The sequence below is a fragment of the Pristiophorus japonicus genome, chromosome 1 (genome assembly GCF_044704955.1).
Source record: "Pristiophorus japonicus isolate sPriJap1 chromosome 1, sPriJap1.hap1, whole genome shotgun sequence".
Lineage (NCBI taxonomy): Eukaryota > Metazoa > Chordata > Chondrichthyes > Pristiophoridae > Pristiophorus > Pristiophorus japonicus.
In genome coordinates, this window is record NC_091977.1 from 389,001,938 (window position 1) to 389,290,295 (window position 288,358).

At 45.3% G+C, this 288,358-nt stretch overlaps 1 protein-coding gene and 1 long non-coding RNA gene across 2 annotated transcripts; one reads left to right on the forward strand and one right to left on the reverse strand.

The window, feature by feature from the left end:
- Positions 1–17,924: 17,924 nt before the first annotated feature.
- On the forward strand, positions 17,925–183,858 carry trpa1b (transient receptor potential cation channel, subfamily A, member 1b). Its single transcript, XM_070884159.1, has 27 exons — positions 17,925–17,991; positions 18,190–18,352; positions 31,127–31,302; positions 51,308–51,415; positions 82,545–82,653; positions 82,749–82,894; positions 92,442–92,578; positions 92,695–92,743; positions 97,237–97,336; positions 102,228–102,328; positions 102,655–102,824; positions 113,394–113,558; positions 118,153–118,267; positions 120,090–120,256; positions 126,309–126,399; positions 133,001–133,060; positions 133,142–133,240; positions 150,961–151,031; positions 154,291–154,459; positions 159,160–159,249; positions 161,614–161,783; positions 169,178–169,307; positions 171,721–171,903; positions 175,700–175,768; positions 175,872–175,982; positions 182,980–183,092; positions 183,182–183,858. The coding sequence occupies exons 2-27, from the start codon at positions 18,229–18,231 to the stop codon at positions 183,447–183,449; spliced, it is 3,291 nt and encodes a 1,096-aa protein (XP_070740260.1). The 5' UTR covers positions 17,925–17,991; positions 18,190–18,228; the 3' UTR covers positions 183,450–183,858.
- Positions 183,859–245,276: 61,418 nt separating this feature from the next.
- Positions 245,277–248,341, reverse strand: LOC139259709 (uncharacterized). The gene is made up of 3 exons (XR_011592637.1): positions 248,140–248,341; positions 246,359–246,519; positions 245,277–246,083 (listed from the first exon to the last, which is right to left on the reverse strand). It is a non-coding gene; the product is annotated as an uncharacterized lncRNA (long non-coding RNA).
- Positions 248,342–288,358: the final 40,017 nt, after the last annotated feature.

Consider the following 288,358-nt stretch of genomic DNA (forward strand, 5'->3'; position numbering starts at 1 on the left):
GGAGCATCATCCACCTCCACTTCCCCGACCACCTCTTCCTCCCAAAAGCTGCTAGCCCCGCTCTCTGAGGCCACTGTCTCCTGTGTGACATTCATAGAGATGTATTCCTCCTCCTGTGCAACATCTGCCTCAGTCGAAGGCTGATGTGCAGATTCCGGTCCGGCTGGTTGATCATCTGAAAGCACAAAGTCAGAGATGAGTGGTTACCTGCAGGGGAGTGGGCCAGGAACAGGAAATGCATTTGTAAATGTCAGTCTCATGGAAAGAGCTGAAGGATTGTGGTGTCAAGGCTAAATGGCCTGCTAAACACTGCAAAGGAACTCAACATACCGTCACTGTTCCAATGGGGTTCAGCCTCACCTGCCCCCACTGCACCAACTTGAGTGCCCATCAGGGCCGAGATGTGTTCCTCCAATGCAATAATGGCCTGGAGGTCAGGGGACCCCTCCTCCAGTCCTCATATGCTTCCTTCGATTGTGGGTGAGCTTGGCCTGCAAGATTAAAGAGAATGTCAGAGTTAGTGCCCTTCTATCAGTCTGTCCCAAGTGCCTTACATAGTTGAGTACATGTTACTGTATGAGAGTCTTCACAGGTTGAGGACATTGAGATAAGCTATGTGTTCTTGGTTTGTTAATGCTTGAATGAAGGGGCCAGGACCTAACAGCAATGGTGAGGCTACCATCTTCCACATGCATATGAAGAGTGAGGAGGTAACAAGATGAGGGGTGGGTGTGAAGAACAGATGAGGAAGGTTACCAGCGCTTGCAGGCCCTTGGAGTGGCTGAAACTGCAAATGCAAACGTTGCATCTCACCTCACCCAGGTAAAGTATGGGGCCCGACACACTCACATGGAGCACAGACTGCACATTGAGTTGACAGCATGGCATGGTCAGGGTAATGTCGTTCCACTTCTTGCAGCATTGAGTAGCTGTCCTGTGCACCGTGTCACTCGCTGACACTCTTTCAGCCACTTCCCTCCATAGGTGTTGAATGACCTGCGGCTGTGGCCTTCTCCCAGCCTCTGCCCTCAGTAGTTCCCGACGCCTCTCCAGGGGCTGAAGGAGTGCATCGATGGTGGCGTCCGAGAAGCGGTGAGCATGCTGGCGGTGCTGCTGCTGCATCTGCCATTTTCACCGTCTGACTGAATGGATAGGAAGCGAATATAACCATGAGGCGGTGAGGTGCCCAATCACTGCCTCAATTGAATGCAGGTGGCGCAGCTCCAAATGCTGCTCAATGCATTGGCCGAAAGTGGCAAATCATTAATTGAAAAACGTGGCAAACATGGCAATTTTGTAAAAATGCTACTGTTGCCGCCTCACTTAATGCCGTTTACAGCCTCCAGAGTAGTGTGCAAAACCATAATTTAAAGCTGCAATCCACTTTTCAGGCAGCAAAAATGAATTTTACTGTTCCAGGTGGAAAATGCCACCTGGCGTTAAAATCTGCATTCAGCTAGTGTCACCCAATTTTGACCCCTTAGTTTTGAATGAGCTATAACTTTCTCCAACTAAACACTGTTTCGACCAGAGCCATCGGGCAAAAAATTGGATAGGACCAGAAAATGGGTGGTGTCATGGCCCAACGATGTTAAGCTGTGCCGGGTCAAAGTGGTGTCGGTAGCATGCAAAATTTGTGCTCAGTCCTCATTAACATGATTATCGTCTTGATTTCAGTGCTAAAACTGCTACTCATTGGGTTTCCGCTGAACAGGTGGGCCAATATCAGGTCCAATCTAAGTCCTATTCATGTTTGGAACAGGCTTTGGCCTAGAAATTGGATACAGCTAAGAGGTTAAGATGTGTCATCTGAAAATAGTCTAGGTAGCACGCAAAATTCATGCTCATTCTTCATTAACTTGATTGTAGTCATGATTTCAGCGTTAAAACTGATGCTCATTGGCTTAACACTCAACAGGTGGACCAATATTGGGTGCGGTTTAATGCACAGTCATGATTGCCACATGCTTTTTCCATTACTTAAAGAGGAGGTGCATTAATGCTGCAGCACCTCATTGTCAGGGTGGTTGTGTCTTTTGAACAAGCTCAAGGACAAGCAAGAACCGGTTACGAAACTTCATGTCAGATCATAATGAAGCTCTTCAGGCGTTGATATTTGTGGTGGAGAGGAGGCGAGCAGTCCTACATCCACATACTGGCAGGAGGCCCTCGCCATACACATGTGGCATGAGATCATATACCATATCAAGGCCAGCACTGTTGTCCCCTGGACCCACACCCATTACTGGAAGAAGTTTAATTTACTCATACAAATGGTCAAGATGAGTGTATGCTACAGCAAGTGCCACATACCATCATCTGCACCACAAGCTTCATGTACTGCTCAATTCACCACACCCCCAGCACTCACAAAGCAACAATCTCTACCTATTAACACTCACGCCCACATCTCACACCTTGGACACATGGACAACTATTCAACTATGGCAACACATCATCCAAACACATTGCACTAAATTCACTCAACACATTTCTTTCTCTTGCAGGCCAAGGTTGCACATAATGGAGTTTGAGGAATGGTGCAAGGAGGAGGGATTCAAATTCCTGGGACATTGGAACCGGTTCTGGGGGAGGTGGGACCAGTACAAACCGGACGGTCTGCGACTGGGCAGGACCGGAACCGATGTCCTAGGCAAAGTGTTTGCTAGTGCTGTTGGGGAGGGTTTAAACTAAAAAGGCAGGGGGATGGGAATCAATGCAGGGAGGCAGAGGGAAGTAACAAGGGGGCATAGAAACATAGACATAGAAACATAGAAACATAGAAAATAGGTGCAGGAGCAGGCCATTCAGCCCTTCTAGCCTGCACCGCCATTCAATGAGTTCATGGCTGAACATGAAACTTCAGTACCCCCTTCCTGCTTTCTCGCCATAACCCTTGATCCCCCGAGTAGTAAGGACTTCATCTAACTCCCTTTTGAATATATTTAGTGAATTGGCCTCAACTACTTTCTGTGGTAGAGAATTCCACAGGTTCACCACTCTCTGGGTGAAGAAGTTTCTCCTCATCTCGGTCCTAAATGGCTTACCCCTTATCCTCAGATTGTGACCCCTGGTTCTGGACTTCCCCAACATTGGGAACATTCTTTCTGCATCTAACCTGTCTAAACCCGTCAGAATTTTAAACGTTTCTATGAGGTCCCCTCTCATTCTTCTGAACTCCAGTGAATACAAGCCCAGTTGATCCAATCTTTCTTGATAGGTCAGTCCCGCCATCCCGGGAATCAGTCTGGTGAACCTTCGCTGCACTCCCTCAATAGCAAGAATGTCCTTCCTCAAGTTAGGAGACCAAAACTGTACACAATACTCCAGGTGTGGCCTCACCAAGGCCCTGTACAACTGTAGCAACACCTCCATGCCCCTGTATTCAAATCCCCTCGCTATGAAGGCCAACATGCCATTTGCTTTCTTAACCGCCTGCTGTACCTGCATGCTAACCTTCAATGACTGATGTACCATGACACCCAGGTCTCGTTGCACCTTCCCTTTTCCTAATCTGTCACCATTCAGATAATAGTCTGTCTCTCTGTTTTTACCACCAAAGTGGATAACCTCACATTTATCCACATTATACTTCATCTGCCATGCATTTGCCCACTCACCTAACCTATCCAAGTCACTCTGCAGCCTAATAGCATCCTCCTCGCAGCTCACACTGCCACCCAACTTAGTGTCATCCGCAAATTTGGAGATACTGCATTTAATCCCCTCGTCTAAATCATTAATGTACAATGTAAACAGCTGGGGCCCCAGCACAGAACCTTGCGGCACTCCACTAGTCACTGCCTGCCATTCTGAAAAGTACCCGTTTACTCCTACTCTTTGCTTCCTGTCTGACAACCAGTTCTCAATCCACGTCAGCACACTACCCCCAATCCCATGTGCTTTAACTTTGCACATTAATCTCTTGTGTGGGACCTTGTCGAAAGCCTTCTGAAAGTCCAAATATACCACATCAACTGGTTCTCCTTTGTCCACTTTACTGGAAACATCCTCAAAAAATTCCAGAAGATTTGTCAAGCATGATTTCCCTTTCACAAATCCATGCTGACTTGGACCTATCATGTCACCATTTTCCAGATGCACTGCTATGACATTCTTAATAATTGATTCCATCATTTTACCCACTACTGAGGTCAGGCTGACCGGTCTATAATTCCCTGTTTTCTCTCTCCCTCCTTTTTTAAAAAGTGGGGTTACATTGGCTACCCTCCACTCCATAGGAACTGATCCAGAGTCAATGGAATGTTGGAAAATGACTGTCAATGCATTCGCTATTTCCAAGGCCACCTCCTTAAGTACTCTAGGATGCAGTCCATCAGGCCCTGGGGATTTATCGGCCTTCAATCCCATCAATTTCCCCAACACAATTTCCCGACTAATAAAGATTTCCCTCAGTTCCCCCTCCTTACTAGACCCTCTGACCCCTTTTATATCCGGAAGGTTGTTTGTATCCTCCTTAGTGAATACCGAACCAAAGTACTTGTTCAATTGGTCTGCCATTTCTTTGTTTCCCGTTATGACTTCCCCTGATTCTGACTGCAGGGGACCTACGTTTGTCTTCACCAACCTTTTTCTCTTTACATACCTATAGAAACTTTTGCAATCCGCCTTAATGTTCCCTGCAAGCTTCTTCTCGTACTCCATTTTCCCTGCCCTAATCAAACCCTTTGTCCTCCTCTGCTGAGTTCTAAATTTCTCCCAGTCCCCAGGTTCGCTGCTATTTCTGGCCAATTTGTATGCCACTTCCTTGGCTTTAATACAATCCCTGATTTCCCTAGATAGCCACGGTTGAGCCACCTTCCCTTTTTTATTTTTACGCCAGACAGGAATGTACAATTGTTGTAATTCATCCATGCGGTCTCTAAATGTCTGCCATTGCCCATCCACAGTCAACCCCTAAGTATCATTCACCAATCTATCCTAGCCAATTCACGCCTCATACCTTCAAAGTTACCCTTCTTTAAGTTCTGGACCATGGTCTCTGAAATTACTGTTTCATTCTCCATCCTAATGCAGAATTCCACCATATTATGGTCACTCTTCCCCAAGGGGCCTCGCACAATGAGATTGCTAATTAATCCTCTCTCATTACACAACACCCAGTCTAAGATGGCCTCCCCCCTAGTTGGTTCCTCAACATATTGGTCTAGAAAACCATCCCTTATGCACTCCAGGAAATCCTCCTCCACTGTATTGCTTCCAGTTTGGCTAGCCCAATCTATGTGCATATTAAAGTCACCCATTATAACTGCTACACCTTTATTGCATGCACCCCTAATTTCCTGTTTGATGCCCTCCCCAACATCCCTATTACTGTTTGGAGGTCTGTACACAACTCCTACTAACGTTTTTTGCCCTTTGGTGTTCTGCAGCTCTACCCATATAGATTCCACATCATCCAAGCTAATGTCTTTCCTAACTATTGCATTAATCTCCTCTTTAACCAGCAATGCTACCCCACCTCCTTTTCCTTTTATTCTATCCTTCCTGAATGTTGAATACCCCTGAATGTTGAGTTCCCAGCCCTGATCATCCTGGAGCCACGTCTCCGTAATCCCAATCACATCATATTTGTTAACATCTATTTGCACAATTAATTCATCCACCTTAGTGCGGATACTCCTTGCATTAAGACACAAAGCCTTCAGGCTTGTTTTTTTAACACCCTTTGTCCTTTTAGAATTTTGCTGTACAGTGGCCCTTTTTGTTCTTTGCCTTGGGTTTCTCTGCCCTCCACTTTTCCTCATCTCCTTTCTGTCTTTTGCTTTTGTCTCCTTTTTGTTTCCCTCTGTCTCCCTGCATTGGTTCCCATCCCCCTGCCATATTAGTTTAAATCCTCCCCAACAGCACTAGCAAACACTCCCCCTAGGACATTGGTTCCAGTCCTGCCCAGGTGCAGACCGTCCGGTTTGTACTGGTCCCACCTCCCCCAGAACCGGTCCCAATGCCCCAGGAATTTGAATCCCTCCCTGCTGCACCACTGCTCAAGCCACGTATTCATCTGCGCTATCCTGCGATTCCTACTCTGACTATCACGTGGCACTGGTAGCAATCCCGAGATTACTACTTTTGAGGTCCTACTTTTTAATTTAGCTCCTAGCTCCTTAAATTCGTTTCGTAGGACCTCATCCCTTTTTTTACCTATGGGGCAGAAGCAAAAGGTAGGAAGGAGAAAAGCAAGAGTGGAGGGCAGAGAAATCAAGGGCAAAAATCAAAAGGGCCACATTACAACATAATTCTAAACGGTCAAAGAGTGTTAAAAAAACAAACCTGAAGGCTCTGAGTCACAATGCGAGGATCATTCGTGATAAGATGGATGAATTGACTGCGCAGATAGCTGTTAACGGATATGATGTAATTGGGATTACGGAGACATTGCTCCAAGGTAACCAAGGCTGGGAATTCAACATCCAGGAATATTCAATATTCAGGAAGGACAGACAGAAAGGAAAAGGAGGTGGAGTAGTGTTACTGGTTAAAGAGGAGATTAACGCAATAATAAAGAAGGACATTAGCGTGGATGATGTGGAATCTATATGGGTAGAGCTGCGAAACACTAATACTTCTCCACAGTATTGCTACCAATTTGGTTAGCCCAATCAATATGTAGATTAAGATCACCCATGATAACTGCTGCACCCTTATTGCACACGTCCCTAATTTCCTGTTTGATGCCATTCCCAACCTCACTACTACTGTTTGGTGGTCTGTATACAACTCCCATTAATGCAGAAAACATTAAAACATTAACCAAACTGTGGAGGAGGATTTCCTGGAGTGTATAAGGGATGGTTTTCGAGACCAATATGTCAAGGAACCAACTAGAGAATAGGCCATCCTAGACTGGGTCTAGTGTAACGAGAGAGGATTAATTAGCAATCTGGTCGTGCGGGGCCTTTTGGGGAAGAGTGACCATAATATGGTAGAATTCTTCATTAAGATGGAGAGCGACACATTTAATTCAGAGACTAGGGTCCTGAACTTAAAGAAAGGAAACTTCGACGGTATGAGACGTGAATTGGCTAGGAGAGACTGGAGAATGATACTTAAAGGGTTGACATTGGATAGGCAATGGCAGACATTTAAATATCACATGGATGAACTACAACAGTTCTACATCCCTGTGTGGCGTAAGAATAAAAAAGGGAAGGTGGCTCAACCGTGGCTAACAAGGGAAATTGGGGAAAGTGTTAAGTCCAAGGAAGAGGCATATAAATTGGCCAGAAAAAGCAACAAACCTGACGACTGGGAGAAATTTAGAATTCAGCAGAGGAGCACTAAGGGTTTAATTAAGAGGGGGAAAATAGAACATGAGAGTAAGCTTGCAGGGAACATAAAAACTGACTGCAAAAGCTTCTATGGATATATGACGATAAAAAGATTAGTGAAGACTAATGTAGGTCCCTTGCAGTCAGAATCAGGTGAATTCATAATGGGGAACAAGGAAATGGCAGACCAATTGAACAAATACTTTGGTTCTGTCTTCACTAAGGAAGACACAAATAACCTCTCGAAATTACTAAAGGACCGAGGGTCTAGCGAGAAGAGGGAACTGAGGGAAATCCTTATTAGTGAGGAAATGGTGTTAGGAAAATTGAAGGGACTGAAGGCCAATAAATCCCCAGGGCCTGATATTCTGCATCCCAGAGCACTTAAGGAAGTGGCCCGAGAAATAGTAAATTCATTGGTGGTCATTTTCTAACATTCCATGGACTCTGGTTCAGTTCCTATGGATTGGAGGGTAGCTAATGTTACCCCACTTTGAAAAAAAGGAGGGAGAAAGAAAACAGGGAATTATAGACTGGTTAGCCTGACATCGGTGGTAGGGACAATGTTGGAATCAATTATTAAAGATATAATAGCAGCGCATTTGGAAAGCAGTGATAGGATCGGTCCAAGTCAGTATGGATTTATGAAAGGGAAATCATGCTTGACAAATCTTCTAGAGTTTTTTGAGGATGTAACTAGTAGAGTGGATAAAGGAGAACCAGTGGATGTGATGTATTTGGACTTTCAAAAGGCTTTTGACAAGGTCCCATACAGATTAGTGTGCAAAATTAAGGCACCTGGTATTGGGGGTAATGTATTGACATGGATAGAGAACTGGTTGGCAGACAGGAAGCAAAGAGTGGGAATAAACGGGTCCTTTTCAGAATGGCAGGCAGTGACTAGTGGGGTGCCGCAGTGTTCAGTGCTGGGACCCCAGCTATTTACAATATATATTAATGATTTAGACAAAGGAATTGAATGTAATATCTCCAAGTTTGCAGATGACACTAAGGTGGGTGGCAATGCGAGCTGCGAGGAGGATGCTAGGAGGCTGTAGGAGGATTTGGACATATTAGGTGAATATACTGCATCTGCCATGCATTTGACCAATGTGGATAAGTGAGGTAATCCACTTTGGTGGCAAAAACAGGAAGGCAGATTATTGTCTGAATGGTGACAGTGTAGTAAAAGGGGAGGTGCAACGAGACGTAGGTGTCATGGTACATCAGTCAATGAAGGTAGGCATGCAGATACAGCAGACAGTGAAGAAAGCACACTGGCTTTCATAGCGAGGGGATTTGAGTATAGGAGCAGGGAGGTCTTACTGCAGTTGTACAGGGCCTTGGTGAGACACCACCTTGAGTATTGTGTGCAGTTTTGGTCTCCTAGTCTGAGGAAGGACATTCTTGCTATTGAGGGAGTGCGGCGAAGGTTCACCAGACTGATTCCCGGGATGGAAGGAGTGACATATGAGGAAAGACTGGATCGGCTAGGCTTATATTTACTGGAGTTTAGAAGAATGAAAGGGGATCTCGTTGAAACGTATAAAATTCTGATGGGACTGGACAGGTTAGATGCAGGAAGAATCTTCCCGATGTTGGGGAAGTCCAGAACCAGGGGACACAGTCTAAGGATAAGGGGTAAGCCATTTAGGTTCGAGATGAGGAGAAACTTCTTCACTCAGAGAATTGTGAACCTGTGGAATTCTCTACCACAGAAAGTTGTTGAGGCCAGTTTGTTAGATGTATTCAAAAGGGAGTTCGATGTAGTCCTTACTACTAGGGGTATCAAGGGGTATGGAGAGAAAGCAGGAATGGGGTACTGAAGTTGCATGATCAGCCATGATCATATTGAATGGTGGTGCAGGCTGGAAGAGCCAAATGGCCTACTCCTGCGCCTATTTTTTATGTTTCTATAATCACCGCGAGCAGGAGCAGAAAGGCGGGGCCAGGTGGACATTCAACAACTAAGCCAGCTCGAGGAGCGAGTACTGCAGATCATCGGGTGCCATGTCGTCGACACTGTGGTAACCACAAGGTTGAACCCCTTGGGGACAACAACGGTATGGATATTCCTAAATCCTTTTTCTCACATCCTACTTCCCTCTCAGCTCACAATCTTTTCTCACTTTCAAGCAACTCATGCTGTATGCAAGCAGTTCTGGCTTCCGCCTCCCCTCACCACAACCCATCTCTTGCACCCTCCTGCTTTCAGATAATCAACAAGCAGCCGAGCAGTCTATCCACGAAGGCACCACTAACAGTGAAGGGGGAGAAGAGGAGGAGGAAGAAGACACCGCAGCACTGCATCTCTCATCGCAGACACCAGCTCAGAAACTGAGGCGAATGTAGAAGTGGAATCGGCACAGGGTGAGGCACCGGACATGAGTGGGCTGCAGCAAGACCAGGGGGACAGTATAGCTCAGGGGGCCAGTTCCCTGGAGGGCGAGATCACGTGCGAATTGTGCTGCACAGGACTTAGATGAGGATCTCAATGGGATGGCCTTCAGAAGAAGGGTGATTGGCATACACACAGAAATGATGGGTGCAATGGCAAAGCTGACAGAGAGCCTCTCGGCAATGTCAAGGAGTGTGGAGGAGTCTGCCTCCAACATTGCATGGGGCTCTCAGCTGAACGTGGAGCCCAGGGTTTCCAGTCTGGCAATGATTGTACACTCCCTGAGAGACCGTGGTGACCCAGACGGTGCTCATGATAATGTCACAGCTTCCATTGCAGCACAGGCAGAAGCGACCTGATGTCTTACTGCTGCAGCGGAAGCACAGATGCTCTCATGCAGTCTCAGCATGATGCTCAGACCGCTGTCATGGAATTACAACTTGAAGACACCCAAGCTCTGACTATCACCATCATGGCTTGGTTTACCACCATCGACTGGAGCTTGCAGGATGTCACAGCAGGCCAGTAATCTGTGCTCTAACGGATTGCTAGGCATGCTGAGGCACCACCCCGAGGGAATGGCAGTGGGTCAGTGGAGCAAGACCCTGCTGTCCACTCTCAGCATGGCAGCATTCCTGTCCCCACCACTGCCACTCCACCATTGCCCTTGCCGCTGCCTGTTAGCCAGCCAGCCCAGTCTGCTGCCATCCATGCTGAGCCGGGCCTTCTAGGTCCAGAGCTGCCCGAGGTCATCCTACAAGGCCATTTGAAGTCTTCCCCGTGGAAACTCAGCAGCCTTCCACCAACCATGCTGCAGCCACTAGGGAAGCATTTCATAGGAGCACCAGGTTCAAAAAACCCACACGATAGCTGACACTAAGGGATTGTACAAGGATGATTAATTGATAGTATTAGTCTAAATATTTGTGATGATTATTGATAAATTTATTAAGTTTGTTTTGAATCTTTAGTGGTGTCTTTCATTTTGGCTTTATGTCCAGGAGAACACTATGATTTTCTGTGAGACAGGGATGGTATGATGCGGATGTGGTGAGCAACAAGGGGCCCAAGTTCCCCCAGGAGTTGCTCCGTTTTTTTTGGAGCAAATTGATTTTTCTGGAGTATCTTAAAAGTCGCAATTCTGCACATTTAATTTGCTCCAGTGTAAGTGAGTTAGTTAGGATATTTTTTAGTTTCATTTTGTTTTGTTCAAAAAGGGACGTTACCAGCCACCTAAGCCTCTTTTGGCCATTTAAATTCAATTTGGCCAGCCAATAGTTGCTCCAAACTAAGTTAGGCCAGCGTATGTGGCCACTTGTGTCTGCAAAGAAAAACCTTGTGGAGAGTTAAGAAATCAGCTCAGGTAGACAGAGATGGGTGGGGGGGGAGCAGCGGGACCACGGGGGACGGGGGCAGGGGGAGAGAAGCACAGACGACCTTGCAAAGCTCTAAACACCTTCATAACAACTAATACAGATCTTGAACAGTAACTTTTGCATAATTTACACATTCCACTATATAAAGCTTCATAAAATATGCACTTTTTAATATCATTCATATCAGAAGTTAAATTTTGATGGTGCTGACTGCCTTTCTTACTGCTCTTGTCAGCAGACAGTCGAGGGACAACTTTTCTAATTTGAGCAGCTTGTTCTTTTTCTAAATCATTTAAATAAACTCTCCTCTTCCCCCCCACCCTCGCCCATCAAAACTCTTGCCCCCCGCCAATCAAAAGTCTCCCCGCACCAACCTGTTTCTTGTCGTCCTCAGAGTGGTTTGAGTCGAACTCGATTTTATAAAGTCCAAAAGGGATATTGTCTTTAGGCATTAATGCTTTGAAATTTCTTGACACAGATGTGATCAGTGACACAAACCAGTAGCTTCATCCCCCCAGTATTGCGTCTCGAAGAATTCCACCGCAAACGTGCTGTATGACTCCTGGTGCTGATCTGGTGGCCCGGACTCGAGCCACGCCTCCCCCCGTGCCCCCCCCCCAACCTCATCCCTGGGCTCCTCCAATTCCTGGTCCTGCTCCCCTGGGCTCCTCCAGCTCCTGCTCCTGCTTCCTCGGGCTCCCCCACAAGCTTCCCTCTACACACACCGCGCGCACACTCCGCCAACTGAACGGGAGGGGCAGCACTGGCAGCAGAGGATGCAGGCAATGGGGTTCCGCGAGGCTACAACAATGAACTGGAGTCTAAGTGAACGTGGGAAGGCAGTGGCCGGCCTGTGCGGCAGGCCACTCGGCCCGGGATAGGGGCGGCGAACATCGGGTCATCCCTTCAGCCAGGGATAGGGGTGGCGAGCATCGGGACGTGCTGGGAGGGCGAGGAGCTACTGCGCATGCGCACAGAATCCACTGCGCATGCGCACAGCTGCTGGCACTGTTTTCAGTGCAGTGCTGTAGCTCCACACCCCACTGTGATTGCCACGCCGCACCAGACCCTAGGACAGTCTACGGAGTGGGGAGAATCTGCAGCTATATTTTCGGCGCCGTTTTTGGAGTAGAAAGTTGGTGCACCACGGGTGAGTGTGCTGGAAAAAGTGGTTGGAGAAACTTGTTGTCCTTAAGGATCTGGGGTTTCATTGATTGGAATCAGAGTCTGCTGAGCTGTTCATGTACAGCCCGTCCAGATGGATGACTGGGTGCCTGCCTCCTCTTCCTCTTGCTCTTCATTCTCCCCCTCTCCCTTGTCCTCCTCCTGAGGTGGTACCACAATCCCTGCTGGCAAGGGCTGCACCCTCATGACGGCCAACTTGTGAAGCATGCAACAAATCACCATGAAATGGGACACTTGCTCCGCCGACTACTGGACGGTTCCTCCCAAGTGGTCATGGCAACAGAACCGTTGCTTCAATATCCTCTCCCTCCCTCTGTGCCCATCTTCCCGCTCTCCCTCCCTCTCTCTGTGCCTCTCCCTCTCTCAATATCCTGATTGTCTGATCGATGACGCTCCTGCTGGAAGCATGGCTCGCATTATGAGTGCGGGGCGCGGGTGCTGGGGCTGCAGAAAGGAGTCATGAGCCAGGTGGAGAGTGGATAGCCCTTGTCTCTGAGCAGCCACCCTCATGTTTGATGTGTTGGCTGATAGATTTCTGGCACACCGGACTGGTGCAGGGTTAAGGCATCATGGCTGCTGCCAGGATAGTGGGCATTGACATTGAAGATGAGCTTACAAAAGATCTCAAGATTGTTATACGGTGTCCGCAAAGCTACATGTGTGCAGTCAATGGCGCTCTGCACCATGGGGAAGTCCACGATCCTGGCAAAGCCACATAAGTGCTCATCCTGCTTCTCTCTGCTGATAGAAAAGCAAACGTAATCCCTTCTCCTGGTGTAGAGAGCCTCAGTGACTGCCTGGATGAAATGATGGACTGCAATGTCTCCTGCTCATCCTCATCATCATAGGCAGTCCCTCAGAATCGAGGAAGACTTGCTTCCACTCTTAAAATGAGTCCTTAGGTGGCTGAACAGTCCAATACAAGAACCACAGTCCCTGTCACAGGTAGGACAGATAGCCATGAAGGGAGAGGGTGGGTGGGACAGGTTTGCCGCATGCTCTTTCCACTGCCTGCGCTTGATTTCAGCATGCTCTCGGCGATGAGACTCGAGGTGCTCGGCGCCTTCCTGGATGCACTTCCTCCACTTAGGGCGATCTTTGGCCAGGGACTTCCAGGTGTCAGTGGGGATGTTGCACTTTATCAGGGAGGCTTTTAGGGTGTCCCTGTAAGATTTCCTCTGCCCCCCCCCCCTTTGGTTCATTTGCTGTGAAGGAGTTCCAAGTAGAGCACTTGCTTTGGGAGTCTCGTGTCTGGCATGCGAGCGATGTGGCCTGCCCAGCGGAGCTGATCAAGTGTGGTCAGTGCTTCAATGCTGGGGATGTTGGCCTGGACGAGGACACTGATGTTGGTGCGTCTGTCCTCCCAGGGGATTTGTAGGATCTTACGGAGACATCGCTGGTGGGATTTCTCCAGCGACTTCAAGTGTCTACTGTACATGGTCCATGTCTCTGAACCATACAGGAGGGCGAGTATTACTACAGCCCTGTAGATCATGAGCTTGGTGGCAGTTTTGAGGGCCTGGTCTTCAAACACACTTTTCCTCAGGTGGCCAAAGGCTGCACTGGAAACGGTGTTGAATCTCACCGTCAATGTCTTCTCTTGTTGATAAGAGGTTGCCGAGGTATGGGAAATGGTCCACGTTGTCCAGGGCCACGCTGTGCGGTGAGGACAGGCTGGTGGAGGACCTTTCTCTTACAGATGTTTAACGTAAGGCCCATGCTTTCGTACGCCTCAGTAAATACGTCGACTACAGACTGGAAGGATCTGATGCTGGAGAAATTGTGGGCCATGGTGAACTTGACTGCCACTGGGGAGCCGTGGTCACCCTGCTCTCAAGCTGCAGGTCTGGTTGCAGGAAGTGGCAGAGTTCTGTGACACCTCCTTGGTGAAATGGAGCCTCCTAATACACTGCTCCTTGCTTAAGTGAATATAAGAGAAATGCTCTCGAAAGACCCTCAGTGGGTAAGGCTACTTTCTGCTCCATCTACGTTAGTGTCAGCTGTGGCTCAGTGGGTAGCATTCTCGCCTCAGTCAGAAGGTTGTGGGTTCAAGTCCCACTCCAGGGACTTGAGCACAAAATAATCTAGGCTGACACTCCAGGGAGCACTATATTGTCGAGGTACCGTATTTCAGATGAGATGTTAAACCAAGGCCCCATTTGCTCTCTCAAGTGGACGCAAGAGATCCCATGACACTATTTCGAAGAACAGCAGGGTAGTTATCCCCAGTACCCTGGGCAATATTTATCCCTCATTCAACATAACAAAAAACAGATTATATGGTCATTGCTGTTTGTGAGAGCTTGCTTGGGGGCAAATTGGCTGCTGCGTTTCCTACATTACAACAGCGGCTACACTCCAAACGTACTTCATTGGCTGTAAAGCGCTTTGAGATGTCCAGTGGTCGTGAAAGGCGCTATATAAATCCAAGTCTTTTATCTTTTCTTCTTCTTTGCTGCCTCCACTCCCTCTCCCCAAGCTACTCGAGTGTGAGGTGGACTGCCAGTAGAGCCCCCATGACTGTGAGCAAGTGTTGCGAGCAGAAGCCTTTCAATAAGCATCAATGTACTCTCCACTTGCAACAACTCTCCCTGTTACCTTAGAACTTTGAATGAAGTTCATAAAGCAGCTGGAGTTGCAGAAAGTTGCACATAGCCAATCAAACTGCTCTGTTTGGTGCAAGTTGTTGCTGATGATCCCTTTAAATATCGCTGTTGGAGCCTCCTTCCTGTTTGTCAATGCTTGCTCAGCTGGCCGCATTATGGCATGCCGGTAAGTGGAAAGACGAAGTTGAAAATGGCAGATTGGGTGTTAAGTGAGCGTTGCACACTCCCTGACATCATAATCGCCATCATTTTCAGGAACGTGGGTATCGGCAGCGCTGCCGGCCACTAGAAAATGGTGGCCGATGCAGGACCCGCTAGCAACCGATGCAGGACCCGCTGGCAGCGGGTGGAAGTGCAGTGGCAGCCAATGTTCCCCCATGAATCTGGCAGTAACGGGTGGCATTAAACCCCCAAATTTTCAGCCCCCACCACAAACTTCATATCCTTGTCACTGACTCCTATTCAACTTTAAGCTTTCAATCCCGTATCCTCTCCATCACAGAGACCATGTAATTCCACTTTTGTTACACAAGCACTACTTCAGGCCATTCGTTGCTGAAACCCTTATTCATGCCTTTGTCAAGTTCAGGCTCGATTAATGCAATGTTCTCCTGGATGGCCTCCCATTCTCCATTAACTCTAGCTCATCCAACATCATCATCATTCTCCACTAACTCTTGCTCATCCAAAACCCCTGCTGCTCACACCATCATGCTCACCTATCACCTATCCTTACTGTCCTACATTGGCTCCTGGTCTCCCAAATTCAAATTTTAAATTCTGATCCATGTGTTTCAATCCCTCCATGGCCTCAGCCCTCTCTGTCTCTGTAACTTCCAAAAGACCTTACTGTCTGTCCTTCAGACTCTTGCCTCTTGTATGCTCCCCATCTTCCACGCTACCATTGGCAGTCTTCACCTGCCTAGGTCACATCTTTTGGAATTGCTGCATAAACCCCTCCACTTCTCCAGCACCTTGAAACTTGCCTCTTAGACCGAGCTTTTTGTCACCCCTGCTAATCTCGTCTTCTTTCATTCGACATCCATTTTCTCCCTTAAAGGCATCTATGCTATTAATCTCAATTATTCCATATCCTAATTACTCACTGAGTAAAGAATGTTTCTCCCGAATTCATTTATTGTATTTATTAGTGACTATCTAATATATTGACCCCTAGTTTTGGACTCCCCACAAAGTGGGACCATCTTCTCTACGTTTACTCTATCAAGCTCCTTCATAATTTTAAAGACCTCTATTAGGTCATTCCTCAGCCTTCTCTTTTCTTGAGAAAAGAGCTCCAGCCTTGGTCATTGCCTGGCACTTATGTGGTGTGAATGTTACTTTCCACTTATCAGCTCAAGCCTGGATATTGTCTAGGTCTTGCTGCATGTGGGCATTATCTGAGAAATTACAAATGAAGCTGAAAGTGTAATCATCAGTGAACAGACCTTGTGACAGAGGGAAGCTCATTGATGAAGTAGCTGAAGATTGTTGGGCCTAGGACACTGCCCTGAGGAACTCCTGCGGCATTGTCATGGGGCTGAGATGATTGGCCTCAAACAATCACAACCATCTTCCTTTGTGCCAGGTTTGACTCCAGCCAGTGGAGCGTTTTCTCCCCGATTGACTTCAATTTTACTTGATGTCACACTCACTCAATTGTTGCCTTGATATCAAGGGCAGTCACTCTCACCTCAACTCTGGAATTTAGCCCTTTTGTTCATCCATAAAAAGCAAAGAAGCAGAGAATCAGAAGAGAATGAGAAAAGAAATACAGAAAAAAGGAAAAAAAAATCAATGCTTACATAGCTGCATTGGTAAATATACAGTAGTCAGGATGCACAGGAATAGCAAGGATAAACTAAGATGTTTGATCCATGAGATCAGACCATGTCATGTCATGAGAGCAATGGAACAATGCTTTCCAGCATTTTTGCTGAAACAAAGCTTACCTTATAACTACATGGAAATAAAATGAGACTGCAAAAGAAGGAAGATGAACAATATATTTTGCTTGCATAAATATTGACCCCAAAATTGCTGTCAATGTAACAGTGAGGCTTATAGTGCTCAACGTTATTTATGTGCAAATGCTACAGCAACTTCAGGCAGGAGCAGATACGTGATTAATCATGGAAATCCAAAAGTTGTTGTCGGAGATGCTTCCCGTAAACAGTATCTCGCTGTCTGGTTCCCCATTCAAATGCCTTGAATGGCATGAAGTTCTTGTACTTATGTGGTAGATACAAAGTAAACTCGTCCCAGAAAGCAAAGTCAAGTCATTTCAAGTCTAAGTACATTTTTAATGGCGTGATAAGTGTTATTTACTGTCAGTTAACCTCTCTGACACTGAAAATTAACTAAAAAGTGTGGAGACCAATTCCTTCAGATTTTAGATGAGGTTTGATTTTTTTTTTAAATTGTAAAATATAATTTTTTTAAACTTTCTCTTTCTGTCTCTTTTTCTCTCTTAATCCAATCTTTCTTTCCCTCTCTCTATTTCTCTTTCTGTACCTGATATTACATTGAATTCACCATTCTAAATTACATCTCCTTGTTCAATCTTTACGCTGCTAATTTTACAATCCTTCAATCTGGTTAAGGAGATGCACAGTTGCTTTCTCTGTTCACTCAGATCACAGATGCTTTGTAGAGCTCGCTGCACCGTTTCCATCTTGCCATTCCAGCAACTTGCCACGCAAAATATCATAGAGCTTAAACCGGCAAGAGCTAATCTAACCAGCAGTGGGCATCATTCATTGGCCTGCCACAGCAATTTGTGGGCCATTATTTCAATATATTTCTCAACATATTTTTGAAGCATACGTCAATTAATTGATGATGGTATCTCCACAATTGCTCATCCTAATTACTACTGTCAAATTAACATACTTTGTGTGCTTTATTAATTTTTAGAGTGCTTTCTGTTGTTTTACAGGATCGATACTGTGTAAATGTATGTTCAAAAGAAAATTAAATTGTGCTTGTGGAAAGCAAGGTAAATTATTGGCAGAGGAGTGATGAAAAAATCTACAATGAAAAATCTGTTTAAAAGAGGGCAGCGAAATAATAGTGCTTATTCACCAGCACGAAGTACGCATGAATTAACTTCACAGAAGAGAGCAAACATATTTAAAGTAAGTGTATGAAATGCGGTATTGAAGAAAAAATACTAAACTATTGTCTATGTGAAATATGGCAATTATTTTTTGCTAAAATAAAACATAAATATATCAGATATAACCTCATCAGATATTTAGCACCTCACCAAGAAGTGAAAAATGTTGCTATTCTTGTGAAAATGGGTAACTTTGAAGTTTAATTTTATCTTTTAGCTAATTGATAATGGTGATATAACATTGATTGAAAAGTTAATGGAGGAAGACGTTGACTGCCTCAGCAAAATGGATGAACATAAATCCACCCCACTGCACCATGCTGCTGGAGGAGGTAACCTTGGCATCCTAACATTGATCACCGAACATGCTGACTTTGAAGGTAAGCGGTAATTCGATGATAAAGTAAGAAAGCATGCACTGTTTACATACAATTACACTACTAAGCACATTAATTTATAAGAAGATATTTTAGCACCCCAACCGAGCACCCCAACCGAGCAGGTCTTCTATATCAGTGAATAAACTTTAGCATTGTTGTTGCCAATTTAAGTGTATCTAAGGGTTAAGTCATGGCAGGAGAGCTCGGTCACGTATTATGCTCCTCCTGTACCATGTGGGAACTCGGGGACACTTGACGACTACGTGTGCGGGAAGTGTATCCGCCTCCAGCTCCTGACGGACCGCGTTGCGGAATTGGAGCTGAGGGTGGATTCACTCTGGAGCATCCACAATGCTGAGAATGACGTGAATAGCACATTTAGTGAGTTGGTCTTACCGCAGGTGAAGGGTCCACAGCCAGCTAGGGAATGGAAGACCAGCAGGAAGAGCAGTGCAAGAAAGGAGAGTGCAGGGGTCCCCTGCGGTCATCCCCCTGCAAAACAGATACACTGTTTTGGGTACTGTTGAGGGGGATGACTCATCAGGGGAAGGCAGCAGCAGCCAAGTTCATGGCACCGTGGCTGGCTCTGCTGCACAGGAGGGCAGGAAAAAGAGTGGGAGAGCGATAGTGATAGGGGATTCGATTGTAAGGGGAATAGATAGGCGTTTCTGCGGCTGCAACCTAGACTCCAGGATGGTATGTTGCCTCCCTGGTGCAAGGGTCAAGGATGTCTCGGAGCAGGTGCAGGACATTCTGAAAAGGGAGGGTGAACAGCAAGTTGTCATGGTGCACATTGGTACCAACGAGATTGGTAAAAAAAAGGGATGAGGTCCTACGAGACGAATTTAAGGAACTAGGAGCTAAATTAAAACGTAGGATCTCAAAAGTAGTAATCTCAGGAGTGCTACCAGTGCCTCGTGCTAGTCAGAGTAGGAATCGCAGGATAGCTCAGATGAAAACGTGGCTTAAGCAGTGGTGCAGCAGGGAGGGATTCAAATTCCTGGAGCATTGGAACCGGTTCTGGGGGAGGTGGGACCAGTACAAACTGGACGGTCTGCACCTAGGCAGGACCGGAACCAATGTCCTCGGAGGAGTGTTTGCCAGTGCTGTTGGAGAGGAGATAAACTAATATGGCAGGGGGATGGGAACCAATGCAGAGAGACAGAGGGAAACAAAAAGGAGACAAAAGCAAAAGACAGAAAGGAGATGAGTAAAAGTAAAGGGCAGAGAAACCCAAGGCAAAAAACAAAAAGGGCCACTGTAAAGGGGCTGCAGGAGGGTTCAAAACTAAAAATCATGGTTTAAAAACTAGTATTAAACCTAAACACACGCAGCATTCGAAATAAAGTAAATGAGTTGACGGCACAAATCATTACAAATGGGTATGATTTGGTGGCCATTACAGAAACATGGTTGCAGGGTGACCAAGACTGGGAATTAAATATACAGGGGTATCTGACGATTCGAAAAGATAGACAAGAAGGGAAAGGAGGTGGGATAGCTCTGTTAATAAAGGATGATATCAGGGCAATTGTGAGGGATGATATTGGCTCTACTGAACAAAATGTTGAATCATTGTGGGTGGAGATTAGAGAGAGTAAGGGGAAAAAGTCACTGGTGGGCGTAGTTTATAGGCCCCCAAATAATAACTTCACGGTGGGGCGGGCAATAATCAAGGGAATAATGGAGGCATGTGAAAAAGGAATGGCAGTAATCATGGGGGATTTTAACTTACATATCGATTGGTCAAATCAAATCGCACGGGGTAGCCTGGAGGAGGAATTCATAGAATGCATACGGGATTGTTTCTTATAACAGTATGTTACAGAACCTACAAGGGAGCAAGCTATCTTAGATCTGGTCCTGTGTAATGAGACAGAAATAATAAACGATCTCCGAGTAAAAGATCCTTGAGTGATCACAGTATGGTTGAATTTGTAATACAGATTGAGGTTGAGGAAGTAGTGTCTCAAACGAGCGTACTATGCTTAAATAAAGGGGACTACAGTGGGATGAGGGCAGAGTTGGCTAAAGTAGAGTGGAAACACAGACTAAACGGTGGCACAATTGAGGAACAGTGGAGGACTTTTAAGGAGCTCTTTCATAGTGCTCAACAAAAATATATTCCAGTGAAAAAGAAGGGCGGTAAGAGAAGGGATAACCAGCCGTGGATAACCAAGGAAATAACGGAGAGTATCAAATTAAAAACCAATGCGAATAAGGTGGCCAAGGTTAGTGGGAAACTGGAAGATTGGGAAAATTTTAAACGACAGGAAAGAATGACTAAGAAAGCAATAAAGGAAAGATAGATTACGAAAGTAAACTTGTGCAAAACATAAAAACAGATAGTAAAAGCTTTTACAGATATATAAAACGGAAAAGAGTGACTAAAGTAAATGTTGGTCCCTTAGAAGATGAGAAGGGGGATTTAATAATGGGAAATGTGGAAATGGCTGAGACCTTAAACAATTATTTTGCTTCGGTCTTCACAGTGGAAGACACAGAAACCATGCCAGAAATTGCTGGTCACAGGAATGTGGGAAGGGAGGACCTTGAGACAATCACTATCACTAGGGGGGTAGTGCTGGACAGGCTAATGGGACTCAAGGTCGACAAGTCCCCTGGTCCTGATGAAATGCATCCCAGGGTATTAAAAGAGATGGCGGAAGTTATAGCAGATGTATTCGTTATAATCTACCAAAATTCTCTGGACTCTGGGGAGGTACCAGCGGATTGGAAAGCAGCTAATGTAACACCTCTGTTTAAAAAAGGGGGCAGAGAAAAGGCAGGTAACTACAGGCCGGTTAGTTTAACATCTGTAGTGGGGAAAATGCTTGAAGCTATCATTAAGGAAGAAATAGAGGGACATCTAGATAGGAATAGTGCAATCAAGCAGACGCAGCATGGATTCATGAAGGGGAAATCATGTTTAACTAATTTACTGGAATTTTTTGAGGATATAATGAGCATGGTGGATAGAGGTGTACCGATGGATGTGGTGTATTTAGATTTTCAAAAGGCATTCGATAAGGTGCCACACAAAAGGTTACTGCACAAGATAAAGGTACGCAGAGTCAGTGGAAATGTATTAGCATGGATAGAGAATTGGCTGCCTAATAGAAAGCAGAGAGTCGGGATAAATGGGTCCATTTCGGGATGGAAATCAGTGGTTAGTGGTGTGCCACAAGGATCGGTGCTGGGACCACAACTGTTTACAATATACATAGATGACCTGGAAGAGGGGACAGAGTGTAGTGTAACAAAATTTGCAGATGACACAAAGATTAGTGGGAAAGCGGGTTGTGTGGAGGACACAGAGAGGCTGCAAAGAGATTTAGATAGGTTAAGCGAATGGGCTAAGGTTTGGCAGATGGACTACAATGTCGGAAAGTGTAAGGTCATCCACCTTGGGAAAAACAACAGTAAAAGGGAATATTATTTGAATGGGGAGAAATTACAACATGCCGTGGTGCAGAGGGACCTGGGGGTCCTTGTGCATGAATCCCAAAAATTTAGTTTGCAGGTGCAGCAGGTAATCAGGAAGGCGAATGGAATGTTGGCCTTCATTGAGAGAGGGATGGAGTACGAAAGCAGGGAGGTCCTGCTGCAACTGTATAGGGTATTGGTGAGGCCGCACCTGGAGTACTGCGTGCAGTTTTGGTCACCTTACTTAAGGAAGGATATACTAGCTTTGGAGGGGGTACAGAGACGATTCACTAGGCTGATTCCGGAGATGAGAGGGTTACCTTATGATGATAGATTGAGTAGACTGGGTCTTTACTCGTTAGAGTTCAGAAGGATGAGGGGTGATCTTATAGAAACATTTAAAATAATGAAAGGGATAGACAAGATAGAGGCAGAGAGGTTGTTTGCACTGGTCGGAGAGACTAGAACTAGGGGGCACAGCCTCAAACTACGGGGGAGCCAATTTAAAACCGAGTTGAGAAGGAATTTCTTCTCCCAGAGGATTGTGAATCTGTGGAATTCTCTGCCCAAGGAAGCAGTTGAGGCTAGCTCATTGAATGTATTCAAGTCACAGATAGATAGATTTTTAACCAATAAGGGAATTAATGGTTACGGAGAGCGAGCGGGTAAGTGGAGCTGAGTCCACGGCCAGATCAGCCATGATCTTGTTGAATGGTGGAGCAGGCTCGAGGGGCTAGATGGCCTACTCCTGTTCCTAATTCTTATGTTCTTATGTTCTTATGTTCTTCTGCGTTTCTACCACTCATCGTCTTAACTTACCCGAAGTGAGACACGGGAAGTCTGCCTGTCCCGGGGGGCGGGGGCTTAATTTAAATGGCGTTTGAACTGCAGGCCGACTAAGGGTTGCACAGTTACAGACCTGGCAGCAAAAGCTGGCTGTAGGGAAACAGGATGTTCCAGAGAAATGCACTTTAACCCTGGCAACTGAGCATTCCTCAAATGGTAAGTAGAGGAAAAGCATAGGTCAACAGATTGCCCTCTGCCCCAAATGTGGTGCACATATTGTTTTTTTTTTAGTGGATTCATCACCCCAATCGATGGGCTGGTGTTTCGCACAGTTTTGCCCTCCATTTCCCTCTGCCAGTGTCAGGGCGGCGGGACGGGCTGCGGTGGGGCGGGGCGAGGCAGTGAAGTGCGGCGAGGCGGTGAAGTGCGCGGGGCGGTGAAGTGCGGCGGGGCGAGGTGGTGAAGTGCAGCGGGGCGGTGAAGTGTGGCGGGGCGAACGGTGAAGTGCGGCGAGGCGGTGAAGTGCAGCGGGGCGGTGAAGTGCGGCGGGGCGGTGAAGTGCGGCGGGGCGAGGCGGTGAAGTGCGGCGGGGCGGTGAAGTGCGGCGGGGCGAGGCGGTGAAGTGCGGCGGGGCGGTGAAGTGCGGCGGGGCGGTGAAGTGCGGCGGGGCGGTGAAGTGCGGCGGGGCGGTGAAGTGCGGCGGGGCGAGGCGGTGAAGTGCGGCGGGGCGGTGAAGTGCGGCGGGGCGAGGCGGTGAAGTGCGGCGGGGCGGTGAAGTGCGGCGGGGCGGGGCGGCGAAGTGCGGCGGGGCGGTGAAATGCGGCAGGGCGAGGCGGTGAAGTGCGGCGAGGCGGTGAAGTGCAGCGGGGCGGTGAAGTGCGGCGGGGCGAGGCGGTGAAGTGCGGCGGGGCGGTGAAGTGCGGCGGGGCGAGGCGGTGAAGTGCGGCGGGGCGGTGAAGTGCGGCGGGGCGGGGCGGCGAAGTGCGGCGGGGCGGTGAAATGCGGCAGGGCGAGGCGGTGAAGTGCGGCGAGGCGGTGAAGTGCAGCGGGGCGGTGAAGTGCGGCGGGGCGAGGCGGTGAAGTGCGGCGGGGCGGTGAAGTGCGGCGGGGCGGTGAAGTGCGGCGGGGCGAGGCGGTGAAGTGCGGCGGGGCGGTGAAGTGCGGCGGGGCGAGGCGGTGAAGTGCGGCGGGGCGGTGAAATGCGGCAGGGCGAGGCGGTGAAGTGCGGCGAGGCGGTGAAGTGCGGCGGGGCGAGGCGGTGAAGTGCAGCGGGGCGACGTGGTGAAGTGCGGCGGGGCGGGGCGGCGAAGTGCGGCGGGGCGGTGAAGTGCGGCAGGGCGAGGCGGTGAAGTGCAGCGGGGCGGTGAAGTGCGGCGGGGCGGTGAAGTGCGGCGGGGCGAGGCGGTGAAGTGCGGCGGGGCGGTGAAGTGCGGCGGGGCGAGGCGGTGAAGTGCGGCGGGGCGGTGAAGTGCGGCGGGGCGAGGCGGTGAAGTGCGGCAGGGCGGGGCGGTGAAGTGCGGCGGGGCGAGGCGGTGAAGTGCGGCGGGGCAGGCGGTGTGGATGCAGTGAGGTAGAAGTCTTGGATGAGCGGATGAGTGCCGCGCTGACTATAGCGCGATGCTTATGACATCAGCACGAAGCGGACAAGCCACGTCGTGCTGACATGTCACAATGTCCCTCCCCTTCTGTTAAAGGGGAGAGCCGCTGCAAGCTCTCCAGCTACTTCAGTGGCACCCAATGGGCCACCAGGGGGGCGGGCGGGGGAGGAGTGTGGTTTGACCGTACCAAAGAGGAGGTGCAAGGCTGCCTGTTGGTGGCCTGACTGAACCCCTGTGCACCATTGTCGGGCCGACCTAGTAGTTGGACGAAAATTAAGATAAGATGGCGACTGCGGCAGCACGCCCTCGCCTTTAAGGGGAGTCGCGTTGCCCAGACACACATAGCTTCCCGAAGGGGGAAAACTGTCAGTGGCACTGGCTGGTGGCAGCGCCGCTCCCGCGAGGTAATTTCTCCCGCAGGGCGGAAAGGGGGTCGCCACCAGTCGGAACGGGATCGGCAGCACGGGCTGGCTGGAAACCCATTCCCACTGCCCCCGCCCGGGGCAATTTGCCACCAGAGGGCGCAACTGTTGGAGGCCCAAGGATCACCTGCACACCTCATGCAAAGGAATATAAAAGGTTGTCTGGCATGTTGCTCAAGCACTCTGGAGTTGCATTCAAGAGATTAAGGTCACATCAGTTTTAGCTCACAGTACTCAGTCTTGTGGAGCTCTTCCACACTTTACAATTGGCAACAAGTAACAGATTGCGAACTTTCATGCAATCATGTCTGCCATTGGTATTTTAGAGAGATTTGTAGAGGGTGATGATTGGGAAACTTTCATTGAGTGTCTCGACCAGTACTTCATGGCCAACGAGCTGAATGGGGACGATAAAGTGATCAAGCGCAGGGCGATTCTCCTCACCGTGTGTGGGTCCACAATATACGGCCTCATCAAGAATCTGCTAGCACCGGAGAAAGCAGCAGAGAAGACATATACAGAGTTGTGTACGCTGGTTCGGAACCACCTCAAGCCGAAGGAGAGCGTCTTAATGGCCAGGTATTGTTCTACACACACCACCGCTCCGAGGGCCAGGACGTGGCGAGTTATGTCTCCGACCTGAGACGCCTTGAGGGAACTTGTGAATTTGCTGGATTTTTGGGTGAAATGCTGCAGGACTTTTTTATGCTTGGCATCAGCCACGAGGTTATTCTTCGCAAGCTGCTGTCTGCCGAATCCCTAGACCTGAGCAAGGCCGTCACGATAGCCCAGGCATTCATATCCACGAACAATAATACCAGACAGATATCTTCCCAGCATCGAAGCTCACAGGCAAGTACTGTGCATAAAATAATGTCGCTAGCAGGCAGAACTGCATATGGCAGTGCCTACACGTCTGCAGCTGTAAGACCTAGGATGACTGAGTCCGCCATCGGGCATGAATACAAATCCATTGCAACCATGTTGGCACTGTGGGGGTTACTCAGTGAGCCCATCAATGTCGATTCCAGCACTATGTGTGCAAAGGCTGCAAAACAATGGGGCACCTCCAGCGAATGTGCAAGAGTGCTGTGACTCAACACGTGGCAGAGTTGGCAGAGGATGATCAATCCGGCATGGACCACGCAGAACAAACAAGAGAGGCAACTCAACCCGAGGAAGAAGTGTATGGGGCACACACCTTCACCACCAAGAGCCCTTCTATCATGCTGAAAGTCAAATCGAACGGTATTCCGGTATCGATGGAGCTGGACACGGGGGTGAGTCTGTCAATTATGAGCCAGAAGGCTTTTGAGGAACTGTGAGGCAACAAGGCACAAAGGCCCAAACTGAGCCCGATTCAGACAAAGCTGTGCACCTACACCAAAGAGCTCATACCAGTCATTGACAGTGCAGCAGTTAAGGTATCGTATGACAGAGCTGTGTATGATTTATCACTGTGGGTTGTACCAGGCGATGGCCCAACGCTATTCGGCAGAAGCTGGCTGGGAAAGATTCGATGCAACTGGGACGACATCAAAGCACTATCTTCATTGGATGATGCCTCCTGCGCCAAGTGCTGAGCAAGTTTCCATTGCTATTTGAACAAGGCATCGGCAACTTCACAGGCGCCAAGGTGCAGATCCATCTAGTCCCCGATGCAAGGCCCATTCATCACAACGCTCGAGCGGTTCATAGAAACATAGGGCTAGACTTTCGACTTCACATCACCCATCTATGGCCCAAAACGGACCTCTATTGCCCATTTTCACCAAAAAATGGAAACTAGGACCAAAACATCACTGGACAAATAGGCCCCCAAGTTTCGGCTCACTTCGCCGAACTGATCGACAACACAAGGCCCATCCCAACTTTTGGCACATAGTCGGCATTTCGCTGGGCTGATGGAAGGCCGAAAACATTGCTGAGAACTAGTTGCTTTTCCCAGGCTTTACAGAAGGAAATGGGCACTACGGACGCCAGTTTGAAGATCGGAGGAAGGGTGGAGGCAACAGAAAAAAACGAGCTAAATAGTTGTGAGTTATTTAGAGAGTCATTTATAGATTGATCAACTCAGAATATTATATTATGGTACAAATAAATCGATAGTAGCTATTGTATAGGCATTTTTTTGTGAAAAGTGCTTTTATAGATAGTGAAAAGAATTATTTATATTGTTGGTGCAACAAGGCACTCAGACCAGCCCTGAGCCCCATCCACATGAAACTGAGAACGTACACCAAAGAGCTTATCACTGTCCTGGGCAGCGTCATGGTCAAGTTCATCTACGAGGGCACGGTGCACGAACTGCCACTCTGGATTTTCCCGGGCAATGGCCCCACACTGCTTGGAAGGAGCTGGCTGGGCAAAATCCACTGGAACTGGGATGACATCCAAGCGCTATCACATGTCGATGAGGCCTCATGTACCCAGGTTCTTAACAAATTTCCTTCCCTTTTTGAGCCAGGCATTGGAAACTTTTCCGGGATGAAGATGCGGATCCACTTGGTCCCAGAGGCACGACCCATTCACTACAAGGCACAAGCGGTACCTCACGTGATGAGGGAGAGAGTGGAAATCGAGCTGGACAGACTGCAACGCGAGGCATCATCACCCCAGTGGAATTCAGTGAGTGGGCCAGCCCGATTGTTCCAGTACTCAAAAGTGATGGCACAGTCAGGATTTGCGGTGATTATAAAGTAACTATTAATCATTTCTCGCTACAGGACCAATACCCGCTACCTAAGGTAGACGACCTATTTGCGATGCTGGCAGGAGGCAAGACGTTCACCAAGCTCGACCTGACTTCGACCTACATGATGCAGGAGTTGGAGGAGTCTTCGAAGGGCCTCACCTGCATCAGCACGCACAAGGGAATGTTCATCTACAACAGATGCCCATTTGGAATTCGGTTGGCCGCAGAAATCTTCCAGAGAAACATGGAGAGCCTACTCAAGTCGGTACCACACATGGTGGTTTTTCAGGACGACATATTGGTCAAAGGTAGCGACACCGTTGAGCACCTACAAAACCTGCAGAGGTCCTGCAGCGACTGGATTGCGTAGGGCTGCGGCTGAAGAGGTCGAAATGCGTCTTCATAGCAACAGAAGTGGAGTTTTTGGGGAGAAAGATCGCGGCGGATGGCATTCGGCCCACAGACGCCAAGACCGAGTCTATCAGGAACGCGCCCAGGCCACAGAACGTCACGGAGCTGCGGTCGTTCCTGGGACTCCTCAACTATTTTGGTAACTTCCTACCGGGGTTATGCACCCTCTTAGAGCCCCTACATGTGTTATTGCGTAAAGGTGAGAACTGCGTATGGGGAAAAAAACCAAGTAATTGCTTTTGAGAAAGCCAGAAACATTTTATGCTCCAACAATCCCTTGGGAGCACTGTAGATAAGCCGGCCCCTAAGGCCTGTTACTCACTCTGGAGTCTCTTAATAAAAACTGAGGTCACTGTTACTTTAACCTCCCTGTGTGCAGTTTCACCTGTGTTAGGAACACAACAGTAAGTTAAGTTTTTTAACTTTTGGAAATATTCCTTGGGGATCAAGATGAGCGCGGGTGCTCCTCTGGACCCCACAAAAAACCCTCTGGCCTCCTTGGCCTTGATCTTGCCTCTCCCTCTTCCAGCAGCCATCAGCTCTGCACAACCCCACAAGTACTTCATGCCAAGGACTGTTCTCTTGGGTCCCTAGTGGCATCCGGCTCCCACCTGCTGGCCTTGACATAATTTCCAGCTGCTTCGGCCAGGAGCCAGGTGTCCAATATTAAAATCAGCCAGGCCTTGCTCCATTCTCTTCCACTTAGGACTCCCACATACCAATCCTGCCCCGAGTTAAAATCGATCCCAACAGACCAGTGCGTCAGCTGGAGAGGATAGGATTGGAGAGAAGAAAAAGATAACAAACATGGTTGTAATCTGCTGGGGGTCTGTGATCAGGAGTTAGACTTATTTCTAATGGACACAGTTATTCCTGACAATGTAGATGCCACGGGTGTCACCTTATAAAAGTGACAGCGCATATTTTCAATTGATGATTTTACATTACTTTTATGCTGATAGAGCATCAGTTTGTCTATTCAGTAAGGTCATGCATCCAGCACCGTGTCGAACTTGTGCAAATTTATGTTTGTAATCAATAGGATTTATTACCTCTAACATTTTACAGTGCACACTAAATTGAGCATGCCGAATGAGTTTACCGGTTAAGGTCATTTTTATATATTGACAGTGTAACACTGAGAACAAACAAGCAACCTGTGGACAGTTCTGTTGACATTCATCTGGCTTTGATTCTTGAATACAACACATGCAGAAATGTATTTGTAAGAAAGTAATTTACGGCAGTCATATCTGAATTATAGGTGATATTGGGTTAGTTTCTAGTACAGTGAATATATGTAATATGTGAGCTTTAATAATCTAAAATGGTATTTGAATTTAGCTGAGCTGGAGCACAAAGAAGGTTTTCAATTTTTGATAGTTGAAGATTCTTTTTCCAATCAGTTGTATTTTGGAGATTGTTTTGACTGTTAACAATTTAGGAATGTTGGCCCATTAGTGAGCCTCTCCAATGAATGCATGTGTCCAATTTAATCATTTGCAATCAGTTCTACTATCAAATTTTCTGTTTCCTTCTCTCAGGGGTTAATTTTCACTTTGGGTAATAGTGTAAAACAGGCAATATCAATTCAGTCGCCCATTATACATCACTCCTGATTTTAATTTCAAAAATTCCCCACTGACAATCTTCTGTAGAAAATGCCAATGGACCAGTTTTCCATGTTTAATGCCGATCGAAGCATTCATACCCCTGAAACGGAGTAAAATACGTTTCTTTCTGTATTAAGTCCCTTTTTAAGATCATTAATTATAAACTCATGCAGCATTCCACAGCTGGCGAGTCAAATTAAAATGTATATTTTACTGTAGGTCAGACCTGAGGTTAGTGAGTTAAATGAAGGGAAGATGCCAAAGGATCTCCACAGCTGTGAGAGAAGTAAATCATACAGAGAAATTTTCTCAGAACATTAGTATCGATCGATTATCAAACTGAGTTAAGTAATTCATCAGCAAATTGAAAATCATTATCATTGTATCAGGTGCAAACTGGTTGCCTGCTACTTATCATTGCCACACTGATGAAATTATATTCTCAGAAATTGCATGGTTCAAAGCTGCACATCACATAGTTTATAACAGATCATTAATTATGGAGGAAAAAAAAGGATTTGTTATACATATCAGTAAAAGAGCAATGACAGACCCTGGATGCTCCAACTCTCTGCAATTTTTGAATAACGTTAACACAACCTGATTTGCTGTAACATGACGGTCCCTTTATTTTGAAAATGGCAATAGGGCCAATCCTTACATCAAGATAATGATGATAGATTTATTTAAAAATCTGCAAATAATTTTGAATTTAATTACAGAATCTCAGTGCAGACCTCTGAACCTCTCTGTTTGTGTTGCTTTTTTGGATGAACAAGTACTAAGCTAAGTTCACAGACACAAGCCTGGCCATTGTATTAATTAACATCCTTTACAAGGTGCTCACTGAGAAATGCAGTTTGGGGTAGAGTTTCCGGCTTTGGGGGCAATCGATGATTTAGGCGCAAATTGTGCCCAAAATTGCATTCGTTTTGAGAAGTGCTTTTTTTCCCTTAAGTTTCCACTTAAGCTCATTTGCATATCACTGAATGTAAAATCTTCCACAAACTAGTGCAATTAGGCAGCATTTTAGAACATAAAGTTTTAAAGAAAAATGTTTTCTTTAAAAAGTATTCCTTGAATCTTGGCAACCTGGTGCTGTTTTATTATTATAGCTGAAAATGAGTCTCACAAAACAGCATTTTTTTATTAGTGTCTAGTCCACTACCTTTGAGTAACCCAATCTTAAATAACTGAAAATGACTAAGAAACTTTACAGAACCATTTGCTAGTTACATTTGTGTATAGTAGTCAGTTTCTTAGTAAATTTTTAAAAATTCAAAAGCTCTTAAAACCTGCCTATTTGAACAAAACCAGCTTAATTTTAAAAGCCTCCTCGAAGGCTCACAAACGGACGCAATTAGTGAATACTTGTAATGGTGATTAATTCGATCTGCTGGCGTAGCCAGGTTTCTGGGCAAGGTTGGTTTCGAATGCGATGTTTTATAACCTAGCGCACAATATCGCGGAAACTGGATTTGTGCTGAACGTAATTTACGCTCAAATTTCCTCAATTTTTTGTACTGCTTTGGCTGATTTCGGGTGAATTGCACTGGAAATACCAACAACTCCTGCTCTTTATGTGTATGGCAGTTTGTCACACTATCCTGCTGTTATTTCATGAAGATGAAATAGCTTTTATATAAATAATTTATGAAGTATCCTAAAATGAAGATAGTCTCTTAGTATGGAATAACTGTCCTGAGAAACCCCAGAGTTCATTAATGGCCTCATATTATCTGACGAACAATTTCATAATCTCTTGTCTAACGAAGGATGTATGTCTGGCCATGCAATACATTGTGTTTTGTTTCCTTTTCCAGTTTTAAATGTGATTGATTGCAATGGAAACACACCTTTGCACTGGGCTACAGAGAAAAATCAAACACATTGCGTCCAAACTCTGCTTGAGAGAGGTGCGAACCCCAATGTTCTGAATAATGCAGTTATGTCACCTCTTCATCTGGCTGTGTTTTTAAATCATAATGCAGTGGTGAAGGTAAGAGAGTTAATAATTTTTTAAATTATATTGTTATCATGGCATATTGTCAGTTAACTTGTTCATTCTCCTCAATGTGGCAAATAACAAACCTTATCTGTAATTCCCGCAGTGCCCCACACAGTTTCTCAGGTGAGAGGACAGGTAGGAGATCAGTCCTCAGCCATCTGCCTGTGCTACTGTGTTACTGTTCACTTGGGATGAACATAAGAGTCACTTCGTATGACTCATGCACTGATTCTCCATCTCTTTCTCTGTTGATTTTGATAGCTGGAAGGCCAAGGGGAAAGGGCTGACAATCTCTTTTCCTTTTTCTTTTCTTATCAGTAGGTAACCTTTGGCATTGTTGCCAAATTAAGTTAATTTAAGGGTTAAGTCATGGCAGGAGGGCCCAGACCCATGTCATGCTCCTCCTGTGCTATGTGGGAACTCAGCGACACTTCCAGTGTCCCTGACTACTACGTGTGCAGGAAGTGCATCCAGCTGCAGCTCCTGTCAGACTGCATTGCGGTAATAGAGCTGCGCGTTGATTCACTCTGGGGCATCTGCGATGCTGAGGATGTCGTGAATAGCACATTTAGTGAGTTGGTCACATCACAGATAAAGGTTACAAAGGCAGATAGGGAATGGGTGACCATCAGGCAGAACAGGAGTAGGAAGGTAGTACAGGGGTCCCCTGCAGTCATCTCCCTCCAAAACAGATATACCACTTTGGATACTGATGGGGAAGCCGTCTCATGAGGGGAAGGCAGCAGTAGCCAAGCTTATGGCACCATGGGTGGCTCTGCTGCACAGGAGGGGCAGGAAAAAGAGTGGGAGAGCTATAGCAGTAGGGGATTCTATTGTACCCAAATAGATAAGCGTTTCTGCGGCCACAATCGAGACTCCAGGATGCTATGTTGCCTTCCTGGTACAAAGGTCAAGGATGTCTCAGAGTAGCTGCAAGGCATTCTGGAGGGGGAGGGTGAACAACCAGTTGTCGTGGTGCATATAGGTACCAAAAATATAGCTAAAAAAAGGGATGAGGTCCTACAAGCTGAATTTAGGGAGCTAGGAGTTAAATTAAAAAGTAGGACCTCAAAGGTAGTAATCTCAGGATTGCTACCAGTGCCACATGCTAGTCAGAGTAGAAATAGCAGGATAGTTAAGATGAATATGTGGCTTGAGGAATCATGCAAGAGGGAGGGATTCAAATTCCTGGGACATTGGAACTGGTTCTGGGGGAGGAGCAACCAGTACAAAACCGGACGGTCTGCACCTGGGCAGGATCGGGACCGATGTCCCAGGGGGAGTGTTTGCTAGTGCTGTTGGGGAGGGTTTAAACTAATATGGCAGGGGGATGGGAACCTATGCAGGGAGACAGAGGAAAATAAAATGGGGGCAGAAGCAAGAGGTAGAAAGGAGATAAGAAAAAGTGGAGGGCAGAGAAATCAAAGCCAAAAATCAAAAAGGGCCACAGTACACCATAATTCTAAAAGGACAAAGAGTGTAAAAAAAGCAAGCCTGAAGGCTCTGTGTCTCAATGCGAGGAGCATTCTTAATAAGGTAGACGAATTAACTGCGCAGACAGCTGAAAACGGATATGATGTAATTGGGATTACGTAGACATGGCTCCAGGGTGACCAAGGCAGGGTATTCAATATTCAGGAAGGTTAGCCAGAAAGGAAAAGGAGGCAGGGTTCGTTGCTGAGGAGATTAACGCAATAGTAAGGAAGGACATTAGCTTGGATGATGTGGAATCTGTATGGGTAGAGTTGCGGAACACCAAAGGGCAGAACACACAAGTGGGAGTTGTGTACAGACCATCAAACAGCAGTAGTGAGGTTGGGGATTGCATCAAACAGGAAAGTTGGGATGTGTGCAATAAAGGTACAGCAGTTATATTTAATCGACATATAGATTGGACTAACCAAACTGTTAGCAAAACGGTGGAGGAGGATTTCCTGGAGTGTATAAGGAATGGTTTTCTAGACCAATATGTCAAGGAACCAACTAGAGAGCTGGCCATCCTAGACTGGGTGATGTGTAATGAGAGAGGATTAATTAGCAATCTTGTTGTGCGAGGCCCCTTGGGAAAGAGTGACCATAATATGGTAGAATTCTTTATTAATATGGAGAGTGACATAGTTAACTCAGAGACTAGGTCCTGAACTTAAAGAAAGGTAACTTCGATGGTATGAGACGTGAATTGATGAGGATAGACTGGTGAATGATGCTTAAAGGGTTGATAGTGGATAGGCAATGGCAGACATTTAAAGTTCACATGGATGAATTTCAACAATTGTACATCCCTGTCTGGCGTAAAAATAAAACGGGGAAGGTGGCTCAATCGTGGCTAACAAGGGAAATTAAGGATAGTGTTAAATCCAAGGAAGGGGCATATAAATTGGCCAGAAAAAGCAGCAAACCTGAGGATTGGGAGAATTTTGTAATACAGCAGAGGAGGACAAAGGGTTTAATTAGGAGGGGAAAAATAGAGTCTGAGAGGAAACTTGCTGGGAATATAAAAACTGACTGCAAAAGCTTCTATAGATATGTGAAGAGAAAAAGATTGGTGAAAACAAACGTAGGTTCCTTGCAGTCAGATTCAGGTGAATTTATAATGGGGAACAAAGAAATGGCGGACCAGTTGAACAAATACTTTGGTTCTGTTTTCACAAAGGAAGATACAAATAACCTTTCGGAAATAGTAGGGGACCGAGGGTCTAGTGAGAAGGAGGAACTGAAGGATATCTTTATAAAGCGGGACATTGTGTTCGGGAAATTGATGGGATTGAAGGCCAATAAATCCCTGGGGCCTGAGAGTCTGCATCCCAGAATACTTAAGGAAGTGGCCCTAGAAATAGTGGATGCATTGGTGATCATTTTCCAACAGTCTATCGACTCTGGATCAGTTCCTATGGACTGGAGGGTAGCTAATGTAACACCACTGTTTAAAAAAGGAGGGAGAGAGAAAACGAGTAACTATAGATCAGTTAGCCTGACATCAGTAGTGGGGAAAATGTTGGAATCAATTATTAAAGATGAAATAGCAGCGCATTTGGAAAGCAGTGACAGGATCGGTCCAAGTCAGCATGGATTTATGAAAGGAAAATCATGCTTGACAAATCTTCTGGATTTTTTTGAGGATGTAACTAGTAGAGTGGACAAGGGAGAACCAGTGGATGTGGCATATTTGGATTTTCAAAAGGCTTTTGACAAGGTCCCGCACAAGTGATTAGTGTGCAAAATTAAAGCACATGGTATTGGGGGTAATGTATTGATATGGATCGAGAACTGGTTGGCAGGCAGGAAGCAAACAGTAGGAATAAACAGGTCCTTTTCAGAATGGCAGGCAGTGACTAGTGAGGTACCGCATGGTTCAGTGCTGGGACCCCAGCTATTTACAATATACATTAATGATTTGGACGAAGGAATTGAATGTAATATCTCCAAGTTTGCAGATGACACTAAGCTGGGTGGCAGTGTAAGTTGTGAGGAGAATGTTAAGAGGCTGCAGGTTGACTTGGACAGGTTAGGTGAGTGGGCAAATGCATGGCAGATGCAGTATAATGTAGATAAATGTGAGGTTATCCACTTTGGTGGCAAAAACAGAAAGGAAAAATATTATCTGAATGGTGACAGATTAGGAAAAGGGGTGGTGCAATGAGACCTGGGTGTCATGGTACATCAGTCATTGAAAGTTGGCATGCATGTACAGCAGGCGGTGAAGAAGGTAAATGGCATGTTGGCCTTCATAATAAGAGGATTTGAGTATAGGAGCAGGGAGATCTTATTGCAGTTGTACAGGGCCTTGGTGAGGCCACACCTTGAATATTGTGTACAGTTTGGTCTCTTAATCTGAGGAAGGACATTCTTGCTATTGAGGGAGTGCAGCGAAGGTTCACCAGACTGATTCCCGGGTTGGCAGAACTGACATATGAAGAAAGACTGGATCGACTAGGCTTATATTCACTGGAGTTTAGAAGAATGAGGGAATCTCATAGAAACATATAAAATTCTGATGGGATTGGACAGGTTAGATGCAGGAAGAATGTTCCCGATGTTGGGGAAGTCCAGAACCAGATGTCACAGTTTAAGGTTAAGGGGTACGTCATTTAGGACCGAGATGAAGAGAAACTTCTTCACTCAGAGAATTGTGAACCTGTGGAATTCTCTACCACAGAGAGTTGTTGAGGCCAGTTCATTGCATATATTCAAAAGGGAGTTCGATGTTGCCCTTACAGCTAAAGGGATCAAGGGGTATGGAGAGAAAGCAGGAATGGGTACTGAAGTTGCATGATCAGCCATTATCATATTGAATGGTAGTGCAGGCTCAAAGTGCCAAATGGCCTACTCCTGCACCTATTTTCTTTGTTTCTATGTTAATCTCCACTACTGTAATGCACTGCAAGCAAACTCCTTTTCCATCTACTCTGCTACTTTTTCTGTATCTCCAGTCCAAAACTGCACACAGTCCTCTAACTATTGCCTTTGTACAAATTTATCAACAACAACAAAGTTCATTTATACAGCACCTCTAATGTTGGACAAGCAGGTTGACAACACAGGCGATTGAGGGGTCTTGAATGGTGGTGGTGAAGTAGAGCTGGGTGTCATCAGTGTACATCTGGAACCTGATATCATCTCTTTGGATGATGTTGTCCATGAGAAATAGGAGAGGACCAAGGCTAGATTCTTGGGGACTCCAGAGATAACAGTGTAGGGGATGGGAAGAGAAGCTGGCTAATTTTTGATGAGTAACTGTGGAACCATGTGAGGACAGTATCACAATGAAGGAAATGCTTTGGAGGAGGATGTTGTGGTCAACCATGTCAATGGTTGCAGAGACGTGGAGAAGGATACGAAGGGATAATGTACCATGGTCATAGTCACAGAGGGTGTCATTTGTGACTTTGATGCTGTGGCTGGGGTAGAAACGTGATTGGAGAGATTCAAACTTGGAGTTGTGGGAAAGAAGAGCACAGATTTGGGAGATGATAATGCATTCAAATTGATTTTGGCGTGCAAAGCGAGGTTGGAGAAGGGCGGTAGCTTGCAAGCACAGAGGGCTCAAGACTGGATATTTTGAGGAGGGGTGATGACGGCAGATTTTAAAGGGAGGGTGACAGTATCTGAGGAGCGGGAACTGCTTACAATATCAGCTAATATGGGGGATAGGAAGATCAATTGTGTGGTGAGTAGTGTAGTGGGAAGAGGATCTGGAGAGCAGAAGGTGGGTCTCATGGACAAGATGAGCTCAGAGAGGGTATGAGGGTCGATAGGAGAGAAATTAGAGAAAGATGTGGGTTCAAGACTAGGACAGGAGGGCACCTTAGGGGAAACTTGGCTTGGTGGAAAAGGCAAAGGGAGGCAAGCAGCAGAGGCAGCTGAATGGATGGTCTCAATCCTACTGACAAAGATGTCCGTGAGCTCCTCGCACATGTTGTAAATAAGTGTGGGGAGGATCGGGGAGAGGGGTTTACAGAGACTGCTGGTGCCAGGAGTTATCTTTGCTCTCTAGAATTATCTTGGAGTAGTGAGCAGTTTTGGCAGAGGAGAACAGGGCCCAATAGTACTTGATATGGTCCAGCCATATCAGGCGATAAATGACTAAAGCAGTTGTGTACTATATACGCTCACGTCTGCACCCATTGATATTAAGGGAGTGAAGTTGGGGGTTGTACCAGGGGGAATGACCTGGGTGGGAGTGAGTAAAGCTTTTTCTGGGGTCACGGGGATCAAATGCAGAGGTGATTGAGTGATTAAGCAGACCAAAAGTTGCAGAAGTATTGTGGCAAATGGCGAGCCAAAGGCTGTTGGGAGATTGAAAGCACCATCGTACGTGACTTTAAAAATATATATTTCATGGATTGTGGGCATCGCTGGCACTGCCAGCATTTATTGCCTATCCCTATTTTCCCTTGAGAAAAGGGGGTGAGCTGACTTCATGAACCACTGCAATCCGTGTGGTGAAGGTACTCCCACAGTGTTGTTACAGAGGGAGTTCCAGGATTTTGATCCAGCGACGATGAAGTAATGGCGATATACTTCAAATTCAGGATCGTGTGTAACTTGAAAGGGATCATTGCCTGGTGTGAATATTAATTGCCACTTATCAGCCCAAGCCTGAATGTCGTGATGGTGTTCCCATGCGCCTGCTGCCCTTGTCCTCCTCGGTGGTAGAGGTCACAGGTTAGGGCGGTGTTGCCTTGGTGAGTTGCTGCAGTGCATCTTGTAGATGATACACATTGTAGCCATGGTGCACCAGTGGTGGAGGGAGTGGATGTTTAAGCTGGTGGATGGGGTGCCAATCAAGCGGACTGCTTTGTCCTGGAGGGTGTCAGGCTTCTTGAGTATTGTTGAAGCTGCACTTATTCAGGCAAGTGGAGAGTATTCCATCCCACTCCTGACTTGTGCCTTGTAGATGACAGAAAATCTTTGGGGAGTCAGGAGGTGAGACATTCGCCACAGAATACCCAGCCTCTGACCTGCTCTTGTTGCCACTATATTTATGTGGCTGGTCCAGCTAAATTTCTGGTCAATGGTGACCCCCAGGATGTTGATGGTGGGGGATTCAGCAATGGTAATGCTGTTGAATGTGAAGGTGGATGGTTAGAATCTCATTTGCTGGAGATAATCATTGCCTGGCACTTGTGTGGTACGAATGTCACTTGCCACTTATCAGCCCAAGCCTGAATGTTGTCCAGGACTTGCTGCATGCGGGCATGGACTGTTTCTTTATCTGAGGAGTTGCGAATGGAACTGAACACTGTGCAGTCATCAGCGAACATCCCCACTTCTGAGCTTATGATGGATGGAAAGTCATTGATGAAGTAACTGAAGATGGTTGGACCTAGGATGCTGCCCTGAGTAACTCTTGCAGCGATGTCCTGGGGCTGTGATGATTGACCTCCAATATCCACAACCACAACTTGGGGGACAGTCTTTCCCAGTGGTGGATGTATAAGGAAGTAGGGTTGGTATGAGTGGTGATGGAAACCAGGAAGTGATCAGAGATGGCCTTGTCTGTGATTAAAACTTCTCTTAGTGTGCACACATGACTAGACTTACAATCTCACAAGAAATCGTTTTTCATAAATAAATTAAAATTACTTTATCCTGCATTTGCTGCATTCAGATGAGGCCAGAGATCATGTCAGCAATACAGCAAATATTAGACTTTGATAGAAACATAGAAACATAGAAACATAGAAAATAGGTGCAGGAGCAGGCCATTCAGCCCTTCTAGCCTGCACCGCCATTCAACGAGTTCATGGCTGAACATGAAACTTCAGTACCCACTTCCTGCTTTCACGCCATACCCCTTGATCCCCCGAGTAGTAAGGACTTCATCTAACTCCCTTTTGAATATATTTAGTGAATTGGCCTCAACTACTTCCTGTGGTAGAGAATTCCACAGGTTCACCACTCTCTGGGTGAAGAAGTTTCTCCTTATCTCGGTCCTAAATGGCTTACCCCTTATCCTTAGACTGTGACCCCTGGTTCTGGACTTCCCCAACATTGGGAACATTCTTCCTGCATCCAACCTGTCCAAACCCGTCAGAATTTTAAACGTTTCTATGAGGTCCCCTCTCACTCTTCTGAACTCCAGTGAATACAAGCCCAGTTGATTCAGTCTTTCTTGATAGGTCAGTCCCACCATCCCGGGAATCAGTCTGGTGAATCTTCGCTGCACTCCCTCAACAGCAAGTATGTCCTTCCTCAAGTTAGGAGACCAAAACTGTACACAATACTCCAGGTGTGGCCTCACCAAGGCCCTGTACAACTGTAGCAACACCTCCCTGCCCCTGTACTCAAATCCCCTCGCTATGAAGGCCAACATGCCATTTGCTTTCTTAACCGCCTGCTGTACCTGCATGCCAACCTTCAATGACTGATGTACCATGACACCCAGGTCTCGTTGCACCTTCCCTTTTCCTAATCTGTCACCATTCAGATAATAGTCTGTCTCTCTGTTTTTACCACCAAAGTGGATAACCTCACATTTATCCACATTATACTTCATCTGCCACGCATTTGCCCACTCACCTAACCTATCCAAGTCACTCTGTAGCCTCATAGCATCTTCCTCGCAGCTCACACTGCCACCCAACTTAGTGTCATCCGCAAATTTGGAGATACTACATTTAATCCCCTCGTCTAAATCATTAATGTACAATGTAAACAGCTGGGGCCCCAGCACAGAACCCTGCGGTACCCCACTAGTCACTGCCTGCCATTCCGAAAAGTACCCATTTACTCCTACTCTTTGCTTCCTGTCTGACAACCAGTTCTCAATCCACGTCAGCACACTACCCCCAATCCCATGTGCTTTAACATTGCACATTAATCTCCTGTGTGGGACCTTGTCGAAAGCCTTCTGAAAGTCCAAATATACCACATCAACTGGTACTCCTTTGTCCACTTTATTGGAAACATCCTCAAAAAATTCCAGAAGATTTGTCAAGCATGATCTCCCTTTTACAAATCCATGCTGACTTGGACCTATCATGTCACCATTTTCCAAATGCGCTGCTATGACATCCTTAATAATTGATTCCATCATTTTACCCACTACTGAGGTCAGGCTGACCGGTCTATAATTCCCTGCTTTCTCTCTCCCTCCTTTTTTAAAAAGTTACATTGGCTACCCTCCACTCGATAGGAACTGATCCAGAGTCAATGGAATGTTGGAAAATGACTGTCAATGCATCCGCTATTTCCAAGGCCACCTCCTTAAGTACTCTGGGATGCAGTCCATCAGGCCCTGGGGATTTATCGGCCTTCAATCCCATCAATTTCCCCAACACAATTTCCCGACTAATAAAGATTTCCCTCAGTTCCTCCTCCTTAATAGACCCTCTGACCACTTTTATATCCGGAAGGTTGTTTGTGTCCTCCTTAGTGAATACTGAACCAAAGTACTTGTTCAATTGGTCTGCCATTTCTTTGTTCCCCGTTATGACTTCCCCTGATTCTGACTGCAGGGGACCTACGTTTGTCTTTACTAACCTCTTTCTCTTTACATATCTATAGAAACTTTTGCAATCCGCCTTAATGTTCCCTGCAAGCTTCTTCTCGTACTCCATTTTCCCTACCCTAATCAAACCCTTTGTCCTCCTCTGCTGAGTTCTAAATTTCTCCCAGTCCCCAGGTTCGCTGCTATTTCTGGCCAATTTGTATGCCACTTCCTTGGCTTTAATACTATCCCTGATTTCCCTTGATAGCCACGGTTGAGCCACCTTCCCTTTTTTATTTTTACGCCAGACAGGAATGTACAATTGTTGTAATTCATCCATGCGTTCTCTAAATGTCTGCCATTGCCCATCCACAGTCAACCCCTTAAGTATCATTAGCCAATCTATCTTAGCCAATTCATGCCTCATACCTTCAAAGTTACCCTTCTTTAAGTTCTGGACCATGGTCTCTGAATTAACTTTTTCATTCTCCATCCTAATGCAGAATTCCACCATATTATGGTCACTCTTCCCCAAGGGGCCTCGCACAATGAGATTGCTAATTAATCCTCTCTCATTACACAACACCCAGTCTAAGATGGCCTCCCCCCTAGTTGGTTCCTCGACATATTGGTCTAGAAAACCATCCCTTATGCATTCCAGGAAATCCTCCTCCACCGTATTGCTTCCAGTTTGGCTAGCCCAATCTATGTGCATATTAAAGTCACCCATTATAACTGCTGCACCTTTATTGCATGCACTCCTAATTTCCTGTTTGATGCCCTCCCCAACATCACTACTACTGTTTGGAGGTCTGTACACAACTCCCACTAACGATTTTTGCCCTTTAGTGTTCTGCAGCTCTACCCATATAGATTCCACATCATCCAAGCTAATGTCTTTCCTAACTATTGCATTAATCTCCTCTTTAACCAGCAATGCTACCCCACCTCCTTTTCCTTTTATTCTATCCTTCCTGAATGTTGAATACCCCTGGATGTTGAGTTCCCAGCCCTGATCATCCTGGAGCCACGTCTCCGTAATCCCAATCACATCATATTTGTTAACATCTATTTGCACAATTAATTCATCCACCTTATTGCGGATACTCCTTGCATTAAGACACAAAGCCTTCAGGCTTGCTTTTTTAACACCCTTTGTCCTTTTAGAATTTTGCTGTACAGTGGCCCTTTTTGTTCTTTGCCTTGGGTTTCTCTGCCCTCCACTTTTCCTCATCTCCTTTCTGTCTTTTGCTTTTGCCTCCTTTTTGTCTCCCTCTGTCTCCCTGTATAGGTTCCCATCCCCCTGCAATATTAGTTTAACTCCTCCCCAACAGCACTAGCAAACACTCCCCCTAGGACATTGGTTCCGGACCTGCCCAGGTGCAGACCGTCCGGTTTGTACTGGTCCCACCTCCCCCAGAACCGGTTCCAATGCCCTTGTTACAGCGGTTATAAAGAATCCAAATCCTATATATTAGAAACATAGAAACATAGAAATTTACAGCGCAGTAGGAGGCCATTTTGGCTCATCGTGTCCGCGCCGGCCGACAAAGAGCCGCACGGCCCTTGGTCAGCAGCCCTAAAGGTTACATATAAACCTATGAACAATGACAGAAAGGCAAAGAGCACCCAGCCCAACCAGTCCACCTCACACTACTGCAACACCCCTTATACTGAAAACATCTACAATCCACCCCACCCGGAGCCATGTGATCTCCTGGGAGAGGCAAAAATCAGATGAAAACCCAGGCCAATTTCGGGAGAAAAAATCTGGGAAAATTCCTCTCCGACCCATCCAGGCAATCGACACTGGTCCAGGAGATCACCTTGGCCGTATTCTATTCCCTGCAGTACTTACCATTATATCTGCGCCGACCAACAAAAAGTCATCCAGTCTAATCCCAATTACCAGCTCTAGGTCCGTAACCCTGCATGTTACTGCACTTTAAGTGCCCATCCAACCATCTCTTAAACGTGGTGAGAATTTCTGCATCCACCACTCTTCCAGGCAACGAGTTCCAGGTCCCCACAACCCATTGCGTAAAGAAGCTCCCGTCAAATCCCCTCTAAACCTTCCACCAACCACCTTAAAACTATGCCCCCTTGTAATAGATCCCTCCACCAATGGAAATAGACTCTTACTATCCACTATGTCCAGGCCCCTCAATATTTTGTACACCTTGATGAGGTCTCCTCTCAACCTCCTCTGTTCCAATAAGAACAAACCCAGCCTATCCAATCTGTCCTCTTAACTAAGATTCTCCATTCCAGGCAGCATCCTAGTAAATCTCTTCTGAACCCTCTCGAGTACAATCACATCCTTCCTATAATACGGTGACCAGAACTGCACGCAGTACTCCAACTGTGGCCTAACCAAAGTATTATACAATTTAAGTATAACCTCCCTGCTCTTATATTCTATGCCTCGGCCAATAAAGGTAAGCATTCCGTATGCCTTCTTAACCATCTTATCCACCTGGCCTGCTACTTTCAGGGATCTGTAGATAAGCACTCCAAGGTCCCTTTGTTCATCTACACTATTAAGTGGCCTACCGCTTAATGTGTATAGTCTTTCCTTATTAGCCCTCCCAAAGTGCATCACTTCACACTTCTCTGAATTAAATTCCATTTGCCACTACTCTGCCCACCTGACCAATAGATTGATATCCTCCTGCAGCCCATGACTTTCCTCTTCATTATCAATCACACAGTTAATTTTAGTGTCATCTGCACACTTCTTAATCATACTCCCTGTATTCATATCTAAATTGTTGATATATACCACAAAAAGCAAGGGACCCTGTACTGAGCCCTGTGGAACCCCACTGGAAACACCCTTCCAGTCACAAAAACATCCATCAATCATTACCCTTTGCTTCCTAACTCCAAGCCAATTTTGGATCCAACTTGCCACGTTGCCCTGTATCCCATAGGCTATAACCTTCATAACCAGTCTACCATGTGGTACCTTATCAAAAGCCTTGCTGAAGTCCATATATACTACATCGAACACACACTACCCTCATCGACCCTCTTAGTTACCTCCTCAAAAAATTCAATCAGGTTAGTCAAACACGATCTACCCATAACAAATCCATGCTGACTGTCCCTAATTAATCCTTGTCTTTCCAAATGCAGATTTATCCTGTCTTTCAGGATTTTTTCCAATAATTTTCCCACTGCTGAGGTTAGGCTGACAGGCCTGTAATTACTCAGCCTATCTCTTTTTTCCCTTCTTAAACAAGGGTACTACATTAGCAGTCCTCCAATCCTCCAGCACCATGCCCAGATCCAAAGAGGACTGGAAAATGATGGTCAAGGCCTCTGCTATTTCCTCGTTTACTTCGCTCAACAGCCTGGGATGCATTTCATCCGGGCCTGGGGACTTATCTACTTTCAAAGCTGCTAAACCCATTAATACTTCCTTTCTCACTATATTTATTTCATCCAGAATATCACACTCCTCCTCGATAGCAGAATCTGCATTACCCCTTTCCTTTGTGAAAACAGATGCTAGGGGGATCAAGGGGTATGGCAAGAAAGCAGGAATGGGGTACTGAAGTTGCATGTTCAGCCATGAACTCATTGAATGGCGGTGCAGGCTAGAAGGGCCGAATGGCCTACTCCTGCACCTATTTTCTATGTTTCTATGTTTCTAACATCTTCCACCTCCACACAAAGGTTACCCTTATGGTCTCTAATAGGCCCTACCCTTTCTCCTTTCAAAAGATAGAAAGAAGAATAGTAAAAGTGGAGGGCAGAGAAACCCAAGACAAAAAACAAAAGGGCCTCATTACAGAAAATTTCTAAAGGGGCAAAGTGTGTTAAAAAGTCAAGCCTGAAGGCTCTGTGTCTAAATGTGAGGAGCATTTGGAATAAGGTGGACAAATTAACTGCGCAGACAGTAGTTAACGGATATGATGTAATTGGCATGACAGAGACATGGCTCCAGGGTGACCAAGGCTAGGAACTCAACATCCAGGGGTATTCAACATTTAGGAAGGATAGGCAGAGAGGAAAAGGAGGTGGGGTGGCGATGCTGGTTAAAGAGGAAATTAATGCAATAGTAAGGAGGGACATTAGCCTGGATGATGTGGAATCGGTATGGGTGGAGCTGCGTAATTCCAAAGGGCAGAAAACGTTAGTGGGAGTTGTGTACAGACCACCAAATAGTAATAGTGAGGTTGGGGACAGCATCAAACAAGAAATAAGGGATGTGTGCAATAAAGGTACAGCAGTTATCATGGGCGACTTTAATCAACATATTGATTGGGCTAATCAAACTGGTAGCAATGTGGTGGAGGAGGATTTCCTAGAGTGTATTATGGATGGTTTTCTAGACCAATCTGTCAAGGAACCAACTAGAGACCTGGCCATCCTGGACTGGGTGATGTGTAATGAGAAGGGACTAATTAGCAATCTTGTTGTGCGAGGCCCCTTGGGGAATAATATGGTAGATTTCTTTATTAAGAGTGACACAGTTAATTCGGAAACTAGGGTCCTGAACTTAAGGAAAGGGAACTTCGACGGTATGAGACGTGAATTGGCTAGAATAGACTGGCAAAGGATACTTAAAGGGTTGACGGTGGATAAGCAATGGCAAATATTTAAAGATCACATGGATGAACTTCAGCAATTGTACATCCCTGTCTGGAGTAAAAATAAAATGGGGAAGGTGGTTCAACCATGGCTAACAAGGGAAACTAAGGATGGTGTTAAAGCCAAGGAAGAGGCATGTAAATTGGCTAGAAAAAGCAACAAACCTGAGGACTGGAAGAAATTTAGAATTCAACAGAGGAGGACTAAGGGTTTAATTAAGAGGGAGAAAATAGAGTACGAGAGGAAGCTTGCAGGGAACATAAAAACTGACTGCAAAAGCTTCTATAAATATGTGAAGAGAAAAAGATTAGTGAAGACAAACATAGGTCCCTTGCAGTCGGGTTCAGGTGAATTTATAATGGGGAACAAAGAAATGGCAGACGAATGAACAAATACTTCGGTTCTGTCTTCATGAAAGAAGACACAAATAAACTTCTGAATGTACTAGGGGTCAGTGGGTCTAGTGAGAAGGAGGAACTGAAGGATATCCTTATTAGGCGGGAAATTGATGGGATTGAAGACGGATAAATCCCCGGGGCCTGATAGTCTGCATCCCAGAATACTTAAGGAAGTGGCCCTAGAAATAGCAGGTGCATTGGTGGTCATTTTCCAACAGTCTATCGACTCTGGATCAGTTCCTATGGACTGGAGGGTAGCTAATGTAACACCACTTTTAAAAAAGGAGGGAGAGAGAAAACAGGTAATTATAGACCAGTTAGCCTGACATCAGTAATGGGGAAAATGATGGAATCAATCTTTAAGGATGAAATAGCAACGCATTTGGAAAGCAGTGACAGGATCGGACCAAGTCAGCATGGATTTATGAAAGGGAAATCATGCTTGACGAATCTTCTGGAATTTTTTGAGGAAGTAACTAGCAGAGTGGGCAAGGGACAACCAGTGGATGTGGAGTATTTGGACTTTCAAAAGGCTTTTGACAAAGTCCTGCACAAGAGATTGTTGAGCAAAATCAAAGTGCATGGTATTGGGGATAATGACTGGTACTAACGTGGATAGAGAACTGGTTAGCAGATGGGACCCCAGCTCTTTACAATATACATTTACGATTTAGATGAAGGAATTGAGTGTAATATCTCCAAGTTTGCGGATGGCACTAAACTAGGTGGCGGTGTGAGTTGTGAGGAGGGCGCTAATAGGCTGCAGGGTGACTTGGACAGGTTAGGCGAGTAGGCAAATGCATGACAGATGCAGTATAATGTGGATAAATGTGAGGTTATACATTTTGGGGGCAAAAACACAAAGGCAGAATATTATCTGAATGGCGGCAGATTAGGAAAAGCGGAGGTGCAACGAGACCTGGATGTCATGGTACATCAGTGACTGAAAGTGGGCATGCAGGTACAGCAGGCGGTGAAGAAGGCAAATGGTATGTTGGCCTTCATAGCTAGGGGATTTGAGTATAGGAGCTTACTGCAGTTGTACAGGGCCTTAGTGAGGCCTCACCTGGAATATTGTGTTCAGTTTTGGTCTCCTAATCTGAGGAAGGACGGTTCTTGCTATTGAGGGAGTGCAGCGAATGTTGACTAGACTGATTCCAGGGATGGCTGGACTGTCATATGAGGAGAGATTGGAATAACTGGTCCTTTATTCACTGGAGTTTAGAAGGATGAGAGGGGATCTCATTGAAACATGTAAGATTCAGACGTGACTGGACAGACTAGATGCGGGAAGAATGTTCCCGATATTGGGGAAGTCCAGAACCAGGGGACATAGTCTTAGGATAAGGGATTGACCATTTAGGACTGAGATGAGGAGAAACTTCTTCACTCAGAGAGTTGTTAACCTGTGGAATTCCCTGCCGCAGAGAGTTGTTGATGCCAGTTCATTGGTTATATTCAAGAGGGAGTTAGATATGGCCCTTGCGGCTCAGGGGATCAAGGGGTATGGAGAGAAAGCAGGAAAGGGGTACTGAGGGAATGATCAGCCATGATCATATTGAATGGCGGTGCAGGCTCGAAGGGCCGAATGGCCTACTCCTGCACCTATTTTCTATGTTTCTATATTACCTATTTACTCTTAATATATTTATCGAACATCTTAGGGTTTTCCTTAATTTCACTGGCCAAGAATTTCTCGTGCTCTCTCTTAGTATTCCTAATATCGTTTTTAATTTTACCTCTTAACTTTCTATATTCCTCTAAAGATTCTAATGTATTTCGCTGTTGGTATATGACATAAGCCTCTTAATCCTCCCCTGTAAGTCTCTAGACATCTAGAAATATTTTTCCCAGCCTTTTTCTTTAAGGGCCTGAGCCTTCCGGATCTCCTCTTTGAATGCCTCCCACTGTTCCGACACTGATTTACCCACAAGTAGCTGCTTCCAGTCCAATCTGGCCAAATCACTCCTTCACTTAGCAAAATTAGCTTTTCCCAAATTCGGAACTTTTATTCCAGGCTTATTCTTGTCCTTATCCATAACCAATTTGAATCTGACTGACTTAAGGTCACTGGCACCCAAGTGCTCCCCCACTAATACCCCTTCAAACTGCCCAGTTTAATTCCCCAAAACTAAATCCAAGACCGCCCCCTCTCGTGTTGGGTTTGCTACATACTGACTAAAAAAAGTTCTCTTAAATGCATTTCATGAATTCCGCACCCTCTTGTACCCTTCACACTAAATTTGTCCCAATCAATATTTGGATAGTTAAAATCCTCTACTATTACTACCCTATGATTTTTAGACTTCACAGCAATTTGCCTATATATTTGATCCTCTATCTCCCTCCCACTGTTTGGGGGTCTATAATACATGCCCAGCAGTGTGATCGCCCCTTTTTTATTTTTCGATTCGACCCATATGACCTCATTTGATGATCCCTCTAACATTTCATCCCTCCTCACCACTGTAATAGTTTCTTTAATCAGTACCGCAACCCCCCCCCCCCCCCGCCTTTTACCCCCCTCTCTATCTTGTCTCAAAATCCTGTAGCCAGGAATATTGATGTGCCAAACCTGCCCCTCTTTCAGCCATGTTTCTGTAATGGCTATCATGTCATACTCCCAAGTGTCTACCTGTGCTCTTAGCTCATCTGCCTTATTCGCTATACTCCTTGCATTAAAGTATATATCATTCAGCACAGGAAGACCTCCTTGCTTACTACATACTAAGCCCTGTTTCCTCTGTCTTACAGATTCACTTTCTAGATTCTTGCTATCCAATTTCTGCTTTACTTCCTTCCCTTTTGAATTCATTCTCAGGTTCCCATCCCCCTGCCAAGCTAGTTTAAACTCTCCCCAACAGCACTAGCAAAACTCCCCGCAAGGATATTGGTCCCGGCGCTGTTGAGATGCAACCCATCCAGTTTGTACAGCTCCCATCTCCCCCAGAAGCGGTCCCAATGCCTCAAGAATTTAAAGCCCTCCCTCCTACACCAACTTTCCAGCCACGTCTCTATCCTTCTATTCTTATACTCATTAGCATGTGGCACTGGTAGTAACCCGGAGATTACTAAATATATTCAAAAAGGAGTTAGATGAGGTCCTTACTACTAGGGGGATCAAGGGGTATGACGAGAAAGCAGGAATGGGGTACTGAAGTTGAATGTTCAGCCATGAACTCATTGAATGGCGGTGCAGGCTAGAAGGGCCGAATGGCCTACTCCTGCACCTATTTTCTATGTTTCTATGTTTCTACCCTTTAATTTTCTTCCTAGCTCCCTGAATTCTTCCTGTAGTACCTCATCCGTCATTTTACCTATGTCGTTGGTCCCAATATGGACTACGACCTCGAGTTGTTTACCTTCCCCACCCCCCCGCCCCTCCTCTGCAGAATGGCCTGCGTCCGCTCTGTGACATCCTTGACCCTGGCACCAGGGAGGCACAAAACCATTCGGGACTCATGTCTACGGCCCAGAAACGCCTGCCTGTTCCCCTAACTACAGAATCCCCTATCACTAGGGCTCTTTTGTTCTTTGTCCCTCCCTCCTGTGCAGCTGAGCCACCCGTGGTGCCTTGGAATTGGCTCTGTCTGCACTCCCCAGAGGTACCATCATCCTTACCGATACTTAGAATTGAATATTGGTTTGAAAGCGAGGTGGACTCATGGGGGGACTCCTGCGTTACCTTCCTAGCGCACTTACTACATCTGGTGGTCACCCACTTCCCCTCTACCTGCACGCCTTTAAGCTGCGGGGTGACCACCTCCTGACACATGCTATCCACATAGCTCTCAGCCTCGCGGATGCATCACATTGACTCCACCCGCTGCTCCAGCTCCAAAATGCGGAGCTTGAGCAGTTGAGGCTGGAGACACCTCCGGCACACATGGTTGTCTAGGCTGCGCGAAGCATCCAGGACTTCCCACATGCTGCAGGATGTGCACTCCACGGAACTGAGCTGTGCTGCCATCACTCTAGTTAGCCTTATCTAGTTTAAAATCTACTTAAAAGGAAATAGAGAAAAGGAGGATGCATCTCATTTCCACGCATAATACATCCAAATCAATGCCTGAAACACTACAAGCTAACAGCTGAGCATTTACTACACGATTAGTGTGATTTTTAATGTCCAAATGCAAGAGAATATAAATATATATTTTTAAATACTGGAAAAGATCACCAGAAGCAAAAAGGAATATTCACTCAAAATCTGAGAATGCAGCCTCATAGGCCAAGTTGGGCTCCAATACCCAGTCATTTGGGCTCATGGTGTCAGCATATTTATAAAGGCCAGCACAAAAATAGGCTGTGTGTTGATAATGAAGAAGAAAGCTGCGGACTGTAGGAAGATATCAATCAACTGGTCAGGTGGGCTGAACAGTGGCAAATGGAATTTAATCCGGAGAAGTATGAGGTAATGCATTTGGGGAGGGCTAACAAGGAAAGAGAATACACATTAAATGATAGGACACTGAGAAGTGTAGAGGAACAAGGAGAGCTGGGAGTGCATGTCCACAGATCCCTGAAGGTAGCAGGCTAGGTAGATAAGGTGGTTAAGAAGGTATACGGAATGCTTGCCTTTATTAGCCGAGGCATAGAATACAAGAGCAGGGGGCGATTATGCTTGAACTGTATAAAACACTGGTTAGGCTTCAGCTGGAGTACTGATCATCACATTACAAGAAGGACATGATTGCACTGGAGAGGGTACAGAGGGGATTTACAAGGATGTTGCCGGAAGTGGAGAATCTTAGCTATGAGGATAGATTGGATAGGCTGGATTTGTTTTCCTTGCGGAGGGGAGACCTCATAGAGGTGTATAAAATTATGAGGGGCCTAGATATAGTGGATAGAAAGAGCCTATTTCCCTTAGCAGAGGATCAATAACCAGGGGGCATAAATTTAAAGTAATTGGTAGGAGCTTTAGAGGGGATTTGAGGGGAAATTTCTTCACACAGAGGGTTGTGAGGGTCTTGAACTCACTGCCTGAAAGGGTGCTAGAGGCAGAAACCCTCACCACATTTCAAAAGTACTTGGATGTGCACTTGAAGTGCCGTAACCTGTAGGGCTTATGGACCTAGAGCTGGAAAGTGGGATTAGGCTGGATAGTCTCTTGTTGGTCAACACTGACACGATAGGCTGAAATGGCCTCCTTCCATGCTATAAACTTCTATGATTCTCTTTCACAATTTTATCCCTGAATGCCATCAAGTTGGTGGTCAGATTGCAGAAAGCTGGGCTTGGTTTCATCTTATCAGCCATATCACAGGCTATAGCGCTATTGGAGCTTATTCAAATTGCCACACATCGAGACACACTCCACTGTAACCCAGGGTTACTTTCTGCTTCAACTCTGACCTCGGAAACTTCAAATGTCCTGCCGCTCTCATCATATTGCTGCATTCCACCCCAATGGAAGCAACTTGAGTCTCCTAATGCAGACTATGTATATTTTGGAAATATACATTTCAATCAATGAACGTCCAGTCCATGTGATCTCCATTTTTTGAGTACTTGGCTACATAACAAGCTAATCATTTGATCACAAGTGATTTATTTTTGTCTCAACGATATTTCTGCATACAGTTTTCACTTTTGGTACAGCTCTTTTTCGTTAGAATGCTTCATATCCTCTTCCTCAAGCATAATTAGGCATATAGTGGGATGCTTCAAGCTGCAGAGAAACATCATCTAATTATGTGCATCCCAGTTGTGCACGACTTGCAGTTTAGATTCTGCCTGTCTCCGTCTCTTTATTTGCTGTCCTAATCAATAGAAAGCCTGAGATATTCCGAACCATAAATTATTGCATCAGTTAGTGCATTTGAAATAATGTTGGTCCATTCAAATGGCAATATCTGTTTCACTATATTGACTTTGAACGAAAGTGTATAACAGGTGATAGCGAGTCGCCAGTCTAGTTTACATCTCTACTTACGAGAGAAATGTTAAACAGGCTGCCGATTCGCTATCATCTGTTTTACACTATCGCACAAAGTCAAGATCTACCCCGAAGTGTTTCAGTATATACTTTAATTTCCTATAGTGACATTATCAATTCCCCTAGGTACTAGCCTCACACAAAACTACAGAGCTGAATCTGGAAGGTGATCTTCGAAACACACCATTGATGATAGCATGTTCCAGAGATAATGCTGAAGGACTGTCCATATTGGTATGTATTCTATTTCTTATTAGTACTATATTTGTCTTACTCTTTTTTAGGCATAAACTTAAATCTCATCGTCATAGACAGTCCCTCGGAATCGAGGAAGACTTGCTTTCACTCTTAAAATGAGGTGGCTGAACAGTCCAATACGAAAACTACAGTCTCTGTCACTGGTGGGACAGGTAGTCGTTGAGGGAAGGCTGGGTGGGATTGGTTTGCCGCACGCTCTTTCCGCTGCCTGCGCTTGTTTTCTGCATGCTCTCGGCGATGAGACTCGAGGTGCTCAGTGCCCTCCCGGATGTACTTCTCCACGTAGGGTGGTCTTTGGCCCGGGACTCCCAGGTGTCAGTGGGGATGTTGCACTTTATCAGGGAGGCTTTGAGGGTGTCCTTGTAGTATTTCCTCTGTCCACCTTTGGCTCGTTTGCCATGAAGGAGTTCCGAGTAGAGCGCTTGCTTTGGGAGTCTTGGGATAGTGAGTGTTAAAGAGTGTTTGAAGACCAGGCCCTCAAAACTGACACAAAGCTCATAATCTACCCGCCCTCCTGTATGGCTCAGAGACATGGACCATGTACAGTAGACACCTCAAGTCGCTGGAGAAATACCACCAATGAGAAATACTTAAATCTATAACAAAAGAAAAAGCACTTCTCTGCTTGAGACTTTGCAATTATCTCGATCATTCTTGTTTTAAAAAAATGTTCAACTTTGGGAAATAGATTTGAATCTAGTCCAGGCCAATTGAACAAAACTGTCCCCTATCTGCGTGATCTAAGGGTCCTATGTAAGGTGACTTCATGTAATCTTAATCTAATTCCCATGAGAATAAACCACAAAACTATCCTTCATTGGCACAAAGTTGGTAATCTCACTTCGAGACCACAAGGTGTTGACAGTGGGAATTGAAAAAATTCTCTCTGAGGTTGGGATTGAGACACATTTCTGGGGCATAATGAAAAAGCTGGACTTGAACTGGAAGTTCTGGTTGCTGACAAAATTGAAAATTTTCCACTCCTTGCACTCACCTTAATAAGCGTAAAAGTACAAAAAGAATTAAGCAAAATCGTGTGACCTCGTGGTTCCCCACACACTGAAGCCACAATTTTCATAGCGCTTAAAGGATCGGTTCGAAGGCGGGTGACAAATATGAAAGATTGACAGCGGGTCAGGATCCCGCTGTGAACCCGCCTCCAAGTCCATTTCCCAAGTGCCGGGTCTGTCTGTGCTTTAAAGACCCGACACTAAGCGGCGGGTGAGCCAATAAAATAGCTAGGAGCTTGTTAAAAGTTACTTAAACAGCATTTTACTATCTACTTACTATTTTCCCAGCTTTTCCACCAGTTCCCAGCACTCGGGGATCACATCAGGTTAGTAGGTTGGGTTTTCAACGTCTCTCCATTGCTCTGAATAGGTGACAGCTGCAAAAGTGGTATAAAAGTTACCATTTCACAGATGTTCACTTTCCAATCTTAGAAGCTGGAGCCTTCAGGATTTGGAACACACTTTTGAGCTTTATGCAGTTTAGAAGTGTTTAGAGTAAAATTACTTTCCACTGTCATCTCCTTGGAACAAGCTATGTCACCATTGACAGATCGCTTCTGTCATCTCAACTTCAGCTGCCATTTATTCCATCAGCATCGGTGCCCTTGAAACAATCTCACCTTGGTCCTCAGAATCCCACCACAATCAGCCCCAACACCAGCATCATCAGGCACACCAGCATCACTAGCAACACCAACAACAATGCCAACCTTCTCCGCAATCACCTGATGCTGCACAGGACACAGGGCATCAGCACCTGACCACATTGCTGCCCGGGAGGCCAGAGCTGGCCGCACCATGGCCAGATTTACTTCACTTGACACTGCCACATGATGTGCCAGGTTAGCACCACCCCACATCAACATCATAGAGCATCCCTGCAATGCCCGAGCCATTTCTTTCACACTCATTACCATTGTGGAGGGTACCGTTATGTCTCACATTCACTACAACTCACTTAGCCACTTCCAAAGATGCACGCAAATTTGTCCAAGAAGGCAAAATGTTGAAAATAAAGATTTCAATATTTGACAACATATTAACAAGAACTTTACATGAACACTGGCTAAAAGGCCCAATGGCCTACCCTTGTGTGTTGTTAGATGGTATGATTGAACAAGGATGAGGGTGAGTGAGTGTGAGGGGTGGCTAGTGAGATGGGAATGTGATAATGTAGATAGAGAGAGAAAGATGGGTGGAGATGCAAGGTAAGTTGGTGCGAGTAAGGATTTGCAAGAATTGGTAGGGAAGGCAGAGTGGGGAGATGTGATGAGTGGCACAGCAGGATGAGGTTGAATGTGGCTTTGCAGTAACATTTCATGATCTACTGAGATAATTGAAAGGTTTGCACTACTGCAGCCAGGTCCTCCTGATGACATCCCTGCTTGTGCCCTCCTGTGCAATGAGCAAGCAAGTTTCTTTGGTCTCCTGGGGATGTCACTTCCACCCATTGGAAGGGAAGAGAACCTCCCTGTGTGCTGTGACTCCCTTCATAAGCATATGGACGGAGCCAAGTGAGAGCCTGGGTGCAGCCGTGCACCTTCGTGCAACGCTTATCAGTGTTTGCAGCACCTCAATGCTATAGCACATCTATCAAAATCAATGTGGGCATGGTCCCTTTAAGGCAACCGGCTGATGATGCATCAAATTACATCATCATACCCGCTTCCTTTTAATTGGCCAACAACATCGCTAGGCGGGCTTAACAAGCCCTATCATAGGAAAGTCATGGGAGAAGCCGGTATAGAGACAGCAGCGGGGTTGAAACCTACCCCCAATGTTGCCCGCCGCACTCCTGACCAGATAGGCAAAATCGCGGTTTGAGTTTCTGATCCTAGCTAGCTTGTCAGTCAAGATACTGAATTAAGGTCAGATAATGATATGTTCCTATGGCCATATTTACAATGGAACCTTCCTGTTAAATTTGTCATGCTGTAATGACACCCTCACATCAGTAGTGTAGCATCTCAATCTCCTAGCTTCTCAACCTGTACTGCAGAGAAATTCCTATGCTCTAACCACCTCTGCAGAAAGCTACTCTGCTTTCCAACTTACCATTTACTACAAATAATAATAAAATCATATTATTTAAAAATAATGACAGAATGCATGACTTTAAAAGGGAGACTGGATTATCATTGTGCACCCGGACCAATTATCTCTGGCCTCGAACCCCACTTCACGACATTTTGTCTTAAGTTCCTCTGTCAATGGTGTTCATGAATCTTAAGATCTTTAGATCTTTCAGTATCTATTTGCTCAATGACTAGAGGCGCAGGATTATGTAAATTGTAGGCAGCAGTCACAATTCTTTTATTTTAAGGTAACTGTCTGGACTTGGGTTATTTGAAAGATAAACCAGACTTGAATGATAACTCCTAGGAGACAAAGGCTAATGACACCATTGCATGTCCTGTGGTCAGAGAGTGAATACAGATACAACATCTATCAGGGTGATTGTAAAAGGTTATTGACAACTTGAAACAGTGCTTCCGATGCCAGAACAGATCAGGAGTGTCTTACAGCCAAAGCCGACAAGGGCATCATTGTCTGCTACATGTCACTACTGAAACAGCCAGGAAAAGTAGCATGTCAGGTACTTAAAGAGGAAACATTGACCTAGCTAGTTGAGTCACTAATTTCACAAATAGATTTTCCTATATGAGCATTACCTGTGTCCCACACTCCTGTTCCTCCTGGCTCGCAAGCAGTACTATAAAAAGCACTTACCTGTTTGATCCAGTGGCTCCTATCTCCATTTAGCTACAGAGTTACCCGAGTCCAGGTGAAACCCGGTCGGCCAGCTGTAAATTTAAAGCAGGTCCCCAACTGCAATGTGGAAGCCTGATTTAAATAATGTAGACGAGTATTTTCTTCTGCTTCAAATATTGATCCACTTTTCTTTTAAATTGAGCAATGGTCTCTGCCTCAACTATTCCTTGTGGCAAAGCATTCCAAGCTCCAACTCTTCGCCTAGGGAAATTTCTCCTAACCTCCTCAAATAATGTAATGAAGTTTCCTGCTTCTCGAGAGCGGCACAAAGACTTGCCATGCTACCCGCTGTCGTAAAAATGGCAGCAGGCACATGCAAGCGAATTGGGGTCTCGTTTTGTGATTTTAAATTTTAACCATCCCGAGCCCTTCCCCGCCCATCTTGAGGAGGGTAATACAGACCACAATAACTTAATCTGTGGCTATACCATCCATTCTTCTGCTACTGAGCATTGCAGTGCAGCTACACGCCCACTAATCTACATGGGAGCAGACCACTGGTGAGCAATGAGGTCTTTGGATTGCTGCATAATGGTTCTCTCGTAGGACTATAAAGGGGAATTTTAAATCTCCCCAATCAGTGGGAAAGGTCTGGAGGTTCTATTTCCCATTCCATTCCTGTCAATTCCTTGGTTTTGGTGGCAAATGATGTTCCTGGTGGAGTCTATGGGAGCTCATTAATTAATGTAAATTAGGGATGATGTACATGAGACCCTGGTGGTATTTTAACCCATTCTGGAATGGGGCACCTGCCACTGCAGCCTCACCAGGTAAAGCAGAAATGCTCCTCCAGACTCCACAAGGAAAGTCCAGGCCTCTGACGCTCTGTGATCCCCACCCTTCACAACATCTCCCCTCCCAGACTTACCTTGCTGCCGGCAGGCGGCCAATCCTCTCCCACTTGGACAACTGCCGCTTTCTTCCTGAAATGAATGAGCAGCTGACTGGTGGCATTCAAATGGGACCCAGCAGTTAAAATCTGCTGGGCCTCCGATGAAGACTTCCACGCTACCGCCAGCTTCCCACTGGGAGTTAAAATCAGTCCTATAGAATATTACCGCACAGAAACAGGCCACTTGGTCCGTGAAGTCGGTTTTGCTGGTTTTCTCCACATAACCGATCCAGTCTATTTCCCACTCTACTGCTCATTTCCGATATACTTTACTATTTCTCCTTTTCAAGCAACTAATGGCTTTTGAAATTAATTTATGGACTCTTCTTCACATGATCTGTATCTGCGAATTCCAAATTCTAACAATTCTCTGTGTAACGATTTTTTTGTAATTCCTCCTATATTTCTTTTTGAGATTAACTTAAATTTGTGACTTTTTACGACCAGTGAAAATGATCTATTGTTGCTCAATTCAGCATAATCCTTCGTAATCTTGATGGCCTCTATCAGATCCCCCTTTACTTTCATAGCTCGAATGAAAAAAGTCCTAACTTTTCAAGTTTCTCTGTGAGCCTTCATGTCTGGTAACAGGCCCGTAAATCTATGCTGTGCCATTTCTATTGCTTTTATATCTTTTCTATAATGTGGTGCCCAAAACTGGATTCATTATTCTGCTCTTTCCCCATAGGCCAGTATTTTCTTCTGCTTCAAATATTGATCCACTTTTCTTTTAAATTGAGCAATAGTCTCTGCCTCAACTACTCCTTGCGGCAAAGCATTCCAAGCTCTAACTCTTTGCCTAGAGAAATTTCTCCCAACCTCCGTCCATGAATATTGTAAATTGATGACCTCTTGTCACTGATAGTGAAACTAAAGACAGTAGTCTTTTCCCTCTTCACCCTACCAGAACTTTTTATAATTTCTAAAATAAAACCCTTCATTAAATCTTTTCTTAGCCTTCTTTGCTTCTATGGAAATAGTTCAAGAATCTCAAGACTCCTCTAATAATTATAATTCCCCACCCTATTATTATCCTATCACATCTACTATGTGACTTTAATGCCGTTTCTACACAGGGTACCTAAAACTGCATACAACTGTAACCATGGAGTAGTCATTGCTTTGTAGAAAATTATGATTATCTCTTTGCTTTTGACCTCTATGCTCTTAACTATTAACCCAAATGCTGCTGGCCTTTTTCATGGCTTTAATGCCTGTACTTGCATTTTCATTAGAATTATGCATTTGAACCTGTAAGTCACACATACATATATTTTAGTGTCTTACCATTGAGTTAATGCTCCCATTAAATGTTTTTCTCCCAAACTTTATGACCTCACACTTCTCTGCACTAACCTGTCCATTGCACTAACCTATGTCTTCCTGGTGTCTTATAAGGTCCGCCTCACTGCCAACTCTCCGACTTTTATGTTGCCAGCAAATTTTGATAGAGAAACATAGAAACATAGAAAATAGGTGCAGGAGTAGGCCATTCGTCCCTTCGAGCCTGCACCGCCATTCAATGAGTTCATGGCTGAACTTGCAACTTCAGTACCCCATTCCTGTTTTCTCGCCATACCCCTTGATCCCCCTAGTAGTAAGGACGACATCTAACTCCTTTTTGAATATATTTAGTGAATTGGCCTCAACAACTTTCTGTGGTAGAGAATTCCACAGGTTCACCACTCTCTGGGTGAAGAAGTTTCTCCTCATCTCAGTCCTAAATGGCTTACCCCTTATCCTTAGACTGTGACCCCTGGTTCTGGGCTTCCCCAACATTGGGAACATTCTTCCTGCATCTAACCTGTCTAAACCCGTCAGAATTTTAAACATTTCTATGAGATCCCCTCTCATTCTTCTGAACTCCAGTGAATACAAGCCCAGTTGATCCAGTCTAACTTGATATGTCAGTCCCGCCATCCCGGAAATCAGTCTGGTGAACCTTCGCTGCACTCCCTTAATAGCAAGAATGTCCTTCCTCAAGTTAGGAGACCAAAACTGTACACAATACTCCAGGTGTGGCCTCACCAAGGCCCTGTACAACTGTAGTAACACCTCCCTGCCCCTGTACTCAAATCCCCTCGCTATGAAGGCCAACATGCCATTTGCTTTCTTAACCGCCTACTGTACCTGCATGCCAACCTTCAATGACTGATGTATCATGACACCCAGGTCTCGTTGCACCTCCCCTTTTCCTAATCTGTCACCATTCAGATAATAGTCTGTCTCTCTGTTTTTACCACCAAAGTGGATAACCTCACATTTATCCACATTATACTTCATCTGCCATGCATTTGCCCACTCACCTAACCTATCCAAGTCACTCTGCAGCCTTTTAGCTTCCTCCTCGCAGCTCACACTGCCACCCAACTTAGTGTCATCCGCAAATTTGGAGATACTACATTTAATCCCCTCGTCTAAATCATTAATGTACAATGTAAACAGCTGGGGCCCCAGCACAGAACCTTGTGGTACCCCACTAGTCACTGCCTGCCATTCTGAAAAGTACCCATTTACTCTTATTCTTTGCTTCCTGTCTGTCATATAGTGCTTCTTATAGCCAAGTCCAAATCATGCACATACATTTATCGAGGACAATAGTGCAGTAACATCTCCATTGCTGTGCCAGTAAATTATGGGATCCGTGACAGCATTCCATTGTAATTGTAGATTTATTCTTAACATTTGCCTGAAAAAATGGCCCATTTCTTTAAAGGACTGGTGAAGCCCTTTAAATGTCTGCTGCAGTGCTGGATATCCCAGCCGCAAATCAGTCAGTTTCCTCTGACTGGCAGAATCCTTACCAGGAATGTGGTTTCAATATCTGAAGGGGAAACCTGAAGATAGCATGGGAACAGCAATGCACATCTTAGACACAATGGGCGGAATATTAACATGCATGAGCATATGGGTTTGGGTGCGGGCGGGGTGTTAAAACCAGCAAAATTTACAGCGTGTCAGGAAGCCGGCTCCAACCTGCAGATTTCCATATTTGACTCCAGCACATTCAGCTATGTGCATGCAATCCCCTCGGCTTGTCAATTTTCATATGCTAATTGCTCAATTAGAATGATATTGACACACTGTTTTCACTTTAAAGTTGGGTCCATGGGTTTGTCAGGCTTCCTGAAACTCGCAAGTGAGGCGGCTGAAGCAATCTCAGGCAAGGATGCCAATCAATGCTCAGTACTCACAGCTGCTTTCTTACCTGCTAGTGCGAAAGAGTTTGTTCACAGTACTTTTGCTAAGAGGTTCATTTGTACAATTTAGACGTTACTTTCCACACTATGGAGGTTTGCTCTATCACGTCAGGATGGGTCTGCTTATGATGTTGACTATATTCAGCATATTATGCAGGTCAGTGCTTGGTATGGTGGCAGAATCATGATGCTTTCATTCGGCGGCAGTCTGCTGTACTATCTGCATTTGAGCCAACTCGACAAACCAGAAGGGGCTACTGGGTGACAAGGGCAACCCAAGCACACGTGGGCAGCATGCAAGTAACAAAGGTCATGCTGCCAAATGGAATCTGATAGAGAAGACCATTGTCATGCTTAAACAACGCTTCCGCTGCCTGGACACTCTGGAGAAGCCCTGCTGTACTTACCAGAGCGTGTCTCAAGATTCGGGGCCCAGGAGAGGCGTGAGTCCGGGGGCAGCACGGGCCAGCCCACACTACAATATGTGTGTGCACTAGGTCTGTGCAGCAGAGCTGGTCTCCAGTCGTCTTGGTCAATCCTTGTCACTGGACCAAGACCTAACTCTGTCAAGCCCATGTGGTGGTTGGTGTGCAGTGGCCACCACGCGTTAAAAAAGTCCATGCACAGGCATCTTCCACCCTTCAACATGTAGTTGAGGACCTGGAATACTAGGTCCTTCAACACCTGTGAACTCATCCCTTTTTGGCGTGGAAGCAAGTCATCCTCGATACGAGGGACCGCCTATGATTATGATGAGGTACCAACGACATAGGTAGAACAATAAAAGAGGTTCTGCTGAGGGAGTATGAGAAGCTCGGGACTAAATTAAATATAACCACACAGGTGGTAATCTCTGGATTACTATCTGAGCCACGAGCAAATTGGTATAGGATAAATAAGATCAGATAGATGAATGCGTAGCTCAAAGATTGGTGTGGGAGAAATGGGTTTTGATTCATGGGGAACTGGCACCAGTACTGGGGAAAGAGTCAGCTGTTCCACTGGGATGGGCTTCATTTGAACCATTCGAGGACCAGTGTCCTGGTGAATCGAATAACTAGGGCTATAGATAGGGCTTTAAATTAAATAATGGAGGGGGGTGGGGGGAGGATTCAGGTGAGGGGAAATTTGAAAAGTCAAAGAGAAAGGAAAAGGCAACAGTGCAGGGTAGTGATAGGAGTAATGATAACCAGAGTGTGACAGGAAGGGACAGAGCATATAAAGATAAGAGTGCACCAGAAAGTAGAGTCAGAGTAGAGAAAATGGTAAAAAAATAAAATGAAAAGCTATTTATCTGAATGCACGCAGCATTTGTAACGATGGATGAGTTGACAGCACAAATAGAAATAAATGGGTATGATCTGATAGCTATTACAGAGACATGGTTGCAAGGTGACCAAGGCTGGGAACTGAATATTCAGGGTTATTTGACATTTCGGAAGGATTGGCAGAGAGAAAAAGGAGGTGGGGTAGCTCTGTTAATAAAGGATGAGATCAGTGTAGTAGTGAGAAATGATATTGGCTCAGAAGATGAAGATGTAGAATCAGTTTAGGTGGAGATAAGAAATAATAAGGGGAAGAATTCACTGGTGGGAGTAGTCTCTTGGTCCTGCAACAGTAGCTACACTGTGGCACAGAGTATAAATCAAAAAATAATGGAGGCTTGTAAGAAAGGTTTGGCAATAATCATGGGCGATTTTAATCTTCATATAGATTGGACAAATCAAATTTGCAAAGATAGCCTTGAGGTCGAATTCATAGTGTGTATTCGGGATGGTTTCTTAGAACAATACATTGTGGAACCAACCAGGGAGCAGGCATTTTTAGATCTGGTAATGTGAAATGAGACAGGGTAATTAATGTTCTCATAATAAAGGATCCTCTAGGAAAGAATGATTAAAGCATGTTAGAATTTCAAATCCAGTTTGAGGGTGAGAAACTTGGGTCTCAAATTAGTGTCTTGAACTTAAATAAAGGCAATTACAAAAGTATAAAGACAGAGTTGGCTAAAGTGGACTGGGAAAATAGATTAAAGGGTAAGATGGTAGAAAAGCAGTGGCAGACATTTAAGGAGATATTTCATAACTTTCAGCAAAGATATATTCCAGTGAGAAAGAAATACTCTTAGAAAAGGATGAACCATCCGTAGCAAACTAAGGAAGTTAAGGATGGTATCAAATTGAAAACAAAGGCATACAATGCTGCAAAGAACAGTGGAAGACCAGAGGATTGGGAACTTTTTAGAAACCAGCAAAGGACAACTAAAAAAATGATAGAGAGAGAAGACAAATTATGGGAGTAAATGAGCAAGAAATATAAAAACAGACAATAAGAGCTTCTACAGATATATAAAAAGGAAGAGAGTAGCTCAAGTAAGCGTTGGTCCCTTAGATAGGAGACTGGGGAATTAATAATGGGAAACAGGGAAATGGCAGAGACTTTGGACAAATATTTTGTATAGATCTTCACAGTAGAAGACACTAAAAGCATCCCAATAATAACAGATAATCAAGGGCTATAGGGAGGGGGATCTTAAAACACTCACTATCACTAGAGAAAAAGTACTAGGCAAACTAATGGAACTAAAGGTGGATAAATCCCCTGGACCGGATGGCCTGCATCCTGCGGTCTTAAAAGAAGTTGCTGCAGAGACAGTGGAACTGAAATTCAGGGTTTCGGAGAGACCCATTAATGCCCATTTGCAGCGGCCATTCATCAAAATCGAATAGCCGCCGCTTTGGGGTCAACTGGCCGACCCAACCCAAAGTCAGATCAGGGATTTTTCGGCCTGGACCCCATACCACCTGATACTGATGACCGCTGCAAGCGAGTCATCAGTTAGTACACTGCGCTTTCAATTACATTAAAAACTTAACGACCTAAATTCAGTTCGATCCGTCGATCTCCCACCACGCGATGACATCAACAGGTTTACTGTTCTGAAAATGGCTCTTCCAACTGCATCAAGAATCTGTGCGGTATGTACAAAGAAAAAATCATAGGTGCACCAGCTTTCTTGCACTGCTGAATTTCAACTCCAGTGGATGCATTGGTTGTAATCTACCAAAATTCCCTGAATTCTGGGGAGGTCCCAGCAGATTGGAAAACACCAAATGTAATGCCCCTATTCAAGAAAGGAGGGATATAGAAAGCAAGAAACCAGTTAGCATTACATCTGTCATTTGGAAAATGATGGAGTCTATTACTAAGAAAGTAACAGCAGAACATTTAGAAAATCATAATACAATGAAGCAGAGCTAGCATGGTTTTATGAAAGGGAAATCATGTTTGACAAATTTGCTGGAGTTATTTGAGGATATAATGAGCAGGCTTGATAAAGGGAAACCAGTAGATGTAGTGTATTTGGATTTCCAGAAGACATTTGATAAGATGCCACGTAAAAGGTTACTGCACAAGATAAGAGCTCACGGGGTTGGGGATAATATATTAGCATGGATAGAGGATTGGCGCACTAACAGAAAACAGAGAGTCGGGATAAATGGGTCATTTTCAGGTTGGCAAACTGTAACTAGCGGGATGCCACAGGGATCGGTGCTGGGCCTAAACTATTTACAATCTATATTAATGACTTGTGTGAAGGGACTGAGTGTAATGTAGCCAAATTTGCTGATGATACAAAGATAATTGGGAAAGCAAGTTGTGAAGAGGATACAAGGATAAGAAATTGCCCTCCACCCGAAAGAGGAGCACCTTCCATTTTTTAAAGTTTTTTTCCTCCCCTTCCATGGGGCGGAGATACCGGAGAAATTCAGCACTATGTTTTTTTTGTTCTCCGTGCTGCAGTTTTCCGGTCGAGTCCCCTTGCACCAAGATGGGGTGCCAGACTGCCCATTGGCGGCTGACTGAACCCGGGAGCATAATTGTCGGGCCGACCTAGCAGTCGACTGACAATAAAAAATTACATGGTGGCCGCGGCAGTGCGCTCTCCCCTTTAAGGGTGGCCATGCTGCCATTTCAGAGAGAGTGCACTGACAGCAAAAATTGTTGGGGGCACCGGCCAGTGGCAGGGCCATTCCCGTGGGGCAATTTTGGGTAAGGGGAAATTTTATGTGAGCAATTTCGCGAGGGGATCCCCGCCAGACACTAAGGGGATGGCCCGTGCAAGCCGAGGCGGGAAAACGGGCAGAGCGGTTCTGGACACTGCTCTGCTCCTGAGAAAGGGCAATTTCTAAAATGATGGCCCCTCCACGGGGAGTCGGCGGCCATTCTATGCCATCTCAGCATGGGCGGCAGCAGTCCGGGCTGGTTGACTGACAGGCAAAAGCAAGGGATCTGACAGGGGTGGGAGGATCAATGCTTTCATCCTGAGTGAAGACGGCAGGTTCGTGCTCCATGGAGCCACTGCCACTCGCCCGGGCTGGTGCCTCAGCATCTCTAGTAATCTGTTGGATGACAGATTGCTAGACTGCAGTGACACCCTGCAAGCCCCTTTCAACACTGGTAACCACAGCCATGATGGCAGCAGTCTGTGCTTGCGTGACAACAAGCTGAGCTTCCATTGCATTCCTCATACATTGGCTGGCTTCTGAATGTGCTGCAATGGAAGTTGAGACATCGTCCATCAGACTCTGCATGATGGTTGGGTCCGCAAGTGCACTAAATGATCTACCCACTCCTTCCTTGCTGGAAAGGGTGGGCTCCACAATCTGTGCAAAGCCCTACACAAGGTTGGTGCTAGAATCCTCTATACTCCTTGACATTGCATGCAGGCTCCCTGGCAGGCCTTCCAATGCACCAACCATCTCATTGTGTATATTCATTAGCAATGGTCTGTACACTGCCCCATCGAAGTCCTCATCTGAGTCCTGTACAGCAGATCTCATGTGCCACTTCGCCCTCCAGTGAGCTGGGATCTGCGCTTTGCTTTACCCCTACCCTATCTGCAGCCCACTTGTGCCCAGTGTCTCACCATATGCAGAACCCGCCTCTATGCTACCCTCTAAAGTATGTGCAGTTTAAGTATCTGAGCTGGTGGATGCGAGTATGAAATTGAGTGACGGTGTTGTGTCTTCAGCATCACTGCCGCCTTCCTCTTGCAATATCTGCTCCTCTACCAGTGCCTGACCAGGTTGGAGTTCTTGACTACCTGAAAGGAGAAAGGCACAAGGGTAGGGCACTGGTGAGGGTGTGGGGGTGGGGGGGGGGGGGCGCAGGGAGGGGAATGCAAGAGGTGCATGCTGAAACTATCTGCAGCTTGTAATTCAGAAGAGATTGTCGGATGATGGGGAAATGTGATGTGAGAAGGAGGATTAGGTATGAGGATACCATCATCTTGCAATGTTTCAGCAGCGCCGCTCGCCAGGGGCTTAGCCATGGCTATTCCAATTATCTTCAGCACCGTTGTCATGAATGTAGCCACAATGTAACACCACTGTATTACTGTATACACTCAATCTAGATGCACACCTTGACCACAAGGGGTGAACTTGTGGGAGACACTGCTTACCTGATCATACAGGTATAAAAAGGGAGGTCCCACGCAGGGTCATTGTCTTTGGAATCCTGTGAATAAAGAGTTCAGTTCACAGAGTGACCTTGTCCCAAGAATGTGCCTTGTGTGATTTCATACTAAAGAGTAAGGACTTTACATTGGCGACGAGAAACGGGAATTCACGACCTACGAGAATGGCCACTGGTAGCACAGAGGAATGGTACTGTGTTGGGGAAGACTGGGACGATTTTGTCGAGAGACTTCAGCAAAGCTTTGTTACGAAAGAATGGCTGGGGGATGCAGCTGCCGGCAAGCGAAGGGCTCATCTTTTGACCAGCTGATGACCAAAGACTTACGCGCTCATGAAGGACATATTAGCACCCGAAAAGCCGGCAGACAAAACCTTTGAAGAACTTAGCAAATTGATCGAGGAGCACCTCAAACTGGCGAGTAGCATACATATGGCCCAACACAGATTCTACACCCACCAACGTCAGGAAGGACAGAGCAAGCGGACTTTGTAGCGGACCTCTGGCGTTTGGCCAGCCTCTAAGTTCACAGATGCCTGCAGGCGGGAGATGCTAAGGGACTTCTTTATCGAGGGCATCGGTCATGCGGGAATTTTCCGCAAATTAATTGAGACCAAGAATTTGACCTTGGAAGCGGCGCTGTTGTTAGCTCAAACTTTCATGGCGGGGGAGGAAGAGACGAAAATAATATACGCGCGCAATTCTGCCTCTAACGCGGCAATGGATCAGGGAGTCAACATTATCAATGCGACTCAGAGTCCCGCAGGCAGGCAGGGGCAGTCCGACATTCCCCAGGCAGCAATAGACCCCAGAGTAGGACTTCAACAGAGACAATGGTAGGCTGAACAGACATTCACGCCAGCACAGTGGACAATGCGGCCCGGGATGGGGCCATTGACACCCACTAATAGGTACTTAAGAGCAGTCAAAGGGACAGTCAAGGCGGAATGCCTGGCCATAGGCCCTTTGTTCCCAACAATGAAAACTTTAACTCTTGCTGGAGGTATGGGGGAAAACACTCAGCTAGATCTTGCAGATTTCAACAGTTTGTCTGCAGGATCTGCAATCTCAGTGGCCACTTAGCTCGAATGTGCAGGAAGTCTGCAACCAGACAAATATATATGAGGCAAATGGACCAGAAGAGGGTTCTTTGAGGCAGGATGACTTTTGGGGCAAATCAATGGACGCCGAGGTTCAGCGGGTCCATGTGGCAAATATTCACAGTTCATACACCAAAACGCCACCAATGATGATGAGGGTTTTATTAAATGGTATCCCTGTACGCATGGAGCTGGACACTGGGGCCAGCCAATCACACATGTGCGTTCAGCAATTTGAGAAGTTATGGCCATTTAAAGCCAGTAGACCCAAATTAGCACGTATTGAAACACAATTACGGACTTACACTAAAGAAATCATTCTGGTGCTAGGCAGTGCAATGTTGGCTGTCACACACAATGGGTTAGTGAATCGGCTGCCACTCTGGATTGTCCCGGGCAACGGTCCCGCACTGTTGGGGAGGAGCTGGTTAGCCGAGATGAATTGGAAATGGGGGGGATGTTCACGCAATGTCATCTGTGGAACGAAGTTCATGCTCACAAGTCCTACAACAATTTGATTCACTATTCCAACCTGGCGTTGGGACTTTCAAAGGCACTAAAGTAGTGATACACATCACCGCGGACGCCAGGCCAGTGCACCACAAAGCCGTATGTGATGCGGGAAAAGATCGAGAGCAACTTGGACCCCCTATTGAGAGAGGGCATCATCTCGCCTGTTGAATTCAGCGACTGAGCGAGCCCCATCGTTCCCATCCTAAAGGCGGATGGCTCTGTCAGGATCTGTGGCGACTACAAGAGCACCATCAATCGGGTGTCCCCACAAGATCAATACCTGCTGCCGAGAGCGGAGGACCTCTTCGCCACGTTGGCAGGCGGCAAGCTGTTCACCAAGTTGGACTTCACTTCAGCCTACATGACCCAGGAACTGGCCGACGAATCTAAACTACGGACCACCATCATCACGCATAAGGGACTGTTAGTTTATAACAGGTGCCCGTTTGGCATTCGATCAGCGGCTGCGATTTTTCAACGAAACATGGAAAGCCTGCTTAAATCCATTCCTGGAACGATCGTATTCCAGGACGACATCCTCATCACGGGTCGAGACATCGAGGAACACCTCCACAACCTGGAGGAGGTGCTATGCCGACTGGACCGCGTAGGCCTGCAACTCAAGAAGTCTAAATGTGTGTTCTTAGCTCCTGAGGTTGAGTTTCTGGGCAGGAGGGTTGCTGCAGATGGGATTCGGCCTACCGAATCCAAAACTCAGGCGATTCGACGAGCATCCAGGCCCTGCAACACATCGGAGTTGCGTTTATTCCTGGGACTGTTGAACTATTTCGGGAACTTTCTGCCGAACCTGAGCACGTTGTTGGAGCTGCTACACGTGTTCCTGCGTAAGGGTTGCGATTGGTTTTGGGGGAACTGTCAGGAACGGGCTTTTGATCGGGCGCGAAACCTACTTTATTTAAACAAGTTGTTGACTTTGTACGACCCCTGTTTTAAAAAAAAAAAAAAAAATTGGTTCTGACATGTGATGCATTGTCCTATGGGGTTGGGTGCGTGTTGCAGCAGGGTAATGCTGAGGGTCAACTACAACCTGTGGCTTATGCCCCCAGGTCGCGCTCTCAAGCAGAACGGGGATATGGGATGGTCGAGAAGGAAGCGCTTGCATGTGTCTATGGTGTAAAAAAAATGCATCAGTGCCTCTTTGGTCGGAAGTTTGAATTAGAGACGGACCAAAAGCCATTAACATCTCTGTTGTCAGACAGCAAGGCTATCAATGCCAATGCATCAGCTCGCATACAGCGATGGGCTCCTACGCTGGCTGCTTGTGACTACTCCATCTGGCACCAGCCCGGCACTGAAAATTGCGCTGACGCGCTCAGCAGGCTTCCACTGGCCACCACTGAGGGGGCAGCGGAGCAAAGCACCGAGATGGTCATGGCTGTCGATGCCTTTGACAGTGCAGGCTCCCCCATCACAGCCTGCCAGATCAAAATCTGGACAAACAGAGATCCCCTCCTATCCCTGATTAAGAAATGTGTCCTGACTGGGGATTGGGCGCCCGCACCCGGAGCATGCCCTGAGGAGGTCAGACTGTTCCATAGATGGATGGATGAGCTCTCCATCCAAGCCAACTGCCTACTATGGGGCTGCTGGGTAGTTGTCTCCCAGAAGGTCAGGGAGGCATTCATCATGCATCTCCACAGCGAGCACCAGGCATTGTGCTGATGAAGGCCATTGCCCTGTCACATGTTTGGTGGCCTGGAATTGATTCAGACCTGGAACACTGTGTTCACAGGTGCATGACATGTGCTCAGCTGGGTAATGCCCCCAGGGAGGTCCCGCTCAGCCCGTGGCCCTGGCCCACCAGGCCATGGTCAAGCATTCATGTTGACTTTGCGGGCCCGTTCATGGGTAAGATGTTCCTTATTGTGGTAGATGCGTACTCGAAATGGATCGAGTGCATAATTCTGAATTCATGCACGTCATCCACCACCGTAGAAAGCTTCCATGCGATCTTTGCAACCCATGGCTTGCTGGACATCCTGGTTTGTGATCATGGCCCATGCTTCACAAGCTACGAATTTCGAGAGTTTATGTTGGGTAATGGCCAGACGGAATGTGCGGTCCAAATCATTAAGCAAGGTATGCTCAGGATTCAAGGACCCTCCCTACAATGCCGCCTATCGCGTCTCCTGCTGGCCTATAGATCCCAACCGCACTTGCTCACAGGGGTCCTGCCTGCAGAGCTACTAATGAAACAGACACTCAAAACTCGGTTGTCCCTCATTCACCCAGTCCTGAACAACAAGCGCAAGTCACAAAACGAGTACCATGATCGTAATGCGAGGGGGAGATGTATAGAAATAAATGATCCTGTATTCGTCCTCATTCACACCATGGGGCCCAAATTGCTTGAGGGCACTGTAATTGACAAAGAGGTGAATAGGGTCATCGTGGTAAAACTCAACATCTGGACCAAGTAAAAAATAGGTTCAGCATCGACAGTTGTACAGGGCCTTGGTGAGGCCACACCTGGAGTATTGTGTACAGTTTTGGTCTCCTAACTTGAGGAAGGACATTCTTGCTATTGAGGGAGTGCAGCGAAGGTTCACCAGACTGATTCCCGGGATGGCGGGACTGACCTATCAAGAAAGATTGGATCAATTGGGCTTGTATTCACTGGAGTTCAGAAGAATGAGAGGGGACCTCATAGAAACGTTTAAAATTCTGACGGGTTTAGACAGGTTAGATGCAGAAAGAATGTTCCCAATGTTGGGGAAGTCCAGAACCAGGGGTCACAGTCTGAGGATAAGGGGTAAGCCATTTAGGACCGAGATGAGGAGAAACTTCTTCACCCAGAGAGTGGTGAACCTGTGGAATTCTCTACCACAGAAAGTAGTTGAGGCCAATTCACTAAATATATTCAAAAGGGAGTTAGATGAAGTCCTTACTACTCGGGGGATCAAGGGTTATGGCGAGAAAGCAGGAAGGGGGTACTGAAGTTTCATGTTCAGCCATGAACTCATTGAATGGCGGTGCAGGCTAGAAGGGCTGAATGGCCTGCTCCTGCACCTATTTTCTATGTTTCTATGTTTCTATGACACGGAGGAACCTGAAGTAGACCATGAGATGGAGCTCACAACACCGCCAGTGAACGAGCAACAAGAGCAATCAGAAGAATGCACAGTCCCTGCGGTCAGCCCGGACAGGCCAGAATCACCACAGGTGACAGATACTCACGTCAGTGTCCAACAACCAGAGCCCCAACTGCGGTGCTCCACAAGGGAGCATAGACCACCTGAAAGACTAAACCTATGATCCCAATAAGACTTTGGGCGGGGAAGGTGATGTCATGTATGTAACCACAATGTAACATCACTGTATTACTGTATACACTCAACCTAGATGCACACCTTCACCACAAGGGGTGAACTTGTGGGAGACGCTCCTTACCTGATCACACTCGTATAAAAAGGGAGGTCCCACGCAGGGTTATCGTCTTTGGAGTCCTGTGAATAAAGAGTTCAGGTCACAGAGTGACCTTGTCCCCAGAATGTGCCTCGTGTGGTTTCATACTATTGAGCAAGGACTTTACAACCGTCTCATCTATGAGGGTAAGGTTATGAAGGCGCGCCTGTCTCCGTGCGAGTAACCCCTGCTGCCTACAGTTATGAGCCACCTTGTCCTGCAAGAGAGAAGGAAGTGTGTCATTGAATGTGGTGCAATGTGTTTGGATTATGTGCCTGTCATGGTTGAATTGCTGGCAATGTGTGCAGCTGTGTGATGTGGTGTGAGGCTTGCAATAGTGGTAAATGTGTGAGGGTGAGGTGAAGCTCTAAGCTCTATGGTATGAGCCATTATTGATGGAGATTGTTGGTAGGTGAGTGAAGGGGGTATGGTGAATTGTGCATGTCTGAGACTAGTTGCAAGAATATGGCAATTGAAGATGAATTCACTGATCTTGATCACTCACATGAAGTCATTGAATTTTTGTAGCATTGCATCCACGTCCTCGGGGCTACACTGCTAGCATTGACCACAATGGCTATTTGCTCCTATTGCCTTTTACACATTTGTATGAAGAGCCTCCTGGCCTTCTTTGGAAACAGGACCTCTCTCCTCCAGTCCACTTCCAGTGCTGCATCTGAGAACCTTGGAGCATGCTCTCTCCCCTGTTATACCATTGTACTTCTTCCTGCTCACACTCTGTTCCCCAGCTAGTTAAATCACCTGCTGCAGCCAGAATGCACCTCCCCTTTATAAGAGAGAAACATAGAAATCTACAGTGCAGAAGGAGGCCATTTTGGCCCATCGTGTCCGCGCTGGCCGACAAAGAGCCACATGGCCCTCGGACAGCAGCCCTGAAGGTTACATATAAACCTATGAACAATGAACAATGGTGGACAGGTAAAGAGCACCCAGCCCAACCAGTCCGCCCCACACAACTGCGATACCCCATGCATCGCAACATTTTACACTTCACCCCAACCAGAGCCATGGGATCTCCTGGGAGAGGCAAAAAAAGATAAAAACCCAAGCCAATTGGGGAAAACAAATCTGGAAAAATTCCTCTCCGACCCATCCAGGCAATCGAAACTAGTCCAGGAGATCATTCTGGCCGTATTCGATTCCCTGAAGTACTTACTCATCAGTTGATGAACAGTGGTGTACATTTAAGGAGATATTTCACAACTCTGAAGAAAAATATATTCCAGTGAGGAGGAAAGGGTGTAAGAGAAAGGATAGCCATACTTGGCTAACTAAAGAAATAAAGGACAATATCCAGTTAAAAACAAGGGCATACAATTTGGCCAAAACTAGTGGGAGGACAGAAGATTGGGAAGGGTTTAAAAGCCAAAGAATTACCAAAAAATGAGTAAGAAAGGGAAGATAGACTATGAAAATAAACTAGCACGAAATATAAAAACAGATAGCAAGAGGTTCTACAGGTATATATTAAAAAAAAGAGTGGCTAGAGTCAATGTTGGTCCCTTGGAGGACGAGACCGGGGAATTAGTAATGGGGAACATGGAGATGGCAGAAACTCTGAACAAATATTTTGTATCAGTCTTGACGGTAGAGGACACTAACAATATTCCAACAACGGATAGTTAAGGGGCTATAAGTGGGGAGGAACTTAACACAATCACTAAGGAGGTGGTACTCAGTAAGATAATGGGACTAAAGGCAGATAAATCCCCTGGACCTGATGGCTTGCATCCTACGGTCTTAAGAGAAGGAGCGGCAGGGAATGTGGATGCATTGGTTGTAATTTACCAAAATTCCCTGGATTCTGGGGAGGTCCCAGCAGATTGGAAAACTGCAAATGTAACGTCCCTATTTAAAAAAGGAGGCAGACAAAAAGCAGGAAACTATAGACCAGTTAGCGTGACATCTGTAGTTGGGAAAATGTTGGAGTACATTATTAAAGAAGCAGCAGCAAGACATTTGGAAAAGCAAAATTTGGTCAGGCAGAGTCAGCATGGATTTATGAAGGGGAAGTCATGTTTGACAAATTTGCTAGAATTCTTTGAGGATGTAACGAACAGGGTGGATAAAGGAGAACCAGTGGATGTAGCATATTTGGACTTGCAGAAGGCATTTGACAAGGTGCCACATAAAAGGTTACTGCACAAGATAAAAGATCATGGGGTTGGGGGTAGTATATTAGCATGGATAGAAGATTGGCAAACAAACAGAAAGTAAGGATAAATGTTTCATTCTTGGGTTGGCAATCAGTAACCAGTGGGGTGCCGCAGGGATCAGTGCTGGGACCCCAACTATTTACAATCTATATTAATGACTTGGAGGAAGGGACTGAGTGTAACATAGCCAAGTTTGCTGATGATACAAAGATGGGAGGAAAAGCAATGTGTGAGGAGGACACAAAAAATCTGCAAAAGGACATAGACAGGCTAAGTGAGTGGGCAAAAATTTGGCAGATGAAGTATAATGTTGGAAAGTGTGAGATCATGCACTTTGGCAGAAAAAAATCAAAGAACAAGTTATTATTTAAATGGAGAAAGATTGCAAAGTGCCGCAGTACAGCGGGACCTGGGAGTACTTGCGCATGAAACACAAAAGGTTAGTATGCAGGCACAGCGAGTGATCAGGAAGGCCAATGAAATCTTGGCCTTTATTGCAAAGGGGTTGGAGTATAAAAGCAGGGAAGTCTTGCTACAATTATACAGGGTATTGGTGAGGCCACACCTGGAATATTGCGTGCAGTTTTAGTTTCCATATTTACGAAAGGATATACTTGCTTTGGAGGCAGTTCAGAGAATGTTCACTAGGTTGATTCCGGAGATGAGGGGGTTGACTTATGAGGAAAGATTGAGTAGGTTGGGCCTCTACTCATTGGAATTCAGAAGAATGAGAGATGATCTTACCCAACCATATAAGATTATGACAAGATGGATGCAGAGAGGATGTTTCCGCTGATAGGGGAGACTAGAACTAGAGGGCATAATCTTAGAATAAGGGCCGCCCATTTAAAACTGAGATGAGGAGAAATTTCTTCTCTGAGGGTTGTGGATCTGTGGAATTCGCTGCCTCAGAGAGCTATGGAAGCTGGGACATTGAATAAATTTAAGACGGAAATAGACAGTTTCTTAAACAATAAGGGAATAAGAGGTTATGGAGAGCAGGCAGGGAAGTGGACCCGATTCCATGATCGGATCAGCCATTATCATATTAAATGGCGGAGCAGGCTCGAGGGACCGTATAGCCTTCTCCTGCTCCTACTTCTTATGCTCTTATGTATCTGCGTCAGCCAACAAGAGGTTATCCAATCTAATCCCACTTACCAGCTCCAGGTCCGTAACCCTGCAGGTCATGGCACTTCACAGAAACATAGAAACATAGAAAATAGGTGCAGGAGTAGGCCATTCGGCCCTTCTTGCCTGCACCGCCATTCAATCAGTTCATGGCTGAACATGCAACTTCAGTACCTCATTCCTGCTTTCTCGCCATACCCCTTGATCCCTCTAGTAGTAAGGAATTCATCTAACTCCTTTTTGAATATATTTAGTGAATTGGACTCAACAACTTTCTGTGGTAGAGAATTCCACAGGTTCACCACTTTCTGGGTGAAGAAGTTTCTCCTCATCTCGGTCCTAAATGGCTTACCCCTTATCCTTAGCCTGTGACCCCTGGTTCTGGACTTCTCCAACATTGGGAACATTCTTCCTGCATCTAACCTGTCTGAACCCATCAGAATTTTAAACGTTTCTATGAGGTCCCCTCTCATTCTTCTGAACTCCAGTGAATACAAGCCCAGTTGATTCAGTCTTTCTTGATAGGTCAGTCCCGCCATCCCGGGAATCTTTGCTGCACTCCCTCAATAGCAAGAATGTCCTTCCTCAAGTTAGGAGACCAAAATTGTACACAATACTCCAGGTGTGGCCTCACCAAGGCCCTGTACAATTATAGCAACACCTCCCTGCCCCTGTACTCAAATCCCCTCGCTATGAAGGCCAACATGCCATTTGCTTTCTTAACTGCCTGCTGTACCTGCATGCCAACCTTCAATGACTGATGTACCATGACACCCAGGTCTCGTTGCACCTCCCCTTTTCCTAATCTGTCACCATTCAGATAATAGTCTGTCTCTCTGTTTTTACAACCAAAGTGGATAACCTCACATTTATCCACATTATACTTCATCTGCCATGCATTTGCCCACTCACCTAACCTATCCAAGTCTCTCTGCAGCCTCATAGCAGCCTCCTCGCAGCTCACACTGCCACCCAACTTAGTGTCATCCGCAAATTTGGAGATACTACATTTAATCCCCTCGTCTAAATCATTAATGTACAGTGCAAACAGCTGGGGCCCCAGCACAGAACCTTGCGGTACCCCACTAGTCACTGCCTGCCATTCTGAAAAGTACCCATTTACTCCTACTCTTTGCTTCCTGTCTGACAACCAGTTCTCAATCCATGTCAGTACACTACCCCCAATCCCATGTGCTTTAACATTGCACATTAATCTCTTGTGTGGGACCTTGTCGAAAGCCTTCTGAAAGTCCAAATATACCACATCAACTGGTTCTCCATTGTCCACTCTACTGGAAACATGCTCAAAAAATTCCAGAAGATTTGTCAAGCATGATTTCCCTTTCACAAATCCATGCTGACTTGGACCTATCATGTCACCTCTTTCCAAATGCGCTGCTATGATATCCTTAATAATTGATTCCATCATTTTACCCACTACTGAGGTCAGGCTGACCGGTTTATAATTCCGTTTTCTCTCTCCCTCCTTTTTGAAAAAGTGGGGTTACATTGGCTACCCTCCACTCAATAGGAACTGATCCAGAGTCAATGGAATGTTGGAAAATGACTTTCAATGCATCCGCTATTTCCAAGGCCACCTCCTTAAGTACTCTGGGATGCAGTCCATCAGGCCCTGGGGATTTATCGGCCTTCAATCCCATCAATTTCCCCAACACAATTTCCCGACAATAAGGATTTCCCTCAGTTCCTCCTCCTTACTAGACCCTCTGACCCCTTTTATATCTGGAAGGTTGTTTGTGTCCTCCATAGTGAATACCGAACCAAAATACTTGTTCAATTGGTCTGCCATTTCTTTGTTCCCAGTTATGACTTCCCCTGATTCTGACTGCAGGGGACCTATGTTTGTCTTTACTAATCTTTTTCTCTTTACATATCTATAGAAACTTTTGCAATCCGTCTTAATGTTCCCTGCAAGCTTCTTCTCGTACTCCATTTTCCCTGCCCTAATCAAACCCTTTGTCCTCCTCTGCTGAGTTCTAAATTTCTCCCAGTCCCCGGGTTCGCTGCTATTTCTGGCCAATTTGTATGCCACTTCCTTGGCTTTAATACTATCCCTGATTTCCCTTGATAGCCACGGTTGAGCCACCTTTCCTTTTTTATTTTTACGCCAGACAGGAATGTACAATTGTTGTAGTTCATCCATGCAGTCTCTAAATGTCTGCCATTGCCCATCCACAGTCAACCCCTTACGTATCATTCGCCAATCTATCCTAGCCAATTCACGCCTCATACCTTCAAAGTTACCCTTCTTTAAGTTCTGGACCATGGTCTCTGAATTAACTGTTTCATTCTCCATCCTAATGCAGAATTCCACCATATTATGGTCACTCTTCCCCAAGGGGCCTCGCACAACGAGATTGCTAAGTAATCCTCTCTCATTACACAACACCCAGTCTAAGATGGCCTCCCCCCTCGTTGGTTCCTCGACATATTGGTCTAGAAAACCATCCCTTATGCACTCCAGGAAATCCTCCTCCACCGTATTGCTTCCAGTTTGGCTAGCCCAATCTATGTGCATATTAAAGTCACCCATTATAACTGCTGCACCTTTATTGCATGCACCCCTAATTTCCTGTTTGATGCCCTCCCTAACATCACTACTACTGTTTAGAGGTCTGTACACAACTCCCACTAACGTTTTTTGCCCTTTGGTGTTCTGCAGCTCTACCCATATAGATTGCACATCATCCAAGCTAATGTCCTTCCTAACTATTGCATTAATCTCCTCTTTAACCAGCAATGCTACCCCACCTCCTTTTCCTTTTATTCTATCCTTCCTGAATGTTGAATACCCCTGGATGTTGAGTTCCCAGCCCTGATCATCCTGGAGCCATGACTCTGTAATCCCAATCACTTCATATTTGTTAACATCTATTTGCACAATTAATTCATCCACCTTATTACGGATACTCCTTGCATTAAGACACAAGGCCTTCAGACTTGTTTTTTTAACACCCTTTGTCCTTTTAGAATTTTGCTGTATAGTGGCCCTTTTTGGTTCTTTGCCTTGTGTTTCTCTGGCCTCCACTTTTCCTCATCTCCTTTCTGTCTTTTGCTTTTGTCTCCTTTTTGTTTCCCTCTGTCTGCCTGCATTGGTTCCCATCCCCCTGCCATATTAGTTTAACTCCTCCCCAACAGCACTAGCAAACACTCCCCCTGGGACATTGGTTCCAGTCCTGCCCAGGTGCAGACCGTCCGGTTTGTACTGGTCCCACCTCCCCCAGAACCGGTTCCAATGCCCCAGGAATTTGAATCCCACCCTGCTGCACCACTGCTCAAGACACGTATTCATCGGCGCTATCCTGCGATTCCTACTCTAACTGGCACGTGGCACTGGTATCAATCCCGAGATTACTACTTTTGAGGTCCTACTTTTTAATTTAGCTCCTAGCTCCTTAAATTCGTTTCGTAGGACCTCATCCCTTTTTTTTACCTATGTCATTGGTACCAATGTGCACCACGACAACTGGCTGTTCTCCCTCCCTTTTTAGAATGTCCTGCACCCGCTCTGAGACATCCTTGACCCTTGCACCAGGGAGGCAACATACCATCCTGGAGTCTCGGTTGCGGCCGCAGAAACGCCTATCTATTCCCCTCACCATTGAATCCCCTATCACTATTACTCTCCCACTCTTTTTCCTGCCCTCCTGTGCAACAGAGCCAGCCATGGTGCCATGAACTTGGCTGCTGCTGCCCTCCCCTGATGAGTTATCCCCCTCAACAGTACTCAAAGCAGTGTATCTGTTTTGCAGGGGGATGACCACAGGGGACCCCTGCACTACCTTTCTTGCACTACTCTTCCTGCTGGTCTTCCATTCCCTACCTGGCTGTTGACCCTTCTCCTGTGGTAAGACCAACTCGCTACACGTGCTACTCACGTCATTCTCAGCATCGTGGATGCTCCAGAGTGAATCCACCCTCAGCTCCAATTCCGCAACGTGGTCCGTCAGGAGCTGGAGGCGGATACACTTCCCGCAGATGTAGTCGTCAGGGACACTGGAGTCGTCCCTGAGTTCCCACATGGTACAGGAGGAGCATATCACGTGACTGAGCTCTCCTGCCATGACTTAACCCCTTCGATACACTTAAATTAGTGACAACACTGTTGACAGGTTACTTACTGATATAAAAAAGAAGAAAAACTACTTCCAATCACCAGCCAATCACTTACCCCTTTGGCTGTGACGTCACCTTTTGATTCCTTTCTATTTCTTTTCTGCTTTTTCTCCCGGCTGGAGCTGCACAAGCTGGGCCTTTCATCGGCCTCACCACGCACCTCGAGCTCCCGCCTCCGATCTGCCTCCGCCTCTCGCAGCCACTGGGCCTTTTATAGGCCTTACCTAGTGCCCATCCAAGCACCTTTTCAATGTGGTGAGGGTTTCTGCCTCCACCACCCTTTCAGGCAGCGAGTTCCAGACCCCCACAACCCTCTGCGTGAAGAAGCTTCCCCTCACATCACCTCTAAAGCTTCCACCAACCACTTTAAAACTATACCCCCTCATAATTGACCCCTCCACCAAGGGAAATCGGTCCTTGCTATCCATTATATCCAGGCCCTCAAAATTTTATACACCTCAATGTATATACTCCTCTCAGCCTCCTAGAACATAAGAACATAAGAATAGGAGCAGGAATAGGCTCATCGAGCCTGCCCCACCATTTAATAAGATCATGGCTGATCTGATCATGGACTCAGATCCATTTCCCTGCCTGCTCCCCATAACTCTTTATTCCCTTATCACTCTGTTCCAAGGAGAACAAACCAGCCTATTCAATCTGTCCTCATAGCTAAGATTCTCCATTCCAGACAACATCCTCGTAAATCTCTTCTGTACCCTCTCCAGTGTAATTACATCCTTCCTATAATACGGCAACCAGAACTGCACGCGGTAGTCCAGCTGTGGCCTAACCAGAGTATGATACAATTTAAGCATAATCTCCCTGCTCTTGGATTCTATGCCTCAGCCAATAAAGGCAAGAATTCCGTATGCCTTCTTAACCACCTTACCCACCTGGCCTGCTACTTTCAGGGATCTGTGGAGAAACCTCCAAGGTCCCTTTGTTCATCTACACTTCTAAGTGGCCTACCGTTTAATGTGTATACCCTTTCCTTATTAGCCCTCGCTAAGTGCATTACCTCACACTTCTCTGAATGAAATTCTATTTGCCATTGTTCTGCCCACCTGACCAGTAGATTGATATCCTCCTGCAGTCCATGACTTTGCTCTTCATTATCAACCACACAGCCAATTTTAGTGTCATCTGTAACTTCTTAATCATACCCCCTATATTCAGAGATAGATCATTGAGATATACCACAAAAAGCATTTGAGTACTGAGCCCTGCAGAACCCCACTGGAAACATCCTTCCAGTCACAAAAACATCCATCAACCATTACCCTTAGCTTCCTACCAATATGCCAACTTTGGATCCAACTTGCCACTTTGCCCTAGATCCTGTGGGCTTTTATGTTCGTGACCAGTCTGCCATGTGGGACCTTATCGAAAGCTTTGCTAAAGTCCATATATACAACATCGTACGCACAACCCTCATCGACTCTTCTGGTTACCTCCTCGAAAAATTCAATCAGGTTAGTCAAACATGAACTTCCCTTAACAAATCAGCAGTCCCTGATTAATCCTTGCCTTTCTAAATATAGATTTATCCTGTCCTTCAGGATTTTTTCCAGTATGTTTCCCACCACTGAGGTTAGGCTGACAGGCCTGTAATTACTTGGCCTATCCCTTTCTCCCTTCTTAAACAAGGGTACCACATTAGCAGTCCTCCAGCACCATGCCTAAATCAAAAGAGGACTGGAAAATGATGGTCAAGGCCTCTGTTATTTCCTCTTTTATTTCACTCAACAGCCTGGGATGCATTTCATCCGGCCCTGGGGTCTTAGCCACTCTCAATACTGCTAAACCCCTTAATGCTTCCTCTCTCACTGTGTTTATTTCATCCAGAATTTCACACTCCTCCTCAATAGCAGTATCTGCATTGTCCCTTTCCTTTGTGAAAACAGACGCAAAGTATTCATTAAGAACCCAACAACATCCGCCTCGACACTGAGATTTCCCTTTTGGTCTCTATTAGGCCCTACCCTTTCTTTAGTTATCCTCTTACTCTTAATATATTTGAAGAACATCTTTGCGTTTTCCTTGATTTTACTTGCCAAGAATTTTTCATGCTTTCTCTTAGCATTCCTAATATCCTTTTTAATTTTATCTCTGAACTTTCTATATTCCTCCAGAGATTCTACAGTATTTAGCCGTTGGTACATGACATACCCTTCCCTTTTTTTCTTTATCCTCCCCTAGACTTCCAGGGGGCTCTAGAATTGTTATTCCCACCCTTTTTCTTTAACGGCACATGTTTGGCCTGAACCCTCCAGATCTCATCCTGAATGCCTCCCACTGTTCCGACACTGATTTACCTACAAGTAGCTGTTTCCTTCTCAAATCACTTCTCAACTTAGCAAAGTTGGCTTTTCCCCAATTTGGGACTTTTATACCTGGTCTATCCTTGTCCTTATCCATAACTACCTTGAATCTGACTTAATTATGGTCACTAGCACCCAAATGCTCTCCCATTGATACTCCTTCCACCTGCCCAGCTTAATTCCCCAAAACTAAATTCAGAACTGCCCCCTCCCATATTGGGCTTGTTGCATACTGACTAAAAAAGTTCTCTTGAATGCATTTTAAGAATTCTGCACCCTCTATACCCTTCACACTATATTTGTCCCAATCAATATTAGGCTAGTTGAAATCCCCTACTATTACTGCTCTATGGTTTTTGGACTTAACAGAAATTTGCCGACATATTTGCTCTTCTATCTCTCTCTCGCTGTATGGGGGATCTATAATACACATCCAGCAATGTGATCGCCCCTTTTTCTTTTTTCAGTTCAATCCATATGGCCTCATTTGATGATCCCTCTAACATATCATCCCTGTAATAGCTTCTTGAATCAATACCGCGACTCCTCTTCCCTTTTTACCCCCCTCTCATTCTTGTCTAAAAATTCTGTAACCAGGAATATTTAGCTGCAAACTTGCCCCTCTTTCAGCCATGTCTCTGTAATGGCTATAATGTCATACTCCCAAGTGTCTACCTGTGCTCTCAGTTCATCCGCCTTATTTGCTATACATTGCATTGAAGTATATACCATTTAACACAGGAAGACCTCCTTGATTACTCCTTACTAACCCTTGTTTCCTCTGTCTTACAGATTCACTTTCTACATTCTTGCTTTCCAATTTCAGCTTTACTTCCTTCCCTAATGAATTTGTTCTCAGGTTCCCATCCCCCTGCCAAGCTAGTTTAAACTCTCCCCAACAGCACTAGCAAATCTCCCCGCAAAGATATTGGTCCTGGCGCTGTTGAGGTGCAACCCATCCGGTTTGTACAGGTCCCATCTCCCGCAGAAGCGGTCCCAATGCCTCAGGAATTTAAAGCCCTCCCTCCTATTCCAACTCTCCAGCCACGCGTTCATCCTCTCTATACTTCTATTCTTGTACTCATTAGCACATGGCATCGGTAGTAACCCGGAGATTACTACCTTTGAGGTCCTACCCTTTAACTTTTTCTCCTAACTCCCTAAATTCTGCCTGTAGGACCTCATCCCTCTTTCTACCTATGTCATTGGTCTCGATATGGACCACGACCTCTAGCTGTTTACCCTCTCCCCCCAGAATGCCCTGCATTCGTTCTGTGACATCCTTGACCCTGGCACCAGGGAGGCACCATACCATCCTGGAGTCACATCTACGGCCGCAGAAACGCCTCTCTGTTCCCCTAACTATTGAATCCTCTACCATTACAGCTCTTTTATTCTTTGGCTCTCCCCCCTGTGCAGCTGAATCACCCATGGTGCCTTGGACTTGGCTCTGGCTGCACTCCCCAGAGGCACCATCGCGCTCACTGGTGCTCAGACGAGAATATCAGTTGGAAAGCGAGATGGACTCATAGGGGGACTCCTGCACTACCTGCCTAGCATTCTTCCTCCATCTGGTGTTCACCCACATCCCCTCTGCCTGCACGCTTTTAAGCTGCGGGGTGACCACCTCCTGAAACATGCTATCCACGTAGCTCTCAGCCTCGCGGATGCACCGTATTGACTGCAGCCTCCGCTCAAGCTCCAAAATGTGGAGCTCGAGTAGTTGAAGCTGGAGATACCTTCTGCACACATGGTTGCCTAGGCTGCGCGAAGCATCCAGGACTTCCCACATGCCGCGGGAATGCACTCCACAGGACTGAGATGCCCTGCCATCCCTCTAATTAGACTTATCTGATTATAAAAGAGAAACAGAGATACTTACCTATCAAACTGCCAATCACTTACCTGTCCGGACGAGGGCTGTGAGCTCCTCGCCAGAAGTGAACTCCTCGCTGACCTCTGGGCCTCCTACTGCTCGGACTCCTGACCTCCCAAATTCTCGGACTCCTGACCTCCTGAACTCTTGGACATCCGGGCCTCCTGAACTCTCAGACCTCTTGCCTTCCCGAACTCTCGGACCTCTGGGCCTCCCGACCTCTCGGACCTCCGGGCCTCCCGAACTCTGGGACCTCCCGAACTCTCAGATTCAGGCTAGCTTTAATTGGTGCTGGCCTCGCATGAACTTGGAGCCCTGCTAAGCATTCAGCCACTCAGCAGCTTGTTCAGTGCTGGGCTATATGCCTCAGTCATTCTAATTAGCAAGCTGTACGAAGTTTGCGTTATGCCTGCATTTCTTTGAACAGGCATTGCAATCCCCGTGCCCATTTTCAGGGGCAAACAAATTTTAGCCCAATGAGCTGTTTTCTTTAAATTGTATTATTACTGTATTGTAACATTGGATTCTGCAAAGGAAGTCCCAAGAAATCTGTAATTCTCTCACCCAAAAGGTTGTAGATCCTGGGACAATTGGAACTTTTAAGACTGAGATTGAAAGATTTTGTTTGGTAAAGGTATCAAGGGATATGGAGCTATGGCGGGTAAATGGATCAGCCATGATATAATTAAATGAATGATGGAGTAGCTGCAAGCGGCTGAATGGCCTATGTCCGACGTTCCTAAGCTCCTATAAGCCCTAATTATGTTACTCTATATGACATGAATTGGATTAATCAAATATGAACACCATTGCAGAAAATTATTAATTTGTTTCTCTGATGATCAGTGGCCTATAAACTGTGGATTTCATATTAGAACAATATATTATAGGGAACTATCTTGGATTAAGCTGAGCAGTGTCAACTCAACACCATGTGGCACTTTATGATGTGTATTTAATTCCCATGACTATGAAAATAGCTATTAAAAACAATACTCAGAGTTACCTTACTAAGTCTGTTTTTCTAGAACTATATTAAAGTTGTCCTTTAATTAACTCTTTTTAGCTGAAGCATGGAGCATTATTATGCAAACAGAATAGGCTGGGACGTTTTCCTATTCATGAAGCTGCTTTTTCAGGTGCAGAGAAGACACTGGAAATAATACTTCAGAAAGGTTGGTATAAATGAGAACATTAAGCATTGAAGAGGCAGCTTGCCTTTGTCTTTATTATCTTTATACAGTGATTCACACAGTATTTGTCTTTCAAGGCGAGGAACTGGGCTACCCTCGTGAAAAACATGCAAATTATCTTGACGAAGGAAACCATACCCCTCTTCATTTGGCTTTACTTGGTGGAAGAATTGAGACAATTAAAATCTGCATTGACAATGGAGCAAAAATTGATTTACAGGAGGTATGTGTTTGCAGAACAGTAATAAGGTGAAGGAAAAAGGGGAAAAAAATGATTGCTCGAAAATCTGAGATAAAAACAGAAAATCCTGCAACTCAACACTCGATAAGTTAGCAACTAAAATAAAAACATACAATACTGCTTTCGATAATTTTTTTTAAAAACAGGCCAGTTATAAGGTAAGCATTTTAGTGGTAAATGCTGCCCCGCTGATAGCTATCTTCATTATACACATCACTTATTTGTCCTCTTGCTAAAACAATGCTGATTTTTAACACAATTAAAGGGCCAAGGTTTATAGTGCAATTTATGTTCAAAAGAGTAAAAGAACACAAAATAGATCAGGGATTAGTGATTAAGCTACTCCAAACTAAAATTTGAAAAGTCTTGCAATCGTGAGATAAAATATTTTTCAGATTTGGGGGCGAAATTGCCCTGTTCTGCACCTCCCGTGGGTGTGAACATGCTTTCACCCTGGTGGGGGGGGTGGGAGAAGGGGGTGGCTACTAGTTCCCGCGGCATTGCGCGGGAGTTAGCGGAGGTGCAAACACAGTAACGCTGCACCCTGCTAGTAGCGCCCTGGGCTGCTGTGTCTCCGACTATGATGTCATCAGCGTGCACGGCGACCCCTTTGCACCGATTTAAGCCCCATGGTGGAAATTGGCGAGCGCACCGCCATTTTTATCATTGGCTGACTCACCGGTTGGCCCGTGCTCCAATGTCGCGTGGTCTGGGCCGCGGTCGTGCAGCCCGGCACTCTGTTTGGCTGCCGGGTTGCGGCCACGGCACCATGCAGCCCTGGTGGCTCAGTGGAGGCCATCAAAGGACCTGCAGAGTTCGTAGTGTCTCTCCCCTTTAATGTAAGGGAAAGAGCATTGAAACCCATCAGCGCTACATGGAGAAGCCTCGTAGAGCTGCCAATCCCACCTGTATAGCACCCCAACGGGAAGTCGAGTGTGCGACATTGTGCTCCACTTGCTGTGAATAACCCAAATTTCGCAGCCGGGGTGGGACTTCCATGCCGGGAGCAGGAAGTCTGGCCCCGACTGAGTTATCCCCAAATGGGGCACAGGGCAATTTCGGCCCGTTGAAATCCTGTGTAAGAATGGGTTAGTTTAAGAATTATGACCTGAAATTTCTTCATAGCTGCTCCCGCTCCACAACCGTAACTTTGCTGGAAATGAAGCTGAAACCCCATTGTCACGAGTATCTTCCGGCGAAGTTATGCTGGCTGAGAGAAAGCAGCTCCAAGGAAATTCTCAGCCTATTTGATGTGTCTTGATTTCAATAAAGATGCAGGGAGAAGGAAGAGAATGCCGATCACTGTATCTGGAGCTTAGAGGAACAAGAGAGGACATTTCAGAGGAGCACTGCCCTTCAACAAGATAAAGAGAAGGCACCCAGTACATGCAACTGCTAGTCCTTGCACATTGCAATAGATGAATTGCTACAACTTGTGACAGAGAGAGGTTGGAAGCTGAAGATGAGAAATGGGTCACCTTATCAATTGGCAAGATTTTTTTACGGAAACCTATCCAAAAGTGTGTCAGCCGTGTTAGAAGAGCTTTCCAGATATGGGAGTAATATTCTAGCCTTGAATGGTCTTTGGCTTTAAAGGGCCCAAGTTTCCACATGATTTGCTCCTGATTTTTAGGAGCAACTGGTGGAGAACGGAGTATCTTAGAAATCGCAATTCTCCACATTTAAGGTTTCTGCAGTTCTAGTTATTTAGAACAGTTTCACTTTTGAGCAGAATTTTTTTTCAAAAGGGGGCGTGTCCGGCCACTGACGCCTGATTTGAAAGTTTCCACAGTGAAAACGTACTCCAAACTAACTTAGAATGGAGCAAGTGAAGATTTTTGTAGAACTGAAAAAACCTTGTCTACACATTAAAAAATCAGGCACAGGTTACAAATTAGGCGTCAGAACGAGGTGGGGGGGTGTGGGGGGGGGGAGGGAAGTCATTACATTCTACAATAAATCCTTAGTTATATTTATACAAATATTATACAAATAATTCCAACCTGAATAAACATTTATAAGCAAAGAAAAGATTAAATAAACCATGTTCCTACCTGTGTGAAAGTGCTTCAGGCAGGGAGAATACTGCAGGAGGCCTCACAAGTTGAGGCAGCCGTTCCCGATGGCAGGGGGGGGAAAGGCAGGGAGGAGGCAGCCGTTCCCGCGGTGGGGGGAAAGGCAGTGAGGGCCCGACCGACCGACGGCAGCAGCCGTTCCCGCGGGGGGGGGGAAACACAGTGAGGGCCCGGCCGATCGACCGACGGCAACAGCCGTTCCCGCGGGGGGGGAACGCAGTGAGGGCCCGGCCAATCGACCGACGGCAACAGCCGTTCCCGCGGGGGGGGGGAACGCAGTGAGGGCCCGACCGACCGACGGCAGCAGCCGTTCCCGCGGGGGGGGGGAACGCAGTGAGGGCCCGACCGATCGACCGACGGCAGCAGCCGTTCCCGCGGGGGGAACGCAGTGAGGGCCCGACCGATCGACCGACGGCAACAGCCGTTCCCGCGGGGGGGGGGAACGCAGTGAGGGCCCGACCGATCGACCGACGGCAGCAGCCGTTCCCGCGGGGGGGGGGAACGCAGTGAGGGCCCGGCCGACCGACCGACGGCAGCAGCCGTTCCCGCCGGCGGGGGGGGGGGGAGGGAAGGCTGCAGGAAGCCTCAGAAGTTGAGGCAGCCATTCCCGACGGCAGGGTGGGGGGAGGCCCCCCTGCCGTCGGTCGGGCCCGTCGGGAAACGGCTGCCTCAACTTCTGAGGCTTCCTGCAGCCTTCTCACTGCTGCAAGAAGCCTCAGTGCTGATGTGCTGATGGCAATGTGGTTTTATTAAAAAATGATAAAAAATGAACAGCTGCAAAGAACTACAAAAATGGCCGAGTGCCAATGTTTCCTTCACACTGCGCGTGCGCGAACGCTCCAACGCGCACGCGCAGGGTTGCCGGTACTAAAAAAACTCATTTAAATAGTACCCGCTCCCTCCTACTTACAAAATCGGCGCGAGTGGTAGGCTCCGCCCCCTGGGCGCTGCGCCAAGCACACATCGAGCTGCAAAGCGCTCAAGAATAGCGCGTTTTTTTTCAGGCGCCATTTTCGGCGCGAAAAACAGGCGCCCAGCTCGGAGGGGCGCCTGTTTTGCCGCGTGTGGAAACTTGGGGCCATAATGTTAAAGGTTGTTGGGGAGAAGTACTTCACATGAAAGAGAAAATTAAGCCTCTCGAAGGCAATTTTAATAAAAATGGGGAAGTTCTATTTGAGGTGAGGTCGATCGTGAAGCAATAAATATCATTCGATGAAGAATGATTCAAGATTCCTGTGGGAATCATGGAATATCAGAGGTTGTAGCTGTAGTGTCCTTACACTTTACTATAGAATCACACGAGGCACGTACTGCAGACAAGGTCACTACGTGACCTGAACCTTTATTCCCAGGACCAAGAAGTGATGACCCTGCGTGGGACCTCCCTTTATATACCTGGATGACCAGGCGAGGGGTGTCTCCCACAAGTTCACCCCCTGTGGTCAAGGTGTGCATTACTCAGGTGTATACAGTGTACAGTGTTGTTACATAAAGGTTACAGTTATGTGAAGGTTACAAACATGACATCACCTCCCCCCAATGTCTTTGGGTCAAAGATTGAGTCTTTCAAGCGGTCGACGCTCTCTCGTGGAGCGCCACAGTTGGGGCTCTGGTGGTTGGGCCTTGGCATGCGTCTCTGTCGCCTGAGGTGATTCCGGCCTGTCCAGGCTGGCCACCGGGTCTGTGCATACTGGTGAATGTCCTTGTTGCTCGTTCACTGGCAGTAGTGTGGGTGACGTCTCATGATCTTCCTCAGGTTCCTCAGTGTCCATGCTGAACCTTTTCTTTATTTGGTCCAGATGTTTGCGGCATATCTGCCCATTGTTAAGTCTGACCACTATGACCCTATTCCCTCTTTGCCAATTACAGTACCCTCAAGCCACTTAGGTCCCAAAGCATGATTGAGAACAAATATAGGGTCATCAATTTCTATGCATCTCCCCACTGAATTACGATCATGGCACTTGATTTTGGACTGGTGCTTGCCCTCAACAATGTCTGACAGGTCTGGGTGAATGAGGGACAACTGCATTTTAAGTGTGCGTTTCATGAGTAGTTCCGCGGGTGGGACTCCCGTGAGTGAATGTGGGCAGGACTTATAGGCCAGCAGGAGGCGCGATAGGCGGTACTGAAGGGAGGGTCCTTGAATCCGGAGCATGCCCTGTTTTATGATTTGAACTGCACGTTCCACCTGGCCATTGGAAGCCGGCTTGAACGGTGCTGTCCTGATGTGTTTGATACCATTACCCGACATAAACTGCTGGACTTCATAGCTAGTGAAACACGGGCCATTATCGCTAACCAGGATGTCCGGCAAGCCGTGGGTCGCAAAGATCGTACGCAGACTTTTCACGGTGGTGGATGTCATGCACAAATTCAATATGATGCACTTGATCCATTTCGAGTATGCATCGACAACAATCAGGAACATTTTTCCCATGAACGGGCCTGCGTAGTCTACGTGAATACGTGACCATGGCCTGGTGGGCCAGGGCCACGGGCTGAGTGGGGCCTCCCTTGGGGCATTTCCCAGCTGAGAACACGTCGTGCACCTGCGAACCCAGTGTTCCAGGTCTGAGTCAATTCCCGGCCGCCATACATGTGACTGGGCAATGGCCTTCATTAGCACGATGCTCGCTGCGGAGTTCCCTGATGAATGCTTCCCTTCCTTTCTGGGGCATGACTACCCGGCTGCCCCATAGCAGGCAGTCGGCTTGGATGGAGAGCTCATCCATCCGTCTGTGAAATGGCCTGACCCCCTCGGGACACGCTCCGTGTGCGGGCACCCAATCCCCAGTCAGGACACATTTCTTTATCAGGGATAGTCGGGGATCTCTGTTGGTCCAGATTTTGATCTGGCGGGCTGTGATGGGGGAGCCTGCGGTGTCGAAAGCCTCAATGGCCATGACCATCTCCGCGCTTTGTTCCGACGCCCCCTCGGTGGTGGCCAGTGGGAGCCTGTTGAGCTCGTTAGCGCAATTTTCGGTGCCTGGCCGGTGCTGTATGGTGTAGTCATTCGTAGCCAGCGTGAGGGCCCACCGCTGTATGCGAGCTGACGCATTGGCATTGACAGCCTTGCTGTCGGACAACAGGGATGTTAATGGTTTGTGATCCGTTTCTAACTCGAACCTTCTGCCGAAAAGGTACTGGTGCATCTTTTTCACTCCGTAGACACATGCGAGTGCTTCCTTTTCAACCATCCCATATCCCCGTTCTCCCTGGGAGAGCGACCTGGAGGCATAAGGTTGGAGTTGCCACTCATCATTATTCTGCTGCAACACGCACCCAACCCCATAGGATGATGCATCACACGTTAAAACCAGTTTGTTACAGGGGTTGTACAAGGTCAACAGCTTGTTAGAACAAAGCAGATTATGTGCCCGATTGAAAGCCCGTTCTTGACAGTCTCCCCAAAACCATTCACAACCCTTACGCAGGAGCACATGCAGCGACTCCAACAATGTGCTTAAGTTCGGCAGAAAGTTCCCGAAGTAGTTCAACAGTCCCAGAAATGACCGCAACTCCGATGTGTTGCCGGGCCTGGGCACACGACGGATCACCTCCGTTTTGGATTCGGTAGGCCGGATTCCGTCTACGGCAACCCTCCTGCCCAAAAACTCGACCTCTGGGGCCAAAAACACATACTTGGACTTCTTTAGTCGCAAGCCTACCCGATCCAGTCGGTGTAGCACCTCCTCCAGGTTGTGGAGGTGTTCCTCGGTGTTTCGACTCGTGATAAGGATGTCATCTTGGAATACGATTGTTCCAGGAATGGATTTAAGCAAGCTTTCCATGTTCCTCTGGAAGATAGCTGCCACTGAACGAATGCCAAACGGACACCTGTTGTAAACAAATAGCCCCTTGTGCGTAGTGATGGTGGTCAGAAGCTTGGATTCTTCAGCCAGTTCCTGAGTCATGTCGGCTGAAGTGAGGTCCAACTTGGTGAACAGCTTGCCACCTGCCAGCGTGGCAAAAAGATCCTCCGCTCTCGGAAGCGGGTATTGGTCCTGTAGTGACACTCGGTTGATGGTGGCCTTGTAGTTCGCCACAAATCCTGACTGAGCCATCCGCTTTAAGGACAGGAACGATGGGGCTTGCCCAGTCACTGAATTCAACAGGCAAAATTATGCCCTCTCTTAGCAGCCTGTCCAACTCACTCTCAATTCTCTCACGCATCACATACCGCACGGCTCTGGCTTTGTGGTGCACTGGTCTGGCTTCTGGGGTGATGCGTATCATTACTTTGGTGCCCTTAAAGGTCCCAACACCTGGTTGAAAAAGTGGCTCGAATTTCTGTAGGACCTGTGAGCATGAACTTCGCTCCACAGATGAAATGGCGTGCACATCCCCCCATTTCCAGTTCATCTCGGCTAGCCAGTTCCTCCTCAAGAGTGCGGGACCATTCCCCGGGACAATCTAGACTGGCAGCCAGTTCTCCGATCAATTGTGTGTGACCACCAACTTTGCACTGCTTAGTACTGGGATGATCTCTCTGGTGTATGTCCGTAACTGCGTGTCAATGCGTTCCAGTTTGGGCCTGTTGGCTTTGAGTGGCTATAGTTTTTCAAATTGTTGGGCACTCATAAGTGACTGGCTGGCTCCTGTGTCCAGCTCCATGTCTACGGGAATGCCGTTTAATAGAACTTTCATCATCATAGGTGGCGTTTTGGTGTACGAGCTGTGGATGTCTGCCACATGAACCCGCTGGACTTCAGCATCCATAGCTTTGCCCCAAGCATCACCCTGCCTTGCAGACCCTTCGTCTGGTTCCTCTGTCTCGTAAACTAGCCTCGCTACGGGCTTTCTGCACATTCTGGCCAGATGTCCACTGAAGTTACAGTTTCTGCAGATAAATTGTTGAAACCTACAGGTTTTCGCAGCATGTCTCCCACCGCACCTCCAGCATGAGCTGAGATTGTTGTGAACAAAGGAACTGTTACCAGGCATTCCTCTCTGATTGTCTCTTTGATTACTCCTGAGCACTCTGTTGCTGAGTGTCAATGGTCCCATCCCAGGACGCATTGTCCCTTGTGATGGCGTGAATTGCCGATCCTCCTGCCATTGTCTCTGTTGCTGGCTCACCCTAGAGCCTGTTGCTGCCTGGGCGGTGTCGAATTGCCCTTGCCTGCCTACGGGGTTCTGTGTCTTGTTTACAATGTTAACTCCCTGGTCCATCGCCACGTTGGAACCAGGGCTGCGCGGGTAAATTATCTTGGTCTCCTCTTCCCCTGCCATGAAGGTCTGAGCTATCAGCGTTGCCCTTTCCAAAGTCAAGTCCTTGGTCTCAATAAGCTTCCTGAAAATCCCGGCATGACCAATGCCCTCAATGAAGAAATCCCTTAACATCTCCCCGCTGCAAGCGTCTGTGAACTTACAGAGGCTGGCCAAACGCCGAAGGTTCGCAACAAAGTCCGATATGCTTTGTCCCTCCCGATGCCGATGTGTATAGAACTGGTGCCGGGCCATGTGTATACTGCTCGACGGTTTGAGGTGCTCACCGATCAGAGTGCTGAGCTCTTCAAAGGACTTGTGCGCCGGCTTCTCGGGTGCGAGCAGGTCTTTCATCAGCGCATACATCTTGGATCCGCAGCTGGTCAGTAGATGCGCCCTCCGTTTGCCAGCCGCTTCCTCTCCCAGCCAGTCCTACTGTTCCCTGTGCCCTTACTGTTCCGGTTACCCTTACTGTTCACAGTACCCTTACTGTTCCGGTTACCCTTACTGTTCCCGGTGTCCTTACTGTTCCCGGTGTCCTTACTGTTTCCGGTGCCCTTACTGTTCCCGGTGTCCTTACTGTTCCCGTTGCCCTTACTGTTCCGGTTACCCTTACTGTTCCCGGTGTCCTTACTGTTCCCAGTACCCTTACTGTTCCCGTGTGCCCTTACTGTTCCCAGTACCCTTACTGTTCCAGTTACCCTTACTGTTCCAGTTACCCTTACTGTTCCCGGTACCCTTACTGTTCCCGGTGTCTTTACTGTTCCCGGTGCCCTTACTGTTCCCGGTGCCCTTACTGTTCCCTGTGCCCTTACTGTTCCCGGTACCCTTACAGTTCCGGTTACCCTTACTGTTCCCGGTACCCTTACTGTTCCCGGTACCCTTACTGTTCCCGGGTGCCCTTACTGTTCCCGGTACCCTTACTGTTCCCGGGTGCCCTTACTATTCCCGGTACCTTTACTGTTCCCGGTACCTTTACTGTTCCCGGTACCCTTACTGTTCCCGGTACCCTTACTCTTCCCGGTACCCTTACTCTTCCCGGTGTCCTTACTGTTCCCCGGTGTCCTTACTGTTCCCAGTACCCTTACTGTTCCCAGTACACTTACTGTTCCCGGTATCCTTACTGTTCCCAGTACACTTACTGTTCCCGGGAGCCCTTATTGTTCCCAGGTGCCCTTACTGTTCCCGGGTGCCCTTATTGCTTCCTGTCTTATGTTGCAGAGATCCCCTGTGGGTGATTGGAATGAGCCTGAGTTAAAAACTTGAGGACAGTGGTGACATTCCTAGTCACATATAGAGAGCAGTGTTAGCAGATGAGCATAGCTTCAGATCTTCATTCAGAAGGTTACAGAGATGACCACTGGTACGTTTGGAAAGTGAACCTTTCTGACACACAGCTCCTCAGAGAAGTCCTCATAGGACCATTCCTGCCTGTTGATTCTTTGGGGCGGGGTGGTAATATCTTGTGGGCTGCAGTCTTTTGCCATGCTGCCTGACTCTCCTCACCAAATGCTGCTGCTCTCCCTCCTCCATAAAATTAATAGCTAAGAGAGGTATCCTCATGGGGAAATCCATAACTTCTTCTGAGTTGATGTGACTGCAGGGGGAGGATTGGGTGGCGAAAATCTTTGAGTGGAGTAAGACAGTAACAGTCAATCAAAATGAAGTGCAGTCTCAGTAAGGGCAAAGCAAAATAAAAGCAATGAATATATGTTTTCAGAAGCTAGTAATTAGTAAACAAAGTTTTGTGACTCTTCAAAGCTCGCAAGCCTCTCACCTGCACCTGCATCAGGCGCCGTGCCCCTTCTATCTGGTTGCAGTAGGGGCACAAAGCAGGGAACTCGTATCTGCAGTGCTATTGGGTGACAGAAGCTGTATGTAAATGAGCCCTGAGGGGGTTTGGTGTACAGATCATGGGAAGGGCCCAGAAGATTGAGGAAATTCAGTGGTGGGGGAGGGGGGAAGCGATTTAAAGGTGCCCTTACTGTTCCCTGTGCCTTTACTGTTCCCAGGTGCACAGGCAGCGGAAATCACTTCCACCCAAGTTTCCTCATTGGAAATTGATCCTACTCCGTTCCAGCATCATAAATATGCCATAGACGGTGAGGAAATTCACCGACTAAATGAAAGGCCACTATTATTTCAAACAATAATTTCTAGGCTTAAATCTATTAAACTTTATAGTTTACTAGTATTGGAGTCACTCTGAATGAATATGCTTGTTTTTTGTTTAAAATTGACAGAAGGCTAACTCTACCGCGCTTCACTTTGCGTGCCTGCAGGGGGCAGTTGAGGTAGTCAAGCTCATGCTGTCCAAATACAAGGGAGAAAATGATATACTTCACCTTCTGGATGACATTAAACAAACACCATTGCACAAGTAAGAGAAGATTCATTTGAAACTGAACGGATTTCACTTTGTTGACTGTGATTCCGGTAAAGTAATGTAATCTCTATTGGTGGTGGTAATTTTTAATGTGTAATTTTTATATACAGGGCTGCAACGTATGACCATGCAGAACTAGTGGAATACTTAATTGAACAGGTATTGTCACACAACTCTTCTAAACAGTTACAAATGTTAAATTTTACTAACTCCATGCTAGATGAAAATGATCAAAGGAACAAAATAACTTTTAAGAAGTTTCCTCAATATCTGATCATGTTTATCCAATGAGTAGCCCAGTGATAAAGACTGGGAAGGACCAATAATTAATCTCTAGTCTTTGCTGATGTCAGATGTAGAGATGGTAGTGGTATTACAATTAGCCTCTATTCCCCTAGAACAGGGAGCAGAAATTGGTCAGAGTTTCACAATCCAACCCCTTAACTGAATATGCAGGTGTATGAGGATTAGATGAGAACAGGATCTATCTCACGTGTGTGTGCATGTGCGTGTGTGTGTGCGTGTGCGCGTGCGCATGTGTGTGTGATCCCGGCATCCCTTGGGAGCACTGTATATCAGCAGGCCTCTCATGCTGTACCAGCACACTTACTCATTGTCTACAGTACTCAGTTGCATTACTTTATTATGAGCATAACAATTGGCGATGAGATAATGAACAACCACGCAAAAATACAAAGAACTGTTGGTATCCTGGAGAAATTCTCAAAAGGGGATGATTGGGAAGCCTTCGTGGAGTGACTCGACCAATACTTCATGGCCAGCGAGCTGGAAGGGGACGAAAATGCTGCCAAACGAAGGGCGATCCTTCATACCGTCTGTGGGGCAACAACCTATGGCCTCATGAAGAATCTTCTAGCTCTGGTGAAACCAACAATCAAATCCTATGAAGAACTGTGTACGCTGGTCCGGGAGCAACTAAATCCGAAAGAAAGCGTTTTGATGGCAAGGTGTCAATTCTACACATGTCAACAGTCTCAAGGCCAGGAAGTGGCGAGCTACGTCGCCGAACTGAGGTGCCTTGCAGGACATTGCGAATTCGATGGATACCTTGAGGAAATGCTAAGAGACTTTTTTGTGCTTGGCATTGGCCATGAGGTTATCCTTCGCAAACTATTGACTGATGAAACACCGAACCTGAGCAAAGCCATAACGATAGCCCAGGCATTTATGTCCACCAGCGATAACACCAAACAAATTTCGCAGCATAAAGAGGTTTCGTCTAGTACTGTACACAAAGTATCGTCGTTTTCAGGCAGGGATGCATATGGCAGAACATACACGCTGGCAGCTGCACAACCTCAGATGACCCAGAGTCTGCCATCAATCATTAATGCGAGGCAGTTAATATCTTGTTGGCGTTGCGGAGGTGATCATCGAGCTCATCAATGCCACTTCAAGCACTATGCGTGCAAAGGCTGTGGAACAATGGGACACCTCCAGTGAATGTGCAGATGAGCTGCAAACCCTGCAAACCACCACATTGCAGAGGAAGATCGATCCATGGTGGATCAGGCTGAACTAGAGATGCGAACCGAGGAGGCAGAACTGTACGGGGTACACACCTTCACCATGAAATATCCACCGATCATGTTAAAAGTTGAACTGAACGGAATTCCAGTATCCATGGAACTGGATACAGGTACAAGTCAGTCTATCATGAGCAAAAAGGCCTATGACAGGCCGTGGTGCAACAAGGCACACAGGCCCAAGCTTAGCCCCATTTATATCAAGCTAAGAACTTACACCAAAGAGCTGATCCCTGTTATTGGCAGCGCAGAAGTAAATGTCTCCTATGATGGAGCAGTGCACAAACTCCCACTATGGATTGTACCAGGAGATGGCCCTACAATGTTCGGCAGAAGCTGGCTGGGAAAAATCCGCTGGAACTGGGATGACATCCGAGCGCTCCCGTCCGTCGACTACGCCTCATGTGCCCAGGTTTTGAGCAAGTTCCCGTTGTTGTTTGAGCCAGGCATTGGAAGTTTCTCAGGGGTGAAGGTGCAGATCCACTTGGTTCCCGGTACACAACCCATCCACCACAAGGCATGTGCGGTGCCATATATGATGCGAGAGAAAGTGGAGATCGAGCTGGACAGGCTGCAACGAGAAGACATCAACGCGCCGGTGAAGTTCGATGAGTGGGCCAGTCCGATTGTTCTGGTTCTCAAAGGCGATGACACGGTCAGAATTTGTGGGGACTATAAAGTAACAATTAACCGTTTTTCGCTACAGGACCAGTGCCCACTACCCAAGGCAGACCGACCTATTTGCGACCCTGGCTGGAGGAAAGACATTCACCAAGTTGGACCTGACCTGACGCAGGAGCTGGAGGAATCTTTGAAAGGCCTCACCTGCATCAATACGCACAAAGATCTGTTCATCTACAATAGATGCCCTTTGAGATTCGATTGGCCGCGGCAATTTTCCAAGAAACATGGAGAGCCTGCTAAAGTCAGTTCCGCGCACCGTGGTTTTCCAGGACGACATACTGGTCACAGGTCGGGACACCATCGAACACTTGCAGAACCTGGAAGAGGTTCTATGTCGGCAGATCGCATGGGACTCAGGTTGAAATGCTTGAAGTGTGTTTTCCTGGTGCCAGAGATCGAGTTCTTAGGGAGAAGAATCGCAGCAGACGGCATCAGACCCACCAACGCCAAGATGGAGGCCATCAAGACCTGGACCAGTCAGGATCCTTTACTGTCCCTGGTAAAAAAAACGGTATCCTCCATGGGAGCTGGTCCAGCGTCCCAGCAGAGATGGATGAAGAGATCAAGCCGTTGCAACGGCGCAAAGACGAAATATCCATACTAGCGGACTGTCTTTTGTGGGGTAATCACGTGGTTTTGCCTAAGAAAGGCAGGGAAACCTTCGTATGCCACCTACACAGTACCCACCCAGGCATAGTAATGAAAGCTATAACCAGATCCCATGTGTGGTGGCCCGGCATTGACTCAGACTTAGAGTCATGCATGCGCCAATGCAACACACGCTCTCAACTGAGCAATGCACCCAGAGAGGCATCGCTAAGTTTGTGGTCATGGCCCTCCAAACTGTGGTCTAGGATCTACGTTGACTTTGCGGGCCCATTTCTAGGCAAAATGTTTTGGTTGTTGTGGATGCTTATTCAAAATGGATTGAATGTGTAATAATGTCTGTAAGCACATCCACTGCCACCATCGAAAGCCGACGAGTCATGTTTGCCACGCACAGCCTGCCTGATGTCCTTGTCAGTGAGAATGGGCCGTGCTTCATCAGTGCTGAATTCAAGGAATTCATGACCCGCAATGAAATCGAGCACGTCACATCTGCTCCGTTCAAGCCCACATCCGACGGCCAGGCAGAACGGGCAGTCCAAACCATCAAAGCTTTAAACGTGCATCGGAAGGCTCCCTGCAGACCCGCCTGTCCCGAATCCTGCTCAGCTACTGCACCAGACCCCACTCGCTCACCGGGGTTCCCCCAGCCGAGCTGCTCATGAAAAGGGCGCTCAAAACAAGGCTCTCTCTTGTCCACCCTGATCTCCATGATCATGTCGAGGGCAGGCGGCATCAACAAAGCATGTACCATGATCACGCAAACTTGTCACGTGATATTGAAGTCAATGACCCTGTGTTTGTACTCAACCATGGACATGGTCCCAAATGGCTTGCTGGCACTGTCATAGCCAAAGAAGGTCTTTCAGGTCAAACTTGCCAATGGACTAACTTGCAGAAAGCATTTGGACCAAATCAAACTGCGATTCACAAACAGCCACGAGCAACCCGAAGAAGACACCACCAACTTCGACCCTCCAACACACACACAAGTGGCAACCGATATCACGGTTGACCACGAAGCTCAACTCACCATCCACAGCAGCCTGGCAAGGCCAACTGCACAGCAGTCCAGTGAAGAACCAACCAACTCACCCACACCTGCATTTGTACCGAGACAATCGACAAGCCCCAGATCGTCTCACCCTGTAAATAAGTGTACTTTTGATTTTGGGAGGGAGTGATGTTATGTATGTAACCCTCGGCAACCTGTATCATACCGTACATAAGCAGGCCTCCCATGCTGTACCAGCACTCTGGAGTTTAATTAAAGAAGCTAAGGTCACACTTACTCACTGTCTACAGTACTCAGTTACCTTTCTTTCTTTCTTTCTTTCTTTCTTTCTTTCTTTCTTTCTTTCTTTCTTTCTTTCTTTCTTTCTTTCTTTCTTTCTTTCTTTCTTTCTTTCTTTCTTTCTTTCTTTCTTTCTTTCTTTCTTTCTTTCTTTCTTTCTTTCTTTCTTTCTTTCTTTCTTTCTTTCTTTCTTTCTTTCTTTCTTTCTTTCTTTCTTTCTTTCTTTCTTTCTTTCTTTCTTTTCTTTTCTTTTCTTTTCCTTTCTTTTCCTTTCTTTTCCTTTCTTTTCCTTTCTTTCTTTCTTTCTTTCTTTCTTTTCTTTTCCTTTCTTTTCCTTTCTTTTCCTTTCCTTTCTTTTCCTTTCCTTTCTTTTCTTTTCCTTTCTTTTCTTTTCCTTTCCTTTCTTTTCCTTTCCTTTCTTTTCCTTTCTTAACTAGAACTAATATGTAAATGAATAAATTTTTAAGCAAGTAAATGATTCTTAAATTATGTGTAAGTAATTTTCATTTTTTTAATGATAGGGGTCAGACATGAATATGATTGACAGTGAATCCCGCACTCCTCTTCTGTGGGCTGCTTCACGTGGAGCCTGGAATACTGTGATAATTCTGGTGACAAGAGGTCAGCCACCTTTACTGTCCATGTGTAGATGTGAAAGGAGATAGTACATTTGTGCTGATTTCCTGTTGCTTTAAGGTTTTTTCAAGCAGTGACTGAAGAGCCAGCTATTTCTCAACACTTACCTTGACCGTAATATTTTTAATTCTCAGGGTGTGGGTGTCATTGGTAAAGCTGGCATTTATTGTCCACCTCTAATTGCCTTTTTGAACTGCTGCACTCCATGGGGTGAAGGTGTTCCCACAATGCTGCTTAGCATTGGTATGACACAACTGAATGGCTTGCTAGGTCACGTCAGAGGGCAGTTCAGAATCAACCGTGTCGGTGTGGTAACATATAGGACAGCAGGTTTCCTTTGCTAAAGGATATTAGTGAAGGAATTGGGTTTTTACGACAATCCAACAGTTTTGTGGTCACTATTTTGGTTTTTAATTTTAAACTGAATTCAAATTCTCATATTTGAACTCATATTTTCTGTGATTGTTACGTCTCCTGATTACTAGTCCAGCAACCCAATTGCTACTTTATTGCACCCAAAGTTAACTATGTATAATTTACTTTTGTGTTGTTGCAGCGGTTTGGAAAGAATAGATTTTGTCCGACAATGATATGGAGAACTTTCTGTTCTGTCTAGCAGTTCTACATATTTATCTGATTGGTATCTAAGGAAAACAAAACAAAAGATTAGCTATAATCAACTCCTAAGGTGTAGTAATATGTAGAAAATGTAGGAAGGATTTTAAATTTTCTGCTCGGGATATTGTGCTACTACTGTAGACAACCAAGCCGAAGTCTGCTCTTAACTGACATCAACTCACGTACAGTTATAATATCTACTGTTGCAAAAATGTCAAAAGTGTTTTAAGGTCTGTAAGTTTAGATATCACCTCATTATCTCTGTAGCAAACTTTGTCTGGAAATAGAATTGACTTTTACAAATTCAATAGAATGAAAAAGCTGACCAGGAATAAAATAATGTTTGAATATATTTATTAACAGCAGTTTAAACATCAGATAACTTCTACAACCACAGAGAGGCAGTAGCTGCCCACAAAACTTAGCTTCATAACTCTACTCAGCCATTAACTACTGATTTTTTGCAATTCTTCGAATAAATAATGTCACATCATCTTTAGTCCAAGCAAAGGATGCTCATTGTGTTTTTTTCTTGTTTTTATTTACAATATGGATGAGTCTAATTTCAAAATAATAGTAAAAGGTATATTAAAGGTTTTTGCATTCTTGCTATCCTCTGTTCAAAGTCACACTGAAGCTGTTGAATGAATAAACATTAAAATAATACTCCAGGTTCAGGCTCCACAATCACATCATACATTAAAAATATAAGGGGAATGGACTAGAGGATAGATAGAATTTTAACTCCCAGGCCTCATTCATCATCATAGAGAGTCCCTCGAAATCGAGGAAGACTTGCTTCCACTCTAAAAGTGAGTTCTTAGGTGACTGAACAGTCCAATACGAGAACCACAGTCCCTGTCCCAGGTGGGACAGACAGTCGTTGAGGGAAAGGGTGGGTGGGACTGGTTTGCCGCATGCTCCTTCTGCTGCCTGCGCTTGTTTTCTTCATGCTCTCGGCGACTAATACCCCAACCCATGTCTCAAGCAGAACAGATAGGAAGTGGCTGGCGGCCTGCAAAAATTGGGCAGACAATAGCCACCTGCCAGCATACAGGAAGGGTGATTCGGGGAAAGTCTCACAGGAAGGAAGGGGGGTGGGGTGGGGGGCACGGAGTCCAGGGCATGGGAGCTCTAAACTTTCTTTGTGAGGCACAGAGGAACATTGCTGCTCCTCCTCGCCACACAAGTAAAGTTAACATACAACTTGCCTTAAATGGCCTCTTTTGGGCCCAAATCCTCTTCTCATTTGACTTTATCTGGCGGGAAAGCTGCCGTTCAGTGCCTTCACCGCTCAGGCCAGTGTTAAAATTGCAGCCATAGCCCAATGATGTCATCAGACTCTGATCTGTATATGTTAATGAGGACCCCGCTGCCTTTGGCCAAGCGGATTAACCATCCATCTAAAATCCTGTGTCAAAATTGCAGACAGTGGGATACGGGCAGGTCCAGGACAGAAAGTAACCCGGGGCATTTTAACTGTCAACCTGTCTAGTTTCTAGTGGGCCAGTAGAGTTAAAATTTCCCCGATATCATGTTATTGGGGATAAAATTGCAGTTGGAGGCTTCCTTCATACGAACGCCTCCGACCCGAAAAAATCTACGAAAGTACCTGTTGGTCCCGGAGGAACATAGAGATTCCAGTCGGAGGCCTAGAGTCATAAGAACATAAGAACCAGGAGGCCATTTAGCCCCTCGAGCCTGCTCCGCCATTCAACAAGATCATGGCTGATCTGGCCGTGGACTCAGCTCCACTTACCCGCCCTCTCCCCGTAACCTTTAATTCCCTTATTGGTTAAAAATCTATCGATCTGTGTTTTGAATACATTCAATGAGCTAGCCTCAACTGCTTCCTTGGGCAGATAATTCCACAGATTCACAACCCTCTGGGAGAAGAAATTCCTTCTCAACTCGGTTTTAAATTGGCTCCCCCGTATTTTGAGGCTGTGCCCCTTAGTTCTAGTCTCCCCGACCAGTATAAACAACCTCTCTGCCTCTATCCTGTCCATCCCTTTCATTATTTTAAATGTTTCTATAAGATCCCCCCTCATCCTTCTGAACTCCAACGAGTAAAGACCCAGTCTACTCAATCTATCACCATAAGCTAACCCCCTCATCTCCGGTATCAACCTAGTGAATCGTCTCTGTACCCCCTCCAAAGCTAGTATATCCTTCCTTAAGTAAGGTGACCAAAACTGCATGCAGTACTCCAGGTGCGGCCTCACCAATACCCTGTACAGTTGCAGCAGGACCTCCCTGCTTTTGTAGTCCATCCCTCTCGCAATGAAGGCCAACATTCCATTTGCCTTCCTGATTACCTGCTGCATCTGCAAACTAACTTTTTGGGATTCATGCACAAGGACCCCCAGGTCCCTCTGCATCATAGCATGTTGTAATTTCTCCCCATTCAAATAATATTCCCTTTTACTGTTTTTTTTTTCCAAGGTGGATGACCTCACATTTTCCGACATTGTATTCCATCTGCCAAACTTTAGCCCATTCTAAACCTATCTAAATCTCTTTGCAGCCTCTCTGTGTCCTCTACACAACCTGCTTTCCCACTAATCTTTGTGTCATCTGCAGCGCATGAGAAGATGCCTTTCGGGCACGTACCGTATGTACGTACAAGCTCGAGTCATGTGGCCTGGACTACCAATCACTATGCAGCATTCTCATTGATAAAAATGGGAGCTCTGTTAGTATGGACTCCCATTACTATCAACGAGAAAAAACCTTAAAACACCAAAACACAACATAATAAATAAATAAAATCTCACATATTTAAAATTAATTGAAATTAAATGTAATTAAATGTTTTAGAAAAAAATATATATTTTGGAATTTTTCTCAATGTGTTTTAATAGTGTTGAAAATAATGGACAGGGTTTTTAATATAAAAATGAATGATTAAATTGAATTTTTATATGTTTTGAAACTCTTAGGCTGGTAAAAGTAAGCTATGCGCCTGCTTTTACCAGGCATAAAAGTTTGATGGACATTCACTGGGCAAGAGCTGGGCAAATAGCCCAATCTCTCCCATGTGAATGTCCTTCCTGTAGGGATGCAGAGGATCTATACGGAGAAATCTTGACGGATCGGAAAAGCCGGTTTTCAGTGCATGCGCATTGCGCCCCGAAAACCGGCTTTTATGAGGCCTGGCCGTGTGCTCTTCATACAGATCTGGCAAGGCCGGAATTTTCAGCCCATAGTGTTGAGCCTTGGAAATGCCAAGAAGGTGGACCCAGTTGAGAGAATTGTTCGCAAATTTACAATAGGTTTGATTTTTTTTGAGCTTAAATATTACATTTCTTAAAAGAAATTAAAATAAAGGCCTAAAACTCAATTATTGGAGGGTAGGGTGGTGCGGGGGGGGGGGGGGGGGGGGAGGGGCGGGGGGAGTGATCTTGTTCGAGTGTGGGAAGCCAGAAATTGGGGCATAAAGAAGATATGCCAGGGTTACATTAAATATCACAAGCAGAGGCAATTGGCAGATATGCATATCTTCAATGTGATGGATGTATGCAAATGATGGGCTAATAAGGGCAAACTCTCAGAAATTCTGGTATTTACATCAGAATTTGCACATGACTTAACTCAAGTCTGTAGAAAAGAGTCAGTTATCTGCAGGACTTGACAAACCAGCAAGTGACTGAGTTCACATGCAGGGAATTGCCACAAACTGTGTCTGAAATTTCAACCATTACTGGAGTGATTAAAAAATCTTTTCACAGCTGTACTGTTGAACAATGGTTTTGCAAGCAGCCTTTCAGCAGTTTTAGGGAGGAAAATATATTGATGGCTGCCACCAAAAAAGGTACGTATTTTTAAAAACTTATCTTTAAGTTGAACCAAGAGGAGCCAGAGTGCTCCTCATGGCTCCACACCACTACAGCAGGCTGCTGGTGGCCTGTGTTCATCCCCTCCTGTTCTCCTATCATCCACCCACAATACCCAGGGCTTATCTTAGGGCCAAATTGGTGCTCCAGTGTCTGGCGAGCTGCCTCGGAATGGCAGATTGGGGACTGTAGCTTGCCAGAAATATGTTGATGAGGCCTGAGGCCCAATTTCGATCGCGACTCAGGCCTTTAGCGCACTCCTAGTGTACCAAAAATGTTTTTAGACAGAACTTAGTCAAAGGCTTTTTGGGAAGTTTAGGTACAGCATATCATAGGATTTTTTGTTGTCACTTCATAAGAGCCAAGGCATATCAACTCCCCTTATCAAACTAATAAACTATTTCATGTTATAATTTTCTTAGGAGCTAATGTGAAAATAAAGAATTCTGTGGAATGTAACTTCCTTCATCTAACTGTCCTGCAACCCAAAGGATTAAACAACCTCAGTGAAGAAATTCTTCAGGTAAATCTTTATTTATGTTTCTACTTTGACAGATTTTCAGACCTGTTATTAATTCTCATGATTAACAAATAATATGGCTTTACTTAATAAAGTGGCCAGTAGCTGATTTATTCAGATTTTTCTCAATAATATTTTCCAGTTTAGGCAGATAGTGCAGATCACTTCTGAGTATTCGAACCTAAAAATGTGCTGTAATACTATGGGTTTGTGGAGTAAAGGCTATATCAGCTACTTTGAGGCTTATTCTTTAAGAAAGCATTTTGTCTTAATCGATTTACCCCTTCTTATTTCTTTATTCTTTAACATTTATATGTATACTTTTGCAGTCTGAAAAAGTACAGGAGCTATTGAATGACAAAGATATTAATGGCTGTACTCCACTGCACTATGTGTGTAGACAAGGACTAACAGATTCTGTGGATAAAATGTTGTCCTTAAAAACATCTCTTCATTTGAAAACAATGGACAAGAAATCATCACTGCATTTTGCAGCAGGGTAGGGAAACTCGCATCTTCAATTCATCTGTTTAATTATCAAGATTTAGGGGGAGAAATGTGCCTCCTGTCGACACCTTGAGGGGGTGGTAATGGGGCACCAAGGGGTTAACAATTGGGTGCGGCGAATTCAGTGATGCTTGCGAACTTCAGTGCTGATTTAGCGCTGGCGCTAACTCTTACCGCCTCGGCCTCTAACGCCTCGCAGATCGTGATGTCATAAAGTGTGCATCGCCCTGTTACCACCCCGGATGTGAAATTGCCTCCGCCCCTGCTGTATTGCCCGGCATGAACAACGGCAGGAAGAGGAGACATTGTCACCTTGGCTGGCTGCTTGGGGAGTACTAATTAAAGGCAGTTGTTTTCAGGTCGGCCAAACTTTATTCTTTGCACCAGTCTGGTGCCTGCTGAAAGTTTTCAATGCTCCATTGCTGCAAGATGTCCAAGCCCTCCACTCTCTGAGAGTGTTTGGGGCTGTAATGGCAGTCACGCAGGTTGCCTGGCAACACAGAACTGAGCAGAAGTACAATGTGCAACATCATTGGCCCTCATTAAGCGAGGGAAGCAGACTCTGATACCGGTTTCATTGCACACCACATTATTTAGCGTTCTGCCGCTACTGTCCCGCTCTCGCACTTCAGCGCCCTAAGAGAAATGGTTAGTGCTTGATTTAGTGCTCCACTTCCCTCTTGGCTGAATTTCCTGGGAGCAGAAAATCATTATCACCTGGCCATACTTTCCAGAGATTTCAAAAGTTATTGCAACCAATAGGGTGCTACACAATTTCTAGCCCTTGGTTTTCTCAAATATAGGTCAGAATAAATTTAAAATCAGATTATTTCTATCTATCTCTCTTGCCTCTGAGTCAGAAGATCATGGGTTCAATTCCCACTCCAGAGCAGTGAGCACATAAACTAGGCTGACACTTCAGTGCAGGACTGACTAGAGGTACCGGCTTTCGGATGGGACATTAAACTGTGATCCTGTCTGCTCTCTCAGATGGATGTAAGAGATAGCATGGCATTTTTTGAAGAAGAGCAGAGGAGTTCTCCCCGGTGTCCAGGCCAACAATATTACTAAAAATGACCACAATTGAAAAATAGTTAATTTGCTGTAAAATGCTTTGGGACATCCTGAGATTGTGAAAGGCACTGTATAAATGCAAGTTATTTCTTTCTTTATCCATCTATATCTTAATAATCTAACATGTGCATTCACTTGTTTTCTACAGAACCTTATTTCCTGCTGTCAGTCTTTTACCAAACATTTGTATCAGATTTTTCCATGTAAATTCCTATGTCCACATTTTTAATCAAAATGATCAGCCTATAATTGTACAATTTGACCACCAGATGGCACTGTACTATTTTAAAGAATCAAATAGAATGATACAACACTGAAGGAGCACATTCGGCCCATTGTGCCTGTACCAGTTCTTTGGTAGAGTTATCCAATTAATCCCATGTTCCTGTTCTTGCCCTGTAATTTTTTCCATTCAAGTATTTATCCATTTCCCTTTTGAACGTTACTACTGCATCTGCTTCCATCACCCTTTCAGGCAGTGAATTCCAGATCACAACAACTCAGTGTAACAAAATAATGTTTCTTTTCATGTCGTCTCTGGTTCTTTTGCCAATCACCTTAAATCTGTGCTCTCAGGTTACCGACCCTTCTGCTACTGGAAACAGTTTTTCCTTCTTTATTCTATCAAAACACTTTATAATTTTGAACACTGCTATCAAATCTCCTCTTAACATTCTCTGTTTTAAGGAGAACACCCTCAGCCTCACCAGCCTCTCCACATAAATGAAGTCCTTCATTCCTGGTACTATTCTTGTAAATCTCTTTTATATCTCTCCAAGGAGTTGATATCCTTCGTAAAGTGTGGCACCCAGATTGAACATTTAGCACAAAAGAAAGAATGCATTTATATAGGGACTTTCACAACATCAAAAGAGCTTTAAAGCCAATGAAGTACCTTTGAAATGTAATGTAGGGAATAACTTCCTTGCTTTTGTATTTCATTCCTCTATTAATAAAGCCAAGGATCCCGTAAGCTTTTTTAATAGCCTCCTCAACTTGTCCTGCCACCTTCAAAGATTTGTGTACATACACCCCGATGTCATTCTGTTCCTGCACCCCGTTAAAATTGTACAATATTGCCTCTCATCATTCTTCTCTCCAAAATGTCTCAGTTCATACTTCTCTGTGCACAATTTCATCTGCCATGCGTCTGCCCTTTGACCAATCTGTCTCTATGCTCCTGAAGTCTGTTAGTATCCTCATTATTTACTTTTATTTCCTCTACATAACATGAATCAAAATGCTTTCTGAAATGTTTTCATCAGCAAGTTTTGGGGGATTGATTTTACCCCCAGTGAGTCTCAAATGCGCAGTGGTGGTGGGGGGGGTGTGGTGTGGAGCAAGTGCAAAACACACTAGCTGGCCTATGTTTGAGGCCATGGTATTTTAACTCCTGTGCCACATCTGGATGTTGCCGGTCCACTGTTTCTAAATTGCCAGACTGCTTGTCTGACATCCAATACTGGATGAAGAGAAATTTCCTCCAACTAAATATTGGGAAGACTGCAGCCATTGTTTTCAGTCCCTGCCAGAGACTCCATTCCCTCGCCATGGATTCCATCCCTCTCTCTGGCATATTGTTGTCATATTTGACCCTGAGCTGAGCTTCCGACCACATATCCACGCTATCCCCAACACCGCCTATTTCCATCCCTGTAACATCGTCCGATCACTTCTCTGCCTAGCGCGGATGCGTTTCAACACCCTTCCCCTTCCGTGAAAGGGGAGGGCCACTGCAAACTGCGCGGGCCCTTTGATTGTCTCTACTGGGCCACCAGGGCTGTGTAGTACCGCATCCCGGCCCCTAAACGGCGTGTCGAGCTGCACGATCATGGCCCAGACCACATGACATCGATGGAGCATGAGCCGACCGTTAAGTCAGCTGAAGAACGCACTTCCGCCCCGGGAGCAGTGGTCGGCCTGGTTTGTGACCTGTGAGGCTGGGGTGGGCATTGTCCACAGTAGCCTCATGGGATGCTCGGCAATTTCCGGCGCAAGGTGGAAAGGGGTCGCCTCGCATGGCGATGACGTCATTGTTGGAGGCACGGCGGTCCCGGGGTGCTACTAGTGCGGTATGGCGCTACCGTGTTTGCGCCTCAGCTAACTCCCGCGCAGTATCACGGGAGCCGGTAGCACATGCAACCACCTGGGTGAAAACAGTTTTGTGCCCATTAGCGCCCCCTGGAGGCGCTAATGGAAGGTACAGAACAGTGCAATTTTGGCCCCTATGAACCCTAGCTCTATATTCCCCAGCAAGGGGAAACATCCTCCATGCATCTACCCTGACAACTCCTGGAAGAATTTTGAGTGTTTCAAAGAGATCACCTCTCAATCTTTTAAACTCTGAAGAATAAAGACCTAGTCTACTCAATCTCTCCTCATAGGACAATCTCCCCATCCCAATGCCTCGAATTTAACATTCTCATCCTTGTTTTCAAATCCCTCCATGGTCTCCCCCTCCCTATCTCTGTACTGAACTCCAGCCCGACAACCCTGTGAGATATCTGCACTCCTCCAATCCTGGGCTCTTGAGCATCCCTGATTTTAATCACTCATCCATTGGCGGTCATACCTTCAGCTGTCAAGGCCCTAAGCTCTGGAATTCCCTCCCTACACCTCCCTTTCATCTTTTAAGATGTTCCTTAAAACCTACCGCTTTGACCAAGTCTGCTCTAATATCGCCTGATTTGGCTCGGTCTCAAATTTTGTTTGATAATACTCCTGTGAAGCATTTTGGGATGTTTTACTATGTTAAAGGTGATATATAAATACAAGTTGTTGTTTTGAGCTGCTGCTCAAAATAGGCAGAAAATAGCACCTAGCCAGAGGCCATTGGCCATCACCAAAGAGAGGCTTGCTGGCAAGCAGATAATTTGCAGGGAAGAGATTTCGGGTGGGTGTTGCAGGAGGGTTTCCAAGCCAAGTAAAAAAAACTTTCCTTGCCAGGTCTGGAGGAACACTGCTCCTCCTGACCCCACAAAGAAAGGTTTTTCACTTGCCCTGGAGGGGCCTCTTCACCCTTCCTGACAGCTTCCATCTGACAGGAAAGCCCAGGTTCAAATGCGACTAAGGTACCATTGATGTAATTGAACCCTGACGTGAATAAACTCATGAGTTTCCCATGTACTTACGGTGGGCTCCTCAACCATCTCTGTTAAAATGCAGGTGATGAATGACAATAACAACAATTTGCGCCTTTAATGTAGAAAAATGTCCCAAAGCGCTTCATATAAAGAGAGAAAAAACTTGCATTTATTTTTCACCTTTCTCATCTGCAGGAAGTCCCAGAGTAAAGTAAATACTTTTAAAATATACTCACTGTTGTAATGTTGTGAAAAATCAGAGCCAATTTACACACAGCAAGGTCCCACAAAGAGATAAATGACCAGATAATCTTTTTTTTTGGTAATATTGGTGGAGCGATAAATATCAACAGAACATGGTTGCCAATATCCTCACGAGAAGGTTTGCTAGTGTTGTTGGGGAGGGTTTAAACTAAGGTGGCAGGGGGATGGGCACCACGATATAGCATTAGAAAGGAGAAACAAATGGCACAAAGGATTGAGACGGATGGCTCTAAAGCAAGAAATAGTAACATATTAGGGGGGGTCAAACTAAAAGAGAACACAGGATGGTCTAAGATAGGTTTACAGTGTATGTATGTGAACGCACAAAGCTTAGTAAACATGTTGGTGAGCTGCAGGCGCAAATAACCACATGGAAATATGATGAGGCAATAACACAGATCTGGCTCAAAAAAGGGCAAGATTGGGTATTAAATATTACTGGATATAGGCTGCTCAGGAATGGTAGGGTGTGGCAATATTAGTTAAGGAAAATGTTACAGTGCTGGAGAGAGAGGATGTCCTGGTGAGGTCAAGGACATAATCTATTTGGTTAGAGTTAAGAAATAATAGTGGAGCCATTACACTACTAGATGTGTCCTTGAATATTCTGTACAGTTTTGGTCTCCTAGTCTGAGGAAGGACATTCTTGCTATTGAGGGAGTGCAGCGAAGGTTCACCAGACTGATTCCCGGGATGGCTGGACTGACATATGAAGAAAGGTTGGATCGACTAGGCTTATATTCACTTGAATTTAGAAGAATGAGAGGGGATCTCATAGAAACATATACAATTCTGACAGGATTGGACAGGTTAGATGCAGGAAGAATGTTCCCGATGTTGGGGAAGTCCAGAACCAGGGGTCACAGTCTAAGGGTAAGGGGTAAGCCATTTAGGTCCGAGATGAGGAGAAACTTCTTCACTCAGAGAATTGTGAACCTGTGGAATTCTCTACCACAGAAAGTTGTTGAGGCCAGTTCGTTAGATATATTCAAAAGGGAGTTAGATGTGACCCTTACAGCTAAAGGGATCAAGGGGTATGGAATGAAAGCAGGAATGGGGTACCGAAGTTGCATGATCAGCCATGATCATATTGAATGGCGGTGCAGGCTTGAAGGGCCGAATGGCCTGCTCCTGCACCTATTTTCTATGTTTCTATGTATTCTATAGGCCATCATCTATTGGGAAGAATATGGAGGAGCGAATTTTCAGAGAAATTACGGAGAAGTGCAAGAACTATAGAATAGTGATAATGGGGGACTTCAACTATCCTAGTATAGACTGGGATAATAATAGTGTAAAGGACAGAGAAGGGGAAGAATTTTTGGGTGTGTTCAGGAGAACTTTTTTGATCAGTATGTTTCCATCCCAATGAGGAAGGAGGCATTGCTAGATCTGGTTCTGGGGAATGAGATAGTCAATTGGAGCAAGTGTCAGTAGGTGAACATTTGGGGAACAGTGATCATAATATCATAAGATTTAGATTAGCTATGGAAAAGGACAGGGAGCAATCTTGAGTAAAAATGCTTAATTGGCGGAAGGCAAATTTCAGTGGGATGAGAATGGATCTGACCTGGGTAAATTGGAATCAAAGATTGGCAGCAAAATTATAGTGGAACAATGGGCTGCCTTTAAAGAGGAAGTAGTTCGGGTACAATCGAGATACATTCCCACTAGGGGGAAAGGTAAGACAACTCAAGTCAGAGCTCCCTGGACGACGAAAAAGATAGAAAGTAAGATGAGGCAGAAAAAGAGCGCGTATGACAGAATACATCTGAGAATCATGCTAAATATAGAAAGTTCAGTGGAGGTGAAAAAGAAAATGTGTGGGGCAAAGAGAGGGTATGAGAGTAGAATGACAGCTAACATAAAAGGTAATCCAAAAGCCTTCTATAGGCGTATAGGGCTGGATTTTCGGCTTTGATGTTTTTGAGGCAATAATGATGGCGGGGCTGGAAAGTTAGCACCTGGGAATAGTTTGCGTCTCAGTAATTAAGTTTGGGCAGCTGGGCCCTGCTTCAAAGGGCACAGTGCTAAGGGAGGCGTTGTTACACCTCTCTTCGGCGCTAGAAACATGGAAACATAGAAAATAGGTGCAGGAGTAGGCCATTCGGCCCTTCGAGCCGACACCACCATTCAATATGATCATAGCTGATCATGCAACTTTAGTACCTCATTCCTGCTTTCTCTCCATGCCCCTTGATCCCTTTAGCCATATATGCCACATCTAACTCCCTTTTGAATATATCTAATGAACTGGCATCAACAACTTTCTGTGGTAGAGAATTCCACAGGTTCACAATTCTCTGAGTGAAGAAGTTTCTCCTCATCTCGGTCCTAAATGGCTTACCCCTTACCCTTAGACTGTGACCCCTGGTTCTGGACTTCCCCAACATCGGGAAAATTCTTCCTGCATCTAACCTGTCCAATCCCGTCAGAATTGTATATGTTTCTATGAGATCCCCTCTCATTCTTCTAAATTCCAGTGAATATAAGCCTAGTCGATCTAGCCTTTCTTCATATGTCAGTCCAGCCATCCCGGGAATCAGTCTGGTGAACCTTCGCTGCACTCCCTCAATAGCAAGAATGTCCTTCCTCAGATTAGGAGACCAAAACTGTACAGAATATTCAAGGTGTGGCCTCACCAAGGCCCTGTACAACTGCAGTAAGACTTCCCTGCTCCTTTACTCAATTTCTCTCGCTATGAAGGCCAACATGCCATTTGCCTTCTTCACAGCCTGCTGTACCTGCTTGCCAACTTTCAATGACTGATGTACCATGACACCCAGGTCTTGTTGCACCTCCCCTTTTCCTAATCTGCCACCATTCAGATAATATTCTGCCTTTCTGTTTTTGCCACCAAAGTGGATAACCTCACATTTATCTACATTATACTGCATCTGCCATGCATTTGTCCACTCACCTAACCTGTCCAAGTCACCCTGCAGCCTATTAGCATCCTCCTCACAGCTCACACTGCCAGCCAGCTTAGTGTCATCTGCAAACTTGGAGATATTTCATTCAATTCCTTCATCTAAATCATTAATGTATATTGTAAATAGCTGAGGTCCCAGCACTGAACCTTGTGGTACCCCACTAGTCACTGCCTACCATTCTGAAAAGGACCCGTTTATTCCTACTCTTTGCTTCCTGTCTGCCAACCAGTTCTCTATCCACATCAATACATTACCCCCAATACCATGTGCTTTAATTTTGCACACCAATCTCTTGTGTGGGACCTTGCCAAAAGCCTTTTGAAAGTCCAAATACACCACATCCACTGGTTCTCCCTTGTCCACTCTACTAGCTAGCATAGGAAACCCCCGAGCTAAAGAGCCAGGTGGGAGTGCTCCGACAGATGCCTGGGGGTTGGGGGGGGAGGGGGAAACCTGAAAAAAACCAACAAAAACATTCCCAAAACATTGCCTACACCATTACAACACAAATCGCAAAAAAATTAAAAGAAAATACAATCACACTTGCCTTAGGAGTCTATTACTCACCTCTTCGCTGACGGAATGGTTGGACTGCCCTGATTTCTCAGGCATTCAGTGCGAGGCGCGCTTTCCAGTGGACGGGTTGGGCCATTGTCAAAACTCGTGCCGGTGTCGCAACCAGGGGTGTTGCACACCGGCGTAGCTCTTCCGGGTGGTGCTGCTCCGAGTTGCCGCAAGACCGGTCCAGAGGATCGCTGCGGGGCGTTGAAGCTGACTGCCTGGCCAAAACACCTCACTGCTGCCATTGCTGCCGCTCTGGGGTGAAAAACTGAGTGGAGAAGACCCAAAAATCCAGTCGTAAATAGTAAACAGGTAGTAAAAGGAGGGATGGGGCCGATTAGGGACCAAAAAGGAGACTATGCATAGAGGCAGAGGGTATGGCTAAGGTACTAAATGATTACTTTGCATCTGTCTTCACCAAGGAAGAAGATGCTGCCATAGACATAGTAAAGGAGGAGGTAGAGGAGATACTGGATGGGATAAGAATTGATAAAAATGAGGTTCTAGAAAGGCTGGCTGTACTTAAAGTAGATAAGTCACCAGGACCAGATGGGATGCATGCTTGAATGCTGAGAGTAGTGAAGGAAGAAATCTTCCAATCCTCCTTAGAAACAGGGGGTGGTTCCAGAGGACTAGAGAATTGCAAATGTTACACTCTTGTTCAAAAAAGGGTGTAAAGATAAACCCAGCAACTATAAAGCCAGTTAACATCGGTAATGAAGAAACTTTTAGAAAAAATAATCAGTGACAAAATTAACAGTCAGTTGGACAAGCATAGATAAATTAAGGAAACACATGTTGGTGGATGATTTTGCCAAGGGGCAGCATATCAATAGGAAGAAGAGGGAACCAAGGTTAGATCTTTGAAGGGCTCAGAAGGATACGGTGTGGGGCTGAGAAAAAAGCCATTGCTGGAGAGGACTATAATTCGATAGGTTTGTAATTTGTGACTTGGTTTTAGTTGTTTCAGTATTGTTGCAGGTACAGAAACCTATTCAAACAGGCATTCAGAAATTCAAACAGGCATTTGCAAGAAAGATGGGTATGGATTTTCTAGGTGCCAACATATTGAAGGGGGGTGGATTTTTCAGTCCTTTTGCGCTATGTTTTTCGCCCCAGAGTGGTGGCACTGGCGGTAGACGGTCAACCTCAAGTGCCCCACAAGGGTTTTCAGGGCAGGCTTTGCGGCAGCATGGAGCAGCACCGCCCAGAAGTGCAACACCCCTGGTTGTGACACCGGCGCGCTTTGTAACTCCCGCCGACCCGTACGCCCCGAAGCGCGCCCCGTAGTGAATGGCTGGGAAATCGGGCGGTCCAACTATACCAACTGCAGAGAGGTACGTAATGCAATCCTAAGGTCAGTGTGATTGTTTTTTCTTTTAATTTTTTAGCGATTTATGTTGTGATGGTGTGGGCTATGTATTGGAAATGTTTTGTGGGTTTTTTTCAGGTTTTTCTTTACCCCCTGGCGTTTCTTGGAGCGCTCCCGGCCCAGCTCATTATCTTGCGATTTTCCCATGCTAACGTCCAAGAGGGGTGTAAAACGCCTCCCTTAGCGCTGCGCCCCAGACCAGGGCCCAGCTGCCCAATTTTGATGGCTGAGGCACAAACTATTCCCGGGCGCTAACTTTACCGCCCTGCCGCCATTATTGTCCCAAAATCATCAAAGCTGAAAATCCAGCCCAATGGCTTGGGAGAGCGATGGGAGATTGGAGATTGGAGCTGAGGCAGTAGTTTATAAAGACATAGGGTTTGAGGAGTAGGGTGACAGTGACTGAGGAGACGAACCATTTACAATGTCAATTAGCATAGATGCCAGGAAGAGAAGTTGGCTGGTCATCAGTGTCGTGAGAATGGGGTCAAGGCAGCAAAAGATGGATCTTACGGATGAGATAAGCTCAGGGAGGGCATGAGTGAAGACGATGGAGAAACCCGAGTGAGACACGGATTCACGCTGGGGCAAGGGGCTATATGAGGATTGTTTGCTTTGGTGGGTAAGGGGAATGGGGCATAGGGAAGCAGCTGAAAAGTTGGTCTCAATGTTAGTGACAAAGAAACCCATGAGCTCTTCACACCAGTTGTTAGAGATGAAGATGAAGGGGGCAGGGAAGAGGGGTTTGAGGAGACATTTGGTAGGGGAGAAAAGAAGGCAGGAGACCTGGTAGTCCTGGATCCCACCAGAATTCCTACCTTTATCTGGCCACCCGCACCTGAGTTACCCTGCTGGAGTGATGTTGGAGCCGAGGAATTTTGGTCTCCTGGTCTTTAGCAGTACTGGGAAGGAGGACTGGCACTTTGTTCACCCGACCTCCATACCGATGAGTGACTTGGACACAGGGGTGAACCTATCGGCTCAGTAGATCAAAAGTAGCCTATCTGGAATCTAGGCTTGGAAATACACAGCAGGTCAGTCAGTAATTGAATGAGGGATCGGTTAACATTTCTGGTGATACTCTTCAGCAGTTCAGGAGTACCAGAAAAATTAGTTGGCTGCTGCCCCCTTAGATGCTAACTGTGTATATTGAGCATGCCTATTTTAATTCCTATGACATCATTTATTTAAACAAATATTTACAGCTCCATATATTTTTTTTGACAAAATGTACAAAAATAAAACGAATGACACGAATTTATCTTTAACTACAGTTACGGCCGGCTCAACACATGCAAACTGCTGCTGCAGAACGCATATGAGACAAAAATTCTGAATGAAGGAGATGAGAAAGGAATGACTCCACTGCTTCTGGCAGCCCAGAACGGGCACACAAAAGTGGTTCAACTGCTCCTCAGTAAAGGAGCTCTTTTCATGCGGTAAATGAGCACTGAGAATGATTTTGCATGAGCAATTACTACCTTTCAGATTGTTCACTATAAATAGGTTATATAGCTTTTTTTATAGCTTGAGACAAGCAGTAAATTACTGGCTTTAGAAATGAGCACAGAAGGGCCTCTCATTTCTTTCTTTTTTTTTGCTAAATTCAGTGAGAGATGTCATTGCTAGGGAATAGATCACTTTTTCTATTGTTTGCACTCAGCATCAGTTAGGTTTCCTCTAAACTTTCTAAGCAATTTATTTTAACCCCACTTCAAAGGAATGCTCCTTACTGTACCAATGTAGCACTTCCCTTTTCTCACACCAGCTATCTTTATAAGGCCCCTCCTAAGCAAGAATGTCAATGTAGTAACAATGACGTATAACCACTTCCGAACAGTTTTATGTTGTGAATCCATGCTCAGTAGGTACTGGGCTGAGCTGCCCCAGAATTCCTGCAGCAAAACTTTTGATGAACTGCATGCAATAAAAAGCTTTGTTGTTACATACTTGGGTAATTTTATGAGCCTGCCCTGCTGGCAGGGCGCCTCGTACACTGGCTTGCATTTTACCCTATTATATTTTAGAATACGAATATTTTCGCACAGAAGGAAGTCTTTCAGCCTATCACCCTCTGCCAGCTACCTGAAACAGCTATCCACTTAGTCCCATTCCTTTTCCCTTTTCAAATAATCATCCACTTGCCTTTTAAAACCTATTATGGATTCTGCTCCAAACATTGCTTCTGGTGGGGATTCCATGTCCGAACAACCCTCTGTGTAAAAACGTCTGTTCTTTTCATGATAATCTTGGCCGTTCTGCTGAATTGTTTCAATTTATAAAAAACCTGGATCACAGTTAAAAGAAACTTACCATGCCTACTTTCAGGAACTGACCAAAATCCATCGCAGTAAAACAACATCGAATTTGTATGCTAAAAACTAAAAGGGTTAAAAATTAGATTGCCCCCGAAAACGGGCACGGAGATTGAAATGCACGATCAACTCGTATCCATTCAAAGTAATGCAAGTAGCACACAAACTTCGTGCTGCCTGATAATTATAATGATTGTGGCGAGCACTGCTGAACGCGCTGCTGAGTGGCTGCATGCTCAGCAGTGAGATCAAGTTCGTACGAGGCTAGCACCAATTAAAGCTAGCTTGCATTAAAGAGTAGGTGCATTTTGGCTGCATTGCGATCCCCGTGCCCATTTTTGGGGGCAATCTAACATACAGGCAGTCATTGTAGAGGGGTGTGTGACATACAGGCAGAGTGAAGATGGTGCAACATGGCAGAGGGAGGGCTCCCAGATAGTCTGATGCAGTACTCGAGGCCCTGGTGCAGCAGGTGGACAGGAGGAGAGATGACCTGCATCCACAGGAGGCCCTTCAGGCAAACTGTGAGAAAGCAATGGGAGTAGATTGCCATTGTGATCAATACCAGCAGTGCAGCCCCGAGGACCTGGATACATTGCTGCAAAAAAGTTTAATGACCTCACACGAGTGATCATGGTCAGTGAATTCATCTTCAACTACCATATTGCTACAAATGCACCACTAGGCTCAAGACACTGCTCAATTCATCAACCCCCATCACTCACCTACCAACAATCTTTATCAATTATGACTCATACCTCACATTCAGAGCTTCACCTCACACCCACATCTGACAGCTTGCACACACTGCCATCTATTCAACAAAGACAGGCACATCACCCAAACACATTGCACCACATTCACTGACACATTTCCCTCTCTCTTGCAGGCCAAGGGGGATACAAACTACTGCATCCATGTTTGGGAGCAACTGGTCTGAGCAGAAGCCTTGAAGTAACCTGCCACATGACTCCCTGGACACTTCAGCAACTTCAAAAAGATACTTCAAAAATCACTTGTACAAACCCAACAAGAGCCAGTAGAAATCAATCATCAACTAACCTGAAAACAGTTGATGATCTTTTTCAATAGTGCTGGTAGTGGGTCTTTCCTACTGCTGAATGCATGTTCAGTTGTGCGTGATTAAGAGAGGACGTTAGCTGTAATGTTGCGGTTGAAAATGGCAGTGCTGGCATCAAACCAGTGTTGCACACTGATTAACATTACAATTTGCCTACTCTATACTTCCGGCACATGTTCCCAGTGCCCATGCTAACGACCTACCCAAAATGGCGTTCAGTGCGGCCTGCACTAGAAGTGTGCGCATGCTCCTTGGCTGCCATTTTGGACCTGAATCAGCACCCATGGTGCCAAAAAAAGGGCACTTCGGAGCCAAATTTAGCAACAGGTAAAATTATTTTTTTCATTTGTGTAGCAGCCTTGTCTATTAGTCAGATGGTTGTGCTTTCTCATTTTTAGGCTAAAATAGCTATTACACAGATTATAACATTCAAACATATGCATAACTGTATGAGTTACTGAACAGTACATGCTGGAGCTGATCATGAGGTCGCTGTGGCAGAGCTTTCCAGGTGCTTTGTGCGTCTGTCTAATAATACAAGGTCAGCTCACTTCAACAATCTGTCAGAAACTCTGGGAATTTTCGTGAGAGGAGACAGTGGCAAGGTGGGAAACGGGACGAGAGGGGAGGAAGAAAGGGAAAAGTTTTTCCCTTCAGAGTCTCTTATATTGATTACATAAGATTATTATGAAAAGAACAGAGATGTTGGCAGCTGTGTGACTAGAGTGCTGCTCAGGTGTCCCAGTCACATTATGAGGAGACCCCTAATTGGAATAATTTTCACAGCCCTTAAGGGCTTGAGCAGAGGTTCCAAGTGACCTTTTGCACTGACCAGTTTCACACTAGGTATGTTGCAGGCCTCAGTCTTCCCTGCTGCATTATACAGGGAGCAGAAATCCAGTCAGTGGAGCACATCAGGTGCCTGCGATCAGCCCCATTGGATACTGCCTGATGGTTCAGTCTGATCTAGTGTTGAACAGCTTTTGTGTGCGTCTCACTATTCAGTTTTGCACACATACACTGTAAAATATGTAATATAATAAAGATGGTATGATTATGAATGGCACAAATTTGTGACAGTGAGCAGGGTCAATATGTCCATCACCACACACATGAACTGCAGCCGTATAAAAGTACTATCTATACAAATGGTGCACCATGCTCCTATGATATGATATGTACGGGATGAATGTGTAATATATCTTACTATTTATAATGTTACTATATCTGCTAGTCCATCTTTCAGCAACTATCTAACACATGGGTGTCTCTTATAGATAGAGCAATTGTCTACGCTAATATATAGGAATACAGTATTCAGTAACACTGTTAATTGTTGATTTCAGATCTGCAGAAAGTTGCAGATCTCTTTCTCATTATTTAGCAATTTAAACCACATAGCTTCAGATATGCAATTTGTAAAGGATTGTCAGGAAAAAAGTAACTTGCAGTAATGCCATTGTTTTCTGACAAAATGGCCTTGATATTAACCCCCAATGGTGTGCAGGAGAGAGTCGGGGAGGATTAAAAAGTGAAATTTGTGGATCCCAACCCCGTTGTGCTCTTTGCCATTTTTATGGCTCTGGATATCGGGGTGCCTGAGTGTCCCATCATGTAGAGACGGGACGCTTACTAAAATATTTAAATCGGTCTCCCACATTGCGATTGGGAGCCTGATTAGAAATTAACTCGTGCTACAAGTGGTTCCTGCCCCAGGGGTTATGAAACGCAGCAGTGAAATGGAGGCGGGAGCTGCTCAAGTTACGTGCCTCTTTTTCTTTCTCTTTTAATTAGGTTTAACAATCACACTACACATTCCAAAATACTTTTTTTTCCAGTGCCCCTTTTTTTGGTTGGGGGCGGGGGTTTAGGGCACTAAAAACAAAAAATATACCAGTGCCCCCTGGCTAAAAGTGGGGGAAGGGGGCTAAAACCAGCAAATTAAACAAATTAAACTTTAGACATAAAATCAAATTAAAATTTGGTTGCGCGGGGTGATGATGCACTCCAGTCCCTCCGGTGCCCACCTCTCGCGGCAGGTCGCGAGCGTACTGGTGGACACCGCATGCTCCATCTCCAGGGACACCCTGGCTCGGATGTAACCGCAGAAGAGAGGCAGGCAGTCAGGCTGAACGACCCCCTTGACCGCCAGTTAAATGCCCCTTTCAGCATTCCAGGAGTGCTCACCCCCAGGCTCCTCAAGGAAGTCCTCAGCACCCCCAGCCCTGATCTGCAGCCTCAACCCCAACTCTTTCCGATCGTAGGCCTCCCCATCACTTCCAATTGCCGACTGGAGTCCTTATCCCCCAGACCTCAGGAATATCGATCTTCCCCTCTCAATATCTGACTGGAGCTTCCTTTCCCCTCCAGATTGTATAACCCCCTCCACCCGCCGGGGACTGTCCTCAAGGGTCCCCAACTGCGGCCTTCTGTCTTTGGTGTTCCTACCCGCCGGCATGGCTGTCCATTTGGCCGGCTGCCGGGTGGGAGGTGGAGCTGCAAGATGTTAACGATGCTGCAGGATCTCGGCGGCTTCACCCTCCCCATATATATCGGGGCCAATATGGTAGTTGGGTATAAATCCAATCCATGATTTTTCTAAAACGAGTTTTTCACTTTTCATTTTAATCTTTGAAGGGATTACAAGACTTGGACAAGTTTACATTATGCTGCTTTCAGAGGATATACTAAGACAATGGAAGTATTATTACAAACTAATATAGCACTGCTCAACCGGGTGGATGAAAATGGGGTAAGTGAATACATTTAATTTCAACCGGCAAGACCATGATATGGTACTTGGACAGTGATTATGCTCTTTAAAACTAATAGTCATTCCCTTATTGAATTCATTATTTACATATCCAAGTTCCTATTGACCTGAATCTTCTGTTCAATAAGTTAGGTTCTGAATTTTCCTTTGGTTATTCCTCCTCCGATTCCACCTCCTGTGCTGCATCTGACATCATATTCTTAATTTTCCTTTCAGATACCCTCAGAGAATATAAAACAAATAATAAGATTGTACTGGCCCGGAACTTGTGGTCCTGATGCTGGAAAACTGGCAGCGTTCACCGTCATTTCACCTTTGAAACTGACCGCAACTTCAGAATTTAGCGCATGTGCAGCTGAACGCGGAAATCCTGAAGCTGCGGTCTGTCATTCACTGCTCCTCCACAGGCTGCGTTTGTTCATCTTTATTTCAGGTTTGCCTTTTCCCCATGTGAGAGCCCCAATCTTTGTTTTGCTCTCTCTAATACCCTATATATTTAAAAAGTTAGAATTTTAGGAGCTTACCCACTTCCTGATTTGCTGTCTGTGAGAATTCTGCATTGTGATTGGCTGTTTAGACAGCTTGTTGGCATCACAGCAGCTCACACAATGGGATTCCCACTATACTAAGCCTATTTGAATTACACGCCAGAAAATCAAGCTTATTTCAGGGCCAGCAGCGAATGCCTTTGCTTCACCGCTGACCGCAAATTCCAGGCCATTATCTTTACACAGAGGCTAGAAATTAGGGTTGGAGATATTGAGAAACATTTAATAATTTATCTGACATTGCTCTTTCTGCAATTTAAATGGAGGCACCAACCCATTTAAAATAAATAAACATTTTGATTAGCAAACAAAGGGATGTCATCTAAATGCACTAACCATCCAGCCATTAATATTGTAAACAGCATGTTTCGCCAATAATTGACCAAGTAGGTGTAAAATATAATCAGGAAGTGGTCGAAATAAAGAGCTACCAGATTTTTAATTGGAAAAATGGCACTGAGTCACTGTGGGCACAAATAATAAAGTGCTTCTGACAGAACTTCAACTCCAGCTCTGTTTCTGGGTTCTTAACTTATCCAGTTAACATTTACACTTACATTCATTGTAAAAAAGATAAATTGATTAGTTTTTGTGTTTAGGCACAACCATGGGGTATTTAACAAATATGTTGCTTTAATTTAAATAAAATAGTTATAAATTATATTCAAATGCTCCACATGTTGAAATACAAGGGGCAATTTTAATGCCCTCGCCCCTCCCCCCCCAACCGGAATTGGGCGGGAGGGTAGTTAAAATCTCTGAAGAGTATTTACCATTCCATTCCCACTGCATCCCGTCAACTGTCATTTTAACCATGCAGTTTATTCCTTAAGTGACTCTGCCAGTGTGGTTACTAATGCACAGCTCTGCCAGTTTCTGTACTAGCAGTAGTGCCTGGGGGCTCAAAAATATACAAGTATTGTCTATACTGCTGAGTCAAACTACAAGAAATAAGTGCGTCATGTTGCGGCATAAACAATACAACATTCTACATATTTTTGCCAGTGCTATCACAAATGGAGTTCATTTTGATTTTTGTTAACAATAAATTTGCAGCTTCCAATCAATAGCTATATTGAGACTCAGGGAAGAAAGTAACACAAGACTTTTAAATTATACTTTATCAAGTAAAAGCCTTAAGAATTTTATAAACACAAAGCAGTTATTTCTTCAGGTTATACAATGTAGATTTGTGTTTTTCTCGTGTTTATCAAATTGGTTCTCAAAAGTTTATTTTGTAATTTGTTCCAAAGAACACTGCCCTCCACCTGGCTGCAAGAGAAGGACACAGGAGTGCTGTCTGCCTGCTACTAACCCAGGGAGCTGCTATAAAACTCAATAATAATGAAGCTTCATTTTTCCATGAAGCAATTCGCAATAAAAGAAAGGATACCAGTTTAGCTATTACTCAAAGTGAAAGGTATGAATGTGATATTATATGTGGGTTCTGATATTTTTTTTCTGGAAGATATTTTACTATTCAAAATAATTGTAGGTTTAAAATCACAATATATCGACCCTACAAAAAGGAGACTGATTTAAACTCATCAATAAGTTAGTTATGTGAAAATGTCTTGAATGTTAAAATATAAAATATGAGCCCAGATTGTCTTCCACAATCCAGCCAAATTTTGGGCTGCATAGTAAGAGGGAATGACGGAAAATCTGGGGTGAGGCCGACTGTGTATTGTAAAAGTAACAATAGAAGTGATGTCTCACATAAAGATTTGTCACGTGAAATTTCCATTCGATATTTGAAGTGAAAATATAGGAGACTCCATTGTGTTGCAGTTTGTTATTTGCTGTAGTTATAGGGGATGTTTATAGTTGCCCATGTAAAAATTGGCTAGTTATTTACATATTTAAGATAAAGTCTCAACTAACAGAAGGACAAGGGTAGCATGTGCATGGGAACATCATCACTTCCAGGTTTCCCTCCAAGTGACACACCATCCTGACTTGGACATATCTTGGAACTCCCTACCTAATAGCATTGTGTGAATACCTTCAGCACACTGACTGCAGCGATTCAAGAAGAAGGTCCAACACAGACCTTCTCAAGGATAACTAGTGATGGGCAATAAATGCTGGCCTTGCAAGCAACACCAACATCCTGAGAATGAACTAAAAATTGTTCTGCCATGTTGAGCCCCAGCATAATGTATGCCTGCATGAAGCAAATGTACATTTCTTGCCAGGACTGCATCGTAGCAGAAGTGGAGCCTGCATTCCTGGTTTCCAAATATAACGTCCAGGAGCCTTGTTTTAAAAAGTGGCATTCTTGGAGGGAACAGCTTATATCCTACGGAACGGCAAAGTACCAGCCTGAAATTCCTCACTGCCACGCGACAGATGTTCTGGGAGTACCATGAGTGGTACGGTTGGCACCCCCTTTATGTTAATGACCCTGTCCCTGAGACTTGGGATGGGATTAGTGCTAAGCGGAAGTCTCACCCTGCCACAATTCTGACAGCACAGTGGCCCAGTCAGAGTTTTCAGGCTTGTTTCTGGCTAGTGGGAAGTTTAGTTGTGCTCTGTACTGGTAAGTTGCCTAGTTTTAATTGGTTGATCCCTATGCCTTGGCTATTGCTAACCTGTGTCTAAGCACTGTGCACAATTCATGTCATGGAAATGGGTTGGGGCAGGGGGAATCTTTGGGGGGGCGTTGGCACATCCTAGCGTAAGTACCAGGATGAGCACGACCGGGGCATCAGCCACTCACCGTGCCAAAATTAGCTGATTCAAAGGGAGGTCCCTTCATTGGACTATGATTGTCAGGCAGAACCACCAGTACGAGCATATCTAGGGTGCCTGCCATGCGAAATAGGTCGCAATTTGTGGTACAACATTGGACAGGTGGAGGGGGTGTTGACATCTTCGGGCCTAGGAACTCTACTTGTAGTGTTTTTTTTTAGATTAGCATTTTTCCACATATGTTGGACTCTGATGACCAAAAAGAAAACATAAGCAATCCTGGAAAAATGTACTTGAATTTGTCAGATTTTCAGGCATATCTGCATCTATAGAGCAAGGAGCCAGATGCACTAATCTTTCCAATATAAGCTATGTTGTCTATTATGAATGGGCCTACAAGCACATGAAAAGCTTTTTCCCAGAGAGTTTAGCTGTAGCACACCTAGCTGGGGCTCACAAAATCCAACACAAAAGCAGCTCTTATGCAACTTTCCATACAAGAGGACATTGTGGTGGTGGCTGACAAGTTGGTTGATTGTCCTCATAGCACAACACAGACTTGCAGATAACACTGCTCCTTTTGACTGCAACCAATGAGGATCATCCTATTTGGGTAGGAAGGTCACCATCCTGTGAAAACACAGGTGCCAGCTGCATTGAAGGAGTTCACCACCAGCTGAGTCAATACAGTCAACTTTCTCCTTCTTAAACTGGTTGCAAATGAGGAACAAGCTTGTTGGCAGCAGGAGAATGTCAAAGGTAATGGCACTCTCTAACTTTGCTCACTCTTCTTGTGGGGTTCATCAATCATGGCACAAACCTAAGTTGAGAACTTAGTCCCCTCTGCAAGGTGCGATTTTGAACATTGTGCACTTCTCCACATGGTCTTTTATTATGCAAAATTTTGAAGGTGGCAGTGGCAGCCAAGGAACAGCTAACAGATTCTGGCATCCAGGCTCAGGTGCTCTCTGATGTTAGGGGGTCTTTCAGTGGGATCAACAGCCATAGAAACACAGTTTAGCTCAATTCGCCTAAGAACCGTCCACCCAATATTTCTCCTTTATATAATGCAGGCATTATGGAATGTCCCAAATATAGTAACATAAAAAATAGGAGCAGGATTAGGCTATTTGGTCCCTCGAGCCTGCTCCTCCATTTAATAAGATCATGGCCGATCTGATCTTGACCTGATATTGCTTCCTGATTAATAATGTGCATGAGGCTGTTGCCATGGTCAGAGAGCACCAGAACATTAATTGAATGGAAATGTTTCTTCTTCATGACGATCGTGGGGTTGATCTGAAGAATACTGATACCCACATGGTTTAGCTTCCTCATTTTTGACCTTGTCCTCTGCTATAGATTTTGGATTCTGCTGTTCTTCTGTCCGGTGTGCAGCCTCTGTGAAGAGAAAATTTGCGTAACATGCACCAGATGACAATCATTCCCAGTAGGGGTTGTGAAGTAAGGACTCTCCGATCAGTCAAAATAGCTGAAACACTGCTTCAGGGCCCCAGTTGTATGTTCATTGATAATCCTTGTAGTGGATGTGTTGCATTGATATCTGAGTTGCCTGCAGATTTTTGTTCAGCCAATGACACAGGTCAGTGACAGCCTCCTAACTTAGCCAAAGCTTCATCATTATCAAGTGGCTCAGGCTGTTGTGGATACTGACAGGACCTGACTGCACCTTCTGTGCTACCTCACTTCATAACCCCCTCTTTGCTGTTCCTCATGGGCCAGTCCAGTCAACAGCAGCAAAATGAGAGCATTGCAATATTACAAAAATTAAATACTGCGATTTCTCGAAATCTGAAATAAAACCAGAAAATGCTGGGAAAACTCAGCAGGTCAGGCAGCATCGGTGCAGAGAGAAAAGAAAAAATAAAGACTTGCATTTATATAACACCTTTCATGACCACCGTATCTCTCAAAGCACTTTATAGATAATGAAGTACTTTTGGAGTGTAGTCATTGTTGTAATATGGGAAATACGGCAGCCAATTTGCGCACAGCAAGCTTCCACAAACAGCCATGTGATAATGAACAGATAATCTGTTTTTGTTATGTTGATTGAGTGATAAATATTGCCAGGACACCGAGGATAACTCCCTTGCTCTTCTTCAAAATAGTGCCATGGAATCTTTTACATTCACCTGAAAGAGCAGATGGGGCCTTGTTGTAGCATCTCATCCGAAAGACTACATCTCCGACAGTGCAGCACTCCCTCAGCACTGCACTTGAGTGTCAACCTAGATTTATGTGCTCAAGTCCCTGGTGTGGAACTTGAACCCACAACCTTCTGACTCAGAAGTGAGGGTGTGACTGAGCCACAGCTGACACTGAGGAACAGAGTTAACATTTCAGATTGATGACTTTTCCTCATAATTACATGTAATAGGTTTTAAGTAAGTACAGAGGCAAGGAAATTGGGGATGGGAGGAATGAACACAAGGGATACTCTTTGATAGGGTGGAAGGCAGGAATGATTGAATGACAAAAGGGATGATGGTGCAGGGCAAAAGGGGGTGGTAATGGGACAAGTAATGAAACAAAAATAAAAACAGAAAATGCTGGAAATACTCAGCAGGTCAGACAGCATCTGTGGAGAGTGAAACAGAGTTAATGTTTCAAAGACAACACATGGAACCACCATTGGAGAAGGAGCTACAGCATGATGAGGAAGATGAGACTAATGACATAGATGGTAGCAAGGAAGCAGGAGGGCTCCAACGGTTGTCTGCAGCCAGAGCTTTTTGGCAGCTTAACAATTCCTGGTTCTCCACATTACCAGTCATGCCCAACATCTGTCCAGTCCTTCCACCCTCCATTAAACTGCATCAGTCCAAAGACCAATATATTCATGTCATCTGATATTGCATTGTCACCTGCTACTACTGGAACACTCTCAAAAAGCAGTATAATTTTACCGACTTGCACAAATGCCTGCACACTGGTTATCACGATGATGTGAGTGTCAAGTGCCTGTCTCTAGTGCACCTATGAGGTGATTCCCCAGTAGCTGCACCATAGAAGGTGCAAAGCTCACTCGAGGGCTCTTGAGATGCTCATGGTCGGCAACAACTAGGACCTCAGTGCTGAAAGGATCTGGCTGCAAACTGCAGTAACTTGCCATTGGACAAGGAAATTTGGCCAAGTTGCCATTTTTGACACCAGGTCGCACATTGGTCAAGAGGAGTGTCTGTTATCCTGTGAAAGGGTAACATGTTCCCATCTATTGCACGACTGCTCCTGCTATCAGGCTTTAGTTCAGTATGTGTAATCCTCGGAAAAGCAGATTGTAGGACATCCATGATGAGACTGAAACCCCTATCCATTTAGTTTCCCAGCCTGTGGAGCAGTGGTGCTCAGAGCCTGCAACGCTCCAGTATGAGCACCCTAAGAAATGTACTACTGGTGCCACAGATTCCTGCAAAGAGGATCACGGTGCAACATCCATTGAGGTGATCACACTTTCCATGATTGACGAATGAGTGTTACTGCTAGGAGTGAGAACACAAGTTAGTAGTGGACTCCTTTACACTCTCTCACATGCTGCAGAAGCTCTCTGAAAAGCAGTAAAATGCATTGAGTAACTGGTGATTTCCAGAAAGCGTCTATCTTTTAAAGAATTACCCTCTAAAGTCTGGATCCCTGCCCTCTTCAGCAGAGCTAGGATGTAAGCTTGCTGTCTGGTAAGTTGTTTTCTGGGTTTCTTCCACCTGCACCTGTTTTTGTTCACTTGTGCTCTGTGAACCACTCTGTGCTGACCCCTTTAACCATACACACTGCCATTTCTCTGCTGGTGTTTGGAAGGGTGAGAGTGAATGATGATACATCTTTGAGAGAGTTCTCCCCCTCTGTCGCATAACTTTGCAATATGACAACACATGGAACCACCATTGGATGAGGATCTTCTCCATTATGAGGGAGATGATGGATCGAATGGTGAAGGAGCAGTATGGCTCTAAAACTTGCCTGCATCCTGAATTCTTCAGCAGCAGCTCTTTGCAGTGGCTACTGGGCCCCCTGTCATCTGAAGGATCTCGAAAAAGAACAAGGTTTAGAACGTAAAGGTAAAGGTTTAGAACGTAAAGGTAAAGGTAAGCAGTAGCAGATGAGTGACAGTGCAATGCCGGGTCAGGTAGTTATGCTGCGTGTGTGAGTAAGAGATTGTGAGAGCAAGAGAGTTAAGTGGAAAGAGAAAAGGAAGAGAAATTGCCCAAACACCCTGCTGTGCAAGGTCTCCAGCCCCAACATATCCAGCACTGCTTGCTTTCTCTCCGATGGCCACGTCTTCCAGAGTTTGTAATGTGGGGGACTCCCTCCTCCTGCTTTTGAGGTCTTTCTCTGATTCTGTGCCAGCATCCTCTGCAAGAAAGGTGGGAGTGGGTTAGTGTGTACCCTGTTGAATGGCTTTGAAGATGTGTGAAGCAGTTTAGCATAGTGTGCACGAAGAAGGGAAGAAGCAGCAGTGTGGTCAAGGGGGGAAAGTAGCTGTGAGAGACATAGATGGTAAGTGTGTGAATGCAACTGGAAGGAGTTGTAGTAAAGTATTCCATTGTGACTGGAGGAGAGGCTTGGGAAGCGGGGGAAGAAGGATTGATAGTCCAGAGGTTAAAATAAGAGGAGTCTCACCTTTCGAGTGCTGTGAATTACCTCCCTCCCAGGTGAGTGAAGCAATACCATCCTCAGAATATTCATCTCAAAAGTGTACATAACATTCTTAAAATGGTGCCAGGGGACTTGCTATTCACTGTTTAACCCTTTGCATTTAGATTAGATGAGGCTGTGGCAGCCTTTCTTCATGGCTCCTCCATGAAATGCCCAGTAATGGAGATGATTGAACACCTCCCAGAAGCTTTCAAGGTAAGTTAATTTCTGTAATGATTTTAAGAAATGCAATATAAATGAGTGAGATAACATAGACTGTATTGATTTTAACAAATCACTTCAGGTAATTTTGTTGCTGAGTAGCTGGTTTTGGGTCCCCGAAAGGCGAAATGTAGTTTTCTTCTATAAGTACAGATTTTTTTTTTGTTAATTAACAAGAAGCAAAGTGAGAAGTTACCGATATGCTTAATCCTTCCATTCCTTACAATATTCACAAGATTAGTGAGTTTAAGATGGGATCCTGATGTTACGCTAAGTTTACACATAACAGTAACCTTGGCCAATGACCTTAGTAGATTATCTAGGGCCAGTGGGGTGGTCACCATATTTGGACGAGCTGAGTGGGCACTTCAACCTCTAGGGGTATATCTCAGACATCCACCTTTGTTTAGATGCATCGTACATTGTGTTGGGGTGGTATCGGGTGCCCCCTTGGAAACGCCAACCTGTGGCCAGTAGCCTATGTGACAAGAGGGCTGCTTGATTTGAATTCTTACCTCTTCTCCCAGCTGTATATTGGACTCCAGAATGACGCGGGTCCATATGAGGCTGAGGATACAGGCATTCCCAGCTGAGGAAGTTCCCTCCCTTGGCAATGCCGATCCATGTCATGGGCATCTAAACAAGTCCACAAGAAACTCCAGGGTCAGTATGGGAGCTGGTGTATCCAGTTCCTGGCAGAGTTTATGGCAGTTCTACCAGACTTTATAGGTTACAAGATATGAAAGAGTAATAAATTTGACCATAGGAATGTCCTCGGGGCTGCTCTCATTTATGTGTGTAAATGATTATTGGAAATTAAAATTGGATAGTTTCTATAATGGGCATCAAAACCACAATACCAGTTTTATATTCGGATTGTAAATTGAAAATCTACATATAAAGTTTGGGATTGAAGTTAAAAAAAGTAGAAAAATGCTGCATAGTAAAGACAGCCAGGTTTTTAACAGAAAATCATCATTTATTGCATGCAATTTGAAAGCAGAAATGGGGAAAGATTTTACATCCATTTTTGGATAGTTCTGGGCATGTAAACATAGAAACATAGAAACATAGAAAATAGGTGCAGGAGTTGGCCATTCGGCCCTTCTAGCCTGCACCGCCATTCAATGAGTTCATGGCTGAACATGCAACTTCAGTACCCCATTCCTGCTTTCTTGCCATACCCCTTGATCCACTTAGTAGTAAGGACTACATCTAACTCCTTTTTGAATATATTTAGTGAATTGGCCTCAACAACTTTCTGTGGCAGAGAATTCCACAGGTTCACCACTCTCTGGGTGAAGAAGTTTCTCCTCATCTCGGTCCTAAATGGCTTACCCCTTATCCTTAGATTGTGACCCCTGGTTTTGGACTTCCCCAACATTGTAAACATTCTTCCTGCATCTAACCTGTCTAAACCCATCAGAATTTTAAACGTTTCTATAAGGTCCCCTCTCATTTTTCTGAACTCCAGTGAATACAAGCCCAGTTGATTCAGTCTTTCTTGATAGGTCAGTCCTGCCATCCTGGGAATCAGTCTGATGAACCTTCGCTGCACTCCCTCAATAACAAGAATGTCCTTCCTCAGGTTAGGAGACCAAAACTGTACACAATACTCCAGGTGTGGCCTCACCAAGGCTCTGTACAACTGCAGCAACACCTCCCTGCCCCTGTACTCACATCCCCTCGCTATGAAGGCCAACATGCCATTTGCTTTCTTAACCGCCTGCTGTACCTGCATGCCAACCTTCAATGACTGATGTACCATGACACCCAGGTCTCGTTGCACCTCCCCTTTTCCTAATCTGTCACCATTCAGATAATAGTCTGTCTCTCTGTTTTTACCACCAAGGTGGACAACCTCACATTTATCCACATTATACTTCATCTGCCATGCATTTGCCCACTCACCTAACCTATCCAAGTCGCTCTGCAGCCTCATAGCATCCTCCTCGCAGCTCACACTGTCACCTAACTTAGTGTCATCCGCAAATTTGGAGATACTACATTTAATCCCCTCGTCTAAATCATTAATATACAGTGTAAACAGCTGGGGCCCCAGCACAGAACCTTGCGGTACCCCACTAGTCACCGCCTGCCATTCTGAAAAGTACCCATTTACTCCTACTCTTTGCTTACTGTCTGACAACCATTTCTCAATCCATGTCAGCACACTAACCCCAATCCCATGTGCTTTAACTTTGCACATTAATCTCTTGTGTGGAACCTTGTCGAAAGCCTTCTGAAAGTCCAAGTATACCACATCAAATGGTTCTCCCTTGTCCACTCGACTGGAAACATCCTCAAAAAATTCCAGAAGATTTGTCAAGCATGATTTCCCTTTCACAAATCCATGCTGACTTGGACCTATCATGTCACCTCTTTCCAAATGCGCTGCTATGACATCCTTAATAATTGATTCCATCATCTTACCCACTACCGATGTCAGCCTGACCGGTCTATAATTCCGTTTTCTCTCTCCCTCCTTTTTTAAAAAGTGGGGTTACATTGGCTACCCTCCACTCGATAGGAACTGATCCAGCGTCAATGGAATGTTGGAAAATGACTGTCAATGCATCCGCTATTTCCAAGGCCACCTCCTTAAGTACTCTGGGATGCAGACCATCAGGCCCTGGGGATTTATCGGCCTTCAATCCCATCAATTTCCCCAACACAATTTCCCAACTAATAAGGATTTCCCTCAGTTCCTCCTCCTTACTAGATCCTCTGACCCTTCTTATATCCGAATGTTGTTTGTGTCCTCCTTAGTGAATACCGAACCAAAGTACTTGTTCAATTGGTCTGCCATTTCTTTGTTCCCCGTTATGACTTCCCCTGATTCTGACTGCAGGGGACCTACGTTTGTCTTTACTAACCTTTTTCTCTTTACATATCTATAGAAACTTTTGCAATCCGTCTTAATGTTCCCTGCAAGCTTCTTCTCGTACTCCATTTTCCCTGCCCTAATCAAACCCTTTGTCCTCCTCTGCTGAGTTCTAAATTTCTCCCAGTCTCCGGGAGAAGGGAACCGGTGTGGAGTGGCCTTCCATTGAATTCCCACCCCTGGAAATGTCCCACTTATTTTCCACCCTCTTGTGGGTGAATGGCACCACGTGTTGTTGGCCTTCTCCTCCACATGTACATAATAGGGAGTGGGCAGGATTTGGTGCACACTCACATTTTCTTTCCATTCTTCCTTTGCTCTGGCTCCCAGGATCATTGCTTTGAGATGTCAAAGTTTTTTTATTGGGAGCAGGCAGTACAAGAGCAGGGGGGTTATGCTTGAACTGTATAAAACACTAGTTATGCCACAGCTAGAGTAATGCGTCCAGTTCTGATCACCGCATTACAGGAAGGACGTGATTGCACTGGAGAGGGTACAGAGGAGATTTACGAGGACGTTGCCAGGAGTGGAGAAACTTAGTTGTGAGGACAGATTGGATAGGCTGGCTTTGTTTTCCTTGGAACAGAGGAGGCTGAGGGGTGACCTCATTGAGATGTGTAAAATTATGAAGGGCCTAGAAATAGTGGACAGAAAGGACCTATTTCCCTTAGCAGCGGGGTCAACAACCACGGGGCATAAATTTAAAGTAATTGATAGAAGGTTTAGAGGGGATTTGAGGGGAAATTTCTTCACCCAGAGCGTTGTGGGGGTCTGGAACTCACTGCCTGAAAGGGTGATAGAGGCAGAAACCCTCACCACATTTAAAAAGTACTTGGATGTGCACTTGAAGTGCTGTAACCTGCAGGATTACGGACCTAGAGCTGGAAAGTGGGATTAGGCTGGGTAGTCTCTTGTTGAATGGCACCGACACAATGGGCCGAAATGGTCTGCTTCTATGCTGCAAACTTCTATGATTCTATGAATGCCGAGATCAGCTGGTTGCTATCTTTGTCCTGTTCTGTTGCTTCCCACTCTTCCCTGTTAGGGTTTCAGAAGAGGTATGTATCAATATTAGTCCCTTTGCAATTTCAACACATCTCTGTTAGGAAGTTGCTGGCCAGCCTCTAAGCTGGTGCAGCGAGGCAAATTCTGCAACATGCTGTGAACTTTGCAAAATAGAGTAGCAATACCACTGGGTACCCATTCTGCACATGTAATTAACCCCAACCCAGAAAAATGGGCTGGGCACTCAGTGGAATCCACTTCTGGCAGGAATCTTACTGATAACAGCAACAACTTGCATTTATAAAGCAGCTCGAATGTAGTAAAATATCCCAAGGCGCTTCACAGGAGCATTATCAGACAAAATTCGACACTGATCCACATAAAGTAATATTAGGACAGGTGATCAAAATCTTGATCAAAGAGTTAGGGGTCGAAATTCGGTACCGCGATTTGAGGCGGTGTTACCGGCTGAGTGCTGATTTTAACGCCAAGCGGTAGGTGCCATCTCAAACTGCAAAGTTCAATTTTGCCGCCCAAAGATGAGAGAGCAGCATTAAAAGCGGTGTTGCACACTCATCCTCGGGCACCAACGGAGCGGCATCTCAGGAGGCCTACCGAATTTCTCGATGGGAGTTAAAAAAAAAACTGGGGAAAAAAAAAGTTTACGACACTTTCCTTCACCCACACACACCCACATTTCCCCATTGGTCCCACTAATATCAAAATGCTAAAAAAATAATCATAACCACTTACCTTGATCCCTGGATGCTACTGCGCCGGGATCCCTGATGTCCCACCACCTTTCCCAGGCTGTAAGGAAGCCTGTCGGTAAGGCCACCGTACTTATCAAATATCGCAGCGGCAGCAGCAAGAGGACATTGCACGCTAAATGACGTCATCACGCGGGCGGCGGCTGAGCGCGCAGCAGTACTTGGCACCACCCGCACTGCCCAACTGAATTTCCAGTCAGCCCAGGAACCCGGTCGCGGTCAACAGTAAGGACATAGCCACCCATTAGCCGCCCCTCTCCAGCGGCAACGGGTGGCATTAAAAAATTTCGACCTCTTAGGGTTTAAGTGACTTCTTAAAGGAGGAGAGAGATGTAGAGAGGTTTAGGGGGGAAATTCTAGAGGTTAGGGCCTAGGCAGCTGAAGGCACGGCCGCCAATGGTGGGGTGATGGAAATCGGAAAGGCACAAGAGGCAAGATTGGAAGAGCACAAAGATCTCGGTGGGTTGTAGGTTACAGAGCTAGGAAGGGGTGAGGTCATGGAGGGATTTGAACATAAGGATGAGAATTTTAAAATCGAGGCGTTGCTGGATCAAGAGCCAAAGAAGCTTTAGGAGTGATGTGTGAACGAATTTGATAATGGAAAATAGCACCCCAGAATTTGTTATTTTCCTCCCTGCTTTGGAATGTGCACTGTGTTTCCATTCATTTAAAACTATTGTGTAGAGAATAGTGTTCTAAAAACATTTTTAATTATCGAAGTAGTTTATTTCACACACACTAGCCCAGAAATTCTGACGTCCCAGGCCTGTACGAAGGTTCTACGGACCCGGGAAGGCATCGGAAAAGCCAGTTTTCAGCGCGCAATGCGCATGTGCTGAAAACCGACTTTTCCGATCTGTCAAGCTAGAGCTTGACAGATCCTACATGTATCGTGAGCGAGGACATTTGCTTGGGCAAGATTGCGGGATTTACTCCTATCTTGCCCAGCAAATGTCCTCAAAAATCTTGCGCCTGATAAAAGCAGGCGCATAGCCTACTTTTACAGGCACAAGTATTTTAAAACACACTGAACATGATAAAAAAACATTTTAAAAACATATTTTATTGTTTAAAAACCCTCCCCACTATGGTAAGTTTATTTTTAACCATAATTAAAAAAACCTTTTTTAAAAATCGGGAAAATATATTTTTATTATAAGACATTAATAACTTTAATTTCAATTAATTTTAAATATGTGTGGTCTGTTTTTTATTTTTTATTATTGTGTGTTTTTTTTTCCCATTAATAGCAATGAGAACTCGTAGATACGGAGTTCTCAGTGCTATTGGGAACCTGTGAAATACGTACCTGATTGGTTGAGCAGTCACACGTGACTGCATCTTCTGCGTGGAAACCCTCCGGACGGGAGAGAAGGCCTTCCCACCGGAATCCAGAGTGCCTCCTAGATCACCAGGTACTTTCGTAAAAATTCTCCGGTTGGGAGGCAATTGCCTGCGGGAAGCCTCCGACTGGAATTTTCAGGCCATTAGCTTCAAGATGATTTTAGGAACCATGCATCAGAGCCATATTCGGTATACATTTTGGTCTTGCGCTACATAGTGGAGTTTTAAATAGTTGTAATACCTGCAGATGAATTGGATACAAACTGATAATAAGCCTACTTTATGATTCTGTAACATTGACACAATTGACTCTGTCTGAGATATATAATACTCTAACCATTCCTTTCTCTCCCCTCTTGCTCAACATCAAGTTTGTCTAAGATTCTGACTTTATTATCCCACCCTATCCAATTGACTCCCCCCTCCCCCCACCCCATATCACACTTGTCTAGAATTCTTTCTCTATCATTGCTTTCATTTATAATCTAATTGCTATAATCTTTCTGACAGATTAGTTTCTTCATGGGTATGTGATAATGCTACCTTAAAAATTTTACAGCTATATTTAGGAGGCTTATGCATTTATTTTAAGGGCCTTTTGGACAGATGTATGACAGAATCATCAGAAGAAAGAACAAGTAAAAACTTCTCAGTAAGTGAACATTTTAGAATCTGTGTTCAGCTAAGTTGTATTGATTACATACCTCTAACTTCATATTATTTTATTATACAGATTGAATACAATTTCACATATTTGCAATGTCCACTTAAGCTCAGAAAACGTGTGAAACGGGACAGACAGATTGTATACGCACCGCTAACAGCTTTAAATGTAAGTTTGTCTTTTTGTATTTAGTAGTTAAGTGCAACATTTAGTGGATGAGGGTATTGTCAAGATGGATTTCAGTAAGCCTTGATAAGGTATTACACAATAGGTTACTTTACAAGTCTAAATCTTGTGGAATCAGTGGAAAGTTGCTACAATGGTTTACGAATTGGCTGAATTCCTGCAGGCAGAAAGTTGTTATTCATGCTTGTGTATCTGTTTGGAAGCTGTTTATTAGTGGTGTCCCACAGATAAGTGCTGTGTTGGTGCCAGTGGTGGAGAAATGGACCAAACCTTGGCAAATAGTATTTAACCTAGATATCTGAGTGTTTTGCATTTGGCCAGGACAAACACCATGTATACTTACACCTTACATGGACAGATCTGAAATCAGTTGTGAGAGCAAAAAATTTTACCGTTATAGTTCATATTTCTCTAAAGGTCATGACCAATGCTGAGAAGCCATAGCCAAAGCAGATATGCATTAATAGGACTATTCAGTATAAAACAAAACACACCATTTTCTCCTTCTACAAAGACATTGGTTGCACCACATTTAGAATATTGTGTCCAGTTTTGGTCCCCTTATATGGTGGGTTATATAAAGCTTTGGAAAAGGTTCAGAGGAGGGCCACCAGAATGATTCCCAGCTTAAACAACCTTAGTTACTCAGATAGGATTAAAAAGCTGGGTCTATTCACTTTAGAGATATGTAGAGTTTGGAGTGATTTAATAAAATAGTTAAAGGACCAGATTGTGTTCTTGTTGATAGATTATTTCAATTTTATAAAGTGGAAAAGACCAGGCGTTATTCATATAAGTTGTACAAGGGTAGGACTAGGTTAGATGTTAAGCAAAACAAAAGCAAAATACTGCGGATGCTGGAATCTGGAATAAAAACAGAAAACTCTGGAAATCACAGCTGGTCAGGCAGCATCTGTGCAGAGAAAGCAGAGGGAACGTTTTGGGCCAATGATCCTCGAAGGGTGCCTGACCTGAAACGTTAACTCTGCTTTCTCTCCACAGATGCTGCCTGACCCGCTGAGATTTCCAGCATTAGATGTTAAACAGTTCTTCTTTACCCAGAAGGCAGTAGACTAATGAAGGAAGCTGCCAACTTGCGCAGTGAGTGCACACTCTCTGCATGCATTCAAAAGAGAACTGGCCCAGTTCTTGACTGGAACAGAGATCACATTAGATAAAAAGTAAGTAATCATAATATAAACATGGTCAACATGGTGTCCTGGACTAGCTTTGATAAACTAAGGAAAGTGGGAATGGAATTTTCCAGATTTTCCCTCCCCTAATTGGACATGGGATTTTGACCCAGCGACGCTGAAGGAATGGCGATATATTTCCAAGTCCAGATGGTTTGTGACTTGGAGGGGAACTTGCAGGTGGTGGTGTTCCCATGCGTCTACTGCCCTTGTCCTGTTAGAGGTCACAGATTTGGGAGGTGCTGTGGGAAAAACCTTGGCAAGTTGCTGCAGTGCATCTTGTAACTGGTACACACTGTAGCCACGGTGCATAGAAACATAGAAACATAGAAAATAGGTGCAGGAGTAGGCCATTCGGCCCTTCTAGCCTGCACTGCCATTCAATGAGTTCATGGCTGAACATTCAACTTCAGTACCCCATTCCTGCTTTCTCGCCATACCCCTTGATCCTCCTAGTAGTAAGGACCTCATCTAACTCCTTTTTGAATATATTTAGTGAATTGGCCTCAACAATTTTCTGTGGTAGAGAATTCCACAGGTTCACCACTCTCTGGGTGAAGAAGTTCCTCCGCATCTCGGTCCTAAATGGCTTACCCCTTATCCTTAGACTGTGACCTCTGGTTCTGGACTTCCCCAACATTGGGAACATTCTTCCTGCATCTAACCTGTCTAACCCCGTCAGAATTTTAAATGTTTCTATGAGGTCCCCTCTCATTCTTCTGAACTCCAGTGAATACAAGCCCAGTTGATCCAGTCTAACTTGATATGTCAGTCCCGCCATCCCGGGAATCAGTCTGGTGAACCTTCGCTGCACTCCCTCAAAAGCAAGAATGTCCTTCCTCAGGTTAGGAGACCAAAACTGTACACAATACTCCAGGTGTGGCCTCACCAATGCCCTGTACAACTGTAGCAACACCTCCCTGCCCCTGTACTCAAATCCCCTTGCTATGAAGGCCAACATGCCATTTGCTTTCTTAACCGCCTGCTGCACCTGCATGCCAACCTTCAATGACTGATGTACCATGACACCCAGGTCTCTTTGCACCTCCCCTTTTCCTAATCTGTCACCATTCAGATAATAGTCTGTCTCTCTGTTTTTACCACCAAAGTGGATAACCTCACATTTATCCACATTATACTTCATCTGCCATGCATTTGCCCACTCACCTAACCTATCCAAGTCGCTCTGCAGCCTCACAGCATCCTCCTCGCAGCTCACACTGCCACCCAACTTAGTGTCATCCGCAAATTTGGAGATACTACATTTAATCCCCTCATCTAAATCATTAATGTACAGTGTAAACAGCTGGGGCCCCAGCACAGAACCTTGCGGTATCCCACTAGTCACTGCCTGCCATTCTGAAAAGTACCCATTTACTCCTACTCTTTGCTTCCTGTCTGACAAGAGCAGGTCAGAGGCTGGGAATTCTGTGGCGAGTGTCTCACCTTCTGATCCTAGATGTTGTCGAGCCTCTTGAATTTTGTTGGAGCTGCACTCATCAGGCAAGTGGAAAGTATTCCATCATACTCCTAACTTGTGCCTTGTAAATGGTGGAGAGGTCTTGGGTGTCAGAAGGTGAGACACTCACCACAGAATTCCCAGCCTCTGACCTGCTCTTGTAGCCACAGTATTTCTGTGGTTGGTCCAGTTAAGTTTCTGGTCAATGGTGACACACATCATCATCATAGCCAGTCTCTCGGAATCGAGGAAGACTTACTTCCACTCTTAAAATGAGGTGGCTGAACAGTCCAATATGAGAGCCACAGTCCCTGTCACAGGTGGGACAGATAGTCGTTGAGGGTAACGGAGGGTGGGACAGGTTTGCTGCATGATCTTTCCGCTGCCTGCGCTTAATTTCTGCATGCTCTCGGCGATGAGACTTGAGGTGCTCAGTATCCTCCCGGATTCACTTAGGGCGGTCTTTGGCCAGGGACTCCCAGGTGTCGGTGGGGATGGTGCACTTTATCAGGGAGGCTTTGAGAGTGTCCTTGTAAGGTTTCCTCTGCCCATCTTTGGCTCGTTTGCCGTGAAGGAGTACCGAGTAGAGCGCTTGCTTTGGGAGTCTCATGTCTGACATGCAGATAATGTGGCCTGCCCAGTGGAGCTGATCAAGCGTGGTCAGTGCTTCAATGCTGGGGATGTTGGCCTGGTCAAGGACGCTAATGTTGGTGCGTCTGTCCTCCCAGAGGATTTGTAGGATCTTGCGGAGGCTTCGTTGGTGATATTTCTCCAGCGACTTAAGGTGTCTACTGTACATGGTCCATGTCTCTGAACCATACAGGAGGGTGGGTATTACTACAGCCCTGTAAACCATGAGCTTGGTGTCAGATTTGAGGGCCTGGTCTGTGACTGGTATGGACTGCCTCATTATCTGAGGTGTTGCAAATGGAACTGAACATTATGCAATCATCAGCGACCATCCCCACTTCTGAACATATGATAGAGGAAAGGTCATTGATGAAGCAGCTGAAGATGTTTTAGTTCTAAGGCACTGTGCTGAGAAACACCTGGGGCTGAGATGATTGGCCTCCAACAACCACAACCATCAGCCAGTGGAGTGTTTCCCTCCTGATTACCATTGACTTCAATTTTATTAGAGCTCCTTGAAGCTGCACTCGATCAAATGTTACCTTGGTGCCAGGGGCAGTAACTCTTACCTCACTTCTGGAATTCAGTTACATAAGAACATAAGAAATAGGAGCAGGAGTAGGCCATTTGGTCATTCAATAAAATCATGGCTGATCAGATCGTGCCCTCAATTCCACTTCCCTGCCCGCTCCCCATAACCCTTGACTCCCTTATCATTCAAAAATCTGTCGATCTCCACCTTAAATATATTCAAAGACCCAGACTCCACAGCTCTCTGGGTTAGAGAATTCCACAGATTCACGACCCTCTGAGAGAAGAAATTCCTCATCATCTCCGTTTTAAATGGCTGATCCCTTATTCTGAAACAATGCCCCCTATTTCTAGATTCCCCCACAAGGGGAAACATCCTCTCTGCATCTACCTTGTCACTCCCTCAGAATCTTAGATGATTCAATAAGATCTCCTCTCATTCTTCTAAACTCCAATGAGTACAGGCCCAACCTGCTCAACCTTTCTTCATAAGACAACACCTTCATCTTAGGAATCAACCTAGTGAACCTTGTCTGAACTGTCTCCAATGCAAATATATTCCTCCTTAATGTGGTCTCCCCAACACCCTGTACAGTTGTAGCAGGACTTCCCTACTTTTATACTCCAACCCCCTTGCAATAAAGGCCAACATTCCATTTGCCTTCCTAATTACTTGCTGTACCTGCGTGCTAACTTTTTGTGTTCCATGTACACGAATGCCCAGATCCCTCTGTACTGCAGCATTTTGTAATCTCTCTCCATTTAAATAATAATTTGCTTTTTAATTTTTCCATCCAAAGTGGATAACCTCACATTTTCCCACATTATACTCCATCTGCCAAATTTTTGCCCACACACTGAGCCTATCTATATCACTTTGTCGATTCTTTGCGTCCTCCTCACAACTTGCTTTTCCACCTATCTTTGTATCATCAGCAAATTTGGCTACCTTATTACTCAGTTCCTTCATCCAAGTCATTAATATAATTTATAAATAGTTGAGGCCCTGGCACTGATCTCTGTGGCACCCCACAAGTTATAGTTTTCCAACCTGAAAATGACCCATTAATCCTGACTCTCTGATTTCTGTTAGTTTGCCAATCCTCTAGCCACACTAATATATTAACCCCAACCCCATGAGCTCTTATCTTGTGCAGTAACCTTTTATGCGGCAACTTATCGAATGCTTTCTGGAAATCCAAATACACTACATCTACTGGTTCCCCTTTATCCACCCTGCTCGTTATATCCTCAAAGAAGATCTAGCAAATTTGTCAAACATGATTTCCCTTTCATAAAACCATGCTGACTCTGCTTGATTGTATTATGATTTTCTAAATGTCCTGCTACTACTTCTTAATGATGGACTCCAGCATTTTCTCAATGACAGATGTTAGGCTAACTAGTCTATAGTGTTCTGCTTTCTGTCTCCCTCCTTCCTTAAATAGGGGCGTTACATTTGTGGTTTTCCAATCCGCTGGGACCTCTCCAGAATCCAAGGACTTTTGGTAGATTACAACCAATGTATCCACCATCTCTGCAGCCATTTCTTTTTAGACCCTAGGATGCAGGCCATCAGGTTCAGGGGACCCGTCACCTTTAGGCCCATTAGTTTGCCTAGTACTTTATCTCTAGTGATAGGGATTGTTTTAATCTCTCCCCCCCCCCACCCCAATAGCTCCTCGATTATCAATTATTGGGATGTTTTTATTGTCTTCTACTGTGATGACCTGTACAAAATATTTGTTAAAAGTCTCCGCCATTTCCCTGTTTCCCATTATTAATTCCCCTGTCTCATCCGCTAAGGGACCAACATTAACTTTCGCTACTCGCTTCCTTTTTATATACCTGTAGAAGCTCTTACTGTCTGTTTTTACATTTCTTGCTACTTAACTCTCATATGCTATCTTCTCTGTCTTAATCATTTTTTTAGTCGTCCTTTGCTGGTTTCTAAAAAGTTCCCAATCCTCTGGCCTTCAACTGTTCTTCACAACATTGTATGCCTTTGTTTTCAATTTGATACCATCCTTTACTTCCTTAGATAGCCAGGGATGGTTCATCCTTCTCTTAGAGTCTTTGTTTCTCACTGGAATATATCTTTGTTGCGAGTTATGAAATATCTCCTTAAATGTTTGCCACTGCTTTTCTACAGTCTTACCCTTTAATATATTTTCCCAGTCCACTTTAACCAATTCTGCCTTCATATCTTTGTAATTACCTTTATGTAAGTTCAGGACACTAGTTTTAGACCTAGATTTCACACCCTTAAACTGCATCTTCCCTTTTAGTAGTGGAAAAAGCCTGTGGCAATCATGACTGTGAATTAGACTGTTCCTGATACTGATCCACCTGTTCAGTGTAACACCAATGAGCAGCAGTTTTATCACTGAAATCATGCCTAAAATCATGTAAATGTAGAGTGAGAATGAATTTTGCATCTTAACTAGACTATTTTCATGTGGTGCAGCTTAACATACAATGCCACTTTCTTGGCTATATCCAATTTTTAGCCTTTTATATCTTCCATGGCAATAAGAAAATAAGAACATAAGAATTAGGAACAGGAGTAGGCCATCTAGCCCCTCGAGCCTGCTCCGCCATTCAACAAGATCATGGCTGATCTGGCCATGGACTCAACTCCACTTACCCGCCCGCTCCCCATAACCCTTAATTCCCTTATTGGTTAAAAATCTATCTATCTGTGATTTGAATACATTCAATGAGCTAGCCTCAACTGCTTCCTTGGGTAGAGAATTCCACAGATTCACAACCCTCTGGGAGAAGAAATTCCTTCTCAACTCGGTTTTAAATTGGCTCCCCCGTATTTTGAGGCTGTGCCCCCTAGTTCTAGTCTCCCCGACCAGTGGAAACAACCTCTCTGCCTCTATCTTGTCGATTCCTTTCATTATTTTAAATGTTTCTATAAGATCAACCCTCATCCTTCTGAACTCCAACAAGTAAACACGCAGTCTACTCAATCTATCATCATAAGGTAACCCCCTCATCTCCGGAATCAGCCTAGTGAATCGTCTCTGTACCCCCTCCAAAGCCAGTATATCCTTCCTTAAGTAAGGTGACCAAAACTGCATGCAGTACTCCAGGTGCGGCCTCACCAATACCCTGTACAGTTGCAGCAGGACCTCCCTGCTTTTGTAGTCCATCCCTCACGCAATGAAGGCCAACATTCCATTTGCCTTCCTGATTACCTGCTGCACCTGCAAACTAACTTTTTGGGATTCATGCACAAGGACCCCCAGGTCCCTCTGCACCTCAGCATGTTGTAATTTTTCCCCATTCAAATAATATTCCCTTTTACTGTTTTTTTTTTCCAAGGTGGATGACCTCACATTTTCCGACATTGTATTCTATCTACCAAACCTTAGTCCATTCGCTTAACCTATCTAAATCTCTTTGCAGCCTCTCTGTGTCCTCTACACAACCCGCTTTCCCACTAATCTTTGTGTCATCTGCAAATTTTGTTACACTACACTCTGTCCCCTCTTCCAGGTCATCTATGTATATTGTAAACAGTTGTGGTCCCAGCACCGATCCCTGTGGCACATCACTAACCACCGATTTCCAACCCGAAAAGGACCCGTTTGTCCCGACTCTCTGCTTTCTGTTAGTCAGCCAATTCTCGATCCATGCTGATACATTTCCTCTGACTCCGCGTGCCTTTATCTTCTGCAGAAACCTTTTGTGTGGCACCTTATCGAATGCCTTTTGAAAATCTAAATGCACCACATCCATTGGTACACCTCTATCCACGCTGCTCGTTATATCCTCAAAGAATTCCAGTAAATTAGTTAAACATGATTTCCCCTTCATGAATCCATGTTGCATCTGCTAGATTGCACTATTCCTATCTAGATGTCCCGCTATTTCTTCCTTAATGATAGCTTCAAGCATTTTCCCCACTACAGATGTTGAACTAACCGGCCAAAAGTTACCTGCCTTTTGTCTGCCCCCTTTTTTAAACAGAGGCGTTACATTAGCTGCTTTCCAATCCTCTGGTACCTCCCCAGAGTCCAGAGAATTTGAGATTATAATGAATATATCTGCAATAACTTCCGCCATCTCTTTTAATACCCTGGGATGCATTTCATCAGGACCAGGGGAACTTGCCTATCTTGAGTCCCATTAGCCTGTCCAGCACTACCCCCCTAGTGATAGTGATTGTCTCAAGGTCCTCCCTTCCCACAGTCCCGTGACCAGCAATTTTTGGCATGGTTTTTGTGTCTTCCACTGTGAGCACATGAATCATCTAAGAACATAAGAATTAGGAGCAGGAGTAGAGCATTCGGCCCCTCGAGCCTGCTCCACCTTCAATGAGATCATGGCTGATCTTCTCCTTCAACTGCACTTTCTTGCACTATCCCCATATCTCTTGATTCCCTTAATATCTCAAAATCTATCAATCTCTGTCTTAAATATACTCAAAGACTGAGCCACCACAGCTCTGTGGGGTAGAGAGTTCCAAAGATTCACCACCCTCTGAGTGAAGAAGTTTCTCCTCATCTCAGTCCTAAATGGCTGATCCCTTATTCTGAGACTGTCACCCCTGGTTCTAGATTCCTCAGCCAGAGGAAACATCTTTCCTGTACCTACCTTGTCAAGCCCTGTAAGAATTTAGTATGTTTCAATGAGATCACCTCTCATTCTTCTAAACCCGAGAGAATATAGGCCTAGTCTACTCAATCTCTCCTCGTATGACAATCCCCCCCATCCAGGAATCAGTCTGGTGAACCTTCGTTGCAATGGCAAGTATATCCTTCCTTGGGTAAGGAGACCAAAACTGTACACCTCCAGGTGCGGTCTCACCAGGGCCCAATATAATTGCAGTAAGATGTATTTACTCTTATACTCAAATCCTTTTGTAATAAAGGTCAACATATCATTTGGTTTCTTAATTTCTTGCTGTACCTCCATGTTAACTTTCAGTGATTCGAGTACAAGGACACCCAGGTCCCTCTGCACGCCAACATTTCCCAATCTCTCACCGTTTAAAAAATACTTGGCTTTTCTATTTTTCCTACCAAAGTGGATAACTTCACATTTCTTCACATTATATTCAATTTGCCAAGTTCTTAGTCTGTCTCTAGCCCTTGAAGTCGCTTTGTATCCTCCTCACAACTTGCATTCGAACCTAGCTTTATATCATCAGCAAACTTGAATATATTACATTTGGTCCCCTTATCCAAATCATTGATATAGATTGTAAATAGCTGGGGCTCAAGCACCGACCCTTGCGGCAACCCACGAGTTACAGCCTGCCAACCTGAAAATGACCCATTTATTCCTACTCTCTGTTTTCTGTCCGTTAGCCAATCCTCAGTCCATGCTAGTATATTACCCCCAATCCCATGAGCCCTAATTTGTTTAATAATCTATTGTGTGGAACCTTATCGAATGCTTTCTGAAAATGCAAATACACCACATCCACTGCTTCCCCCTTATATATTCTGCTAGTCGCAACCTCAAAAGGTTCTAAAAGATTTGTCAAACATGATTTCCCTTTTATAAATCCATGTTGACTCTGCCCAATCTTATTATTATTTCCTAAGTGCCCTGTTATCACAGCCTTAATGTTAGATCTCTTAATTTTCAATGAAATGCGAACTCCGGTTGTAGGTTTAATGTAATTTTATTCTGGCAGCAGCAACAAGCTTCTGGCTGATTGCCAGTTCCTTTGTCCTTCTGAGAACACATGGCAAAACATGGCTGTTTTTATCCTGGATCAATTTACAGAACTCGCCTCCTTTGACCTTATTGGCTGAATTGATATATTCTTAACCCCTAACTGGCTCGCTGCCAAAGGTCCTGAAATGTCAAGTTGATTGATGACTTAATGCAATATGCTCAGTCACACGTAGACATGGGTTTGTGTTTTCGCAACTCTGCAGCCTGTTTGAATTCTCTATCACTTAATAATAGATTCTAACATTTTCCCTACTACTGATGTCAGGCTAACTGGTCTGTAGTTCCCTGTTTTCTCTCTCCCTCCTTTCTTAAATAGTAGGGTTACATTAGCTACCTTCCAATCTATGGAATCTGTTCTAGAATCTACGGAATTTTGAAAGATGACAACGAATGCATCCGCTAACTCTATAGCCGCCTCTTTCAAAACCCTAGGATGTAGGACATCAGGTCCAGGGGATTTATTGGCTTTCAGTCCCATTAATTTCTCCAGAAATGTATTTCAATTCCTCATTCTTGCTAGACCCTTGGTACTCCACTACACTATTTGAGGGAGGTTTTTCGTGCCTTCTTCCATGAAGACAGACACAAAGGCCCCCATATTGGTGGCCTTACCGACTGCTGCCACCAACTACCAACGAGTTTTCCTGCCATTTTCCTCTCGCTCCCAGTTTCCACTTGGGCTGGAGCGGGCAGGAGGGGAGCACCACCAGGAAACGCCCGCTGACGTTCTCTGGCATAAGTGTCCTCCTGCCCGCTGAAATGCCAGATTGGTGCGGATGAAAGTAGGCGCCAGCAGGGCGAAGGACCGCTGCATGGAGTCTGTTCTTACCCTGACGGTTGGAATGAAGACCTGCAAAAGAAGGTTGGTGAACATCTTTTACAATTTTTTTTTTTTAAGCGACTTACCTGGCTGGGGTCCCCTGAAAGTGTTTCGGTGATGTTTTTTTTGTAATGTTTTTAGTTTTCAGGTCTTCCACCCTCCCTGGGTCCGACTCCATCCTTGGCGGCACTTGGGTGGCAAGCTCCTTTGCTGCCGAGATTGAGAGCTACCGCCCGATGCCGCCCAGATTGGTGGCTTAAGCTGTTATTTTGCTGCCGGGCGGTACTACCACCTCTTTTAGAGAAATCTTTCAGGCAAAGTACTGCCCGGTCTCTTGGCGACCATCGGCAGTCCTTTGGGTGGCAAATGGGCTGGCCTTGCAGTTCATGAAAACCGGGGCCAAAATATTTGTCTAATTTCTCTGCCATTTCCTTATTCCCCATTATAATTTCTCCTGTCTCAGCCTGAAGGGGCCCACATTTACTTTTGCTAATCTTTTTCCTTTTACATACCTATTGAAACTTTAACAGTCTGTTGTTGTGTCTCTCGCTAGTTTACTCTCATATTCTGTTTTCCTTTTTGTTGGGGTAAAAGAAGATTTCTCTTCTTCAAGGTGGATTTCCTGAAATAAGGATTCGACACCTGCCCATATAGTGACCACGGAATCACTCAGCCGAAACTTTTATTCAATATGCAGGGGAAACGTTCCAAATGAACCTTCTTTGAACAAGGATTCTACACCCACAGTTATACAGTTTTCGAGGCAAGGTGGCCTCGTGAACACTAGTCCCGACTACCGGTTGGCTTACAACTGATCTACCAAGTTAAATTGATTCATTAATCCTTATCAGACTGGCCGCTGAGTTGTCTTGTAGCACCTTTATTTCTCTATTGCAGGTGGACCGATCTCAGCCTTTTAGAATGTGTTATTCTACAGTGTTAATCTTGCCCTGGTTTCTCATAGCTAGTTCTGCATTCTTTATAAGATAAACACGCAAGCAAAGCTATGACCTTTTGCCTGATTCTATGCCGTTCCTTCAAAGTCTTGAATATGTAAAGTTTTCATTTTATGTACAGCCATTTTCTATCATTTATAAGTGAGTTTTACATACAATCTGTCAATAGGCGATATCTTACAATCCCTACCTCAAGGTGGAGAAACTCCCGACTCCTCACAACCTCCTAATACTGATAAGCCCTTTTAATCTGAACCATTTTACGTGTCAGATCAATTCACTGCCTTCAGTACCCAATCTGGTGACCATATGTCTGTAGACTTTACCCCCTTACACTTTCTTTATCAATTTCTTGGTCCTCCTTTGCTGAATTCTAAAGTCTTCCCAGGCTTACTGCTCTTTTTGGCAACATTATAAGCCTCTTCCTTTGATCTAATATTATCTTTAACTTCTCTTGTTATCCAAGGTTGGACCACTTTTCCTGTGGAGTTTTTGTGCCTTAAAGGAATGTATATTGCTGTAAATTATCTAACAATTCTTTAAATGCTAGCCATTGCTTGTCTACCATCATAACTTTAATGTTTAATGTAGTTTAGCAAACTACCTTGGCCAACTCTCCCCTCATACCTACATAGTTTCCTTTGTTTAGATTTAAGACTAGTTTCGAATTTAACTAAATCACTTTCAAACTTAATGTAAAATTCTATCATATTATGGTCACTCTTCCTTAAGGAACCCTTTACTACAAGGTTATTAATTAACCCTTTCTTGTGGGCACAATACTAGATCTTGTTGCACAGTACTAGATCTAAAATAGCCTGTTCGCTAGTTGGTTCCTCAAAATACTGATCTAGAAAACCATCTTGTTGAATTTGTCCTCCGCACTATTACTGCAAATTTGGTTTGCCCAGTCAATATGTATATTAGTTGTAAAGTCCTGTCCCCTCAGTACAGATTCACACGAGGCATGTAGTGAAGTCAAGATCACTCTGGACCTGCATCTTTATTTCACAGCTCTGGAATGCTGCACTTGCCTGAGACCTGTCCTTATATACCTGTCTCTTGCAAGTGCACCCCTGGTGGTAAGGTATGCTGGTGGTTACAGGTCATATCTTTTACAGTCATGTACATTTTATTGTCTTTATGTTCAGTCTCTCAGGTGGTCTATGATCTCGCGTGAAGCGTCTGAGCTGTGGTTCTGTTGTTTGCCTTGGTGTCTGTTTTTCTTTGGGTGTGACTGCTGGTATCTCACCTGGGCTATCTGTTTCAATTGGTGTGATTGTTGTTGACTCGCCTGGGCTGTCTGTTGATATTGCCCTTTCCTCAGGTTGTTCCCTCTGTCTGTCCACCAGGTGTGGTACGAGTTCCACATTGTTGTCTGCCTCTGGTTCCGTAGTGTTGTTGGTAAATCTGCTTTTGACTTGGTCTACATGCCTCCGGCAGGTTTTGCCATTGTCCATTTGTACTACCAGTAGCCTGTTTCCTTTCTTGCCCATTACTGTCCCTGCAAGCCATTTGGGACCCCTGCCATAGTTTAGTACAAACACTTTGTCCCCTATTTCATTCCATCTCCCCCTCGAATTTCTGTCATGGTACTCAGTCAACTTATGGCGCTTTACCTCAACGATTTCGTGCATGTCTGGGAGGATTAAATGAGAGCCTTGTTTTTAAAGTCCTTTTCATCAATAGTTGCGCAGGGGGGATCCCAGTCAGAGAGTGCGGACGAGATCTGTATGCCAGCAGCAGTCGCGACAGGCGACCCTGCAGCGTGGGACCTTGGATTTTAAGCATGCCTTGTTTAATGATTTGCACTGCTCTCTCCACCTGGCCGTTGGAGGCCGGCTTGAACGGTGCCGTCTTGACGTGATTTATGCCGTGGTCAATTATAAAGTCTTGGAATTCTGCGCTGGTGAAGCACGGACCATTGTCACTGACCAATATGTCAGGGATTCCGTGCATTGCAAACATGGTTGCGAGGCTCTCCACAGTGGTGGAGGTTGTGCTCGAGTTTAAAATGGTGCATTCGATCCACTTTGAAAATGCATCGACAACTAAGAGGAACATTTTGCCCATGAATGGGCCCGGATAGTCTATGTGCACCCGCGACCACGGTTTGGTAGGCCAGGGCCAGGGGCTCAGTGGAGCCTCCCTGGGGGCATTGCTGAGTTGGGCACAAATGATGCATCTTCGGACGCAGAGCTCCAAGTCCGCGTCAATACTAGGCCACCAGATGTGGGATCTGGCTATGGCCTTCATGAGAACGATCCCCGGGTGCTCGCGGTGGAGCTCCCGGATAAATGTCTCTCTGCCTCGCAGAGGCATGACTACTCGGCTGCCCCACATCAGGCAGTCTGCTTGTAGTGATAGCTCATGCATGCGCCTGTGAAAGGGTTTTAATTCCTCGGGGCAGGTATCGCGAGCCTCTGCCCAGTCACCGGTTAGGACACATCTTTTTACTGAGGATAACGTGGGGTCGCTGGCCATCCAGGTTCTGATTTGGCGAGCCGTCATGGGTGAACCTGTGGACTCAAAGGCATTGATTGCCATGACTATCTCACAGTCCTGTTCGTCAGACTCTTCCGTGGTCACCAGGGGTAGCCTGTTGAGCGCGTTGGCACAGTTGTCTGTGCCTGGTCTGTGCCTTATGGTATAGTTGTAGGACGCCAGCATGAGTGCCCACTGTTGAATTCGCGCCGAGGCGTTGGCGTTTATTGCCTTGCTCTCGGATAGGAGGGACGTGAGGGGCTTGTGGTCGCTTTCTTACGTGAACATGGCCCCGAAAAGGTATTGGTGCATCTTTTTGACACCATACACGCATACGAGCGCCTCCTTCTCTACCATTCCGTACTCGCGCTCCGCCCGCGAAAGTGACCTGGAGGCACAAGCTATGGGTTGTAATTTGCCCGCACTATTGACATGTTGCAAAACGCACCCGACCCCATACGCTGACGCATCACATGTGAGAACTAGCTTTTTACCTGGGTCAAAGAAAGTCAAAACACTGTTGGAACACAGAAGGTTGCGTGCCTTATTGAAGGCGCGTTCCTGGGCGTTCCCCCAAAACCAATCGCACCGCTTCCTGAGTAGCACGTGGAGAGGCTCCAGCAGTGTGCTTAAGTTCTGCATAAAGTTCCCAGAGTAATTGAGTAGCCCGTAAAAGGCGCGCAGTTCTGAGACATTCCGGGGCCTAGATGCCAGGCGAATTGCTTCTGTTTTGGACCCTGTTGGGCAGATTCCATCAGCGGCAATCCTTCTGCCCAAAAATTCAACCTCAGGTGCGAGAAACAGGCACTTGGATTTCTTGACTCGTAGGCCTACCCAATCCAACCGCTTTAGTACTTCTTCCAAATTACGGAGATAGAGTCGGTGTCCCTGCCCGTGATAAGTATGTCGTCTTGAAATACAACCGTCCCCGTGATGGACTTGAGCAGACTCTCCATGTTGCACTGGAATATGGCAGCTGCCGACCTGATGCCGAATGGGCATCGATTGTACATGAAAAGGCCTCGATGTGTGTTAATGGTGGTGAGTAGCTTGGATTCCTCGGTCAATTCTTGCGTCATATACGCAGATGTGAGGTCTAATTTTGAGAAATGTTTACCTCCAGCCAATGTGGCAAATAAGTCCTCTGCTCTGGGCAGTGGGTACTGGTCCTGTAGGGAGACTCTGTTTATGGTAGATTTGTAGTCTCCACAGATTCATACGGATCCATCAGGCTTCATGACTGGGACAATGGGACTTGCCCAGTCGTTAAATTCCACAGGTGATATGTCTTCCCGCAGAAGCCTGTCTAGTTCGTGTTCAATCTTTTCCCTCATCACATAGGGTACAGCTCTGGCCTTGTGATGGACCGGTCTAGCATCCTGTGTGATGTAGATTTTGACTTTGGCCCCTTTGAAAGTGCCCACACCTGGCTGAAAGAGATGTTCAAATCGCTTTATAACTGTTGAGCAGGAAGTCCGTACCTCTAATGACATGGCATGGACATCATCCCATTTCCAGTTTAGGTTTTGCCAGCCAGCTTCTCCCCAGCAGTGCTGGGGGGTCCCCGGGGACAATCCACAGGGGAAGTCGGTTCACTGTCCCTTTGTGTGTGACAGAGAGCGTGGCACTGCCGAGGACTGGTACGATTTCTTTGGTATACGTCCTTAGTTTGGTGTCGACCCCTGTGAGTTTTGGTCTGTCTCTTTTATGCGGCCACAGTTGTTCAAATTGTTGAGCGCCCATGAGAGATTGACTCGCTCCCGTATCCAGCTCCTTGTTGACAGATATCCCGTTGAGTAGGACCCTCATCATTATAGGAGGTGTCCTGCTGTAGGAGCAGCGGCCATTGATCGTGTTGACCCGCTGTACATCGGTGTCCCGGGTACTGTCCCCACCATCTTCTGGTCCGCTTTCCGACCCATCCGATTCGTATACCAGCTGAGCTGCCGTTTTTTTGCACATGTGGGCCAAATGCCCTGTATATTCACAATTTCTACAAACAGCCTGCTGAAATCGACATCCCTTTGATGAGTGCCCACCCCCACACCTCCAGCACAGACCTGTTCCATTGTTCAAAGTGTTCCCAAAGAATGAGCTGTGTCTGGCTGATCTCACTTGAGCTTCTCTCAGTTTGTAGTTGATTGCTCACATTGTGGGATGATGAGGTGTGAATGGCCATTCCTGTGGCCCTTGATGGCTTCTGCCTGCTGTTGAGAGCCTGCTCTCCCGGTTTTGTCTGTGTGTGGGAGTAGCAGTTTGTTTAATGCTGTGAACTTCTTGTTCCGATATTTCGTTCGTTGTCGTACCTGCATTGTAAATCAACCTCATTTCTTCTTCCCCTACCAAGAATGTCTGTGCAACCAGTGCTGCTGCCTCTAAGGTCAGGTTCTTGGTCTCTATGCCTGCATGGCCTATTCCTTCAATGAAAAAGTCTCTCAGCATTTCTCTCCTCAGTTCATCGGAGAACTCACATAAACTAGCCAACCTCCGAAGTTCCGCCACGAAGTCGGGTATGCTCTGGCCCACACAGCGTCTGTAGTTGTAGAACCTGTGTCTGGCCATGTGTAGGCTGCTCGATGACGTCAGGTGGTCTCTTACCAGTGTGCTCAATTCTTCAAACGACTTGCTTGCTGGTTTCTCGGGTGCCAACAGATCCTTCATTAAAGCGTATGTTTTCGAGCCACAGCTGGTCAAGAGATGGGCTCTTCTCTTGTCTGCCTTATCATCGCCTAACCAGTCTTTGGTTACAAAGCTTTGCTGGAGTCTTTCTATAAAGTCCTCCCAATTGTCTCCCGCATTGTACTTTTCATCTGATTCGTTGTTCGCCATTCTGTGGATTCTGTAATCCCTTAACTCGTCGCCACTGTAAAGTCCTGTCCCCTCAGTACAGATTCACACGAGGCATGTAGTGAAGTCAAGGTCACTCTGGACCTGCACCTTTATTTCACAGCTCTGGAATGCTGCACTTGCCTGAGACCTGTCCTTATATACCTGTCTCTTGCAAGTGCACCCCTGGTGGTAAGGTATGCTGGTGGTTACAGGTCATATCTTATTACAGTCATGTATAGCATGTTAGGATACAGTTATATATAATAATGTAAGATACATGACAAAAGTCCCCCATGATTATTGTATTACCTTTATTGCATGCACCTCTAATTTCCTGATTTATATTGTGCCCTACATTACAACTACTGTTTGGGGGCCTATAAACAACTCCCACCAATGTTTTCTGCCCCTTTCTAGTCTTTATCCCATCCTTTATTATCAGGGCTACCCTTCCTCCTTTTCCATTTTGCCTATCACTTCTAAAAGTTAAGTATCCTGGAATATTTAATTCCAAACCCGTGGTCACTTTGCAAACACGTCCGCATAATGGTTATTAGATCAAACCTATTAATTTCTATCTGTGCTATTAATTTATCTATTTTGTTGCAAATGCTTTGTGCATTCAGATATAGTGCTTTTAGCTCTGACCTTTGTCTATTTGTTCCTGATGTCACCTTAGTCAGTAATGCCCTATTACCTAGGGCACAGTATAAATCAGGAAATTAGAGATGCATGCAATAAAGGTCATACAATAATCATGGGGGATTTTAATATACATATTGACTGGGCAAACAAATTTGCAATAATAGTGCGGAGGACGATTTCATGTAATGTATACAAGGTGGTTTTCTCGATCAGTATTACCTCTCTCTTTCCCCTCCTGACCCACTCTGCTTATTTTTACTCAACACTCTGCTCTGCTCTCAAGCCTTGATATTTCTATTGCTGTTTTTAAATTTACTCTTTCCTGAATCCTCCCTGAATAATTGCATTGTTTCACCTCTTGGTTTTCCGTGTACTAATTATTTAATAGTCATTTTTGTAGTCATTCTTTATTGATTGTAAAAATTTATTATGTTGAGGCATTTGGTTTTTTTTAGGCTATGATACACTTCAATCAAGTAGAGCTTTTGAATCATCCAGTCAGTAAACAGTTTCTTAAAATGAAATGGTATGCCATGGGATGGATTAAGAATGTCCTGTTATAATTTTTTTGCATGCATGCAAGGTTCTCAATTAAATTTTAAAACTATTACTGAATACAAAATTCTGCACTTATACTTGATGTATTTAAGACAATCCCTACCAAATAGGTATTCATACATTATTATGGTCGCTCAAGTCTTTAATTGCAGAAATTGGAGAAGGTATTTGCGTAGTTGACAGACCCAACTTTTGCTGCTGTCCTCATATTGAGTTCGGCGCCAAATATAATTCAAAGTTTAAATCTAGGAGAAAAGTTAGAGAAGCTCAAGCTTTTAAGCCTTGAGAGGAGCCAGTGATGGGGAGATTTCATCAGGCTATACAAAGTGTTAAATGGTATAAGGTAAACCCAAAATATCCATTCAAAGTTTGCCAAGAAAGGATCAAAAAACATGGAAATTGGTGAAAAGTAAATTTAAACCAATTATGGGCAAGGACCTCTTTTCTCAAAAATAAATTAACTTCCAAGATATTGGATACAGAAACATTGGAGATATTCATAATAAAGTTGGATGCTAAGATGATAGAATTGGCTACAGTAGGGATGAAGACATCCCAAAGTGCTTTACAGCCAATGAACTACTTTTGAAGTCTCATCACTGTTGTAATGTAGGAAATGCTGCAGCCAATTTGTGCACAGCAGGGTCCCATAAACAGAAATTAGATTAATCACCAAATAATCTGATGTTATGATGTTGGTTGAGTTGGCCAGAACACCGGGAGAACTCACTTATTCTTCTTCGAAAAGTACCATGGAATCTTTCACGTCCACCTGAGAAGGCAGATAGAGCCTCGGTTTAATTTCACATCTGAAAGACAGCATCTGACAGTGCAGCACTCCCTCAGTACTGTACTGAAGTATCAGCGTAGATTGTGAGCTCTGGACAGAACTTGAACTCATGATCTTGTGACTCAAAGATGTGTTTGCTACTATTGAGCCACGGCTGACACCTCTTGTATCCTTTCTATAATGGAAAGCTGGGCACAATATTCCAGCCAGTGCCTTGTACAGAATTATCTTCACATCTATGCTTTTGTCCTCAATACTCCAATATATAGAAACCCAGAATCCCATTTGCCTTTTTAATGTTTTTTTTCCAACTGTAATCCTGCTTTTAAATATATCTGTGTTATCTGCACTCCTAGATTTCTCTACACCCCCACTCAATTGAAGTTTTTACCATTTGGGACATATTTCCATTCACTGTTTTTCCCAAAATGTAATACTTCACACTTATCTACCGAAAACTGCATTCACCACATATCAGACCAGTCTCCTAACCTGTCTATGTCCTGCAACCTCCTGCATTTTTGCTCAGTTTATTATGCCAATTTGATATCATTAGCAAATTTTGGTATTTTTTCCTCTTTGCCCACGTTCAAATCACTTGTGTAAAACAAACATTATTCCAATCAAATCCTCAGCTAACCCATTAGCTATATCCTGCCAATTTGAAAAACATTGATTTAGTGCTGCTCATTTTCTTATGCACTGGTAATAGGCACTGATGGTGAGCAAGATTCCCTATCAGAATTTTCCAATATGCACTGGTAGTAGACAAGATTTATCACTACCAGCATGTAGTCAGAAAATTACTCTGCTTTCCATCCTTTAGCTAATATGCTGTCCATACTGTCACCTTATCTTTAATAAGGCACATGATATATTGCTTTGTAACAAGATGCCTATCTGGCATGTTATCCAGTATATTACCTTTGTGTATCTGCTTGATACTTGCTTTGAGTAATGAGATTAAATTAGTCAAGCATGGCCTGCCTTTATAAATTTGTAGTTAATTAATTAACAACTAACAATTACTTAAACAAACATAATGTGTCAGATCTTGCTGGATTGAGCATCGTGCGGCGTGCCCCGTTAGACTTTTTTCTGCACCTTTCAACTCAAAACATTTTTGCGCCATACTTGTTGGAAGTGTGAGCTGATATGGCGTGGCAAAGGTAACAGACCATTTGGGACCCCAGTGAGTGGTGGGACCAACAATGTATCTTATTAACCAATTAAATTTAAGGACTGAGAAAGAAACTAAGGAATGACTGAGAAGGTGGTTAGAAATTGAGTGGATTAGAGTCAAATGAGATACAGAAAGGCAAATAAAAAGAGGAAAAGAAATTTTGGATTTAGAGAGCGAGAGAGAGAGAGAGAGAGGAGTCTGAAAGGAAAAATAAGAAAAAAATGTAAAAATGAAAAATGTGACATTTTTAAAATCTCTGAGAACAATTTATCACCTGATGGAATGAGACTCCACAGTTTAATGGGTAATTAATGTGCAAATGCAGCAAGTTCTTAAAAATAACGATGACTAAGAGCGAGATGCAGTTTGTATGAAGCAAACGGTGGAACAGCGTAAATATACCAGCAAATTCTGGAGATTTGCAACTTATGGCGTATCTCTTAATTTCCTGAACTTGCTGGCCATTTTGCACATTAATAATAATGTGTGCTGGTACCACCCCATTATTTTTCCAGTAAGATCTGGCCCAATAATGTTCAGGTACATGTTAGTCTGCTAATCACACCAATATCATTAAAGCTGAATGGCCTTTTCATAGTTTTGATTTCTTTTTTTAATTAAATTAGTGTTTGGTTAGAAAATGATCTACAAACATAGTTTAATTTCTCATACATGTAAAAAAAAATGTGTTATCTAGTAATCTCCATCCCAGGATATGCATAGAGGAGGGAAAGGGTGGTTTTGTTTTTGTGGTTAATTTTGATATTTAGGGGTCAGCTGTGGCTCAGTGGGTAGCACACTCACCTCTGAGTCAGAAGGTTGTAGGTTCAAATCCCACTCCAAGAACTTGAGCACATAAATGTAGGTTGACACTCCAGTGCAGAGCTGAGGGAGTACTGCAGTGTTGGAGGCGCCGTCTTTTAGATGAGACATTAAACCGAAGTCCCGTCTGCCCCCTCACGTGGACGTAAAGAATCCCATGGCACTATTTCGAAGCAGAGCAGGGGAGTTATCCCCGGTGTCCTGGCCAATATTAATCCCTCAATTAACACAACAAAAACAGATTATCTGGTCATTAGCACATTGCTGTTTTGGGAGCTTTCTGTGCGCAAGTTGGCTGCCGTGTTTACACTCCAAAAACATACTTCATTGGCTGTAATGCACCTTGAGATGTCTGGTGATCATGAAAGGCGCTATATAAATGCAAGTCTTTATTTAGAAAAGACTAATGTATTTGGCTTCTTTTTTTATTAGGCAGGCATATGGACTTAGAGCACATGTCTTCAACATGGCTCTCTTTTCAGTATTACTTCTACCACTAACATTCCTCATTATTGTATCACGACCACATGCTTTCAACAATGAAACACAGACTGCCCTCAACTCTACTCAGGCGATGGCAGTGCCCTGGAGCGAATATCAGGTCTGTTCATGGGATAGCCATTCTGTAGTTTTTTTATGGAAGATATGGTTATTTTATTATCTCATTTTGTGCCAGTAATATTACACAATTGCACTATAATGAACATTTGCATAATTTGTCGAGCTCATTCTGTAACTTCTTCCTTTTCGATTCATCTGCCCTCCCCCTAGTTTGGTATCATCTGCAAAATGTGACCACTTTGCATTGAATTTCTGGGGGTTATTTTGACCAAATACTTTAGGTGCTAAAGAGGTAACGAGATGGCCAAGATGGGATCTTCAGCTGCACCACCAGTTTAGCCAGTGTTTAGCGCAAGGCGCTTGGTAAAGGAATTGAAACCAATGCTAGAAATGGCCACCTGGAGGATTGTTAAATGGCTGATTGAAAATTAAATTGCCTACTAACGTTCATTAAAGAGGATGCATGCCATTTTGGTGGATAACACGTAATTTAATGACCTCGCCTTACAGCGACTAGCGAATAGGAGTAAACAAGTCCCTGTTGAGGATTTCGAGCATTACTTAAAGCCATGCTCGGCTTTCGCGGCTGATTGAGATCGACTGATTACACTGCGTTTGAAGAGTACTTTTGAGACACATCGGTAGACTTTCTGGGACACTTGTCAAGACTTCACCAACACTCTATCAATGTTTTCCCGGATATTCTCTCAGAACTTCACCTAAAAAGAATGAGTGCTGTGCTACTCTACCTTATTGGCCACCTTACGGGAGTCACCAGTAGAAAGGGAGTGGTCATCTTGATAGAGGACCCCTTGCTCTTCATGACAATTTGGAGGAGAAGATGAAGCTAGGCAGAGCAGCACCAGCTGCTGCAGGAGAGGGGGGCAGGAGGACGAAGATGGCTTTCAGCTGGAGGCCCTATCCAACCAGGGTATTCAGAGAGCAGTATTCCTACATTCACATGACTCGAGTCCAGTGCATGAGGAGGCTGCTCATTACTAATGAGATCATCACAGAGATCTGTGGCCTCATGGAACAAGGACTCAGATGTCACAAGACAGCCGGGACTGCATTGCCTGTGGCAGACAAGGTCACATGGCTCTTTACTTTAATTCTGCTGGAACTTTCCAGGCTGCTGCAGGTGATATGAGTCACATCTTGTAATCCTCTGTGCACTTCTGCACAAGGGCTCTATACGCTCTGAGGAATGACCACATATCATTCCCTATTGCCAGAGAAGACCAGGGGGCTGAAATTGCCCCTTTCCTTCAGGCCTGTTACCACTGCAAATCGGTGGCCATCGACTTTTGGTGGAATGGCTGCTGATAGCCCAATTGTCCTCCCGAGTTTTCCCGGTGGTTCCCCGATTTCCCTTCTTTCCCGCTCCGTTGCTGCCGATCCGCGATATGTGCATCATCACCCTGCGCACCGCCAATCTAGCCCCCCGATGGCGACATTCCCATCCGAAAATCTTCAGCCCACCCAGCGGTGCCAAAATTAGCTTTCATCCGGTGGTCCAGTGAGGCTGTGGCCTTCTGCAGCAGTGGTGCGGCTTCCCTTAAAGGGGAGGGCCTACTGCTGCTGCTGCCATCTTTTTTTGTCGCCCAACTGCCAGGTCGGCTCGACAAATGTGCCACCAGGTTCAGTTGGGCCACCAACAAGCAGCCTGGCACCCCTGCTTGGGTGCCAGGTCGCTGGCCCGGCCAAACTTTCCCTAGTGGCACAGTAGGCCGATGTTTTAAAAGCGGGGAGACTCTCCCCTTCAAACTGGAATTCACCTTTCTGCACTTGGCCCGGGAAGGCAGTGGGCCGGTGCGGGAGGCCACTCGGACTGGCTAGGGGCGGAACAACGCACCGGGAAGCTAGGGGCGGGAGCGAGTGAACTGGCCGGCATCGGGATTCAACGGAGAGGCTGCAAGCAAATCAACCAAGAGGCTGGGTGGGGGGGAGGGTGGTAGGGAGGGAGCTGGCAAGCATCGGGAGCCACAGAAAGGGAGAGGCTGCAATTCAACAGAGAGGGTGGGGGGGGGGGGGGAGGGAGAGAGGTCACAAGACTCATGGGGAGGGAGAGAGGAGAGGACAAAAGACCTTTGGGTGTGGTCCATCCATACAGACCTTGGGGGGAGAGGGAGAGAGAGAGAAATGTGAACCTGTTCGGCCTGCTTTCCTGCCGCTTTGACCTTCTTTGAAAGTTTAACTTTAAGTATGGGGGCAATACTGACAATGCCATACCTTTTGCAAGCATTCTGCATCATTGTGCTACGTAGGAGACAATTGATTAGAGCTCATCACATCAGGAACATCAGAGCCTGCAGGCTGCTGAGCAGGAGGTCTTACGCATCTCGGCAATTTCGAGTCAGGCGTGCGTACCTGCACCTAAGTGATGCAGAATGTGTTACAAGGCTGCGTTTCCGCAGAAAAGTTGTCCGTGAGATCTGTGAGTTGCTGTGACCAGACCTGCAGCCAAGAAGTGGCAGGTGGACTGCTTTGTCAGTTGAAGTGAAGGTTACAGCTGCACTTTTATCCTATGCCTCTGGATCATTTCAAGTTACAACTGGAGATGTGTGCACCATCTCTCAACATGCAATACATGTCTCCATTTGCCAGGTCACGGCTGCACTGTATGCGTGGAGGAATGAATTCATAAAGTTTCCAATGACCGCCCAAGCAATCCATGACAGGGCTGTGGGGTTCTCAAGGATTGCTGGCTTCCCAAAGGTACAGGGCTACATTGATTGTACCCACATCGGCTTGCGAGCACCTTTGAAGGATGCCTAGCTGTTCAGGAATAGAAAAGACTTCCACTCCATTAATGTGCCGTTCGTGTGGTGCAACAAGACCTGGGTATCATGTTTATCAGTCACTGAAAGTGGGCACGCAGGTACAGCAGGCGGTGAAGAAGGCAAATGGTATGTTGGCCTTCATAGCTAGTGGATTTGAATATAGAAGCAGGGAGGTCTTACTGCAGATGTACAGGGCCTTAGTGAGGCCTCACCTGGAATATTGTGTTCAATTTTGGTCTCCTAGTCTGAGGAAGGACGTTCTTGCTATTGAGGGAGTGCAGTGAAGGTTCACCAGACTGATTCCAGGGATGGCTGGGCTGTCATGAGGAGGGACTGGATCAACTGGGCCTTTATTCACTGGAGTTTAGAAGGATGAGAGGGGATTTCATAGAAACATATAAGATTCTGACTGCACTGGACAGGTTAGATGTGGGAAGAATGTTCCCGATGTTGGGGACATCAAGAGCCGGGGGACATAGTCTTAAGATAAGGGGTAGGCCATTTGGGACTGAGATGAGGAGAAACTTCTTCACTCAGAGCAGTTAACCTGTGGAATTCCCTGCCGCAGAGAGTTGTTGATGCCAGTTCACTGGATATATTCAAGAGAGAGTTAGATATGGCTCTTACGGTGAAGGGGGATCAAGGGGTATGGAGAGAAAGTAGGAAAGGGGTGCTGAAGGAATGATCAGCCATGATCTTATTGAATGGCGGTGCAGGCTCGAAGGGCCGAATGGCCTATTCCTGCACCTATTTTTCTATGTTTCTATGTTTTCTCTGAGTGAAGAACTCAAGAACTTAGCTTAGAAATTCAGGAACCCTTGCTCCACCAATGAAATGGGGCTGGTTGAGTCTTCTTCCTACCTGTCTGCTCTGGCCTGACACATTCCTAATCCAGGAAATGGAGACATTTGTATAATAACAGTGGGCGATCGTTCACAGCATTACTGGAGTGGCTGCCCCGTGGGGGCAGTGGGATTTTGAAACTGCACCTTGCTGGGGGAGAACCTAAGGGTTCACAGGCTGATTTGTCCTAAGTCTGCATAGTTCAGAATTTTGAATGCAGGCTCATCTGTTCTTCCTGTGCCACTCTCCTAATGACTGTTGGAATTTTTCAGAACAGGGCAGTAATCGACCAGAAACAGGTTGCACGCTAAATCCCTTCCCTCCCATCTAAACTATGTTAATACCATGCCCCAAGTGGGATGGAAGTTCTAGACCCTTTGACTGGATTTTCGTTCTGATGCTGCCTCTGTTCGTGCCCCGGAGGGGCGGTAATGGCTGTGGAAATGGATACCGCCTGGGCGACCAGCTTCCAGGGCCATGCCGGGACATTTGATGCTTGTTTTATGGAGGCATTGAGCAGTACCGCCCGGGAATGTCGCGCCGGTGTGCAACGTTCCCGCTTGCGACAACGTTGCGAAATTTAGTTGGAGCGGTACCCATAGCACCCCGTAGTGGGACCGCCTGGGAAAGCAGGCAGTCCGAACTGTTCCGGCAGTGGTGAAGGAAGGGATGGCTGCGTGAGGTAAATGTGATCGGTTTTTTTGTTTTCGTTTTGCGATTTATCTTTATTTGGTGTCAGTAATATATCGGGAATGTTTTCTGTGTTTTGTGTCCCGATATCCTTTTTTGTGGGGAGGTCTCTCTTGGGGCGCTCCAAAGCCGGCTCTTTAGCTCAGGATTTTCAGTTGCTCACCTGGCCTAGCGTCCTAAGAGAGGTGTGGAACGCCTCCCTTAGTGCGCCCACCCACACTCGGGGCACAGCTGCTGAATTTGGGGGATGCCGACGTAAACCATTTCCCGGCGCAAACTGTACCGCCCCACCGCCATTATTCTTCGAAAAAGCTTCCAACCAAAAATCCAGCCCCTTTTGTTTAAATACTTGAAGTTTATTCATACTTGTGTCAGATGGAATACTAACATGGCATTGAATAGTTTCAACTTGTTGCTTCCACAGAAATCTTCATTTCATAAGATATGCACAATAGCTGTATTTGCCATGACCATTCTTGGTGCATGTAAGGAGATTTATCAAATTTTACAACAGGTAAGATGCGTATAAAGGTAAATTTAAGTGTGGTTCTATTCTAAATCGTGACTTTTGATTTTGTAATGAATTGAAAGTCCATCACAGCATCATAGAATCTTACAACACAGAAGGCGGCCATTCGGCCCATGTGCCTGTGCCAGCTCTTTGAAAGCTCCCTCCCTCCTCTGCTCTTTCCCCATAGCTCTGCAAAAGTCTTCTTTTCAAGCATTTATCAAATACCCTTTTGAAAGTTACTACTGAATTTGCTTCCCTTTCAGGCCAAGCTGGTGAAAATGAAAATGTTTTGTGTCGACTGTCCTCATTAAATGAAAGTATTGGGTCTCTGTGTTATAGCTCGCAGTATACTATCATATGATCCTTTAATGCACCATGACTTATCAGAAATAGACAAACCGTGCGGTCGATTTAAGGGTATTTTTGTTTCTAGGGAAGTTTCTCAGAAACCAGCAAGAAATTACAGGGTTCTTTTCTTTTGCTTATGCCGTTTTTAAAATGTAACACAAAAATTTGTATTTATACTGTTTATGGGAGATGACTTGTTACCTTGTAAAGAGAGCCTATGATTAAGAATGATACAGAAGTAATAATGGAACTGTTACATAAAAGATTTACAGGAAGTGTGCAATGTAATGCAATGTGTAAAGAATTTTAGTGCTGGATTTTCAGTCACAATACTGTCTGAAATGAGGAGCTATCATAATGGAAAATGAAGGAAAATTGGGGCGGCCTACCAGGATGTAGTCAGGGCTCCTAGCCTTCGATATGTCAAGCGCACTTAACCACTTCTTACTATCACATTGAATGAACTAAATTGGCTGGACACTGGCACCAGTGATGGTGGGGACCTCAGGAAGAGGTAGAGTGCGATTGTTCACATGGCACTAAGACATTTGTAAATACTTTAGGCATGTCTCTTGCACTCATGTACTGCGATCTGCCATAGTTAAGAGAAAAGAAAGAAAGACTTGCATATATATTGTGCCTTTCATGACCTCAGGACATCCCAAAATGCTCTACAGCCAACGAAGTACTTTTGAATTGTAGTCACTGTTATAATTTGCGCACAGCAAGCTACCACACACAGCAATGTGATAATGACCAGATAATCTATTTTTAGTGATGTTAATTGAGGGATAAATATTGGCCATGACACCAGGGATAAATCCCCAGCTCTTCTTCGAATAGTGCCATGCAATGTTCCCTATAATTTTGTTTGGCGCCGTGTGACCGTATGGCCCACTCGAAATACCGTGCAGATGTGGTTTTTGCACTGAAAAGCTGGCTGCGCAGGATCCCTGGAGCACTGCACGGCCGTACAGCTTAAAGAGAATATTGGTGCCATGAGATCTTTTACGTCCATCTGAGAGTTTAACATCTCATCCGAATGACAGCACCTCCGACAGTGCAGTACTCCCTCAGTACTGCACTAGAGGTCAGCTTAGATTTTTGTGCTCAAGTCTCTGGGTATGTTGCTACAGCCTTCTCCTTCTGTTGGTTGCCTAGTTGTCTACCATCACTCTTGACAGGATGTGACAGGGCTGTAGAACTTTTGTACTGATCTGTTTGTTGTGGGACTACTTAGGTCTGTCTGTAGCCTAAGTGTTGTTTAGCCTTGTGTTATAGCTTCACTAGGTTAGTGCCTCATACAAAGGGACGCATAGAGCTGCTCCTGGTGCACCCTTCTACTGGTCTCTGGCTTGGTGGTGATAGAGGAGGGAGGGTGATGTGGGGTCATGAGATTACAGATTGTGGTACAATTCTGCTTCTGCTGATGGTCCTCAACACCTCAGGGATGCCCAGTTTTGGGCTGCTAGATCTATTCTTATTCTATCTCACTTAGCATGGCAGTAGTGCCACACTACATGAAGGAGGGTGTCTTCACAGTCTTAAACTGAAGAGTGAGTTCATGCTTTTTGCTTGTTACTTTTGCATACAACAGATGGGTGGAAAATGTTCATAAATAGTTTTTAAATTGCATCATTAATACTTGGCTTAATTAGTGAGGACTTGCTAAATCTGCTAAAGGAAAACAAATTCAGTCATGGAGGACAGTGTTAAGAGTACAGGATCATCTTAATCAGTGTCTAAAGCAACATTATATTTCCACTGACTCCTGGTAAGATAATCCCAAAACAGGTCAGTAGAAGCTAAAATAAGTCAATGTATTTGAAAATTTGAAACAGCACCCACCTGGCTAGCTAAGGAAAAGAATGCATTCAGAAGGAAGGTAGAATGTAACACACATCAAGCTGATCAATCCCTACAGTCATTCATGAATGAATAAAACAATATTGTAACTGTTATTGTGATTGTATTCATTGCTATTGTGCTAACGTTCATTTTTTTTGTCTTACTAAACAGAGATGCCAGTACTTGCTTGATTCAACCAATCTGCTAGACTGGCTAATGTATGTGACATCCATTCTATTTGTAATTCCGTGGATGTTCAATGTCTCGCATCCAATACAGTGGCAGTGTGGTACTATTAGTGCATATGCAACATGGGCAAACTTCCTATTATACCTCCAAAGGTATAGTTTATTTCACTTTAAAAATTATATATATTTTAATTTATCAATAATATCTCCTTTGCTCTTACCAGGATTTAACAGAAGAAACTATAATCTACATTTAAAGATGTACTTACCTGTGTATTTATAAATCCTTGAGACCACCTGTGACACTTGAGAACTGTAATGCTTTAACTGATTAGTGCTGGTATAGGGAGTTGAGAGCATGAAGTCTGAATGCATAGGTATATAGCTCTGTGTAGCAGTGTTCCAATTTTAGGACTATGTGGTAGAAATTCAATTTTGTTGTGGCCATGGATTTAATATGCCTCAGTGAATAATGTATTCACTGAGGCATATGAAAGCATGGGCCTTACGCTTAACATCCATAAGACAAAGGTCCTTCACCAGCCTGTCATCGCCGCTCAGCACTGCCCTCTGATCATAAAGATCCACGGCGCGGCCCCGGACAACGTGGACCATTTCCCATATCTCTGGAGCCTCTTATCAACAAAGGCAGACATTAATGCGGAGATTCAGCCTCCAGTGCGCCAGCGCAGCCTTCGGCCGTCTGAGGAAAAGAGTGTTTGAAGACCAGGCCCTCAAATCTACCACCAAGCTCATGGTCTACAGGGCTGTAGTAATACCCGCCCTCCTGTATGGATCTGAGGCATGGACAATGCACAGAAGGCACCTCAAGTCGCTGGAGATATATCACCAACGATGTCTCCGCAAGATCCTGCAAATCCCCTGGGAGGACAGGCGCACCAACATCAGTGTCCTCAACCAGGCTAACATCCCCAGTATTGAAGCACTGACCACACTCTATCAGCTTCGCTGGGCAGGCTACATAATATGCATGCCAGATACGAGACTCCCTAAGCAAATGCTTTATGTGGAGCTCCTTCATGGTAAACGAGCCAAAGAAGGACAGCGGAAACATTAGAGGGACACCCTCAAAGCCTTGCTGGTAAAGTGCGACATCACCACTGACACCTGGGAAACCCTGGCCGCAGGCCGCCCGAGGTGGAGAAAGTGCATCCGGGAGGGTGTTGAGCTCTTTGAGTTTCAACGCAAGGAGCATGAAGAGGCTAGGCGCAGGCAGCGGAAGGAGCGTACGGCAAACCAGCCCCACCGACCCCTTCCCTCGACAAATGTCTGTCTCACCTGTAACAGGGTCTGTGGCTCTTGTATCGGACTGTTCAGCCATCAAAGAAGTCACTTTGGGAGTGGAAGCAAGTCCTCCTCGATTCCGAGGGACTGCCTATGATGATGAGGAATATGGGCATAATAATGCCAAATTTAGCCGTGGGATGCCCGTGCCAGATTTGCACATGGGCTCAGGCCAATGCTAAACCATCAGGTCCCTTCACGAGATAAGCGCAGGTCTGATTTCAATCGGGTAATGAGGATCCTGTACCTGATTCAGGAACTTTCCATCAAATGCACCTGCCTGGAGTGAAACAGGCACTGGACCTGTTTTAGAAACATAGAAAATAGGTGCAGGAGTAGGCCATTCGGCCCTTCGAGCCATTTGCTCAGCATTACCTGGTTTACAAGGGGCGAAGCAAATAGTCCTCAAATGGACCCCTGGAGGCCGCAGAATAAAATTTGTGGCGTTGGTTTTAACTCTCCCCGTCCAATGGCCAGTCGCGGGAAGCAGATAAAGAACATAAGAACATAAGAAATAGGAGCAGGAGTAGGCCTCGAGCCTGCTCCGCCATTTAATAAGATGATGGCTGATCTGATCCTGGCCTCAACTCCATTTCCCTGCCCGCTCGCCATAACCCTTGACTCACTTATCGTTCAAAAATCTGTCTATCTCCGCCTTAAATATATTCAATGACCCAGCCTCCACAGCTTTCTGGGGTAGAGAATTCCTAAGATTCATAACCCTCTGAGAGAAGAAATTGCTCCTCATTTCCATTTTAAAAAGGTGGCCCCTTATTCTGAAACTATGCCCCTAGTTCTAGATTCCCCCACGAGGGGAAACATCCTCTCTGCATCTACCCTGTCAAGCCCCCTCAGAATCTTATACATTTCAATAAGACCTCTCAGTCTTCTAAACTCCAATAAGTATAGGCCCAACCTGCTCAACCTTTCTTCACATGACAACCCCTTCATCTCAGGAATCAACCGCGTGAACCTTCTCTGAACTGGCTCCAATGCAAGTATATCCCTCCTTAAATAAGGAGACCAAAACTGTATGCAGTACTCCAAGTGTGGTCTTACCAACGCCCTGTACAGTTGTAGCAGGTCTTCCCTACTTTTATACTACATCCCCCTTGTAATAAAGGCCAACATTCCATTTGCTTTCCAAATTACGTGCTGTACCTGTGTGCTAACTTTTTGTTTTTCAAGTACAAGGACCCCCAGATCTCTCTGTACCACAGCATTTTGTAATCTCTGCCCATTTAAATAATGGCCCTGCAATTCCGATGTCCCGGGTCCATACGACGTTTCTACGGACCCAGGAAGGCATCGGAAAAGCCGGTTTTCAGCGAGCAATGCGCATGCGCTGAAAACCGGCTTTTCCGATCTGTCAAGTTTCTGGCTTGACAGATCCTTCGTATCGCAGGAGCGACAACACTTGCAGGGCAAGATTTCCGATACTTACAAATATCTTGCCCTGCAAATGTCCTTGAAAATCTTGCGCCTGAAAAAGCAGGCGTATAGCCTACTTTTACAGGCCCAAGTGTTTAAAAATACACAAAAACATTTTAAAATTAAGTGATAAAAACACATTTTATTGTTAAAAACCCTCCCCACTACAGTAAGTTTATTTTAAGGCTAAATTAAAAAAACTTTTTAAAAAGTCGGGAAAATATTTTTTTTTATAACAACTTTAATTTAAATGAATGTTAAATATATAGTTTATTTTCTATTTTTTATTGTGTTTTGGGTGTTTGTGGGGGATTCTCATTCATAGTAATAGGAGTACCGGACTTATGGAACTCCTATTACTATAAATGAGAATCTATACTACACCTGATTGGCTGCTGTCTCCAGATCCCGACCTGCGCATGTCCCCACGTGCATGCGCTGCGATGCACAGTCATGAGAGGCCTCAGGCTCAGAAATTCCAATGGGCGCAGAAGCACAGGTAAGTGCGCATCTTTTTTCTCTTTGTCTGTCGTTTGCCCATGGGAAGAGTTCGACCGCAATTTAAGGGCCAATATATACTTTTTAATTTTCGTACCGAAGTGGATAACTTCATGTTTTCCCACATAATACTCCATCTGCCAAATTTTTGCCCACTCGCTTATCCTATCTACATCCCTGTGTGGATTCTTTGCATCCTCCTCACAATTTGCTTGCCCACCTATCTTTGGGCTCAAATTTCCCCAGGAGTTGCCCCGCTTTTTTTGGAGCAAGTAGCTTTTTTTGGAGTAACTTAAAAATCGCAAATTTCCCCATTTAACTTGCTCCAGTGTAAGTCAGTTAGTTCGTTTTTTTTTTAGTTTCATTTTTTTTCTCCAAAAGGGGGCGTGACCAGCCACTTTTGTCTGTTTTGGTCATGGAAGCAAATTTGGCCAGCTAAAAGTTACTCCAAACTAACTCAGGCCAGTGTATGTGGTCACTTTTGTAGGCACAGAAAAACCTTACCTACATTTAAGAAATCAGCATAGGTAGCCATAGATAGGGGGGGGGGGGAAAGGTGAGTTAGAGGATTCTAAAGCACTAAACACCTTCACAGCATCAGCACAACATCAAAACAACTTCAGCACAACATCTTCACGACATCAACAAAAATAAATGAAAGATAAATCAGCTACTGAAAATAGAGCAGTCCTGCCTTGCCAACTGCAGAACGCACCAGTTGGCCCTCCGGCCAGGGCTAGGGGCGGCAGGCACGCATGACTGTAGGGGGGGAGGGATGTTTTTTTTTTATATAGTTCCTAGATGTGTGGTGATAATGGAACATGATTCAGTTTTAATGCAAAAATTCTTTTATTGGAAAGTTTACAATGCATGTCAACAACAACAACAGCAGCAAAGAAAGGCTGCATCCATCTCTCACCCACATATCGGGGAATGTGCGCTTCCTCATAGGGGCAGTGATGGTGGGGGGTGGGGCGCTGGGGGCTCGGCTTGGGTCTCAACAGAGGCTGGAGTGGGGATTGCAGTGGGAGTGGCATTTGATTGTCAGACCTGTGTGCCCTTATTGCAGCAGCTAGCTTCCTCATGGCCTCTGCCATTATTTGCACTCCCTCTGACATGCCTGATCTCAGTTCCCGTCACAGTGCTGATATTTCTCCCGACAGTGTCGCAACCTCATCATGCACCCCACTGACGGCGGCCACGAGTGATCGGGTAAGGGCATTGGTCTCCTCACCCAATGACATAACCTGATGTACATCTGATGAAGGCTGCATCTCAGGAGAGACTGGTCGCCTTCTCCTTCCCCTCGCCATGGGTCTGCATAGCGGCACCCCTCCAGTGCGAGGCACAGGCTGGGACGGTGGGGCCTTGGGTGATCCAACCTGCATTCCACCACCACTGGGACCCGCAACCTCGGAAGGTGTGAAACCAAGGAATGTCGTGGCAGAGCTCATGGAGGTGTCTGGCAAAGTGATGCCCTGTACCATGGACTGATCTATATCATGATCAGCATTCTCCCGTGAACACAGATCCATGGACCCCTCTGCCCCCCACCCGCCTTGGGCTGGAGCGGACCACTCTTACTGATATCCAGCTCCTGCCATCTGTCCTCAATGACAGTGACTAGTTTCTCCACCTTTTTATGCAAGAAGTGCTTCGTCCTTGTTGCACGCTCTTGCATCATTAGTGTATTGGATTTACACTCGGGTGATCTTGAAAACACACAGTTCTCACCTTTCATGCATCTATACAGCACTCCTTTCCATTCCCTCAGCCACCCAAAAATCACAATTCACACCTTACCTTCTAATATGGCCTACTGCCAATGCTGCTGAGGCACTGAGGACACTCTCCCTTTAAATGGCCGATTGCCAAGGTTCCTGCCCCATTGCGCATGCGCGCACGCTTTAACGCGCATTGCGCATGCGCGCACGCACAAATAGTCATGCGTCCCCCTGCCGGCACTCGAGGACACACCGGACCCAAGCCCCGCCCCCTGCCAGCTGCACTGAACAAGCGCGGCCCAAGCTCCGCCCCCCCCGCAGGTTTCTCAGCGCCATGCCACAGGCCCACAGGGATCCAGGAATGGCCAAATTAACCTGGTAAGTTTTCAGCGTTGTTTCTTTCTTCAGCGCACCACATCTAACTACGCCGCTCTAAGCAGCTGAGGAAATTTGGGGCCTTTGTATCATCAGCAAATTTGGTTACATTACACTCAGTCTCTTCATGCAAGTCATTAATATAAATTGTAAATAGTTGAGCCCCAGCACTGATCCCTGTGGCACCTCACTAGTTACAGTTTGCCAACCTGAAAATAATTCATTTATCCCGACTCGCTGTTTTCTATTAATTAGCCAATCCTCTATCCACGCAATTATATTACCCCCAACCGCATGAGCTCATATCTTGTGCGGTAACCTTTTAAATGAGGCCTGTCACTTGCTCCCTCTGATCTCGCTGTCTTCCCACCGTGTCATGTTGTTAACCTGCCCTTTTGAGTAGGCTAGTGCGACACCCGCAGGAGGGATGTGGGATCCTTGTATAATTGTGCAGATCAGGTGTGATGATGGTATCGGGACCCGACTACAATATTAATTGGAGGCCTGAGTGGGGGAGCAGTGCTGGCTTCCGTGTGAAGTCATACCTGTCAGGAGAGGGATTGTGGGCCAGAAGAAGCACAGCAAGGTAAGTTTGAAAAATATATTTTACGTTTCCTTGTGGGCTAGGAGGAGCAGCAGTGCTCTTCCAGATCTCCCAAGGAAACCTTGGGCTCTCTCCCTACCCTTAATCATGAACAGAAAGTCTTGCCCGGTTTGCCACCAGAAAGCGAATATAAGCCCCTGCCATCACCCGATCGTCTCCAGAGCAACCCCACTCAACAAATGGCTGGCGACTGCTTGCACGGGCCACCGCCAGGTGATGGATCTGGCGGGGTTCAGACAGGACTCCAGGAGAATTTATGTAACTGAGTCCCAGCCATTAAGATTAACTGGTCCTCCACATCCCCAGACTCTCCGGGATCCCCATCCATTTCAGGGATCACATGCTCTGTTCCCGTCCTCACTTTAAAATCAGGGTCTAAGTATTTTTTTCATACTTTCCTTAATGTGGGGCCAAGAAGAGCAGAAATGCCCCACAGCATTACTGTGGGCCACTGCCAGCTTGTGCTTGGCCTACCTCGCGTTCTCCTCCCCTCCCATGACCTAACTGAAGGCTACGTTCGGCCACGTGGTCAGAACGAGGTGCCTGCACCTATCGTGCCTCCAGAGGCAGCCTGCTTTGCTTATCACAATGAGATCCAAGGCTCAATTCAGGATGACCTTCGGCTTCCTGGTTTGGGAATTGCACAGGATGTATGCCATCAGTTATGTGCCCAAAATCGTGCCGTAATGAATTTAGTGCACTCTATTTAATTTAAGATATTTATTTTAGTTAAGAAAGACTGAGGTCGAAACAATGGCCTAGGCTTTCCTTTTTGGGACATCTATGGTGGGGAGGGACTTCTGCCTGCCTTAGAAAGGTCCTCCTGACCGTGTCTCTACTTCTGACCCCTGGGTCATTTGCACACAGAGCTGGGTTCACATGGCCTCCACCAGGGAAGTCACTGCAGACTCTCAGCCGGGATTTGCTGTGGTAGGCTTAGGGATTTACTACAGAGGGAGGAATAAGCAGCTATGCTTCAAATTTCTTCTCCTCCCGAAGGGCCTGCGCTCATCATGCTTTGAGAGCAATTGCACAGACTCCGCTTCCATTGCTCCACTGAGGCCCTCTCTGCCAACCCAGGAAAACAATCTAGGTACATTTAAATGTCTGTTTGTCAAATATTTTCCTTTTAAAGCAAAGCCCAACAAGTAGCCCTGCACCCAGTGTTCAATAAGGACATAGGGCGAGAAAAATGGAGGAGGCCCTGTTTTCCCTATTTCTATGTGGTTTGCATGCGGCCTTTTACAAAAGGGCAAAGTGCTTGTTGTATCAAAGGAGCAGCCTCCCAGTAAAGGAGGGAAGCAGGGACACAGCAAAGCACAGCCCAGAGTACATTTCTGGCTCCCTCTTTCCATGAGAAAACTGAAGTGACGGGGCCGGAAAGCTTAGGCGAATGTTTACATTTCTGTAAAAAATAATTTCAGTGCTGGAAGCCAGGGAGAATTGAGACCCGGTAGCTCTCGGTAGCAGAAAGTTGTTTTGGACTGCAACAAACAATGTAAATCACCATGGTATTCCTGAACCAAAGAAAATACACAAAGTTAAATGTTATGGTAATTTTCATAGACATGGTACAGGCTTTTACGGTTGTATTTGTGTCTATTGTTCAGATTCGATATTTGTGGAATCTATGTGGTAATGTTTGGGGAGATTCTGAGGACCTTGATTCGTATTATGCTTCTGTTTTTCTTCCTTATCATGGCTTTTGGATTGACCTTCTACATTCTTTTATATGAGGAGGTAAGTGCCCCACTGTTAGGAGTTCATAGTCAAGTATAAAGAAAATATAAAGCATTATTTTTGATCACTTGAGTGGCAGTGGGCAGGATCCGAGCTATAGATAAATTAATGTAAATGCACCAACAGGATATTTTGACATCAAGTAAGTCCCCCAGTATTATTTGGCCAACATTGAGGAATTGTTCAAAGTGCTCAGTTAGTCTTGACATGCAATTTTGGATATAATTTTACATTTTCTGCATTTTGGCACCAGTTACAGAAATGTGTTTTTATAAATATTTGCTATACTGTTGTGGAATACCATGAATCCTGCAGAGAAAATGTAATATAAGTATGCTTTTTTCTTATTTTTACTTAACACTTATTACAAATAACTACATTAATGGTAGCCTTGGTGCAATGAGAAGCAGAAAACACTACACTGTTTTATAGCAGAGAAAGGAGAATGCCCTTTCGCAGATCTCAGCAGATCTTATTACTTTTTATGCAGTTTTCTTATGGATTCCTATTATATTTATGTTGCTATGTTGTCATAGTGCTGGATTTTCCATCAGATTGGCATTAAAACTTCCCACATTTTTCACATTACTTCTACAGCATCAAATCTTTTCCTTTGATGGCAGTACATTTAAATGACTATTTGTCAGGAATGTATTCTACTGACAGATACCACAGGTAGAAAGGTGGCGTTTTTATATTAAATTAAAATACATGAAGTTTACTCAAGAATAGCTGGATTTTCTTTGGAATAACATTGGGCTGAATGTTGACAGGGATGGGGTACGGAGGTGGGAGTTTTGACTCCACAACATGCGTAGTTTTGCTTTGACAGATTCCCTGCCTGGAAGACTTGACAGACTTGGCATCCTGTCAGGCAGGGAGCACTTCAGAGCAGACCATAGCCGAAGGTAAGTCGCCCGCTCATTCCCGATCTGGTGTGGTGGTGTATGGGGTGGGGTGGAGGGACGGGGGTGTATAGGGTGGGTTGTTGGGGTGGTAGTGGGGGGGACGGGGTGGAGCCGGGGGCAGCCTCATTAAATATTTAAATTGCCAACCCACCTCCTGGGAGCGGGTTGGCTGCCCTCCCCTTGTACCGCCTCCATTAAATGTGGAAATGGACGGGTTGGAAGTGGGTTGGGGTCGGGTTTGAGATTTTAAAAGTTTTAACCCAACCACCACCAATTGTTGGGAGTTAGGGATTCAGGGAGATTCATAGTCTTTAAGTGAGATGAGAAGCTCCTGGTTTTTTTATTCATTCATGGAATGTGGGCATCACTGGCTAGGCCAGCATTTAGAGCCCCATCCCTAATTGCCCTTGAGAAAGTGGTGGTGAGCCGCCTTCTTTAACCCTTGCAGTCTGTGTGGTGAAGGTACTCCCACAGTGCTGTTAGGGAGGGAGTTCCAGGATTTTGACCCAGCGATAATGAAGGAACAACGATATATTTCCAAGTCAGGGTGGTGTGTGTCTTGGAGGGGAAATTGGAGATGATGGTGTTCCTATGCATCTGCAGCCCTTCTCCTTCTAGGCAGCCTCTGATTGTTAAACCTGCAAAGCAGGTATAACAGTGGCCAGCTGGGTTTACCAGGCCTCGGGAAACCTGACAGCTGAAGGGAGGTGAGGACAACGTCAGGGAGTAGCTAAGTGTGTCCCCCTGTTTGACCCTAGCTCAATGCTCTGATTGCTGATTAAATTACAATTCTAAATTACATTACTAATAAAAACAGAAACTGCTGGACATACTCAACAGGTCATGCAGCATCTATGGAGAGAAAAACAGAGTTAACATTTCAGGGCAATAACCTTTCATCATCTCTCTCCACAGCTGCTGCCTGACCTACTGAGTATATCCAGCATTTTCTGTTTTTAATTTCAGATTCCAGCATCCGCAGTATTTTGCTTTTGTATTAATCTCTAAATTACATTGTCCAGCAGTCCAGATCACAAATACTGATTCAGTTTATTTCCAAAACATAAATGGATGCTCTTACAGCACATATGACAACTTCTGCTGGAAAAAGATGTTTGGACCATGCACCATCCTCCTCAGTATATTTACTATCTATGAGCAATCATTAGTGAATAAATATATCAACATTTGTTATTTAAAATTTGAAAACGTATGCTACTTTGGGTTCAGAAACATTGTCCAAAATGTTAAACAATAGTTTACAATAGTTCCTTCTATAAATGGCAGATCATCATCAGAATGTGGGGTACATCTAGACATACCCAGACACATACATATTGCATAATATTTATCAATTATTATTTGTCAGTTTTAGATGCAAAAAGAACTTGCATTTACATAGTTCCTTTTAATGTAGAAAACACACTTTCTGAAGCAAGAATATTTGAAATATTCATTTAAAATCAATTGACAGGATACTGTGATAATCCATTTTCTCTTTTCAGTTGGCATTTGGGACTCCTGTTCTTTCTGTGATGAAGATATTTGCAATGATGTTGGGTGATCTTAACTACAATGAGAACTTTTTTGTTCCATATAACGAAAACAGGATGCCGTACCCTTTCCTGACCTTTATAATGCTAACTATTTTTATGTTGCTTATACCAATCCTCCTCATGAATTTACTGGTAAGTTTTATGTGTAGATTTTCTCACATAAGCACAGTGATTGTACCAGTGATTGCATTTTAAAAGTGATTTGTATGCAACAATTTGAGATGCTGCTCAGAGATGTGATAGGGTATTACATAAATTTAATTTAAATAGAAACATAGAAAGAAACATAGAAAAATACGTGCAGGAGTAGGCCATTCGGCCCTTCGAGCCTGCACCACCATTCAATAAGATCATGGCTGATCGTTCCTTCAGTGTCCCTTTCTTGCTTTCTCTCCATACCCCTTGATCCCCTTAACCGTAGGAGCCATATCTAACTCCCTCTTGAATATATCCAGTGAACTGGCATCAACAACTCTCTGCAGCAGGGAATTCCACACCTCTCACCTGATTTTGTCTGATGATCAAAGTTAAAATTACCATCAGTGTTCCCATCAGTGCAGTACAACCAAGGCATCAATATATTTTCTCTATCTCTTATTTTCTCTCCATTTTCCATTTACAGTCCATTATGATTTTATTTTTTAAATTTCTGTCTTTGTAGAAAAAGCTGCAAATGCTACTGATCCATAATTAAAGGATATTCTGCTACTGAGAGAGCCACAGTTTTAACAGTTTTCATTATTGTTTTCAATGCTAGGATAATCCATCTTCATAACATCCTTTTGGGAACTAAGAAATTAAAATTATGCTGAAGGACTGGAAGGTGGCAAATATTGCATCCCTGTTCAATAAAGAGAAAAAAAACCCATAGGAATAGCTAGATGAAAATAGACCACAGCACCCTGGTAGTCAAATGATTCAATGATAACAAAGAAAGACTTGGATTTATATAGCACCTTTCACGACCATGTCTCGAAGCGCTTTACAGCCAATAAAGTACTTTTGGAGTGTTGTCACTGTTGTAATGTGGGAAATGTTGTAATAATGGAGTTGTTAACTAATCACAGCAATCACTATCAATTAGTCCTCAACCGACCCAGAAATGCCAGCAAAATTATACACCATTGCATCGTACCTCGGTTGTGAGTAAACGTCTAAAGGATAATTTTATAAAACCACACTTCTGGCATGGAGCTTCATCCACAGAGTTGGAAGCATACATTGAAATTCCCAATATACACTCCCCACTTGTGATTCTCCATTTTAGAAATGCAACTTAGCAAAATTATATCGCTAAAGTTTATAATGTGAGATACACCAGTGAATACTTAGAAAAGCAAGATTTAATCAAGGACAGTCAGCATGCATTTGGAAAGGGCAGGTCCTGTTTGACTAATAGATAAATGAGGAACAATACCAAAGTTTGATGCTGATACTAAATTAGATAGCATTTCAAAATTGTGAAGAAGCATGCAAAACATTGCAGGAGGACATACAGATTAGTGTAATGAGCAGATAGATGATAAATAAATGCGGAGAAATGGTAAAGTTGTACATTTTGTAAAAAAGTGAAAGGAAGTGCATGCTAAAGAATAAAACTGTTAACAGATTGGAGGAACATAGAGAATTGGGGATACAGCTACATAGATCTTTAAAAATGTCAATGCAAATCAAAAAGTGGCAGGGAGATAAGAGGTCTCTTCAGGGGGTGAGGTGGCCTGCAGATTACACATCACATGATGGAGTCTCAAACCTAATTCCAATCTCTGTTGTCGATTTGATAATGCATTTATCTAAACTCGGCTGGTCTGCAGTACTGCAAGGCACTTCTAATGATTGACGAGCTGGCCTGGTTCACTATTGGACCTGGAAGGTGTAATCCTATCATTGAGAGTTGGATTTTACTCAGTTGATGCAGATAACCATGGAAATCAATGGTGCAATGGGCAGTATGGTAACAGCTGAACATGTAGTGGGTAGTTTATTAGTGCTGCAATGTTGCATATTGGCTAAATTGCAACAGGTACCTCTGTGCTCTGCCAATCTGTGCCCAAGTTCTCTGGACTTGGGTGAGTGGAATATAGGAAGAGCATGTGCACTCTATATTAGCCAAACATAAATCGTATAAGCGGGTGTAGTTTTCTAAATAGTTTAACTTGGAGACTCTTAAACACAGTGAAAGGTTTTTGTTTCTGTCAGATCCCAAATGGAATTCTAGGTCTTATACATAGGAACACTGAATATAAAAGCAAAGAAGTGATGTTAAATTTTGTGCAAGACGTTGGTTAGGCTACATTCCAAGTATTGGTTCAGCCACAAATGAGGTATTGCATGCAGTCCTGGGCATACCAATATAGGAATGATATTAGAGCTAAGATTGAATAGCTTTGAATATCCGGAATAAGTGGTTGAAGTTATGAAAGAAGGTTTAAAAATTGGGGCTTTAATCATGGGAGCAAAGAAGTTTGGGTAGCTTTAATATAGATTTAAAAATTATGAAAGATGTTGATAGGCTTAACAGTGAAAGAATGTGAAATTTTAACCTGGCAAAAACCAGGCAGAAAGACTTAAAATAAATGCAGTGGGAAGCTTACCCACAGTGCTTCCACCCTGATTTATCCAACTGCAATTTTAAATTGCAGAGAGCAAAGACACCCACTTGAAAGGGCCCTTTGTAAATAGGTAGATCGAGATAATGATGTAATCAATGCATGACTGCTATTTTTACATGACACCTGCACAGGAGAGCAAGGGTAGCTTTTCCGCCTGGTGAACTGTGCCAGGAACAGGAGCCAGAGCCAGAATGGCAGTTTTAATTTTTTTTGTAAGGTTTCACGTGGGCCAAGTTCCTCTGGGCCCTTTAGGGACACCTTGGTCCCCTCCTTCTCTTGGCTTCCCATCACCTTCCATGACCACATTCTCACCCTCGGTTCTGAGCCCTGGCAGCCACAAACCTTGTACTGAGGACTGTTCCCACAGATTGTTGGTGATGGCTTCCGAGCCATGCAATTTTATAGGCTGGTGAGTTTCTTCCCGCAGACTTTCCAGCCCTTTTAGTTGGCTGTGCAGGACCAGCAGAGATGTATCTTGTAGGGAATGTTGGTGTCTAGTCCATCACCCATGAATAACTTGATTTCAAATAATTGAAAAAGACTTTAAAAAAAACTATACAAAAAATGTATTCGTATCATTGGTGTACATTAATCAGTTTCCTAGTCAATTAAATATTTTTTAATATTTAAAAAGGTGCCTATTAGTGGTCTTGCTCCTAAAAAATCAACTTAATTTTAAGAGCTCCTCAAAGATCCATAAACAGGCGCAATTAGCGGATACTCACAATGGGAATTCATTTGATCTGGGAGTGTGGCCACTCTTGTGGGCGGGGCCGGCTCTGTCGTGTCATTTTTTAAACTAGCGCATACAATTACGGAAACTAAATTTGCATTGGATAAAAACTTGCGCTTGAAATTCCTCGATCTTCTGCGCTGGTTTGGCCAATTTTAAACCACACAGTCGAACTGAAACTCTACCCATAGTCTATAACGTAATTTAAAAGGGAAGTAGATAAGTATTTGAAAATGAATAATATAAAATAATATATCAGAAGGACAGGGACATGGGATTAGAGTAGATAGCTCCAGTTGAAGTGCTAGCATTGGCACAAGCACCATTGGCCAAGTGGCCTCCTTCTGTGGTATAAATTCCGCCACTCTATCATTTTGATTTGTCTCACTCTGCAGCAAAGGTAAAGGAAAAATTGTGAAGAAAGTGAAGGCATAAGTTGTAATCTCATTAGTGAGACTCCTATCGAAACTGGGAAAGTTGATATATGGCCAGTATCTGCAAATACAAACATTGATAAGAGAGTCTGTTCATTTGACATTCATGAAGCAAACAATTTCTGAGGTATCTTTTGTTTTTAATTTAGATTGGTTTAGCTGTGGGAGACATTGCTGAAATCCAGAGAACTGCATCCTTAAAAAGGATTGCAATGCAGGTTAGTCTTTATAATTCAGTGAAGATGTTCAAGCTTTCTGAAGAGGGGAGAAATGTAACATTACCATGAAAACATTTCTAATAAATCAATTCTATTCCTGTAGATTTCTCTTCATACCAGTTTAGAGGAGAAACTTCCTTATTGGTTTCTTAACCAAGTTGACCAAGAGAAAACAACAGTATATCCTAACAAACCAAGTGGATTTATGTTTGGGGTAAGTATGTGAAAGACTGTGACAAAGTTATTGACCTTACACTGGACAGGTGAAAGAATTGAGGGATATAATGTGATATTGGTTAGATTGGTTAATTCTGTTACTTAACACACTAATGTTCTAAATGCTACAGCTAATGACAATGGCATAAATTTTCATCTTCACAGCATCAGTGGTAATCTAGCAAAGTTGATTTCCCAACTATTACAGAACTCTTCTGATTTTTATTCCATTCAATTGGTTTCTCTTTGTGAAGTATATGGAAAAGAAAATCAGATGGGACGTAAAACGAGTTGCCGATTCATGATCACCTACTTTACTCCCGCAACTAGGACCAATTTCCTTGCCCTTGTCACCATTCTCCATTTTGAAGTTTAATAAGGATGATAGTTCCATTTTAACTCTAATCATTTCAGAAATGCATTACAAAAGATAATAATTTTCCCTATTGGACACAGGGTGGTTTGGGACACCCAGCAGGGCTTCATAAAAAGGAAATCATGTCTTAAAAATCTAATTGTATTTTTTAAACAAGTTACAGAGTTTGTGGATGAGGGAAGTCCAGTAAACATTGTCTACATAGACTTCCAAAAAGCTTTATCAGATCGAAGCCTCTGGTATTAATGGTAAGCGGATTGAGAACTGACTGGCAGGATATAGGCAAAAAGGAGTTATAGATGAATTTGGATCTGTTTGGAGACACCAGTGGTGTCCCACAGGGATTGGTGTTGGGACCGTTGTTCGTTACTGTTTTTATTAATGATCTGGATGTAGGCCCTGCAAATTTACAGCTGATACCAAGATCTGTGTGGGTGTTAGGACTGTAGATGGTGGTCATTTGCTTCAAGTGGATAGCAATGTGTTGGGAGATTGGGCGCATGACTAGAAAATTATGCACAACTTAGATGAGTGCCGTGTTATGCACGTAGGCAGGGCAAATGCTCAACATTCATACACCCTTCAAGGAAAAGCATTAAAGAAGGTGGAGATAAAAAGAGATTTGGGCATTCTAGACAAGGCATAACACTGTGTCCATTTTTGGTCTCCTCACATGGTGGGTGATATTGAGGCTTTGAAAGGGTGCAAGGGAGGGCCTGAGATTAAATTACCAGTTTAAAGCACCTTAGTTATCAAGATAGGCTAAAACAAATTGGGACTCGACATTTAGAGAAGTGTAGGCTGAGAGATGATCCGATTGAGTTTTAAAAGATAATGAAGGGAATAGATTGTGTTCCAGTTGACAGTTTGTTTCAATTAAATAGGTTATGGAGGACCAGGGGCCACAAATTTAAGTTGTATAAGGCCAGATGTGCGATAGATTCAGGAGGTGGTTCTTTTCCCAGAGAATAGCGGTCCTCTGGAACAAGCTGCCATCTCGTGCGGTGGATGCTGATTCGCTGAATTGCTTCATGCGAGAGCTGGACCGGAGATTTCCTCTTACAGAAGGTAGATAACGCAGGGAATTCAGGGCCGGAGTGATGATCTGGACTAGTTTTGTTCCGCTAGATGGGTTGGAGAGGAATTTAACAGATTTTCTTTCCCAAATTGGCTTGGGTTGTTTTTTAATCTGTTTTTGTTCAGGAGATCACAGGGTTTCAGGTGGGGTGATATGTATATATTGTGATACTCAAGATATCGCAATTTTCCAGGGCAGGCTCGATGGACCAGAGGGTCATTACCTGTCCATCATTGTTCATATGAAGACGTCAAAATTTGTCACAACTAATACAAAGCTTATTCAAAAAAATCCATTAACTCTATTTAGTAATATTGTTAAGGCCAACCCACACTGCGATCTATGAAGAGTAGGAGCATGTGTGCGCACTAGGTCCGTGCAGCAGAGCTTGGTCTCCAGTCGTCTTGGTTAACCCTTGCCACTGGATCAAGACCTAGCTCTGTCAAGCCCATGTGGTGGCTGGTGTGCAACGGCCACCCCATGTTAAAAGAATCCATGCACAGGATCTTCCACCCTTTAACATGTAGTTCGGGGCCTAGAATGTCAGGTCCCACATTGAAACACCTGTGAACCCATCCCTTTTTGGTGTGGAAGCGGGTCATCCTCGATAGGAGGGACTGCCTAATACTAATGAAATATTAGTTGTTTTTATGTACATTGCAAGGAAGGAGCACATATGGGTATTTTAGGATTATCAGTGCATTAATAATCATGCACATTAGTAATGTATCAATGCATTTTTTCTGTGCTTTTCACATACAATGAATAACTTCCCTTGATATTTCCAATGTACAAGGTTATATGGTGCACAACATAAGAGAAATCAATAAGACAATAAATATAGCAGCTGACATAGACTATGAACATTTATTGTAAATTTTAAAAATTGCACAGCCAAAGTCTGAAAAATAAATTCTTAAGAAAGATTAAACTAAGAAGTTGTCCAATGCTGTCTTTGTTGACTTAAATGGCAGACTTAAATGTCTTTGTTACTCAAAACTGGCCACTCTTTGGGCATACAGACATATTAAGCCATGCAGGCCAGCAGTTACATGAAACTAATCAGAGCGGGTTCTTACACTTTTTTTCCACATTACAACAGTGACTACACTCCAAAAGTACTTAATTGACTGTAAAGCACTTTGAGACGTCCGGTGGTTGTGAAAAGTGCTATATAAATTATTTTTTTCTTTTTGTAGCCCTAATGTTCCTCACAACATAAATGTAAATCTGTGTTCCAGGATGGGATCAATTGAAATCTTCTGTTTCCTTCTAAACCTTGAATATATTTTTTGTGAGGGTGAGAGAAACTAGACTGAGTTTTGCAATATTTCATTGGAAGAAATGACCATATCAAAGCAAATAAGGGTGGATATTAATTATTGGGTGACTGACTGGCGGAATACACTGGTCAGCCCAATGATAGTGCCAGTGAGAGGCCTGGCTCATTTTGAGGGCTCGGCCTCATTACCATGTCGCTGATGGATGGTGGATGTTAGGTCCCACACAAGAGATTGGTGTGCAAAATCAAAGCATATGGTATTGGGGGAAATATATTGATGTGGATAGAGAACTGGTTGGCAGACAGGAAGCAGAGAATCGGGATAAACGGGTCCTTTTCAGAATGGCAGGCAGTGACTAGTGGACTCAGGCCACAGGGCTCAGTGCTGGGACCCCAGCTCTTTACAATATATATTAATGTTTTAGATGATGGAATTGAGTGTAATATCTCCACGTTTGCAGATGACACTAAACTGGGTGGCGGTGTGAGCTATGAGGAGGACGCTAAGAGGCTGCAGGGGGATTTGGACAGGTTAAGCGAATGGGCAAATATATGACAGATGCAGTATAATGTGGATAAATATGAGGTTATCCACTTTGGGGGCAAAAACACGAAGGCAGGATATTATCTGAATGGTGGCAGATTAGGAAAAGGGAAGGTGCAGCGAGACCTGGGTGTCATGATTCATCAGTCATTGAAGGTTGGCTTTCAGTACAGCAGGCGGTGAAGAAGGCAAATGGTATGTTGGCCTTCATAACAAGGGGATTTGAGTATAGGAGCAGGGAAGTCTTACTGCAGTATTACAGGGCCTTGGTGAGGCCCCACCTGGAATATTGTGTTCAGTTTTGGTCTCTTAATCTGAGGAAGGACGTTCTTGCTGTTGAGGGAGTGCAGCGAAGGTTCACCAGACTGATTCCTGGGATGGCAGGACTGACATACAAGGAGAGACTGGATCGACTGGGCCTGTATTCACTGGAGTTTCAAAGGATGAGGGGGGATCTCATAGAAACATATAAAATTCTGACGGGACTAGACAGGTTAGATCCAGGAAAAATGTTCCCGATGTTGGGGAAGTCCAGAACCAGGGGACATAGTCTAAGGATAAGGGGTAAGCCATTTAGGACTGAAATGAGGAGAAACTTCTTCACTCAGAGAGTTGTTAACCTATGAAATTCCCTACCACAGAGAGTTGTTGATGCCAGTTCATTGGATATATTCAAGAGGGAGTTAGATATGGCCCTTGCGGCTAAAGGGATCAAGGGGCATGGAGAGAAAGCAGGAACGGGGTACTGAAGGAATGATAAGCCATGATATTATTGAATGGTGTGCAGGCTCGAAGGGCCGGATGGCCTACTTCTGCACCTACTTTCTATGTTTCTATGTTTCTGTTACTCTGGGATGCAGACTATCAGGCCCCGGGGATTTATCGGCTTTCAATCCCATCAATTTCCCCAACACAATTTCCTGCCTAATAAGGATATCTTTCAGTTCCTCCTTCTCACTAGACCCTCGGTCCCCTAGTACTTCCGGAAGGTTATTTGTGTCTTCCTTCATGAAGACAGAACCAAAGTATTTGTTCAACTAGTCTGCCATTTCTTTGTTCCCCATTATAAATTCACCTGAATCCGACTGCAAGGGACCTACGTTTGTCTTCACTAATCTTTTTCTCTTCACATATCTATGGAAGCTTTTGCAGTCAGTTTTTATGTTCCCGGCAAGCTTCTTCTCGTACTCTATTTTCCCCCTCTTAATTAAACTCTTTGTTCGCCTCTGCTGAATTCTAAATTTCTCCCAGTTCTCAGGTTTGCTGCTTTTTCTGGCCAATTTATATGCCTCTTCCTTAGGCCTGAATGCTGTTTTACTGTTTAGGAATTGGAATTGGTGTATGCCACTGAGGTGCATCTGGGAAAATTCTCAGTTAACAAGCGTTACTATTTCTGATAGACATTGGATTTTACTGAATTAGTACGCAAACCCATCATCATTTGTGAAAAATTAGTACTGAATATCTAATGTAACACCAGTCGTTATATTTTAGAGTAACTCATTGAAATGTCTAAAAGCATTTCACGTACAGAGTGAAGTGATACGGTGCTATATAAATGCTGCTTGGCTGACATCTAGTATCGGATAAGCAGAAATTTCCTCCAATTAAATAATGGGAAGACTGAAGCCATTGTCTTTGGCCACCACCACAAATTCCTTTCCTGGCCACTTGGCTGAGGTTGAACTATACTATTCGCAATCTCTAAAGACTTAATGAGCTGTACTGCCAACTCCTGCTCTTAATTAAATGGGGGAAGATTGAGGTTGGAGGCTTCCTTCGGGCGAAAGCCTCCGACCGGAAATTATTTTTCAAAAATACCTGATGGTCCCGGAGGATTGTGGTCGGAGGCCTTGTTTCGCAGTCCAGTGCATGGGAACAAGTCTTTCAGGTATGTATTCGTATCCTAGGATCACGTGGACCTGGACTACCAATGAACATCTACTTTTCTCATTGATAATAATGGGAACTCCATTTGTACGAGCTCCCATTACTATCAATGAGAATACCCCCCAAAAACAAAACAAAACATAAAAAAGCACCTCACATACTTAAAATTAATTTAAATTTTAAGTAGTTAAATGTTTTAGAAAAGAAAATATTGTTTTGATTTTTTTTGTGTGTGTTTTAATAGGGTTAAAAATAAATTTACCTTAATGGGCAGGGTGTTTAATATAAACATTATTGATTACATTTCATTTTTCTATGTTATAAAACTATTATGCTGATAAATTAGGCTATACTCCTGCTTTTACCAGGTGTAAAAGTTTGAAGGACATTTGCTGGGCAAGAGTTGGGCAATAGCCCAATCTCTGCCCCGCGGATGTCTTTTCTGGGGGGATGCATGCAAAATTTGACAGATTGGAAAAAACGCATCAGGCTCTGAGAACCAGCATTTGTGAGGCCTCTTTGGGTGCGTGTGCACCCGGAGAGGCCGCAATTTTTGGCCCCTTATGTCCTATTTGATTTTGAGCTGAACTTCCGACCCAATATCTTCTCCATCACACGACGACCTATTTCCACTTCCATAATCTCACCTGTCCCTGCCTCAGCCCATCTTCTGCTGAATGGTGACAGATTAGGAAAAGGGGAGGTGCAATGAGATCTGGGTGTCATGGTACATCAGTCATTGAAGGTTGGTATGCAGGTACAGCAGGTGGTGAAGAAGGCAAATGGCATGTTTGTCTTCATAGCTAGAGAATTTGAGTATAGGAGCAGGGAGGTCTTACTGCAGTTGTACAGGGCCTTAGTGAGGCCTCACCTGGAATATTGTGTTCAGTTTTGGTCTCCTAATCTGAGGAAGGACATTCTTGCTATTGAAGGAGCGCAGCGAAGGTTCACCAGACTGATTCCCGGGATGGCAGGACTGACATATGAGGAGAGACTGGATCAACTGGGCGTGTATTCACTGGAGTTCACAAGGATGAGAAGGGATCTCATAGAAGCATATAAAATTCTGATGGGACTGGACAGGTTAGATGCAGGAAGAATATTCCCGATGTTGGGGAAGTCCAGAACCAGGGGACACAGTCTAAGGATAAGGGGTAAGCCATTTAGGACTGAGATGAGGAGAAACTTCTTCACTCAGAGTTGTTAATCTGTGGAATTCCCTACCGCAGAGAGTTGTTGATGCCAGTTCATTGGATATATTCAAGAGGGAGTTAGATATGGCCCTTACAGCTAAAGGGATCAAGAGGTATGGAGAGAAAGCAGGAAAGGGGTACTGAGGTGAATGATCAGCCATGATCTTATTGAATGCTGGTGCAGGCTCGAAGGGCCGAATGGCCTATTCCTGCATCTATTTTCTATGTTTCTATGCCTCCTATTACTGTGTACAGGTCAAGCAAGAATTAAATCTGAAACACAAACTGCTGCTTCGCCTGAATGAAATATGTTTATAGAGCAGTTTCCATTCTTAGCAATTATGCATAAGGTTAACATGAAGTTGCAAGTTTTAAGCATTATTTTTGTCCATTGTAATTTATTGATTACAATAAAATTCCACTGAACTTATTAGTCCAAAATAATGATGCAATATGCTGTTCAAATAAAATGACTAGCATTGAAAAATCTGTTGTACTGTTCACCTGGTGAAAGTTTTTATTGGCTTGCAAACCAAGTGAGAATGCATTTTGGGTATCAATGCAGTTTATAGTTTTTACAGAAATGTGGAGTGCAAACAGAATTTATTGGTCAAAATTGTTCCTTTTTACAGACTCTGTTCCAAGGATTTTCAGGATCGCAAAACCCTCACACATATTCTGAAATGGACAGTGATGCAATTGATCTCGAAAAGCTTGAATTACAACTGGAGAAACAGAAATATAGGTCCATAATCACCTATCATAAATTCTGACTGTATTTCAATGAAATTATACTTTTCTATGCTGATTCCTTTTACATTGTTAAATCTGCAGGTTGAAGGACATTTCAGCAGCAGTGCAGAAACAGTTTGAGCTTCTCATGCTCATCATTCAAAAACTGGGAATTGATTCTGTGGCAGAAGACCAGGACCAAGTAGAACACTCTCAGTACAGCAAAGCAAAAAGGCAACAGTTCAAGAAAAAAGGAAGCAAGTGGGATCTTGCATTACAAGCGATACAATGCAAAAAGATAGAATTAGTTCCTCGTCCAGATACTTTCCATGATGAAACTGAGCATAAATGCTTATCGGATGGTGTTTGAATAGTACTTTAATTAGTTAAATGAAAACTGAAAAAGTGCAGCTTTTCTGTCCTAATTTAAATTTAAATTGAACTGCTTAGTCATTTTACATCCATTAGAGGAGTAAAAATCAAAGAAAAATCATTTAAAGTACAACAGTGTGAAAGATATTGATATCCTATCAAATGTGTGTGTTTTGGGTGGTATTTAATTCAACTGTTGTAATGCATAGCTAATGTTTTATGAAACTGCATGGGGCAATGTGCACTTGGTTTTGAGGATTATAGTCCTCAAAGTAAATGGGACTATTCAGAATTAACAATTAAAAGGGAACAGAATTGCTTGAACAATATGCTAAACTTATTATGGGGGAAATAATATACATATTCTTTATGTGAACTGTAATTTGGCCTTTTGTTGTAGGATGGTACTGATTTTCATACTGCTGTAACTGGGAGTCCAGGAGAAATATAGGGCTCAATTTTCCTCAAGCCCATTTTCTGGCATATTGCCTGAGTTGTGCCGCTTAATTAGGTAAATAGATGCTCCAGAAAAAAATCTCCGAAGTTTCCCCGATATTTGGCCTCTAATCTGCAGTCATGCAGCATGGCTAGTCGCCTCGGGGATTGGAGCCTGCGGTCTGCACTGAAAAAAGGAGCCAGGCCTTTTGCGCATGCGCGGGGGAAAAAACTGATGTTCTTGACGTCGCTGAAATGGCCGCGCATGCGCAGTAGAGTTCCAAGTGAGGTGCCTTCCTGGTCAGCTGCGATGAGTACCCTCCCCCGCCGAGCCTCTCCGGTGCCTTCCCGCCACTATGTGGCCCCCGAATTCGTGCTGGTCAGCTTGCTCCCTTCACCCCGAGCCTCTCCGGTGCCTTCTTGCCGCTCCGTGGCCCCCAATTTCGTGCCGGTCCAGGTCGACTCCACTTCCCGTCTCTAGCCCAGGCCGAATGGCCTCCAATGTACTTACATGCGCTGATTTCTTTAACTCTCCGCAAGGGTTTTCGCGAGAGGCTACATACTCTGGCGTAAGTAGAAATGTAGTAACTATTAGCTGGCCAAAGTTGCCTAAATGGCCAGAATTGGCATAGGTGGCTGGTAACGCCCCCTTTTGAGGAAAAAAAAATGTACCTAAAAAAAACATAACTAACTGAGTTATGCTGGTGCAAATTGATTGGGGAAACTGGGGATTTTTAAAGTTAGGCCAGAAACAGCAGCCCACTCCAATAAAAACAGCACAAATACTGGGGAAAATTGAGCCCAGAGAAAGGAGAAAGGGAGGGTGTGATTTTCCATGGAGTTTCTCCCACTTGTTGACTCTAACTTTGCTGCAAGAGGCTTTGAAATCCTGGAAAAACAACATAAACTGAAAGTCACCCCTTAAGTATCAGCACTGACTGTGGAAAAGAACCACTTGGCTGGGACTGCAGCATGTTATTGATTTATTAGTATCAAGAGGAAACCTTGAGGGGATTGGCAGTTCAGAGGATCTGTCAATACATCTTGATGAGGCCAACTTTAGAAATATTGTTAATCATCACATAATACAGTTATCTTTAAATGAGGAAATAGATTCTGTTCTTAAAGATTGTTCAACTAAATATCTGTATGTGCTTTTTGGATGTGTTTCATGTGGCTTATCTGGTCCTGTATATTACATAAAATAAGTACTCGTACTGTTCTGTTATGAATTTTGTAATGTTATCTTAATTTAGGAACATAGGAACAGGTATGGCCATACAGTCTGTTCTATCATTCAATTAGATCATGGCTGATCTGTACCTAAACTCCACTTACCTAGAACTCCACTTTGATCCATATCCCTTGATACCTTTACCTAACAAGAACCTGTTGCTCTTAGTCTTGAAAAGAATTGACACAGCATTTTTGGGGAGCGAGTTCCAGATTGCCACTACCCTTTGTGTGAAAAAGTTCTTCCTGATTTCACTCCTAAATGGCCTAGCTCTAATTTAAGATTGTGCCTTATTGTTCTGGATTTCCCCACCAGAGGAAATTATTTATCTCTATATACCCTGTTGAATCCCTTAATTATTTTAAATACCTCGATTAGATCACTTCTTGACCTTCTAAACACTACGCAATGCAAATCAAGTTGATGCAACCTGTCATCATAATTTAGCCCTTTAAACCCGGATATAATTCTGGTGAATTATATCTATTCAAGGCCAATTTATCATCCCTGAGGGTTGGTGCCCAAAACTGAATGCAGTATATCAGATGGGATCTGACCAAGGTTCTGTACAACTGAAGCATCACTTACTTTTATATTCCAGCCCTATTGAGATAAAGAGATACATTCCATTAACCTGTTTTGATTATGTATTGTACCTCTCTACCAGGTATTTGTGATTTTTATACATGGACACCTAAATCCCTTTGCTTCTCCAGTTTCTAGTTTCTCACCATTAAGAAAATATTCTGAGTTGACTTTCTCAGATCTTATGCTATCCCACATTGAACTCCATGTGCCATAGTTTTTCCCACTCACTTAATCTATGACCCTTTGTAACCTCCTGCTCCTATCAGCACAGCTTACTGTACCTCCTAATCTAGTGTTATCTGCAAACTTGGATATACAACTCTCTTATCTTTATTCATATCATTAATATATATGATGAAAAGTTGAGGCTGCTGTATAGATCCCTGGAGAATACTACTTGTCACACTCTGCCAATCAGAGAACAAACTCTTTGGCGGGAATTTTCTGAGGTAAGAGCATGTTAGAGGCGTGGAGGAAAGTAAACATTGCAAAAATGTGAATCCCGACCCCAACCCGCCTCCAACCCGCCCACTTCCACCTTTCACTCAGGCGGGCTGCCAACCTGCTGCGCAGAGGTAGATTGGCAATTTAAATATTATATAAGGGGCTTGAAGCCTCTACTTTAACATGTTGTGCAGATTTTACTGCAGGCGGCCGGGGATTCCGGGGCTTCGGATTCCCAGTAGCTGCAACGAGGCGGCCTCAGTCTCGGGGAGCAACCCTTGTGGGCCGGGAGGAGCAGGAGTGCTTCCTCCCAGCCTCCCAAGCTCTACCATCTCGGCATGGGTGACAGAAGGCTGGATAACAGGCAGCGGCACGAGCAATGACAGAGTGGCAGTGGTAGGAACAGGAATGCTGTCATCCTGAGAAAGACTGCAGAGTCCTGCTCCACTGACCCACTGTCAGTGCCCCGGGGTGGTGCCCCAGCATTCCTAGCTGTTGGAGGACAGAGTGCTGGACTGCTGCGACACCCTGCAAGCCCTGTTCGACAGTGATAAACCCAGCCCTCATGGCAGCAGTCTGATCTTGCGTGGCATCAAGCTGAGACTGCAGGAAAGCACTCTGCAGCAGAGATGTTGTACTGCATCCACCTGTACTGCAAAGGCAGCCACGATATCACCCATCACATACAGCATCATGTCAACATGGTCTCTGGTGGCTGGAAATCCTGGGCTCCAAGCTCTGTCCAAAGACTCGGCCAATGTTGAAGGTAGACTCCTCCATGCTCCTTGACATTGCCAAGAGGCTCATTGGAACGCTTGCCATTGCACCTAGCAATTCCCTGTCCATGCCCATCGCTCTTCTTGCAGCATTGGATGAGGGACCTGGGGACCACGCTGTTAGCCGTCACATAATCAAATATCTCCTGCCACAGCTTTCTGAACACATGGGGCCAATGGCTTTCTGCCAGCTTGCAGGAAGAGGCCACCACCAGTAACTCCGGAGTTGCAGCGGAGAAGCTTCATGCTCTCTCTATATCTCTGCCGCCGCTCAGTCATCTCTTTCTAGATGGTTGTGCTTCCAAGAGGAGTTCCAAATGGAATGACAATGAGGTGCTATTGCATCAACGTGCTTCCCCTTTAAATAGTGGATAAAGCCTAGGCCAAACATGACTTGGAATTAAACTGCATATTGGCCCACCTGTTGAGCGGTAAGCCAATAAGCAGCAGTTTTAGTATTGAGATCAGAACTGTAATCATGTTAATAAGGACAAAGCACAAATTTTGCATGCTACCTAGATCACTTTGACCTATGCAGCTAAATAGCACTGGGCCATGACACTGCCTTTTTTTTGGGCCATATCCAATTTCTAGGTCGAACATGTCTTAAATTACTCACATACTGTATCCCAAAACATTGTTTTCTGAAAGAAATCTAAATTTCAAAAAATACAATATCAACTACCCAAAGGAAAACAAAGGCTAATTTTAGATTCTATGTTCCTGACGTGGAGCTTTACCCACATCAGGAACACATATCGGGAATTCAGGCACAAGCTCCATACTACTTTTGTCATTCGGAGTGCAAATTTGTAAAATTACACCTTGTAATGTATTTGCTTCATAGGTTCTTTGCTTAAGAACTAGTTGGTTTATTAACAAAGCTTCAAAAAAATTATACTACACATTACCAGTTTATCCACTAGGCTCACAACTGCATACTTCATCGTGGATAACCTGGACCAAACTGACTGGAGTTTTATTGAGTCCTGTGAACATCATGTGACTGGCTAAGCCACTCACAATGCGACAGCTCTGCAAACCTGTGAGCATACTCGACAATAGATATAAAGGATCATTCTGAAATCCAACACTCCCAACGGGTGTGGCACGTGCAGAGAGCATATCTCAGGAAATTATAGGACTACCACCCATGAAAAATCAAAGCCTCTCATACCATTTTCCCGAGGTGCTCCTTGCAAACAACACTTTTAGCAGGTGAACAGGAATTTGTTGATTTGAGGGATTCTCTGGGCTCCCCCCATGAACCCTCGGTAATTTCATTCATTTTTTTTCAACTTGCTTGTGCTTAATACAATAATCAGTCAATAAACAGTCGCATGGACAAGTGTGGATTAATTAAGGAAAGCCAGCATGGATTTGTTAAAGGCAAATCATGTTTAAGTAACTTGATCGAGTTTTTGATGAGGTAACAGAGTGGGTTGATGAGGGCAATGTAGTTGACGCGGTGCATGTGAATTTCCAAAAGGCGGTTGACAAAGTGCCACATAATAGGCTTGCCAGCAAAGTTGAAGCCCATGGAATAAAGGGGACGATGGATACAAAATTGGCTAAGTGACAGGAAACAGAGAGTAGTGGTGAACGATTATTTTTCAGAGTGGAGAAAGGTACACAGTGGTGTTCCCCAGGGGTCGGTACTAGGACCTCTGCTTTTCTTGATGCATATGAATGACTTGGATGTAGATGTACAGGGCACAATAACAAAATTTGAAGATGACACAAAACTTGGAAGTATGGTGATCAGTGAGGAGGATAGTGAGAGACTTCAAGAGGATATAGACAGGCTGGTGGAATGGGAGGACACATGGCAGATGAAATTTAGCTCAGAAAAATGCGCAGTGATATATTTTGGTAGAATGAATGAGGAGAGGAAATATAAACTAAAAGGTGCAATCCTAAATGGGGTGCCTGAACAGAGAGACCGAGGGGTATGTGTACATAAATTGCTGAAGGTGGCAGAGCAGGTTGAGAAAGCAGTTAAAAAATCTTACGGGATCCTAGGCTTCATGAATAGAGTTAGAGAGTACAAGAGTGTGGCTATCATGATGAACTTGTATTAAACACTGTTTTGGCCTCTCATCATCATAGGCAGTCCCTCGAATCGACGATGACTTGCTTCCACGTCAAGAAGTTCACAGGTGTTTCAATGAACGACCTAAAATTCTAGGTCCCGAACTAAATCTTGAAGAGTGGAAAATGCCTGTGCGTGGATTTTTTTAACGTGGGGTGGCTGTTGCACACCAGCCACCACACGGGCTTGACAGAGCTAGGTCTTGGTCCAGTAGCAAGGATTAACCAAGACGACTGGAGACCAGCTCTGCTGCATGGACCCAGTGCGCACACATATCGCAGTGCGGGCTGGCCCGTGCTGCCCCTGGGCCGCGCCTTTCCTGGGCCCCGAACTCGCGCCTCTCCTGGGCCCCAATCACATCCCTCTACAATCTGTCGCTACTCCTTCGCCCCGACATCGCCGCTCTTGCTGTATCTGCCCATGCTTCAATCATCAACCTGGACCTTGGTGACGTCCCTTTTCACTGCCATTGCTCTCCTGCTCCAGCATGTGCTGCTCCTTGGAGTGGTACGCCTCCACGTCGCTCCCTCCGCTCCCCGGCCTGCTCCGATGGCGCTCACAGGCCGGGGGCCGCTCAGCCTGCTGGGCCAGGCCTACACGCCACTCCTTCCACTCCCTGACCTGGCCTTTACTGGAGTATTGTGTCCAATTCTGGGCACCACACTTTAGGAAGGATGTGAAGGCCTTAAAGAAGGTGCAGAAAAGATTTACGAGAATGATTCCAAGAATGAGGGACTTCAGTTACGTGGATAGACTGGAGAAGCTGAGGTTGTTCTCCTTAGAGCAGAGAAGATTGAGAGGAGATTTGATAGAGGTATTCAAAATCATGAGGGGTCTAGACAGAGTAGATGGAGAGAAACTGTTCCCATCGGCAGAAGGGTCGAGAATCAGAGGACACAGATTTAAGGTGATTGGCAAAAGAACCGAAGTCGACATAAAAACCTTTTTACGCATAGAGTGGTTAGGATCTGGAATGCACTGCCTGGAGGCAGACTCAGTCACAGCTTTCAAAAGGGAGTTGGATAAGTACCTGAAGGAAAACAATTTGTAGGGCTACGGGGACAGGGCGGGGGAGTGGGACAAGCTGAGAGTCCTCTTGCAGAGAGCTGGCACGGGCTCGATGGGCCGAATGGCCTTCTTCCGTGCTGTAACCATTCTATGATGCTAATTTTATTTTGCAGCTGCTTTCTTATTTTTCAATGTGGATCAAAGCTTAATAAAAGAAAATAACCTGGAATTATTAAAATATAGCTACAGGTTTGAATTTACTTCATGAAATATACTATGATTAAATGGAATTCCATTTTCAACTGCAGGACTCCTGTTTGTTCTCAGTATAACTCTGATTTTCAGCTGTGCCATGTTGTATTTTAGATGGTTTTTGCAGTTCGGTTTCTGAGTGTGCAAAACATACATTTAATATTGGGTTCCTAAATAATTTTGAAAGCTAGGAAGTCAATATTGATAAGTTGCAGATCCACCCAAAGCTCGTGATGATTCTGGAATTTGTTACTGGCAGACTGTCCAAAGGAGTTTATAATCTTGTCAACTAGGTTCACCTCCATTGTGACCTCACACAGCGTGGGTTTTCTCCAAAGGCAATGTACCAGTATAAATGTCACATTAATTCTTGCAGAACTGGAACAAACACACAACACGGAACAAAATTAGGAATAAAGGCGATTTATGGGGCATGTGTTCAGTTTATGAGAGGCAATATATGGCTTGGAATGCTGATATCCTGGCAGTTTCATTTGCTAGTATTCACTGAAGTGCACTTTCTTTTTAAATGCCCATTGCTATGAGACGTTAGTCAAATATCATAAAATATTTGTCATTTTATAATTAAAAAAAAATGTATTTTCCTTTAGTCAGAAATATAAAGAGATTAAGCAAAAAAATGTTTTGAAATATATATTGCTAGGATATTGCCGCAATAACTGGCAGTGATATCAAAGAATGTAGCCAAGAATATAACAATATAGTATAATGTGACTGAAACTCCACTTTTTAAGATTATTACATTGTTATTCCAATCTGGTTAATCTGTAATAAACTAGATAAGAGTTTACTACAAAAAAATTTTGTCACATAGTGGCCAAATATCACACCGTTGTTATCATCGAGCATCCCTGGCAGTTGCCTAAAACAGGTATTAGGTCCTTTACATACGTTAATGAGGAGCCTAACAATTTTTAAGATCCATTCCTGAAAATGGATGTGGAATGGGCACTGGGCCTGCTGCGTTCAGGTTTTCCTGGAATGGACGTAGCCTAACAAGCAGCCGCCAAGAACAGGTACGTTTTTGTTTAGCTTTCATGAGGTGCCAAGAGGAGTAGGAATGCTTCTGACTCTACAGATCTCCTGAGGGTAACTGCCAGCTCTGATCAATCTCATCACGTTCTCCTTTACCCCCGCCCCCACCCAGGACTTACCTGAGGGCCGCTGCTGGTGAGGTAGCAAGTCCAAATTGTTTTATTCATTCATGGGATGTGAACGTCGCAGGCAAGGCCAACATTTATTGCCCATCCATTATTGCCCTTGAGAAGGAGATGGTGAGCTGCCTTCTTGAACTGCTGCAGTTGTATGGTGAATGTACTCCCATGGTGCTGTTACAGAGGGAATTCCTAGATTTTGACCCGGCGACGATGAAGGAATGGCAATATAATTCCAAGTCAGGATGGTGTGTGACTTGGAGGGGAATGTGGAGGTGGTGGTGTTCCCATGCACCTGCTGCTCTTGTCATCTAGGTGGTAGAGGTTGCGGTTTTGGGAAGTGATGCCGATGAAGCCTTGGAGAGTTACTGCAGTGCAGCTTGTAGATAGTACACACTGCAGCCACAGTGGTGGAGGGAGTAAATGTTTAAGGTGGTAGATGGTGGAAAAGCTTTGGGGAATCTGAAGATGAGACACTCACCGCAGAATACCCAGCTTCTGACCTGCTCCCTTGTAGCCACAGTATTTATGTGGCTGGTCCAGTTAAGTTTTTGGTCAATGGTTACCTCCAGGATGCTGATGGTGGGGTCGGCACAGGAGATGGATGAAAATAAGCAAGTTGGCTCTGGAGGTGTGAAAACCTCTGGTAGCTCACCCCAATTATAACAATGAGGAACGAGATCCAATTTTGGGCACGCCTCGGGCCTCCCCGTTCACATGCGTGCCCAAAAATGCGCCATGACGAATATCTAACCCCAATATAAGCACCAGTCAAAAATATTTACACTTGGAAATTACCTGCTGTAAAATAGAAAAACAAGTTTGCACAAATAGATGGAGGTTAAATATAGGAATCAGAAGGAGGACATTAGATACTTCCCACATGCGGTCCAAACCACATCCAGTCATGACTGGTGGTTTACAATTAAACAACAAATGGGAGGAGGAGGCTCCATGAATATCCCCATCCTCAGTGATGCAGAAGCCCAGCACGTGACTGCAAAAGACAAGGCTGAAATGTTTGGAACCATCTTCACTCCACATGATACCGATAAATGGCTGAGTGCACTGGATACAGCAGAGGCTACATGCCCCAACAACATCCCGGCTGTCAAGCCGAAGACTTGTGCTCTATAGCTAGCTGCGCCTCTAGCCAAGCTGTTCCAGTACAGCTACAACACTGGCATCTACTTGACAATGTGGAAAATTGCCTAGGTTTGTCCTGTCCACAAAAAGTAGGACAAATCCAATCCGGCCAATTACTGCTCCATCAGTCTACTCTCAATCATCTGCAAAGTGATGGAAGGTGCCATTGACAGTACTATCAATCGACACTTACTCAGCAATAACCTGCTCACCAATGCTCAATTTGTGTTCTGCCAGGACCACTCTGCTCCAGACCTCAATACAGCCTTTGCCCAAACATTGACAAAAGAGCTGAATTCCAGAGGTGAGGTGAAAGTGACTGTCCTTGACATCAAGGCAACATTTGCCTAAATGTGACACCAAGGAACCCTAGTAAAATTGAAGTCAATGGGAATCAGTAGGAAATCTCTCCACTGAGCACAAATGAAGATGGTTGTGGTTGTTGGAGGCCAATCATCTCAGCCTCAGGACATTGCTGCGTGAGTCCTCAGGGCAGTGTCCTTGGCCCAACTATCTTCAGCTTCCTCAATAATAACCTTCCCTCCATCATAAGGTCAGAAGTGGGGATGTTTGCTGACCATATTCAGTTTCATTCGCAACTCCTCAGATATTGAAGCAGTCTGCGCCCACATGCAGCAAGATCTGAACAACATTCAGGCTTGGGCTGATAAGTGGCAAGTAATATTTGCACCACAGAGGTGCCAGGCAATAATTACCTCCCATTGACATTCAATGGCATTACCATCGCCAAAACCCCACCATCAACATCCTGGGGTTCACCACTGACCAGAAACCTAATTGGACACAGCCACATAAATACTGTGGCTACAATAGCAGGTCAGAGGCTGTGTATTCTGCGGTGAGTGTCTCGCCTCCTGACTCCCCAAAGCTTTTCTACCATCTACAAGGCACATGTCAGGAGTGTGATGGAGCAGACTCCACTTGCCTGGATGAGTGCATCTCCAACAACACTCAAGAAGCTCAACATCATCCAGGACGAAGCAGTCCGCTCGATTGGCACCCCATCCACCAGCTTAAACATTCACTCCCTCCACCACTGGTGCACCATTGCTGCAGTGTACACCATCTACAAGAAGCACTGCAGCAACTCGTCAAGGCTTCTTCAGCAGCACCTCCCAAATTCACAACCTCTACCACCTAGAAGGACAAGGGCAGCAGGCACATGGGAGCACCATTACCTGCAAGTTCCCCTCCAAGTCACACCTGACTTGTAAGTATATCGCCATTCCTTCATCGTTGCTAGGTCAAAATCCTGAAACTCCCTCCTGAACAGCACTGTGGGACTACCTTCACCTCACAGACTGCAGTGGTTCAAGAAGGCAGCTCAGCAACACCTGTTCAAGGGCAATTAGGGATGGGCAATAAAGGCTGGCCTTGCCAGTGATGCCCACATCTCATGAGCAAAAAGAAAACATAGCACAGCCGTGGAAAATGCAAATATTCCCAGAGAAGCTGCTTTGTTGCTAGCCAAGCAAGCTGCCTCAGCACTGAATGATGCCAATGTTACTCTGTGTTAACTCCCCCACCACCCCTCAGACAGATGCCAATGGAGTATAATGGAATGTGGAAATGGATGGAAATCAGCCATTCTGTGTGCCACTCAAGTTTCTGGTGGGGAAGTGGAAACTCATATCCAAAATGGGTGGCAGCTTCATAATGATATGGAAATGAGTATGTCATTTATAACCTGTCTACACTTGTTCTCTTCACACTCCTATAACTTGGGTGTCCACAGATACAGGCCTTACCATTTGAGCACCAATGAATTTAATGGTACAAGCTCCCATTAAATGGTGTTTTTTGTTCTCGTGAATAAATTTCAGTTTAATGCACTTTGTGTGTGAAGGTGGTTTGAAGGAAATGTTTTGGTGATCCGACATCTGAAAGATTTCTAGCCCCTTGGATTATGGGTGCCTCAGTGGGAACCTCTCCTGGCTTATTTAAAGGAAGACAAGAAGATGAAGAATTGCGAGGATTAGGGTTAATTAACTCAGTTAGTAGAAGGCCTGCTGCTACCTGCCCTTTTCTCACAAATGAGCACTGAGTATATCAGTAATGGGTAAAAGATGGACATTTATGGACATCAGAACAGTGCATGAGGAAGCTGTGCTTCCAAGGGAGGCAGTGTTGGAGTTGCATAGCATTCTGAAAGGTTTCTTACTAACCTCCAGAGCAAGAATGGCACTTCCCATCACTGTAAAGGTCACTGCATCCCTGAAAATTTTTGCCTCTGCCTCCACCTTCCATACAGCCCTGGGAATAACAGTATCATCAGTCGATGTGCATCTATCTTGTATAAAGCAAGTGACTGACATGTCCTTTGCCAGAGCAAAATGCTTCCTCAATTAGCCCAGTGGTAAACTGGAAATAACACGACAGGGTTGTCTGGGTTTTGCCCAGATTTCAAGAATTGCCAAAGCCTGGAGCATCATTCATTGCACACATGTAACTCTGAATGCTTCCTCCCACAATAGTAGAGCCATCGTGAACCGCAAGGGCTTCCACTCAATCAATGATTACTCCTTCTATATGCACAGAATAATGCAAGTGAATGCCAGATGATTACTCATTGTTGCAGAAACTCTCCAGATTCTATCCCCTCCTGAAGGAAAGCGTTCTGATGGCGAGGTACCGGTTCTACACCTACAAAAGGTCTGAAGGCCAGGAAGTGGGGAGTTATGTTGCCGAGCTAAGATGCCTTGTAGGACATTGCGAATTTGAAGGACATTTGGAGCACATGCTCAGAGACTTTTTCATACTTGGAATTGGCCACGAAACCATACTTCACAAACTTTTGACTGTAGAGACCCCAACCTTGAGTAATGTCATAGCGATAGCCCAGGCGTTCATTGCCACCAGTGACAATACGAAGCAAATCTCTCAGCACACAAGTGCTGCTACAAGTACTGTGAACAAAGTGATGTTGTTTTCAAATTGTAACGTACAGGGCAGGTCACACATACCTGCAGCTGCACATCCGCAGATGACTCAGAGTCCGCCATCAAGGGCGATGAATGCAAGGCCATTAACACCTTGTTGGCGCTGCGGGGGTGATCATCGTTTCCATTCATGCCGATTCAAAGAGTACATTTGAAAGGGCGATGGAACAATGGGAGACCTCCAACGAGTGTGCAGGCGAGCTGCAAAGCCTGTAAACATGCAAACCACCATGTTGCAGAGGAGGACAGATCCACGGAGGATCACTATGAACCAGAGCCTCAGATAGAGGAGGCAGAGGTACATGGGGTGCACACATTCAGCACGAATTGTCCCCCGATAATGCTGAATGTTGAACTAAATGGACTCCCAGTGTCAATGGAGCTGGACAGGGGCGTGAGCCAGTCCATCATGGGCAAAAAGACTTTCGAAAGGTTGTGGTGCAACAAGGCCTCAAGGCCAGTCTTAACTCCAGTTTGCACGGAACTAAGAACTTACACGAAAGAACTGATTCCTGTAATCGGCAGTGCTACCGTAAAGGTCTCCTACGATGGAACAGTGCATAAGCTACCACTCTGGGTGATACCGGGCGATGGTCCCATGCTGTTCGGCAGGAGCTGGCTGGGAAAGATACGCTGGAACTGGGATGACGTCCGAGCACTATCGCCCACTGACGACACTTCGTGTGCCCAGGTCTTAAACAAATTTCTTTCGCTGTTCAAACCAGGCATCAGGAAATTCCAAGGAGCAAAAGTGCAGATCCACCTAATTCCGGGGGCACGACCCATACATCACAAGATGAGAGCAGTACCATACATGATGAGGGAAAGGGTAGAGATCGAGAGGCTGCAAAGAGAGGGCATCATTTTCCCGATCGAGTTCAACGAATGGGCCAGTCCTATCGTCCCAGTCCTCAAGGGAGACGGCACCGTCAGAATCTGTGGCGATTACAAAGTAACTATCAATCGTTTCTCCCTGCAGGACCAATAGCCACGACCAAAGACCGACAAATTCTTTGCAACGCTGGCGGGAGGAAAGACATTCACGAAGCTGGGTCTGACTTCAGCCTACATGACGCAGTAACTGGAGGAATCATCGAAGGCCCTTACCTGCATCAACACGCACAAAGGTCTTTTTGTTTATAACAGATGCCCGTTTGGAATCCAATCGGTGGCGGCAATATTCCAGAGAAACATGGAAAGCTTACTGAAGTTGGGCCCGCACACCGTGGTCTTCCAGGACGACATCTTGATCACAGGTCGGAACACAGTCGACCATCTGCAGAACCTGGAGGAGGTTCTTAGTCGACTCAACTGCGTGGGGCTCAGGTTAAAACGCTCGAAGTGCGTTTTCCTGGTGCCTGAAGTGGAGTTCCTTGGAAGGAGGATTGCGGAAGATGGCATCAGGCCCACCAACGCGAAGATGGAGGCAATCGAGAATGCACTGAGGCCACAGAACATGACGGAGCTGCGGTCATTTCTGGGACTTCTGAACTACTTTGGTAACTTCTTACCCGGTCTCAGCACACTGCTAGAACCACTACATGTCTTACTACGAAAAGGGGGCGAATAGGTTTGGGGCAAAAGCCAAGAAAATGCCTTTGTAAAAGCGAGAAAATTGTTATGCTCAAACAAATTGCTTGTGTTTTATGATCCATGTAAGCGTTTGGTATTAGCATGTGATGCGTCGTCATATGGCGTCGGGTGTGTATTGCAACAAGCTAATGATTTTGGGAAACTGCAACCGGTTGCTTATGCATCCAGGAGTCTGTCTAAGGCTGAGAGACCCTACAGCATGATTGAGAAAGAAGCGTTAACGTGTATCTATGTGGTAAAGAAAATGCATCTATACCTGATGGACTAAAATTCGAATTGGAAACTGACCATAAGCCATTAATATCCCTGTTCTCTGAGAGTAAACGGATAAATACCGACGCATCAGCCCGCATCCACAGATGGGCGCTCATGTTGTCCACATACAACTGCACCATCCTCCACAGGCCAGGCACAGAAAACTGTGCCAATGCGCTCAGTAGGCTGCCATTGCCCACCACGGGGGTGGAAATGGCACTGCTCACAGATCTAGCCATGGTTATGGAAGCTTTTGAGAGTGAGCAATGCACCCAGGGAGGTGCCGCTAAGTTTATGGTCTTGGCCCTCCAAACCATGGTCTGGGGTACACGTCGACTATGCAGGCCCATTCTTTGGTAAAATGTTCCTTGTGGTTGTAGACGCATACTCCAAGTGGATTGAATGTGAGATCATGTCGGCTAGCATGTCCGCTGCCACTACTGAAAGCCTGTGGGCCATGTTTGCCACACACGGCCTACCCGATGACCTGGTGAGCGACAACAGGCCATGTTATACCAGTGCTGAGTTCAAAGAATTCATGACTCGTAACGGGATCAAACATGTCACATCTGCCCCATTTAAACCAGCGTCCAATGGTCAGGCAGAGAGAGCAGTGCAAACCATCAAGCAAGGCTTGAAGAGGGTAACTGAAGGCTCACTGCAGACTCACCTATCCTGAGTCCTGCTTAGCTACCGCATGATACCCCACTCGCTCACTGGGATCCCACCTGCTGAACTGCTCATGAAAAGAGCACTTAAGACAAAGCTCTCGTTAGTTCACCTTGATCTACATGAGCAGGTGGCTTCAACAAAGTGCATAACATGATAGCGCAAATGTGAGACGCGAGATTGAAATCAATGATCCTGTATTTGTATTAAATTATAGACAAGGTCCCAAGTGGCTTCCTGGCAATGTCATGGCCAAAGAGGGGAGCAGGGTGTTTCGGGTCAAACTTTCAAATGGACTCATTCACCGGAAACACTTGGACCAAATCAAACTCAGATTCACGGACTATCCTGAGCAACCCACCTTGGACCCTACCTTTTTTGATTCCCCAACATAAACAACAGCAGCAACCGGCACCACTGTTGACCACGAAGCAGAACCCATCATCGACAGCAGCCCAGCAGGGCCCAACATCATAGGCAGCCCAGCAAGGCCAGCTGCACAGCAGTCCAGCGAGGGCCCAACAAATAATGCAACAACACCGAGATGTTCAACTAGGGCAATAAGGGCCCCAGATCGACTTACAATGTAAGTAGTTACACTATTGACTTTGGGGCGGGGGGTGGGGGTGGGGGAGTGTTGTTATATATGTAAACTTGTATTTACTCTGTACAGCCACCAGAGGGCTCATCCCCTGGAGTCCCAAGGAATCCCATAATCCCTTGGGAGCACAGATATTTAAGGAGGCTTCACAGGCTGGAGAGGCACTCTGGAGACATAGAAACATAGAAACATAGAAAATAGGTGCAGGAGTAGGCCATTCGGCCCTTCTAGCCTGCACCGCCATTCAATGAGTTCATGGCTGAACATTCAACTTCAGTACCCCATTCCTGCTTTCTCGCCATACCCCTTGATCCCCCTAGCAGTAAGGACCTCATCTAACTCCTTTTTGAATATATTTAGTGAATTGGCCTCAACAACTTTCTGTGGTAGAGAATTCCACAGGTTCACCACTCTCTGGGTGAAGAAGTTCCTCCGCATCTCGGTCCTAAATGGCTTACCCCTTATCCTTAGACTGTGACCCCTGGTTCTGGACTTCCCCAACATTGGGAACATTCTTCCTGCATCTAACCTGTCTAACCCCGTCAGAATTTTATATGTTTCTATGAGGTCCCCTCTCATTCTTCTGAACTCCAGTGAATACAAGCCCAGTTGATCCAGTCTTTCTTGATAGGTCAGTCCCGCCATCCCGGGAATCAGTCTGGTGAACCTTCGCTGCACTCCCTCAATAGCAAGAATGTCCTTCCTCAGGTTAGGAGACCAAAACTGTACACAATACTCCAGGTGTGGCCTCACCAATGCCCTGTACAACTGTAGCAACACCTCCCTGCCCCTGTACTCAAATCCCCTTGCTATGAAGGCCAACATGCCATTTGCTTTCTTAACCGCCTGCTGCACCTGCATGCCAACCTTCAATGACTGATGTACCATGACACCCAGGTCTCTTTGCACCTCCCCTTTTCCTAATCTGTCACCATTCAGATAATAGTCTGTCTCTCTGTTTTTACAACCAAAGTGGATAACCTCACATTTATCCACATTATACTTCATCTGCCATGCATTTGCCCACTCACCTAACCTATCCAAGTCGCTCTGCAGCCTCACAGCATCCTCCTCGCAGCTCACACTGCCACCCAACTTAGTGTCATCCGCAAATTTGGAGATACTACATTTAATCCCCTCATCTAAATCATTAATGTACAGTGTAAACAGCTGGGGCCCCAGCACAGAACCTTGCGGTACCCCACTAGTCACTGCCTGCCATTCTGAAAAGTACCCATTTACTCCTACTCTTTGCTTCCTGTCTGACAACCAGTTCTCAATCCATGTCAGTACACTACCCCCAATCCCATGTGCTCTAACTTTGCACATCAATCTCTTGTGTGGGACCTTGTCGAACGCCTTCTGAAAGTCCAAATATACCACATCAACTGGTTCTCCCTTATCCACTCTACTGGAAACATCCTCAAAAAATTCCAGAAGTTTTGTCAAGCATGATTTCCCTTTCACAAATCCATGCTGACTTGGACCTATCATGTCACCTCTTTCCAAATGCACTGCTATGACATCCTTAATAATTGATTCCATCATTTTACCCACTACCGATGTCAGGCTGACCGGTCTATAATTCCCTGTTTTCTCTCTCCCTCCTTTTTTAAAAAGTGGGGTTACATTGGCTACCCTCCACTCCATAGGAACTGATCCAGAGTCAATGGAATGTTGGAAAATGACTGTCAACGCATCCGCTATTCCCAAGGCCACCTCCTTAAGTACTCTGGGATGCAGTCCATCAGGCCCTGGGGATTTATCGGCCTTCAATCCCATCAATTTCCCCAACACAATTTCCCGGCTAATAAGGATTTCCCTCAGTTCCTCCTCCTTACTAGACCCCCCGACCCCTTTTATAACCGGAAGGTTGTTCGTGTCCTCCTTCGTGAATACCGAACCAAAGTACTTGTTCAATTGGTCCGCCATTTCTTTGTTCCCCGTTATGACTTCCCCTGATTCTGACTGCAGGGGACCTACATTTGTCTTTACTAACCTTTTTCTCTTTACATATCTATAGAAACTTTTGCAATCCGTCTTAATGTTCCCTGCAAGCTTCTTCTCATACTCCATTTTCCCTGCCCTAATCAAACCCTTTGTCCTCCTCTGCTGAGTTCTAAATTTCTCCCAGTCCCCAGGTTCGCTGCTATTTCTGGCCAATTTGTATGCCACTTCCTTGGCTTTAATACTATCCCTGATTTCCCTTGATAGCCAACCGATAATGGTTAATGTGAAACATAATGGCGTGCCGATATCGATGGAATTGGACACGGGTGCGAGTCAGTCGATAATGAGCCAAAGGACATTCGACAAGCTGTGGGACACTAAGGCTGTGAAGCCTAAGCTGAGTCCAGTCAATGCCAAGTTGCGTACTTACACCAAAGAACTTATACCGGTGATTGGTAGTGCAGTAGTGAAGGTGTCGTATGATGGTGTGGTTCGTGATCTACCGTTACGGATCGTTCCAGGAAATGGTCCAACGCCATTCAGCAGGAATTGGCTCAAAAAAATCAAATGGAATTGGAATGATATCAAAGCATTGTCATCGGTCATTGACACTTCGTGTGCTCAAGTTTTGAGCAAGTTTCCCTCGTTTTTGAACCGGGAATCGGCAATTTCACTGGAGCCAAGGTGCAAGACCTGTCTATCGCAAAGCTCAGGCTGTTCTGTACATGATGAGGGAGAAGGTTAAAATTGAGCTGGACAGACTCCAACGTGAAGGGGTCATATCACCGGTCGAATTTAATGAACGGGCCAGTCCCATTGTTCCTGTGTTGAAGAGTGATGGCACTGTCAGGATTTGTGGAGACTACAAGGTTACGGATCAACCGATTTTCAAAACAGGATCAGTACCCATTACCGAAGGCTGATGACCTGTTTGCAAAACTAACTGATGGGAAGTTGTTCACTAAACTGGATCTGGCATCGGCCTATATGACACAGGATGTATCAGAATTCGTTGCCGACCTAATATGTCTAGCTGGACCGTGTAAGTTCGAAACTGCATTGGCAGACATGCTGCGGGACTTCTTTGTAATCAGCATCAACCACGAGGTAATCCTGAGTAAGCTACTGGCGATGGAGACACTGGATTTGAGCAAGGCCATCATGATTGCCCAATCATGCATGACGACAGACAAAAGCTTGAAGCAGATATCATTGAAAAATCGGAACTCGGCAAGTACTGTAAACAAGATTGTATCGTTGTTTGGCAGAGCTGCCTATGGCAGGGCCTACCCGACTGCGTACGCGAAACCTGTGGCTGCTCAAAGTCTGCCAACGGTAATGAATTCGATATCACCGTGTTGGCGTTGTGAGGGAAATCATCGGCATCATCAGTGTCGGTTTAAACAGTATAGTTGTAAAGGCTGTTCGAGAGTGGGGCATCTCCAGTGCATGTATCCACAACTGAGCAAGCGTGCTGCGACACACCACGTGGAGGATAATGACCAGTCTCACGCAGATCCGGATATGCAATCCGAGATACCAGAGGAGGAAGTATATGGACTGTATTCATTCCTAACAAAGAGCCAACCGATAATGATTAATGTAAAACTTAATGGTGTGCCGATATCGATGGAATTGGACACGGGTGCGAGTCAATCAATAATGAGCCAGAGGACATTCAACAAGCTGTGGGATACTAAGGCTATGAGGCCTAAGCTGAGTCCAGTCAATGCCAAGTTGCGTACATACACGAAAGAACTCATAACGGTGATTGGCAGTGCAGTAATCAAGGTGCCGTATGATGGTGCGGTTCACGTTTTACCATTATGGATTGTTCCAGGCAATGGTCCAATGCTGTTTGGCAGGAACTGGTTAGAAAAAATCAAATGGAACTGGAACGAGATCAAAAGCGTTGTCGTCGGAGGAGGATACTCCATGTGCTCAAGTGCTGAGCAAGTTTCCCTTGCTGTTTGAACCAGGCATCAGCAATTTCATGGAAGCCAAGGTGCAGGTCCACATGGACTTGGATGCAAGACCCGTCCATCATAAAGCTCGAGCAGTTCCGTACATGATGAGGGACTCCATCGTGAAGGGATCATATCACCGGTTGAATTTAACAAATGGGCCAGCCCCATTGTTCCCGTGTTGAAAAGTGATGGCACTGTCAGGATTTATGGAGCCTACAAGGTTACAATCAACCGAGTTTTGAAACAGGATCAATACCCTTTACCGAAGGCTGATGACCAGTTTGCAACGCTAGCCGGGGGGAAGACATTCACAAAACTGGATCTGACGTTGGCCTACATGACACAGCAGTTTGTCGACACGTCGAAGAAACTTACATGCATCAACATTCATAAAGGACTGTTTATCTACAACAGGTGTTCTTTCGGAATTCGCTCGGCTGGAGCCATATTTCAGAGAACATGGCAAGTCTACTGAAGTCCGTCCCCAGAACCGTCATGTTCAAAGATGACATACTGGTCACAGGTCGTGTCTCGGCCGAACATTTGGACAACCTGGAAGAGGTTCTACATCATCTGGATAAAGTGAGACTCAGACTGAAACGTTCGAAGTTCGTCTTCATGGCACCGGAAGTCGAATTCCTGGGGAGGAAAATTGCTGCTGACAGTATTAGGCCTACGGACTCAAAAACCAAGGCCATCAAAAATGCACCCAGGCCTCAGAATGTGACGGAGCTGCATTCGTTCTTTGGTCTACTCAACTACTTAGGTAATTTTCTACCAAGATTGAGCACTTTATTAGAGCCACTGCACCTGCTGCTAAGAAAAGGCGACAACTGGGTTTGGGGTGCATCTCAAGATAGAGCTTTTGAGAAAGGTACTAATCTGCTTTGCTCTAACAAGCTGCTGGTACATTATGATCCTTGTAAGCGTCTAGTATTGGCCTGTGATACTTCGTCATATGGAGTTGGTTGCGGTGCTCCAACAAACTAATGAGTCGGGCAAATTACAACCTGTTGCATATGCTTCAAAAACTTGGTCAAAGGCGAAAAGAGCCGACAGCATGGTAGAGAAAGAAGCACTAGCCTGTGTGTATGGGGTTAAAAAGATGCATCTATACCTGTTTGGTCTTCGGTTTGAACTGGAAACAGATCACAAGCCACTCATTTCATTGTTTTCGGAAAACAAAGATGTCAATACCAATGCATTGTCCCACATCCAGGGGTGGGTGCTAACATTATCTGCCTATGATTATGTCATTCGCCATAGATCTGGCACTGAGAATTGTGCTGATGCATTGAGCCGTCTGCCATTGCCCACACCGGAGGTGGAAATGCTACAACTGGCAGACCCGCTGTTAGTCATGGATGCTTTTGAAAGTAAAGGAACCCCTATCATGGCCCAACAAGTTAAGACCTGGATCAGCCAGGACCTGATATAATCGGTTGTGAAACATTGTATCCTTAGTGGTGGTTGGTCTGCCATACCCAAGCAAATGTGTGAGGAGACCAAACCTTACATCCATCGCAAAGACGAACTATCCATTCAATCAGATTATATACTGTGAGGTAATCGTGTTATTATGCCCAAGAAAGGCAGAGAGAAATTTGTGCATGATCTACATAGCGCTTATCCCAGTATTGTCATGATGAAAGCCATTGCCAGGTCTCATGTATGGTGGCCTGGAATTGACTCTGATCTGACATCATGTGTGCATCAGTGCAATACTTGCATGCAGCTTAGTAAAGCACCAGCAGAATCGCCACTGAGTCTGTGGTCGTGGCCAACTAAACCATGGTCCATGATCCACATCGACTTTGCAGGTCCCTTCCTGGGAAAGACGTTCTTAGTTGTTGATTGAGTGTACCATCATGTCATCCAGCACATCCACGGCTACCATTGAGAGCCTTCGTGTCATGTTTGCTACGCATGATCTGCCTGACATCCTTGTAAGCGATAACGGATCTTGCTTGACCAGTATGGAGTTTCAAGAGTTCATGAAATTCATTGGCATCAAACATGTGAGGTCAGCACCATTCAAACCCACATCCAATGGGCAAGCAGAGCGTGCGGTCCAAATCACCAAGCAGAGTATGAAACGTGTAACTCCAAGTTCACTGCAAACTCGCTTGTCACGCATATTGCTTAGTTACAGGACAAGACCCCATATGCTTACCGTGGTCTCCCCTGCTGAACTATTGATGAAAAGAGGTCTCAAGACCAGGCTCTCTCTTGTCCACCCTGACTTGAATAATCGTGTCGAATACAGACATCAAAGTCAGCAAGGGTATCATGATCGCACTACTGTGTAACATGATATTTCTATCAATGATCCTGTGTATGTACTGAATTATGGTCAAGTTCCCAAATGGGTCGCTGGCACTGTTACAGCCAAGGAGGGTAACAGAGTGTTTATCATTAAGCTCAAGAATGGGCAAACATGCAGGAAACATGTCGATCAGATAAAGCTGCGGCACACAGATGAACCGGAACAGTCTGAAGAAGACACAATCAGTGACCAACCAACCTACGCTCAGTCATCAGAGGACTCCGCTGTCATCAATGAATCTGGACTTTCAATCCCTGACATGGTCATTGCCACTCCCATCAGATCAGCTACCCAGCCCCCAGTCATAACAGACTCAGAATGCTCGCCCAAGGCTGGAGTTCAACTGAGATGTTCAAATCGGGAGCGGAAAGCCCCGGATCATCTCAATTTGTAAAAAGAGCGTTACTAATATCTTAAAGGGGGATATTGTCATGTATGTATGCTTGGGTTTACTAGCCACCAGGTGATGCCGCTGTTGGAGGTCATTGGGCTGTGTGCACGTGTGTGCGGCCCAGGTATAAAAGTCCAGCCATCTTGTAATGTAAGCAATTTGGGCCCTAATAAAGTAGAGCCAGCTTTGTACCTGTTCGGCGTTTACAGTATTCAGTCTATTGAGTTATTGCATACACAAAAGTATGAAACATGTGAGGTCAGCACCATTCAAACCTGCTTCTAATGGTCAAGCAGAGCGTGCTGTCCAAACAATCAAGCAGAGTATGAAACGTGTAACTCAGGGTTCACTGCAGACTCCCTTGTCATGCATATTGCTTAGTTACAGGACAAGACCCCACATGCTTACCGGGGTCTCCCCTACTGAACTATTGATGAAGAGCGGTCTCAAGACCAAGCTCCATCCTGACTTGAACGATCGTGTTGAAAACAGACGTCAAAATCAGCAGTGGCATCGTGATTGTGCTGCTGTGTCACGCGACATCTCTGTTAACGATCCTGTGTATGTGCTAAATTATGGTCAAGGTCCCAAATGGGTCGCCGGTACTTTTACAGCCAGGGAGGGTAACAGAGTGTTTATTGTCATGCTCAAAAATGGGCAAACATGCAGGAAACATGTTGATCAGATAAAGCTGCGGCACACGGATGAACTGGAACAAGTTGAGGAAGATATAATCAGTGACCAACCAACCTATATTCATTCATCAGAGGACTCCGCCGTCATCAATGAATCTGAACTTTCAATCTCTGATATGGTCATTGTCACTCCCATCAGATCGGCTACCCAGCCTCCAGTCATAACTGACTCAGAACGCTCGCCCAGAACTGGAGTTCAACTGAGACGATCAATTCGTGAGCGTAAAGCCCCAGACCATCTTAATTTGTAAAAGGACTGATACTAAGATCTTGAAGGAGGATGTTGTCATGTATGGGGTTACTAGCCACAAGGGGGCACCCCTGTCAGAGGTCATTGGGCTGTATGCATGTGTGTGCGGGCCAGGTATATAAAGCAAGCCACCATGTAATGTGGGCACTTTGGGCCCGAATAAAGTTGAGCCAGGTTTGCACCTGAGTGAGTTTACAGTATTCAATCTATCAAGTTATTACATACATAATAATAGAGCTTTAAATTAAATAGTAGAGGGGGGGGGAAGGTTCAGGGGAGGGGAAATTTAAAAAGTCAAAGAGAAAGGAGAAGGCAATAATGCAGCGTAGCGATAGGGGTAATGATAAGCAGCGTGTGACAGGAAGCGACAGAGCATATACACATAAGTGTGTGCCAGAAAGTAGAGTCAGAGTAGGGAAAAATGGTAAAAAGACAAAAGTAAAAGCTCTTTATCTGAATGCACACAGCATTCATAACAAGATAGATGAGTTGACGGTAGAAATAGAAATAAATGGGTATGATCTGATAGCCATTACAGAGACGTGGTTGCAAGGTGACCAAGGCTGGGAGCTGACTATTCAAGGTATTTGACATTTTGGAAGGATAGGCAGAAAGGAAAAGGGGGTGGGGCAGCTCTGATAATAAAGAATGAGAGCAGTGCAGTCATGTGAAATGATATTAGCTCAGAAGATCAAAATGTAGAATCAGTTTGGGTGGAGATAAGAAATAATAAGGGAAATAATTAATCGGTGGGAGTAATCTATAGGCCCCTAACAGTGGCTGCACTGTGGGACAGAGTATAAATCAAGAAATAATGGAGGCTTTAAGAAACATATTGCAATAATCATGGGCAATTTTAATCTTCACATAGATTGGATAAATCAAATTGGCAGAGGTAGCTTTGAGGATGAGTTCTAAGAGTATATTCGGGATGGTTTCTTAGAACAATACTTTGTGGAACCAACCAGGGAGCAGGCTATTTTAGATCTGGTAATGTGTACTGAGATGGGATTAATTAATGATCCAATAGTAAAGGATCCACTTTGGTCAAGTGATCATAGCATGGTAGAATTTCAAATTCAGTTTGAGGGTGAGAAAGCTAGGTCTCAAACTAGTGTCCTGAACATAAATAAAGGCAATTACAAAGGTATGAAGGCAGAATTGGCTAAAATGGACTGGGAAAATAGATTAAAGGGTAAGATGGTAGGTAACTAGTGGCAAACATTTAAGGAGCTATTTCATAATGCTCAGCAAAGGTGAGAAAGAAATACTCTAAGAGAAGGATGAATTATCCCTGGCTAACTAAGGAATGTGGTGAGTGGATGATATGGATGATATCAAATTGAAGACAAAGGCATACACTGTTGTGAAGATTAGTGGTAAGTTAGAGAACTGGGAAATTTTTGAAAGCAGCAAAGGATGACTAAAACATTAATAAAGAGAAAGAAGATAGATTGGCAAGAAATATAAAAACAGACAGTAAGAGCTTCTAAAGGTATATAAAAAGGAAGAGAGCAGCTAAAGTAAATGTTGGCCCTTAGAGGTTGAGGCTGGGGAATTAATAATGGGAAACAGGGAAATGGACGAGATTTTAAACAAATATTTTGTATTGGTCTTCACGGTAGAAGACACTAAAAGCACCCCAATATTAATAGATAGTCAAGGGGCTATAGCGAGGGGGAACCTTAAAACTATCATTATCACTACTGAAAAATTATTAGGCAAACTAATGGGACTAAAGGTGAACAAGTTCCCTGGACCTGATGGCCTGCATCCTCGGGTCTTAAAAGATGTGGCTGCAGAGATGGTGGATGCATTGGTTGTAACCTACCAAAATTCCCTGGATTCTGGAGAGGTCCCAGTGGATTGGAAAATCGCAAATGTAACACCTCTATTTAAGAAAGGAGGGAGACAGAAAGCAGGAAACTATCGACCAGTTAGCCTAACATTTGTCATTGGGAAAAGACTGGAGTCCATTATTAAGGAAGTAGTAGCGGGACATTTAGAAAATCATAATACAATCAAGCAGAGTCAGCCATGGTTTTATGAAAGGGAAATCTTGTTTGACAAATTTGCTGGATCTTCTTTGAGGATGTAATGAGCAGGGTGGATAAAGGGGAACCAGTAGATGTAGTGTATTTGGATTTCCAGAAGGCATTTGATAAGGTGCAACATAAAACATTACTGTGGGGGTTGGGGGTAATATATTAGCATGGATAGAGGATTGGCTAACTAACAGAAAACAGAGAGTTGGGATAAATGAATAATTTTCAGGTTGGCAAACTGTATCTAACGGGGTGCCATAGGGATCAGTGCTGGGGCCTCAGCTATTAACAATCTATATTAATGACTTGGATGTAGGGACCAAGTGTAATATAGCCACATTTGCTGATGATACACAGATAGGTGGGAAAGCAAATTGTGAAGCGAACACAAAGGGGCCAAACTTGGTGGAAGTTGCGTCCGCAGCCACCGAGTTTCCACTGGAAATGTATTTTTTTTTGGATGATTCCTCCGGAACCGCCCATCTGTCATCTAATATGTCTCTACTTATCTGTAGAATAACTCCACGAGGCCTAGTACTGTGCTTGAATTGCTGTGACCTTAGTCTCTTTATTGTAACTCAGAGTGAGCAGCAATGTGGTGACCAGCCTTTTATACTGCTCCTGCCTGGGCCTCCCACATTTGCACCCTCTAGTGGTAACAGCATGGTATATACAGAGTATACTTATATAGAAACATAGAAACATAGAAAATAGGTGCAGGAGTAGGCCATTCGGCCCTTCGAGCCTGCACCACCATTCAATAAGATCACGGCTGATCATTCACCTCAGTACCCCTTTCCTGCTTTCTCTCCATACCCCTTGATGCCTTTAGCCATAAGGGCCATATCTAACTCCCTCTTGAATATATCCAATGAACTGGCATCAACAACTCTCTGTGGTAGGGAATTCCACAGGTTAACAACTCTCTGAATGAAGAAGTTTCTCCTTATCTCAGTCCTAAATGGCTTACCCCTTATCCTTAGACTGTGTCCCCTGGTTCTGGACTTCCCCAACATCAGGAACATTCTTCCTGCATCTAACTTGTCCAATCCCGTCAGAATTTAATATGTTTCTATGAGATCCCTTCTCATCCTTCTAAACTCCAGTGAATACAGGCCCAGTCGATCCAGTCTCTCCTCACATGTCAGTCCTGCCATCCCAGGAATCAGTCTGGTGAACCTTCGCTGCACTCCCTCAATAGCAAGAACGTCCTTCCTCAGATTAGGAGACCAAAACTGAACACAATATTCCAGGTGAGGCCTCACGAAGGCCCTGCAGTAAAAATTCCCTGCTCCTATACTCAAATCCCCTAGCTATGAAGGCCAACATGCCATTTGCCTTCTTCACTGCCTGCTGTACCTGCATACCAACTTTCAATGATTGATGTACCATGACACCCAGGTCTCATTGCACCTCCCCTTTTCCTAATCTGCCACCATTCAGATAATATTCTACCTTCATTCCCCCCCAAAGTCTTTAATGCGAGTTAGTTACAGGTTGAGGCGATCCGGAACTCTGCGCTCCCTGGTTGATCGTCTGAGTGTCACTTCTGGCATGGGTGAGTTGGTCAGGCCACTGTTGTCTTGCAGCGCTGTTGGTCTGACTGGACTGTTGGAGATGGTGGGATCATCCTCGTGGTTGGCAGCTGGGCCTGTTGCTGATTGGGTGTGTATAGGTGGATCGCTGAAGGTAAAGTCCTCTCCCGGTAGTTCCTGGTTACTTGTAAATCGCAATTTGGTCTGGTCCAAATGCTTTCTGCACCTTTGTCCGTTAAGCAGTTTGACAAAAAACAGTCTATTCCCCTCCTAGGCTAAAACAGTGCCAGCGACCCATTTGCGGCCATGACCATGATTTAGCACAAACACCGGGTCGTTAACAATGATGTCGCGTGTTACAGCCGCGCGATCATGGTACGTGTTTTGCTGATAACGCCTGGTTTCCACCTGATCGTTGAGGTCAGGGTGGACTAAGGAGAGCCTGGTTTTGAGTGCACGTTTCATTAGTAACTCCGCAGGGGGGACCTGGTAAGCGAGTGGGGTCATGTCTTGTAATTGATCAGCACCCGGGATAGGCGGGTATGTAAGGAGCCTTCCGTGACGCGTTCAAGCTCTGCTTTATCGTTTGGACTGCCCGCTCCACTTGGCCGTTGGATGCGGGCTTGAACGGGGCAGACCTGACATGCTTGATGCCATTGCAGGTCATGAATTCATTGAATTCTGAGCTGGTGAAACATGGACCATTGTCGCTGACCAGAATGTCGGGCAAGCCATGGGTGGCGAACATGGCCCTGAGGCTTTCAATGGTGGCGGTGGACATGCTGGATGCCATTCTTACACATTCGATCCACTTAGAGTAGGCGTCCACTACAACGAAGAACATTTTTCCTAGAAAGGGGCCCGCATAATCTATGTGGATCCTGGACCATGGTTTTGAGGGCCAGGACCACAGATTAAGTGGAGCCTCCCTGGAGACATTGCTCAATTGTGAGCAAGTGTTACTCTGGTGCACGCACGACTCCAAGTCCGAGTCAATGCCGGGCCACCAGATGTGGGACCTGCTGATAGCCTTCATCATGACGGTTGCCCTGCCTTTTTTTGGCAGGACGACGCAGTTGCCCCATAAGAGGCAACCCGATTGAATGAATATTTCGTCTTTACAATGGTGAAACGGCTTTATCTCGTCTTGCATTTTTCTTGGGACTGCTGACCAGCCCCCATTGAGGATGCCACTTTTTACAAAAGATAACACGGGGTCCTGGTTGGTCAAGGTCCTGATATGGCGGGTCGTTACGGGTGACCCTTCACTTTCGAAGACATCCATGACTAGGCACAGGTCTGCGGGCTGCGCCATTTCCACCCCGGTGGTGGGTAACGGTAGCTGGTTGAGGGCATCGGTGCAGTTCTCAGTGCCTGACCTGTGGGCCAACAGTGTTAGCACCCATCTTTGGATTTGTGATGAAACAGTGAGATTAGGGGCTTGTGGTTGGTTTCTAACTCGAACCTGAGTCCAAACAAATACTGGTGCATTTTTTTTTACCTCATAGACACAAGCCAAAGCCTCCTTCTCAACCATACTGTCGGCTCTTTCGGCCTTGGATAGACTTCTAGATGCATATGCAACCGGTTGGAGTTTGCCCGCTACATTTGCTTGCTGTAAAACACACACGACACCGTATGACGACGCATCACATGCTAAAACTAAATGTTTGCTTGGGTCATATAATGCAAGCAACTTGTTCAAACATAGCAAGTTTCTGGCCTTTTTGAAGGCGGCCTCTTGAGTTTGACCTCAAACCCAGTCATCTCCCTTGCGTAGGAACTTGTGCAACGGTTCGAGCAAGATGCTCAACCCTGGAAGAAAGTTACCGAAATAGTTGAGGAGTCCCAGGAACGAGTGCAGCTCCGTTATATTTCGTGGTCTGGGTGCATTCTTGATGGCCTTTGTCTTCGAGTCCGTGGGCCTGATGCTGTCTGCCGCAATCTTCCTCCCCAGGAATTCTACCTCTGGCGCCAGGAAGACACACGTAGATCGTTTCAACTGGAGTCCGACTCTGTTTAGTCGACTTAAAACCTCTTGCAGGTTGTGCAGGTGTTCGGTGGTGTCGCGACCAGTGATTAGGATGTCGTCCTGAAATACAACGGTGCGTGGAACCAATTTCAACAGACTCTCCATGTTCCTTTGGAAGATGGCTGCAGCCGAGCAGATCCCGAACGGGCACCTGTGATACAAAAACAGTCCCTTGTGTGTGTTAATGCACGTTAATTCTTTTGACAACTCAGCCAGCTCCTGGGTCTTGTAAGCCGAGGTTAGATCCAGCTTGGTGAACACCTTTCCCCCTGCTAATGTCACAAAGAGATCATTGGCTTTGGGTAGTGGGTACTGGTCCTGTAATGAAACTTAGTTGATCGTTACCTTGTAGTGGCCGCAGATTCTGACCGTGCCATCGCTCTTAAGTACCAGAACAATCGGGCTGGCCCACTCGTTGAATTCGACCGGTGATATGATTCCCGCGCGTTGAAGTCTGTCCAATTCGATCTCCACTTTCTCCCTCATCATGTAAGGGACCGCTCGAGCCTTGTGATGAACAGGCCGTGCCTCGAGGACCAAGTGGATCTGCACTTTGGCGCCTGTGAAGTTGCCGATGCCTGGTTCAAATAGGGATGGGAACTTGCTCAGCACTTGAGCACAGGAAGCATCGTCCACTGAAGATAGTGCTTTGATGTCTTCCCAGTTCCATCGAATCTTCCCGATCCAGTTTCTGCCAAGCAGCATTGGTCCGTCGCATGGTACAACCCACAGTGGCAATTCGTGTATTTCTCCATCATAGGATACCTTTACTTTCATACTACCGATAACTGGGATCAGTTCCTTGGTGTAAGTGTGCAGTTTTGTCTGAATCGGGCTCAGCTTGGGTCTTTGTTCTTTGTTGCCCATAGCCTCTCAAATGCCTTCTGGCACATAAGTGACTGACTCGCCCCCGTGTCCAAATCCATGGAAACAGGAATGCCATTTATCTTGACTTTCATCATCATGGGGGGACTTTTGGTAGTGAAGGTGTACACCCCGTGCACTGCTTCCTCGGGCTGAGTCGCCTCTCTCGCTTGTACTTTATGATCCTTGCTGGATCGGAAATCTCCTGCCGACTCCTCTGCCACGTTTTGAGTCGCAGCTCTTCTGCACATTCGCTGTGGGTGATCCTTTTGGCCGCAGCCTTTGCACACATAGTGTCTGAATTGACACAGACGGGCCCGATGGTTATCCCTGCAACGCCAGCATGTTAAACAATTCACATTTACACTCCTTGACGGACTCTGAGTTGGTCTAATTCTTTGATCAACAGTTATTTTCTTTACAGTACTTGTCAGTGAGTTTTGATTCTGGGAGAATCTCAACATTGAGGTCGTGAATGCCTGGCTTAAGGTGATGGTTCGCTTCACGTCCCGTCCTGTCGCAAAAACGTCCCGCAACACATTGTTGAGGAGTTCGCCAAATTCACACGGTTCCATGAGCCTTCATAGGTCTGCGACATATTCCGCTAAATCCTGGCCCTCGACGAGGCTGTATGTAGAAACGATACCTGGCCAGCGAAACCCGAATAAAGGCTTCATCCTCTGTAAACTTTTCTAAGCTACCAGCGGCAGCTATCTCTGTGTGTAAGTCCATGATCTGTTCTCGTCACCAGTTAATATGTCTCTACTTATCTGCAGAATAACTCCATGAGGCCGAGTGCTGTGCTTGAACTGCTGTGACCTTAGTCTCTTTATTGTAATTCAGAGTGAGCAGCCTTTTATACAGCTCCTGCCTGGGCCTCCCACAGTTGCACCCTCTAGTGGTACCAGCATAGTATATACAGAGTATACACATATGACACCGTCCATGTCCACCCGGCTAGAGATTGGTAGGGAAGGGTTCCACCGACGTGAGGTCATGTCATCCTCCCATGCTGGATGCTCCAAATAGCCAGTTGGCCATATTGCTCAGTTATGCTGGCCTCCGGTCAACCTGCCCCCCGCCATAAGGATCGGGAGAAGAAGGTCTGACCTTGAGGGCATTCGGGCGGCAGGGAGAATGGATGGGAGGGAGTGCTGAAGGCCATCAGATCACGGCAGTCGGGCGGATGCTGGACCATTATGAGTGGGACTGCTGGAAAAAAGTTAGGTGCGTTCATCATCATCATAGGCAGTCCCTTGGAATCGAGGAAGACTTGCTTCCACTCTAAAAGTGAATTCTTAGGTGACTGAACAGTCCAATATGGGAATTACTGTCTCTATCACAGATGGGACAGACAGTCGTTGAAGGAAAGGGTGGGAGGGTCAGGTTTTCTGCACGCTCCTTCCACTGCCTGCGCTTGTTTTCTGCATGCTCTCAGCAACGAGACTCGAGGTGCTCAGCGCCCTCCCGGATGCTCTTCATCTACTGAGACTGGTCTTTGACCAGGGACTCCCAGGTGTCAGTGGGGATGTTGTATTTTATCAAAGAGACTTTGAAGGTGTCCTTGAACCGTTTCCTCTGCCCATCTTGGGCTCGCTTGCCGTGTAGGAGTTCCGAGTAAAGCGCTTACTTTGGGAGTGTTGTGTCAGGCATGCGAACAATGTGGCCCGCCCAATGGAGCTGGTCTAGTGTGGTCAGTGCTTCAATGCAGCAGATGTTGGCCTGATCGAGGACACTAATGTTGGTGCGTCTGTCCTCCCAGGGGATTTGCAGGTTCCTGCGGAGACATCGTTGGTGGTATTTCTCCAGAGATTTGAGGTGTCTAATGTATATGATCCACGTCTCTGAGCCATACAGGAGGGCGGGTATCACTACAGCCCTGTAGAGCATGAGCTTGGTGGCAGATTTGAGGGCCTGATCTTCGAACATCCTTTTGCTTAGATGGCCGAAGGCTGCACTGGCGCACGGGTGTGGAACCTCGTCGTCGATGTCTGCCCTTGCTGATAGTAGGCTCCCGAGGTATGGAAAGTGGTCCACGTTGTCCAGGGCCGCACCGTGGATCATGATGACTGGGAGGCAGTGCTGTTTGGTGGGGTCAGATTGGTGGAGGACCTTTGTCTTACAGATGTTTAGTGTAAGGCCCATGCTTTCGTACACCTCAGTGAAGATGTTGACTATGACTTGGATTTCAGTCTCTGAATGTGCACAGACGTAAACATCGTCCATGTACTGAAGGTCGACGACAGAGGTTGGGACAGTTTTGGATCTGGCCTGGAGAAGACAAAGGTTGAACAGGTTTACTGCTGATGGTGATGTTCAATTGGGATATCATAAAAGCGAGTGAAATGTGTCTAAGCTCATGGAAGACTTTCTGTTGGACCTTGCTGAAAGTCCTTCATTGAGAAGCCCTATGGCGAACAGAAAATTATTATGAATAAGTGAAAAGTCTTCAGCATGTCACATTTTGTGCATCCAAGCTGATTAATTAATTCTGCGACACACTGTACTGCAATGTAACTGATGACTTTTATATATGTAAACTTGTATTTACTCTGTACAGCCACCAGAGGATTCATCCCCTGGAGTCCCAAGGGATCCCATAATCCCTTGGGAGCACAGGTATTTAAGGAGGCTTCACAAGTTGGAGAAGCAATCTGGAGTACTGCAATAAAAAACTAAGGTCACACTATACTTTGAGCTCACAGTGTTCAGTCTGACTCTTTCTCCATACACTACAACTGGCGATGAAATACAGATAGCGAACGGAAAGATGCAGAGAGCAATAGGCATCCTGGAGAAATTCTCGGAGGGAGATGATTGGGAAACTTTTGTGGAGCAACTCGACAAATACTTCATGGCCAACAAGTTAGATGAGGAAGAGAGCGCTGCCAAATGAAGGACGATCCTCCTCACTGTCTGTGGGGCACTAAAGTATGGCCTCATGAAGAATCTGCTCACTCCAGCGAAACCCATGGAGAAATCATACGACGATTTGTGCACACTGGTCCAAGAGCATTTGAACCCGAAGGAAAGCGTTCTGATGGCGAGGTACCGGTTCTACACCGACAAAAGGTCTGAAGGCCAGGAAGTGGCGAGTTATGTCGCCAAGCTAAGACGCCTTGCAGGACATTGCGAATTTGAAGGACATTTGGAGCACATGCTCAGGGACTTTTTCGTACTTGGCATTGGCCACGAAACCATTCTTCGCAAGCTTTTGACTGCAGAGACCCCAACCTTGAGTAAGGTCATAGCAATAGCCCAGGTGTTCAATGCCACCAGTGACAATACGAAGCAAATCTCTCAGGGCACAAGTGCTGCTACAAGTACTGTGAACAAAGTGATGTTGTTTTCGGATCGTAACGTACAGGGCAGATCACATATACCTGCAGCTACATGTCCGCAGATGTCTCAGAGTCCACCATCAAGGGTGATGAATGCAAGGCCATTAACAACTTGTTGGCGCTGCGGATGCTGATCATAACATAATCAACATATGCAAAACATAAAAACAGATAGTAAAAGCTTTTACAGATATATAAAACGGAAAACAGTGACTAAAGTAAATGTTGGTCCCTTAGAAGATGAGAAGGGGGATTTAATAATGGGAAATGTGGAAATGGCTGAGACCTTAAACAATTATTTTGCTTCGGTCTTCACAGTGGAAGACACAAAAACCATGCCAAAAATTGCTGGTCACAGGAATGTGGGAAGGGAGGACCTCGAGACAATCACTATCACTAGGGAGGTAGTGCTGGACAGGCTAATGGGACTCAAGGTAGACAAGTCCCCTGGTCCTGATGAAATGCATCCCAGGGTATTAAAAGAGATGGCAGAAGTTATAGCAGATGCATTCGTTATAATCTACCAAAATTCTCTGGACTCTGGGGAGGTACCAGCGGATTGGAAAGCAGCTAATGTAATGCCTCTGTTTAAAAAAAGGGGACAGACAAAAGGCAGGCAACTATAGGCCAGTTAGTTTAACATCTGTAGTGGGGAAAATGCTTGAAGCTATCATTAAGGAAGAAATAGCGGGACATCTAGATAGGAATAGTGCAATCAAGCAGACGCAACATGGATTCATGAAGAGGAAATCATGTTTAACTAATTTAATTCTTTGAGGATATAACGAGCATGGTGGATAGAGGTATACCGATGGATGTGGTGTATTTAGATTTCCAAAAGGCATTCGATAAGGTGCCACACAAAAGGTTACTGCAGAAGATAAAGGTACGCGGAGTTAGAGGAAATGTATTAGCATGGATCGAGAATTGGCTGGCTAACAGAAAGCAGAGAGTCGGGACAAATGGATCCTTTTCGGGTTGGAAATCGGTGGTTAGTGGTGTGCCACAGGGATCGGTGCAGGGACCACAATTGTTTACAATATACATAGATGACCTGGAAGAGGGGACAGAGTGTAACAAAATTTGCAGATGACACAAAGATTAGTGGGAAAGCGGGTTGTGTAGAGGACACAGAGAGACTGCAAAGAGATTTAGATAGGTTAAGCGAATGGGCTAAGGTTTGGCAGATGGAATACATTGTCGGAAAGTGTGAGGTCATCCACCTTGGAAAAAAAAACAGTAAAAGGGAATATTATTTGAATGGGGAGAAATTACAAAATGCTGCGGTGCAGAGGGACCTGGGGTCCTTGTGCATGAATCCCAAAAAGTTAGTTTGCAGGTGCAGCAGGTAATCAGGAGGGTGAATGGAATGTTGGTCTTCATTGTGAGAGGGATGGAGTACAAAAGCAGGGAGGTCCTGCTGCAACTGTATAGGGTATTGGTGAGGCCGCACCTGGAGTACTGCGTGCAGTTTTGGTCACCTTACTTAAGGAAGGATATACTAGCTTTGGAGGGGGTACAGAGACGATTCACTAGGCTGATTCCGGAGATGAGGGGGTTACCTTATGATGATAGATTGAGTAGACTGGGTCTTTACTCGTTGGAGTTCAGAAGAATGACGGGTGATCTTATAGAAACATTTAAGATAATGAAAGGGATAGACAAGATAGAGGCAGAGAGGTTGTTTCCACTGGTCAGGGAGACTAGAACTAGGGGGCACAGCCTCAAAATATGGGGGAGCCAATTTAAAATGAGTTGAGAGGGAATTTCTTCTCCCAAAGGGTTGTGAATCTGTGGAATTCTCTGCTCAAGGAAGCATATATTCAAATCACAGATAGATAGATTTTTAACCAATAAGGGAATTGAGGGTTATGGGGAGCGGGCGGGTAAGTGGAGCTGAGTCCACGGCCAGATCAGCCATGATCTTGTTGAATGGCGGAGCAGGCTTGAGGGGCTAGCTGGCCTACTCCTGTTCCTAATTCTTATGTTCTTATGTTCTTATGTTATCATCGTTTCCATTCATGCCGATTCAAAGAGTATATTTGAAAGGGCTGTGGAACAATGGGAGACCTCCAACGAGCTGCAAAGCCTGTTAAACCTGCAAATCACCATACTGCAGAGGAGGTCAGATCCACGGAGGATCACGACGAACCAGAGCCTCAGATCGAGGAGGCAGAGGTACATGGGGTGCACACATTCACCATGAATTGTCCCCCGATAACGCTGAATGTTGAACTAAATGGACTCCCAGTGTCAATGGAGCTAGACAGCGGCACGAGCCAGTCCACCATGGGAAAAACGACCTTTGAAAGGTTGTAGTGCAACAAGGCCTCAAGGCCAGTCTTAACTGCAGTTCACACGAAACTCAGAACTTACATGAAAGAACTGCTCGGCAGGAGCTGGCTGGGAAAGATACGCTGGAACTGGGACGAAGTCTGAGCGCTATCGTCCGCTGATGACACTTTGTGTGCCCAGGTCTTAAACAAATTTCCTTCGCTGTTCAAACCAGGCATTGGGAAATTCCAAGGAGCAAAAATGCAGATCCACCTAATTCCGGGGGCGCGACCCATCCATCACAAGGCGACAGCAGTACCGTACATGATGAGAGAAAGGGTAGAGATCGAGCTAGACCGGCTGCAAAGAGAGGGCATCATTTCCCCGATCGAGTTCAACGAGTGGGCCAGTGCTATCGTCATAGTCCTCAAGGGAGACGGCACCGTCAGAATCTGTGGCGATTACAAAGTAACTATCAATCGTTTCTCTCTGCAGGACCAATACCCACTACCAAAGGCCGACGACCACTTTGCAATGCTGGCGGGAGGAGAGATGTTCACGAAGCTGGATCTGACTTCAGCCTACATGACGCAGTAACTGGAGGAATCATCGAAGGCCCTCGCCAGCGTTAACACGCACAAAGGTCTTTTTGTTTATAACAGATACCCGTTTGGAATCCAATTGGCGGCAGCGATATTCCAGAGAAACATGGAAAGCTTACTGGTCGGTCCCGCACACCGTGGTCTTCGAGGAGGACATCTTGGTCACAGGTCGGAACACAGTCGAGCATCTGCAGAACCTAGAGGTGGTTCTTAGTTGACTCAACCGCGTGGGGCTCAGGTTAAAATGCTCGAAGTGCGTTTCCCTGGTGCCTGAAGTGGAGTTCCTGGGAAGGAGGATTGCGGCGGATGGCATCAGGCCCACCAACGCGAAGACGGAGGCAATCGAGAAAGCACCGAGGCCACAGAACGTGACGGAGCTGCGGTCGTTTCTGGGACTCCTGAACTACTTTGGTAACTTCTTACCGGGTCTCAGCACATTGTTAGAACCACTGCATGAATTACTTTGAAAAGGGGACAAATTGGTTTGGAGCAAAAGCCAAGAAAATGCTTTTGTAAAAGCGAGAAAATTGTTATGCTCAAACAAATTGCTTGTGTTGTATGATCCATGTAAGCGTTTGGTACTAGCATGTGATGCGTCGTCATATGGCGTCGGATGTGTATTGCAACAAGCTAATGATTTCGGGAAACTACAACCGGTTGCTTATGCATCCAGGAGTCTGTCTAAGGCTGAGAGAGCCTACAATATGATTGAGAAAGAAGCGTTAGCATGTGTCTGTGGGTTAAAGAAAATGCATCAATACCTGTTTGGGCTAAAATTCGAATTGGAAACTGATCATAAGCCACTTATATCCCTGTTCTCCGAGAGTAAAGGGATAAATACCAACGCATCGGCCCATTTCCAGAGATGGGCGGTCAGGTTGTCTGCATGCAACTACGCCATCCGCCACAGGCCAGGCACAGAAAACTGCACGGATGCTCTCAGTCGGCTGCCCTTGCCCGCTACGGGGGTGGAAATGGCGCAGCCCGCAGATCTAGCCATGGTTATGGAAGCATTTGAGAGTGAGCAATCACCCGTCACTGCCCGGCAGATCAAAACCTGGACCAGCCAGGACTCCTTATCTCGTCAAAAGCTGTGTGCTTCACGGGAGCTGGTCCATTGTCCCAATGGAAATGTAGCAAGAAATAAAGCCATTCCAGCAGCGCAAAGATGAAATGTCTCTGTGGGGCAATCGAGTAGTGGTTCCCAAGAAGGGCAGAGATACCTTCATACACTTTCATCAATGTCCTCCACAGTACCCACCCACGCATTGTAATGATGAAATCGATAGCCAGATCCCACATGTGGTGGCCCGGTATCGATGCAGACTTAGAGTACTGGGTTCACAGATGTAATACATGCTCGCAGTTAAGCAATGCACCCAGGGAGGCGCCGCTAAGTTTATGGTCTTGGCCCTCCAAACCGTGGTCGAGGGTACACGTCGACTATGCAGGCCCGTTCTTGGGTAAAATGTTCCTTGTGGTTGTAGACGTGTACTCCAAGTGGATTGAATGTGAGATCATGTCGGCTAGCACGTCCGCTGCCTCTACTGAAAGCCTGCGGGCCATGTTTGCCGATGTCCTGTTGAGCGACAATGGGCCATGTTTTACCAGTGCTGAGTTCAAAGAATTCATGACCCGTAACGGGATCAAATGTCACATCTGCCCCATTTAAACCAGAGTCCAATGGTCAGGCAGAGAGAGCAGTGCAAACCATCAAGCAAGGCTGGAAGAGGGTAACTGAAGGCTCACTGCAGACTCACCTATCCTGAGTCCTGCTTAGCTACCGCACAAGACCCCACTCACTCACTGGGATCCCACCTGCTGAACTGCTCATGAAAAGAGCACTTAAGACAAGGCTCTCGTTAGTTCACCCTGATCTACATGAACAGGTGGAGAGCAGGTGGCTTCAACAAAGTACATACCATGATAGCGCAAATGTGTCATGCGAGATTGAAATCAATGATCCTGTATTTGTATTAAATTATGGACAAGTTCCCAAGTGGCTTTCCGGCAATGTCATGGCCAAAGAGGGGAGCAGGGTGTTTCGGGTCAAACTTTCAAATGGACTCATTCACTGGAAACACTTGGACCAAATCAAATTCAGATTCAGTGACTATCCTGAGTAACCCACCTGGGACCCTACCTTTTTTGATCCCCCAGCATACACACCAGTGGCAACCGGCACCACGGTTGACCACGAAGCAGAACCCATCATCCACAGCAGCCCAGCAGGGCCCAACACACCTGGCAGCCCAGCAAGGCCAGCTGCACAGCAGCCCAGCGAGGCCCCAACAAATGATTCAACAACACCAGCTTTCACACCAGGACGATCAACCAGGGCAAGAAGGACCCCAGATCGACTCACATTGTAAATGGTTACACTATTGACTTTGGGGGGGCGGGGAGGGAGTGTTATTATATACTTGTATTTACTCCCATAATCCCTTGGGAGCACAGGTATTTAAGGAGGCTTCACAGGTTGGAGAGACACTCTGGAGACCTGCAATAAAAGACTAAGGTCACACTTTACTTTGAGCTCACAGTGTTCAGTCTGATCTTTCTCCATACATTGCAATGACCATGTCAGTTCAGGGGTGGCACTCATCCATGTTTGGTCTTGTAAAAAGAAGACTGAAGTGCAAGCCTTAACGTCTGCCCTGCAAGTAGGTAAAGTGAGAGTAATTGAATGGCAGCCTTCCTGCATTGGTGACCCTTTCTTGTGTTGCGATGGCCTGATGATAGTACCCATTATACAGTGCAGTCAGATGTGGATGGGAAGATATTCCTGATAAAGCAGATGACCTGAGGGGCAGATGTGTGTTTCACACATGCACCACACATGATGTAAAAAGGACACACTCACCAAGAGAAGGTCAGCAATGTGAATGTGCTTACAAGTGCACAATAACGAAGGTTACATAAGATTATTAAATATGAAAACATTTACAGGAGCAACACCTACCCCTTTACCCAGCACCACCACCTCTTCCTCCCCATTGCAGGGATGCCCAATCTCCTCTTCCTTCCCCTGCCATGGGCCTGGCGCTCCCCTACCCCTCATTGCCTCAGTTTGAGAAGGTTGTGCAGGGGGGCAGCGGGATGTCTGCAGACATGTGCTTCTTCGTGAAAAGGTAGGGTGCGGGATCTCGTGCTTCTCCGGATCTGTCTGCCTTGAGGGCGTGGGATCGGGGGCTTGCACTATGCGTGCTGAAGCCATCTTTTGCCTCATGGCCTCAACGCTCTCCATTGTGCGCTCCCACACTGTAATGGGCAGGTCCATCCTCTGATCATACTGCTGGGTGAAGGTGGCGATGCTGCCAGCTATCACAGCCATGTTCTGAAGCATATTGCAACCTATCTCCACGCTGGTGCATCATAGCTGCACCATCTAGTTCAGTGCAGAGAATCGTGCTGCCTCCGCAGGTGGTTGCTCGCTCCTGGTGGGTGCTGGCGCCTTGCTTGCCTTCGAGCCATGGCCCCTGCGCTTGGTCGAGCTTGCATCTGTGGAGACCATTGGAAAGCCGAGAAAATTGGAGCCTGATGCCGAGGTTCTGCGGACACTTGGCTGATATGGCAGGAGGCTGCTGTCAGCTGGTTGTGGCTCCTCCAGGTCAAGGGGTAAAAAGACAAGTGCTTCTCCCTCCTCTCTCTCCTGTTCTTCCTGGCCCTGGGTGGCGGAGGTGGGAGCGGTGGAATTTTCTGATATGGGGGGCGAGCGGCGGGGGGGAGACACTGGGGTCTGACAGCTTCTCTGAAGGCCAGAAGTAGATGGTCTCCCTAGACCCATCCTGACCGAGTCATCATCTGCAAGTAGAGGACAACATTTCAGTATGTAGGTGGAATGGGTGGGGAAGAAGTGGTGTTGGTCAAGCTGGGATGTGAGCCGTTCCATTTCACATTATGCCAGCAAGGAGTTCCATCTCTACATGTCCACATCAATAATGGCCGACAAAGTGTGCATTCAACCGTGAGTGCATTAACATTGCATGTATTTTCATGCCATGAGCATTGCTGACACTAGAGATTAGTACAACCTTACCATGCGGTAGCACCGGATCTGCATCAATGTCTGTGGTTGCACAGCGGCGGTCACCCAGCAATGCCAACGCATGCTCCTCCAGCCTGCTCAATTCGACCACCTCTTCTGGGCCCCCTCAGGTCACATGCAGGCTTGCCTCGTTGGTTGCTTTATTTTTCTGCACAAAGAAACATTGCAGTCTTTAGCCCCTTTGCTGATGCCCCCCACACACACCCCACATACACACACATCTGGCGCACAACTTTTTTGGCCTTGGATAGGAGGGGGGGAATAAATTTGTACTCACTCTAGCTGCCGCCAGCAAATCGTTCCAATGTTTGTGGCATTGTTCCCCATCCTGCTCAACGTTGCCCATTGCAGTCACCATCTCACTGAGCTGCATCCAAATTCATCGGTATTGGGCTGGTGGAGGCTTGCCACGACCATCTGAAGTGAGGTCATTGTACCTGCGCTCCACCTCCATCACTAGCTCCTTCAATTCCTGTTCATTGAACCACGGAGCTCAGGTTTTGCCAGTCTTCACAGTAGATTTTTGGCCATTCATCCTCAATAATGAGAGGAATGGCTGCTGAAGAGTTTGTGTGTTTAAATTTCTCAAACTGACCTCTCTGTAACTCAGGCTGCCCCCTCTCCAATGCCACCTCTCTGCTCTCCAACCTGCAACTCTCTCCTCTCCTCCCTCATACTGACAGGTGAAATAAAGTGGTCTGCTTTTATGCGCATGCGCAGTTCACCAATCAGCCTCCAACGGCCACGAAATGTCAGCAGAAGAAAAGTACAAAAAAAAACTACGTGAAGTCTCGTGTATGCACAGTGGAAGCCCTCTGAAGATCCCCGAGTGGAGAAGCCTCCAACTGACGCACAATAGTGATGCCGGCCGGACACTCCCGCTCCCGCCCGCTTCTGTCCGCCGACTGCCGCCCCCGCTGCCACCCACACAATAGAGCCAAAAGTAGCTCTCTATGGGATCAGGTGGCAGCGAATAGCAAAAACGTAGCTCCCGCCCGGGGACCGCCAAGAAATGGGCGGCGACCAAATTCAGCCCCAAAGAATCTGAAAGGGATATAGAAAGGTTAACTGAGTAGGCAAAAATTTTGCAGATGGAATATAATGTAGGGAAATCTGAGGTTATCCACCTTGGCAGGAAGAATAAAAAACCAAATTATTATTTAAATGGAGAGAGACTACAAAATGCTGAGGTACAGAGGGATCTGGGGGTTCCTGTACTTGAAACACAAGTTAGCATGCAGGTACAGCAAGTAATTAGGAAGACAAATGGAATGTTGGCCTTTATTGCAAGGGGAATGGAGTATAAAAGTTGAGAAGTCTTGCTGCAACTGTACAGGGCATTGGTTAGACCACAGCTGGAGTACTGCGTAGAGTTATGGTCTCTGTATTTAAGGAGGGATATACTTGCTTTGGAGGCAGTTCAGAGAAGGTTCACTAGGTTGATTCCTGAGATGAAGGGATTGTCTTATGAAGAAAAGTTGTGCAGGTTGGGCCTATACGCATTGGAGTTTAGAAGAATGAGAGGTGATCTTATTGAAACATAAAAGATTCCGAGTGGGCTGGACAAGGTCGATGCAGGATGTTTCCCCTCGTGGGTGTCATGTAGCTTACATTATTATATATAACTGTATCCTAACATGCTATACATGACTGTAATAAGATATGACCTGTAACCACCAGCATACATTATCACCTGGGGTGCACTTGCAAGAGACAGGTATATAAGGACAGGTCTCAGGCAAGTGCAGCATTCCAGAGCTGTGAAATAAAGGTGCAGGTCCAGAGTGACCTTGACTTCACTACATGCCTCGTGTGAATCTGTACTGAGGGGACAGGACTTTACAGTGGCGACGAGTTACGGGATTACAGAATCCACAGAATGGCGAACAACGGATCAGATGAAAAGTACAATGTGGGAGACAATTGGGAGGACTTTATAGAAAGGCTCCAGCAAAGCTTTGTAACCAAAGACTGGTTAGGCGACGATAAGGCAGACAAGAGAAGAGCCCATCTCTTGACCAGCTGCGGCTCGAAAACATGCTTTAATGAAGGATCTGTTGGCACCCGAGAAACCAGAAAGCAAGTCATTTGAAGAATTGAGCACACTGGTAAGAGACCACCTGAAGCCAGCGAGCAGCTTACACATGGCTAGACACAGGTTCTACAACTACAGACGCTATGTGGACCAGAGCATACCCGACTTTGTGGCGGAACTTCGGAGGTTGGCTAGTTTATGTGAGTTCTCCGATGAACTGAGGAGAGAAATGCTGAGAGACTTTTTCATTGAAGAAATAGTCCATGCAGACATATTCCGAAAGCTCATAGAGACCAAGAACCTGACATCAAAGGCAGCAGCACTGGTTGCACAGACATTCTTGGTTGGGGAAGAAGAAACGAGGTTGATTTACAATGCAGGTAGATTGAGTAGACTGGGTCTTTACTCGTTGGAGTTCAGAAGAATGAGGGGTGATCTTATCGAAACATTTAAAATAGTGAAAGGGATAGACAAGATAGAGGCGGAGAGGTTGTTTCCACTGGTCGGGGAAACTAGAACTAGGGGGCACAGCCTCAAAATACGGGGAAGCCAATTTAAAACCGAGTTGAGAAGGAATTTCTTCTCCCAGAGGGTTGTGAATCTGTGGAATTCTCTGCCCAAGGAAGCAGTTGAGGCTAGCTCATTGAATGTATTCAAGTCACAGACAGATAGATTTTTAACCAATAAGGGAATTAAGGGTTACAGGGAGCGGGCGGGTAAGTGGAGCTGAGTCCACGGCCAGATCAGCCATGATCTTATTGAATGGCGGAGCAGGCTCGAGGGGCTAGATGGCCTACTCCTGTTCCTAATTCTTATGTTCTTATGCAGGTACGACAACTAATGAAATATCGGAACAAGAAGTTCACAGCACTAAACAAGCTGCTACCCCCACACACAGACAAAACTGGGAGAACAAGCTCTCGACAGCAGGCAGAAGCCATCAAGGGCCACAGGAATGGCCGTTCACACCTCATCAACCCACAATGCGAGCAATCAACTACAACTGAGAGAAGCTCAAGAGAGATCAGCCAAACGCAGCTCATTCTTTGGGAACACTTTGAACAATGGAACAGGTCTGTGCTGGAGGTGTGGGGGTGGGCACTCATCAAGGGAATGTCGATTTCAGCAGGCTGCTTGCAGAAACTGTGAAAATATAGGGCATTTGGCCCGCATGTGCAAATAAACGACAGCTCGGCTGGTATACGAACCGGATGGGTCGGAAAGCGGACTAGAAGATGGTCGGGACAGTACCCGGGACACCAATGTACAGCTGGTCAACACGATCAATGGCCACTGCTCCTACAACAGGACGCCTCCTATAATGATGAGGGACCTACTCAACGGGATATCTGTCAACATGGAGCTGGATACGGGAGCGAGTCAATCTGGCTGGCAAAACCAAACTGGAAATGGGATGATGTCCATGCCATGACATTAGAGGAACGGACCTCCTGCTCAACAGTTATAAAGCGATTTGAACATCTCTTTCAGCCAGGTGTGGGCACTTTCAAAGGGGCCAAAGTCAAAATCTACATCACACAGGATGCTAGACCGGTCCATCACAAGGCCAGAGCTGTACCCTATGTGATGAGGGAAAAGATTGAACACGAACTAGACAGGCTTCTGCGGGAAGGCATTATATCACCTGTGGAATTTAGCGACTGGGCAAGTCCCATCGTCCCAGTCATGAAGCCTGATGGATCCGTACGAATCTGTGGGGACTACAAATCTACCATAAACAGAGTCTCCATACAGGGCCAGTACCTGCTGCAACAGAGCGGAGGACTTATTTGCCACATTGGCTGGAGGTAAACTTTTCTCAAAATTAGACCTCACATCTGCATATATGACGCAAGAATTGACCGAGGAATCCAAGCTACTCACCACCATTAACAAACATCGAGGCCTTTTCATGTACAATCGATGCCCATTCGGCATCAGGTCGGCAGCTGCCATATTCCAGCGCAACATGGAGATTCTGCTCAAGTCCATCCCGGGGATGGTTGTATTTCAAGACGACATACTTATCATGGGCAGGGACATCGACTCCCATCTCCGTAATTTGGAGGAAGTACTAAAGTGGTTGGATCGGGTAAGCCTACGAGTCAAGAAATCCAAGTGCCTGTTTCTCGCACCCGAGGTTGAATTTTTGGGCCGAAGGATTGCCGTTGATGGAATCCGCCCAACAGAGTCCAAAACAGAAGCAATTCGCCTGGCACCCAGGCCCCGGAATGTTTCAAAACTGCGCGCCTTTCTCAGGCTACTCAATTACTTTGGGAACTTTATGCAGAACTTAAGCACGCTGCTGGAGCCTTTCCATGTGCTACTCAGGAAGGGGTGCGATTGGTTTTGGGGGGACGCCCAGGAACGCGCCTTCAATAAGGCACACAACCTTCTGTGTTCCAACAGTGTTTTGACTTTCTTTGACCCAGGTAAAAAGTTAGTTCTCACATGCGATGCGTCAGCGTATGGGGTTGGGTGCATTTTGCAACATGTCAATAATGCGGGCAAATTACAACCCATAGCTTCTGCCTCTAGGTCACTTTCGCGGGCGGAGCGCGGGTACGGAATGGTAGAGAAGGAGGCACTCGCATGCGTGTACGGTGTCAAAAAGATGCACCAATACCTTTTCGGCGCCAGGTTCACTTTAGAAACCGACCACAAGCCCCTCACGTCCCTCCTATCTGAGAACAAGGCAATAAACGCCAACGCCTCGGCGCGAATTCAACGGTGGGCACTCATGCTGGCGTCCTACGACTATACCATAAGGCACAGACCAGGCACAGACAACTGTGCCGATGTGCTCAGCAGGCTACCCCTGGCGACCACGGAAGGGTCTGACGAATAGGACTCTGAGATAGTCATGGCAATCAATGCCTTTGAGTCCATAGGTTCACGCCAAATCAGAGCCTGGATGGCCAGCAACCCCACGTTATCCTTCGTAAAAAGATGTGTCCTAACCAGTGACTGGGCTGAGGCTCGCGATGCCTCACCCGAGGAATTAAAACCCTTTCACAGGTGCATGCATGAGCTATCACTACAAGCAGATTGCCTGATGTGGGGCAGCCGAGTAGTCATGCCTCTGCGAGGCAGAGAGGCATTTGTCCGGGAGCTCCACATCAAGCATCCGGGGATCGTTCTCATGAAGGCCATAGCCAGATCCAACATCTGGTGGCCTGGTATTGACGCAGACTTGGAGCTCTGCATCCGAAGGTGCACCATTTGTGCCCAACTCAGCAATGCCCCCAAGGAGTCACCACTGAGCCCCTGGCCCTGGCCTACCAAACCGTGGTCGCGGGTGCACGTAGACTATGCGGGCCCATTCATGGGCAAAATGTTCCTCGTAGTTGTAGATGCATTTTCAAAGTGGATCGAATGCACCATTTTAAACTCGAGCACAACCTCCACCACTGTGGAGAGCCTCGCAACCATGTTTGCAACGCACAGAATCCCTGACATATTGGTCAGTGACAATGGTCCGTGCTTCACCAGCGCAGAATTCCAAGATTTTATAATTGACCACGGCATAAATCACATCAAGACGGCACCATTCAAGCCGGCCTCCAACGGCCAAGCGGAGAGAGCATTGCAAATCATTAAACAAGGCATGCTTAAAATCCAAGGTCCCACGCTGCAGGGTCACCTGTCACGACTGCTGCTGGCATAGAGATCTCGTCCGCACTCACTGACTGGGATCCCCCACCGCGCAACTGTTGATGAAAAGGACTTTAAAAACAAGGCTCTCATTAATCCTCCCAGACACGCACAAAATCATTGAGGCAAAGCGCCATAAGCTAATTGAGTACCATGACAGAAATTCAAGGGGGAGATGGAATGAGATAGGGGACAAAGTGTTTGTACTAAACTATGGCAGGGGTCCCAAATGGCTTGCAGGGACAGTAACGGGCAAGGAATGAAACAGGCTACTGGTAGTACAAATGGACAATGGCAAAACCTGCCGGAGGCATGTCGACCAAGTCAAAAGCAGATTTACCAACAACACTGCGGAACCAGAGACCGACTACAATGTGGAACTCGCACCACACCTGGTGGACAGACAGAGGGAACAACCTGAGGAAAGGGCAATCCCAACAGACTACCCAGGCGAGTCAACAACAATCACACCAATCGAAACAGACAGCCCAGGCGAGATACCAGCAACCACACCCAAAGAAAAACAGATACCAAGGCAAACAACTGAACCACAACTCAGACGCTCCACGCGAGTGCGTAGACCACCTGAGTGACTGAACCTATAAAGACAATAAGACCTTGGGGGAGGGTGATGTCATGTATCTTACATTATTATATATAACTGTATCCTAACATGCTATACATGACTGTAATAAGATATGACCTGTAACCACCAGCATACCTTACCACCAGGGGTGCACTTGCAAGAGACAGGTATATAAGGACAGGTCTCAGGCAAGTGCAGCATTCCAGAGCTGTGAAATAAAGGTGCAGGTCCAGAGTGACCTTGACTTCACTACATGCCTCGTGTGAATCTGTACTGAGGGGACAGGACTTTACAGTGGGGGAATCTGGAACTAGAGGCCATAGTTTCAGGAAAAGAGTCGCCCATTTAACATGGAGATGAAGAGTAATTTCTTCTCTCAGATGGTCGTGAATCTATGGAATTCTCTCCCCCAGAGATCTGTGAAGGCTGTATCATTGAATATATTTAAGGTGGAGCTAGACAGATTTTTTAATGATAGGGGAGTAAAGGGTTATGGGGAGCGGACAGGGAAATGGAGTTGAGGCCAAGATCAGATCAGCCAGAATCTTAGTGAATGGCAGAGCAAGTTCGAGTGGCCAAATGGCCTACTCCTGCTCCGATTTCTTATGTTATGTTCTTATGTTCTTCCAGGCTGGAGCTAGCGACATCTGTAATATCTCACCGTTCTCCATACACTGCTACATAAAGCAGCTGACAGACACTCTTTACGCCAGGAGAGGAGACTTCATTGTCTTCACTCTGAACAGAGAAAAGCAGGCAGAGTCCAAGGTCCAAGGCTCCATTGACTGCATGCACGTGGCTTTGCGGACACTGCATCTAAACGCTGAGATGTACCGCTACCACATATGTTTTCACTCTCAATGTGAAACCATTGCTTAGCACAGCATGATGGTGAATGCCCGATATCCTGGCAGCAGTTATGATGCTTTACCTCTACGCCAAGTCCTTGAGCCACCACATCAAACCAGAGGCTGTGTGCTGGGTGACAAGGGCTATCCCTTGAACTCCTGGCTCATGACTCCACTCCGCCACCCAACCACACATGGTCAGCATGCATACAACGAGAGCCATGCTGCCACATGAAACATCACAGAGCAGACCATTGGTGTGCTGAAGCAATGGTTCTGCTGCCTATACAGCTCTGGAGGAGCTCTGCCTACATTACTCACCAGAGCGCATCACAAGATTCGTCATGATTTGCTGCATGCTCCGCAACCTCACCATCATGAGGGCACAACTTTTGCCACCAGGCATATGGTGACTAGCTGACGGGGGGCGGGGGAGAAAGCAAAAGATGATGAGGAGGAAATGGAAGAGGGGGAGGAAACAGAAGAGGAGGAAGTGGAAAGGAGGAGGCAACCCACAGACCCCCTTTTTGCCCGGGCTGTCCATGATTGACTCATCCAGCGGTTCCATCTTACCATCTAGTTGATATGGACCATCACAGCATCCTCTTGGCCACACTGCTGAAATGAAAGCTACCATAAAACAAACATTCCAATTTAACTTTATACATCAATCCACCCAATATTATATAAAAAAAGTCAACTAATCAACCTTGTGCATTCCCTTAGTGCCTGTCTTCGACATGCCTTTGTCTGTCCCAGTGCTCCTACGAAGTGCTACCCCAGTGGCTGCAGCATGGCTGGTGGAAGACTGCTGATTTTCAGTGGGGGAGATTGCAGCTGGCCTTGCAGGATGACCTTGAGCAGCTGTAGGCCTAGAAGTCCCGACTGAAGACTGCACCATCTCAGCAATCTGGGCTGGCTGGCTGACAGGCAACAGCAAAGACACTAGCGGCGTGGCAGGGGTGGGTGCACGAATGCTGCCATACTGAGAGTGGACAGCAGATTCATGCTCCATGATGCTCCTGCCACTCCCCCGGGACGGCACATCAGCAATCCTAGTCGTCTGTTGGAGGACAGATTGCTGGAATCCTGTGAAACCCTGCAAGCCCCTTTCCACACTGATAAGCGCAGCCATGATGGCAACAGGCTTAGCTTGCATGGTAGCAAACTGAGCCTGCATGAGAGCAGTCTGAGCTTGCATGACAGAATTCTGAGCTTCCACTGCAGCACTCAGACATTGGGTGTTTCCACCTGTGCTGCAATGGAAGCTGAGACATCGGCCATCAGACCCTACAGGCATAGCTGGGTCCACAAGTGTGCTAATGGAGTTGGCCAGCAAGTCCATGCTGGAAATCATAGACTGCTCCATGCTCCTTGACATTACACTTAGTCTTTCTGACAGGCCTGCCAATGCACCAAGCATTTCATTGTGTGTACCCATCAGCTTTCTTTCGCAGGCTGCCCCATCAAAGTGCTCACCTGAGTCCTCTGCAGCAGAACAAATGTGCGACCTCGCCCTCCGGGGAGCTGGCACCTGCGGTACCCTTTCCTCCTGCCCTAGCTGTAGGCCACTCATGCCCGCTGTCTCACCATGTGCAGATTCGACGTCTAACCTATTCTCTAAAGTAATTGGTGTGTCAGTATCTGAGCTGGTGGCTGGGAGTGTGAAATCGAGTGATGCTGTATCTTCATGATCGCTGTCTTCCTGCTCTTCCACCAGTGCCTGGCAAGGTGGCAGTCCTTGGCTATCTGAAAGGAGAAAGGAACAAAGATGAGAGGAATGGTGGGAAAGCAAGAAGTGTATGTTGACACCATAGAAACATAGAAACATAGAAAATAGGTGCAGGAGCAGGCCATTCAGCCCTTCTAACCTGCACCACCATTCAATGAGTTAATGGCTGAACATTCAACTTCAGTACCCCCTTCCTGCTTTGTCGCCATACCCCTTGATCCCCCGAGTAGTAAGGACTTCATCTAACTCCCTTTTGAATATATTGGCCTCAACTACTTTCTGTGGTAGAGAATTCCACAGGTTCACCACTCTCTGGGTGAAGAAGTTTCTCCTCATCTCGGTCCTAAATGGCTTACCCCTTATCCTTAGACTGTGACCCCTGGTTCTGGACTTCCCCAATATTGGGAACATTCTTCCTGCATCTAACCTGTCTAAACCCGTCAGAATTTTAAACGTTTCTATGAGGTCCCCTCTCATTCTTCTGAACTCCAGTGAATACAAGCCCAGTTGATCCAGTCTTTCTTGATAGGTCAGTCCCACCATCCCGGGAATCAGTCTGGTGAATCTTCGTTGCACTCCCTCAATAGCAAGAATGTCCTTCCTCAAGTTAGGAGACCAAAACTGTTCACAATACTCCAGGTGTGGCCTCACCAAGGCCCTGTACAACTGTAGCAACACCTCCCTGCCCCTGTAGTCAAATCCCCTCGCGATGAAGGCCAACATGCCATTTGCTTTCTTAACCGCCTGCTGTACCTGCATGCCAACCTTCAATGACTGATGTACCATGACACCCAGGTCTCGTTGCACCTCCCCTTTTCCTAATCTGTCATCATTCAGATAATAGTCTGTCTCTCTGTTTTTACCACCAAAGTGGATAACCTCACATTTATCCACATTATACTTCATCTGCCATTCATTTGCCCACTCACCTAACCTATCCAAGTCACTCTGCAGCCTCATAGCATCGTCCTCGCAGCTCACACTGCCACCCAACTTAGTGTCATCCGCAAATTTGGAGATACTACATTGGCAGCTTGTATGTCAGAAGAGATAGTGGGATGAGGGGGATGTGAGAAGGAGGATGAAGTATGAGAGTACTGTCATCTTGGATTGCTTCAACCTCGTCACTGGCCACAGTGTCCTACCAAGAATGGCCAGCACCGTCTCCTCTATGGGGGTGAGATTATGAAGGCACACCTATGCCCCTTCAGGTAGCCCCACCTGGCTCCGATTGTGTGCAACCTTGTTCAGCAAGAGAAAGTGAAGTGTGTCATTGAGTGTGGTGGAATGTGTTTGGTGATGTGTCTGTCACGGTTGAATAGCTGAAAGTGTGTGCAAGCTGTGAGATATTGGTGTGAATCTTACAGCAGTGGTACATGTGTGAGGATGAGGTGAAGCTATGAATGTGAGGTATGAGTAGTGTTTGACAGAGATTGTTGGTAGGTGAGTGATGGGAGTATGGTGACTGAGTAGTATGTGAAGCTATTGGTGCAGAAGGTGGGATATGGCATTTGAAGATTAATTCACTGACTTTGACCACTTGTGTGATGTCATTCAACTTCTTGCTGCACTACAGCCAACTCCTCAGGGCGACACTGCTGGCATTTACAGCTATGGCTATCTGGAGGGCCTCCTTTCCACCTCCTACCTCAAAGCCTCTAGTGCTGCATCAGAGAACCTTGGTGCATGTTCTCTCCCCTGTTGTGACATCAGTAGTTGTTTTGCAATGTCTTCCCCAGCCAGTTGAATGAGTTGCTGCAGGCAGAAGGCACTGCCCTTTAAGAGGTGCGGGCTGCCTTTAAGAAGTGGAGGCTAACTTTCATTAGTGCTAGCCTCACACAAACTTGGGCCTCATGCTGAGTGTTCAGCCACTCAGCAGCATGATTAACACTGTGTTGAACACTGCAATCATTATAATTAGCAGGCAGCATGAAGGTTGTGCGCTGACTGTATTCCTATCAACGATTGTGTGTTCATCCCGCATCGCGATCCCAGCACTCATTTTTAGCCCGATATCTTTTAAACTAGTGCAAAATATCAAAGAAGCTTGACTTGCGCTGGATGTAATTCACGCTTGAAATTCCGCAATTGGTTGGCTGATTTTGGGAGAAACAGCGCAACCGACTGGAAATTTCAAGCCAATTACTTCCAATTGTTTTTGAAAATAATAAAGTTTCAAGTTTCAAGCATCAAATCAGCCGTTCAGATTTTCAACAAAAAGCTGAGATGAAAACAGTCACACTGGCAGACACTGGGATTTTTCCAAACACAATTCTGTGGAAGCCATTTACTTAAAGGCTGCATTAAAAACAAATTTGACTTGATCTTCCTTCTTTGTGTCTTTGTCAAACAAATTATTCAGAAAGAATTCTGAATTATAAAAAGTTAGGAGCTGCTTATCTTGCATTTGAAAATGTTTTATGAACACAGCTGTGCTTGAGAAACAGGACCAGAAGGCTGTGCCACTAACACCCTGTCTGTTTTTCTAAGTCATCTGAACTTACAGCCTCATTGACAAGGATTACCTCTTATAGCACGACCAAAGACACTTGGTTCGTTTGGATGGTTCCCATTACCTCCTAGATCCCCATAATTTTGTTGAACTCACAGCTTTTATTATGTTAATCCAGGTAATTAATTCTGCATTATGTGTAAATTCCTTAGCCCTGGAATTGTTTCTATACGAATAACTTTACCTTTCTCTGACCGCATGCTCTACAGAGTGTTTAAATTTTTATCAAAACTTATTTTCCATCAAATCACAGAATAACATGTTTCCAAAAAAGCATTAAACTCTTTTTTGGCTAATCCTGGATTGTCATAAATCCTATTGAATAAGTAATTCTATGCTTTCAAAGGCTTGATGAATGATGTGAGTATGAAAATGTATGTCAGTTGTATAAACACACTCACAGTGATATTTATACTAAGCAAGCCTTCAGTGCCTTCCTTAAAAACACAGGTGCATGTTATAGTTTCAAAAGATTTTATGTGATTGTATGGAAACAAATTCTACATTCAGCTTCATAAAGCCTAAAATATTTAAAATGAATAGATTACTGCATAAGCTGTATTTTCCAAGAAAAACACTTACCTTTATTTATGCTTTTACTTTTATTTTGAGCACTTGAATATAATGCTATTCATTGTATTATAACAGCAGATGATACCAAATCTGTGCGAGTGTTAGGACTGTAGACGATACTCGTCTGCTTCAGGCCGATCTTAATGTGTTGGGAGATTGGACTCATGACTGGCAAATGATGTATAACTTGGATAAGTGCAGTATTATACATGTGGCCAGGGTAAATGCTCAACATTCATGCACCCTTCAGGGAAAAGTATTAAAGAAGGTGCAGATAGAAAAAGATTTTGGCATTCGAGTGCATACATCTTTAAAGGTATATGAGCAATGCCGTGAAGGAATTGGTAGAGGAAAAAGGGGTTGTGGTGTATCCATAGGACAATTGAGTGCAAGATGAGGAATACAAGTTTGTCCTTGTACAAGAGCTTAATCAGACCGTACTTGGAATACTGTGTCCAGTTTTGTTCTCCTCACATGGTGGGTGATATTGAGGCTTTGGAAAGGGTGCAGAGGAGGGCCACGAGACTAATTCCCAGCTTAAAGCATCTTAACTATCAAGGTAGGCTAAAAGAGATGGGACTCTATACCTTACAGCAGCGTAGACTTAGAAGTCTGATTGAGGTTTATAAGATAATGATGGGAATAGATTATGTGCCAGTGACAGTTTATACCAATTAAATAGGTAGGGATGACCAAGGGTCACAAACTTAAGTTGTATAAGGCCATATGTAGGTTAGATATCAGGAGGTGGTTCTTTCCCCAGAGAATAGCAGACCTCTGGAACAGGCTGCCGTCTTGTGCGGTAGATACTGATTTGCTGAATTCCTTCAAGCGAGAGTGTGACTTGTTTCTGGCTGAAGCGGAGATCACTTCTTACAGAAGGTAGGTACTGCAAGGAATTCAAGGCCAGAGTGATCTTCAGGACTATTTTTGATCGTCTCGATGGGTTGGAGAGTAATTTCCCAGATTTTTTTCCCCAGTTAACCTGGGTTTTTTATGCTTTCTTTTGCTTCTCCCAGGAGATCAGATGAGTTTAGGTGGCATGGAGTGCATATATCACAATTGTGTGGGGCAGGCATGATGGAACAGATGTTCTTTACCTACTGTCATTGTTCGTATGTTCGTAGCTCAAACACTGACCAAGAACAAGTGATCCTGTTTATACTCAGCTTAGGCCACATATTGTCACATTAGAGTGTGTTCATCTACCTGGGGCTCCAATCCAAGTATCCTTGGGTCTTTCATTTGCACTTGATGCACTCATTGTGTGTCAAATTAATTATATTTGGCTCCTTTTTTGAAGACACTTGTACTCATTGGACATTCTGGCAGCTGGAGAGGGGTAATTTCAAAAATAATCTGTGGAAACTATTTCAGTGAACGAGTTCTCTGGCTCCTCAGGGAAACAGACTCTGATAGATTTTCCACTTCACATTGCCCATCTAAGGCCCATCTATCGCCCAAAACGGACCTCTATCGCCCATTTTGAGGAAAAAGTGGATTATCGTCGGAAAAATAGGCCCCAAGGTTCGGCTCACTTCGCCGAACTGATCACCGAGCTGATCGCCCACACAAGGCCCATTCCAACTTTCAGCACATCGCCAGCACAAGGCCGGGCTGATGTAAGGCCGAAAACATTGCTGAGAAATAGTTGCTTTTCCTGGGCCTTACAGAAGGGAATGGGCACTACAGGTCCCATTTTGAAGATCGGAGGAAGGGGGGAGACAGCCAAAAACACATGCTAGATGGTTGCGAGTGATTTATGATAGATAGATCTGCTCAGATTTTAAATATTCTTAATAGTATTACAGTAGATTAGGCATTTCTTATGGAATACATATAGAGTAGTTTAATAGATTCATGTTCTTTAAGTTCATTTATAGCAAATGAAAATAATTATTGATAGTGATGGGTCCTATGCTTTCTGCACCATTACTCGTAACTGCTCACAAGCTGGTTTCAGAAAGGATCAATCGAAAAGGTGGCAGAGGAATGTGGAGACAGAGACAGCGGAAACAGAGGAGGCAAGAGTACAACCAACAAAGGGAAAAGAAATGCAATCTTACCTCAACTTGAAAGAAAATGCGTGTCGAAGGAGGCTACGCTTCCGGAAGGAGGTCATCGATGAGATCTGCCAGCTAATCAAGGGGGATCTTCAGCCTTCCAACACTATCAGAACTGCACTGTCCATTGAGGTTAAGGCTACTGCTGCCCTAACCTTCTACATAGAAACATAGAAACATAGAAAATAGGTGCAGGAGCAGGCCATTCGGCCCTTCGAGCCTGCACCGCCACTCAATATGATCCTGGCTGATCATGCAACTTCAGTACCCCACTCCCACCTTCTCTCTATACGCCCTAATCCCCTTAGCTGTAAGGGCCACATCTAATTCTTCTTGAATATATCCAACGAACTGGACTCAACAACTTTCTGTGGTAGAGAATTCCACAGGTTCGCCACTCTCTGGGTCCTTTTTGGCTTACCCCTTATCCTTAGACTTTGACCCCTGGTTCTGGACTTCCCTAACATTGGGAACATTCTTCCTGCATCTAACCTGTCCAGTCTCGTCATAATTTTATATGTTTCTATGAGATCCCATCTCATTCTTCTAAATTCCAGTGAGTATAAGCCTAGCCGATCCAGTCTTTATTCATATGTCAGTCCTGCCATCCCGGGAATTAGTCTGGTGAACCTTCGCTGCACTCCATCAATAGCAAGCATGTCTTTCCTCAGATTAGGGGACCAAAACTGCACACAATTCTGAAAATGTGGTCTCACCAAGGCCTTGTACAACTGCAGTAAGACCTCCCTGCTCCAATACTCAAATTCTCTCGCTATGAAAGCCAGCATGCCATTTGCTTTCTTCACCGCCTGCTGTACCTGCATGCCTATCTTCAGTGACTGATGTACCATGGCACCTAGGTCTCATTGCTCCTCCCCTTTTACTAATTTGTCACCATTCAGATAATAATCTGCCTTCCTGTTTTTGCCACCAAAGTGGATAACCTCACATTTATCCACATTATACTGCATCTGCCATGCTTTTGCCCATTCACATAACTTGTCCAATCACTCTGAAGACTCTTAGCATCCTCCTCACAGCTCACACTGCCACCCAGCTTAGTGTCATCTGAAAACTTGGAAATATTATATTCAATTCCTTCATCTAAATCATTAATGTATATTGTAAATAGCTGGGGGCCCAGCACTGAGCCCTGCGGCACCCCACTCGTCACTGCCTGCCATTCTGAAAAAGACCCATTTATTCCCACTCTTTGCTTCCTGTCTGCCAATGAGTTCCCTATCCATGCCAATACATTACCCCCAATATCATGTGGTTTAATTTTGCACACTAATCTCTTGTGTGGGACCTTGTCAAAAGCCTTTTGAAAGTCTAAATACACCACATCCACTGGTTCTCCCTTATCCACTCTACTAGTTACATCCTCAAAAAACTCCAGAAGATTTGTCAAGCATGATTTCCTTTTCATAAATCCATGCTGGCTTGGACCGATCTTGTCACTGCTTTCCAAATGTGCTGCTATTCCATCTTTAAGAATTGATTCCAGCATTTTCTCCACCACCAATGTCAGGCTAATCAGTCTATAATGTATCCTGCAATGGGGATGACCACATGTGCAGGAAGTGTCTCCAGCTCCTCCAACTCGAGCGCCGAGTCTCGGAGCTTGAGCGAGGACTGGAGGAACTGAGGAGCATCCGAGAGAACGAGAGGTACGTGGATAGCTCGTTTCAGGCGTTGGTCACCCCACAGATTAAAAGGGTACAGGAGGATAGGGAATGGGTTACCGTCGCACACAAGAGTATGGCGAGGCAGGTAGTGCAGGAGTCCCCTGAGGCTATCCCGCTCTCCAACCGGTACTCTATTCTGCAGCAGCAAAAGTGACATCAGGATGGCGTGCTGCCTCCCTGGTGCAAGGGTCAATGATGTCATTGAGTGACTGCAGGGCATTCTGGGGAGGGAAGGGGAACAGCCAGTGGTTGTGGTCCACATTGGTACCAACGACATAGGTAGAAAGAGGGGTGAGGTCCTGAAAGCTGAGTTTAGGGAGCTAGGAGTAAGATTGAAAGCCAGGACCTCAAACGTGGTAATCTCGGGATTACTGCTAGTGCCACGTACTAGTGAGGTTAGAAATAGGAAGGCTAGTCAGATAAATACGTGACTGGGGCATTGGTGCAGGAGGGAGTGCTTTAGTTTCCCGAACAATTGGGACCGCTTCTGGGGTAGGTGGGACCTGTACAAGTCGGACAGGTTACACCTCAACAGAGACGGGACCAATGTTCTCTCGGGTGGTTTTGATAGTGCGGTTGGGAGGGCTTTAAACTAGCTTGGCAGGGGGATGGGAACCCAGGAGAGGGCTCTGAGCTGGTTAGAGTGGGTGAGAGCTCAGATGAACAGAACCCCAAGAAAGGATGCAAAAGGCAGGAGGCAACAGAGCAGAGTAGCACTGGGGTAAGTGTAAACCACAAGGTGATAGGAAGGGACAATATGTATGAATATAAAGGGGCTGCAGGAGGGGTCAAAACTAAAAATCATGGTTTAAAAACTAGTATTAAAACACTTTACCTAAAGGCACGCAGCATTCGAAACAAAGTAAATGAGTTGACGGCACAAATCATTACAAATGGGTATGATTTGGTGGCCATTACAGGAACGTGGTTGCAGGGTGGACAAGACTGGGAATTAAACATACAGGGGTATCTGATATTTCGGAAAGATAGACAAGAAGGGAAAGGAGGTGGGGTAGTTCTGTTAATAAAGGATGATATCAGGGCAGTTGTGAGAGACGATATTGGCTCTAATGAACAAAATGTTGAATCATTGTGGGTGGAGATTAGAGATAGTAAAGGGAAAAAGTCACTGGTGGGCGTAGTTTATAGGCCCCCAAATAATAACTTCACGGTGGGGCGGACAATAATCAAGGGAATAATGGAGGCATGTAAAAAAGGAACGGCAGTAATCATGGGGGATTTTAACCTACATATCGATTGGTCAAATCAAATCGCACGGGGTAGCCTTGAGGAGGAATTCATAGAATGCACACGGGATTGTTTCTTAGAACAGTATGTTACAGAACCTACAAGGGAGCAAGCTAACTTAGATCTGGTCCTGTGTAATGAGACAGGAAGAATAATCGATCTCCTAGTAAAAGATCCTCTCGGAATGAGTGATCACAGTATGGTTGAATTTGTAATACAGATTGAGGGTGAGGAAGTAGTGTCTCAAACGAGCGTACTATGCTTAAACAAAGGGGACAACAGTGGGATGAGGGCAGAGTTGGCTAAAGTAGACTGGGAACACAGACTAAATGGTGGCACAATTGAGGAACAGTGGAGGACTTTTAAGGAGCTCTTTCATAGTGCTCAACAAAAATATATTCCAGTGAAAAAGAAGGGCGGTAAGAGAAGGGATAACCAGCCGTGGATAACCAAGGAAATAAAGAAGGGTATCAAATTAAAAACCAATGCGTATAAGGTGGCCAAGGTTAGTGGGAAACTAGAAGATTGGGAAAATTTTAAACGACAGCAAAGAATGACTAGGAAAGGAAAGATAGATTAGGAAAGTAAACTTGCGCAAAACATAAAAACAGATAGTAAAAGCTGTTACAGATATATAAAACGGAAAAGAGTGATGAAAGTAATTGTTGCTCCCTGAGAAGATGAGAAGGGGGATTTAATAATGGGAAATGTGGAAATGGCTGAGACCTTAAACAATTATTTTGCTTCGGTCTTCACAGTGCAAGACACAAAAACCATGCCAAAAATTGCTGGTCACGGGAATGTGGGAAGGGAGGACCTTGAGACAATCACTATCACCAAGGGAGTAGTGCTGGACAGGCTAATGGATCTCAAGGTAGACAAGTCCCCTGGTCCTGATGAAATGCATTCTAGGGTATTAAAAGAGATGGCGGAAGTTGTAGCAGATGCATTCGTTATAATCTACCAAAATTCTCTGGACTCTGGGGAAGTACCATTGGACTGGAAAACAGCTAATGTAACGCCTCTGATTAAAAAAGGGGGCAGACAAAAGGAAGGTAACTATAGGCTGGTTAGTTTAACATCTGTAGTGGGGAAAATGCTTGAAGCTATCATTAAGAAATAAATAGCGGGACATCTAGATAGGAATAGTGCAATCAAGCAGACGCAACATGGATTCATGAAGGGGAAATCATGTTTAACTAATTTACTGGAATTCTTTGAGGATATAACGAGCATGATGGATAGAGGTATACCGATGGATGTGGTGTATTTAGATTTCCAAAAGGCATTCAATAAGGTGCCACACAAAATGTTACTGCAGAAGATAAAGGTACGCAGAGTCAGAGGAAATGTATTAGCATGGATTGAGAATTGGCTGGCTAACAGAAAGCAGAGAGTCGGGATAAATGGGTCCTTTTCGGGTTGGAAATCGGTGGTTAGTGGTATGCCACAGAGATCGGTGCTGGGAACACAACTGTTTACAACATACATGGATGACCTGGAAGAGGGGACAAAGTGTAGTGTAACAAAATTTGCAGATGACACAAAGATTAGTGGGAAAGCGGGTTATGTCGAGGACACAGAGAGGCTGCAAAGAGATTTAGATAGGTTAAGCGAATGGGCTAAGGTATGGCAGATGGAATATAATGTCGGAAAATGTGAGGTCATCCACCTTGGAAAAGAAAACAGTAAAAGGGAATATTATTTGAATGGGGAGAAATTACAACATGCTGCGGTGCAGAGGGACCTGGGGGTCCTTGTGCATGAATCCCAAAAAGTTAGTATGCAGGTGCAGCAGATAATCAGGAAGTTGGAATGGAATGTTGGTCTTCATTGTGAGTGGGATGGAGTACAAAAGCAGGGAGGTCCTGCTGCAACTGTACAGGGTATTGGTGAGGCTGCACCTGGAGTACTGCATGCAGTTTTGGTCACCTTACTTAAGGAAGGATATATTAGCTTTGGAGGGGGTACAGAGATGATTCACTGGGCTGATTCCGGAGATGAGGGGGTTATCTTATGATGATAGATTGAGTAGACTGGGTCTTTACTCGTTGGAGTTCAGAAGGATGAGGGGTGATCTTTTAGAAACATTTAAAATAATGAAAGGGATAGACAGGATAAAGGCATAGAGGTTGTTTCCACTGGTCGGGGAGACTAGAACTAGGGGGCACAGCCTGAAAATATGGGGGAACCCATTTAAAACCAAGTTGAGAAGGAATTTCTTCTCGCAGAGGGTTGTGAATCTGTGGAATTCTCTGCCCAGGGAAGCAGTTGAGGCTAGCTCATTGGATGTATTCAAATCACAGATCGATAGATTTTTAACCAAGAAGGAAATTAAGGGTTATGGGGAGCGGGCGGGTAAGTGGAGCTGAGTCCACGGCCAGATGAGCCATGATCTTGTTGAATAGCGGAGCAGGCTCGAGGGGCTAGATGGCCTACTCCTGTTCCTAATTCTTATATTCTTATATTATGTTATTATAATTCCCTGTTTTCTCTCTCCCTCTTTTTTTAAAAAGTGGGGTTACATTAGCTATCCTCTAATCCATAGACACTGATCCAGAGTCCATGGAATTTTGGAAAATGACCACCAATGCATCTACTATTTCTAGGGCCACTTCCTTAAGTACTCTGGGATGCAGATTATCAGGCCCTGGGAATTTATCGGCCTTCAGTCCCATCAGTTTCCCTAACACCATTTCCTGACCAATAAGGATTTCCTTCAGTTCCTCCTTCTCACTCGGTCCCCTAGTATTTTCGGGAGGTTATTTGTGTCTTCCTTAGCGAAGACAGAAGCAAAGTATTTGTTCAATTGATGTGCCATTTCCTTGTTCCCCATTATGAATTCACCGGTTTCTGACTGCAAGGGACCTATATTAGTCTTCACTAATCTTTTTCTCTGCACATATCTACAGAAGCTTTTGCAGTCAGTTTTTATGTTCTCTGCAAGCTTACTCTCATACTCTATTTCCCCCCTCCTAATTAAACCCTTAGTCCTCCTCTGCTGAATTCTAAATTTCTCCCAGTCCTCAAGTTTGCTGCTTTTTCTGGCCAATTTATTTACCTTTTCCTTGGATTTAACACTATCCCTAATTTCCCTTGTTAGCCACGGTTGAGCCACCTTTCATGCTTTATTTTTACGCCAGAAAGGGATGTACAATAGTTGTAATTCATCCATGTGATCTTTAAATGTCTGCCGTTGCCTATCCACCATCAACCGTTTAAATATTATTCGCCAGTCTTTCGTAGCCAAATCACGTCTCATAGCATCGAAGCTTCCTTTCTTTAAATTCAGGACCCTAATCTCTGAATTAACTGTGTCGCTCTCCATCTTAATGAATAACTCTACCATATTATGGTCCCTCTTCCCCAAGGGGCCACGCACGACCAGATTGCTAATTAATCCTCTAGTCCTAATCCTAATGACCTAGTCTAGGATGGCCTGCTCTCTAGTTGGTTCCTCGACATATTGGTCTAGAAAACCATCCCTTATACACTCCAGAAAATCCTCCTCCACAGTATTGCTCCCACTTTGGTTAGCCCAATCAATATGTAGATTAAAGTCACCCATGATAACTGCTGTACCCTGATTACACGTGTCCCTAATTTCCAACCTCACTACTACTATTTGGTGGTCTGTACACAACTCCCACTAACGTTTTCTGCCCTTTGGTGTTTCGCAGCTCTACCCATATAGATTCCACATCATCCAAGCTAATGTCCTTCCTTACTATTGCGTTAACCTCTTCTTTAACCATTAACGCTACTCCACCTCCTTTTTCTTCCTGTCTATCCTTCCTGAATATTGAATACCCTTGGATGTTGAGTTCCCAGCCTTGGTTACCCTGGAGCCATGTCTCCGTAAACCCAATTACATCATATCCGTTAACAGCTATCTGCGCCGTTAATTCGTCCACCTTATTACGAATGAGGCTTGTTTTTTTAACACTCTTTTTCCCTTTAGAATTATGTTGTAATGTGGTCCTTTTTGATTTTTGCCTTGGGTTTCTCTGCCCTACACTTTGGGATCTTTTCAGGCTTCAGATGGTGACATCTGTCATATTTCTCAGCACGCCACACATTGTTGCATTCGACAGATGACTGAAGCCCTTTACACTCACAGGATGGACTTTATAAGCTTTTCTATGACCAGGGAAGCATACAGAATAGCACACTTCCCCAAGGTGCTAGGGAGTAATAGACTGCACGCACATTGCCCTGAAAGCCTCCTTAAAGAACGTGGAGGTGTTTCGTAACAGAAAAGGGTTCCACTCCCTAAATGTGTAGCTTGTTGTCGACCACAAGTAAATAAACATGACAGTAAATGCTACATTTTCTGGAAACCGCCATGATGCGCACATCCTACGTGAGAGTGCTATCCCTGACCTGTTTGTCAATCAGCCAGAAGGTCACGGTTGGATGCTGGGGGATAAGAGATATGGCCTTGCCAGTTGGCTGATGACGCCTCTGCGTAATCCCATCACTGAAGCAGAGAAGCATTACAATGAAAGCCACATAGCGACACGCAACATCGTCGAAAAGACATTTGGAGTCCTAAAGCAGCGCTTCAGATGCCTGGATCATTCTGGAGGCAGCCTACGGTGCCACCCTGACCAGATCGCTGAGTTTATTGTGGTGTGTTGCATGCTGAATAACCTAGCTATGTGGAGAGGACAACTAATGCCAGATCAGGCTGCAAGTCCACCTCAGAAGGAGGGGAGACGGAAGAGCCAGCCGGCAAGGAGCAAGAGGAGGCAGAGGTGGAAGAAGAGGCTAGTGAGGACCTAGGGGAGGGCAATCAGCCTGGCGATCTAGCTCCAGTACCACCCCCTCCCCCCGCCCCAGAAGACCAGTACCCAGTGGCAGTTACGCGAGTGCTAAGCTGTTGTGTTAGCAGCTCATTTATGAACGCTTTTCATGACCTTTCATTGTGGATATTTACATTTACATCATAGTTAAGCAAAAGTTGCATTTGCGTACAATTATGTTTCTGCCTTGCCTGCAGTGGCCTAGCATGTACATCAATGCTTAATTAAAGTAAACTTTTGTAACAATAATACAACGCTCAACTAATGCAGATAATTGTTTAAATGTTTTGCATAACTTTAAAAGGAGAGAAGGCACAGCAATTGTTAAACTCAATAAAAATTTTTATTTAATACAACGAATTTCAGAAATATATTTTGTCAGCACCCTCGCCCCCCTCCACCAACCCACCCTTCCCCTCCCACCCCAAGCAACTGAACAAACTTGTAAAAACATGAACAATTAATTTTACAAACAAACCCCCTCCCTACCTGTGGCTACATCTCCCTCCAGGTCCTTTCACACCATGTGTTTTTACATCACCCACCCGTTTTGGTCTCCGCAGACCGACACAAACGTGGTGTGCAGCGTGCTACGGCAAGAATTCTTGCCGTGGTGGAGGTGACGGAGTGGAAGCCGAAGCCTGAAGCTCCTCTACCGAGTCAGGAGGAACTTTGTCCTCCGTACTCGCTTGAGTGCTAGGGGTCGCACTCTGAGCCGACACGGCACCTTGGGGTGCAGCGCCGTGTCCAGCCAGCAACACATGCCGAAGCGCATTGGTTGCGGCAGTCTGCTCCCGAATCGCCTCCAAGGTCTACCGTGCTAAGTCAGTTTTCACGGAAGACCAGTTGGAGAAGTTCGTGTTGAACTGGCTCCAGTTCGTGAAGATCTGGCTCCAGTTCGTGGAGAACCCATCGAACCCCTGGATAAGGTCGCGACCTATCATGACTGTCTCATTGCACAGGGAGATCAAGCACTCCGTCTGCCCGTCCGAGGTAGACGATTGCTCACCTCGCTGACCCGACCTCCTGGGGTCGGCATGTGCAAAATGTTGCGCCTTGGTGTCACCAGCTGCACACCGCTTGGTCCCGGTGCCTCATCACTCTCAATAGAGATGACCACAGGTTTATCTCCCACCCCCCACCGCCACAACAATGGTCGATTCCAGCAGCTCTGGATATAGTTCATCTCCATCTTCCTCCTGCTCTTCGTCCTCCCCCTGGAGATGAGGAAAGTTTTGTTCCCCTTCGTTTGAATGTTCATGTTCCTCCTCTTCCTCCTCCGAGATGGTTGTTTGAAGGTGCAGTGGACGGCTGCAGTGCCACTAGCTTCTCAGGTTGACCTTAAAAACACGAATGACATTTTTAAAGAACTTATTAGAACATAATGATGATCATTACCAAGAGACGTTACATATCAATACTTTTCACTACCCCATAAAGCTGTCACGGCTACATCCCCTGCTTCTTATGCACAAGGGCTGCACCAGGGCTGCATACATGCATGCATGGCCTGCCATGACATCATTAGTATATCAAGAGTACATCACAAGTATACTGCATATTGCATTACAATTACAGGAGGTTACATGCGTAACTTATTTAAGATTTTACTCACGAGACTCAAGGCTGGGTTCGGCCAGACCTCGTGTGGTGGCCTAACGGCTGCCATGTCCCACCAGCACGACTACAAGCTCCTCAATTTCCGACAATGGTTGTAGTTGAGCAGAGCTGCCCCCCCGTCCTCCTCTACTCTGCCCGGTTGATAGATATCTTCTTCTGCAAATGAGAAGCGAGCATGGCATGGCATAAGCTAATGGACTTGCTAATAACATTTAAGAATGACAAACTTAAATTCAGTGCAGGAGATTCAATGTTCGATTCAAAATTTGCATGCATCATTAGAATATTAGATACAACATTTGAAATATAAAATGCAACTTACTCTTGTTGCTGCCAACAAGCTATTCCAGCGTTTCCTGCACTGGTCAGGTGTCCTCGCCTCATGGGATGCAGACGTTACCATTCATTAAAATGCAAATTAGATAAATTTCTTTCAGACAATAATATTTTGGGATACAGTATATGAGTAATTTGAGACATGATCTATGTAATAGGCTTGGGAGGAACAGATGACTTTAGAGCTATGTCAGGGTCTGTTTGATAGAGATTGATTGCTATGATTAGTCAACAACTCCATTATTGTTGTATCCTGTGACTACCAGGGTGGGAGAAGTCCAACTAGATGGACCTTAGCAAAAGCGAAATACTACAGATGCTGGAAATCTGAAATAAAAACAGAAATTCTGGAATTTCAGGCAGCATCTTTGGAGAAAGAAACAGAATTAACATTTCAGGTTAATGACCTTTTGTCAGAATTGGAAAAAGTTAGAGATATAACAGGTTTTCAACAAGTGCAGGGGCATGGAAAGGGAAGAGGGCAGGAAAGATCAAAAGGGAAGGTCTGTAATAGGGTGGAAGACAGGAGAGATTAAAAGACAAAAGGGACGATGGTGCAAGGCAAAAGGGAGTGGTAATGGGACAAATAAAGAAACAAAAGATAGGTCTAGATGAGTTGTAAATTGGAATAGCAGAATCATCATCAACAACTGCAGGCTGAAAAATTGGGGGCAGCGGTTATGATGTGAAATTGTTGAAGGCTGGCCCTCGGGATGGACCTTGGCCTTTTTTCATTGTTCCTGTGTTCCTATACTGTAATGAGTTTTGGTAATGTTGAACATAGGCCACTGAATAAGGGTAAATACATAAGTAGTTATTTTCTATTGTACAATTTGTTCCCGTTAAAAATACATCCATCATGTCTGATTGGACCAGATAATCATTCATTATATGAAATTGAACAATAATAGATCTTTTGTGAGCACTAACAAGAAAGAAGAAAGACTTGAATTTATATAGTCCCTTTTATGACCACCGGACATCTCAAAGTGTTTTGCAGGCAATGAAGTACTTTTGCAGCATAGTTACTGTTGGAATTTGGGAAACGCGGCAGCCAACGTGCACACAGCAAATTCCCACAAAAAGCAATATGATAATAGCCAGATAATTTGTTTTTGATATGTTGATTGAGGGATATTAGCTAGGACACCAGGGATGACTCCCCTGCTCTTCTTCAAAATAGTGCCATGGGATCTTTTACATCTACCTGAGAGGGCAGACGGAGCTTCGGTTTAACGTCTCATCCAAAAGATGGGACATTTTTCCGAACAGCTCCGTCAAGTATCCCTGAATATTTAATTCCCGGTCCTGGTCACCTTGCAACCTCTGTAATGGCTATCAGATCATATCCATTTGTCTCAATTTTTGCCGTCATCTCATCTATTCTGTTACAAATGCTACGTGCATTTGGACAAAGTGCCTTTAAGTTTGTCTTTTTACCTTGTTTTCCTGCTTGTTTCCTCTCTCCTTCAAACGCACTTAATTTATTTTTGCTTGCTAATTTCAGCTTTACTCCGCTCCCTACTGAATCAATTCCCTCCCACCTGAAAGCATCGGCCACGGAGCGGCGCAGAATGGCCGCCGAGTCGCGACGGACTGTCTGACGTTCGGGCATTGCCCTCATGGGTTTTTGCTGTGACGATCCGCCCCGCTCCCCTCACTTCAGCCCCGCTTCTGCAGATGCGTCGTTGACGATGTCATCAGAGTGTGCACCGCAGCGGCTCTGCCCCGGAAGATAAATTCACTTCAGCTGCCTGTCAGTTCCAACGACAGTTTTTTGGGTCGGTGCACAGTGCAAGCTCAAGACTGCTAGTGGCCTTTAAAGGCGAGTTGCATGTAGCAGCATTCTTTTTGCTGAGTTTGTTTAGGCCTTTTCCTAATGTTGCCAGTTGCATTGAGTTATAGTGGGCCAGGCTCTTCAATCTTCACAATAGAGAGGATTTTTTTGGAGTTTTCGCAACTTTGCCAGTTGCCTTGTTCAGAGCGGGATTGGGCGATAGTGGGCTCGGGTCTTCAATCTCGACAACAGAGAGCTGTCATTGTGGAGGCTCTGCTTGCGGAGGCAAAGTAAATGGGGGCAGTGCTGGCAGCGGAACATCTCCTGCACATTGTGCATGGCAGGGAGGCACACAGGAGAAGGTGGTGCCGTCTCCAGCGGCTCCAGAGGCAGCGGGCAAGGGAGCCAGCACACATGGCAGACGGACATGCAGTAGGCCATGGAGATGGCGACAGACCTCAATCCAGAGAGGTGGCCCAGGTTGGAGCTGACGTTAGGAAGAGGGTCAGGTACGCTGACTCCCCGCACCAGATAGTGGGCGAAATGGAGAGAAGGCAGGATGCACAGGAGGCAGATGCTTGCCAGCAGCAGGCTGCAGAGTGTGAGGAGCAGTAAGAGAATGAGGGAGAGGGCAATGAGGCAGCTGCCATAGGAAGATACGAACATAGACGTTGGCGGGGGGGGGGGGGGGGCGTGGGTGGGGGGCAGAAGACCCGATCACGCAACGGTCTACATCAGCAGTTCTCCTACATTGATCTGACAGATGATCAATGTCTCCAGAGACTTCGATTCCAAAAGCACATCGTGAGGGAGCTGTGCAATCTCCTGCAGTCTGACCTCCAGCCTCAAACAAGACTGAGGACAGCTCTGACCATCGCAACCAAAGTGACCATAGCACTCAATTTCCATGCCATCTTTCCAAACTGCTACAGTAGACATCGCGAACATTTCGCTGCGCATAGCTCCATCCCTCAAGTGACAGATGCTATCTATAAGAGCTGGAGGGACTACATATCCTTCCCGATGAGCAGGGAAAAGCAGTTGGAGTGGCAGACCAGATTCTTGTGGATTGCGGGCTTCCCCAGGGTTCAAAGCGCCATACACTGCACCCACGTCACAATGAGAGCACCAGAGAACAATCCCGAATCTTCCGTAACCGTAAGGGATTCCACTCCCTCAATGTTCAGCTGCTATGTGACCACAACTGAAAAATCATGGCTGGTGATGCCTGATATCCTGGCAGCAGCCACGATGCTTTCATCCTGCGGCAGACCAGTGTGCCAGGTGTCTTTGCTGGACCAAACCAAGATTGTGGCTGACTCCTTGAAGACGAGGGCTACCCACTGTGCACTCGGCTGCTGACTCCCCTTCACAACCCCAGGACTGCTGCGCAGCAAGCCTACAATGATACTCATTCAGCCATCAGGTGCTTAATTGAGCAGTGCATCGGGATCCTTAAACAAAGTTTCCGTTGCCTGGATCGCTCAGGTGGAGTGTTGCAGTACTCGCCTGAGCGGGTCTCCGTATTTGTGGTTGTCTGCTGCTTGCTTCACAACCTGGCAATCATAAGGGCACTACCATTGGAGGATGACCCAGCAGTACCACCTGAGGAGGAGGCCCAGGAGGAGGAGGCGCAGGAACACAACACTCAGGAGGAGGAGAAGGACCAGGATGCAGGTCGCCGGCCACACAGGAGGCGGCATCGCCAACCAAACCCTGCAAGGGAATTGCAAAACCGTCTCATTGCTGCTCGTTTCCGATGAGTTCATGCGCACTTCACCTTCATCTTTGCATCTCCATGGCCAACCCAATGAACCCAATGGCTGAGCTGCTGGATATCTGTCTCGCCATCACCAGTCCTCTGTTGCTCTAAGCGTTTGTGAGAAACCTTCGCCTGCAAAGCAATAAAAGCTTGCTGAGTCGCAGTGTCATGAGGCCTCAGCAACTAGTACAAATGTAGGTCTATTACATGCAGCCGTAACTCTGACATGAAAGGAACCCTCCATTGCGAGAATGCACACATATATATACAAGCCTCAGCAATCAGATGCTGCTTCAGTGACTATATACTGATGGTGGGAAATAAGAGAAGGTGAAGGAGAGGCTGGCAGATGGAAAGTGAGGAGATGGGGGAACATATACTCACTTTCATCATTCAAATTATGTCGTTGAGCCTTTTGTGGCATTGGGTGGTGTTGCGGTCATCAATGGAAGTCCCCGAGACCTCCACAGTGATCTCTCTCCGGGCATTAAGGAACACAGCGCGAGTCGGTCTGCCTGTGTCGGGGTAAAGAACGTGCCTCCTTCCCTCCACAGCTTCGATCAGGGTCTCGAGTTCCGCAGCAGAGAATCTACTGGCCCTCCCTGCTCCTCCTGGATTTGGCCTACCTTCACCAGCAATTGCTTCCTTGCTCAGGGCCTAGCCACAAACTCTGCCCTTTAAGAAGGTCAGGGAGCAGCTGGCTCAGTAGGAATAAATCGGCACCAGCTGAATTTCATGGCCCAATCGGCCACTCTGCTCCCACATCACTGCAAACAGCCCATTCCCACCACCAATATCGCACCGCTACTTTTTTCAAGCAAAAATGCTGAATTTCCCTTTAATGGTTGCCGCATCCATTGCGGCGGTAATGAACGGCGAAAAGTGGTAGGTGCACCTCGTTTAGGGCAGTGGGCAATTTCAGGCCCCTAGTCTCCTATGACCAAAGGTAAGGCAGGATTGTGTGCTCTGGGAAAACAATCAATCCTTTCATCATTACTGGATAGTAAGGAGGACTTCTACAGCTCATACCACATCAGAAAATAGGTCATGTCAGCCATGTCAGACATTTGCAGAACAGATGAAACATGTTTATTCATGCGTGGTAGAAGACCAGTTATACCCCCCACCTGACTTTCCTTTCCATTGATATAACAGACATCCAACCCATTACTGCTCATTTTGTATCCTCATTGAAGTTGAATTTTACCTCCATTGAATCATTCTGGAGTCCATTTACACAGGGCTAAATAAAGTCAGAGGAGATGACATCCTTTAAAACTTCCTTCCAGACCTTGGGATAAAAACACATTTCAAAAAGAAGCAGCAGTTTTATTTTACAGCGTACAAACTCAAATGTTGCACTTGAGCAGCTGTGTCTCCAGAAGTGGTATGGCAGGATATCCACACCAAACCAGTCATACTGGTGAACATGGTGAATTTCCTGGGGTCAATCTTAATTTTAGGCAGGGTTTCTGTGTGCTGGGAGCCTACGGTTTAGGGGATAGTGGCATCTGCAATAGCTTAAAAGCGGTTCTCCCTTCTAGGGTAGAGAAAAGCATTTGGCCTCTGCTAGATCCATTACAAAGTGGTAGTGGGGCAGTGCGAATTGATTGCTCCATGATCAACTGCATTCTGTCAGATGGATCCTTTAACTTTTAAAAGATCTCTGTTGGTCTTGACAATACGGGAGGTCTGTTGTATGCTGGTGTTCCATATGTCCAGTGTTGCTATGATGATATGATGGAAAATATAAAATATAGTAGCACATCATCATTACTGCCTTATTGAATAAGACAAACCTATTTTTGAGTAAGAATACGTGGAAACGGAGTAACGTACGATTCTGGCTGATGGACCGGAAGCTCAGGGTCAGGCTTGAGGACTGAACAAAGATGGATCGGGCGAGAAAGTGGAGTTGAGGTAAAACTGGCAGCATTAGCCATTACTCTGTGAATCAGGGAAGTGCATGTGTGCCATGGGAGGGACGATGGTGAAAGGAGACATGGAAGTGGGGGCTCAGCTCACTTCTTCCCTGTTGACCCTGCCCCCCCCGCTCAGTCAGAGTCCCACATGCTGCCTCATGTCACGATAGCCAAGTCTGTCTCTGCACAGGGGCAGGAGGGGCAGTCTTTGGTGGTGCCCTCACAGGATCTAAAACCCAATGGCCTTGGCAGTTGTAATGAATGGTAAGACATGACTTCACTGTGAGCAATCGATGTGTGTGACAGGAATGGTTTTAAGGACTGCTTTATGGTTAGGGGTGAAAGTTGGTTCAGCATTTGGGTGCCAGATGGGTGCACTGGTGCAAACTAACAATCGTGCCATTATTAGGCCATCCAGAGCAGCAATATGCGCCACTGCTGGTGCCATGTCCATATTAAGTTCCTCCACCTCCTCCTCCTCTTCCTGTTCCTCCTCCTCCTCCTCCTCGTTTTCCACCTGATCATCCTGATCATCCTGCTCCAAAGAGGCTGTGTGCCTTGCTCCTCCTGCAGCTCCAAACCTTGCTGTTGTGCTATGTGGTGCAGAGCACAGCATACCACAATCATTCTGGAGACCCTGGCTGCTGTGTATTGAAGGGCTCCTCCAGATCTGTCCAGGCATCTATAGCGCATCTTCAGCATCCCGATAGCTTGCTCTATTACACATCTCATCATCATTTGGCTTTGATTGTTGCACTCTTCGGCCTCATTGCTTGGTCTCCTTAAGGGTGTCATCAGCCACATCTTCAGTCTCCAAGCAGCAAGCTGGTAAGTCTGGTCGGAGATGTGAACAACTGAGGGAGGGAGGAGTAGAGCAGGATGAATGAATCATGACAGCTTCCTGGGAATTTGGCACATACGTGCATGATGATCTTTTTGTGGTTGCAGACGATCTGCACATTGATGGAGTGCAAGTCCTTACGGTTCACAAACACTCCTGGGTGATCTGGGGGTGCTTTGATGGCCGCATGTGTGTAGTCGATGATGCCCTACACCTGTAGGAAACCCGCCAGAGCCACAAACCCGAGCGCCCGCTCATTGTGGCCGACAGTCTTGCAAAAGTAAAATTCTGCTGATGCTGGAAATCTGAAATTAAAACAGAAAATGCCTGAAACACTCAACAGGTCAGGCAGCGTCTGTGGAGAGAGAAACAGAGTTAACGTTTCAGGTCGATGACCTTTCATCAGAACTGGAAAAGGTTAGCGATGTATTGACTTTAAGCAAGCGCAGGGGCAGGGAGGACAGAAGAAAAGGGAAGGGCTGTGATAGGATGGAAGGCAGGAGAGATTAAATGACAAAAGGGATGATGCTGCAAGGCAAAAGGAGATGGTAATGGGACAAGTAAAGAAACAAAAGAAAAGTCTAGAAGAAGTACAAATGGGAATGACAGTAACATATACAGCTGCCATCTGAAAGAATAAGGGCTGAGGTTATGATCTGAAACTGTTGAACTCGATGTTGAGTCCAGAAGGCTGTAAAGTGCTTAAATGAGTACTTGAGCTTACATTGAGCTTTGAGCTGACATTGAGCTTTGTTGGAACAGTGTAAGAGGCTGAGGATGGAGAGGTCAGAGTTGGAGTGGAGCGAAGAATTAAAGTGACAGATGACCAGAAGCTCGGGGTCACGCTTACGGACTGAACGGTGGTGTCCCGCAAAGCGGTCAACCAATCTGTATTTGGTCTCCCCAGTGTAGAGGAGACCACATCGTGAGCAGTGAATACAGTATACTAAATTACAACAAGTACAAGTAAATCACTGTTTCACCTGAAAGGAATGTTTGGGGCCCTTGACATTGGAAAGGGAGGAGGTAAAAGGGCAGGTGTTGCATCTCTTGCGCTTGCACGGGAAGGTGCCGTGGTAAGGGGAGGGGGTGTTGGGGGTGATTGAGGAATGGACCAGGGTGTTGCAGAGGGAGGGATCCCTTTGGAATGCTGAAAGGGGAGGAGAGGGTATGTTTGGTGGTGGGATCACGCTTAAGGTGGTGGAAATGACGGAGGATGATCCATTGAATGTGACGGCTGGTGGGGTGAAAGATGAAGACAAGGGTAACACTATCATGGTTCTGGGAGGGAAGGAAATGGGTGAGAGAAGAAGTGCGGGAAATAGAACGGACACGGTCGACGGCCATGCCAACCATGGTACAGAGGAATCCTCGGTTGAGGAAAAAGGAAGACATATCAGAAACATTAGTATGGAAAGTGGCATCATCAGAGCAGATGTGACCAAGACAGAGAAACTGAGAGAATGGAATAGAGTCCTTACAGGAAGTGAGGTGGGAGGAAGTGTAGCCCAGGCAACTGTGGAAGTCAGTTGGCTTTTAGTGGATGTTTGTCGATAGCCTATCCCAGAAATGGAGACAGAGAAGTTGAGGAAGGAAAGGGAAGAATTGGAGATGGACCATGGAAAAGTAAGGGAAAGGTGGAAATTGAAAGCAAGTTTAAGGCGAGAGCAGAAAATTACACCAATACATTCATCAATGTACTGAAAGAGAGGTGAGGGAGGGGATCTGAGTAGGACTGGAACAAAAAATGTTCCACATATCCCACAAAAGAGCAAGCATAGCTAGGACCCATGTGGGTTCCCACAGGAAAAACCTTAATTTGGAGTAAGTGAATGGAGTCAAAAAAGAAGCTGTTAAATTTGAGAACAAGTTCAGCCAGGTGGTGGTAGAGGAAGAAGACCGATTGGGCGTTTGTTCAAGGAAGAAGCAGAGCATCCTCAGGCTGTCCTGGTGGGGAATGAAGTTGTAGTGGGATTCGACATCCATAATGAAAAGGAGACGGTTGGGGCCAGTGTGATATTTTCACAGAATACAGCACACACAGCTTCCAACATGGCAGGCAGCTCTCTCTCGGAAGCCTCCGGAATCTGCCTGGTTCTGTTTATTATTAACTCTGCAGTTGCAGTACACAATACATCCACATCCACAGTGTGGAGCTACAAACATTACAAGGTTACAGACATTACACTTCTCCCTCCTTAATGAAGAAGTTATTATAACAAACATCATACATAACTTTCATGTTTATATATAACACAGGATATAATGAGGACTACATATCTTCACCATTCTTCCTGGTAACCACTTTAACCATTTATGGTGATGGTTCTTCACTCTCACCTTCTGGTTTAATTTCACACTTTTCTCTTTTACTCTACCTCTATCATGATTCACTTTCTGTCTTAATTGTGTCTCTTCTACGGACTGTGCCAAATTTGATTTTAACAATGAGAATCTGGTTTGTGGCTGTCGTTTGAGAAACAACTCTGCTTGCTGGTGTTCTATCAGTAGTTATATGAGGAGTATTTCGATATGTAATCAAAAAATTAGCCAATTTGTGATCGAATGACAACTGTCGTTTCTTGGATTTAGATCTAACATTTGTTTTATGAGGGCATATTTTACAATTTGTACAGTGCACTCTGCTGCACCATTCGAAGCAGGGTGGTACAGTGGAACCTTGGTATGTTTCACACCATTTTTGCTCGTAAATTGTGCAAATTCTTCTGAATGAAATTGTGGTCCATTATCCGAAACAATCTCTTCAGGGAGGCCAAATGAAAAAAATAATTTTCGCAAAATGTCCAATGTTTTACTTGTTGTTATTTTCCACGTTGGAAACACCTCAACCCACTTCGAATGGCTATCAATCACAATAAACAATTGTTGTCCTTCCAACTGCAAAATTAGTATGTAGCCTTTGCCACACCCTGGGAGGCAATTTCCATGGCTGTAATGGTACTGGTTGTGGTTGCTTGCTTACCGATTGACATGTCGTACACTGACTCACGATGTACTCTATATCTTTATCAAGACCTGGCCACCATAAATAACTGCGTGCAAAACTCTTGGTCAAGCAAAATCCCAGGTGCTGGTCATGGAGGTCTCCTAATAATTTGGACCTGAATTTATTTGGTATAACCACTCTTGCACCCCACATGATGCAATCTTTATCTACTGATAATTCATTCCTACGAATGAAGAATGGATGTGTATCTTTGTCTGTTACCAGATTTGGCCATCCATTTGCAACATACTCATACACCTTTGACATGACTGGGTCACGTTTGGTTGCTCTACCAATCTCTTCAGCTGTGACTGGCAGTTCATCAATGTATGAAAAATAAAACACTTCTTCCCTAGTGGGTGTAACTTGTGATGGGGAAGGCAATCTAGACATTGCATCAGCATTACTGTGATCAGCTGATCATCTGTATTCAATATCATATGTATATGCTGACAAAATCAAAGCCCATCTCTGCATTCGGGCTGCAGCTAATGTTGGAACTAGGGACTTTGGATGGAGGATTGCTGTTACGGGCTTATGGTCCGTAACGATGGTAAACTTACGACCATACAAGTAGTTGTGAAACTTCTTGACCCCCAAAAATTAATGCCAAAGCTTCCCTTTCAATTTGCGCATAATTACTCTCACTGGCACTGAGACTGTGTGAAGCAAAAGCAAATGGTCTCTCCTCCCCACTACGTGATACATGAGAGATCACTGCCCCAACACCATACGGAAAGGCATCACATGCTAGCTTAATCTCCTTAGATATGTCATAGTGAACTAACATGGTGCACTCTACCAATTTGCATTTACACTCCTTGAATGCAGCATCGCATTCTTTTGACCACTTCCAATGGACCTGTTCTTTCAAAAGTTAATTCAGTGGATGTAATACTGTAGCCAAATTTGGTAGGAACTTCCCACAATAGTTCAAAAGACCCAAGAATGAACGAAGTTCAGTGACATTCCTGGGAGTGGGTGCATTTCTAATTGCATCCAATTTTTCCATGGTTGGATGTAAACCATCTTTGTCAACTCTGTACTCTAAGTACTCCACTGAGTTTTTAAATAACTCACACTTACGAGCAGACACTCGTACTCTCTGCTTCTCTAGCCGTTTGAGGACTTCATTCAATATGTTATAATGAATTTGCCTATTTGGTGCTGAAATTAGTATGTCATCCAAATAACATACTATCCCTTAAATACCTTGCAAAATCTGGTTCATCACCCCTTGGAATATGGCAGGGGTGGAAGACACTCCAAACGGTAGCCTATTAAATTGATATAGGCCTAGATGAGTATTTATAGTCAAACATGACTTGGACTCCTCATCTAGTTCAAGCTGTAAGTAGGCATTCGTAAGATCCAGTTTTGAGAAGATCTGACCACCTGTCAGTGTTGTGAACAAATCTTCTATATTCGGCAATGTATTGGGGACATTACCCTCTAGAATCTGATTTACGGTTACTTTATAATCACCACACAATCTTACCTTACCATCGGACTTAGGTACAACAACAATGGGTGCAGCCCAATTACATCGATCTATCTTACAAATAATGTTCTCAGTCTCTAGTCTTTTGAGTTCTTGCTCAACTTTTTCCTTGAGTGCATATGGTTGTAGTAAACTGATCTAGCGTCCTTCTGTACCCTGACACTTGCCTTGAAGTCTTGGATCGGACTACCCGTTTCGCAGAACACCTTCGGATACTTCTTGATAACCTCATCCACGTTGATGAAAATCTCGCTTCCACACAGAAAATCTTACATAGAAACATAGAAACACAGAAAATAGGTGCAGGAGTTGGCCATTCGGCCCTTCTAGCCTGCACTGCCATTAAATGAGTTCATGGCTGAACATGCAACTTCAGTACCCCATTCCTGCTTTCTCGCCATACCCCATGATCCCCCTAGTAGTAACGACTTCATCCAACTTCTTTTTGAATATATTTAGTGAATTGGCCTCAACAACTTTCTGTGATAGAGAATTCCACATGTTCACCACTCTCTGGGTGAAGAAGTTTCTCCTCATCTCGGTCCTAAATGGCTTACCCCTTATCCTTAGACTGTGACCCCTGGTTCTGGACTTCCCCAACATTAGAAACATTCTTCCTGCATCTAACCTGTCTGAACCAATCAGAATTTTAAACGTTTCTATGAGGTCATAGAAACATAGAAACATAGAAAATAGGTGCAGGAGCAGGCCATTCAGCCCTTCTAGCCTGCACCGCCATTCAATGAGTTCATGGCTGAACATGAAACTTCAGTACCCGCTTCCTGCTTTCTCGCCATAACCCTTGATCCCCCGAGTAGTAAGGACTTCATCTAACTCCCTTTTGAATATATTTAGTGAATTGGCCTCAACTACTTTCTGTGGTAGAGAATTCCACAGGTTCACCACTCTCTGGGTGAAGAAGTTTCTCCTCATCTCGGTCCTAAATGGCTTACCCCTTATCCTTAGACTGTGACCTCTGGTTCTGGACTTCCCCAACATTGGGAACATTCTTCCTGCATCTAACCTGTCTAAACCCGTCAGAATTTTAAACGTTTCTATGAGGTCCCCTCTCATTCTTCTGAACTCCAGTGAATACAAGCCCAGTTGATCCAGTCTTTCTTGATAGGTCAGTCCCGCCATCCCGGGAATCAGTCTGGTGAATCTTCGCTGCACTCCCTCAATAGCAAGAATGTCCTTCCTCAAGTTAGGAGACCAAAACTGTACACAATACTCCAGGTGTGGCCTCACCAAGGCCCTGTACAACTGTAGCAACACCTCCCTGCCCCTGTATTCAAATCCCCTCGCTATGAAGGCCAACATGCCATTTGCTTTCTTAACCACCTGCTGTACCTGCATGCTAACCTTCAATGACTGATGTACCATGACACCCAGGTCTCGTTGCACCTTCCCTTTTCCTAATCTGTCACCATTCAGATAATAGTCTGTCTCTCTGTTTTTACCACCAAAGTGGATAACCTCACATTTATCCACATTATACTTCATCTGCCATGCATTTGCCCACTCACCTAACCTATCCAAGTCACTCTGCAGCCTAATAGCATCCTCCTCGCAGCTCACACTGCCACCCAACTTAGTGTCATCCGCAAATTTGGAGAAACTGCATTTAATCCCCTCGTCTAAATCATTAATGTACAATGTAAACAGCTGGGGCCCCAGCACAGAACCTTGCGGCACCCCACTAGTCACTGCCTGCCATTCTGAAAAGTACCCGTTTACTCCTACTCTTTGCTTCCTGTCTGACAACCAGTTCTCAATCCACGTCAGCACACTACCCCCAATCCCATGTGCTTTAACTTTGCACATTAATCTCTTGTGTGGGACCTTGTCGAAAGCCTTCTGAAAGTCCAAATATACCACATCAACTGGTTCTCCTTTGTCCACTTTACTGGATACATCCTCAAAAAATTCCAGAAGATTTGTCAAGCATGATTTCCCTTTCACAAATCCATGCTGACTTGGACCTATCATGTCACCATTTTCCAGATGCACTGCTATGACATCCTTAATAATTGATTCCATCATTTTACCCACTACTGAGGTCAGACTGACCGGTCTATAATTCCCTGTTTTCTCTCTCCCTCCTTTTTTAAAAAGTGGGGTTACATTGGCTACCCTCCACTCCATAGGAACTGATCCAGAGTCAATGGAATGTTGGAAAATGACTGTCAATGCATCCGCTATTTCCAAGGCCACCTCCTTAAGTACTCTGGGATGCAGTCCATCAGGCCCTGGGGATTTATCGGCCTTCAATCCCATCAATTTCCCCAACACAATTTCCCGACTAATAAAGATTTCCCTCAGTTTCCTTTCATTCTTCTGAACTCCAGTGAATACAAGTCCAGTTGATCCAGTCTTTCTTGATAGGTCAGTCCCGCCATCCCGGGAATCAGTCTGGTGAACCTTCGCTGCACTCCCTCAATAGCAAGAATGTCCTTCCTCAAGTTAGGAGATCAAAACTGTACACAATACTCCAGGTGTAGCCTCACCAAGGCCCTGTACAACTGTAGCAACACCTCCCTGCCCCTGTACTCAAATCCACTCGCTATGAAGACCAACATGCCATTTGCTTTCTTAACCGCCTGCTATACCTACATGCCAACCTTCAATGACTGATGTACCATGACACCCAGGTCTCGTTGCACCTTCCCTTTTCCGAATCTGTCAGCATTCAGATAATAGTCTGTCTCTCTGTTTTTACCACCAAAGTGGATAACCTTACATTTATCCACATTATACTTCATCTGCCATGCATTGCCCACTCACCTAACCTATCTAAGTCACTCTGCAGCCTCATAGCATTCTCCTCGCAGCTCACACTGCCACCCAACTTAGTGTCATCTGCAAATTTGGAGATACTACATTTAATCCCCTCGTCTAAATCATTAATGTACAGTGTAAACAGCTGGGGCCCCAGCACAGAACCTTGCGGTACCCCACTAGTCACTGTCTGCCACTCTGAAAAGTACCCATTTACTCCTACTCTTTGCTTCCTGTCTGACAACCAGTTCTCAATCCATGTCAGCACACTACCCTCAATCCCATGTGCTTTAACTTTGCACATTAATCTTTTGTGTGGGACCTTGTCGAAAGATTTCTGAAAGTCCAAATATACCACATCAACTGGTTCTCCCTTGTCCACTCGACTGGAAACATCCTCAAAATATTCCAGAAGATTTGTCAAGCATGATTTCCCTTTCACAAATCCATGCTGACTTAGACCTATCATGTCACCTCTTTCCAAATGCGCTGCTATGACATCCTTAATAATTGATTCCATCATTTTACCCACTACTGAGGTCAGGCTGACCGGTCTATAATTCCCTGTTTTCTCTCTCCCTCCTTTTATAAAAAATGGGGTTACGTTGGCTACCCTCCACTCGATAGGAACTGACCAGAGTCAATGGAAAGCTGGAAAATGACTGTCAATGCATCCGCTATTTCGAAGGCCACCTCCTTAAGTACTCTGGGATGCAGTCCATCAGGCCCTGGGGATTTATCGGCCTTCAATCCCATCAATTTCCCCATCAAAATTTCCCGACTAATAAGGATTTCCCTCAGTTCCTCCTCCTTACTAGACCCTCTGATCCCTTTTATATCCGGAAGGTTGTTTGTGTCCTCCTTAGTGACTACCGAACCAAAGTACTTGTTCAATTGGTCTGCCATTTCTTTGTTCCCCGTTATGACTTCCCCTGATTCTGACTGCAGGGGACCTGCGTTTGTCTTTACTAACCTTTTTCTCTTTACATATCTATAGAAACTTTTGCAATCCGTCTTAATGTTCCCTGCAAGCTTCTTCTCGTACTCCATTTTCCCTGCCCTAATCAAACCCTTTGTCCTCCTCTGCTGAGTTCTAAATTTCTCCCAGTCCCCGGGTTCGCTGCTATTTCTGGCCAATTTGTATGCCACTTCCTTGGCTTTAATACTATCCCTGATTTCCCTTGATAGCCACGGTTGAGCCACCTTCCCTTTTTTATTTTTACGCCAGACAGGAATGCACAATTGTTTTAGTTCATCCATGCGGTCTCTAAATATCTGCCATTGCCCAGCCACAGTCAACCCCTTAAGTATCATTCGCCAATCTATACTAGCCAATTCACGCCTCATACCTTCAAAGTTACCCTTCTTTCAGTTCTGGACCATGGTCTCTGAAGTATCTGTTTTATTCTCCATCCTAATGCAGAATTGCACCATATTATGGTCACTCTTCTCCAAGGGGCCTCGCACAACGAGATTGCTAATTAATCCTCTCTCATTACACAACACCCAGTATAAGATGGCCTCCCCCCTAGTTGGTTCCTCAACATATTGGTCTAGAAAACCATCTCTTATGCACTCCAGGAAATCCTGCTCCACCGTATTGCTTCCAGTTTGGTTAGCCCAATCTATGTGCATATCAAAGTCACCCAGTATAACTGCTGCACCTTTATTGCATGCATCCCTAATTTCCTGTTTGATGCCCTCCCCAACATCACTACTACTATTTGGAGGTCTGTACACAACTCCCACTAATATTTTTTGCCCTTTGGTGTTCTGCAGCTCTACCCATATAGATTCCACATCATCCAAGCTATTGTCCTTCCTAACTATTGCATTAATCTCCTCTTTAACCAGCAATGCTACCCCACCTCCTTTTCCTTTTACTCTATCCTTCCTGAATGTTGAATACCCCTGGATGTTGAGTTCCCAGCCCTGATCATCCTGGAACCACGTCTCTGTAATCCCAATCACATCATATTTGTTAACATCTATTTGCACAGTTAATTCATCCACCTTATTACAGATACTCCTTGCATTAAGACACAAGGCCTTCAGACTTGTTTTTTTAACACCCTTTGTCCTTTTAGAATTTTGCTGTACAGTGGCCCTTTTTGGTTCTTTGCCTTGTGTTTCTCTGGCCTCCACTTTTCCTCATCTCCTTTCTGTCTTTTGCTTTTGTCTCCTTTTTGTTTCCCTCTGTCAACCTGCATTGGTTCCCATCCCCCTGCCATATTACTTTAACTCCTCCCCATCAGCACTAGAAAACACTCCCCCTAGAACATTGGTTCCGGTCCTGCCCAGGTGCAGACCGTCCGATTTGTACTGGTCCCACCTCCCCCATAACCGGTTCCAATGCCCCAGGAATTTGAGTCCCTCCCTGCTGCACCACTGCTCAAGCCACGTATTCAACTGCGCTATCCTGCGATTCCTACTCTAACAAGCACGTGGCACTGGTAGCAATCCCGAGATTACTACTTTTGAGGTCCTACTTTTTAATTTAGCTCCTAGCTCCTTAAATTCGTTTCATAGGACCTCATCCCTTTTTTTACCTATGTCTTTGGTACCAATGTGCACCACAACAACTGGCTGTTCTCCCTCCCTTTTTAGAATGTCCTGCACCCGCTCCGAGACATCCTTGACCCTTGCACCAGGGAGGCAACATACCATCCTGGAGTCTCGGTTGCGGCCGCAGAAACGCCTATCTATTCCCCTCACAATTGAATCCCCTGTCACTATCGCTCTCCCACTCTTTTTCCTGCCCTCCTGTGCAACAGAGCCAGCCATGGTGCCATGAACTTGGCTGCTGCTGCCCTCCCCTGATGAGTTATCCCCCTCAACAGTACTCAAAGCAGTGTATCTGTTTTGCAGGGGGATGACCACAGGGGACCCCTGCACTACCTTCCTTGCACTACTCTTCCTGCTGGTCTTCCATTCCCAAGCTGGCTGTGGACCCTTCTGCTGCAGTAAGACCAACTCGCTACACGTGCTACTCACGTCATTCTCAGCATCGTGGATGCTCCAGAGTGAATCCACCCTCAGCTCCAATTCCACAACGCGGTCCGTCATAAGCTGGAGGCGGATACACTTCCCGCAGATGTCGTCGTCAGGGACACCGGAAGTGTCCCTGAATTCCCACATGGTACAGGAGGAGCATATCACGTGACCGAGCTCTCCTGCCATGACTTAACCCTTAGATACCCTTAAATTGGTGACAATACTGTTACAGGTTACTTACTGATATAAAAAAGAAAAAGAAAAACTACTTACCAATCACCAGCCAATCACTTACCCCTTTGGCTGTGACGTCACCTTTTGATTCCTTTCTACTTCTTTTCTGTTTTTTCTCTCGGCTGGAGCTACACAAGCTGGGCCTTTTATAGGCCTCACCACGCTGCTCCCGCCTCTCGCCGACTGCCGCTGCCTGTGGAACACCCGCTGGGCCTTTTATAGGCCTCACCACGCTGCTCCTGCCTCTCGCTGACTGCCGCTCCAATCCAGCTTCAGTGAGCTCAACCAATTTCTTCCTAGTAAGGCAGACTTGTCTCCTTATCAGAGGCAAGTTCTGAAATTGATCTTTATATTTCACCAGTACGGTGATACGGTCTACTACAGGAATATTCTCTCCCGAACAGCCTCGCTGCTCTATCTTGGATTTGTCCAGTTGGAAATCACGCAATTTGCCGAGGTACAGCGACTCCGGTACTATACTCATGGATGCACCCGTGTCAATTTCCATTGGTATCTTGAATCCCACAACATCTCTGTGGATTTTGATGCTTTCCGAATCGCTGTCTGTTAACCTCGTGCTTCTGATGACGTGTAACTCTAACATCTCCTCGTCCTGTTGTTCTTCCATGCTATGTAGTCTCTTGGGATTTCTACTCCTAGCTTTGAATATGGACTCATAGCTTTGGATGCTGGTTTACCCTTCAGTTGGCATGCCTTCGCAAGATGCCCAGACTTTCTGCAGAAGAAACACTCTGCCTTCACGTATGGAAAACTTTGAGCAATGTGTTGTCCCAGGCACCTATAGCATGACTTTGATGCTCTTTCAGAATTTCCAGTTTCTGAGACTTTGTGCCCCCACCGTCTTTTACTTTGAACCTGCAGTTGATTTACCTCGGTTGACTGACGACCATAATTATTATTTAATTCTCAGGAATATTGCCCATCGACCTTACTGTCTAAAAATCAATCTCAAAAGTCAAGTCATCCGTCGTCAATAACTTCCTTTTGATCGCATCATTTTTCACCCCACAAACAAAACAATCGCATAATGCTCGGTTTTGACAGTTTCCAAAAGTACAGTGCATCGATAGCTTTTTTAATGCTACGATGTAATCACTGATACTTTCATCAGCCTTTTGATTCCAAATCCCGAAACGATAGCTTTCAGCAATTTCGAACAGTTTGGGGTTATAGTACTGCTCCAGCTTCATTCAAATCTCTTTAAGGGCTGTGTTCTTTGGCTCGGTAGGCACAAGCAGATTTACAAGGGTTTCTTACAATGCCGGACCCGCCTCCGATAAGAAGATCACTTTCTTACATTCCAACACAGCCCAGTTCTGGACTGCATTGTCTGGAACTTTGATTATGTTATTTGCAGTGAAATACATTTCTATCCAATCCACATACACTTTAAAATGTTCCCGGTCGTGCCTATTTACCCCAAATGTCCGATTACACCTGCCATTTTAATCTCTAGCCGTTCACACCATGTGCTGTATTTTACCTCAGATTTTGTAGCTTTTTTCCAAAGACAGAGAAGCTTCCAAAGTCTCTCTGTCGGCTGGCTGAATCCTTCCCCAAAAAATTTAAGCTTTAAATCATCTGAAAAATCACATCTCATCGCCAAATGTGATATCTTCACAGAGCACAGCACACGCAGCTTCCAACATGGCAGGCAGCTCTCTCTCGGAAGCCTCAGTACACAATATGTCCACATCCACAGTGTGGAGCTACAAACATTACAAGCTTACAGACATTACAGCCAGGAAACTGGAAACTGTTTAACCTAAGAACATAAGAACATAAGAAATAGGAGCAGGAATAGGCCATACGGCCCCTCGAGCCTGCCCCGCCATTTAATACGATTATGGCTGATCCGATCATGAACTCAGGTCCACTTCCCTGCCCGCTCTGCATAACCCCTTATTCCCTTATCGTTTAAGAAACTGTCTATTTCTGTCTTAAATTTATTCAATGTCCCAGCTTCCACAGCTCTCTGAGGCAGCGAATTCCACAGATTTACAACCATCTGAGAGAAGAAATTTCTCCTCATGTCAGCTTTAAATAGACGGCCCCTTATTCTAAGATCATGTCCTCTAGTCTCCCCTATCAGTGGAAACATCCTCTCTGCATCCACCTTGTCAAACCCTCTCATAATCTTATACATTTCGATAAGTGGCAGAGGGTGTTGGAAAAGTCACGGATGTAGGTGAGAAAGGACTGGGCAAGGGGAGAAAAAATATATTTGAGATAGGAAGAAATCGGTTTCATGGGGCAAGAAAAAGCTGAAACAATGGGTCTACCAGGGTAGTCCTGTTTGTGGATCTTGGGAAGGAGGTAGAAGCAAACAGCAGGGAGTCCGGGGACGTCTGAGGCCTACAAAAGGCCCAATGTGGTGAGTCGGAGAGGCGTGGCTTGTGCAGCTGCAGCAGGGTGAGAAGGCAAAAAAGAAGTAGAAAGAAATCAAAAGCTGACGTCACAGCCAAGAGGGTAAGTGATTGGCTGGTGATTGGTAAGCAGTTTTTCCTTTTCTTTTCTTTATCAGTAAGTAATCTTTTAGCATTGTTGTTGCCAAATTAAGTGTATCTAGGGGTGAAGTCATGACACGTGTTATGCTCCTCCTGTACTATGTGGGAAGTCAGGGACGCTTCCAGTGTCCCTGACGACTACGTGTGCTGGAAGTGTGTCTGGCTGCAGCTCCTGACAGACCGTGTTGCGGAATTGGAGCTGCGGGTGGATTCACTCTGGAGCATGCACGATGCTGAGAATGACGTCAATAGCATGTTTAGTGAGTTGGTCTTACGGCAGGAAAAGGGTACACAATCAGATAGGGAATGGATGACCAACAGGAAGAGCAGTGCAAGGAAGGTACTGCAGGGGTCCCCTGCGGTCATCCCCCTGCAAAACAGATACATCGCTTTGGGTACTGTTGAGGGGGTTGACTCATCAGGGGAGGGCAGCAGCAGCCAAGTTCATGGCACCGTGGGTGGCTCTGATACACAGGAGGGCAGGAAAAAGAGTGGGAGAGCTATAGTGATAGGGGATTCGATTGTAAGGGGAATAGATAGGCGTTTCTGCGGCCGCAACTGAGACTCCAGGATGGTATGTTGCCTCCCTGGTGCAAGGGTCAAGGATGCCTCGGAGCGGGTGCAGGACATTCTGAAAAGGGAGGGTGAACAGCCAGTTGTCGTGGTGCATACAGGTACCAACGATATAGGTAAAAAAAGGGATGAGGTCCTACAAGACGAATTTTGGAGCTAATTTAAAAAGTAGGACTTCAAAAGTAGTAATCTCAGGATTGCTACCAGTGCCACGTGCTAGTCAGAGTAGGAATTGCAGGAGAGCTCAGATGAATACGTGGCTTGAGGAGTGGTGCAGCAGGGAGGGATTCAAATTCCTGGGGCATTGGAACCGGTTCTGGGGGAGGTGGGACCAGTACAAACCGGACTGTCTGCACCTGGGCAGGGCTGGAACCAATGTCCTAGGGGGAGTATTTGCTAGTGCTGTTTGGGAGGAGTTAAACTAATGTGGCAGGGGGATGGCAACTATGCAGGGAGACAGAAGGAAGTAGAATGGAGGCAGAAGCAAAAGATAGAATGAAGAAAAGTAAAAGTGGAGGGCAGAGAAACCTAAGGCAAAAAGCAAAAAGGGACACATTGCAGCAAAACTCTAAAGGGTCAAAGTGTGTTAGAAAGACAAGCCTGAAGGCTCTGTGCCTCAATGCAAGGAGTATTCGGAATAAGGTGGATGTATTAACTGCGCAGATAGCAGTTAGCGGTACGATGTAATTGGCATCACAGAGACATGGCTCCAGGGTGACCAAGGCTGGGAACTCAACATCCACAGGTATTCAACATTTAGGAAGGATAGACAGAAAGGAAAAGGAGGCGGGGTGCCATTGCTGGTTAAGGAGGAAATTAATGCAATAGTAAGAAAGGACATTAGCTTTGATGATGTGGAATCGGTATGGGTGGAGCTGTGGAATACCAAGGGGCAGAAAACGCTAGTGAGACTTGTGTACAGTAATAGTAAGGTTGGAGACAGCATCAAACAAGGAATTAGAGATGCATGCAATAAAGATACAGCTGTTATCATGGGTGACGTTAATCTACATATTGATTGGGCTCACCAAACTGGTAGCAATACGGTGGAGGAGGATTTCCTGGAGTGTATTAGGGATGGTTTTCTAGACCAATATGTCGAGGAACCAACCAGGGAGCTGGCCATCCTAGACTGGGTGATGTGTAATGAGAAAGGACAAATTAGCAATCTTGTTGTGCCAGACCCCTTGGGGACGAGTGACCATAATATGGTAGAATTCTTTATTAGGATGGAGAGTGACACAGTTAATTCAGAAATTAGGGGCTTAACTTAAGGAAAGGTAACTTCGATGGTTTGAGGCGTGAATTGGCTAGAATAGACTGGCAAATGATACTTAAAGGGTTGATGGTGGATAGGCAATGGCAAACATTTAAAGATCACATGGATGAACTCCATCCCTGTCTGGAATAAAAATAAAACGGGAAAGGTGGCTCAACCGTGGCTAACAAGCGAAATTAAGGATAGTGTTAAATCCAAGGAAGAGGCATATAAATTGACCAGAAAAAGCAGCAGACCTGAGGGCTGGGAGAAATTTAGAATTCAGCAATGGAGGACTAAGGGTTTAATTAAGAGGGGGAAAATAGAGTACGAGAAGAAGCTTGCCAGGAACATAAAAACTGACTGCAAAAGCTTCTATAAATTTGTGAAGAGAAAAAGATTAGTGAAGACAAACGTAGGCCTTGCAGTCGGATTCAGGTGAATTTATAATGGGGAACAAAGAAATGGCAGACCAATTGAACAAATAATTTGGTTCTGTCTTCACGAAGGAAGACACAAATAACCTTCTGGAAGTACTAGAGGACCGAGGGTCTAGTGAGAAGGAGGAACTGAAGGATATACTTCTTAGGTGGGAAATTTTGTTAGGGAAATTGATGGGATTGAAGGCCGATAAATCCCCGGGGCCCGATAGTCTGCATCCCAGAGTACTTGAGGAAGTGGCCCTAGAAATAGTGGCTGCATTGGTGATCATTTTCTAACAGTCTATCGACTCTGGATCAGTTCCTATGGACTGGAGAGTAGCTAATGTAGCACCATTTTTTTTAAAAGGGAGGGAGAGAGAAAGGGGGTAATTATTGACCGGTTAGCCTGACATCAGTGGTGGGGAAAATGTTGGAATCAATTATTAAGAATGAAATAGCAGCACATTTGGAAAGCAGTGACAGGATCGGTCCAAGTCAGCATGGATTTAAGAAGGGGAAATCATGCTTGACAAATCTTCTGGAATTTTTTGAGGATGTAACTAATAGAGTGGACAAGGGAGAACCAGTGGATGTGGTGTATTTGGACTTTCAAAAGGCTTTTGACAAGGTCCCACACAAGAGATTGGTGTGCAAAATCAAAGCACATGGTATTGCGGGTAATATACTGACGTGGATAGAAAATTGATTGGCAGACAGGAAGCAGAGAGTCGTGATAAACAGGTCCTTTTCAGAATGGTAGGCAGTGACTAGTGGAGTGCCGCAGGGCTCAGTGCTGGGACCCCAGCTCTTTACAATATACATCAATGATTTGGATGAAGGAATTGAGTGTAATATCTCCAAGTTTGCAGATGACACTAAACTGGGTTGCAGTGCGAGCTGTGAGGGGTCGCTAAGAGGTTACAGAGTGACTTAGACAGGTTAGGTGAGTGGGCAAATGCATGGCAGATGCAGTATAATGTGGATAAATGTGAGGTTATCCACTTTGGCCACAAAAACACAAAGACAGAATATTATCTGAATGGTGGCAGATTAGGAAAAGGGGAGGTGCAACGAGACCTGGATGTCATGGTTCATCAGTCATTGAAAGTTGGCATACAGGTACAACAGGCGGTAAAGCAGGCAAATGGTATGTTGGCCTTCATAGCTGGGGGATTTGAGTATACGAGCAGGGAGGTATTACTGCAGTTGTACAGGGCCTTGGTGAGGCCTCACTTGGAATATTGTGTTCAGTTTTGGTCTCCTAATCTGAGGAAGGATGTCCTTGCTATTGAGAGAGTGCAGCGGAAGTTCACCAGACTGATTCCCGGGGTGGCAGGACTGACATATGAGGAGAGACTGTATCAACTGGGCGTTTATACATTGGAGTTTAGAAGAATGAGAGGGGATCTCATAGAAACATACAAGATTCTGACGGGACAGGTTAGATGCGGGTAGATTGTTCCCGATGTTGGGGAAGTCCAGACCCAGGGGACACAGTCTTAGGATAAGGGGTAGGCGATTTTGGACTGCGATGAGGAGAAACTTCATCACTCAGAGAGTTGTTAACCTGTGGAATTCCCGACCGCAGAGAGTTGTTGATGCCAGTTCATTGAATATATTCAAGAGGAAATTAGATATGGCCCTTTCGGCTAAGGGGATCAAGGGGTATGGAGAGAAAGCAGGAAAGGGGTACTGATGGAATGATCAGCCATGATCTTATTAAATGGTGGTGCAGGCTTGAAGGACCGAATGGCCTATTCCTGTACCTATTTTCTATGTTTCTATGTTTCTAAGCGGGCTGTGAGGCATTGAGGAACTATGAGGTTGGAGGCCGTGGAGGGATGATCTCCAGAGGCGATGCGGTCAGTGACAATCTTCCGACAGTCTTTATCCTTATCCTCACAAGTAGCAAATACATTGTTCATTTTGGTTGGATCAGTTTCTGTGGATCCTTGCTCTCTGTCTCACTTGGGTTCCCCTTTCTCTGTACACTATCGGCCACTCCAACCATATTCTAATCCTGCACCTCTCGACAAGGTGTGACCGAGGTCTAGAGCAAACTGCCAGATACTCCTCTCCCTCTGTTATGTGTCGGAGCATCTCCAATTCGCATTCTAGCTCAATGACTCTGACCCAGAGAGATTTGAGATGGAGACATCTACTGCAGACATGTTCACTCGAGACAGTCGCGCTGTCCACAAACTCCCACATACCACATTCCAGACACACAATCTATTCTACCATATATTAGACTATATTATTTATATCTACTTTTTGTCTGTTTTAAAGTTTTTGTTTACACACTAATTTGTACTAAGCACTAAAATACTGCACAACATTTTTAATAGACTGTCACAAGCTTACATGAACCACTACAAATATTGAAGGCAAAAAGCAGCACCTCCTTCCTCATCTGCACCAAATTCTGATCTTTTACACTCTGTTTACAATACATTTGATTTATGCCAACTATGTGCAATGACAGTGTTTGCTGATCTGCACCTCAACTATTTACCTGACTTTACTCCATATCTCTTGATGTCCTTACCTAATAAAAATCTACGTATCTCGCTCTTGGAACCATGAATTATTCTATCATCCACAGCCATTTGAGATATTCGGAACCTAGCATCTTTTAGCATCCCATGCAACTTACTAGGCCCATTCAGTATGCAGGGCTTTCATTTCATTATCCAATTGCACTGCTACCTTTCTTATCTCAAATGAGAATGGTGACAGATAGTGCTCAGTCATGTGGTGCTTCTCACATGTGCCGACCGATTCAACAGGTTCCTATTTAGTATCTTACTGTGTGCATATTGGCTGCCATGTTTACCTTTATAACAAAAGTGACCAAACTTCAAAAGAAATTCATTGGCTGTAAGCATCCTAAGCATGTAAAAGCTCTATATAAATGTATTTCCATTAGGTTCCTTCATTATATAATAGAGCTAATCTTCTGTTAACCATGATTGTTGTGTCAGGGTGGAATTTGTGACTGGGAACTGGAACATTGGAGATGAACCTCCCCAGATGTCCATCCATTGTTCACTCCTTGCGATCTTCTAGCTGGCCTTGTATACTGGCCTAAAATGCAAAATGTGTGAACTCTTTATCTAAATATTATAATCAATGTTAATGAGATGGAAATCAGCACAGGCTTGATTCCCCAATGTTTTCATGGAGGATGTGCTCTGCAGTTAGACCACCCATATAAAACAAATGATCGGGGCAGGCACATTCTTGGCTGACAGGATGTCAATGTTTAAAGAGGGACCAGCTGTGTTTTGATTTTGAGCTTATATAAAGCTGGACTTTGGCGGCACCTGGTGATTTTCCCTATCCAATTTCTCACTATTTGTTGCATCACAGACACAGGAACAGGAAGCTCCTTTAATTTTTGGATGATCAGGCCTAAAAGTTTCAATTCTTTTTTGGTACTTTGCTTACTTTTGGAGTCTTCAGATTTTTGGCTACAAGGGGACAGAAACTGCTGCAATGGTATATCTCATGGCGAACAATGTTAATCGGACTATTATGGTTACCATTGATATGCACTACATTTGTGCTGCAAATTGCTCGAACATCGATCAGATATTGGTGCAGCAGTGTCAATGTCACATCTGGGACCTCGTGAATGTCGTGCCCAATAACTTATCTCCTTAACCAATGAAAGCAAAGGATAAAGAAAGAAACAAAGCAAAAGATGGATAAAGAAATAGGGTGAATTAGAGTCAAACAAAATTTAGAGACAGAAGAGGAACAAAGAGAGATAAAGAAAGAGATATGGATTAAGAGAAAGAGAAAAAAAGACAGAAAGGAAAAATTAGCAAAATATTAAAAAGAACCAGCAGAAGAAAACATTGTAACCCAGTTGCATTGGGGAATTACTGTATTGGTCCTTGAGAAGTTAATGAGTGAATGTCAGAATAGGTGTGCAAAATGTACAAACATTCTTGAGTCATGAAGTATAGAACCTTCATGGTCAAGAACAGAGGAACACCCAGGAGGTACATTATTGCACTACTTTCATAGGAACATAGAAATTTCTAGGCGCAAAAAGATCAATTTTACAATTGCCATTAAGTTCAATGGGCAGCCTCACGGCAAGAAGGTACTTTTATCGGCTTTGACGAGGCTAACGGTGGAGCAATACAAATTAGAATTCATGGCATATCTCTTTTACTCTGCAAATTCCTGATTTTATTTTTACAAATTAATACAGGCTACATTCTAATGAAACAACTTGCCAACAGTTTCTGGCCCGAGATTTATCGCTGCTACAATCAAAATTTTGGATGTAATAATTCCAATGAGATTCTTCTCTCCCTGCATTATTAAAGAAGAGAAAGAAGAGGATGAAAGGAGGGATGCAAAGCAGGTTTGATTACACCATAGATGGACTGCCTGTACCTTACATAAATGTCTATAGACCCAGTTACATTATATGAGAATATCTGAGGAAAACCACCTCTGCAGGGAGCTGATGACACAGTTCTGCCATTTGCTTGAATCAGGCCAGCAAGCAACCTCCACCACAGGAGAGATACACTCAATGGTAGTGACGTTGAGCACAACCCTGAGCTTTCATGTTTCAGGCTCATTCAAAGGTACTGCAGGGAATATCAACAACATCAGTCAATCCAGAATGCACAGATACCATGGTAAACAACATCATCAACTTCTCCCTGGAAACCTGGCAGGATAATCAGATGTCACAATAATCTCCCACAAAAGAGGATTCCACAAAGTTCAGGGCATTACTTATAGCACCCATTTAGAAATCTGGGATCTTGAACACAATCCCATATCCTTCATGAAGTGCAAGGGATCCCACGCCATCAACTTGCAGATGATCAGTGACCAACAAAATAGGATCTTACAGGTCAATGTTGACTTCCCAGGCAACAGTCATGGATTTCCTTTGAAGACAATCCTCTACCCTGGGTGATTTCGAGAAGAATGTATGCAGCAAGGATACATTCTTGCACCACTGAGACAGCTAAAAATAGCAGCTGAATGAAGATACAATGAGGCCAATGCAACCATTAGGATCAGTATTAAATACACTATAGACATCTTGAATCAGTATTTCAGATCCCTGGCTAGATCAGGGGCTATTTGACAATTCAGACATTTCATGATCTCTATGATTTCAGTAGTCTATTGCATGCTTCTCAGATTTACTACCTAAAATGTGTGAAGAAAATACATAAGAACATAAGAATTAGGAGCAGGAGTAGGCCATTCGGTCCCTCGCGCCTGCTCCGCCATTCAGTAAGATCATGGCTGATCCTCAACTTCAACTCCACTTTCCTGCACTATCCCCATATCCCTTGATTCCCTTAATATCCCAAAATCTATCTATCTCTGTCTTGAATATACTCAAAGACTGAGGGCCCGAACTTGGTGGCCTTACCGCCCACTGCTGCCGGCTGCCAACGAGTTTTTTGGGCGGTCTCCCCTTGGTGCCATTTTCGTGGAGGCCTCTCACTGGCGGGAGAGGAGGCCCACTGGGAACCGGCTGCTGATGGCCACTGGCGCGCAAGGCATGTAAGTGACTTCCCGCCCGCCGAGCTGCCAGTTTGGTGCGGGCGAGAGTCGGTGGCAGCAGGGAGAAGGACCACTGCCTGAAGGCAGGTCTAACCTCAACGGTAAGTAAGAAGATATGCAAAAAAAAGATTAGTGAACTGCTTTTATTTTTTTTCCCAGCAATTTATGAGTATGGGGTCCCCTGCAGGTCTTCCAGTATTTGTTTTGGGCTGAAAATGTTTATTTTTATGTGCTCCCCCCCTCCCTGGGCCCGACTCAATCCTCGGCGGCACTTTGGCGAGGATGGCATTTGCCGTCGAGATTGGGAGCTCCCGCCTGCTGCCGCCCAGATTCACGGCGTAAGTCGTTATTTTGCTGTCGGGCGGTACTGGTATATCTTTTAGAGGATTCTTCCTGGAAAATGCCACCAGATCTCTCAGTGGTCCTTTGGACAGTACTTGGGTGGGCCTTGGCTTTGACCAAGTTCGGACCCTGAGCCTCCACAGCCCTCTGGGGTAGAGAATTCCAAAGATTCACCACCCTCATCTCAGTCCTAAATGGCCGATCCTTTATTCTGAGACTGTGACCCCTGGTTCTAGACTCCCTAGTCAGAGGAAATATCCTCCTTGAATCTACCCTGACAAGCCCTGTAAGAACTTTGTATGTTTCAATGAGATCACCTCTCATTCTTCTAAACACTAGAGAATATAGGCCTAGTCTACTCAATCTCTCCTCATAGGACAATCTCCCATCTCAAGAATCAGTCTGGTGAACCTTCATTGCACTCCCTCAATGGCAAGTATATTCTTCCTTAGGTAAAGAGACCAAAACTTACACAATGGAGCAGGCAGAATAGGAGGTCCACCTACAGCCAAGGGCAGAGTAAGATGATAATGATCAGTCAGAAAATATCCCGCTGAAACAAAACAATATTGCAGGCAGAAAAAGTCATACAGCAAGCTCCCATGTTGGCTTGCCCCAATGGTAGATTCCTTGCATCTGAATCAAGTGATTGTTGGCTCAAGCCCCACTCCAAGTTCTGAACACATAATCTAGGCTAACACATCAGTACAGTACTGAGGGAGTGCTGCACTATCAGAACTGCTGTCTTTCAGATGAGATCCTAATCCAAAGGACATATAAGATACCGTGGTGCTTATTCAAAGAAGAAAAGTGAGTTCTCCCAATGTCCCAGCCAACATTCACCCCTCAACCAAGATTACTAAAATAGATTAAAAGGTCATTAATCTCATTAATGCTTTTAAAATCTGTGCACAAATTGGCTGCTGTTTGACAAAACAACAGTAACTACACTTAAAAAGTAATTATTTGTCGTGAAGCATTTTGCGATGTCCTGAGGTCATGAAAGGTGCTAAATAAATAAAAATATTTTTCTCTCTTTCGCATAGACAAGACCTTCAACTAAATGCACTAACAATCCTTTTCATATGTGCACATTTCAGTGATCCAATATACCTTCAGCAACATTACTCCCTGCACTAACCATGCATGGCAATTCATAGATCCACTAATACCTTATTCTAACCTATAAGAAGGAAACTTTCTGGACACTAAATTGCAACAAAATTGTATTCCCTAAAAGCGATTAGTATATGAGACTAATGCTTTCCCTTGGTGATGTTTTGCCTATGCTGTTAAGTCCACCTGGGTGGGTAGAGGGGAATGGTTGCTGCATCTTAATTTCATGCTCCTTCTAAGTATGCCGCACTGTCAAATAAGGAAGGTAGACACCTGCTAGTTGTCAGTGGGAGCCTTTGGGGAGTAAGGCAGTCCAGTATTTCTTTATGCTGGCATGTAATATAACCCTGCAACTACTTTTGCCACATCCGTTATTGCAGTGGCCATCTGGTCTTATCCACTTTCCAGCACATTTACTGTCGCTTGCACTGGGCAGCTGGATGGGCTCGATGTGGCATCACCTTGAGAGATGTCAACTTTATCCATACATCCTCCAGCCTGCTCCTCCAGCTGGGCACTCCCTCGTCATGTTAAATAATCTGCATGTCAGCAAACGGTTGGCCAGCAATGAGGTCAGTGAAGAATCTTACAAGCATGTTGAAATTGTACAAGCTCCTGTTGTAGATTGGGGCTCAAGGTTTCTATAGCAGTGGTCTGAGCATTCACAGGAAATACTCTAACTGGGCTTGGGACCTCTGTCACTGGAGACTCCACTCCAGAATACCTGTAGAGTTCACATGAGCTCCTAGATTGGCTACCGTGCAAAAAAGCTTTCCTGTACGATTGCACTGATGCAGTTAGTGAACTTCTCCACACTCCTTACCAGAGCTTGCAATATATTCTGGAAAGCCTTAAATACTCCAATAAATGGTCCAGCTCAGACAGTAATTTCCTTTTATAAGCAGCCTGTGTGAGATTCAAATCCCGAGGCTTTACAGCTGAGGCACAACACTAGCTGGACATCTGGCCAACAGGTCCTGCTGTTGCCACCACCACAAGCTCCTGCTCATTCATGTTCTGTGACTCAATTGGTGTTACCTCCTCAAGCTCACTATGCAGTAGTTCTTCCAAGGTGGACATCGCTGTAATGGTGCTTGCAGTTGGTGCTGTCAGTGATGCAGGGCACTATGAAGTGCTGCTTGCTTTTGTGGTACTAAGATTTCTGGCTGGCTTCTAGGGCAAGCCTGAAAAACAGATATAAACATACGTTTCAGTGCTGGCTACAAGACACGTCTTTAAACATTCATTATATGGCACTGTAGTAAGTCTCATGTTGTTCTTGAGTGTATGCTTGTGTGAGTATGACAATGTGAGTAGACTTGTTAGAGTGAGGTGATGCACTTTGGGAGGGCTAATAAGGAAAGAGTAGGCCACTTAATAGTGTAGATGAACAAAGGGACCTTGGAGTGCTTGTCCACAGATCCCTGAAAGTAGCAGACCAAGTGGATAAGCTGGTTAAGAAGGCATACGGAATGCTTGCCTTTATTGGCCGAGGCATAGAATATAAGAACACGGAGGTTATGCGAAAATTGTATAAATTGTATAATTAGACCACAGCTGGAGTACTGCGTGCAGTTCTGGTCACCGTATTATAGGAAGGACATGATTGCACTAGAGAGGATGCAGAGGAGACTTACTAGGATGCTGCCTGGAATGGAGAATCTTAGTTATGACAGATTTGATATGCTGGGTTTGTTCTCATTGGAACAGAGGAGGTTGAGAGGAGATCTCATTGAGGTGTACAAAATATTGAGGGGCCTGAACATAGTGGGTAGTAAAGGTCTATTTCCATTGGTGGAGGGGTCTATTATGAGGGGGCATAGTTTTAAGGTGGTTGGTTGAAGGTTTACAGGGGATTTGAGGGGGGGGCTTCTTTACGTAGAGGGTTGTGGGGATCTGGAACTCGCTGCCTGGAAGAGTGGAGGATGCAGAAACCCTCACCACTTTTAAGAGATGGTTGGATGGGCACTTAAAGTGCCGTAACCTGCAGGGTTACGGACCTAGAGCTGGTAACTGGGAATAGACTGGATGACCTTTTGTTGGACGGCGCAGATATAATGGTAAGTACTGCAGGGAATCGAATACGGCCAGGGTGATCTCCTAGACTAGTTTCAATCGCCTGGATGGGTCAGAGAGGAATTTTCCCAGATTTTTTTCTCCCTAAATTGGCCTGGGTTTTTATCTGTTTTTTGCCTCTCCCATGGGATCACATGGCTCCAGTTGGGGTGGAGTGTATAATGTTTCAGTGTAAGAGGTGTCACAGTTGTATGAGGCGGACTGGTTGGGCTGGGTGCTCTTTGCCTTTCCGTCATTGTTCATAGGTTTATATGTAACCTTTAGGGCTGCTGACCAAAGGCCATGTGGCTCTTTGTTGGCCAGCGTGGACACGATGGGCTGAAATGGCCTCCTTCTGCGCTGTGAATTTCTATGTTTCTATATTAGCTAAATTAAATCCCATGGGGTTAACGGGACAGTGGCAGCATGGATACAAAATTGGCTAAAGGACAAAAAGCAGAGAGTAGTGCTGAATGGTTGTTTTTCAGACTGAAGGGAAGTGTATAGTGGTGGTCCCCAGGGGTCAGTATTAGGACGACTGTTCTTTTGATATATATTAATGACCTGGACCTGGGTATACAGGACATAATTTTAATGTTGGCAGATGATATGAAATTCAGAACTGTAGTAAACAATGAGGAGGATAGTAACAGCCTTCAGGAGCACATAGACAGACTGGTTGAATGGGCAGACACATGGCAGATGAAATTTAACACAGAGAAGTGTGAAGTGATTCATTTTGGTAGGAAGAATGAGGAGAGGTAAAATGAACTAAATTGTACAATTTTAAAGGGGTGCAGGAACAGAGAAACCTGGGGTTATATTACACAAATCTTTGAAGGTGGTAGGACCAGTTGAGAAGGCTGACAAAAAAGCATACAGGTTCCTTGGCTTTGTTAATAGAGGAATAGAGTACAAAAGCAAGGAAGTTTTGCTAAACATTTGCAAAATGCTGGTTAGGCTTCAGCTGGAGTATTGTGTTCAATTCTGGGCACCACGCTCTAGGAAAGGTGTCCAGGCCTTGGCGAGGGTGCAGAAGAGATCTACTAGAATGCTAACAGGGATGAGGGAATTCATAACAGACTGGAGACGCTGGGGTTGTTCTCCTTAGAGCAGAGAAGGCTAAGAGGAGATTTGATAGAGCTGTTCAAAATCATGAATGGGTTGATAGAGTAAATAAGGAGAAACTGTTCCCAGTGGCAGAAGGGTCGGTAACCAGAGGACACAGATTTAAGGTGATTGGCCAAAGAACTGGATGTGACTTGACGAAACATTTTTTTACACTGCAAGTTATTGTGATCGGGAATGCATGCCTGAAAGGGTGGTGGAAGCAGATTCAATTGTAACATTCACAATGAATTGGATACATTCTTAGAGACATAGAATCATATAATAATACACCACAGAAGGAAATCATTTGGGCCATCAGGTCTGCACCAGCTTTTTCAAAGAGAAATACAGTTAGTCCCACTCTGTTGTTCTTTCCCCCATCCCTGCAATTTTTTTCTCCTTCAAGATTTTATCCAATTCCGATTGGAAACAGTTTCCATTTATTTACTCTATCTAAATTCTTCATGATTTTGAACACCTCTATCAAATCTCCTCTAAGCCTTCTCTGCTTTAATGAGAACAACCCCAGCTTCTCCAGAGTACACAATTCTGAAATGTTTTTTGGGCAGTTCGTGTGTCCTTAGAGATCCAAAATAGCATCCGTGACACACTTGCGGTGGGAATCGCGCCGGGCGCCATATTTGCGAGGGCGATAGCATGCACGCAGTGAACATCTGACAATATCGTGAGCGGTTTGTTTGTTGAGCCTGGCAATGAATCCACTTTACAAAAACAAGAATATCAGTTTTGTACTCTGTTTTTCTTCAACAATCTGATGATTATTTTCTGACATCTAGTGGTCCTTATATTTTTCTCTGGAATGATCATATGCTACAGTACTATGTCTGTTCATAGGAATGAAAGCAGAATAAAAAGCAAAACACCCGAGAGTCTGACTATAAAGGACAGTGAAGGGCTGGGGTAGTAAACACGTTAAGGAGCTATCTGCTGCACTTTTAAAAGAATGAAGGTGGCACCTCATCTTGCATTTCTGTAATTTTTTTAGGAGTATATTTCAACTGTTTTTTTCTGTTCGGGGTGAACATTACGCTTCTTTCAATCATACACTTTATTCTTTTATTGCTGGCTAATATGAATTTTTTTTCCTAATTTATATATGACCAATGTTCCCATGTCTGAACCTCCTATGCAAGCCGCTTGCCGGTTTCTCAATGGAAAAACTGCACATGCATGGAAGTTTGATTGGGCCATGCAGCCCCTTAACTGAGCCGTGCCTGCCAAAAATAAGAGGGAACATTGTATATGACTGTTACTAACAGCTTTTAATGGTATTCTTGACCTATTTTGGCAGGAGCCCATTCTATTCATTTTGTGCAACTCCATACACACATGAACATGTGGAAAATTACTGTGCCAAAAACATTTTGAGCGATATAGGCAGTGATATGCCCGTAAGGCAATCTTACAGCAACAAGGAAAATATCCTTTCCAGGATCACAAATTATTATTCCATACTGCTACGTCTGACATGATGGTATGAATGTAACAAATGAAAGTAAGTTCAGTGTTTTGGGGTTTATAGAATATTTTATTGAACTCTTATTCCGACAATGCCATGCCAACAAGAACGATTTCAAAATATTAAAAGACATCCTTCAATTGTCATGGAATACCATTAACACACAACTTTCAAATTTCTCACTAAGATGCATCAAATCCAGAGTATCATTATTCCATTACTCAATCACAAAGACATCTCCTTCTCACAGCTGAGAATGAGCTGCAAATGCTTTTTGATGGTTTTTGTTTTATAGCTATCAGGTTGCTGGCAATCTTCACAAAACAGCTGTGAAGTTCTTGGATATATGATTCAGCCAATAACGCGTGACTGGAAATTTCCAGATAAAGATCTAGATCTGGCAGGCAGAGGCATCAACTACAGCAACAGCTGGAGAACTCACACAGAGACGTGTCGACATCTACATAAAAACCAATTTAACAGCTGATAGCAAAATAGGCAACAGCAAACAATCCAGCTTCCACCAAGAGTGAGAAACCCTTCATAACTCACAAGTGAAGTCCCAACCTTGGTATCAAAATTCATTCATATGTGGAATAAGCTTGTTATTCTACTGCCAATGTGCATTCTGATCATGCTTTGTGTGGTTCTACATGAAAAAATCATAGGCCAGGAAATTCCTTGGAGTTGCTTCTGCTCTGCTGCCATTACTTTGTCCGAAGCACAGGAGCAGCTTCCAAGGAGATCACGGCCAGTTTGCTTGACGTCCCCCCCCGAAGACCCAAAGAGGCCACAGTAAAACATTTTTCTGGTAAATCTTCAGCTCCCACAGCAACCAATCCGCCTCTTGGGAAGGTAATTAATCCTCTCCCACCCTGGTGAAGGTTTGGGGCCTGTAGCAGGCCTCAAAGGGTCTCACACAGGTCTCAACAAGCATGAGATCCACTGAGGTCTTTCAAGAGTGTAAACAGAGCAATTTCCCTATGAAGCCCAGCGACTCATCCTGATCTGTCTTCTTGGCATGGGAAGGGGAATAAGGTTTCTCCATGGGCAGCCTGACAAAAATTAAAAGATTGGCCCATTTACCAGACCCCCTCTCCACTCACTAATTTTGAGGCCTTGGAGTAACCAGGCGCTACTCTGCCTGAGACGGATAGACTGGGTCAACTGGGGCAGGTGCCACTAATGCTCCCTTCCATGCAGTGCTAGCCAACCCCAGATATGCAAATGACCCTGCCATGAGTTCTGGAGTCGCAGGTACAGGCTAAATTAAAAACCAGAACCACAAAGGTAATAATCTCTGGATTACTACCAGAGCCATGAGCAAATTTGCATACGATAAATAAGATCAGAGACATAAATACGTGGTTCAAAGACTGGTGTGGGAGTAATGGGTTTCGATTCCTGGGACACTGGCACCAGTACTGGAGTAAGAGGGAGTTGTTCTGTTGGGATGGGATCCACTTAAACCATGCTGGGACTAGAATCATAGAATCATAAAAATTTACAGCACGGAAGGAGGCCATTTCAGCCCACTGTGTCCATGCCGGCCAACAAGAGGCGATCCAGCCTAATTCCAGCTCTAGGTCCGTAACCCGACAGGTTACGGCACTTCAGGTGCATATCCCAGTACTTTTTAAGTGTGTTAAGGGTTTCTGCCTCTAACACCCTTTCAGGCAGTGAGTTCAAGACTTCCACAACCCTCTGCATGAAGAAATTTCCCCTCAAATCCCTTCTAAACCTTCTACAAATTACTTTAAATTTATGCCCCCTGGTTGTTGATCCCTCTGCTAAGGGAAATAGGCCCTTTCTATCCACTATATCTGGGCCCCTCATAATTTTATACACCTCAATGAGGTCTCCCCTCAGCCTCCTCTGTTCCAATGAAAACAAATCCAGCCTATCTAATCTGTCCTCATAGCTTAGATTCTCCACTCCCGGCAAAATCCTCGTAAATCTCCTCTGTACCCTCCCCAGTGCAATCACATCCTTCCTGTAATACGGTGACCAGAACTGCACGCAGTACTCCAGCTGTGGCTGAGCCAGTGTTTTATACAGTTCAAGCATAATCTCCTGCTCTTGTATTCTAATAAAGGCAAGCATTTCGTATGCCTTCTTAACTACCTTATCGACCTGGCCTGCTACTTTCAGGGATCTGTGGACATGCACTCCAAGGTCCCTTTGTTCCTCTACACTTCTCAGTATCCGACCATTTAATATGTATTCCCTTTCCTTGCTAGCCGTCTCCATTACCTCACACTTCTCTGGGTTAAATTCCATTTGCCACTGTTCTGCCTACCTGACCAATTGATTGATATCGTCCTGCAGTCTACAGCTTTCTTCTTCATTATCAATCACACAGCTGATTTTAGTATCATCTGCAAACTTCTTAATCATACCCTCTATATTCATGTCTAGAGCATTGATGTATATCACAAAAAGTAAGGGACCTGGTACTGAGCCCTGCGGAACCTCACTGGAAACATCCTTCCGGTCACAAAAACATCCATCAACCATCACCCTTTGCTTCCTGCCTCTGAGCCAATTTTGGATCCAACTTGCCACTTTGCCCTGGATCCCATGGGCTTTTACTTTTATGACCAGTCTGCCATATGGGAGTCCTGATGAACTGAATAACTCGGGCTGTAGAGAGAGCTTTAAAAAAAATAATGGGGGCGGGAGTTCAGGTGAGTGAAAAAGTAAAAAGTCAAAGGGAAAGGAGTGAGCAATAGATCAGGTTAGCGATGGGTGAAATGATAACCAGAGTGTGACAGGAAGGGGCAGAATGTTTAAAAATAAGAGGGTATCAGAAAGTGGGGTCAAATCAGGGAAAAATAATAAAATAACAAAATTAAGAGCTCTTTATCTGAATGCACGCAGCATTCACAACAAGATAGATGAGTTGATGGGTATGAACTCATCTATAAATGGGTATGATTCGATAGCCATTACAGAGACGTGGTTGCAAGGTGATCAAGGCTGGGAACTGAATATTCAGGGGTACTTGACAATTCAGAAGGCTAGACAGAAGAGAAAAGGAGGGGTAGCTCTGTTAATAAAGGATGAGATTAGTGCAGTCGTGAGAAACGATATTGGCCCACAAGATCAAGATGTAGAATCAGTTTGGGTGGAGGTAAGAAATAATAAGGGGAAAAAGTCACGAGTGGGCATAGTCTATAGGTCCCCTAATAGTAGCTACATTGTTGGACGGAGTATAAATCAAGAGAAAATGGAGGTTTGTAAGAAAGATACAGCAATAATCAAGGGCGATTTTAATGTTCATATTGATTGGACAAATCAAATTGGCCAAGGTAACCTTGAGGGAGAGTTCATATTGTGTTTCCGGGATGGTTTCCTTGAACAGTACATTGTGGAACAAACCAGGGAGCAGGCTATCCTGGATCTGGTACTGTGTAATGAGACAGGATTAATAAACAATCTCAAATTAAAGCATCCTCTCGGAAAGAGTGATCATAGCATGGTTGAATTTCAAATTCAGTTGGAGGGTGAGAAAGTTGGATCTCAAACCAGTGTCTTCAGCTTAAATAAAGGCGATTATGAAGGTATGAAGGCAGAGTTGGCTAAAGTGGACTGGGAAAATAGATTAAAGTGATACGCAGTGGCAGACATTTAAGGAGGTATTTCATAACTTTCAACAAAAATATATTCCAGTGAGAACGAAAGACTTTGACTAACTAAGGAAGTAAAGGATGGTATCAAACTGAAAACAATGGCATACAAAGTAGCCAAGATTAGTGGGAGATCAGAGGATTGGGACATTTTAATAACCAGCAAAGGATGATTCAAAAAATAATAAAGAGAGGGAAGATAGATTATGAGAGTAAACTAGCAAGAAAAATAAAAACAGATAGTAAGAGCTTCTACAGGTATATAAAAAGGAAGAGAGTAGCTAAAATAAACATTGGTCCCTTGGAGGATGAGACTGGGGAATTAATAATGGGGAACAGGGAAATGGCAGAGACTTTGAACAAATACTTTGTATCGGTCTTCACGGTAGAAGACACTAAAAACATCCCAATAGTGGATAATCAAGGGGCTATAGGGAGAGAGGAACTTAATACAATCACTATCACTAGAAAAAAAGTACGTGGTAAAATAATGGGACTAAAGGTGGACAAGGCCCCTGGACCTGATGGCTTGCATCTTAGGGTCTTAACAGAAGTGGCTGCAGAGATAATGGATGCATTGATTGTAATCTACCAAAGTTCCCTGGATTTTGGAGAGGTCCCAGTGCATTGGAAAACCGCAACTGTAACAGCCCTATTTAAAAAAGGAGGCAGACAGAAAGCAGGCAACTACAGACCAGTTAGACTAACATCTGTTGTTGGGAAAATGCTGGAGTCCATTATTAAGGAAGTAGTAGCAGGACATTTGGAAAAGCATAATACAGTCAAGCAGAGTCAGCGTGGTTTAATGAAAGGGAAATCATGTTTGACAAATTTGCTGGAGTTCTTTGAGGATGTAACAAGCAGGGTGGATAAAGGGGAACCAGTGGATGTGGTATAGTTGGATTTCCAGAAGGCATTCGACAAGGTACCATATAAAAGGTTACTGCACAAGATAAAAGCTCACGGGGTTGGCAATAAGATATTAGAATGGATAGTGAACTGGCTAATTAACAGAAAACAGTCGGGATAAATGGGTAATTTTCCGGTTGGCAATTGATGATGAGTGGGGTGCCACAGGGATCGGTGCTGGAGCCTCAACTATTTACAATCTATATTAATGCCTTGGATGACGGGACCAAGTGTAATGTAGCCAAGTTTGCTGATGATACAAAGTTGGGTGAGAAAGCAAGTTGCGAGGGGGACACAAAAAATCTGAAAAGAGACATAGGCAGGCTAAGTGAGTGGCTAAACATTTGGCAGATGGAGTATAATGTGAGAAAGTGTGAGGTTATCCACTTTGGCAGGAAAAATAAAAAAGCTAATCATTATTTAAATGGTGAGAGATTACAAAATGCTGCAGTACAGAGGGACTTGGGGGTCTTTGTGCATGAAACACAAAACATTAGTATGCAGGAACAGCATATAATCCGGAAGGCAAATGGAATGTTGGCCTTCATTGCAAGGAGGATGGAGTATAAAATCAGGGAAGTACTGCTACAAATGTACAGGGTATTGGTGAGGCCACACCTAGAGTACTGCATACAGTTTTGCTCTCCTTATTAAAGGAGGTATATGCTTGAATTGAAAGCAGTTCAGAGAAGGTTCACTAGGTTAAGTCCTGAGATGAGGGGGTTAACTTATGAGAAAAGGTTGAGTAAGTTGGGCCTATACTCATTGGAGTTAGAAGAATGAGAGGGGAATCTTATTGAACCATATAAGATACTCAGGGGACTCGACAAGGAAGATGCGGAGCAGATGTTTCCACTCATGGGGAAATCTGGAACTAGGGGGCATAATTTAAGAATAAGGGGTTGCCCATTTAGAACTAAGATGAGGAGAAATTTCTTCTCTCAGAGGGTTGTAAATCTGTGAAATTCTCTGCCCCAGAGAGTTGTGGAGGCTGGGTCATTGAATATATTTGGGGTGGAGACAGACAGAGTTTTGAAAGATACGGGAGTGAAGGGTTATGGGGAGTGGGCGGGGAAGTGGAGCTGAGCCCAAGATCAGATCAGCCATGATCATATAGAATGGCGGAGCATGCTCGAGAGGCCAAATGGCCTACTCTTGCTCCTATTTCCTATGTTCCTATCCCAGCCAGCCCCCTTCAAACTCATCTCACTTAGAGGGCATCTTATAGGGGTAGTAGATTAGGAACTAGAGTAATTAAGTTAAAGAACACAAAGGGAAGCCACCATGTGATGTAGTTGTAAATAGGAAGAATGGATTTTTATGGTATTTACTAGTAACTGTTGTTTAAGGTAAGCACAGCTTGATCACATAGAGTTGTGAGTTTATTTATGTGCATGGTTTCTACTTTAGGGAGTTGGATGATGGTGGCAAAATTAAGAGTTCTGTCTTGTGAAGGAACATGGTAGAAGTCTTGGACAGTGAGACACTTTATGAGGGTGGTGAAGAGAATAGACAGGCATGAAATGACTTTATTTTAGTGAGTCAACCTTTATTTTTTGAAAGTTCTGGCCTACCCATTGTTCTCCCCTTGTTCTGGCTGCTGGCTCACCTTTTCCACATCTTCTTTTTGTGCACCCTCTTCATGTTCTAGGGATATCATATTAAGATCTTCTTGGGCTGAAGGCCCTGGTGAGTGAGTGTCGATGTGTAGGGAAGATGTGCCGGTGAAGCCTGGCTCTAAAACCCTCAAACCTAATCTCTTCCATGCCTTCATTCTCCTCCTCTTTATAACATCAAAATAAAGGTGCTCTCATTAAGAAATCCATGTTTAGAGTGCAAATCAGTCCTTTGAGCAGAGTTGAGTAAAGGTAACAGCAAAAGTCCCGACTCAACCCCCAATTATTAAAAATAATTCTATGCAGGTAAAGAAACACCGATCTTCAGTGCTGGCAGACAAAATGGCCTCCTCAATTATTTATCTGCATCAGGGATACTACCTGTGGCCGTAATTATTTGGGGCATGCTTGAGGCGGAAATGGAGGGGAATAGGTAGGAGGAATTAGCTGTGCAACCTTGAAACAAATTAAATATAATGGAGCAGGCAGCAGGCTTTTAGTGAGCCTTAAAGGAAACTGGCAGTTTTTGGGAGGGGAAATGCAGGGACAGGTTTTAGAGGCAGATTTGAGGCAGTAGCCCTTAAGAATGCATTTTACTGCTTTAAATCTTGCCCTAACTCAGAGGATAACTGCTGTTGTTCTCAGGGATTGCCAGGAGTAAGATGTCCCTGAGGTACTGGTAGTAAGCACCCAAAGAAGCCTCCTCTCCCTCCATATTGGGGCCATACACTTATGGGTCGAAATTTGATGCTGCCATTTTTGAGGTGTTGTCACCGCATGAGAGAAAATTTTAACACCTCGTTTCAGGCACGCTCCCCAAATGCGAAATTCAATGCTGACGCCTAAAGAATTGATAGCAACGTTAAATCATGGTGTTGCACACTTACTTGGATGTGCTATGTTGCGCTAAGTGGGCCGTTAAGCGTGGGCTCAACATCCGGGTGTTAGTCATCATTTGGAACTGCGCCACAGACATAGCGACGCCATCTGGATTGAATTGAGACGTTAATTGGCCGCCTCAACGCCTCGTGGTTATATTCGCTTCCCACGCACTCACTCAGAGGGTGAGGATGGCAGACCTTACAGCAGCAGCTCGTCAGCGTGTCCATCGGTTCATGGACACGGCAGTGGATGCACTCCTTGATGCTCTGGAGAGGTGTCGGCAGATGCTGAGAGCAGAGGCTGGGAGGAGACCCTAACCCCAAACATACCAAAGGCGATGGAGGGAAATAGCAGAGCAAGTGTCTGCGATGACACGGTGCCAAGGACAGCAATACAATGTCGGACAAAGTAAAGTGGAACGACCTGACATGGATAGTGAGGGTGAGTATCTTAAATTTCAAACTTGAACATGCTATGCTCTCACCTCAATGGGCACTCTCTGCTCAATGTAGTGTTTTGGAATCCATGCTCTGAGTGGGTGAGGCCACAGTCAAGATTTTCATTTGCAGCCTCACCCACTGCAAGGGCCTACATGCACTGTTAACCCTGCTGGTCGGCTCTGTAGTCACACCCCTCATGTTGTTTACTCCTCAGTCTTCATATGTGTCTCGAAGACGGTAGCCTCCCCATTACTGTGAGAGCCTGTCACTCTAATTCAAGCATTGCCACAGCAAGTTGACGATGGTACTTACATCGAGCTGTGAAGACTGTCATAGAATAAATGGTAGTAAAGTATGTGAGGTACTTGGGACACACTTGTAGAAGGCCTCTAACTCTGACTTTCTGTTTAATATTACAGACGAAACTTGCCCACAATCGACAGGAGCAAATGTGGACTGGTGGAGGGGAGCCCGACCTCCAAGTGCTCACTCCGTTGGAGGAACGGATAGCTGCCCTGATGGGCATCCAAGTTGATGCGATGGCGGTGGGTGCGGCCGACCCTGCTCGGGACAGTGATGGTATGTTGAGTTCCTTTGCAGTGACCTGCAGGACAATTAGCCCTCACACCATCAACGTGCAGCTATTTCCATGAGACTGACATTCACGAATGCCTTTCCCGCTGCTGGCCCCCTCCCCTGCAGGTAACCGGTTTCTGTGTTTGTGCTTTCAGATGACCAGCCAGATCCACTGGGGCTTTCTCGGGTGCCTTCCATGGGTGCAGATGGTGGCAACGACCTAGAGGACGAGGAGGAGCAGGAGGACGACATCTCCTGCGACCTCACGCAGGAGGCTGTGCCGTCGGAGAGCGGGACCAGCAGCTGACCAAGGGGTGGTGGGGGAGTTGGAGGTGGATCCAGTGGCCTCCAGCA

What these genes read in the sequence shown, in the direction of transcription:
- trpa1b (XM_070884159.1), top strand. Translation starts at nt 18,229, where the DNA reads ATGGAGGAAGACGTTGACTGCCTCAGCAAAATGGATGAACATAAATCC. An exon ending in ACCTCCCAGAAGCTTTCAAG is followed by an intron (nt 126,400 to 133,000) that starts GTAAGTTAATTT and finishes ATTTATTTTAAG; the next exon opens with GGCCTTTTGGACAGATGTAT. An exon ending in TTTATCAAATTTTACAACAG is followed by an intron (nt 159,250 to 161,613) that starts GTAAGATGCGTA and finishes CTTACTAAACAG; the next exon opens with AGATGCCAGTACTTGCTTGA.